This window comes from Podarcis raffonei, chromosome 12, assembly GCF_027172205.1.
Source record: "Podarcis raffonei isolate rPodRaf1 chromosome 12, rPodRaf1.pri, whole genome shotgun sequence".
In the NCBI taxonomy this organism is placed as follows: domain Eukaryota; kingdom Metazoa; phylum Chordata; class Lepidosauria; order Squamata; family Lacertidae; genus Podarcis; species Podarcis raffonei.
The window spans coordinates 38,306,542-38,594,899 of NC_070613.1; the positions used below are offsets into that span (position 1 = coordinate 38,306,542).

The 288,358-nt window shown below is 41.3% G+C and overlaps 6 protein-coding genes and 1 long non-coding RNA gene across 18 annotated transcripts in view; 3 read left to right on the plus strand and 4 right to left on the minus strand.

The window, feature by feature from the left end:
• GALNT15 (polypeptide N-acetylgalactosaminyltransferase 15) overlaps positions 1–1,239 on the plus strand; it is an 18,679-nt gene extending 17,440 nt beyond the window's left edge. The window contains exon 10 of the mRNA XM_053410079.1: positions 1–1,239. This exon is cut by the window's left edge and continues 376 nt beyond it. The gene's annotated coding sequence lies outside the window, so the exon portion shown is untranslated.
• A 2,589-nt stretch (positions 1,240–3,828) lies between these two features.
• DPH3 (diphthamide biosynthesis 3) lies at positions 3,829–7,058 on the minus strand. The gene is made up of 3 exons (XM_053409851.1): positions 6,724–7,058; positions 6,051–6,125; positions 3,829–4,255 (listed from the first exon to the last, which is right to left on the minus strand). The coding sequence occupies exons 1-3, from the start codon at positions 6,829–6,831 to the stop codon at positions 4,190–4,192; spliced, it is 249 nt and encodes an 82-aa protein (XP_053265826.1). The 5' UTR covers positions 6,832–7,058; the 3' UTR covers positions 3,829–4,189.
• Positions 7,059–7,086: 28 nt separating this feature from the next.
• Positions 7,087–30,971, plus strand: OXNAD1 (oxidoreductase NAD binding domain containing 1). Of its 2 annotated transcripts, none has more exons than XM_053409849.1 (8): positions 7,087–7,400; positions 12,953–13,098; positions 15,014–15,077; positions 17,351–17,457; positions 24,421–24,562; positions 27,896–28,138; positions 29,844–29,952; positions 30,522–30,971. In XM_053409849.1, the coding sequence occupies exons 1-8, from the start codon at positions 7,170–7,172 to the stop codon at positions 30,674–30,676; spliced, it is 1,197 nt and encodes a 398-aa protein (XP_053265824.1). In that variant the 5' UTR covers positions 7,087–7,169; the 3' UTR covers positions 30,677–30,971. The 2 variants fall into 2 exon arrangements, with proteins under 2 accessions (XP_053265824.1, XP_053265825.1); XM_053409850.1 differs by having other exon boundaries at positions 7,296–7,443.
• Positions 30,972–39,715: 8,744 nt separating this feature from the next.
• On the minus strand, positions 39,716–143,237 carry RFTN1 (raftlin, lipid raft linker 1). Of its 5 annotated transcripts, XM_053409678.1 has the most exons (11): positions 142,733–143,236; positions 142,578–142,643; positions 128,442–128,594; positions 108,087–108,273; positions 96,734–96,842; positions 79,829–80,159; positions 65,072–65,275; positions 57,506–57,621; positions 45,162–45,265; positions 43,451–43,532; positions 39,716–41,642 (listed from the first exon to the last, which is right to left on the minus strand). In XM_053409678.1, the coding sequence occupies exons 3-11, from the start codon at positions 128,584–128,586 to the stop codon at positions 41,181–41,183; spliced, it is 1,740 nt and encodes a 579-aa protein (XP_053265653.1). In that variant the 5' UTR covers positions 128,587–128,594; positions 142,578–142,643; positions 142,733–143,236; the 3' UTR covers positions 39,716–41,180. The 5 variants fall into 5 exon arrangements, with proteins under 5 accessions (XP_053265653.1, XP_053265652.1, XP_053265651.1 ...); XM_053409677.1 differs by lacking the exon at positions 142,578–142,643 and having other exon boundaries at positions 142,771–143,236; XM_053409676.1 differs by lacking the exon at positions 142,578–142,643.
• A 12,908-nt stretch (positions 143,238–156,145) lies between these two features.
• DAZL (deleted in azoospermia like) lies at positions 156,146–171,692 on the minus strand. Of its 3 annotated transcripts, none has more exons than XM_053359283.1 (11): positions 171,545–171,692; positions 168,165–168,299; positions 166,722–166,813; positions 165,867–165,918; positions 165,007–165,073; positions 164,062–164,192; positions 162,411–162,488; positions 161,598–161,648; positions 160,093–160,194; positions 158,771–158,869; positions 156,146–157,025 (listed from the first exon to the last, which is right to left on the minus strand). In XM_053359283.1, the coding sequence occupies exons 2-11, from the start codon at positions 168,201–168,203 to the stop codon at positions 156,972–156,974; spliced, it is 765 nt and encodes a 254-aa protein (XP_053215258.1). In that variant the 5' UTR covers positions 168,204–168,299; positions 171,545–171,692; the 3' UTR covers positions 156,146–156,971. The 3 variants fall into 3 exon arrangements, with proteins under 3 accessions (XP_053215258.1, XP_053215256.1, XP_053215257.1); XM_053359281.1 differs by lacking the exon at positions 171,545–171,692 and adding an exon at positions 171,160–171,299; XM_053359282.1 differs by lacking the exon at positions 171,545–171,692 and adding an exon at positions 170,750–170,872.
• Positions 171,693–174,263: 2,571 nt separating this feature from the next.
• Positions 174,264–288,358, plus strand: part of PLCL2 (phospholipase C like 2) — a 137,024-nt gene continuing 22,929 nt past the window's right edge. Inside the window, exons 1-6 of one of the 5 annotated variants that reach the window (XM_053359268.1) lie at positions 174,264–176,155; positions 184,784–185,051; positions 186,393–186,451; positions 233,178–233,249; positions 238,398–238,997; positions 285,763–288,249. In XM_053359268.1, coding sequence (XP_053215243.1) covers positions 238,683–238,997; positions 285,763–288,249 — 2,802 coding nt within the window. In that variant the 5' untranslated portion in view covers positions 174,264–176,155; positions 184,784–185,051; positions 186,393–186,451; positions 233,178–233,249; positions 238,398–238,682. Of the gene's footprint in view, positions 176,156–184,783; positions 185,052–186,392; positions 186,452–211,000; positions 211,069–233,177; positions 233,250–237,022; positions 237,198–237,271; positions 237,379–238,106; positions 238,275–238,397; positions 238,998–285,762; positions 288,250–288,358 lie in introns of those variants that run through there. The other 4 variants (XM_053359266.1, XM_053359263.1, XM_053359265.1 and 1 more) reach the window with 4 other exon arrangements.
• Positions 206,139–210,930, minus strand: LOC128398322 (uncharacterized). Its single transcript, XR_008327089.1, has 2 exons — positions 210,772–210,930; positions 206,139–206,468 (listed from the first exon to the last, which is right to left on the minus strand). It is a non-coding gene; the product is annotated as an uncharacterized LOC128398322 (long non-coding RNA).

The following is a 288,358-nucleotide window of genomic DNA, read 5'->3' on the forward strand; positions in this document are numbered from 1 at the left end:
CAGAATGCTTAACTGGGCAATATGGAAAGATATCATAAAAACCAGCTACACAGATGCAAGATACTGAGATATTTTTCTTTCAATGAATCTTATGGAACAAACTGCCAGAAGGCACGTGTTTAATTTAGTATGCTGTATAATTTATGAAAAGTAGGTTAAAACTATTATTCTTGAAACTGGAAAAAATCTTTTCTGAAGAGCATCAGTATGACTCAAGTGGAGGCCTCATGAGCTAAACAAACAATCCTGATCAATATATTGAAAAGTACTGCCAAGGGTTCTTTAAATGAACATCTAAAAACAATACCGTATATAAAAACAATTAAAACAATTCCAACACAGATGCATAACAGGACAAAGGCTTGTTGAAAGAGGAAGATCTTCAGCAGGTGCTGAAAGACTAAATAGAGACAGTGCTTATGTAATGTTTTACAGGAAGACATTCCAAAGGGTTGGGGGCCTCACACTCAAAGCCCAGCTTCTATAAGGAATGGAACAGACCACCTGAAAATTTGCCCCAAGCGAATTTTCTCATGTTAGTCTTTGTTTTCCACTGAGCCCAAGGAACACAGTGGGAGAAATCATGTCCAAATACTTAGATGTGGGAAGATTGTGGTCATAGCTTTGCCAGGTCAATGTCAAACACCAAAGCCAAATGTCTGGAAAAGTTTTTATGCTGATGTAAATCTAAATTAATTCTAATGTGTGATTTCAGATTTAAGCATATATTGTTGTGTGTGGCAAATATGTCCCCACTTACTCCATAATGGGAGTTCAAGGGAGCCTGCAGAATGCTTGTATTGTTCACATCATGGATTGCATATCGTCTTTGGTTAATTTATCAAAAGTAAAGCCCTATTTTTGCAGGTGATGACGACAAAGCTGTCTCGAGCCAGTGAAAGGGAGGGGCGAAACCAAAATGACAAAATACGCTTTGTTTGGTATGGAAAAGAACCAAGGACACAGCACGACTACTTTTCCTTTTTAAAGAAAAAAACAGTGAGCAAGGAAAACTCGACTCTCCTGAGTGGAAATTCTACATTTGGGTGGTCTTTCACGATCTGTGTGGGGCTGGCAAACAGAACTGCTGAACGAAGTTTGGCTTAACTTGGCAGGCTGACAAATCCTCCTCTGAGAAGAACTTTTAATTTTGGTAGCATACTGACAGAACTGAACTGGTTCAGATCACTGAATATATCAACGTATTTTATCGACTTCTAAAATGTTTTCGCAAAAATGTACCAACGTCTGAAGTCTGCGCTATTGCAATCTTTAGCTTTGGAACTTCTTAGATTAAGAACCCCGTAGAGATTCAGAGAGAATTTGCTCATCAGCTTGGGAAGTGAGAGCAATCAAAGTGAAAAATCCATCTTTTCTAGGCAGGCTTCTATGCTTTTGCAGAGCAGGCCCAAATTCATCTGGTCAGTCTAACTACGCATCTATGGTGGGGAAAGCCTGGTCCCGCAAATGACAGCTCACACATTATGGCATCCATAAGGAAACCAATGCAAACAAACCTCCATACGGCAGCATATATGTGCAGAGGTACTCTAGGGAGTTTCAGTTGTAGACAGTGCCACAGGCACTTTTCATTTAAACATAAGGTTGTGCTGCCTCTAAGCTGCTGCCTGAGGCTTTTCAAGCATCTTCTGTGTGGAAACCATAACGAAAAGACGAAGGACAAAACAGCGTTCTTCAAATAGCTCAAGAGCTGACACATGAAAGAGTGGAGTCTAGTTCTCTGCTGCTGCAGATGGCAAGACTAGGTCTAATGCAGGGATTGCTACACTTTGGGTCTCATGGGTATATCTGCAAACCAGATAAACAAAGGCCATTCTATACAACTTCCATCAGCTCCATCCAGCACAGTCATATTGGGGCTGGAGTTGCTGGAAGTTAACAGTCTAAAACATCAGAAGGCCATCAGTTGGAGGAGGTTATTTCTAAGGTCAAGCAGGCATCATACCTTTTATTTTTCTGAAGGGCATCAGTGTTGTGACAACTTCAGGGATGAAACCTTTGGTTGCTGCCATGAACCTTTCATCAGCAATGCCTGCTTTGTGCAATGCGTAAAACAGGCTGTGGAGCTAGTTGATACATGTTCATATGGTTTAAATGATTTGTCGGAATTAAACCAAAGGAAATGGAAAAAAACCAAAAAACAAAACAAAAGCCATTCTAGTCTAGCATGGGTTTCACAAAACAGAACAACTCCTATGTATTTCAATATTAAAGTGAATTTTTAAATAACCATAGTGTATTAGATGAGATTCCCAAGCTTGCCTCACTTTTACTGCCAACAAAGCAAGCAGAAAATCAAAGTCGGTACTCAGTAGTTCTGCCACTGTGATATTCAAGGGTCAAATGGTGCAAAAACTATTCTGATGGACAAGATCCTTAATTCTATAGCTGGAGCAGAAAGTATAATGTTTTGTAAAACCTCATTTTCTACACAAATCCATCACTTTAAAGCAGAAATATTAAAACAACTGAAGAATAGCAAGTTAAAGTTCATTTAAAATGCAAAATAAATATTTTTTACTTTTCAAACGTATTGGTACTTTAAAAATATTATCAGTCTACAAACTTTCAGTGCCACCTATTGGCCACCAAAAGCAACTGCTGTTAACAAATGGAATTAACAGCAAAGAAACATATTTGATTGATGACAAGTCAGAAAGGAGATCTCAAAGTCTTACAAATGCACAGTGTCATTCTGCGCGGTTGCAAGTTAAATAGATTGCTTGATTCTAAAGATTCTTGTAACTCCGCTACTGGATTATTAGTGGAAAACAGTAAAAATAAAATCAGTGTGTGCCTGTCCACAGCTCCAAGATTAGGAATTTAAATACAGTGGTGCCTCGCAAGACGAAATTAATCCGTTCCGCGAGCCTCTTCGTCTTGCGGTTTTTTCGTCTTGCGAAGCACGGCTATTAGCGGCTTAGCGGCTATTAACGGCTTAGCGGCTTAAAGAAAAAGGAAACAAACTTGCAAGACGTTTCGTCTTGTGAAGCAAGCCCATAGGGAAAATCGTCTAGCGAAGCGACGCAAAAACAGAAAAACCCTTTCGTCTTGCAAGGCATTCATCTTGCAGGGCACCACTGTATTAAATTGTAAGCCTGAAGGATTTACAGTTGTGTGGACAGGACATCTAATCATTTAAAACCTGATATTTAGGTGCACTTACAGGAATTCAGGAAAAACATATTGAAGTCATCAGGGTAGATATTTTCCAACTCAGAATCAATGTAATAAATACATGGAAAGTGTCACCAAAATCTCACATCCTGAAACTGCAAGCCCAACTGAAAAGTCCACTCACAAACCAAGTAAGTAAGGCAGTGATGATGATTACAGATACAAATATAAGAAGGTAGCAGTAACTGGATCTCTCTCTAGGGAGACTAGCTGATGTGGCATATATAAGAACTAATAGTTTACATAAGTTTAAACAGAATTAAGTCAAGCCAACTGAAAACAGGTACGGGGAGTCTGTGGCCCTCCCGATGTTGATGGATTACAATTCCCATCAGCCCTAGCAAGTGTGACCAATGGCCAAAAGTGATGAGAGTTGTAGTTCAGCAACACATAAAGAGCCACAGGTTTCCCATACCTGCTGTACAGAAAGATTGGGCTCCATATTTGGAAATACCAGGTCTGGTGTTACAGCAACCCACTAAGAAAAACAAAAACATCATTGTAAGCTACTCAGTTTGGCAAGACAAGAGAGTTTAGCATGATGCAGCTTTGCAGAAAACAAAAGATCATCAAGACAACTGGTATAAACTTGACTTTAACAAATTTAGCCTCTAATACAGAACCCCCCTCTTTAAAAAAACACAGCATAGTCTTCTTGCTCATATTATAGGATCTAGCAGCTCGTTCTGCACACTACATAGAAGAATCCATTGTCCGAGAAGTGCAACAAGCACTTTTAACACTTTCATGTATTGTGGACTGTCACCCTTTTCAATCTCACATGTGGAAGAATATTCCATGTATTTAAATATATTAAGAACTTATGCACACAAATACATGATTTTTTTTGACACATCAGTTCTTTTTCTCAAACTACTGATGAAGCTGATGAGAAAGAGCAATTTGCTATATGCAGAGTCTCTTCAGAACAGGCGTGCTTGCATCTTTCTGCCCAAATTTTCCAGGAACAGCAAAGTTCATCAAGCGATCATCAGCATTTAACCAGTTCTTTGTTTGCTGGTGGTGCAGAGACTTCTTCGCCACACATAAACTGTTCCTAAAATAGATATTAAAAAATAGGTGTCATACATTTTCTCAGTAGTCACTGCCACCCTCGTCTAAAATTCATGCTGAATTTGTGGTCTCCCAAAATGATTACAATTACATTTTGCAAGCAAATTATTTCGCCAAGTGCATGGATGTCTCAGAAGGTGAAAACTAAAGATAATGGGTGATAACAAGTGTCACACGAGTCTCATGCAATTAGACTTCCTCTTCTTCTACTTCCCACTGTAGCCCCCCTCCTGCAAAATCTGATCTCCCAACCCATTAAGAGCAGATTTTGGGTGTGCATGGGAAACTGTCGAGATGAGGAAAGAAAGGGAAAGCCCTGTAGGCTCAAGTGTTAAATCAGTTCTGATGGCTGGTGAACACAATCAGATGTCATCAGGTGTATGGGTCCTAGCGCTTCCATACATTCGTGATTTCAAAGGCAGAATTGACGTTTGGGGGGGATTTCTAGGTACTGCTTTTTCCTGGATCATGGCAAGTCAATTGGGGGCGGGGTGGAAATAACATTTTTTGGCGTTTTTGTGAAAAAAATAAGCCGAACCACTTTGGGTCTTCCTTTAAAAAGTTCAACAACTTTCAGGGTGTCCTGGTTTTTATTTTTTGAAATATGGCGACCCTTTTAGATCCAGACCAACTTAATTACACTTAGTTCCCACTGAAATCAACAGGACTTAAATGAGAACAGCAGTCTAGAACAGGGTGGATTTGATTTAAATCAAATTGATTTAAACCACGATTTAAATCACAATTTAAATCACTAGTCAGTAAGACTTGATTCAAATCATTTTTTTTACAGAAAGACATTCCTGCTGGTATAATCTTAATATTTACAACCAAATAAAGGTTTCATTTTTGGAATAATAAATTTTCAGAGTAGTTTTTACAGTTATATCAAAAATTACTGATTTGATTATACTATTAGAAATACATAGACAGATAATTATGAAATTATTGTGAGGTTTAATAAGGTAGCTGTTTATATTTGGACAACTTTTCTGCTGTACTTTATTGGAAGGAGAAAAATAATCATTTCCTTAATAACAATTTAAACAATTTATTTAACTAAAATGATAACATTACAGCATATGTATATCCATGTTTGTTAACTGATGTGGTTAAACATAAAAAAAACACCTTAGATTGAGCTTCAGCACACATGAAAAACGAAAAACAAATCCTTATTTCCTGATGAATAGCCTTTGGACTATAATGTAACTTAAACAGAAAACTATGTTTAAAAAGATTTTTCCTCCAAAAGCATTTTATTTTAAAAATCAAATTTAAATCAAAAAAATTGATTTAGATTTTTAAAAAATCCGATTTTTTTAATTCTTATTTTTAAATCATTGCTTTTTATCCACCCTGGTTTAGAACAAGCCAAATGGGAACAGAGAACACATCCTGACAGCATGAAACATGAAACCTGTGCATTTGTTGCCTCAAAGCTTTAACTGTTTCTATAGTATGGTTTACTATAATTCTCCAATACTTTACATGAAGAACAAGAAAAAATTCATAAAGAAGTGTATAGGGAAAGGCCATAGCTCACTGGTAGAGCATCTGCTTTGCATGCAGAAGGTCCCCGCTTCAATCCCTGGCATCTCTAGGAAGGGATGACAGAGACTCGCATCAGAAATTCAGGAGTGCCACAGCCAGTCACTGCTGACAATGAGCTAGATGGGCCATTGGTTTGGCTCAGGATAAGGCAGCTTCTTATGTACACATTTACGAGGACATATTTATGAGGACAAGCACCTCAGGTGCCCCAGCCGACTTCTCACCTTATCGTAGATGACTTTTACTATGAGTGAGCAGCTTGGACAGGTGGCTACATCTTCACCATTCTCCAGATCCTCCTGCAATGACACACAATAGTCTATCATCGCCTGGACAGGGCAAAGCAGTAATCAGTCATTCTTGAAGGAGACGAGCACTTCCTTGTTTGTGATAAAGAGTAGAGTATCAGCACAATTCAACCCTCTTGTCAAAGGCTAGTAAGATCCAAGAGGCAGAGTAGACAGCCATGTAGAAGAAAATGAAGGGTAGAAGCAGGAGTAATAATAATAATAATAATTTATTATTTTTACCCCGCCCATTTGGCTGGGCTTCCCCAGCCACTCTTGGCGGCTTCCAATAAAATATTAAAATACTGTACAGTAATGCATCAAACATTAAAAGCTTCCCTAAACAGGGCTGCCTTCAGATGTCTTCTAAAAGTCTGGTAGGAGGACATCTGGTGGGAGGGCGTTCCACAGGGCGGGTGCCACTACCGAGAGGACCCTCTGCCGGGGTCCCTGTACACTCTCTGTTCCCTGTACACTCAGAGGAAACAGCCCCGTCAATAATGCCAGATCCAAACCTTCTCCCTATGTATGAAGGTACTTCTGAATTCTCCCTATGTATGAAGGTACTTCTGAATTCAGAATACACGCGTGCGCACCCCACTCCGCTTACCCGCGTGATGAGGAACCGGTCCCCGCAGGGACACGGGTAGCTGTAGGTCTCCGTCTCCTCATCGAACTCGAAGTCCTCGATCTCCACTTCGTCGTGGAAAACAGACATGCCTCAGACCGGATTTACCGTCTCCCCGATGAGCAGCTTTCTACTAACGCCGACCGGGTGCCGCTGGAAACGGGAAAAAACTGCACGCCGCCATCTTTGTCCCGGGTTGACGCCACACAAGCTCGCTGCACCAATCGGCTGTCAGGAAGAAGAAAAAAGCGAACGAAGTCACTCTCGCGATGTCTTGGAAACCAATCGTGGATCGAGTGCACCCTAGAGCAACACATGGACGGAAGATAAGGAAAAAACCTATATCGGCTGCACGTGAGATCGAAGCACCCGGTTACTGTTTCCGCCTTCGAGAGCGGAGTGACGTCGCTCTGCCCCTCTGAGTCTCTATGGTGAAGCCCTTCTACGCTTTCATAAGAGCGGGAAAGCGAGTTCCGATACTGGGCCGGAAGTGCCTAAATCATAGCGGCGGACTTTGGCTTCCCGCCCCCTCTTCGCAAGATGCCGTTGTTGTGCCGGAGAGGAAGTGGCGGTGCGGGTGCCGGTTGCTCGTGACTGGGCCTGTTAGGCTGAGGCCTTCGCTAGGCCGGGCGACGCGTCCTGAGGAGTCTGCGGGGGGAGTAAGTCGCCTCCCTTCGCCCTTTTGGACCCCGCGAGAGGCGGGTGAGTCTGAAAAGGGACCCGCAGGAGTAATGAGGCGGTGGCAACCCGCGCCCTGTCACGCCGGAGCGAAGCCCCTTCAGGGCATAGCTGTCAACTTTTCACCTTTTTAAAGGGAAATTCCCTTATTCCGAATAGGATTCCTCGCAAGAAAAGGGAAAAGTTGACAGCTGTGCTTCAGGGACACTTTCACTGGGTTTTACTTAGGATGTGTTTATTTATTATATCGCATTTATATCCCACCATTTTTTTTACTCGAGGAGCTCGAGGTGGCGTACATGAGTCTCCCCGCCCCATAATCACCCCCCACAACAACCCCGTGAGGTAGGACAGAGCGAGCGAGTGAATTGTTGGCCCAGACACTGAGGTCCAGCTCCGAGGACCTTCTGGCAGTTTCTCTTACTGCAGGAAGTGAAGTGACAGGGGCCCAGGCAGAGGGCCTTCTCGGTAGTGGCGCCTGCCCTGTGGAACGCCCTCCCAGCAGATGTCAAGGAGATAAACAACTACAGAACTTTTAGAAGACATCCAAATGCAGCCCTGTATTGGGAAGTTTTTAATGTTTGTTGTTTTATTGTGTTTTCATAAGTTTGGGAAGCCGCCCAGAATGGCTGGGGAAACCCAGTCAGATGGGCGGGGGTATAAATAATAATAAATTTTCTGTTTGTCTGGAGGGACAATGGAAGACATCTGAAGGCAGCTCTGTATCGGGAAGCTTTTTTAAGTTTGTTGTCTCGCTGTGTTTTTATATTATGTTGGAAGCTGCCCAGAAGGTTTGCAGCAACCCAGTTGGATGGGTGGAATATAAGCAATGCTTTTCTCCCCTAGGAAAATACAGTCATACCTTGGTTTGTGAACATTCTAAAACATTTTGGCTCCTGAACGCCGCAAACCCGGAAGTGACTGTTCTGGTTTGTGAACTATTTTTGGAAGCCGAACGTCCAATAGGGCTTCAGTGGCTTCATATTGGCTGCAGGAGCCACACATTGGTTTCCAGACGTTTTGGAAGTCAAACAGACTGCTGGAATGGATTCTGTTCGACTTCCAAGATATGACTGTCGGTGCCAGTACTCACCATGAAGTTGTTACAGTAAGTGCCACACTTTTTAACAACAACAAAGAGAGGTGCCGGTACTGCGTAACCTTGAGTACCCCCCTGAAAAAAAGCACTGAGTACAGTATAAGTAATAAATTATTGTTATTAGAATTTGGATCCTGGTCTCTCCCAGGTCCCGGACAGGCATTAACCACTACACTGCCACAGGCTCTTTCAGACAAAGCTTTCCTTTCCCCCTTCTCCCCCACAATGACACAAGAAGAACCCTGCTGTGTCAATCTGTAGGTCAATCCATCTGTTTGTTTGTTTGTTTGTTTGTTTGTTTACATGGTTTTTTTACCCCTTTCCTCCCATCCCCAATTTATCCTCACAACAACCCTGTGAGGTTGGCTAGGCAGAAATATAGTTTATGAAGGGGATAGCTGAGTGGGGATTTGAACCTGGTTCTGAGTGCTCCATACTGGCTCTCCCATCTAGTCCATCATTCTTCTTGCCTCAGTAGCCAATCAGATCCTGAAGGCAATTGGTGCCCCGCTTCTGGCCACTCCTGCCGAAGCTGGTATTTATTGGCACTCTTTGTGGTTATTGCTGGGTTTTTCACATACCCCACTCCCTGTTCAAAAAGCACTTTGTGTTTGTAAAGTATGGCATTGTGAATAGCTTTTATTGTGTTTGCCTTCAGGAAAACTTTGAGGGATGAGTCAGTATTGGACGAAGAGCCTCTTTTATCTCCCTTAGTAAGAGTGATTTGTCCTCCAGGTGGGCTGTAAACGTAAAATTGGAACTGTAGGATGGTTAAGTTTAAGTAGTTCTTGCCTACATTTCAGCCTGATGGCAGATCATTTTCAGTGTCTTGTCAGTCATAGTTGTTAATGAGCCATTTCAGGTGTCAAAATTAGTCCAAACATAAGAGATACATGAGTGCTGTGGTATCATTTCAGATAAGATGCATCTGTTCAGTTCAAAGTTTGGTGTTAAGGCTGCACTCATTCTCTCTCTCTCTCTCTCTCTCTCTCTCACACACACACACACACACTCATGTGTGTGTATAAACTCAGGGATGTACTTCTGAGTAGACATACATAGGATTGGGCTGCAACATAGCTTTGTGGAAAGTTGTAGCCTGAAAACTAAACTAAGTGAGCACACCCAACATAGAATCAGAACATTATTATTTTTAAAAAATAGACACAGCTCACCTAGTCAGTTGTAGTTCTCAAATGAATCTGTACCAGAAAGGTTCTGACTGTCTCTGGAAAATGTTTAGGCTCTGATCATATCTTACCTTGACATCTGGCAGGTTTATTTTCCAATATATTTGTTTCCCATTATTTAAAATAGACCTCTCAAGTGACTTCATTTGGCAAACCCTCTCTTGCATCTTGTCACATTTTGATGCAAACAAGTAGGGCTTTGCAAAACTGAAAAATAGTACAAAATATGGCTGTCTGCAACCAGAACACAGTCATTGAGATGTGTTGCTTTAGCCTGCAATCCTGTAGAAATTTCTTTATGAGTAAGCGCCATTGAAATCAGTGGGGTCTATCCTGAGTAAAGATCCTTAGTGTTGAGCAATATGTACACTACGTTCCCACAAGTGAAACACATATTTTTCTATGTATGCGTCCATAGTACCGTATTTTTCGCTCTATAACACGCACCCGACCCTAACACGCACATAGTTTTTAGAGGAGGAAAACAAGAAAAAAAATATTCTAAATGAAACAGTGGATGTATGATTTTTGTGGTTCATGCTGTGGCCACAGACATGTGATCTGACGGTGAGTTTGGGGTAGCCCAATGCAAAAATCCTGAGGATCCATGTGGATCCGTGCTTTGTAACCACGTTTTAAGTGGGGAGGGAAGGAAAAGCACTCAAGCGACAAGGAACATGCATGGGGTGGGTGGAGAAGGATGCTGTTAATAATGCAGAAGAGGGGTATAAGAGGAGAAGGCTCTTATAAGAGGAGTGGGGAGGAGAGAGGGACAGAGAGCCGGCTTGTGAAAAACTTTGCTGCTATTTAGCGAGTGGGGAGGAGAGAGGGACAGAGCCTGCTTGCGAAAAATTTTGCTGCTATTTAGCGAGTGGGGAGGAGAGAGGGATAGAGAGCCTGCTTGCTTTAAAGGAGCCAACTGGACAGGAGCCGCTTACACTCGTGTAAGCGGCTCCTCTCCTCTCCCGCTTTTCTCCTTTAAAGCAAGCAGGCTCTCTGTCCCTCTCTCCTCTCCACTCAGTGGCTCTTCTCCCGCTTTGCTGTTTCAAAGCGAGCCACGGAGGAGGGAAGTAAGGGGAACCATGGATCCTCTGCTCATGACTGCAGCAGATCCCCCCGCCATCCGTAGGCATTCGCTCCATAACACGCACAGACATTTCCCCTTACTTTCTAGGAGGAAAAAAGTGAGTGTTATGGTGCAAAAAATACGGTACATTGTACATTGTCCATTTGCTTTCTCTGATGCCCAGGACAGATATAATGCTCACAATATGCTATCTGTGGTTAGGAGATTTTTAGCATGTATTGGAATCATGAGTATCTTATCCCTCCTTTTGCATGGGTTTGCCCCCACTCTTCCTTTTTCAGACTCCATAATGCATCACTGTTCAAGATAACCATGCTCAGACCACAGTTGGTATAGTTGTAATGTTGCACCAAGGAAAGGAAGATTTATGCATGAGATGAAAGGAGGGTGGTGAGGCAAGAAATATATGGATCCCAATCAGCTCCATTGTTGTAGTCATGATTTTGAGATTAACACCATTACATCAGTATTGAGCCTGACCACAGATGCTGGATTATTCTTTGACAGTGCAATTCTGTACATGTCTACATAGGAGTAAGTCAATGGAATTTAGAATTGCAGAATCCTAGAGTTGAAAGGGACCCTGATGATTATCTAGTTCAACCCCCTGCAATTCAGGAATATGCAGTTGTTCCTTGGGGATCGAACCTGTAACCTTGGTGTTATCAGCACCATACTCTGACCAACTGAGCAATCCTCTCAAGAAAATGTATATGGAACTGCAACCTGAATTACCTATTAGTTGAATCTAGTTTCACATATCGTAAAATCCAGGCAGAAGAATAGGATTCTGCTCAGCGTTTATCTTAGAAAATGAATACTGTTGTTTTATATGATCTACCTATCATTCTTGCAAATGTATAGCAAGATTGTAATGATTTTAGTTAACTTGCGGAGCCAGTATCTTTTGTCCCTGCTTATTTAATTTAGCATCCACATGTACCCAGAAATGGTGATAAATGTATATACATTCCCACCTGTGTTTGAATATATCTGTAACAAAGTGTTGTGAAAGCTGCCGGCATTCATGGGAGAGATAGAGAGAGGAAAATGTGAGGGAGAACTGAACAGGTTTGTTTGTTTTATTAGCTAAATGTGTTGACATTATAAGAGAGCTCTGGAGATTTGATGACTTTAAGGAGTCAAGGAGTCAACCACTAAGCTATTCCCAATGACATAATGAGACTAATACATGTGTATATCAAAGTTCACAGAAATGGAGCTAAATCATACAGAAGAGAAACCTCATCTTGGTTCTTGAAGTGGCTGATTGTTCTAAACTACCTCCTTAATGTCATGGAAAGAAACATTTGGGATTTTTGGGGGGTATTGCTTCTTAAAGTCAGAGAGGTTATCCACCAGCAGATGTCACTAGTAGACACAAAAAGTGTACAGCATGTTGCAGCTGTAAAAGCCTATACAAACTATTGCTGTGCACTTAACACACTTGAAAATAGACAACAAAAAGTGGAATATTAAATGCAGTAGTTGTGTCTGTGTTATAAAGCTGTGAGTTGAAACACTATAAGAAGCTGATGATCTGAGCCACAGTCAGCTCCAGGTCTTGTTTTTGCTGTCTGTATAGAGCTTCTCCATCTTTGGCTGCAGAGAATATAATCAATGGAGCTCTGGGCAGCTTCCAGCAAAATACAAAAAATAATAAAATCTCAAACATAAAAAACTTCCCTAAACAGGGCTGCCTTCCATTGCACACACACAAACACACTGGCTTGTAGTACATCAACACATTCCCTAAAGGGCATTTGTTAACTTGAAGAGACATATATAGTAATGAGAAGAATCTTGTCTTCTGGTTAGGTGTCTTTGACTGAAGCAGCTGTAGTCTGAGAGAGAGATGTGTTTATGATGTGAGCGCCTGGTTCATGGAAAGTTTCTGTGATGTCAGCAGTCCAGGAATGAGATCATTTCACTTACATCACCAAGCCAGCAACATACTTTTTGTGATAGGTAACTCCTCTTTTAAATATTTGGAAAAGATGTTATTTTTTTCTCCTTAGAATTGTACAGGTCTGCTGTTTGACACTATTGTCGATACTTGCTAATTGAACAAGTATTTTAGGAAACTGAAAAATCAAGCTTTTCAAAAAACTTAAAGAAAACTACAATCGTTAACTGTGCTGTTTTTTTAAATTGCAGGTGCTTATAAGACTAGAGAACGCTATGGTCTGTGCTGCTGTTTTTGCTATTCCTCTGTTGCTGAGAAGTACTGCTGGAGTTCTTCCCATTTGTTCTTCTATCTTACATCTGAAACATGCGGCGCTATGTTATTGCACAGTAAATGGGTAAGATATTTGTGTCCTCTAAATACTAAAATACATGTTGAGAGAAATGGAAATATCCCCATAATACATTTATTACATTTCTTTAAATTTATATGTCACTTTTAATTTCAAAAAGCCCTGAGGGGTTCGCAAATCACATTGTCATTTACATAGCAGAGCAAATTAAACCAAAAAAACATATTCACCCTTAAAACAGCAGCATATGGGAAACAATCCCATAGAGTCTTCTACAAGTCCATTTTTCCAGAACCTAATTGGTGACCACCTTGAGAAAGCTTGAAGGGATACATTTTTAACACTCAGCGAAACTGGAGTAAATATTATCACTGATGGACCTCCAGAGACTTGGTGTTTCACAGAGGATGCTGCAGCCAAGAAGGCCCTCAACTGAGTCGCCACCCCTTGGGCTCAGCTGGCAGTGGCACCCCAGAAGGGTTTTCCTCCAGAGATCTCAGTGGCTGGGCTGGCACATGACAGAAGATGAATATTTGGGTCATTTAGGGCTTTAAAAGCTCATGGCAACAAAACGGGCTTGAAAGTGAACAGGCAGGCAGTGCAGATTGTGGAGAATAGGTGTTACGGTGACTCTGAAATGGCATGCTGCTCAGTAATCGGTTGGCAGCCTTCGACACCAGTTGCCGTTTCCAAGCCATTTTCAATGTGTAAAGCACATTGCTGTAATCCCGGCTTGAGGTTATCAGGGCGTGGATCACCGTAACAAGGTCCAGGAATGGCCATAGCTGCTGAATCATCTGCAGCTCAAAAAAGTGTACAGTAGTACCTCGGGTTACATACGCTTCAGGTTACAGACTCTGCTAACCCAGAAATATTACCTCGGGTTAAGAACTTTGCTTCAGGATGAGAACAGAAATCGTGCTCTGGCGGTGCGGAGGCAGCTGGAGGCCCCATTAGCTAAAGTGGTGCTTCAGGTTAAGAACAGTTTCAGGTTAAGAACGGACCTCCGGAACGAATTAAGTACTTAACCTGAGGTACCACTGTATTTGGAACTTCAAAGATGGATCTCGGAGTATGCACTTGTGCTTCAGGCACCCCATAACAGTTTGTCCAACCACCTCCTAGATTCAGGAGCTGCCCACCAACAGTACCTCCTCCGTCTTGTCAGTTTATTGGCCCTCAGTCATCCCATTATTGTTTCCAGATACTCATTAAGTACCTGGAAACAAATCGCTGGATAAACTCTCCTATCATCTTCATACAGACGTTGAAGATTAGAAAATCTTATGGATGATAAGTCTATGAACCGTGATAACTGAATGGAAGCTCCATATTCAGAAGCTCTATACCAGGTGTCAGCAAACCTTTTCAGCAGGGGGCCGGTCCATTGTCCCTCAGAGCTTGTCAGGGGCCGGCATATTTTTTTTTGGGGGGGGGAGATGAATGAATTCCTACACCCCACAAATAACCCAGAGGTGCATTTTAAATAAAAGCACACATTCTGCTCATGTAAAAACACCAGGCAGGCCCCACAAATAATCCAGAGATGCATTTTAAATAAAAGGACACATTCTGCTCATGTAAAAACACGCTGATTCCCGGACCATCCATGGGCTGGATTTAGAAGGCGACTGGGCCGGATCCAGCCCCCAGGCCTTAGTTTGCCTACCCATGCTCTATACCTCTGAATATTAGACCCTAGGCACAAAATGCCCACTGCCTAGATATTTGTTGACTTCCAAAGGCATAATGATGGTTACTGTTGGAAACAGTGCTGGATTTGACAGACTTTGTCTCTTCTGGCAGCTCAGTTCTGTTCTTGGCCTTAAGAGTTTTGCTCCTAGTGACTAGCGGCAACTGAATCCTAACTTTAAACAGGTCTTCAATGAGCTTTTTTATTTAAGCTATACAGTACAATAAAATTGGGTAATGACGGTCTTAATTTGTCTTTCATTCAAAGCAACATGAAATCAAAAAGAAAGCCAGATCATCTGGAGAGAACAGCACATGACTTTCGACAGGAGGTTGGTATCATACAGCCTGAAATCTACCATGTGCCAAAGAACTTGGATAAGTTTGGTTGAGACCTGGCCCTTCTGTTTAGGGAAGTTTTTAATATTTAATGCTGTATTGTTTTTAACACTTGATTGGGAGCCGCCCAGAGTGGCTGGGGAAACCCAGTCAGATGGGTGGGGTATAAATAAATAAATAAATAAATAAATAAATAAATAAATAAATATAATTATTATTATTATTATTATTATTATTATTATTATTATTCTCCTCCTCCTCCTATCTGTGATTCTGTTTCGTTTATCATCTTTTTGTGATTACACGGCTTCAAGATGGCTTGTTTCTAACAAGCAGTAGTCAACATTAACACAGTTTGTCAGGTCAGACAAAACAACAAGCCGTGGTTAAGGAAAAACGGAAGCAAAATCTCCTAGACTCCTCATGACTGTGCTGGAGGAGTATGAAGGGAAATGAGGGACAGTCCTATTCTGCTTCTTAGCTCTAGCTCAAACCTGTTTCCCATAACAACTTTGCATGCAGGATCTAGTCATGGCTATAATATTTTTGTCCGCAGATTAGGTCACAGGTTAATGTGAACAGGGTAAGGCTAGTCATTTCCTACCCTGGGGCTTCACTGGGGCTAGCATGAAAGCCGTAAATGATTTAACTAGCGTGACTGTTCTTTCGTTGCTGTTGTTTGACATTGTCTATTAAAGTTATAAAGAAAAAAGTGTGTTAGCTTTTAACTGGCAAGTGTCCTGTTGTTTTACTGGACAGTAGACATGTTCAAATATTTTTTAGGGAGAAATTCATTTCCTGCCATGTGTTTCAAATTAAAATGTAGCTTGGTTACATTTCATTTGTTAGACGCCAATCCTGCTGGATGGGAAATGACAGAGTCATAGCTGGAATTTGATGAGATTATGGTGTTGGTGGTTTTGTTTTTTAAATCTCTGTACTTTTGGACCTGCACGAGTCATCTGAAGAACCTGGCTTTTCAGAATATTAAAGTATCTGTAGTGAACACAATAATTCCAAATAGTACTTTAGAGTGTGCAGGCTGTAAAAGTCAGGAAAACGCAGCAGATTTAAGGAATGATGTAGACTGAGGCCTTTGGAGAGCCCCGTGGTATAGTGGTTAGTGTTCGACTAAGACTTGGGTTTAAAGCCCCATGCAGCCATGGAGCTTGCTGGCTGACCTTGGATCAGTCACTGGCCCAGTTTGCACACAAATTTAAACCATAGTTAGAAATAAAGTATGGTTTAATGAACACAAGTGCTTTGCTGCACCCCTTCTCCTGACTGTGTCACATGGGGGAAGAAACAAGGTGGAGTCAAGCAAACCTAGGCTTGTCAGGGCTTGTGGTTGGTGCAAGATCCTGGGCTCAGACATTACAGTACAAGAAGCCAGACTCTGGTTTGGTTAAGTGGCACAGTCAGGAGCAGCAGTGGTGCAAAGCCCGATGGTTGGATGTTACATGAAAAATAGCTCAGCATTTCTCAGCCTAAGCTACTTCATTGTGCTGCTATGAAGTTAAAATGGGAGAGGGGGGAACTGCCCAGAACTTATTGGAGGAAGGCAGAGGGCCTTCTCAGTAGTGGTGCCCGCCCTGTGGAACGCCCTCCCATCAGATGTCAAGGAAGTAAACAACTATCTGACATTTGGAAGACATCTGAAGGCAGCCCTGTTTAGGGAAGTTTTTAATCTTCGATGTTTTATCATGTTTTTAATATTCTGTTGGGAGCCGCCCAGAGTGGCTGGGGAAACCCAGCCAGATGGGTGGGGTATAAATAATAAATTATGATTATTATTATAATAAATAAACTTAAAATAAATTCCCACTACTGTTCCCAATTAGACCATCAACAAACTCTGTTTCCTATCCATAGAAGAACACAGTGATGCAGAGATCTTAAATTCATAGGGCCCCGCCCCCCCCAAGTTTATGGGATTTAGGGAGAGAAAGGCATCAGAATGAAATTCCTAATCCTTGGGAATAAAAGAATTGCTAGGGTACAATCCTAAACGCTTCCTGGGAAATAAGCCCCACTGTACATAGTGAGACTTCCTTCTGCATTAGCATGATGAGGGTTGTTCTGTAGATGTTTGAGTCATTGTAGAACGGGGGGTAGGACTGAGCCTCCTAGTTGTCTCATTTCAATATTGGTGATGGATGACTGCAAGGAGGTTTCAGCACTTGTGATATTCTCACCATTGAAAATGTTGAGATGCTTTCTTGAAACAGTAGTGGTGGTATTGGTAACAGTGATTTTTGTCTTTTAGATCATTTCCAAAGCAAAAGTGTGTGGAATCACCAGCGAATCTGAAACAGTTAAACGGCTCCGTCTGGCAGTCACAGATAAAGAATTTACTTTTAAAGCAGGACAATGGTAAAGTTCCTTCTTATGGATTTATTAAACAAGAGGGAAAACTTTCGAGGGCAAGCCTAATTTTTCGAGACATTTTTGCAAATTTATCCAAGCAATCAGCTTCTGTGGTATTCACAGAGACATGGGCTTTTCCTCTTCTCAGCTTTCTATGAAACAGCTGGTAAAAGTGGTTTGGGAATTTGTCCAAATTTTATCTCCATGGAAAACATGGCCCTGCTCATCAAATAGAATAAACCTCAATTATAACTCTTTTTGCATCGCCCCAATTTGTCGCTTTGTGCTACATTTTTTCCTGAGAGAGCTGTATCTTAAGAATTCCAAAAGCGCACTCCACATATAAATCTCCTGGGCGACAGAGTGCTTTCTGTGCGTGTTGCAAATGATTTTAGTTCATATCACCACGTGTTGCAGGAGAAACCGCTTTTGAAGACTTTCAAAAGCAGGTTGCATTACAGCATGTGGGAAGCCACTGCTCAAAGAATGAGAAAGTCAGCAGCTTCACAGGGAATGCCCTGTGCATGCCTCATAGAATCATAGAGTTGGAAGGCACCCAAGGGTCATCTAGTCCAACCTCCCGCAATGCAAGAATCTTGGCTAAAGCGTCCATGACAGGTGGCCATCCAACCTCTGCTTAAAATCCTCCAAGGAATCCACCACCTCTAGTGGGAGTCTGTTCCACTGCTGAACAGCTCTTACTGTCAGAAAGTTTTTCCGAATGTTTATTCCAAATCATCTTTCTTGTAACTTGAATTCGTTGGTTCATGTCCTACCCTCAAGAGCAGGAGAAAACAAGCATGTTCTCTTTTCCATGTGCCAGCCCTTAAGCTAGTTGAAGGTTGCTATCATACCTCCTCTCAGTCTACTCTTTTCCAGGCTAAACATACCAAGCTCCTTCAAGCGCTCCTCATAAGGCTTAGTTTCCAGACCCTTGATCATCTTGGTTGCCCTCCTCTGCACATGTTCCAGCTTGTCAACATCCTTTTAAAATTGTGGTGCCCAGAGTTGGACACAGTATTCCAGGTGTGGTCTGACCAAGAGCTATTTGGATCCTGGGCACAGCTGGCTCTAAGTACAGTGGTACCTCGGGTTACATATGCTTCAGGTTACATACGCTTCAGGTTACAGACTCCGCTAACCCAGAAGTAGTACCTCGGGTTAAGAACTTTGCTTCAGGATGAGAACAGAAATTGTGCGGTGGCGGTGCAGCGGCAGCGGGAGGCCCCATTAGCTAAAGTGGTACCTCAGGTTAAGAACAGTTTCAGGTTAGGAACGGACCTCCAGAACGAATTAAGTACTTAACCCGAGGTACCACTGTATATGCTTCTGCACAGGGTTTTACACACTTTGCGCACTAGAGCATCACGCAAGAGAAGTGAAATTGAATCCAAATACATTGGTCCACATTTATAAGAACTTCCAAAACTTCATGTTGAAGTGGAAGCATACGAACCATCCTGGACTCTTACTGTAGTTTTGTGCAAGCTGTTTTGAAAAATCTTGTTAGAAAAGGACTAATGATTATTTTCCTTCTGCTCACATTTCCTCGGATCCAGTTCACAATTTTGGTCTCCTTATTGAACAGTGCACATTAGAATTCTTTTTTTTTGGGGTGTATTGTGCGATGCTTTCAGGATCTGTGAGTTTTTTCTCTGGACAATTCATTCATAGTCTGAATTGGATTCTGTGCTTGTCAGGTTGGGGAGTTCCTGCCCTCCCAGTCCCATTTTTATTTATTTTTGTTGCTCCATCTGGTGAACAGGTTTCATAGGAATCGAACTTTATCTGATAGGATGCTAATAGCATGAGCAACTAGTTCAGTGTTAATTTTGCAGCCTTTTACATTTAGAACAAGAAAACAAGATGTTGATTGCAATAATTCATGTTTGTGGAGCAATTTGCAGCAGCCTTTGCACATGTGCACAGATGCATACTAAATTTGTGCTTGCTGGTTCTTGGAAAAACATTTACCCTTCAAAAATGTTTTGGTAATTATCATACTGAAAACGGGATTCTGTAATTATAATTACTCTTTTCATTATCTTCCTTTTAAAGTATTCTAATTCTGTTTGGCATGCTAACTTTCTGCCAGTGCAGCCCATAAGTGTGATTGTGTTCTAATGAGAGATACTAAGAACTAGGCCACGAGAGAAAAGGTTAATCGGCCTGCTTTTGTAATGAAGTGGCAGGGTTTCTCTTCGTAATGCAAACATGCACAACTCCTTTGCATAATATAAAAGTCACATAGCCACTTCCAAGGAGCTAGTATTTTGTTCAAGATATGCCTACTTCGAAGATATGTCTAGCATCACAGATGCAGCTTGCCAGAATCTGCATAGCAATATCTCTTAGACTGTTGCATGCTTCAGTCTCTCTTGAATAGTAGTCAAGGGAGATATATAGTGAAAGATACTATTCTTTTTTTGCTTTAAACTTTCCAGCCTACTTATTATAATACTGTATTGCTATTTGACTTAACAACTGTTACCTTCTTAAGTAGCTTTGTAAATAAGCCCGCAAAGTTTATGGGCCCAGAAAAATGTTTATTAGTCTGCCTGCGGGGCTAACAGATGATGCTTGCTGCATTTCTATGCTTCTCTTCACTGGTTGCCCACTTGGTTTCCATACTGGGTGTAGAGGAGGCACAAAGCACTCCATCCCTCTTCTGCTAGCCCACTTGCTCACTTGCATGCAGTTCCTTCTCACCTATGGCGAGTAGGTGAATGATTAAACACAGGGCTGCCATAAAGATTGAAGAAGCAATATGAATGTTGGTGTTTCACAGAATCATAGAACTGCAGAGTTGGAAGGGACCACATGAGTCATTAGTCCAACCCCCTGCAATGCAGGAATATTTTGCCCAGTGTGGGGTTTTGTTCTTCAAGTCTTTCCTGAATTGATTTTATAATCCACAAAGAAAAACCGGAAGATGGGATATCTTGTAGTTTGGTGGGTAGGTGGGCGGCATCTTCCTAATAGCCTTGGCACCAAACTAAGACTGCAGCCTGATCGAAACTCAAGTTGCCGTTATACAAATCTATGGTGCAACCGCCTTTGGAATACTGTGTGCATTTTTCGTCACCTCTCCTCAAAAAGGATATTGTAGACTTGGAAAAGGTTCAGAAAAGATAAGCCCAAATGATCAAGAGGATGGAGCAAGGAAAGGTTGCAGTGCCTGGGCCTTTTGAGTTTAGAGAAAAGGTAAGTAAGTGTTGACATGATAAAATATTCATATGGTTAAGTGCAAGTAGATAAATAGGTACCACTCTGGCGGGAAGGTAAACGGCATTTCCATGCGCTGCTCTGGTTCGCCAGAAGCGGCTTAGTCATGCTGGCCACATGACCCAGAAGCTGTACGCCGGCTTCCTCGGCCAGTAAAGCAAGATGAGTGCCACAACCCCAGAGTCGGCCACGACTGGACCTAATGGTCAGGGGTCCCTTTACCTTTACCTTTAAAGGACCCCTGGACAGTTAAGTCCAGTCAAAGGCAACCTTGGAGTTGCAGTGCTCATCTTGCTTTCAGGCCAAGGGACCTGGCGTTTGTCTGCAGACAGCTTTCTGGGCCATGTGGCCAGCATGACTAAACTGCTTCTGGCACAACGGAACACCGTGAGGAAAACCAGAGCGCATGGAAACACTATTTACCTTCCCGCCACAGCAGTACCTATTTATCTACTTGTACCCGCATGCTTTCGAACTGCTAGGTTGGCAGAATCTGGGACAGAGCAACTGGAGCTCACCCCATCATGGGGATTCGAACCGCCAACCTTCTGATCGGCAAGCCCAAGAGATTTAGTGGTCACCTGCGTCCCCTCATATGATTATGTATGGGTGGCATGGAGAAATTGAATAGAGATGGGTTTTACTCTCATAACACCTGAACTCATGAACATCCAACGAAGCTGAATATTGGAAGATTCAGGACATGTAAAAGAAAGCCCTTCTTCACACGGTGCATAGTTAAGCACTGGAACTCGCTCCCACAGGAGGAAGTGATGGCCCACCAACTTGCAGAGCTTTAAAAGAAATTCTCGAAGGATCAGGGTATCAATGGCTTCGCTTAGCTCTCAGGGTCAGAGGCAATAATGCCTCTGAATACCAGTCGCCGGAAACCAAATGAGGGGAGAGCGCTCTTATGCTTGGATCTTGCTTGCAGGTTTCTTGCAGGCATCGGGGAGAAATTCCGTTCATACTGATTTTCTCACCATGCAATCATCTGCATGCGTAAGTCCCATGGTTGTCAGTGACGTTTACTCCCAGAAGCATGTACAGGATTGCAGCCTTAAGTATCCAAGCACATAAGGATCGGATCACACAAAGTAGCCGTAGTTCTTGCCAATTTGCCAGCTTTAAAATGTAGAGGTTCTCGGGTGCCCTGAAAGATTTTACAAAATCCCAGCGTTAACCTCTATGCTTGGGTAATACACAGCTTCATGTAAATAAAGGGAGGAGCCCAACTCCATTCAAGTTAAGGGGAACCTTGTGGTTGACTTTCATGAAAAATTGTGCAACTGTTTGCCCCGGACACAGAAGTTGACACAGAAATGAGTTTCTGCACATAGATTCTGTTTTAAAGGCTGTGCAACAGGCTGTGCATAGAGCAGGGAAAGCAGATACCAATCATGAAATGCACGTGGGGGAGGGAACATTTGAAAGGAAAGCGATTTTTAATGGTCCTTGGGAGGCGTTCCAGCATATATTATGAGGAACCACTTTCCTCCCCTCCTAATCAGGTTTCTGTTCATCTTGGGTTGATAGCCTGTTTTATATAGCACTTGTTAGGTTTAATTATGAATAAATGCATATAAATATCATTTATGTGCATGCAATTATATACAATATCTATAGCTTTCTGTGTGGAATATGTTGCAAGCTCTTGCTGGTATCTGTAATTAGTGAAGAGCTTCCGTGATACAGTCTAGCAGGTTAACTGTTAGGGAATTCGTTTAAGCTTGATACTGTTTCACAGTCAACCTATACTGCAGTATCTTAATAAGACTAAATGGGTCTTGCTTCCTCTGTTTATCACTGTCGTAGGCAAACACAGGGTTTGATGCACAGGGTAAGAGCCTCTTGAAGCAAGATTCTGGAGCATCTAGGTGGGCAGGTGCTTTTCAGCAACCTCAGTTTGGTCGTTGTCATATTTTAAATAGGCTCTCGTTCTCCCAAGGCTGCTTTAATGGTCCGATTTGGCTATTTAAAGTTAACTATGGATTAATGTGAGTGAGGAATGTTCACTGTGATGGTCCTTCTCTCCTGCTGCGCTGCTCATAAAACAAGCCAGAGTCTGGTTTGTTGTGCTGTCTAAACCCGGATTCATGGTTTGTTTGGGAGAAACAAGCCTGGCTTTGCATGGCAACGACAAGACAGACTCTGATTTGTTTTCTCTACGGTGCAGCAAGAGTATTTGAGTAGTGTGTCTACCACCAGGCTGGTAGTTGAAATTAAACCATGGTTTGTTTAAAACTATGGTTTAATGTAATGTGCTAACCATGCCATTGTAACACCACTGTGGTTCTGTACAATAGAACCAGTCTTAAATCTTTTATAGATCATTTTGGTGGCCTTGTTGCTTTACAATGCTGAGGTATATTCATAGGGGTTTAAACATGCAGTTATTTTCTTTTTAACTTAACATTTGGTACTTCAAAATGTGTATTGCTTCTTTAGTTATACCAGCAAACTGGTGCCCTTTACTGCATTTTCTTTCATCTCAGTGGGTTATTCATTTTTACTGGTACTAATTGCTACAAGGTCCCTCTCACACATAAGTACAACCTTCCACGAGTAGGGCCTCTGAGGGTTTAAAAAAATATTATTTTATATAATAGTTACCCAAAGTATGCACATATACACACTCTCATGGAGGAGATTTCTTAAAATGAGATTGTGGATTAGCTAGCGAAAATAAGCTCTCTAGCTCCTGCCTTTATGGAATTGGTAAAGTGTCAACGGGCAAATTTGCACAAGAGCAGCTTTGAGGCATTCCAGTGATAATTGGGAAGAGTATTTGTCCTCACAGAGGGGATGGGGGTTGTTGTTTTTGATGAAGTACTAGCTTTTGAACAAAACCCAAGCAAGTAGGGCACTAAATACAGTCACAGGTTTAAACACCCTGCCCAACTTGTACTAAATTAAACTGTTCAAACATATAGTGTTAACATTTAGCAGGTGAATTATTTTGCCACTAGAGGGTGCTATAATGCAGCTTGGAAAGTATCATTTATAAAGGGTCTTTTTTTGACCTCAAGGTAACTAGACTTCATAATCCGTGAACTCCTGTATGTAAAAAAAAATTAACATTCAAAGCTCCCCGCTCCTCCTAGATGCTGGTTTGGAAAAATAATTGAGTAGTGTTGATTTTGGCAACATGGTGAAAAATTCGCCTTTTGAACTTAACTCGGCCGGAATGGTTGATCATGATGTGGAAGCAAACTTCTGTAGCTGAATGAACGTAGTAGTGTCAACTTGACTTTACAGAGTAAAATGCATACCACACTTGGGTCTGTACACACCCGTCTCCTTGGGAGATCGCCAGAAGGCTAAAAGATGGGGTGTTAATACAATCTGTGCTACATCAATAAGTTCCTTTCAATTATCGGTATACAGAAGCAATCAGCCATTCTATCTGGCTGCACCTGAGGGGCAGGTAATACTGCAAGGTCCATTAGGTTGGCTCGGCTGGGACCAACTACCATTCGCCTCCTTCCTCCCCTGATGAAACCGTCAGCTCCAGCGGCCCTCCCTTGTAATCATTATTATTATGTGGCATTTTGTAAACTGGAACCAGAAAACAAATAATGTGTAGGATACATTCCAAACTTGTCCCAATAAATAAAACTACATTACAAAGTTGAAGAGATAGCAAACTGGAACTTTAGTTTTAAATGGAGGATAAAAAAGAAATTTGCTTTAGAAGACACTGAGTAGAGGACTTTTCTTTCTTGAATCTGTTTTTTCTCACAGGGTAGACTTCTTTATACCTGGAGTTGCTGTAGTTGGTGGATTCTCAATATGTTCAAGTCCTGGTCTGCTGCAGCAAGAGGGAGTTTTGGAACTAGCAGTGAAGCAAACCACACACCCTCCTGCTCATTGGGTTCACACTCAGGTATTTATAAGCTACTTAGTGCTGTTAGTTGTCCTCATTTTTTAGTGTTGTTTTAAAAATTATTCCACTGTTCCAACTGTTATAACTCCCCTTGAGATCTTCAGGTGAATGACACTGTAAAACAATCTTTTAATAGTCTGCCCAGACTAGTATTCAAGTCAAATTTCATTTCAGTTTTGTACCTCCTTGTCACGGGCTGCGGTGGGAGCTTTAAGTTCTCCTACAAAGGTTTCTCCTCCTTCAAAGGATAGGTGTAGTTTCTCTGCAAAAGCATTTCCTTTTCCTTGAATTGAAAGCTTTCCTTTTTAACGCAACCCAGTTTTCAAAACTAAATTTATGCAATTGCACACACAGTTCTCCTTCCTTTGTGCATCTGGCCCAGTATGCTGGGAGTGAGGAGCCTTGGGACTGGTTTGTGAAATAGCCACCTTCAGCTTTTGTTAAAGCAAATTGGCAGGTGACCAGGCACACAGACGTGACACAGATTTGCAAATAGTAAAAGTGCAATTCTGAAGGGAAAAAAATTGGGAGAGAGAGAGTTTGGATTTGATATCCCGCTTTATCACTACCCGAAGGAGTCTCAAAGCGGCTAACATTCTCCTTTCCCTTCCTCCCGCACAACAAACACTCTGTGAGGTGAGTGAGGCTGAGAGACTTCAGAGAAGTGTGACTGGCCCAAGGTCACCCAGCAGCTGCATGTGGAGAGGCGGAGACGCGAACCCGGTTCACCAGATTACGAGTCCACCGCTCTTAACCACTACACCACACTGGCTTGGGACATCTGCCAGGAGAAAGGGCAGCTATAGGCTTCTGACCTGTATATAAGCTTGTATCTGATTTATCTGCTGCAGCATGGAAATACCAGAAAGTAAAATGACTGGTGTCAAGACGTGTGGACTCCTGTCGAACACAAGTCTCTTTAACAGCAAATACAAAGGTCTGCTGCGGTGATCTGGAGCTACACTTAACTGTGGTTATGTTTGTTTAGTTATATCATACTTGAAACATCTCTGGGCCGCTAATCGGGGCAAGCAAGGCATCTTTCATAAAAGCACGCTTCAAGAGAATGCCATTTTTTTATTTGGGGCCTTACTTTTGTGCTGTTGGGAGTCAAGAGAAATATGCTTCTCTCTCGCTGACATTGTATTTGTTGACTAACATTTCAGTGTAAAATCAATGCCGTCTGATCACTTGAGCAAAAAGCATCCCCGAGTGGGCCCTAATCCATCCGGTACCATGTGACCATAAAAAGTGCTCCTACTGTTCTTAAATAGGTTAGTTTCATGCGCCATTGGAATTTCAATAAAATAACTCACTTTGAAAGATGTTCTGGAGAAGTATAGAGCCAGTGTTACTGGACCACACATGCTAATACAAATCCTTGTGGAGATTTCCTATTGATTTCCCTGTTGCTCATTAGGGACCTCTCAGAACCTAACTTCATAATTATCTGCCTCTGAGGCATCTCTTAGGAGTTTTCCTTCCTTCCTTCCTTTCCCTACTTTAATTTTTTAAATTAAATTCATAGTGGCACAGCACTGAAAGCAGTGAAAGGCATTAGCTAGTTCTGGGGGGAGCATGTCAAGACACTGGGATTAATGATGATCTAGAATTGCTGATTATTATTCAAGGTTTTTTATTATTAAAAAAAATCTATGTTGTATCAATTTTTAGCTTTTAAACTGGACATCTGTATCCCTAAAATGAACACTGTCATCTGAAGAGATTGCAAGCCTATGCCTTTTAACAAAAATGTGGAATGATTATAGAGCCAATGCAACTAATCTTAGATATTTCCATTGCATATGATTCTTTGGTACATTTTTCTTAAATTACCGGTATGTAGTGAATTGTGAGATCTAAACAATGTGGTTTTGAATCTCTTAGTAGCAGTAAGGCGTCTCTATCTGTCTATCTATCTATCTATCTATCTATCTATCTATCGTTTTATTATTTTTTTATTGTTAACTCTTTGGGATATTTTAATTTTTTTAAAGGGATGTATACTGTGCATTTGAAAATAGCTATAAAAAGAGTGGCTGGACTAGTTTAGAAATCATTGTAGACAAGGCCTAGTTTGCATGTCTAATGGGCTCATGTCTTAATCTGAGCAAATTTTATTGTGTATGCAGATAAATATATAACTATAAATTTCAGAGTAATTTTTTAATGCAAGATGTAGAAGGGCACAGTGCTGTTCAGTTTTATTCCCCTTTCTGTGTGCAAGTAGAACATGTTTAGCCTCACTGATTCTCTGGGAGTGTTTCCACTTCTGATGTTTTATTAGGTGGGGGACCTTGGCATCTGAACCCCTGTGTGCAGAGTTTCAGTCATGCAACAGGGCTTTTCTCCCTGCCCCCATATGCAGTTTCCAGAATCCCTGAAAACGCATGGGGACTTTGCAGAATGGTGTGGGTTGCAGAAGAGGTAGAAATTTATTTGCTGATGCAGGGGACAGTTCCCCAATTTCTGCTTCCACTTGTGCTATGCCTATTGAATCCCAACCAACTATTTCAGTGTTTGAGTCCAACATGACAATATTAAATTTTCTTTTGACTTCTCCCACTTTCAGTAGTTAGAAAATGTTAACTTTTTAAACAAGATGTTCAACAAATTTTTGGCCATATCTTTAAAAACAACTTTCATATAGTTCATCTGCCCCCCCCCCCAATGAGGTCATTCCACATAGTGCTTACTTAAAGACGTGACCCAAGTTGACCTGAGCTGTGTCAGTCCAGATTTTACTCTGCATAATTTGATTTTCCCTGGAAAGGGTGCATGCACTTTTTTATCCCAAATCCACTCCTGTGTGTCTGTGACTGGTAACCCTTTTTGGCTACCATGTCACCATAACAGCTGCAAAGATTGATTGATATGATTGTAAGCTAAACACTGAAATGAATGCAGGCTTGCTTGTTACGTTTTTTTGGAGAGCACGGACAGCATTTCCTTTTAAAAACCCATTACCACTGCAGAATAATTTCTTCCCACTCTCTAACATTCCTCTTGGGAGCATTCATCTAAAAATACAGCTGCTCAACTCCTGGGACTTTCGAATCCCTTCCTTGCGGTCCCATGTTCTCTGAACATCACACTCCTTTGTTTTAAGCCAGTATCGTGGAATCAGAGGAAGAATGTAACCATATATCGTTATCACTTGGAGCAATCTGCCAAATGACATTCTTAACTTTGGAGAATGTGTGTATTAGAATAATCTAACTTTTTCTTCAACCGGGAGGCATGTAGGAGTGGCTTTTCGGATACTGCCCTGTCTGATTTACTTTCAAGCCCTTAAATCTCTATCTCTCTCTCTCTCTCTCTCTCCTCCCTTAGTGTACACTTGGCTCAGAGGTGGCCTTGCGAGTGGGAGGCAACTTCTTCTTTGATCCTCAACCTGCTGATGCCCCTGCAAACCTCGTGCTCGTAGCCGGAGGAGTCGGAATTAACCCCTTATTTTCTATACTGCTCCATGTCGCAGACCTTCAAAGAACGCGAGAGAACAAAGGATCTGGCTACAAAATGGGAACGGCAAATCTGTTCTATTGTGCAAAAAACACTCACGAGCTGCTCTTTAGGGTAGGTTGCATTATATAATGGTGATGGTGATGAGCATTTGTACCCTGCTGTTCAGCCAAAAGGCTCCCAGAGCAGCTTGCAATCAATTAAAACAAGATAGCCCCTACCTGCAGGCTTACAAAGTAAAACAAACAAACAAAAAACAGCACACAAGGGAAAGGGACAGGGACAGGGAGGAAAGAGAGGGACATGCATAACACACAAAAATCCATCATTTGCTTTACCCCAGAGTTTGCTTGGGTTAGCTCTGAGACTGATTGGGTAGAGATGAGCAGAGAGAGGGGCATCCTTTGCTGAGGTAGCTGGTCTCGGTCTCTGCTGCCTACTCCTCCCTTGGCAGAAGCGGTCAGTCTGCCACTCCTCAGTCAACGCAGCTGTCAGGGAACTGCCATTGGCTCAGAGGCGAGAAGTAGAAGGGCAGTTGTGTTACAGGGAGCCTCCGAAAACCTTGCGAAGCAGTTCCTCTTCCGGGGAGGAGGAAAGCCCCACCTCCAGTGGGGAAGAGGCGCAAGGACCAGAGGATGCTGGTGGGAGCCTTAACACCGCTCCTGGGCAAGCCGGACAGGAGGGAAACATCGCCCATCCTGTGCAGTAGTCTAAGGCGCAAAGACGGAAGGAGAAGGTTGGGGGTAACAAACCTTATGTTGGGGGAGGTCCAAAAGACGACCACTCCTGGATTCTGCTGGCGATTGAGCCAGACATGAGCTTTGGGGCTCTTCACTGTAAATAGGTAAAGGTAAAGGTACCCCTGCCCGTACGGGCCAGTCTTGACAGACTCTAGGGTTGTGCGCTCATCTCACTCTAGAGGCCGGGAGCCAGCGCTGTCCGCAGATACTTCCGGGTCACGTGGCCAGCGTGACGAAGCTGCTCCGGCGAACCGGCACCAGAGCAGCACACGGAAACGCCATTTACCTTCCCGCTAGTAAGCGGTCCCTATTTATCTACTTGCACCCGGAGGTGCTTTCGAACTGCTAGGTTGGCAGGCGCTGGGACCGAGCAACGGGAGCGCACCCTGCTGCGGGGATTCGAACCGCCGACCATGCGATCGGCAGGTCCTAGGCGCTGAGGTTTTACCCACAGCGCCACCCGTGTCCCTCAGTGTAAATAGTTTGCACCAAAATAAAGCCTGTAAAAGACAGGTTGGAGTCCTGCCTGGTTACTCTCGAGTAACCGCAACAGCCATCTGACAGCAGCCATTGGAGTATGAAGGCCAGACAAGGGAGGCCACTCCAGGCACGAGCTGCTGCTGCTCCTCCTCCTCCTCTAGCTGCCCTTCAGACCTTTGCTCCAGAAACAGTGGCCTGTGGAAACGTTGAACAGAGTCTGGGAGGGGCATTTCTTCCCACTGGGCACGAGAAGTCGTGTTCTCCTGCCAAGGTTTCCATCTTCCTTTTTCATCCCTGCTGCCAGGTCACATGTACGTGTTTCCTCCCTCCGCATCTGCAACTGCGCTAAGGAGGAGAAACGTTCACGAGAGTGGGGCAGAAAAAGAGTGGCCATATCCCAAAACTTATTTGTATGTTTGGACGGCATTGTAGGAAGTATTCCCCAGCTCTCTTGGGCTGGGAGATGAGAAAGTTCCATTATCCTTTGCTTGAACAGAGTGCTGTGTTCTTACACTCGTCTTCAAATCTGTGGGGTTGGGACTAAGCATCTGCTTTGATTTATCGGGCTGTGGCTTGAGCAAATATCATTCGCATTCCAGAAACATATCCTTGGTTTGACGAACACATTTCCTGGAAGAATCACATGCAGTTTCCATGTTACCAAGCAGAGTTCACCAATCTGTGAAAATCTTCAGCCTTACATCAAGGGTATGTACTGTACGTTAAAAGTATTCACTGCATTGTGAGTTAGCATTAAGGGGACATAACTCAATTTGATTCTCTGGCTGCCTTTTCATGTACATAATTCTGGTCCGAGGCTTAATAAGGAGTCTCTGTAATCCCTCTTGTATTTCCTCAAAAGTAATTCCCACTGTTGTCAATGGGCTTTCTCCCAGGCAAGCTTACATGGGATTGCAACCTAAATGAGACTATCGAACCCAAAGTTGGACAGCTTCTCTGCTACATTCAGTGATCTTGTCTCTCCTAATTCTCATTTACCATTTTTTCCCTACAACTTTATATTTTTCTTGGTAGTAATTAACTTGATCTTGTTTCACCTTATGCGACAGCTCAAAAATTTTGGCCTCTTCCTGGGGTTTACTGTTAAGGAAAACAGACCTTTGTCTTAAACAATAAATCTACTAAGGATTGCAGTAAATTTGTTGTAAACTGCCCCACGTAGCTGAAACAGACCTAGTTGGTGAATAATGGTGGTTTCTTCTTTTGAGTTATTAAATAGCTTCATAATTTCCCTTATTTCTTGTGTTCTGTATTAGAAGGAAGAATATCTGCAGATGATCTAGAAAAACATATATCCACAGATACTTTGTGGTATATCTGTGGTCCGCCTGCAATGATTGAATCCATCTCCAAAGTGCTAGCAAACCTTGGTGTGACTCAAGATAAAATTTTCTTTGAAAAGTGGTGGTAGCCCACAGCAGTTCTTCAGCGAAAATTAAAAAGAGCGAAAATGAAGCGTGCGCGCACACACACACATATATATATATATACATATACTATAATATATACACACTGATGAATGCTGAGAGTTTGCAGAAAATGTTCTTTTCCCTTTGCCCCAATGAGATCTTTATCTATGAAATTATGTTAACTTATTATAAACCTGGCCAGCCTATCTTTACAAAATGTACTGTGTTTATTTTTTTATCATGACAAACTGGTGTGTGAGAGAGTGAACCTCTAAAAATAAATTATATATTTCCTTACACATTTTCTGAACTTTTAATTATAACTATAATGTTTGGGACAAGATGGGAAAGACGTGGGCTGAAGGCCAAGGGGAGACTCAGGCATATTGAGAGAGAACTGCACACAGGGGTAAGAGCTACCTCTGACAGAGGGCTTTGTATTCCCACCCCCTTCTTTTTTCTTTCCCTTTTTCTTTTCTTTTTTTAAACGTTTATTTACTTTTTTTAATTGTATCATATGCTGAAAAGTTTCAATAAGTTTTGCAGTTTGTTTCATCTCTTGACTGCTGAAGAGACAAGCCCGCTGTCTGCTTTAAAAATGGCTTGTCTTCTCAGCAGCAATGAAATAAGCAAAACTTTAGCTGCCCATTCTAGGTATTGCATGCTACTTCTTCAGTGACCTCTTAAAGCCATGGCTTTAACTCATGGGGGGTTTATTACAAGCAGCACAGGGGGTAGTGGTGAAAATACAGCTGCTGTGCACTTGTGTGTGCCAACAGTGTGCGAAGTACAACTCATGGAATCGAGTGTACTCAGATCCCGGATTCTGAGCTCATGAAATAGCTATTCTTGTGAAAAGTCTTCAGCAGTGTACCATCATAATGGAGAAGAGCATAAGAAAACCCATTACTTGGAAGGAAAATCCATTGATTTATGTGGGATTTGCTTCCAGCTGAGGTGTTCAGGACTAAGTAACCTGGGTAAACAGGTCTGTATGCTAAGCTCCCTAAGACTATCGTATCCTTATGACTCTATATAAACCAAGGGGAAAGCAGCTAATTTAAAGGCTGCTGTGTCACTTCATATGCATGGTAATTAGGAACTAATTATGTAAAATGCCTTGAGGCTACCAAAGGTGTTAAACTGATACCCTGATTTGGATTACAATGCTTAAGCATAAGCCTAATTACCTTGATGAGTTTTCTATTTCCTCCGTGTAGAATTCTGTATGTCAGCATACTACCTTTCCATGAAATGGAAGGGAACTTCTGCCTGTTGCCTGCTGTTCAGCTTTGGTGGAAAGGGGACTTTTTTAAACAGAGTTACAATCTCTGTTTGTTGGTTTTTGCTGCTTTGACAGCCTCCTGTAGCCCATCCGGCATTCAGTTGCCCCTTCACAGACACCGTGCCAGGAACTCTCCCCAGCCAACACATTATCAGCATGAGTTCGAAGTGGCCTACCTTACTCTTGCATTACACTAAAAGAGCAGCCCTGGTCATTTGACTAGTGAGTTAGGCTCACTAGTGCCCATTTGCGCTTCATATATTTAGATTGAATGCCTAGAGGCTTATTCTCTTATGGAACTCCCTGTCACAAGGTTTCGTAGCCACTAGCTTAAATGACTTCAAAAGGGTATTCAGAAAATTTACAGATGATCTATCTATGGTTATTAGTCATAATAACTTCCAGATTTGGAGAGTCATATGTCATTGTATACCATTATATACCCACCTCTGGACTTTACTGAGGCTTTTGCTTGGCCACTAGGGGAAACTGGATTTGATGGACCTTTGGTCTAATTTGTTGGGTGGTCTTATTTTTTATACATTCGGTTACAAAATGTTAGTGGTCTTTCTTGGTGTAGCTAGTTCTTGTTAAGTGCTGGAAACTGATTATTTATCCCATTTAGTTTGAAAATGTTAGAGATTCTGTGAGCGCAGACTACTAAACTTACATTTGTTTGTAATGTCAGATTTTAATATTTTTAAAAGTCCATCTGCTGTGTCCTGATTTTCTTCCTTATGTTACTCCTGTTAATCACTTGTGTTTCTTCAAGTCATTTGGAATGACTAATATACTTATTGTAGGTGAAATGAATGAGATGCCAACTGGTCAGAACAATTCACACAGTATGATTATCACAGATAGTCCCACATAAGCCTTCTATAAATGATGACTTCAGAAAGGGAGAAGTGGACTTTTGGCATGGATTGTGGCAGCTGCTAAAGTGTTAAATCGTTAAGAAATCTGACTACTGTATATCTTTATGGTATAAACATCTCTGGAATTTAGTTATTGCTGGGGAAAAATGACACCCAAGTTACGGGTCTCTAAGGAACAGGAAGAGCCTGATAATTTCCATTCATTATGGTGGGTTTTTATTTAATATAGCTTAGTTTCAGGTTTACAGATATCTCTCTCCCTGTGTCACCTAAATAAATATGGCTGTCATGATTTTAGGTGGTTATTATTTAATATGTTTAGGTTTTGTATACCCTGCCTTTAGTTGGCTATATTATTGAATTTTTGTTACTGTTTAGTTGTCAATATGGTTTCATAATAACTAATTTTAAAACAGGGTGGGTGCAAGCACAATTGAGACATCTTCTGGACATGTTTTGTGTAACATGTCCAGCACTGCAAACACAGCCAAGGAATTGTTCTGTAGCTATGGATGTCTGATCAGAACCTTCTTCCCCAAACAAAAAAGGAATCTACACATTAGCTGCATGCAAGCCTTGTCTGGACGCTTTGCTTAATATCACAGACGTGTTCCATTCTTTAATGTTGACCAGTCAGTCTGATCAACTTGCAGGAACTCATGGGAAGGAGACCGTACATTGTGCCAAATTCTTTTGAGTATTGTGGTTGTTTCAATTCTCTAGAGTTCACCAGTCAGAATGGAAACTTAATGGGGCTGATGGCAATTATTCCAGGCACTTCAAGTTGGGTTAGATTCTAGTAACAGACCCTTTGTACGCCAAACAGTGCTGATGACTAATTTATAGCATGCAATTTATGAACATTTTTTTAAAAATCAGACTTGAGGGTGTTGTTAAAAAAAAAAAAGTCTGCTCAAACTACCCAGCAAGAACCAGTTTAAAAACATTGGGCAAACTCATGACCTCCATGTTCCAGAAGTTCCTACCTCCTTTGGATCTAAAAAGCACATTGCAATATGAAAGATGGAATTCTGAAATAAATTTTCAGTTCCCTCCTCCCCGCCCCCCCTTTCTTACTTATACATTGCACCATTCCTTAGCTGCTGGCAGATTTAAATGGCAGTACTTGCTCTCCACTGCTAGGCTGTGGAAAGAGAATTTATTCTGATAGCATTAGCTCTCCTTGATTTCCAATGAGCCAGTGTGACATGTCAGTACCCCTATTTGAAAAGGGGAGAGAGGAGGAAATTGCTTGGCTCTGTGCAAGAGCATGCAGGGAGTGGAGCTCTTGTCAACTCGTATAAATATTGAGGATGCCTTTTTCTTTGAAATGCCAATTCCGATCTTTTTAAATTCTCTGAGCCGGAGGGAATTAATCTCCCTGAGAAAGGAGATTATCTATGACAGTAGCAGTGTCAAGCCTAAAGTGGAACTATAAACCAATGTTCTGTAGCCACCTCTTAATACAACTCTTTTACCTGTGATTTTAAACAGCTGAAAGAAAGGTGGAACATGATGGCTGACCCATTTGGGCTACAGTAGAACAATGGTGAAGCAGTGGGTTCCTACACAGCCCTGCTTCCTTCCAAAATGTCAACGAATACATATCCAAAAGACGCCACGCTTTTTACGGCCGATTCCTCCCCTCCTCCATTATGCCCCTACTTCTGTCAGTCCTTATATGGACTGACTACAGGAATAATGGCTTGTCTCTTTAATTGAGGATGTCACACACACCTAGGAGTCTCTAAAATGTGTCGGCGAGATGACCCTAGGAACAGGCGCAGGATTCAAGGACTATTAATTGCAGAAAGGGTGTCTTCTCTTGCGAATTTCAAGCCTGCTATAGTAAGTATAAACTTAAACAAGGATTTCAAATAAGGTGTTAACAACCCTATTTCATCTGGAATATTTTCTCCGAAAGAAAAACAAGATCCCCATATAATTACAGCACTGACTTGTGTTCTCTGGGCTCCTCACTAACTAGATATTTTCCATTGATGCTTTACTTATGAATCTCTAGGGATTTCTTATGCTTCTTAATGGTCTAATAAGGTAAGCATTTTTTAAACAACTGCAGGCTACTATATAATTCGTTTGATGTGAAACTTCCTTGATTGGAAAAGATGCAAGATTATTCATACAAACGAGTACCGTGACTGCTCATTTATCCTACAGGAGAATCTGATGCATGTAAAAGCATATCACTTGTGAGAGAGCAACAGTCCCCCTGACTTGACTTGAACTGGGGTTTACCAAACATGAACTTCATCTACGTAATAGCAAAATGCATCAATAGCTCAAAAGCAAGAGCAGTATTTTCCTCTTTGATGGCAAACAATGACTTGGGAATGGAGTGAATATGCCCTGCTAGTGTGAAGCAGCCTTCATTGAACCCCCAAAATGCATTTTAAGCTCCTGAAAACTAATGTGGCCTGTTTAGCATAAGAGCTGTTTTAAAGAGCAGCATCTGGTGGTGCTGTGTGCTTGCGCACACCCTCATTCTGCTTCTCCCTCAATTCTCTTTAAGACTTCACACTACTTTTGCAGCTGGGGAATTTGGGCGGACAGTGCATGCCTATCTGCTGATAGCAGGCTGAGTGGTGCTTGCAAAATCTTAATGTTTCTCCCAAGACATTCCTTATTTTTACCTTGGAATGCAGAAGCCACGTGCATTTTACAAGTAGGAGCAGATGGGAGATAAGGAATCCATTGCTCGCTGGTCGAGAACATGAGTTGCATCGCAGAGGTTAAAGACTCAGACCTCAGCTAGGATTAAGAAAATTGGAATCTCGCTCTCTGAGCTCTACTCCTTTTGGGTAGATAATAGCATGCCAGTTCTAACTTGATATAAGGCAACTTCCTATATCCCTGAGGGCATAAAGGAATGGAGCCTGTGCTCAGTAACATAGCATAAACGCCATCAGTAGTGGGACCTTTTCAGCTATCCCCATCCTCTTTCCACCTCCCTTCATGTGCTGCTTTTAGCGCTTCAATCCTGGTTAGTTTGAACCACCTGTTGTACCTGCATTGTGGTTTAATGTCGGCTTGCCAATCAAGAGCAAAGCATGGTTTAAGAGCTAGGCTGGTGAACCATAATTAAACAAATCCCTTTGGGGGATGCAATGGGGAATTGTAGTTCAAACAGCCCAGGATAGACGCATCAAAGCCAGGAAATGGACAGAGGAGCAATGGGGACTGCACTTGTTCCTGGCCTCATAAATAAGGAACTGAACTGGGCTTAAATAGTCCCACCTAGATTTCATTTAAGGTACTTAAGAACAGCTGCACACATAGCTTCCATTTTCTGTACAATGAGGACTCTTTGACAATTATATAGCAGCTGCTGACCTAAGGCAACATCCACCATGAATGGAGAGATACAGGTAGCTAAAGCAAAAGATAATATAATTACTAAGTTGAACCTTTTTCCATTTTCACTAGCAGTATCTTGGCAACTACAGCAACATGATGTGAAATTAAGGAAACGTACATGAGCACCTCACGGTGGATTCTCTACACCACTCGAGAGACACAATCAGTACAGGCACACCATCTTAGGCAGGTCTGCATGGAGCAGGTACCATTTGTATAAACTGTTTTCATCATATGGGGGGGCTGGGAGGGCAGCTACTCTAGTTTGCTTGGTTGTGGTGGGTCAAAGACCGAGAGATGTGATTGTGAATATCATGCTGGCAGCATATGCAGCAGTCGCAGAGGCATACTGATTCATACAAACGGCATCATCATGCTATTGGCTGGAGCATGAGCTCTCTTAACAGAGCCGCACGCTCCCACAGGCAATTGTGGGAATCTAACATATCAGTCTCAGTATAATTGTCTTCGTTCGTAGTTCCTACTTTAAAAGAAACAGCAGTCATATAAATATCACTGGCTCTGATGAAGGCACAGACTGCCTTCATAAAAATTAAGGATATGATATTGGCTCTGTGTTCTGTCTGCATCATTTCTTGTCTTGCCCTTTTCTGTGTGATGTATCAGTTTCATAAATTCAGGCACACATCTGCACCTGTGCAATAATTTCCATCTAGACAGTAGGTGTGTGTGTGTACACATACATACATACATACATATATACAATATTGTGACCCCACTGCTTCACAACGAAAGACTTTAAGCGTATCATTTTCAGTGTTATTTGCAATTATTTATTGTAGGATTTAAGAGTTTCAGATGGTCATCTTTAATAGTACTTTTGTTTTTAAACCAGGACAGCTGGTCGTCCTCTTCCAGTGAGTGTCAAATGCAACTTACTTGTCACTGTATTACTACAGATGTATTTCTCACTCTATTCCATCTATCATATTAAAATAGACATTTGGCCTATTACTGTTCTTCAAGAAAACAGACTTCTGACAGTCTGATTCAATCAGTTGTTATTGCAACTGCCATGGTTAATATTCAAGAATTAATTTATACCTTGCCAGTTAAAAAATGAGGTGTGGTTCAGGAAACACGTCCCAGTGCAGTGATCGTGGGACAGAAAATGTCAGTAGCTTTTGAAGCAGGATGGCTGCTTTGGTGTGTTTTGAGTAGACGGAATAATTTGGAGGGAACAGAATGCATCTTTTTAAAAGAAAGTGTTTCTATCTAGTTAAATTAATCAAGATTAAAAGGGAAATATAATTTTCAAAACGCCCATGAGAAGGCAGGCAATGGTTGGTGTTATCTACACACATTTGCACTGGTTATTTTATTGGGGATTGTATCCACAGTAGCATGTGTAGCTAATTTTGGTCAATAGAGCATTCCTGCCCTCTCCCCACTGTAGCTCCCTGTGCCCCTCAGGACTGGGAGGTCTTCTGGAATTGTGAGTGTAGGCTGCAGATTTTTAGGATGTAGTAAGAATAAGCTTGGGTGGGTGGCGCTGTGGGTTAAACCACAGAGCCTTGAGCTTGCCGATCAAAAGGTCAGTGGTTTGAATCCCCGTAACGGGGTGAGCTCCCGTTGCTCGGTCCCTCTCCTGCCAACCTAGCAGTTCGAAAGCGTGTCAAAGTGCAAGTAGATAAATAGGTACCACTCTGGTGGGAAGGTAACGGCGTTTCCGTGCGCTGCTCTGGTTTGCCAGAAGCGGCTTAGTCATGCTGGCCACATGACCCAGAAAAACTGTCTGCAGAGCAGACAAATGCTGGCTCCTCGTGAGATGAGCATTGCAACCCTAGAGTCATTCGCAACTGGACTTAACTGTCAGGGGTCCCTTTACCTTTAAGAAAAAGCTTGGCCATCATTCAGAATAGACAAACTGATATTTTGGATCTATCTGTTTGTAGAGAATGAGACTCTTACTCTCAAGATCATGGGTTTGAGCCCCATGTTGGGTGAAAGATTCCTGCATTGTAGGGAGTTGAACTAGAGGAGCCTCATGGTCCTTCCAACTCTACAATTCTATGATTCTTTATATGACTTTTCAGCAGTTGGAAGTAAAAGAATACATCTGTGTTTTTACCTGTTTCTTTTGTTCACAGCCTCCCTTCTGAGATCCTGATAACTTAGCAGACTGAGAGCCACATAGTAAGGTAGAGATATTCTGGAGAGTGTTTGTAGACAGAACCGTAGCTTGTGTTACTAAAATTCTAAAATGGACCTTTAATACAGAAAGTTAAACATCCTTCCTGTACTTTATTTTAAGCCATCTATAAACTTGATTAAATGTTCTATGGGTGCCTTAAATAATTAGCCAATAATAAATAGATTTTGAATTCTGGGTGTGTTCATAGGGAGATGGCCATTTTGCCAAAATGTTTGAACACAGCGCTGAACCTCTACCTTGGGGATTTCTCCATGGCAGATGAGGATGTAGAACAGCAGGAAAAAAGAGTGACTAGAAAGTAGTTGTAGGAAAGAGTAAATAATAAGAATGAGTGGGACCAAAGTCAGTAGATACAAATGACAATGGCATTGCTGAGGCTACAGTAATCCAGCTAATAGACCACAGGAGCTGATAGGGATATGCTCTCCATTTGGAGCTAGCAAGCGTTTGCAGCCCAAAGCATTGGTAAGTACTTGATGGTTAACACAGCTCTTAGGCTTATGTTCCTCTCCTAAACCAAAGACACAACAGTCACGTCTCTTGGGGTTGTGCTACAGGCACCCAGCGGCAACCACGAGAACCACGGCGAGCAAGCAAAAAATGCAAAATGAAAGAACTAGAAGAAGCAAAAGAAAGGTAAAGGGGATGGGGGTGGGATTTTGAACAGGGTAGATCTAGCTTGTTTAGATGAAGAACCAGCAAGAGGAAGTTAGCCTTGATGCTGCTATTGTGTTGGTCAAAGGAGGGGCTATGCACTTTAGGATGTATTCACAGGACTCAAGGGTACCTACCCTTCCACCAAAATCTGTAGACTAGCATTCTAGAAGGGTCTTGACAAAGGCTCTGTGCTTCTATACAGGGATCATGAAGAACAGTAAGCTACTGCAGGAATTAAAAGATTCACAGCTTTTAAGTGTATCTAATTTTGTAGTGTCACTGGTATATATATTTACAGATTATGGCACAGGCTTATAAAAGTTATTTGTATTTAAGCAGCAATTAAATGTAAGATTGGGGCACGGATATTTCATGGTTGCTTCAGGGTGAGATACCCCTATCTAGAATTCCAAGAGTAATTAAAGTTATTTACAGTCCTGTTTTTCTAATATTCGGCTAAGTTGCTGAAGCCAAAGTAAACATTCTTCAATTACTTGGGGGAGGGATTAAATTGCCTTGTGTGTGTGGAATGAAATGATTTAAACTATCCTTCCATTATCTTTTATGCAGCCATTTGAAGTGGTACAGCTTTGTTTTAAAGTGTTCTGCAAATTGCAGTTTCTTGCAGATGAAGCTGACAGTTTAAAAAATAGCTTAAGTATGCATGATGTGTACCTAGAGACCATGTTTTATTGAGTCAAAATACTTTACAAAGAAACTAATGGGAACTATCAAACATAAATCAGCTGGTAAAGAAAAGTAGCTGTATTGTTTATAGACTTGAGTTTGAATTTGTGAAAGGACAGAAGGCATTTTCAAAACACTTTACAGATTCTAAACATTGCCCAAATGTGAACCCAGGTGGGTTGCTAGGTAATGCAACTACAATGTATACATAAAAGGTGACTGAGAATTAATATATATTCGAGAGCATTTAAAAATTCCAATAACACAAGTTTTATTGTAAAGATTAATATGCCTGAAAAATATGAGAAAAATCAGTGATTTTACATCATGTACTATCAGTAGGGATGGGCTGAACAGCAAATCCCAACCTGTTTCAGTCTCACTGATGCTCAATAATAGGTTTTATGCAGATTTTTTTAAACAATACATGGGAAGTCTGCATTTAGACCATATGCACTTTACTACGTGAAATAGGCCATTCACTATGCAATATATTAATTTCTAAAACGTGTGTTTCTGTGTGCACCTTCTGCAGACTAAAACTGCATCACAAAATCTGGAGAAACAGAAAATCAGGCTGAGTTGCATTCCAATCTGCAAGTAAATTTGGGACTGTTTTATTAGGCCCGTCTGCTGTGAAAAGTGGACCAAATAAATGCCTTCCCCATCCCTAGTTGTCAGCTGAGAAAATGGTGTATTAGTTTGTGCATTTCAAGACCATAGTGGCTTCTATGTTTGCTAGCAGATTATTTTCTTGAGGAAAATTCTCAGTAAAGACTCACCTGCTTCCATTACAAGTAGGTGATAAATGCTCCGTTTTACTCCGTTTTATGAAATATACACAAGTTAACCAGGTTGTCTTTTACATGCATTTTGTTTTATGATCTGTTTTATGTGACAAGTTGATTAGCAACCTAAAAATCTGGAACATAATCTTGATTAAATGGTAATCGGATACACTGAGTATGAATGAGATTCTTAAGCATATAGAAAATCATTGCGTTCTCTTTCTCTCTCTGCCACTAGTGGTTTCCCAGACAAAAACACTTTATTGCTTTAGATTTTTTTTTTGCAAGAGATTAGTAGTTCCAAAGGCATACTAATAAATGTGTTTAAGACAAATGCAATTTATAGCCACTTCTTTAAAGCTTCTTATATCCTGAACTCCCATTTCACATAACTGAATAAAAATATGGTGCACACCAATTATACTTTGTTTAAAAATATGAACATATAAAGCACAGGACAGTTTCTGTTTGGTTGAAAAAGCAGCTCAACACAGTTTCCAATATCCATGGGTTTCCCTGGGTGGCAGAAAAAGCCTGAATAGGCTTGCATACATTGCCAAGTGGAAAATGCAATAGGACTAACATTTCCACTGTGTACCTGTAGAAAACCAGCAATGTGAAATCAAGTGAGTTTCTTACTTTGGCAAATAATTGCCTCTCTCAGTCGAACTGACACCCGGCATCGAAACTGGTTTCTGTTGCTTCTGCTCCACAGCTCCAATCAGTGTCAGTTGCAGTGCAATGGTCTTGAAATATTTGGCCCTCACAGTTTTCATGCATGCCTGTCTGCTCCAAACACAAGCCTCCTCCATCTTGTTCAGCATTATGACCTGCGTTCCACTTTTCTGCAAACCCTTCATTGTTGTAGAGAGGCCCGTCTCCATGCCCAAGAGTTTCAGTTCCTCCGTCTTCAACAGCAGCCAGCTGTTGATCTGAGATTACTGGGAACTGCAAGCCACTTTGGGTTGTGCAGAACTGTGTTTCTGAATTTCTTGCATTTTCCGTAACTTCTAACTCTTGCATTTCTCCTGTCTGGTGCCGCTCTTTGGCACTTAGTTTTGCCTTCAGAGATTTCTTGGCTTGCTTCTGGTGTCTGTCTTCTTTGGAGAACCTCCAATGAAACTGCAAACAGATATAGTGATAAAGGTTATGTTAAAAAAAGAGAGAGAGGCACCAGCAGAAATCTGTTTAAATTCAATGCTGAATGTTAATTTAATAAGTGTGATGAGACGAGACAGGTTGTGGATTTCTATTTTTAAACAGGAGCACTTTTTAGGAAAGTGAAATAGCTTGGCTTGTTAGCTCTCCTGTAGGTACATGCTAAGCTTCTCTTAGAAAACAGCAATCTTCTTAAACGGCACATTTTGATCTGCATTTTAAAAATGTGTTAACCTCCGCAATCTCTTCTATGAACTAGTGAAAGTTCACAGACAGCATATGTAGGATGTTTCCTTCATATATGGCAATGGGGAGCTGTTATGCACCCAGTTTTGTGCATCTTGCCCACAGTAAAGGAATGAACAGTTGCAGCACAAGGTATTGTCCTCCTGCACCCTCCCCTCCAAACTCAGATAGGTGCAAGGTATGAGGTTACATTTTTATTATTTTTTTGAAAGCAAGCCCAGGTAAGGCACACATACAGAGCCATGTTGATTAAGACAGCATTGCTTTTGGGAAAATATGCTCGTAAGAGGAAACCTTGCCACTTATGCAAACAAGTGTTTGAAAAGTTTGGTATGTACACTATTTTCAAAAACCAGCATGCAAGCCCTCTTTGAAACCATTTTAATCTGAAGTTCACTCAAGTAAGTACCCTGACGTAGTGTGCTCTTGTCTTAACGTATCTCATGAGCATGTCACATCTGGCAACTGGAGATGGTAGGTACACGGTTATTTCACTATTGCTATTATTATTTCACTCTTCTACCATAGCTGGCAAAAGGCATTAATTTATCCACATGGGTGGAGCAGCTCACCCATGTGTGTGTGAAGGGGGCGGGGTGGGGGGTTTCACATCTATAGGAAATGTGCTTTCATTTTGTTTTTTTAAAAAACCCAAACACAGAAAAAAAGAGATTGAAAAGTATGTCTGAAAGTATGCTAAGACTTCTGCTTATTGCTATGATAACTAACCTGGGCCAACATCATTCCAGCCTGCCCACCTCATTCCCAATCTCATAATCTCTCATTTCATCACACAGAAATGCTGACACGGACTTAAACCATTACACAGATTATGTATTTCCATTGCACTGTTATAATTTCATCAAGATTGCTTCCTTCTGTTTATCTCCAAAATACCTTCAAGCTACAGAAAGATACGCGGGTGTGCATGCAGCTGCCCAACTATATATAACCTCCCTATCTATATAAGTCACTTTCTAAAAAGATTGTTTTTTTAAGATATGGTTAAACCATGCACATTTAATAATTAGAAAATAACATTATTGAGGCCAGAATGAACAGAACAACACAACAGCACTATGTACAGCTGGATGCTAAGTCAACCTGGTGTGCTTTGGTTCTTTTCTGAAGGTTAAAAGTCACAAATGGAAAAGTTTGTTAGCTTGTAGTCCTACACTACACCTAAGTATATATTCTAAAGTGTGAGTGGACAGCAATTGAGCTACTCGAGAGTTATGTGGAAATTCAAGAGTTATGTGGAAAATCTAAAGCTGAATCCAGGTAGGGGTGGAGAATTTCATATACCACACAGAATCCAGCTCTCTTGCTGTAATGGGAGAAAGGAGGATGGGACCTCTCACTTATTTTTTCTTTAGTTTAACAACTCAAGACATAGTTCAAAAGTGTTCCGCAAATCTTTTAAACCACAGCAGTGTTAAACAAGCTGTTTCTACTGATGTGGAAAATCAATTAGACTATGACAGCTTTGCCAAAGCAAACACACAGAGCAATTCAAGGCCATATACCTTAGACTGTTTCTTCTTGGTTTTCTGGGGCAGGAGGGGTCTCTGAAGAAAGACGATCTGCTTAGTAGCCAAATTCCCATCCCTGTATTAAAAAAAATAAAATATAAAAACACAATCCTACAAATGACTTCCATTTATCCGGAGCGTCCTTTAAAATTCAAGGAACATCTCATAACCATCCATTAAAATCAGTGTTTAACAAGATCCCGAACACGGTGTCCTTTGCCAGAGTAAAACGCTAGGATTGGCACTTAAAACATTCAGCTCTCCAGAAGCCTCTTTTTCACTCATGTCTATTGCGTTGTGATACATTCCGACAGTGGTACAGTATACACTTTGTCTGCCAAAATGTTCTGGAGTTGATGTACAAGCCCTTAATAAATGAGTCATTCCAGAAAAGTCAGTCCACATGAGGGATGGCTTTGAACTGTAATGGATCCTAGCAAGGAAACTACAAGGCCTCTTATACTGCTGATAAACATATTACATAGCTGTGCAACAAAACTCAAAATAAAACTAAATACACAGATTGACCCTTAATTCAACTGAGCTTAAAGGCTCCATGAGCAGATCCAAGAGACCTTGTGGGCCAAGGAAGGAGGAGGAGAAACACAAGCCTGAAGAGCAAAGATGACAGCCAAGGAAAGGCTGTTTCATGTGCTATTTCTGCATGTTCACATTGGTGGATTTGACAAAAGAAAATCTGTTCCCACCGCAAGGTGATTTACTGCATGAAGGAGAGCTATGGGAGATAGTCTTTATTTATATATGGCCCAATGTGTATTTTTATTATTGTCGGACAAAGCAAATTCAATGGGCCTTGCCAAGACATGGGATAGCTTGCAGCTGGAATGCATGATTCATGAACAAACCAGGATCTGTGTGAATCTGTACCAAGAGGGAACAGCCTAAATGAATTCTAGATGGATAGCTGTGCTCTAGTGTCAAGCACTAATGAGAAAAGAAGTGCCCCATGACACCTTAAAGACTATTGAACATTCAGGGACTAGAGTCTACTTTGTCATGTGCATAAAGTACAGGTAACATCCCATTTGTGCAGGGATTGTATTTCTGGCCCCCACATGCGTCTGTGGAGCGCGCATAAGCCCATGCTGTATTTGGACCACTTCCAGATCTGCAGCAATGATTGTGTGTGTGGTTGGCATCAATCAGACACGTGTGAAATGGTTGCTACCTGTACATGACAGACCAACAGATGTCTCTGCATTTCATGGCCTTTAAGCTCCACTGTTCACACTCCCCCACTGCCACAATAGGCATGTATATGCCAACCAATAGACTTCCTCCAACTGATGAAGTGGGCTTTAAACTTGTTTGTTTAAACATTGGTATTTAAACTTATGCTGTAAAGTGGCAGGTGAACCAGGTCACTGAGATGAAACAGCATCTGAGAGGTGAAAGGGAATGCTCAGCCCCCACCACCAGCAGGAAAGGAAAGTTAAAACCATTGGTTAGCATCAATTATCTGAGACGGGACTTGCGTCTGAAGCCCAGATATTCTGCACAGCCTGCCAAACGCCTCCCGTTACTCGCCCTACTGGGCAAACAAAGAGGAGGAACTGAAGCATTTCATGCTCGTACCATGATTCTCACAGTTGTGGGCTGCTTTAATGCACACGGATAGGGACCCCATGCTATGAGCAAGGATGGCTTTTATGGCTAACTCCCATAGGCTTTTTCTGCACCGTACCTGTTTGTCTTTACAACTGGAGTGGGAAGCACACAAGTCAGCTGCCAGCCATATATGGCGAGAGAGTTCAGCAGGGGAACGTAATCTGCCTGCACTCGAGCCCCCTGGGGAAGAGAAATTAAGCCGTTAAGAGTTAAATGTGAAAAGCGATGCTATTTTATAAAGGTTGTTTATTTACGGGTGAGGATAATTTCTGCCAGTTCAGCAAAACAGGAGAAGAAATAAATACTGAAAAACAAAAGGAATGAAGGGTCATTTTTCAGTTCTTGCTGAAGGGTTAAATAATTTTGTTTAAACAGTAGAAACACATTTCTTTCCATGCTCCAAAACCTTCCGTGTGGCAGCTGATGAATCAGATCTACAGGACTAATTCATTTTGTTTTGTTGGAGATCCCCTGGATGAATGGCCTCCTGCAATATTAGCTGAAAGAGAACAATTACCTCCTTCCAGACAAAAGGGTATTCAAGCAGTACAAAAATCCAGCTATGCTAACCAGGGCTAATTCTGCTCTGAACTATACAAGGTGGAGCTGCTGAGCAATTCTGTTAAAATAAAGCGAGCAACTCTTAAGTTTACACCAGTTGAGCCCAGAGAATAGCTGCTCCATTGATTTCCAGAGCATCTCATGGTGTGTTAAATGACATTATGGTGGTAATGAGTACAGGTCATTTGCATCCAGCAGCATGAAAATATGGACGCAATCCATTTTATTCCTTTTGTCAGGCACACAGACACAAGAGCACAGCCTGTTTGTTATGTTTCATCAGCAAATGCACGGGTGAGATAAAAATGGTACCTTTCACTTTAGAGTCTGGCTCTGCCAATTGTCTCAGCTAATATACGAGATCAAATAATTCCCTGCAGTGAAGTACAAAATGGCAGCTATGACAGACCACTCCAGAGAGAGGACTAATCAACAAATTTTCATCTTCACTTTATAAAATATGCTCCAGTTCACTTACAGTATTATAGCTCTATATCGGTCTTTTTTATTTAAAAAAAAAAGCTGGAAAAGCATTTTAGTGCTAATTATCAATTAAAAAATTTAAAAAAACTGATGCCAAGCAATGTTATTTACACTGCTGTGGATGGAACATAGTGGGATGTAAACATAGAAAACACACAATATTCCCAACAGTGTGAAAAGTCAGCTGCAATTCTACTTGTACCTTGTAACAGAAGAGCAATAGCGCTAGGAGCTACCTATCTGGAAGCAGTCACAGTCCATGCAACAACCCCCTGAGGTAGGTCACCATTACTTCTATTTTACAGATAGGGAGCTAAATTTTGAACCAGTGGCTTGTCCTAGGCTACTTGTCGCTTCAGCTTTGCTACCATGGTTTTGGAATGAAGCCCACCATGCCAAAAAAGTACCCCTTCCCTTAATTTCACTTTTCTTGATCTCTCTCCTTAACCAAAATTCATTTAGTCTATCACTACCTGCTTTGTCCACTTGATCACAGAATCACAGGACTGTAGAGTTGAAAGGGATCCCGAGGCTCATCTAGTCCAACCCCCTGCAATTCAGGAATCTCAGCTAAAGCATCCATGACAGATGGCCACCCAACCTCTGCTTAAAAACCTCCAGTGAAGGAGAGTGAGTACGTTCCACTGTTGAACAACTTTGTCAGAAACTTCTGCAGCCTAGAATTGCATTAGCTTTTTTTTAGCAAGCCAAGTGTCCCCCCTCTTATACTGGTGCTGCTGGTTCTTCCTGCCTGAAACCTGGCATTTGTCTCTATTAGAATTCATTCCATTACTTTGGGCCCAGTTCTCCAACCTGTAAAGGTGATCTTGAATCCCAATTCCGTCTACTGTGGCATTAGCTACCCCACCCATCTGGTGTCATCTGCAAACTGGATGAGAATCCCCTCAATTCCTTCATCCAAGTTGTTTATAAAGACATTGATGCTCAAAAGGAGTAACTTAAGGAGTCCAATTTAAAGACCAGAAATACACAGAACCTCTCTAATCACTGGATACAGATCTGTTTGGCTTTTCATGAAGATGTAATACAAGACTCCTCAGAAGCAGCTGGCAGGACCACCATTTACAGGCAGGTCTATGAAGAAAAATGGGGTTGGTGAGGGACGATCAGTATCAGCATAAATATGACCCATTTCCTCTAGAGCATAGCAGGATGCTTCTGACAGCTATCACAATCACAACAGGATAACACTGCCTCCTATATCAAGACCCTGTAGTATCTTACTGCCAAACAGATTTCTTTCCTCTTGATAAGTTTTTCAAATAGCCCAAAGCCCAAGGGTCCTAGTTACAAGGGAGCACCACCCATTTCTGTCACGGCACGCAACAAGATGTCAAAGCCTGAGACTAAGCCATTCTGGCAAATTGGGGCATCCTCTTGGCATCTGCAGAAGCTGAATCATTTCAGTGCTGCACGTTTTTTCCTGCCAGAGACTTTTTTTTTTCAGTGACACAAGGCTGTAAAATCCAAACTGGTCTCACTTGTCAAACCAGCACTCTCTCCAAGCAGATGCCGTCTTAGACCTTCGTACAAATTCAGGAAGAAAAAAAAGCCAAGCGCTGAGCTGAGCTTCAAGTTCTTTGAACATCTATCAGCTCGAAAAATGAAGGCAAAGGTCAGTTTAAAAGAGCAGTGAGCAGATTTCTAGACAGCCAAGTGCTGCTTCTCTCCACATTTTACTACAAAGTGTTACTGCCACTTCAATTGTCAAGTTGCTCAGCCTGCCCTGTAAATTGGATCCTGTTACACGCAAGGAAGTATATTTTCATTTGGTTCAGATTAAGGACCTTCCACAACCCTTGGGAATCATCAGCCTCTCCTTAGCTTCGGTGCCAAATTGCTGAGGACCCCTTACTCCCAGAGCTACGTGCCATCTGGCGAGTCTGCCTCCCCTAATAGTAAGGGGCCTTTGGGGGCTTACTCCACAGCAAGGCCACTGAGGATGCCTAGCTGGGCCAGCAGCTGATGGTAGCCATATTATATCACTCACAATGCCTCAGAAGGCAGCTCAACTTATGGGGCACAGAGGAGAAAAAACACAGGTGTCTTCAAGAGCCCAAAAGGCAGCTGTCTGCAGTGCAACCTGCTGAAATGCTAGACCCCATCAGCTACCTAGAGGTGCTGTGGGGTGGTGCCAGGGCTGCATCAAATAGACTAACATACCACCCAGTAGCTGAACAAGGGAAAGTACATTACTTAGGAACATGAAAAGTTGCCCATATACCTATCTGTCCATCAAATTCATTGTTATCTACACTGACTGGCAGTGGTACCCCAGGATCTCAAGCAGAGGATCTTTCACATCACCTGCTGTCTGATCATTTTAAATGAAGCTCTCAGGGACTGAACCTGCGGTCATCTGAATGCAAAGCATGCTCTCTGCTGCAGAGCCATGCTCCCTTCCCAAGTCTGAACAGGTCAACCAGTTCTGTCCAGTGACAATGTAAATGTGAGAGGGGAAAGACTGCATTGCTTCCTACACAAAGGCAGTGCCATTAAGCTTTTATCCTTACAGAAAGTACCATATTGGCCTGAATATAAGCCTCACTTTCTCTCCAAATTCCAACCGTGGAAAGTTAAACTGCGGCTTAAATTCACAATCTTACAAGAATTGGCTTTTACGAAATCACTGCTAAAATGGATATACGGTAAAAGGGAACGGGTGTGAGTGCCTGCAGAATTTTAAGGGAGCGGCTTGTATTTGGGTATTGCATTTTTTTTTCTCCCCCCCCCTTGAATTTTAAAGGTGTGGCTTATAGTTGGGTGCTGCTTATATTTGGGTCAATACGGTAGCTCCAGGTAAGGAAAGTAGAGAAAGCTGTAAGTTGCAGTGTACATGTCATGAAGAAGCAGCACATGGGAGCATCTCACAAAACTAACTACATGCGGTTTTCTTGAGTCTTCTGCACAACCCTGCCACATGCCTAAGTGCCTTACGTCAAGGAAACGACCTGTAAAAGTTGCATGTATGTCTTTCACATTTATTTCAGGGGAAATAAAAAGGGAAGCTTGATCAAATGTTGCCAGCAATGATCCTCGGAGTAACTAGAATGACAAATGAAGAGGGCAGAAACAGCATGTAGAATACACTGCCTCTGGTAACTCAGCAAAATATGTGTGACTTGCAGCTACGATGATTCACTGCGCATTGTACTGAAATCTGAAAGGTGACAACGCGACAGTTTAGGTGGCAGCGTTCCCCCCCCCTTACATAAAATTCCAAACTCTACCATGCATGTAGGACCTAAAATAAAATGCTAGGGTGTATCCTTACGTCCTGGAAGGAGGATTTGCACTTATGATTCCTGCCAGCTTGCCATGCCTTCCTTCAAGATGTCGTAAGTTGTAGAAGCTTAAGTGAAAGATTCCACTCCCTTCCTCCTCTTACCCCCAAATTCTCTCTTTTTATTTTTATTTTATGTTGTGAACCACCCTGAGATTTATGAATGAAGGGCAGTATATTATTATTATTATTATTATTATTATTATTATTATTATTATTATTATTCCAATTGACAGTAAACATTATATGGCTTCTTAGTATGCCCAGTTTCCATTGTTTTCTTTTTAAGTATATTTGTTCTTCTGAAAACCTCAGAGCATGTCTTCTTGTTTTTGGGTGGCTCCATTTTGCCTCCATTTCTGTCTGTGCTCACCACCTGCGTTTGCTATTAGAGGAAGTGATTAAAGGGCACTAACAACCCAAGCATTTAAAATGACATTTCATACTTATCATTGGAGACGGCAGAAATGTTAAGTTGTAACCCAATCAACACGTAAGGTGAATCTATAGCAACAGCGTATGATTTATTTATTTTTTAAGCTCAATGTAACAAGAAATGGTCAAAACCTCGAGACAAAAGATTTTTTCTTTTTAAAAAAGCATAGTCGCAGGGAGTTGAGGGGGGGGAGATAGTGTGGGCTGATCTACAAATCAAACTGAGAGACGTTTCCTTCTGTGAGAGAGCAAGCGAGCAAAAATTTAATGAACTCATTCTCTCATTCCCCATTCTCCTGCAGTTGATAAGTAATCTCTGATCACACCTTGAGTGTCAAAAACCAGAGCATGTTGAGATGGCTGTTTTCCTGTCTTGCAGCAGATAAAAAGAATTCAATTTTACTTATGATTTTGTAGGTTTTTTTCTTCTTCTCTCACTCAGCAATAGTCTAGCTCATTAGGAAAAACTAGAAAGCTCTGCAATTTGAGAAATAAGAGGGGGGAAATATCTAGGCCAAGTCACTAGAAAGGAAAACAACCTGCATTAGCAATTTTATCTTTTTCCTCCTGCTGCAGATATAAAAATAAAACAAAATTGAGAAACAAACAAGATAACAAGATCCAGAAGCCATATAACACAGGGGGGAGCTCATTTGCAGCAATTAATTCCCCATGCCCAATCGGTGGGTTGAAGTTATCATTTTAGAGTTTGAAGCGCTGTAACTGGCCATCAATCCACCTCAACCACTTGTTTGTTGAAGAAAGATAGCAAATCTGCAGCATGATGCTCCCCAGACATTCTGGACTACGACTTCCATCATCCTTTACCATTAGCTAAACTGGCTGCAACTGATTAAATTGTAGTCCAAAACATTCTAGGGAACACCACCATGTCAGAGAAGGCTACGACAGCATATGATATAAGCAGCCCTGATAAGTGCCTGGTAACTTCCATCTATGAAACCACAAAGAAAGGCACAAACCACAAACGAATACAGGCAGTGGAGCCTACGGACTTCGCTAAACATCTCTCCCCCAAAAGCTGAAAAGAAAAGGGGTTCTGACTCAGTTTTCCCCCGTTCTTTATGATCTTAGGGAATGCTCAGCACACACGGATGCACTGGACGCTCAAGGCATTTCCTGAAATGAAAAGGTCAGTTCTTCAATGTATGGAGCTTCTTTTATCGATCTCAACTTTTCCACAACAAGAATCTGTAAGGCTGCAAGCACACTAACAAGGGAGTAAGTTCTGTTGAGCTTACTGGAACAGCCTTCTGAGTAGACATCTACAGGATTGTGCTACAAATCCAGCTTGGGGTGAGTGGAGCAGAAAACCAGTGAGATGGGTGGGTATACCAATGGAACAAGCACTCTGTCTCCAGCATCAAACAGATAATACCGTACTTTTAATATTGGCAGTGTGCCAGACGGAGTACTTGGAAAGGGAGGCAGAATCACAGATATGCTACTGTGACCTATCCTTTGCACCACACCACACTGCCCCCAAGCAAATGGGTCTACGTTGCTACAACACCTCATTCACTGACCTGGCATTCAGCAGCGTACTATTAAGACAAAATGAGGACCCTGAGTGGGAGAAGGACCATAGGGAGCCAGGGCTTAAGTCAGTTAATTTTAGCCTCTGGATTCAATTATCTTACTGGTGATGGTTCTGGTGGGGACGTGGACTACTTCACCTACTTCAAAATGTGGCATCTGATTCCTCATGCATTTTGGGTCCTGCTTGCTTATGTTACAGAGAGTGTAAACAAACCTTACACTAGAGAAAAGCTCACCAGTTCCGCCCCCTCCCCGGGACTTTCATTCCAACAGAACCAAACCTAAGGTGTATGCTCAGATTCTTGAAACCTCTCCCTACTTGGAGATTAGGGTGTGCAGAACATTAGACTGTAGAAAAATAGCATCTCTCAGTCATTTAGATTGCAGTTATTAAAGAATTTGGAGGTAAAAAGCTATACGCAAAACCATGCATTTCAGCTAGGCTACTTCCAAGGGCCCAAAATCCAGCCAATTCAGAAAAATCTTGCCATTATCTTTGCTTTGTACACTGTATCTTAAGTGTATTCTGCTGAAGGACAAAGCTGGCTTGGTGTTATTTGCTTTATGAATTAAGTAGAGGGCAAGTCCCAGTTTCCTAACACACACATTTGCTATTTCATCCCAACACTCTTCCTACATGGATTCACACACACACACAAACTTCTTATCAAGTAGTTACAGGAATATTAAACTGGAGTGTGCCTGAATTTGTGTCAGTGTAACCATGTTTGGTAATAATAAAATTCTGTACGTTTATGTAATTCAGACATACAAATTATAATGCACTTTTGTGTTCAGTTGGGACAGTGTTCACAACATTCTGTTTTACTTAGCATTTTAGTTTGAAAACCCAAGTTCCACTATCTCTGCACTTCCTGCAAGATTGTATAGTTGAAGGAAAGAGCCTCTAAAATGTATGATAAGCTCAGAGATAAACAATGGCGAAAACAGCTTGAAAAGGGAAGTTCTTTTTATTCAGATGTCTGTTTACTTTCATACCCCATACTTAGTACAAACACCATACAAAAATGGTGTAAGAAATGATCCCTATGTTCAAAGTGCAGCACTTTTAAACATTAAGGACCGAAACTGCTGCCAAGCTACGCTGTTACATCTAAGAACAGTTTCTGCAAAACCTGATCCTTGGCATTCTGAATATTTCTAAGCTAAACAGAAACACGCACACATCAAAAAAGCCTTTTAAAGGAAAAAAGCCCAAATACACATTGCTCAACAACCCCTTTCTCATCCATACAGAAAGAGAAGCCCAAAGGGCACCTACCAAAATCTTCTCCCACCTTCTTTCTAGGTCACCTTCAAACAGCATCCAGGACCTTTCAAAGGGCTGAATTTCAAGCTCATCACTTTTGGCCCCCTGTTGCTTTGGGCATGCGTAGTTTGTTCAGCAGCAGGCATCAAACTGTGTTGCTCAAGCCGAAACTCACCACACATTTAACAGATCGAGAATGAAGGCCAAATCAGAGCTGGCTCTTCATAGACACTTCCAGAAAGAACAGCAGATCATCGTATTTATGTCGCTCCTGCTCACCCACCTCGCAAACCCCAAACCCCTCATCAGTAAAGAGCTCTGCTTTATCAATGCTCTGCAGCAAAAACATGGCTACACAGTGGAATCATTTCCACTAGGCAATCTGCCATCTCAACAGATTGAAACTGTGTACTCCTACTTCGTGTCAAAATGCTGAAAATGCACAGCAGCAGCAACCACAAAAAAGGCACTCCAATGTCTCCAGAAGAGCTAGAGAGAGACAACTGTCACCACCACCTAAATTCTCTTAAGTCACAGGAAGTATTTTCAGAGAAAACCTTCACTCAAGAAATGAAGTTTCACCAACATCGTGCATCCAGGGAATTATTTTGCAGAACTTGCAAAAGAATCAGCTTGCAAAAGAATTATTTTCTTTTATTTGGTGCAAAAACATGACGACAGGCAAGATGTGGGGAAGCAAAGAAAGGTTGTGTAGGCTCTGGTTAACAAGGGACTTTCCTATGCAAAGAGAATTAAAATCAAAAAGATTTCAATGCTAGATCACATGAAGTCTAGTGGAATTAATGCAGCCCAACATTTATAGGGTAGAAGTAAAAGGGCAGCTTAAGGCATGTAATCATTAAGAGGCCCCTGCTCAAAAAGGCAAGAATGCCACAGTTTGTTCTAAATTTTAAGAGTTAAATAACTCAGCACTACTGCATCCTGTCTATTACTTGGCAAGGACTACATACTGTGACAGCTGGAAGCTTTACATTCTCTACTCAGTGACATTTTACACACATACCGAGCGCATCAGAGTGTTGAACATGTTCCCCTTGCTTACACTTGGGAGGCTCCTCTGTTGTTAGAAATTAAGCATGCCGTGCTTTTTGTCCATAAGGAGATGCCGATTTCTGCTCAAACTTGATATAATGCACACGAACACAGTTAAATGAAGTTGTGAATGAAAACACAGCTGAACTTCCACTGCTAAGTGCACTCTTACGGCAGGACACACACACACACACACAAAATTATTTGGGAGAATCCTAAGGGGCACTTAGGTGTTTCATGCCCAAGAGGAAGGGAAAGGAAACTTACGGAAAATAATTTCACATTTAGCAAAAGCTCCACTGTGCGGCCTATGCAGACTTAGGGTTTAGTCTGAAGGAACACAATGCACCCAGCTTGCTAATGCTAAGCAGGTCTGGGTCTAGTCAGTGCCTGGAAGGAAGATGACATAAGACCCTATGTATGTCAAACTGAAAAGGTAAAATAATGATTTATTCTTATGTCCTATAATTTTGTATGGGTGGGGCACTGAGTAGAATGATCTACCCTTGGAAGCTGATGGACCCAATTGGTTTTCTGATGCCTCCTGCAGGATATTTCTGCTAATAGGACTGGTAGTTCTGACAACACACTAGTCAGGTTCAGGAACCAGGAGACACCCTGCATGGTTAATGCAATCATTCCTAGATCCCCACCTTCTTCTGGAGAGAACCCATTCAGCTTTGTTTACTGAGGAGTTGAAGGAAATATCTAGAGCACTGAAAGAAAACTTATATCAAAAGTTACTAAACATGGCCCAGAACTAATTTCAGAAACCAATTTGTGATGGCACCCTAAACATTCTACTTCACCAGCACTATTGTGTCCAGTTTTGTTCAGGTGGACTGTTCTAAGTGGTGGACCTCTATATTTTAGTCCTCCTGAGGATAGTGACACTCACAGCAGTTTGCTGTGACCAATTTATGGTACACTTTGTAGATAAAGGTACTTGTGTCAGTTCTGACTCCACAGTTAGAGAAGACATTATGAACACAGCCACGACTCCTACTTTTTATGTTAAACTTGTGCAACTTAAAGACAGGTTTCTTAAAGAAGTGAGACTATCCACTTGTGTTCTTGATCCTTCGAGGGTGAGACTGGTATCCTTCTGAAAAGAAGCTAAGGGGGCTGTCTCAAAAGGTAAGGCAATCAGGCTACTTACAATGTAATTCAAACACAGGGCTAGGAAGAAGCATGGTCTAGTGATTCTGATCTTTTTCTAGTATGTAGCTCAGAAATGCTTCAGGATTCAGCATTACCACATGGCAGCTGGTACCCATTAGGTGGGGAGCGGGGAGGCAGAGTATCTAAATGTAGGCAGATACAGGAAGTTGCAATAGGCAGAACTAATGGGAAATGGGACACTAAAAGGCTGCAACCATGTACACACTCACATAATGGAAACTCTACTTGAACACAGTGGGACTCACTTCTGAGTAAGATGCATGGGACTATGTAACCCAATCTAATGCATGCTTACTTGGAAGTGAGTTCTGTTGAATGCGGTAGGATTTGATCCCAAGAAAATATATATTGGATTTCAGTCTTAGGATTTCCTAGCCACTTTTTTTTCTACTGCTGCTGCATCTTTAACAGCAGCCTGACATGCAGAAAGCAAACAGGTGAAACACTCAATAACATGACTATATAGAAAACAGCTTCCAGTCTGAGCTTCTGTATGAATACTTAAAACTATATGGACATGAAAGAAGGATTTATATCTAGATGTTAGGATAGAGAGGATAAAGAAAACAGGAAAACAGGAAGACAGAATGAGAGATAAAGGAGGTGCTGTGGGATTGGTGGAAGTCAATGTCTTGTTGTTGTTTTAGTGTTTATAATATTAACTTGTAAGATATGGATTTGTTTGTTTGTTTTGTTTTGTTTTTGTCTTTTTTAATTTTCGAATATTGATTTTTGTGTGTTGTGTATTGTTACCTTTTGATATCTTTCGTGTTGTTGTTGTTGTTGTGTGGAAAATACTAATAAAATTCATTTTTTAAAAAAACAAAAACTATATTTGCTCATAAACCCAGAATGCCTTGTATAACACTCTCAGCTGCACTGGCTACCAATTTGCTCCTGGGCAGAATTAAAAATGCTGATCTTACCTTTAAAACCTTATATAGTCTGGGACTAGAATACTTCTTTTCATGAACCTACTTGGGAGCTTCATTCCACAACTGAGCCCCTGTTGATTATACCCTTATCATCTGAAAAATGGCAAATGGCAACATTATAACCTTTTTAGCTGCAGTTACTAGAACAGCCTTTCTCAACTCCCTATGTGTAGTTAAGACTACAGCTCCCATCACCCCTGACCTCTGGTAGCTACGGATGATGGGAGTTGTAATCCAATAACATATAGGGACCCAAGGTTGAGAAAGGCTGTACTAGACTGTAGAATGACCTCTCCAAAGAGACCCATGTGTCTACTTTCTGATGCCTCTTTGTATGAACTGCTAAAACTTAGCTTTTAATTACTCTGCTGTCCAGCTTTGGCTGTTTCTTAGGTTGTGTACACGCTAAACTTCAAAGCACGTTCTTTGCCTCAATTCTGGGCACTGTAGTTTATTAAGGGTTCCTGGGAATTGTAACTATGTGAGGGATAAACCACAGTGCCCAGAATTCTTTGAGAGAAAGAATGTGTTTCAAATGTGCTTTAAAGGTGTCATGTGAATATTTCTATTTCAAAATTGCTTTTAAGTTTTCGTGAGTTATCTTGAAACACACAGAAAAGGTATAAATGTTTTTAATATACTGCTATTAATAATAATGATTTAAAAACAGACTGAAATAATTTGGTATAAATGTGTGTAAATTTGCTAGGATTGCTAGCTCTGGAGTTAAGCAGGGATAAGCAGATGTAATATAAAAGGTTTTTTTTCCTTTTTTAGGAGCTGCATGCTTGATGTTAACCATGCACTTAAACACTGAGTTGATTAAACACATAGCAAGAGCCAAATGACCTGCAAAGCACATTTGTGACATTCTTTGTAACTACATGCATTCTATTTCGATGATTCCAAAAGCCTTGCAATAAACAAAGGAGACTTGACTGGCACCACAAAGACCCTCATTTAAAAATGATTCAGAGCCCTGCTTTATGTATTACATTTTTCCTACCTTTGCAGGGTGGAACCAGTGTTTTTTTCTCTGTATGTACTGATGGTAGGGTAAGGTTATCAGATGTCCCCATTTTCCGGGGACAGTCCCCAGATTTACAAATCAGTGCCCATACAAAATCCATTGAAGTTGAAAAGTGTCCCTGGATTCATTGAAAAAAAATTGGTAACCTTATGGTAGGGGGGAAGGAAACGAAACAAAAAAACCTTTCCCTTCTTAGCTACTGCTTTGAGAAAGCTGCAGCAAGGGTGGGGACAGGATGAAAGCACCTTTCATACATTGTTCAGCATATATGTAGGAAAATGAAACATTTGAAGCTGCTCAAATATCCCAACACTAGTTAGTTTTATCACTGCAATGTGAAACCTCTTTTTAATAAGACATGAAAAAACTAACTGGGAACAAATTAATATAACAACTAGACCTTTCACTGTTTTCCCTAATGCTCCTTTGGGTAGTCCACTGGGATTGCTGAGAGAATAAATTTTAAAAGATTGTAAGAAATCTTGGATACTGAAAATTGCTAAATAAGTTATTGCTAATAGACGCAGCAAAAAAACACCTATTAGTTTCTCATTAGGTTGTGATTCAAGATATTAGGAAACAAACAAAAGCAAAACAACACACTTACTTCCAGAACAGTCCATTGTTCTACAACAATAGCATCATAGCCTTGTATACTCTTGTTGTCTTCCACGGAAATATCTTCAAAGATGAACACGCCATCTGTCATCCCCTGGAAGGAATCTGTGCAGAAACAAATCGTTTCTATAAGCTACACAGTTAGGGTATCCTATGAACAATTTTAAAGTGTGTGTGTGTGTGTTCATTATCACAATCCTAATTTCTTCCCAGCATGTTATTTGCAAAACACAGGGAGAGAAAGACCCCTGCATGGTCCAACTATATTAAAATGAATGAGACTAATAGTAGGTGTACAAATGAATCCTTTGTATGCGGTGCGGTGCTGCTAGCAACCATTATAAAACAGAATTGCACTTATTTTTATTGGCTATTTACACATAAAAAGATATGTGCACATGCAAGCTTGGTGGTGGACACTTCTGGAGCTTGAGGGATTTCTTCCCTTCTCCTTCACTAGTATCTGAGGCACTGACCTAGCCAAGAGGCATGGCCATGGCAAGAGATGGGATTGTAGGGATATCAAGCATGCCTTACAACTTCCCCAGCACTGGATTCTGTTCCTCTACATATGAATTGTGCTTTCTCTTTTCCCTGGAAACTGCAAGTCTGCGGTAACATCTGCACTGGGCATTTTCTTTGGAAGTCAACAATCATAGATGCAACTGAGTTGCAGCTTTCAATGCAGCCTTTGTTTTAGGAATGGTCAGAATATTTGATGCATCCCTTTTCTGTTTAGGGAACAAAGAGTTGCGGTCAGAATTTCTCCACTATCCCGAATCATTTGTCAGGTAATTGGTATATTGGGCACTGCTAGTTTGGATAAGGTTTTTAGGAGGACAGCTCTGTAGCAACAAATGTTTTCTCATACAGTGAACCTTTCGAGTCAAGATTTCCCGATTACTCTTGCCTTCCTTAAACATTTTTGATGATTGCACAAACCCTCATAACATTAAATGGTGATGGTGACCCTGAATTTGGGGTGTTTTGCCCCCACACTTAAAAAAATCTCTAGTATGCCATACATATACAATGCCATATAAAGACACGAGAAAAAACTCTCCACATACTAGGACATGAATGGTGGGAAAAAAGGATGGCTCTCCAAATCACTGCAGAAGTGTTTGAAAAACTGCAAGTGTCCATAGTTAACCTGACATTAATAAACAATTTAATGGATTTTACTGCAGAATACCTGCTCATGCATATTGGGAATGCCAAAGTAACTCAATTTATTATAAGAAACCCCATGCAATAGCCTGGTTTTGAGTAGAAGCATACCTGCTTTAGTAGCAGTCATCCAAAAAAATATTGAAGCTCTTACAAGGGCTTTTTGCAGTATCAGTCTCACATTAACTATCACATCTATTTAACCCCTCTCCTCTCCAGAAAGCCCCCTTTTTTGAGCAGTTAACTTGTTTTCACTTAGCACATAATTAATCCAGTGGATTCCAGCACATTACACCAACACAATTAATTTCAAAAACTAAATGATAAAGTGATGGCTCATTTGTACTAATAACCAGCTCGGCATAGCCTTCCATTCCATTAAAACTAAAAACTGCTTCTATTCTGCCCAAGCTTCGTTATAATTTTTCACCTTTTACCTTCACTAAGCTCATGGAAAAGGTTAATCCACCCTCTTTCATGGGAAAAGGTTCCATTATCACTGCATTTTTTATTAAGGTAAGATGCTCTCCCACTGTGCTCAAAAGGCTATTTTCACTTGGGTATATAAATATTTGATGATGTTCTGCTGGGCAAAATGTCATTTTAATGTTCCTGCACATGATTTACAAGATGACTATGGGAAAAGATTTCTTATTCTATTATGACAGCTATACTAGTGGGAAGCAATGTCTCCCTGTGTTGTTTGTTGTCTTTGAACTATTAAGCGTCATGCACAAAGCCTAACCTTTACGCTATTGTTATTGCTGTGAAAAAAATCACTGCCACAGGTACAACAAAGAAATGTGCCCTCCACCTTTGCCTCTGGCTGATGCTCACCAACATATATGGGCTGTTTCCCACTAACATTTCCTACACTGATAATGCACATGTCGGTGTCATCTGTTAGCAACGGGTTCCAGGAACCCAAACATGTGACAAAATAGGTGCATGACTGTTGTCATGCACAAGAGTTTATATATGCAGGACACACATTTATATATGCAGGACACACATGGAAGATAACCCCGTGCAAAGTTCCTCTTTATCTTAATTCCCCCCCCCCCAGCTACTTGCTCAAGTTTCTATACTCAATACTAGCCATTTCACTTCATGATGGTATTGCTTAACATTAAGTGGCAAAATGTCCAGTAGGATTCAGCTAATAATTAATTTGTGATTTTTATATTAAAAAATTATATTATTATTTATTAAAAATCACATTGTTCAGTCATAGTGTCATAGCTATACTATCCCTCCCCATTCCCTTCCTCCCCAGAAAGAAAAAAATGAAACAGAAAGGAGAAAGCATACACACTGTTTGAGGAACGATTTGGTAAAAGGTTGAAGGTGTTGTTATTCTGTGATAATATAATTCTGTTTAGGTTGCAAAACCAAAACTTAACTTTCTTCTATGAGGTGCTGACTCTTACACTGTCTTGCAATGCTTACAGTTCTATATTAGGTGAAACTACATTAACTTCAGTTTTCACAACCACAGGTAGAAAGGTGCCTTTAGGAAACAGCATGTTCCCTAAGAATGTATTCTACACATTAGCAGCACATCTCCCAAATTCCAAGTGTAAACTGATTGCCCTATTATGGTTGTTCACAAAGTAAACTCTTTGTGCTCATCTTGCAACCCCACTTTTGAAGGCATTTTAACTGCAGAATCTGACATTAGGAAACTCCCCCCGGAGCCCTGTTGTTATGTAAATTCACTTTTAATGTGTAAACAACAGAATAATACTTCTCCTATGTTGTATTTGGGATATTAAGCAATACGCTGATAAGGAGCCAGAAATAAAATGTTTGCCCTTAAGAAAAACAGGCCTAATTGGTCTGTATCAGGCCAAGTGACTCATAGTTTCAAAACTGCAGTTTATACATATAAAATAAATGACCATTTGTTTCTGAGAACGTTCAGTTGCAACTTACATGGGTTGCCAACAAGCTAGAAGAAAGCATTCCATCATGTGCCCTTTAGAATTTCCTTTGCTGCGGGATGAAAAAATTAAGCCTGGCTATTAATTTCCCCATTTAATTTTAACAAAGATAACTAATTTCACTGACTACTCCACAGGCAGGAGCGTGAGATGGAGAAGAGCCTTCTAGAAGCTGCCTGTGGCTTGACTTTGGGCTGGATCTGAAGACCCTAGTTTGCATGAGCGGAGAGTGAGGGTGTGTCACTGATCTCCTCACTTTTAATTACTTACATTCCAAGCAGCTGCTCTACAGTATCCCCCCACCAATCCTCTGGAGCCAGATTTCATAGGATGTAACACACTGTGGGTATAGGAGGGGGGAGGGGGGAGTGATGATCCCCATATACAAGCGCCTTCCACTCATGTGGTGGGATTTCTGGATCTAATTCCACATTTCAAGACTCTCATGTAAAAATATGTGATACCACAAGTTGCTGAATACTTATCAAAACCTACCAAGAAAGTTAAATCTTTGTATGTATTTATAGACTTGTTTTCTGTGTTCTATGTAGTTGCATGGACGCGGGTGGCGCTGTGGGTAAAACCTCAGTGCCTAGGACTTGCCGATCGTATGGTCGGCGGTTCGAATCCCCGCGGCGGGGTGAGCTCCCGTCTTTCGGTCCCAGCTCCTGCCCACCTAGCAGTTCGAAAGCACCCCTAAGTGCAAGTAGATAAATAGGTACCGCTTTCTAGCGGGAAGGTAAACGGCGTTTCCGTGTGCTGCGCTGGTACCGGCTCGCCAGAGCAGCTTTGTCACGCTGGCCACGTGACCCGGAAGTGTCTCCGGACAGCGCTGGCCCCCGGCCTCTTAAGTGAGATGGGCGCACAACCCTAGAGTCGGACACGACTGGCCCGTACGGGCAGGGGTACCTTTACCTTTACCTATGTAGTTGCATTATCTTTTGCCTCAAAATATCATGGAATTAATATCCATGTTACTGTCATCATCATCACCACCACCACCACCACCACTACCCAACAACGGTGCTTCAGATTGTAAGGGGCCCGTACCTGGAGATTGTAACGTGACACAGAAGAAACTGAAAGGGGTGGGAAATGGAGGCAGAGGTAAACAGGAAGGAATAGGCAGTTGTTTCGATTGCACATGCTTAATCTTAGGTGCAGGTTAAGCTACTAGAGGGCATGGGACAAAAGGGGCTGCTCTAAAGAGTACATGGAAAAGGTGGGCTTTGAGGAGAGATTTGAAGGACGTAGGAAAGGTGGCATTGCACAAGCATTCTAGAAGGCAGTTTCAACCATATGGAACAGCAAGGGAAGAAGGGCTTTCACATGAATACCACACAAGGCAGCAGAGGCTGCTACATTAGGGTGTATGGGGCACTTCCTGCCCTCAGTCAGCCCCCACCTACCTCCCTTCCTCCTTACAACCAGTCCAGGGTATAACCTTCCTCCTCCTTTGTTTCAGCATTGTCCTTGAGCAGGGAGGAGGATGGGGAGGAAACTAAAATTACTTGGCTTTGTCTATTAATGGCTGTGGTTGCATCAGTCATTGGCTCTGTCTCTGTCTACTGTTGGCCTCCTGTCTTATGCCCCACCAGTCTCAATGGACACCAGCCACCACTGCGCGCGCACACACACACACACACACACACACACCAATCAACCGAGAAGTGGGCCCTAGTCCTTGGAAGCGTATGTCAAAATAAACTTGTCTAAGGCTACCTCACTGGAACGTGGCAACACTAGTTCTATCTTCAGACTGGTAGCAGAGACATTAAAACAAGCAATGTGAACAATATTGGGTTCAGGGGTATGGCACATAATGCAGCAGCCCGACTGAAGCTAAGCAGGTCTGCATCTAATCAGTGCCTGGAGAGAAGTCTGCCTAGGATCTTCATGAACATTGCCTTGAGTTCCCTAGAGAAAAGACAGGAAGACAAATAAAGCTTTGTGTTTAAAAACACACACAGAGAGAAGCAAAAAATGTTAAATATCCATGCTCAGAGCTTTAGCTCCCAAGCCAAGTTCTAAAAATAACATTTTTGTTTCCTACAATAGCACCACCTAACATATGGCATCTAGCACAAATACATAGGCTTTGGCCTTTCATTTACATAAACTGCTGTTTGGAAATCTTAGAGATAGATCAAGACTGTGTATATTACTATTTCTGAGTAGTCAAAAGAATAAGCAGAGTTGAGGTATATAGCTCAGCTAAACAAAAACTGACAGATTTGATAAAGAGTCTCATCCTTATCACCATGCGTGTTACAAGTCAAGATTTCTGTGTTCAGATTGTAAAAAACAACAGCTGCCTATTTCCCTGTTAGAGCACAAGGGAATGGAGATAGCAGATGAAGAGAGCTAGCAACTGCAGAATTAGTTTGTGGTTTGTAGTCACCACTCATGATAGAAACATATCATGGTGGTGAAGAAGAAGAAGAAGAAGAGGAATTTGGATTTGATATCCCGTCTTTTACTCCCCTTAAGGAGTCTCAAAGCGACTAACAATCTCCTTTCCCTTCCTCCCCCACAACAAACACTCTGTGAGGTGAGTGAGGCTGAGAGACTTCAGAGAAGTGTGACTGGCCCAAGGGCAGCTGCATGTGGAGGAACGGGGAAGCGAACCCAGTTCACCAGATTACGAGACTACTGCTCTTAACCACTACACCAGGCTGGAGGAGGAGAGGACAGAATGACATTTGATTGTGCTGTATCAAAAAGACTATGTGTGCGTTTGATGTTTAGTTATTAAACATCAGTATAACCTGTACCTATGGAAGTGCATTGTTACTCACTCAGAAATAACATGCATACTTCATGTGGTTCTTTCAGATATTGGTATGCACAACAAAGCCAATGGGGAATAAAAAGCTGAAAAGATTTTTTTTTTAATTTCATACACATTGGTGTTTATGAGTTCTTTAGGCAAGTGACTATTGCAGAACAAATGCTGTCATGCAGCAAGTGCTTGAAAATGTTGGTGTTCCCATACTATCACTAATTGTATATAAGCCAGGAGGACTGGCCCAGGTGGCACACTCCAAGACAATACCTGTAGCATTAAACAGCCTCTTCCACTTCCTACTGCAGTCGCTGGGGGAAGCAACAGCCTGGACATAACAAAGAACCTCTGCTCTAAATTTCACCAGCCTCCACAGCAGTACTTTGAACTACTCACTGCAAAAGTTCATCTCAGTCCAATGATTTCTTGCAGCTGCCATATCTTCAGCTGTTCTACCAAGCTCCACAGCTCCTAATGACTTTTCTATTCATGTCTGTCAGAGCTCAGCCCTGACCAGGACCACAGAGGAACCTCATCTGAAGAGGAGGAGCAGGACTTCGTCCAGCCACACCAAGGAGCCCAATGTCATAGTTGAGCAGCCCAACTTACTCAGCCCCCAAGAAACCTTTGCTGCCCCCTGCCAAACCATAATTGCCTCAGCCACAGGCCATCCCTCTCCACACCCAATTCCCCGGTAGCAGAGGTGGGGTCAGGCCCAGCAATAAGTCCAGAGTTGATAGAGGAGTGCTTGTCTGGAAGTTAGGCCTTCATTATGGGGGTGGGTTTTACTTGGGAGGAGGGAGAAGACAGAGAAGGATCAGGTATGTACTGGAACCCAACAGATGAGCAGGAAGGGAAAGCAGCTTCCTCAGAAACTGTAAACATCGCAGGGTTACTGGGAAAACAGTTCCCTGCTGGGCTTCCATAGGCAACTCCAGCTCATCCTTGCTTCTGAACCAAGGCCAGGCCAAGACATTGGGGAGCGCAGAGGAGACTATCCTCCAAAAAAAGGGGGGAGCCAGGATAAATTGGGAGGAACAGCTGGGAAAGCTGCTGCCACTGCCCCTCTTCCCAAGAATGTTCCACTTGAGGCAGCCACTTCACTCTTCCTAATGGTTTAGAAGCCTCTCGACACTGAGCCTGTGTATGCATATAGTTTACACACATACTCCATGGGATCTGGTGTGAGGCTTTTATGCAGCCTACCTTGAATTTTAAAAGATCTATTGTCACAAAACAGCAAAGAAGTTTTGTAGGAATTAAAACTCAGCAGCTTGAAAATTTGCAAAGGTGCTACTGCTTCAAAGACTGTTCCTGATTGACACCAACAAATAATTTGCACTCAGTATGGCATGTAATTTCAAGGTGTAATTAGCAGAAAGAGGGAATGTTCCTTTTTGCTAAGAACCTATCTGAAAGAGTGGAAATTGAAGCAAGAGAATGAGGTGCTACTTAGGCACATCTGCCTCATTTCTTTGATTTCATACTAAAAAAGTGTTCCTACCACTTATATATAATGAATATTCTCACGTTTTCATGTTCAGATTCTGAGCAATTTTTGTGCATTCTAATAGTCACAAACAAAGAGAAAATAGCTGATCTTTTAAACGAATGAAGTATATAAACAGAGTAATAATCTTGCAGGGAAATTCCGTACCATTTATCATTCCAAGACTGAAGATGGCATTCACCAACGTGCTCCCTTTCCGAAAGTGATCTGTCATATGCTCCAGCCAATTGGCTTCCAAGCTGCAAATGCTCTGCCCATCACTGGTGATTTTCACAGGGATTGTTAAACTGTAGTACTGGCTGGATCTCTGCAAAGCCTTTGGCTTGTTGTAGACAGCAAAGATCTCGGTTTCTAAAAAAAACACAACCGTACAAAGTGCTGAAATAGCAATAACAATAAAAGCAATGAAAATAGTGCACCCTCTCTCTAGGGTACAGTCTGCCAGCATAAAGAAGTAACACATTAATAAGCACTATTAACTGAGCTTTTCCCATGTATAATTAAAACATTACTGGGTCATTAACAAAAACTGTTTTTCCACCGTGCTACAAAATGACCTATATTATTAAGCAACAAACTTATAATTTTAACCATAACGCATTCTTGCCAACTGAATTTGTACGACCAAATAAAGCAGGAAACAGATTTGCAAGGTATTAGCAGGACATAGGGCTGACAAAATCAGGAAAATACAGTTGAAGATGAAAACCATGACTGCGTACTTATACAAAATATATGCATGAATTAACAGTTATAAAGATGAACGAATGTGATGTAGCACTTGGATACACCTTAAGTCCTTCCTGCTGCTCCAGGCTAATGTAGCCATTGTTCTGGAAGAACAAGTGAAGTTCACACCTTTCACATTAATTCCCACTTTCAGAGGTTTCTTGCAGTTGAGGGCCACTTTGTTGTGAGAATACTAAAGCACTTCTCCGATTCTTAGACTACTTCATGACATCTAGGCACAGGCACACACACACAGTTAATGATATTTCAGGCATCACCAACAGAACGATAGTTTCGAAGTAACAGTTCTGCTTTATTCTTACTACGCATATCACATCTGGAGTACTGTGTGCAGCTCTTGACACCATACTTTAAGAAGCATACAGACAAACTGCAACAAGTTCAGAGGCCAGCAAATGAAGGTGGTCAGCACTAAATGAAACAAGTCCTATAAGGATAGGTTGAAAGAAATGGGAATGTTTATCCATAAGAAGAGAAGTCTGATAGGGGACATGATGAAATTTGCCAATCTTTGCAGCTTAGAAAGTTAAACTTTCCCCCCAGACATCCACGAACTTGAGTTTGATGTACCTTCCCCATGGCTGCAATTTGCATAACAAAAACTCTGGTAATTAATTTCAAATCTTGTTTGAATGAATTAATGAAACTTTATTTGCGTCAGCCATAGGCCATAGCAACAAAATAACTTTGCAATGTACACAGAACAGAAATAAAAAGTTGATTATATAAAACACAGTTTAGGGTCCTGAATCAGCAGTCAAATGGTGGATCTTATTCTGATTGCTCCAGCTAAAAACCTTGCAACCTTTGCTGTCACCTGCTCATCTTGATCTGCCAAGAGAAAGGACACTGTGGCAGTGGTTTGGCAACCTGGAATGGACAATAAAAGAGGGGTGATAATCTCATTCCAAAGAGTGCAAGCCAGAAGGGCGTGCACCACTGATTCGGTGCTGCCATCTCCACAGGGACTTAAGCGCTTTTCGTGGAATCTGTTGGAATCATCCCTCAAGTACAGCCGAGGGCAATACATTCAATCTTGCGAGAGTAAAAGCGCATCTATATTTTGGAATTGCAGATAGGGTGCCAGAGAATCAAAATGGGAAGGTGGATTTATGGCATGCCTTTCTCTGATGTCATTACAGATAAGGAGTGAGGTGTACATAGCAAACAAGCAAAGGGGAAATGGCTGCTGAGCTGCAACCACCATTGTGAGGCCTGAAGAGGTGGTGATGATGATGCCTCTCCAGCTGCTGTTATTGGCTGTGGACGCCCTGTGATGTCACATAAGCGCATGGCAACTCAGTGGATATACAAAGGCAGCCCAAGGGGAAAGCCCAAGGCAAAGCTTGAAACGGACACAGTGGACAACAGTTGTGTTATTCAGTACTTGGTGGTCTCCTTCTGCATGGAGGCAAAGTGGCAAATGGAAGGAGGCCATCATCCATCAATGAGATGCTGTGGAGCAACGAGAAGGTAAGTGTACCTGCTGAGCAGGGCCACAGCTTGAAAGGGGCAGATGTCCATGGTTGGAAGCTGGAGATGGACCTGGCAGAAGCTGTGATTAGCATGTGGAAGCCCGGGATGCCGCAGGGCTGAAGGAGGCTGAAGTTTGTGCATGTAAGCTGGTTGAAATTCACCTTCAGAAGGCCATTGACAAAAGCTGTGTGGATATTTGTGGGTTGATGCTGGGGTAAGTATGAATGGAGAGTGTGGACATAGGTCACCCACCAGACACGGTATGACTGGGAATTGCATGTTCAGATAGTGGTGTAGGCTGCCCTTCAGGCTCTGGGCGAATGAACCACTGGATATTCATGGGTGGAAGCCAGTGGAGGGGGCAGGCTGGCCAGTGGAGGTGGCTGGATGATAACTGTTGAATGAGGGCCATTCCCCTCACTGTATCTGTGTTTGCCTTTCATGGATGTCACAAGCTGACAAGGCTTTCCCTGAAAGCAGCAATGAAGGAGACAGCAGAGCTTAAGCAAGCCATCTTCTACTTCTAAATAAATTTATTTCTAAATACATCTAAGTAACATTCATGACATTCCCCTTTCCAGTACCAGGATGGGAGGCTGTGCAGCTGCATCCCTAAGCAGTTGCTACAAACTTCCTGTGATGTCACAAATGGACAGGGTGGCTGAGGGGAAAGGCAGTTACTAGTGGGTGGAAGAATGGAGAAACCTCAGTAGCAGGTTCAGGGGAAGTTGGGGTAGGTAGGCAGGGCCAGCTGGATACGCAGAAGTTGAGTATGGGCTGACTCCCTGTCTATTTGCGTTGCCAACATTTTGTTCTCTCAGGGCTCCTGTACCTGTCTCACCTAGATCGCTTGGCAAGAGCCCTTTAGTGGTTCCTGCATTTCTGCAGAGCTCCAAAAACCACGGGAAATAAAACGAAAAGCAACAACGAGAATACAGTTTAAGTTGTTAACAGATGCAAAAGAAAAAAGGAGGCTTCACCCTGCCAGATCTGAAATTGTATTATGAAGCATCCTGCCTCTGTTGGTTAAAGGAATGGATGTTATTAGAAAATACGGAATTGTTGGATTTGGAAGGTTATGATAATAGATTTGGGTGGCACGCACACTTATGGCATAATAAGACAAAAGCCCATAAAGGATTTGGAAGCCATATATTTCGAAGATCTTTAATAGAAATTTGGGATAGGTTTAAAAACCTATTGGAACATAAAACACTGCATTGGTTATCCCCACTAGAAGCAATGAGTGTGAAAAAGGTCAATATGAGTGGAAAATGGATAACTTATGGGAAATTAATACAAAAGGAAGGAAGCAAATGGAAAATAAAACCATATGAAGAAATTAAAGAATATGTGAATGATTGGCTACACTACCGCCAGGCCAATGAAATGTTTAAACAGGATTTTAAAGAAAGAGGATTTGATGAAAATAGATCAAAGTTTGAATTAGAGATATTAAGTAATGATTGTAAAATTTTGTCTAAAATGTATAAATTGCTGCTTGAATGGCATTTGAAGGATGAGGAGGTAAAGTCGGTTATGATTCATTGGGCTAAGGATTTTGGGTATAATATACAGCTGAGTGACTGGGTAAAATTATGGAAAGAAGGTTTAAAATTTACTGCATGCAATGTCTTAAAAGAAAATATGATGAAAATGATGTATAGATGGTATATTACACCTGTTAAGTTAGCTAAAATGTATAAAGTTAGGAATAAACTTTGGAAATGTAAAGAAAAAGAAGGAACATTTTATCACATGTGGTGGGAATGTAAAAAGGTGAAAAGCTTCTGGGAGATGATATATAATGAGATGAAAAAAATGTTGAAATATACATTTATAAAGAAACCAGAAGCATTTTTTACTGGGCATTGTAGGGAGTGATATAAACAGAAAGGAATGTAAGCTCTTTTATATGCAACAACGGCAGCAAGAATATTATTGGCCCAAAAATGGAAGCAAGAAGAATTACTGACGAAAGAAGAATGGAGGACGAAACTAATGGACTATGCAGAACTGGATAAACTAACAGGAAGGATTCGAAATTGGCGGGACCAGAAATTCACAGAAGACTGGAGTAAATGTACGGATTATTTGAAAAGTATTTGTGAAGATCAGGCGACGTTTGTAGGCTTGCAAGAAGTTTTGTGAGGAGTATTATTGGAATTATTGCAAAAATGGATAAGGGGGAGGATGATTAGTTAAGACATTTAAAGGTAATATAAATTTAAGAAATGCATAAGAAGTGGTTAAAACAGTGGATCATCAGACGTGCTGACGGAAGTCCAAAAAGATTGTATAAGTGATAAAGTTTTGTGGTACGTATTATAATTTAGATGTTAAAATTAATAATAATGATTATAAAAAAGAAAAGAAAAGCAGCAACCCTGCTGGGCGTCCCTGCGCCCACTCTCAAATCTTGTTGGGTTCTGATTGTAGGCACTGTTCACACTTAACTTGCTCTTTCCAGGCAAAGATTGTGCCCTTTAACACTCAGTGTCCAAGCGGGTTGTGTGTGTTTTTTGCCCCAAGCTGTTCCCATGAGAACCCACTATTTAAAGCAGAATCAGAGTAGATTGATGTTTGTTCCAATTGAGCTTTAAAGAGCAGGTTTTCACAGGGAAAGCTCGGGGGGGGGAAGGGTGCTCAGAAACATAGCTTTAAATTGCAGATTGTGTCTGGAAAGAGTGGAGTTAAGTTGATTGTGGATAAGCCCTTCATCTGGGAAAACAGACGTTTTCCCATCATAGTAGACTTTACAATTCTATAATGTTCACTGTGAGCAAGATACAACATTGTTCAGAGTTTCCTAGTAAGAATAGTTGGGTAAGACTAGATGGCAGAGTGATTTGCTACAATACTGAGCTCCCCTTCCCCTCGGCACAATTCTTTTAACTGTCCTTGTACTGTTAGAGTTCATTATCAGTTACCCAAAATCCATACTGCTGCAGTGATTATACTCTTGGGCATTCTTGCAAGCCTCCACAGGTTACTTCTTTTAGGCTGTTGAAAGCTGTGTTCCTTTATCTACAAGCAATTGTATTTCAGTGTAAGAGGTTGTTACAGGCTGCTGGGTCACATTTTTAAGTACCGTATTCCAGTTTTTGTATTTCTTCCCCAAACAACATTGCCCCTTTCACTGGCCTTGGCCTATTTGTTTAATCTGGGGGCTTTGGTCTCTTTGCTGGTTATAGGAGCATACGACTCCCTTGTTGCAACAAGCTACTGGTTTGTTTCCAGGCATAATTCAAACAGCTGTTTATAAAGCCCTATATGGCTTAGGATCAGGCTATATGGAAGACCATATTCCCTGCTTGGGGTCTAAGACCTGGGGAGCATACGACTATAGGAGCATACGACTCCCTTGTTGCAACAAGCTACTGGTCTGTTTCCAGGCATAATTCAAACAGCTGTTTATAAAGCCCTATATGGCTTAGGATCAGGCTATATGGAGACCATATTCCCTGCTTGGGCTCTAAGACCTGGGGGAAGTCCTTCTCTCAGTCCCACCAACCACACAGGCACACTTGGTGGGGATGGAAGAGGTGGCCTTATTGGTAGCTGCTCCCAGATTTTGAAACTCCCTCCCTACAGAAGTTAAGACTGGTTCCTTTCTTCTTGTCCTTCTGCTGGCAGGTGAAGACTCTATTATTCCAACAGGCTTTTGTGAACAGGCTTGTAAGCAGCTGGTGATGTGATGGTTTTATTGCAATCATCTGTATGTTTTAATAGATAACACGCACGCACACACACAGACAGACGTATGTATATATGTTTAATTGTTTTTAATGTCCCTCCCCCCAATGCTTTTAACTATTTCTATTTTATCTATAAGACGCCTTCAGTCGTGTCGGGGGGAAAGGGGGGGTGTAAATAAAGGTAACAAAAACAAGAACAACAACAACTTGCTCCCTTTGGCATTTGCCCTCCTAGGTGTGTGACATCATACTGGGTTCATAAGGAAAGGGTTAACTAAGTGTAAAATGACTAACCAATAGGAACCCAAGGGGAGGAGTTAGAGTTAGAGTTGTTGAGAAGTCAGTCTGGAGTTAGAGAAGGGACGGAGAGGATAAGTCTGTGGGTTGGGCTAGTCTGATGTGAGAGAGTGAGAGAATCTGTTAAGAGGAGTCAGTCAAACAGTTGAGATATTCAGTCAAACAGTTGAGATATTCAGTCAGAAGGTATTAGGAAGGTATAGGCTGGTAAAGAAACTAAAGTTAAGAAACTGACAAGAATATTATCTGAGAAACCATAAACTTGTTAATACTTATAAAATAAACTTGTTTGTTTGGTTCAATTTTGACAGCTGTCTGGACTCAGTGTGTACCCGAGAGTAATGGGTTGGTGGCAGCGGGGAGGTGGCCACAGTGGTGGCAAAGTAGTCCATTAAACGTCCAGGGGACCCTGTGTGATCACCACACTCCCATTTACTTCAGGCCGCATACTTTAGTAAAGTGATCCTTTTCCTCAAAAACTGATGAGTCCTATTGAGGATTGTGCTGCATTTTGGAGGGCCGCATTTGCCCATCCCTATTCTTCTATACTTCTGCTACATAAAGTGAAACCAGCTCTTTTCTTCACAGGTTTTTGTTTGCTTTTCTTCCCTGTTTCTGAGTCTCTCTTTCTTTCACCTTGTCACCAAGGTGTTCCTGAACAGCGAGCTTAGATTTCTTTTGTTAACTTCAAATGCTAACCTTACTTTACTGAACAAAGTGAAGCTATCTATTCCAGCTTGTAGCTGCCTCTTCCTTTCCCCCCTAGTTCTCGCTTCCTGCAGGAGAGAGAGTGCCGACTCCTCTTAAAAGTGACATACACTTTGCAAACATCTCTCTTTATAGAGCACTATAACATCAATAAACTGTTCAAGGAGGGAAAAGTAGTTCCCACAGGAGGCAGATAATGATTTTTTTTTCCAAATAGAAAAATATATGCTTTAATTAAGGCAGAAACAAAGTATTGCAAATACTAACAAGCTTTCCAGACAAGCTGTTCTTAGGCACTGAAAAAAACACATCCACGTTTAATGCACAAGAAAGGTTATTCTATTAAAAATCTCTTTTGTCTTTAATAACTATTGTACAAAATTGTTCTGCGGGAAAAAGACAGCACATGTATATTCCAATTGGCCTTGCAGTAACAGTAGTTATTTAGTCATGCCACATAACCCATGTTAACAGCATTTTTTTCCAATTTCTAAATAAAAAGCTCATGTTCTATATAACCTTTGATTTTAAAAAAATATTTCCCACTTATCCCTCCCTCCTTCCCACAAAAAGGTTTCAGCATGGATCATAAAACTTTGTTTAATGGCACACTTATTAATTCATCATCACAGCTTCTGGTAATGATATCGTGTCATGTAAAAACAAGTACAGCAGACCTGCAGGATCAAGCAGGATCTATTTAACCGAGCATCCTGTTTCCCATGGTGGCCAACTAGAAGCCTATGGAAAGACCACAAGTAGGACATGAGGGCAATCTAACACTCCCACTTGTGTTCTCCAACATGGTGCCTCTGATCCTGGATGATGAATAGTAACCATTAATAGCCTTGCCTTCCATGAATTTGTCCAACCTCCTTTTAAAGTCATCTAAGTAGGTGGCCATGACCACAGCTTGTGGTAGAAAATGACATAATGGGCAGATGGTTGCATTTGTTTCTCCAAAGGAGACATACACACATGTACGATTCAGGGGCCAATAAATGGACCGGCAAGTAGGCGTAATAAAGAAATGAAAAGTTGCAGTTTAATTTGTTGCCTTAAACACTATTCTGAAAAGTTTGATATTCGAACGGAACAGCGAGTAAAGGATTAGAAAAACAGAAAGACATTCAGTCAGGAATTAGCAGAATCAACAAAATGTGAATGTTAATCTGAACCTAGGAGCGTTGAGATGTGCAACAAGACTTGATCTATTATTGTCATCATTATAGTGGCCCTTTAAATGTGCTCACTACATTGCTATTCTTAGCTTGTTACAACAAACCTATGAAATGGACTATATATGATGAGGTTCTGGTATCGGTGCTGGTATTGCTTAAGCTGTTTATTTATCTGCTCCTGTTGATGTTTTTTGGTTTTATTCCTATTTTACTGCACCTTAACCAGGGATCTCTTTAACAATGAAGCATGGATTAAAATATTTTAAAATAATAAAAAGAAATAACATGAGATAAATAACACGTATCAGGTCAAAGGCCAATCTAATCCAGCATCCTATTCTCACAAAGGCCAACTAAATGATCATAGGAAACCTGCAAGAACTCTGTCAGTGGAGGCAGAATGTAGCCTTACCCTCCATGAATTTGTCTAACCCTCTTTGAAAGCTATCAAAGTTAGTGACTATCACTACCTCTTGTGGAAGTGAATTTCATAGTTTGAAGTATGCGCTTTGTGAAAAGGTATTTTCAGACAAACACATGAAGCAGTATGATACAGAACCAGACTGTTGGTCTCTCTAAGCTTAAGGCTGACTGCTCTGTTAGGAAGTCTCTTATTGTTTGGAATACAGGACTTGCTATCTGGGTTCTCTTTAAATGGATATTCCAGTGGCTGAATCTCATGCCTTCTGTGTGCAAAGCATACGGCTCTGCCAATAAGATACAGGCATCTCCCTCCTCTGTTTAATTTGATTTAAGAAGCAGGACAGAAGGATAATGGCTAGGACACTTCCTATAACTAAGAAAAGATTGATCTCCAGCTCACTAGTTCACAAATCTATAACCCACAACAGTTAAAATAAATTGCATACCATAATCTGGGGTGTGTGCATTGCCATCTGTTCCCAAAAAACCCCAAAACCTCTTTAAAATGCCTCTATTTTATTTTACAAAAATCAAACAATCAGTTAATAAGGGAATTTGGCACAAAATTTTGTAATGATGGAAATTTAGGTTAAAAATAACATTCAAAGGGGTAAAACAAGAATAAAGCACTTTCTTGCCAGATTCCTAAACTGCTTTTTGGGTTCAGGTACATTTTAAGAATTTGGATCAGACGGTTTAAAGAAAATTCTGAGGAAAAATGCAGGGTGACACACATTGTGTTTTTCAGCTACAGGATAAAACTACATGTTAGAAATCTTCAAATTCATGGTATTTCTCACTTTAAAATGTGTGAATGCAAATTAGTAATAGTGGAATATGATTGTTTTACACGAATAAAAGATGGATGTAGAGATGCTGATTAGGCAAAACCATCCAACTGCTGAGCCAAGATTTATATAGATCAAGAGGGTTGTTTTATCATTTTGTAGTTGTAGGAAACAGGATAAGGATTTTTCCCAGCCAAGGACTTTACAACTCAACATACACATATTAAAAAGGAACCCAATATTATTTCAACATAAGCAATTATGTTTAAATACTGTTGTAAATGGAAACATATTTATATTCTCACTAAAAAGTTAAGAATACACTTGTGGATAAGATATAACATTCTGCAAGTCATATGTAAGGTCAACAAAACACATGGCTAAGTAAAGACCTTTCAGAGTTACAAAGCAGTACAAGACAAAGGGGGGAAAGTGAAAAACAAATAGTGTCATTTGAAGAAGAAAAGTCAGAACTCTGGAGCAGAAGATATAACAAAGTCCTCATTAACAAAGTCTGGTTTGGCAAAAAAATGGACTTCTGAATAGGAAAGGGGCGTGTGGAGAAAAGGTTGCCTTGTAAAAGATAAGGCAGATAATACCCTGTGCTCACATGGGAGGAAGAAAGATCACTGCCAAAACTGGAATAAGTTTTCCAGGTTAGGAAAAGGAAGTGCTGAAGAAAACTGTGGTCGCAAAGGGATAATAAAGAAATCAGATGCAGTGTGGGAAAATATTTTGGTACAGGAAGATACCTCCTTTTCTCATCCACACACAAATAACAGAGCACACACCCCAAATTTGCAAACCGTTAGCAGGTAAAAAAGTGGATCCACAAGTAAAAGAGATAACATCCCAACAGGTCATCGGAACAGTCAGAAAATATATTGTTTCCCTGGTTTCTTTCAAGAGGCATTCCTGCAATTTGTTGCATTTTATCATATGCGACTTTGGTCCTGTCTCCTCTCCATGCTCTTAATTCTATCACTGTGACATCCTACCTTATTTCTGTGACGGCAAACTGTTTTAAACTGTTTTTAATAATGTGTTGTAATCTTGCTTGGGACCTTGGGATGAAGGACAGATTATAACCATCATCATCTTTGACACAAAAATCAGAAGCAGGCCGCAGAATCATGTGGACCCCCAGCTCCTACAAGCACCAATTCCTCCCATTCTTACCCTGCCAGCCTTAATCCTGTTTAAGAGTTGCAATTTGCATCAATCTTAACCATGGGGTAGAGTCAAATGAGTTTAATCCCAATTCAGAAAGCTGTGCAAACAACACAACATAAAACACTTTACCGGTGATGTTAACATGGAATCAAACAAAAGCTCTTGAAAAATGGATTTAAACCAACTACAAAAAAACAAAAAACAAAAACCCACAACCCAGACTGAAAGAGAAAACTGATAGTAACTGAAATATACTCTTAATAATCTGGCTGTTATTGCACCCTTTAGCTTTGTTAGTCTCTACTTTCTTCTTTGTTTAAAGTTCACAGATTAGTTCGTGGTTCTCTTCTTAAGACTTCACTTAGCCATGCCATCCCCCAAAACAACAGACACAAAGCCATGGTTCTTCTGGTTACATTTATTTTGGTTGCATTTTAAAGAACTGATTTTTTTAAAGGCAATTTCTGCTAGAAATCCTGCACTGGCAATATATGGCCCAGGGCTGATCTTTGTTATCCTGTTCTCAAAGAAACAGAGGAGGGGTCATAGAGATCAAATATACAGCAACATGTTTACTACATATACATAGCATGTTTATCTTGTACACACTTAAATGCATACCAGCCTTTTATGACCACAATAATGTGAACAAGCCATTGATATAGATTTATTGAGTTGCTTATGTGTAGAATTTTTGCATGGCATCCCAATCTCCGAGCAGTGTGAGATTCCAGGCGCTAACCAGGGTTTGTGTTTCCTTTTGGGAATGAGGCACAGCGGAGACAGCGGTGTCTTTATTATAAATTGTTTAATTACAACCTGAGCCTACTATGCACATACAAGCTGAGCCAGCCTACGACTTAGAAGTTCACAGCAGTGAAACCCTCATCTCCCACTGCCACAGCCTTGGATTTAAGAAATCAACCATGGCTTTCTCTCTTCCCTTCCTGCCTGTAGCTATTTTCTCTAGGTCACAAGGCAGCAAACTCTGCTCTAAAACACAGGCTTTGTCTTTCCAACTCTCTAAGAGCTAGAGGAGGGGCCCCACCATTTGTCATCTGGCACAGAGCCCCCTTTCCTTTGTTCTCTTAATGACCCATCCAGGCAAATGCCCTTGCAAAGTGAGATACATAGCAATAAATGACAGCTCAGAAATGCCAGTAAATTGCAAATGTAGCTGTAATTGCAGTTTAAAGCAAGGTCCCCCAAAATAACATGCTGGGAAGAATGAAAAATCTGTAAAGGGTATTCTGTGACAATTTACGAATTAAGGTGCTGCTGTGTGTCTATCACCCAAACCTGCTTAAAAGCAGAATCATGAGAGGCAGTTACTATAAACTAGAACAGAAGATAGAAAGCAACCTGAAAATCCTGCCAGATGGGCCTAATTAACAATTTCAGAATAACTTAATAAATCTTAGCTGTGTGGAAGAAATTATACTGCAAAAATGTGTGTGAGTATCCTCCCTCTAGTTTGAAAGAGAGATCATGTGGGATTGAATCCTCTAAGGGAAACATGGCAAAAAATGGTTTAGATATGTCTTTTAAAATAGTTGGCAGGCTCTATGGTGTTTTTCTTTTTATATAACACTATATACAATTTTATACTAAATTAACATCTTGCAAGAGATACTAATGTAGAAATCTAATAATCTATGTGCTTGTTTTGAATTAATGTAGCACATTGGGCTTTTGTTCAAAAATGAATGGAAAGGAATTGGTTTTTGGGGGTTGTTGTTTTTTGCTGCTCTAGCATTAGAAGTAGTAATTTTGCTCTCAAGTTACAAGTTATTAAGCAATCTTGAGAAACCAAGTCCAAAAAGGGGGGCTGTAGAAAGTACTGACTATACCATGTGATTAAAAGAATAATAGTAGCTGGCATCATCACAATTATCACAAGCCTTCCAAATTTGAACTCTTGTACTACTCTAAATTAGTAGAAAAGTGAAAAGTGACCTACACTGCCTCTGATATAGTCCCAAATGCTTTGAACTTTGTATCCTCTCTCTGGGAATTTCAAAATTCCCTGGGAATTTCCATTTTCTATCAGCAAGTAGTAAATGGAATGAAAGTGCAATCTGGAGGTTAGAGAACATCAGCTCTGCAGGGAGGAAACAAATCCAGAAGGCAGTGGACCAATTTTAACTCCTTTTGGTTAAAAGCAGGGATATAAAAAGTGGAGTCTGTTGAGCATCAACTTTTATGACTGGCAAGTTGTAACCTGTTCGTAAGTGATCTAGAATTGGGGTTTAACTTGCACAAAAGTGGAGAACAGACATTGTTCCAACAAAAGAGGTGGGGCACCATAAACTGCTGGAATACACGGAACTAGTAGGTATGACTAAGAATAGAATAGAAAGAATAGAATAGAATAGAATAGAATAAGAAACAGATTTTTAAAAACTTAATGAGGATTGGATGTTATATATAGAATATATGAAAAAATATTACCAAAAGACAATCAATGTAGCAGGATCAGCATAATTCAGCAGCGTAGGTTATGAGATAAAGAAAAGGAGAGAGGAAAATTTAGAAGAACAATAAGATGCAGATAGGTTGGGAATAGAGAGGAAACCAGGGAAGGAGTGGAAGGGAAGTATATGAAAAGAAGTTTTCTTTTTTCCCTTTCCTTACTCTTTTTTATTTTCATTTTTAAAAAATGCAACAGTTGTTGTACTATTGCTGATATACCAATGAAGAACTGTAATAGAAAAGCAAATAAAAACAAACTGAAAATGCAATAATAATAATAATAGAATTAGGGTTAAACAGTGTTTACTGATGACACCAAATTGTTCAGGATGCTAGAAGTAAAGACAAATTGTGAGGCGCTTCAAAAGGATCTCACTGAACTGGGTGAATGGGCATCAAAATGGCAAATGTGGTTTAATATAAAGTGATGTACAGGGGGGAAGGGACTACTCACTGGTAAAACAGACCCCTTGCCCCCACTCCTGAGGACCAATTCAGCTGACAGATGGGCATGATTATCCACCTATCAGTCACTTGATGCAGCTGTGGCCTTGCTCACATGTCAAAATTGGCCCACAAGGTGGGGATGGGATGATAAAGATCTGGCCCACCAGGTCAAAAAGATTCCCCAACTGTGGCACGTCCAAACTATGAAATTTGTTTCCACAAAATGTGGTGATGACCACCAACTTGAAGAGGTTTAAATGGGGATTAGCTAGTAAGGCTATCAATGGTGTTAGGAGCATAAGGAGCTGACATACCAAATCAGACCACTGGATACATCTAGCACAGTATTGTCTACAGTGACTGGAAGCAGCTCTCCAAGATTTCAGACAGTAAACGTTCCCAGCCCTATATGGAGATGCCAGGGATTGAACCAAGGGATTTCTATATACAAAGCAGATGCTCTACCATTGAGTTACAGCCTTAGCCATGATTGAAAGAAGAAGAAGAAGAGTTTGGATTTGATATCCCGCTTTATCACTACCCGAAGGAGTCTCAAAGCGGCTAACATTCTCCTTTCCCTTCCTCCCCCACAACAAACACTCTGTGAGGTGAGTGAGGCTGAAGTGTGACTAGCCCAAGGTCACCCAGTAGCTGCATGTGGAGGAGCAGAGACGCGAACCCGGTTCCCCAGATTATGAGTCTACCACTCTTAACCACTACACCACACTGGCTCTCAAGCTTCTGAAAGCCTCAAGCTTCTGAATACCGGTTGAGTTCCATTACATTCATATCCTGCTTGTGAATTTCTCATAGACATCTCCTTGGCTACTGCAGGTAACAGAATGCTAGACTAGATAGGCTCTTTGCACCTTATTTATCTTTCCTTTTATTCCAAGCTACCGTATTTTTTGCTCCAGACCACAAGACGCACCTAGTTTTTGGAGGAGGAAAATAAGAAAAAAAATATTCTGAATCTCAGAAGCCAGAACAGCAAGAGGGATCGCTGCGCAGTGAAAGCAGCAATCCCTCTTGCTATTCTGGCTTCTGGGATAGCTGCGCAGCCTGCATTCGCCCCATAAGACGCACACACATTTCCCCTTACTTTTTAGGAGGGAAAAAGTGAGTCTTATAAAGCAAAAAATACGGTAATTCTTCCTCTAATACTCAGTGAAAGCCTGCTTAGTCCAGGAAATGAAAGCCTTGGATTCTTAGAACTGCTAGGGTAAATGCTAATACAGCCAAAGGTCCATGACAAACCAGAATCTTTACATCCCAAGTACCCTGTTTATAACATGGCCATTACGACACCTACCTGTAGCACTGCTGCAAGAACAAAGAAGATTATAAAGTGTTCTGCATTATCAATGAAAATATATGGCAAAACGCATGAGTTTATTCATTAGTACAGCAAGCGGCAGAGAATCTGGTCCCAATACAGCATCGTGATAACCTGCCCACAGTGGACTTGGGGGACAAAACTTGAATTCTCACCTTGAAGTTGCCCTCCATTTTCTCCAGCAGAGCTCAAACTGAGATGTTCAATGACCTGCCCTTCACCTCTCAAGTCTTCATTGGGGTCCACACACTGGTCAAGGTTTTCCTCCCTTGCTGCTGGGACTTTGCATCCATTAGTGCAACCTGCTTTCTCATGATCTGATGAAACACAATCCTCAGCAAAATCTGATGGGTTTTTATCACCTTTTAGTTCCCTGGAGCTGTTGCTGGTGGATATTACAGCACTGCTGCTCTTGGAGTTCATTTCGGAAGCATATTGAGGTATTATTCCAACAAACCTCAAGCCCCGACTTGCTGCATCTTGAATCTATAAAATCCAAGAGAGATTACATTTTAATTTACAAGTTGTCCTTCAGGAATAGAAGTGTTTCAAATATACTACATGTCAAGTGAAGCTGTGTTATTTTATGGTATAGATTCCCTATCCCCCTCCATACTGCATGAAAAACCTCACTGGATTTGTATACTGCATTCCAAGGAAGTCTGACATGAACTCCTTTAAGTATTTTTTTAAAATAAAATGTGAAAACACAATGGTATGTATTGTTTATATATTCTTTGCATACTGTCAATGAAAATGGAATATTTCTGATTTGTTACATTTGTTCTTCTATTTAATAATGTTCATGTAGAGCAAAGAAATGGCATAGATGCAATGTGCCACTTCTCTTACAAATTTCAGGCTATCCCTATTTTTTCCCCTTGCATCTGCCTTTTTAAAAATATTTCTATCACCATTCAGATTCAAATTTAAACTACCATGATAGAACTGAACAACAACTGCAATATATGTATATAAATTTTTAATCCTCCACCCCAGAACAACTTAACAAATATTTAGCTCCTTAAAAGTATTAGCATACATTTGGAAACAACTTTATTGTTTCAGAAGGTTCTTCTAAATAACTAGAAGCTGAGATACAGGGAAGAGCTGGTGAAGAATATAAAAGCAGAAGGCACTAAGAGAAAAGCTTATTAAGAAATAATAATTTTAGGTTCCTAAAATGGGGACCACATAGTGCTGACTTCAGAATTTAGAACTGCAGATAATTCATGATTCTAGGAAAATAATAAAACCCTGGAAATATAAAATGCATGAAAGAGGAAGGAACCTGGTATTCCTGAAGGTAATAATACTGAAAGCAGAACTACAAACCATAACCATGCAGAAAAAGAACATAAAGAATCACAGAAAACAGATGTGATTGTACGTGGTTATTTTCATGACCTGGGGTGAGCTTACTGGAAGTGGAAGATCAAGGGTTACTAAAGTACAAAACAGAGATACAGAAGAAGTTCTTCAGAAACAATAGCCGTTTTACAAGATGTCAGAAATGGAAGAAATAAAGTGAACAATTTTTAAAAACCTGAGACATAATAGCTTGGATCCAAAGAAGCATGGGCAAAATTCTGCTCATACTACTAAATCAAGCATTTATGCCCCTTTCCTACAAGAGGCTTGAGCAACCTCCAGAACCACTTGTGATAAAGCAACAAGGGAGCAGCTGGAGATGGTAAAACTGGCAGAAAAACTGAGAAACTCCCACCACTGAAGAATGCTGGAATGCTCAAGTTGCTCTTTGGTTACAAGCCTGTGGTAGCTTTCCTTGCTTTTTGGCACCTAAACCTGCCTAGCTGTGAAAACTAAGGATTAGAGGAGTTAATGAACAATGAAGGAGGAAAAACAAGTTACTACAGAAATGAACCACCAAAAGACTGTGTGTAGTTTGTTACTATGATAGAGGTGTGTGTGCATGTGATTATGTCCCCTGTCATCCAGAGCTGACCTGCTGGCCCCAACCATCATGTACTTCACAGAGGGTTCAGCAACAGAGCAGAGAATAATAGGACCCAAGGCTTGATTTTTTTGATACTATAATGAAAAGATACAACTGACAGGCTGCTTCTTTCAAACACAGGTAAATTCACTGCTGTGAGAAGAGGCGACACAGTGGGAAAGCTACATTCACTCATAATTAGGAGTTCAAATAAAACCCCATTACAAAAATAAATGGTATTAGAATGAGATGGGTCTTGTCTCTCCCAACCATCCACTTTAAGCACGCAGTGTCAATGTATTCTGTTATTAGAGACCAAAATAAAGACAATGCAAGCTTTTTCAAATGCAAATAAGGTGGAATCAATTCTCCGCATGAGCTGCATGCTGACAGAGATGGCAGTGTAGAGAAGCAGTCATTTTATTCCATCCCAAGGGAAAAAAAACACACCATAGGAAACTCATTCTATCTTTCCCCCAAAATGTTATGAATCATCCAATTTCCTGATGGTCATGCTACTGTGCTAAATACATACAAGACACCTGGATGATGGAAGAGACAACTTCCTCTCTTACACCATTGTTACAGTTTATTTGCTGAGCTGTGTGAAGGCAGGAATTGAAGCTTGCTTCCCCCGGAAAGCCAGAAGGTCACAGTTGCAGGATTTTGGAACCAGAGTTTCAATTTGCTGATACAATGCCAAGGTGATGTGAACATCACAGTGGAAGCTCTTTGTCAAAATTAATAGCCTAGCAGAGGTAGAGTTTCAGCTTTCTGACGGAGAAACAGTTTGATGGGCCCCTGTACCACAGAAATGGACATAATCTGTTTTATGAGTATCATAGCTAGGTCATAGATACTGGTTTTCCAGATGAACGAGGGACTGGGAACCAGGAGAACTGAACAACTCCAGGCATTATTGGGTGAGACAGATTTTGTGGATCAGTTTCTATTTTTTTATTTTCATTAAAAAATAGCAACTTAGACCATGGAAATAAGAGAGTAATTCGGGTGTGAGGTCATGACAAGAAGCAGTTTTTTTTTACATTTAGCCCAGAGTATACACAGCTTGCCTACCTTTGCATGCACTTGCCTCCATTCACTCAAATATCAGTGGATGATGAAGCACTTTACTGCTAAATATATCCTACTTCTGCTTGAAATAGGGGTAACCTTTGTTACCCCAGCATTAATAAGGTGGTGATCCAGGTAGCAAATCTTGATGTGTAGCAATTTTAGACAGTCTGTCGATTGAAAAACCACTACCTGCTCTAGTATGCTACTCTTGGACCACAGAAGCAGAAAGCGGTTTGGGTAAAAGTTCGTGACTGGTAGCAATTTCTGAAATTAATAGCAGCCCCCTCCTGCCCCTGGCATTATACAAATAATTTGCAATGCACTCATTATTTGTCTGCAATTAAATCTTGTTCATATTTTGAGTGCTAATCAAAACTGCATTTGCATAGGAGCATGCCAGTCCTCCTATGAAACAGAATTTGAGGTGGTGTAGCCTAAGAATTAAGAGCATGAACTAGCAGCTTCCTATTCAGATTTGAACTTGGACATGGGCTCACCTTAGGCAAAGCACCATGTTTAAGGATCAGCCACCATTCCCATCTAGAACATGGGGATAGGACTACTTGTTCATCTTAGGATTGTTTTGAAAAACTTTAAGATGATACTACTACTACTGTACTACTACATTATTACTACTACTCCATGGTTGTGAGATGGTTGGCATCTGTCTCAGGAGACAATGGGAGTAGTGTGCCTTTGGGGGTGTTGGAAGGTTGCAGCACCTGCTGTGGCTACAGAGACAAATATGGGAGAGACATGTTTTGTTGCAGCTGGGGCAGAGGAAGGCGTCCAGTTCTGCTACTGCAGATACACCATGACATTTTCTCTCTCTGTGGTCCTCCCAGTGGTCATTCTTCCTCTGGTCATTGCTGTGGATGCACGACCTGACTGCCTGTATTCAGGCACTGTGGTTGTCTGCAAGGGATTCCCTTGTGGGGTAGATGTTTCCAACCTTCATGTCATGTTTGCAGGCAATCTTTGTTATGCAGAGTTGGTCTTCCAACGAGGCTGGTGCCTGAAGCCAGCTCCTCATAGAGCACCTCCTTGGAGATCCTGCCATCTTCCATTCTGTGGACATGACCATGCCAGTGTAGACATCACGGAGACAGGAGTGTGTGAACATGCGGGGAATGTGGGCTTGGGAGAGCACATCTTTGACACTTTGGTCCGCCACATGATGCCCCAAATCTTTCTGATGCAGCACATGTGGAGGCATTGAGCTGTCACTCCTGGCACTTGTAAGTTGCCCACAACTCACTTCCATAACTGCTAGAACTTCATCTTGGTATTGTACATTAGTACCACATTCTCCCATTCCCTTTTGTAGCTGCCTTGCCAATACATTTGTCCAGCTCAGCATCAATGGAGAGGCTGCTGGTTGTGGTGGAGACCAGGTAGACAAAATATTCTACCCCCTCAAGTGTGTGGTCACCAATGCTGAAGCATGAAGTGCTGGTGATGTCCTCACCTAGGATGTTTGCCTTCTTCAGGCTAATGGTAAGGCTAACTCCCTGCAGGTTTGGGCAAAATGGTTGATGAGCATCTGTAGAGCTTCCATTACTACTACTATTACTGCTGTTTACTAAGTAGCTATGGTAGCAACAAGGAAGATAACTGCACCACAGGTATGCAATGACTGAATAGCCTTAGAGACCACTCGTCAAACTACTCCAAGCAACATATATGCTGAGTGCACTGAAATAAAGCAGTATCCATAGGCTCTGGATGATGTTCCCTATCCTCAGGGAACCCTTTCCCCATCTATTTGCCTGCTGAGGAATCCATGCATGGCACAGAGGGTTCTGAGACCTATTGCCTTAAGCAAACAGTGTGCACCCAGAACGCTCTCAATACTTTCCTGCAAATGTAATATCAGATAGTCAGGCATGTTGGCAGCTAGCATGAGACTGCAATGTAAATTAGAACTGAGCCTCTTGGTAAATTTCAAGTGACTTGAATCAGGACAAATCCTTTTGTTTTTGTTTTTTTAAATCACACTACATGTGTTAATTGACTTATCAAAGCCAGGATGTTTTTGTTATCACAAACTATTTTATGAATGGTCAGTTTTAAGAAGATAATGATTACCGTCACTATTTTCAACATTCCATTTCCTCAGACCTCCTTGTTTACACACACACACACACACACACACACACACACACATGTGTGTATACAGTGGTACTTTGGTTCTCAAACTTAATCCGTTCTGGAAGTCCATTCCAAAACCAAGGCGCGCTTTCCCATAGAAAGTAATGCAAAATGGATTAATCCGTTCCAGCCTTTTAAAAACAGCAATTTAACATGAATTTTGCTATCTAACAAGACCATTGATCCATAAAATGAAAGCAATAATCAATTTTTTTCTTACCTGCACTGATGATAATCCATTTTCACAGTCACACAATCAATCAATCAGTAGCTGGACTGGGTTCCACACAGTCACAAAAACAAATTAAGTGAAAATGCCTCAAAAAACACAAAATAGATAGCAAAAACAAAAGCACCAAACTTAATCTGTTCCGGAAGTCCGTTTGACTTCCGAAGTGTTCGGAAACCAAGGCGCAGCTTCTGATTGGTGCAGGCGCCCAGAAACAATAGCCGACAGCCACATCGGACGTTCAAAAACCGGAACACTTACTTCCGGGTTTTCGGCGTTTGGGAAAAGACGTTTGAGAGCCAAGGCATTTGAGAACCAAGGTGTTTGAGAACCAAGGTACCACTGTATAAACACCTGGAACGCAGGGATAACACATAACACATCTGACTAAATTGACTGAAATCCATGCAAGTTCATGCCAAAATAAATCTGTTAGCTTTAATGGTGCTTCAAGACACTTTTTGTTTTTTCCAACACGTGCAATGTTCTAGATAAGGCAGTTAAAAGGTTTGAAATTCCAGCTCAACCCTGAAGACAATTGTATGGCTTCAGATAGCTGGCTCTCAAGCTATGTACACAATAGCATTTACTCTGGCTCCAGCGTGCTTCCACCGCTGGTGTTTGAAGTTGGGTACACATGATTTTGGCACAATCCATCTATCCTGCAGCTTCCTGAGAAATAATGCTGCTTGCTGCATTTCCCCTCAAACCAGCTTTCACCCAATTCATAAACATAAGCCACATTCATTTTGCAGTTAAGCCAAGGTGTGCTCATTTGAGGCAGCCACTGCACATGCACAGATGACAGCTTCATGAACGGGGGTTGGGGGTTGCAGGCACAGGGAAACCAAACAAGTAATGCACACTGAGTAAAGATGTCCCCACCCCGGTGTGTACAGAAATGTGCATATACGGCATGAAATGCAGCAGAGAGAAATGACCTCGCTGCCTTTTAACCTTTGAATATTTACATGGCCTCAGTCTAGCCTACCTCCAACTGTCTATGGCAGTAACATGGGAATGCCCCATATTTGTTTCCCTGAGCCCCTTCAAGCAGAGGCAGGGACACATTTCTGGAGCAGCTTTTCCACCACTATCAATGTCATCAAGGAAGCCTTTAAAGTTTCCTAGGAACACAGTTTTTTATGACCACTGCAATAATATATGAAATATATTAGCACAGGTAAGAGGCTACGTTTATCCTCAGTAAGTTTCAATGCACTGGGTAAGAATCTTATTTTTAACAAGGAGAAAGCACTTATGACAGTAGATTGGTATTCAGTCCACTTTCAAAGGCAACTAGTCCATACCACATGGTTCAGATTAAGCTGTATATTTTAAAGAAGCTTAGTACAAATAAATTAACTAGCAGTTAAGCCACAGGGATATCAAATAACCTCACAATTCATATTATGTGTGTGCTTAGTGAAATTAATTTCTACACTGCGTGGAGCTACGCCCCATATTATACAGTATGAACTATGTAGTAATAAAGTACATTTTATTGACATGAACAAAAAGTTCACTGCACTCTGCCATGAAAGAACAGCTTTTACTTCTGAGCTAGCATTAAACTTTGGAATTCATTTACATTTATTTTTGAACCAGAATAAATATATGATCCTCTCTGAACAGAAACAGATCTTCTAGATTAACAGCAGATTTTACAGGCAGTGCATCATACTTGGCCAAATTTATATTTAAAAACTGAACCACTGATACACAAATGCAGAGAAGGTGGGTCTATTGCCAATGAGACACACGGAGGCTCCGGCTTCAGAGGCACTATTGCTCTCTACAAGGTGCTGCAAAGTCAAAAGTGCGGATTAATTTTACTGATTTTCTGTATCTGCTGAAGGCTTTGAATTACAACATTTTTAAATCTAAAAAAAATACTTTTTAAAAACCTTTCACACTGACCCTATTTCTCAAGCAGCCAATACATTTAAGAAAGCTGCATGAAATCTGTTTAACTATAATATTTGCCAGAGTATGTGCTACGTTCAAGGCTTTGTCTCAAAGATCTTCATGCAGCAGTGGGCTGTAAGTAAATGATCTGTTTGCACATTCCTATTTCTGTGGTCAGCTCTGATAGCGACATAAGTTGGTTTGGGTAGAAAAGAAAGCCCTCATTCAACCTCTCTCTTCCTGCTTCTCAAGCAAGTGATTGGTGCTGAATGAGCCAAAATTTGTTCGGGGGGTATGCTTGTTGACCCCCAGAATAGTCTACCACAAATGAACAAATGAAAGGATCTTCCCAAGCAGTATGGAGCCTAATGCAGTGGGGCTGAATGAGGTGTCTGCAATCACTTAGCTTTTATAAGCTAGGTATACTGTACAGTGTATATCCTTATAGTCTGTCAAATTTTTTTTGCATACCAGATTTTGGAAGAATTTATCCCACACATATACTTGGCTCTTGGGAGAAGCTAGAATATAAAATAATACCATTCAACTTTGGCAGGATAACAGGAAAGGTTTTCCAGATTGGAAAAACACTACAAAATTGTGTGCCTTTATGTGCCAATCACCACACCAGATATGGGCAATCTGGATCGCTGGTTGACAGGACCTGAAAGGAATTTTTCTCCCAACCTGATTGGCCCTTGTTTGTTTGTTTGTTTTGCCTTTTTCTTAGTGAAACATATGACTTTCCTCTGTTAGGCAGAATAATGTATATTCAAGGGCAGAAATGGCATTGGGCAGGATCAACATAGCGAAGGGACCTTAGTGCAGGGGCCTTAGTGCAGGATTGGCCATGGCATTCACCCAAGCTTGGGTTGGGGCCCTCTGCCTGGCTGGAATCCTAACTCTGGTCACCCAGTAAGACCTTGCCAGCTTGGTTGCACCTCAACAGGATTCAACACTGGCCAACTCCCATGGAACCGGCTTGGCGTGGTCCAACCCCAGGTAATCCCTTTCCACCAGCATGGGGCGAGTGGGATGATGAACAGATCCTGTCCCTACTGCTATATCAACACATATCCTGCCTGCTACAGTCAATAAAAGATTTGGCTTGATTTCATACCAACACCTGGTGTCCTGTTTGGTGATTTGCTGCTGTTCAGGGTCACAGAATGTGCCTACCTGGGCAATTTAGAATGACATGAAATACCTTTAGCTTTTAACTTTCTTGTTTCTACTGCTTCGGATATATTTACAATAAAAAACAAATCTAAACAAATTTTTGCTGCTATAAACTTTAATAACTTGAACATATGTAATAAAAAAATGTCTTGAATTAAAAAGCAATTGAGTACATTAAATGTACAAGTTCCCCAATGCTAATAAATAAATATATAAATAGATTCCTAGCTGCCGGATAACTTCTGTAGCTCAAGAAAAGCTAACAGCTGAAACATTTGGAGTTGACCAGTCCAGTCCTCTCTGTTCATAGTTTTCAAGTGGGTTTATAGCATCCATGAGCACAATAGCAACCACTTTGTGACAGTTTTGCAGCAGCAGAAAGTCACCAAGACTGGGGCTATGCAATGGGCACTAAGTAATATTTTGTGTTCCAGAAACAGTCTATGTAAAACTCTTGACATAAGTCCAGAATTGGCATTTGAAGGAATTGCTCAACTTTGCGCTAATATGATGATTCAGTTTTTCAGCTCAACAACAGACACAGCAAATGGGTAGTGTTACCCTTTCAATCTCATTGCCTTATTTGTACATCATGAAAAGTACTGACTCACCTCACAGCAAGGGGGGAGGCACCTAAAGTTAGACTATTGGAGACAACTATATGTATAAAATATTAATGACGGCAGCCTACCTCACAGAGTTGCAGCAAAATTGAGAGGATAATATTGATTGTCTTTGGGTCAAGACTGTTGACAATAGTCAAACTACAGTTAGGCAGGTGCTTAAGAAAGGTAGGTGCTAACCTTCAAAAATGGTTAAACAGCAAAATAGAAGTCAACGCATCAATTCAGATAGGCGGGGGAAAAGGAAACTTTATGTGAATACAGCTTCTGGACTGTTGGTGAAACAAAAGGTTTGTGCACAATACCACCTTAGATAATAGTGAACTGTGGGGGTTGCATATACAGGATGTATATGCATTTCAGATAATGCATTTAGGATAATTTCCCAAACCAGTGGTGGGAGTGCATTGGGTACAGAGTAAATGGGGTGAGGGGGTATACGCAACCAAGTGTACACTATACCTTTAATGCACATTCAAACAGCATTCTTTCCCTCAAAGAATTCTGGGCACTGTAGTTTACCTTGCACAAAGTTACAATTCCCAATAACCCTTAATGAACCACAGTGCCCAGTCTCCATGCCTCATCTGCCCATCAAACTTGATGAACCTTTGGCTAGGTGGAGAGGCAGCTTACTGCTCTTAATACCATACTAACAACTTTGAATTAAGGTTCTGCCTATCACTCCAATATGTTTGCCATGTATCCTTTGAATGCCTCCAATATAGTTACAAGCCATGTCCAAGACCTCATAGAAGGAATGGGCATAGTGGCGCAGCAGCAAGATGATGGGTTTGTTTTGTTTTAAAATAGTAATTAGAAATAGAAGCAGATGCATCAATATTGTAACTGCATTTAAATATTAAAATGCAGAAGTGATTTTAAAAATACTGGTTATAGAATAAGTGAATAGGTTTTAGACTTTTTTTAAAAAAGAATTCTTCTTAAACCAACTCTTTATTTTGACTTAAATCTTTACAGCTGCATCAATTCCTGGAGCAGGCTGGCTTGGCTTATAAAAGGTAGAGAAACCTCACGCAATATCAGAACACAGCAGTATAGAGTGCAATAATAGAAACTGAAATCTGTGCCTAGATGTTATTAATTGTTCACAGACAGTTCTTTTTCTTATCAATTTTAGTCTGTATGTTACAATTATCACATCATATATCTTGTACGTGCTCAATATCAAGTATTCCACCAAGCACCACATAAATGCAGCATAACAATGTAATAAAATGAAGACACATGGCTGACTTAGAAAGATGGGTGTTCCAAACTTCTCTTAACTGTTTTGACGCCAGCAACTGGAATTTCTTGGCTTCCATCCAGAGCAAATGTTCACTCGAAAACTACTAGTATGCACTAATTCAACACAGCTTGCAGTATTTTAGATTGACTTGGTTATTTTCGCAAACTAATCATTAGAGCAAAGTGGTTACTTCACTAATACCTTAAAGACAGGGTTGGGAGATGATTCATGCTCCAAGAAAGAATGCAGGAGCAACAGTTTCTGTGGAAATGAAACATCAGTATTTAAAGCAGGGAAGGTCAACTTTTCTATGTTTGAATGGACACTATGTTATCAGGGGGGAAAATACATCCCAAACTATAGAGCTAGTCAGGTTCTATAAAGTTCATTTACCTGGTACAGGTATGGTACATGCATTTAGATTATACATAGCCACAGTCTATGGGGTGCGGTGCTCATCTCGCTTCAGGCTGAGGGAGCCGGTGTTTGTCTGCAAACAGCTTTCCAGGTCATGTGGCCAGCCACTTCTGGTGCACAGAACACCACGACGAGTGCCAGAGTGCACAGAAACACCGTTTACTTTCACGCCACAGCAGTACCTATTTGTCTACTCACGTTGGTATGCTTTCGAACTGCTAGGTTGGGCAGGAGCTAGGACAAAGAAACGGGAGCTCACCCCATCATGCAGACTCGAACTGCTGACCTTCCAATCAGCAAACCCAAGAGACTCAGTGGTTTATTATACAGCGCCACACATGAAATTTAAATACGGTAGTAAACTAATTAACATTTGGTGGGGGTAGATGAAATTGTTCTTAGAGCCAGATTCAGCCTGTGAGTTGCTAACTGACCATCCCAATTTAATGTAGCAAAGCTATTTCTGGATAAGGGATTTTTAAAAGGTGTGTCCAGCATCAAATTACTTTCTTCTGTCCTGATGTATAGGAGATCCTTCTTTTGCTTTAGAAAAAGATAAAATCCAGTCACAAAGTTTAGTATTGCTGCTTAATATGTATCACCCAATAACCAAAGGAATGGACAACACTTTTAAAAAACAAAAACCCAAAATACACCTAATTTCTATGTTTGTGAGATTGTCATACATCTTGACTGGAAATATATGTAGAACAGAGATAACCCTCTTCAAACAATTTCCTGTTAAAAGTTACACAAATATGCTCTGACAGGTGGCATGCCAACAAAAATCTTCAGGCAAAAGGTACTGAGAAAAATATATATAACACCATGTCAAATATTGCTGTGAAATTGTGGCTTACTTACTTACACATTCAAGCACCATCATTCTTCATTAGTATTTCTCTGAGGCCATTTGTCAGAAACCTCCCATTGACTTTTGCGTTGTTTAGAAGATTCATTTGTGAAGAGACACTTTTAAATTTGAAAGCAACTTTTTGGTTGTCCTTGACATTTTTCATAAATTGATACAATTCCTTGGTTAAGAATTTGATGTGAACATATGTGAAAGAGTAGGTTTTGGAAACTGCTCCCTTCTATAGCATTCAGAGAAGACTCTGAATTACAAAGAATGAAGCACAGTTTATTTTTAACTATAGGCTGTGATCTTTCAAAAATGACTAACTATTTTCACTTGTGTTCATCTTAAGAACATTTTTTTGATTATCGGGTTACAACTTCCATGTAGCTGGGTCTACTACTACATCAGCATACAGTTATTACAATAAGCTGTACACTTTACTTTGCATCTGTTTTTAAGGATATTAGCAGCCAATATTATAATTTTAAATTACAACTCACGATCAAAGCAGATTTCTACTACATTTATGCTACACATGTTAATTGCAGGTAGGAGTTTATACCATATGAAAGCTGGGGACTATTGCCATAGATAGAAGTAAGGATGCAATCCACAAAGGGTCTGCGCTGCAACAGCTCAATGATCTATGCAAAAGGCACAACTACAAGTATGGATACTGCATGGTCCAACAGCTGTGCAAAAATAGTTGATATTACTAATAGTAGTTGAGGTAGCAAAAACGGTTCCAGCTAACAGGGCATTCTGGATTTCCTGCAGAGAATGTTAAATGGTTGTAGTAGTTGTGTGGTTTACAGCAGATCTGGCTAAGAGATGTTGCTGGACTCCAAATCCCACCAGCGGTAGTCAACATGGCCAATGACCAGGGATTATAATCCAACAACACCTGAATGGCCACATGTTAGTCCATGGACCGAGTGCCAAATCCTAGATACCAAGAATACATGCTAAGGGGAGTACAGGTAAAGGACCCCTGCACGGTTAAATGGGTGGGGAGATTTCCAATGCAGGTCTGCAGATTTTGTTCTAAGGCTGGTTATATACCAATTCTATGTATATGAGCGGAATACAGTGTTTCATCACTGGCAGAATTAACACAGAGATTCACAGCTCTAACACGTTCACTTCGTGAACATAATGTAGCTATAAAGGAAGCTACATAAATCCTGTTTCCAAGAGACAGCAGCTGCTCAAGTTTTAAACTAAACACTACCACCATCAAGTTTAGTACATTTCTTACTGAAAATAAATCTCATACCTAAATATTTCTTACAGTCGGGAAGTTCAAGTTCATAATCTTTATTTTTCAGCCTTTCCCCCATATATTAAAGTTCGAGTATCCATAAGATAAGTTCAAACTGAAGAACTACCCAAAGCACTAAACCTTCACTACATTAGGTCTGAGTTCTGCAAGAGTATTACAGAAGATAAATAACACATGCTGCTCATTTGACAGTGACTCCTTAAAGTCATAAAATGGAGGTGATATTGTAAACATATCCATTTAATATTGAACTCTAAAAGCCCTCTTTTGTAGGTAATGGACTAAATCTGGTCTCATTGTCCAGAAATATATTTCCCCAGCACCATGCACATAGGAAGTTTCATTTGCAATCTCTGTGTTGTCCTTGTAGAACTTGGGAGAGAGGAGGATGGGGACAAAACTCGAATTAGTTGGCTCAACCTATGATTGAGCCATCTATAGTCAGTCTCCCTGTCTTCTGCCCTACCAGTCTCAATGGGCTCCAGCCACCACTGCCATACACCTGGATGAATAAGGCCTGTCAGTGTTCAGAGCACAGTCGCATTCAATAACCAACAAATGACTGCTTTGTGCCTCATCCCTCCATTCAATTCCCATATTAACAAATTAAGGTTTTACAAGGTGGGTAGCCTTGCCCCGACTGCCCACTTCAGGAGTGCTAATGCTTTTACCATCCACAGTAGTAACTGCATGTTATGCAGAACAGGTGGGCAGCCTTTTTCCTGCCAAGAGCCACATTTTCTTGGATGTTCTGAATACACAACATCAGTCTTTGCTTTTCAGCACTGAAGTTCTCCATGCAAAATCTGGATTAAAAGGAAATGTGTCCCTAATATGTGTGCCAATGAACAAATCATTGGGACACATATTAATGCAACATAATCAGATGTTTGCTTCAAATTTTCTTTCTGGTCTTCAGGGGGGAAAGCCCTGGAATGCTGGGGCCATGTACTATACACATCTACCACATCTATTTTTACATTGGCCAGGAAGATGAACCTTTTAAAAAAAGTCCGTGGGACAAAGGATTACAAAAGCAAATCAAGTCCCCCGAGGGCACAATGGAATACTTTTGCTACAATCACAGAGTGAGTTTCTGAATACCAAAGTTATACTGCAGAGTAAAAATGAATGTAAGTTTTTTTTAAGAAGTGTAACCAAGAACATATGTTGCTCTTCACACCATGATACCTAATATACAATGTGCACTATTTTCCACAATCCTTTGTTTTACATATGCTTTCAAAACATTATTGCCAAAGACAGCTCTCAGCAGGAGCACTCCTGACCAGTCTTATTGCTTTATTCTAGATTATATCTATGTCAAGATCCTTAAACAAAGAGATGGTTTCTGTTTGCTTTCTGAGTGTGCAGAAAATAAAGCCCCAAGTTCAATGCTTTGAGAGAAGCCCTTCTTATGAAGTGCAAAGAAATAAATGTAAAAATGCTCTTTTGTAAAGACTTTGAGGAAAGGACAAGTGTTTTCCTGAAAGACAGGAATGGTTTCAAAGCGTTTCAGATCACTTAGATAGCAAATCCTTTGGGCAATAAGTAACATTACAGCAGGGTCATTTCAGACTTTTCTGTTTGAAGGCCAGAAGCAGTTTTTGTTCCAATTTTTCTCCATTAAAAATAATAGTAATTTGCTTTAAGACAAGTTAAAAACCCAAGATGTATTAGGATCTTTTTGTGAGAAATGACGACTAATGTCTCAGATTATTGAACAAAAATGAAGAATGCATTCATAACAGGAAACATTTAAAGCAAATGAACAGCACAACAGTTTTATCACTCTGGCCATGTGTTAAATCTAGTTTATTTCTGGACTGCAAGCAACGAATTATATATTTAAACAATTAGTCAGAAATTATGGAATGCAATGGAAATTTACTTTTTTATATATTAAAAAAACCACTGTATGTTTAATGAAAAATGTTGGGATACAGTCATTTCCCAGTTCTGTGTTTTGATGAAATATTATTCACTGTAGATAAAAATTGTTTTTATATAGCAGCAGACGCCCCTTTCCCATCTGTTAGAATGCATGCATGTTCCCAGATGCATTTTTGCTCTTCCAAGAACAATAAGGGTTACAGGGCCCACAGACTCATAATATATTTTAAGTTTTCAGCTAATTTATCTTGTACACTTAACTAGTGATCAAAACCAGACATAATTTCTCCATGTAAACCATGAGGGTATTTTATGCATTTGAAGTTACACTGAACTTGGTGGGTGTGTATGGGTGTGTAAAATGTAACTTCTCCACAAGTAAAATATTTCACATTGGTCTCAGAAAACCTTTGATCTTCAACTTCTAAATATGACATTTGTTTAGGAGTAGCTAAGGACTTTCTATCCTCCTGTTCTCATTTTATGTAGGTTGCTACCACACACACACACACACACACACACACCATGTTACACACAACTCACAGTAATATTTAAAGGTCAATTTCCCTCAAACTCATCAGCACAAGATCATGATTCCCCCAGCGACTGTAAAAAGGCCACAGATTAATTCAAGGGAAAATGAGAACTCTGTGAAAGCTGTACACAAACGAAGAGGAAGTATGCAGCTGAAACGAGAATTAGGGGAGAGCCACAGAGTGCAGTAGTATTAGCAGGGGTAATCAATTTGTGCCCTTCCAGATGTTGCTGAGCTACAACTCTCATCAGCCTCAGTCAGAATGGCCAATAGGGAGAATCAGAGTTGTAGTTCAACACAAGGGCAGAGGAAAGGGATGCGGAGGGTACGGTGTGCCCCGGGTGTCACCACTGAGGGGGGTGACAAAATGCAGGACGGCACTCACCGCAGGGCCTGCAGCATGCCCAAGCCACATGTCTCTGCTGGGAGAGAAGTGGTGGCTTGGGTGCATGCAGGCTCCGCGCTGTGCAAACGGTCCACCTGCTGGCTCCCCCCCCCCGCTGTAGGGTGGCTGAGTGGGAGGAGGCAGACAGACTCCGGAGGCCCCGCAGTGTGCCCTTCCCCTACGGGTGGCTCGCCCTGCCCCTATGGGTGGGTCACCCCACCCCTGGGCACGCCGCCCTAGGCGCCTGAGCGGCTTCCGCCACCGCTGGTTCAACAACATCAAGAGGGCCACAAGAACTATCTGTGGAGTAGAGAATAGTTGCATATATAAAAGTTAATCTGGGTACTGAAGAAGCGCCACCATGTTATTCATAGGGGACATTTTTTCTAGTACAACACCACAGATGGCTATTTTCAGTGTATTTTTAAAAAACTTGTCAGTTTCTATAGTCATTAATTTGCTACACATAATTGACACATGCAAAATTCTAATTTTCATTAGAATAACACCTGTTCTAAAATGATACAGCAAATCTCAGATATGGAGCTAGCAATGACCCCCCTGATAATTAATGCATTTTTTTCCTGACGTTGAACTTTACCACAATATTTGATAGAGGCTTTCCAAAGGTAACATACCATATGGGGCGGGTGGAGGGTAATACAGAGAGAACACATAGGAAGTATGTTACCTTTCTGCACTGCTTGCAAGCTGATAAAGGCACCTGGCTGAATCTTGATTTTGGGGGAGAAGAGAGAGAATAGGATGCTAGCCTAAGCGGTGACAATGGTGCAGGTGGGAGTGAGGAAAGACACAACAGATTAGGCACGAGTGGTGAGGCATTGATGGCTTACAATGAGTGCTCAGTATCACCTACTTCACTATCCACCGTGAATCCTGGATTAGTTCCGGGAACCCCTGGAATCTTGCACTGCTGTAGAGATTAGGATTCCATGTAACAATATATATAGCCCATTTTGATTCAGCTAGTGTGTCTCACCTGATCTTCCGCCCTTTTTGCATTCTGTGGGCCCAAAAAGCTTGGGGCTTAATTGCATTAGGTGTGAGCAATGTAAAACAGGGCTTAATATTGCAACTAAGAGGAAAATAGTAAATCTCAGTATCACTTACACCAGTTCTAATTTTTAGAACTTGATTTCAACAAAACAGATGAATATACCAGAAAGACAGAACAATGTGTTCCATAGATTGGGGGGTTGGAGGTTAGTAAACATTAGTACCTTAGTATCAGTAGTTCCAAATGCAACTATTTGTACAGTTATTTGCGAATATTTTGCTTCTACTGTACTTACTTTCTTTATAAGATCTGGCATCTTTGATTTATCTAGAAAGTGGTCTGAGGAGAAGCAACTTTCTATCTCTAAGGTATTTCCTTCACTGACAGCATCATTTTTCAGGGATCTGAAAAGAAAAAGAAAAGAAGGCGTTTTTCATAAGCAGGTGACAAGTCACCAAAAACTAACATGTTCTATGCATATCTCAGACTTATTGTAGTTCCTAGACAAGCAGTGACACAGAACACTCAATTGTGTAACAAGAACTCTGAGATCAATGCATTTCCTGTAATAAAAAGAAATTATTAAAGTATTATTAATGAGAGTCTTTTGAAACAGAGGGCTAAACTACAACTTGTTATTTAAACATTGTAACATACATTAGGTATCTTAGAACATGAACTGCATGATTAAATGTAAAAACAGAAAATAATTCAAATTCTCTCTTTTTTATTTGTTTAAAGAGAAAACTTAACAAAATACTACCCTGTTGTCATGTACTGCCTACTGCCTTAAAGCCATGGTCCTATATTTTTGTCACACGATGAAATATCACCCTTCTTAATTTACCAGCCAAGTTCTTTCAAACAGGAAGAAGAGTACAAAATTGCTGCTATGGTTTTAAGGGAATTGCAAAGCTCTGTGCTACTTGAGCCAAAATGGTAGCTTCATATTAGCTAAACAGCAGGGGAAACAACATACAATCTTTTGAGTATTCCGAACTGATCAGTACCAGCTGTCAGACACTCCAAATGCTTGCTCGCTACAGATGAAGGTGGTCCCTAGGTACTTGCAAAGCTTCTAACACATTCAGAACTATGAGACTGGGACAGTGAAGAGTGAAAATGACTGTTAAGGCAGTCCAAGACTGCACTGTTTCCTGTGGGACATTATAGAGAGTTTCCCTCCCCCCAAAAAGAGGTCACATTTTCATTTTACCCTACATGCCCCTGTCTCTTTCCTATAACGTTAGGACTGTAAACAACATGGGACCACTCATGCCCACCGTTAAAGGGGAAGCGTAGGCTCCTTTTCAAATTTCTTGAGATGCATTCATTTCCTTTTCCAGAGGTGGAGGAAAAAATGTTTGTAGATTATCATTCCTTCTACTGCCATGTCCATTAGCTATGCAGCAAAATGGTGCCAACTACATTTGAAACAGTGGTGGTTTCCCAATATTTGGGGGTTTCCTCAGGCATGCCAAATATTTGCGTGGTTTTTTGTTTTGTTTTTTTAGGAAAGGAAAAGAAAGCTCAAAACAGCCTGACAATAACCGAGGTTATCAGAAGGCAACGGAGGTTGAGAGTTTGTTAGAAAAGAGGAAGTTTCCTTAATTTTTAAAAATAGCAAATTCACAGTTGGAAGGAACATCAAAGGTCACCTGATTCGGTCCCTTGCCAATGAAGGTAATCCCCTGCAGAAGCATCCCTGAAAGAAACCCAGAGTCTGCTTAAAAACCCATAAAAAAGAAAAGCCCACCACTTTCCAAGACAGCTCGGTAAATTTGGTTGAAATCTCCTTTCTTGAAATGTGAAGGTACAGTGGTACCTCAGGTTAAGTACTTAATTCATTCTGGAGGTCTGTTCTTAACCTGAAACTATTCTTAACCTGAAGCACCACTTTAGCTAATGGGGCCTCCTGCTGCCGTGCCGCCAGAGCACAATTTCTGTTCTCATCCTGAAGCAAAGTTCTTAACCCGAGGTAATATTTCTGGGTTAGCAGAGTCTGTAACCTGAAGCGTATGTAACCTGAAGCGTCTGTAACCTGAGGTACCACTGTACTATTTACTATTTAGTAAAACACCATACAGTGTGTTTGAACCCTGAGTGCACAGTCAGTAAAAAAGACTTCAGAGTATGCTGCCACAAACAGGGCACTAGCCCACCAAAACACAGGCTGATATTCTTTGTTTTCTGTTTACCCTTAATTCACGTTTTAATTTATATACATGGCAACAAAGTAGGAGGAAATGGTTTAAAGAGGAACTTGACTTCCTGTTGTATTAGTGAAGACACTAAACTCTCTAGAACCAGTGCTTGGTCTGTACAACTTTCATTCATTGAATAAAACAGATCGTGCAGTATGCCAATGTGATGTAACTTTCAAAACCATTAACAACTTCAAAAAGTGATGTCCATGTAAATAACCATATATATTCTGATACCATTACCGTTTTGGCTTCATGAAAAGCTTTTTATTTGGGGAAAATCTGCTAAGACTACAATCTGAGTAATTCTGTAAAGCAGTTTCAGGCTTCATAACTGTTTGCACTGCGACTTGAAGAATGGCTTCCGATACTGAGAAACACAGGGTGGACAGGAAGCGCAAGTGTCTCCGTAGTGCCAGAAATAGAACTCCTATACCTTCCTCCAGGATAAAAGGTAAATGTTGTATTTCAGATGATACAAAGAAGTGCAGGGAACAGGAAGGGCACAGTATTTGTACTTCCTGTCTCCACCACGTTCTCTAATGAACAAAGCTGCTTGAAAGGAGCTATGTGTAAATGCTAGTATGTACTCTTCTATTAGTGACTTTAATTCTACTACCTTACTGCTGATGTAAGAGAAGTGTGTTTAAAATGAATCATATTTCATACACAAGGGAAGAGCCAGAGCACAGTGGTAGAGCATATGTTTTGCATGCAAAAGGTCCTAGGTTCAATCCCTGGCATCTTCAGGTAGAGCGGAAATCCTGTCAGAAACTCTGGAGAGCTGCTGTCAGTCAGTGTAGTCAATACTGAAGTAGATGGACCATTGTTACAATTCAATATAAAACAGCTTCCCTTGCTGTATGCTTAAAATGATTAGCTTAGTAGCAGCCTGACAAAAAATACACAAACGTATTTTAAAATTAGTTGTAAGAATCAGTATACAGGTGGCAACCATTTAGGCGCATCCAATTGTCACGCAATTGCTGATGTGTGGGCCCTTCTGGACCCAGAAAAGGGCAAGGGGGGGCATAAGGGGTGTGTGGCATAAGGGGACGGGGGTGCTTGTGCATGCTCCACTGAAGCATGTGGGGGCTGGGAACAACCCCCCGTGCAAAATGGTCGCCGCCTCTGTGTGTATGTGCATGTGTGTATATACATGTTGCATCCAGTGTGAGTCCTAGTGAATTAAGTCCTACTCTGTGTAGGACTTAGCTTGATACAGCCCATGTATGTGTGAAACATCTGTCTTTGGTCACTCACATCTTGGCCACATCCAAACGAGGCGCCTGTAAGACTCTTTACACAGATCTATCATTGAATACATATCAGTAGCTTCCATTGGTATTCCCATTTTATCCTTCTAAAAACTCCATAAGGAAGTTTAGAATAAGTCAGGAGTATGGAATCTGGTCTTCTAGATGCTGTTGAACTACAGTTCCCATCACCGCCAGCCAGCATGGCCAATGGAAAGGGAGTTGTAATCCAGCAAGGTCATTTATAAAGCTTGAAAAAGAATTTAAACTCAAGTCTTCCCTATCCAAATTCAACACTATATACAGTGGTACCTTGGGTTACATACACTTCAGGTTACATACACTTCAGGTTACAGACTCCGCTAATCCAGAAATATTACCTCGGGTTAAGAACTTTGCTTCAGGATGGGAACAGAAATTGTGCAGCAGCGGCGCAGCAGCAGTAGCAGGAGGCCCCATTAGCTAAAGTGGTGCTTCAGGTTAAGAACAGTTTCAAGTTAAGAACAGACCTCCAGAACGAAGTAAGTGCTTAACCCGAGGTACCACTGTACATCAGAGTTGAGGAACCTCTGGCACTCCCAGATGTTATTGAACTACAACTCATGAAAGATGGCCATCATTGTCAGTGAGCTGAAAACACTCAGCATAAACATTGCCACTTTACAAGAGATCAGAATCACTTTGAATGGCAGCCACCAAAAGAAGAACTACACCTTTTTCTGGTAAGGAGGCCAGTCAAAACCATGTATTCACAGCATAGGTTTTGCAGTGCGGCTGGGAGAGCACAGAAAGAAGAAACGTCATGGTGCACCTGCATCGCTCCATCCAGACACCTTCATCTGCCCCAGCTGCAACAAAACATGTTTCTCCTGTTTCGGTATCTACAACCACAGCAGGCATTGTAATTCTCCAATGCATTGACTTCATGCTTAAATGCACACTCCCCCACTGTCTCCCGAGACAGACAATTGCCAACCCCCAACAACTCCTGTCATCCCTGGCCACTGGCTATGCTTATAGGTGCTGATGGAGTTGTAGTTCAGCAACATCTGGAGGGCTGGATGTTCCTTACACCCGATCTATATCCTCATACTGCCCTATGCACTCTTCTTGGACACTACACAATGAGCTATAGTGTCTTATGATTCTGGTGGCCTGTGGTGAACCATATGAGACCAAATAGGTTTATGTCAGGCAAACCAGAATTAGACTGAAAAGGACAAACATAGCAATTAACATTGAATTTCAAGAAGTTCCAACTAGAAAAACATAAAAGTTTTGCTAAAGGGAAATTTAGTGATATACAGTGGTACCTCGGGTTAAGTACTTAATTCGTTCCAGAGGTCCGTACTTAACCCAAAACTGTTCTTAACCTGAAGCACCACTTTAGCTAATGGGGCCTCCTGCTGCCGCCACGCCGATGGAGCACGATTTCTGTTCTCATCCTGAAGCAAAGTTCTTAACCTGAAGCACTATTTCTGGGTCAGCAGAGTCTGTAACCTGAAGCGTATGTAATCTGAAGCGTATGTAACCCGAGGTACCACTGTAATGCAAAAGAAGGTAAGTCCTTCAATGACCTTTATTTAAATTGTTCTGGCACAAGGTAAATATGATATACCAGTAATTCACAGAACAAGGTATGTTGAACAGTTATGCAAAACACATGAGGGCAATTATGTGATAATCAGAAAACAAGATGACCGACCAAGTTGGTCATAATGCCTTTCTGAAGCTCCTGAGGACCTTTTTGTGAGCCTGCTTCATTCTCTCTCTCTCTCTCTCCCTCTCCCTCTCCCTCTCTCTCTCTCTCTCTCTCTCTCTCTCTCTCTGTGTGTGTGTGTGTGTGTACATATAGCCCTCATTTTCTTATTCTGGCCACTTTACTAGAACTGAAAGAAGCTTGTAGAGAAACATGCTTTGTAATAAGCTGTCACCCGCTAGCAATTCCTCTTCTGTAAGGGGTTTTCCTGAAAGTGTAAATCAGTGTGAATCAGTTCTGTCATGTGAGAATCACTGTGAACAAGCAGTCCCGAGATTAAACCTCACATCTGCTGCCTCTTCATAGCCATCTCAAAAATCCCCATCATCATTCTGAAATCACCCTTTATAATGCATCTCATAATTAGAGATAATTCCTTACAATGCAACCCAGCCTCTGATCATGGCCTTTCCTGCACATTACATGCATGGTTATGTGCTATTTCTAGATGCCTGGGAAGCAACAGAGGCATAAGGTGATAATGAGCCAGTTCTGGTGCCACCCTTTGCAGCTTCTTCTCTGCAAGAGAGTGTGAGAGAGTAGATAATCACATCTTTCCACCTAAAAGCATCTTTGGACTGTCCTTAGTTCATGCACTTGCATTTGATTTCTCCTACTTCCGTAACTCTAATGGTCAAAGGACAAATGATGATGAATGTGTCATTAGAAACTATACTGGGTTATAAAATTTAACAATAGGCAGCGGGGGCTGGGGGGGGATGATTTTCATCAGGTCTGCAGCATGTGGAGGAGTTTCACTCTTCCCACCATCAAAGCCACATTGAAAATCACCCACTCCCAAGCTGCTATTAGTCTTAAAGTTCCCAGTGGCACCTATAATTAATAATAGTAGGTGTGGGGTGCAATTTTATTTTTTTCAGAACTGAAGGTGAGGAAGGAACAGTGAAATTTCTCCTCCTGGCTTGTGGCAGTCCAGGGGGGGGAAATCGGTGGGGGTGGGCACACCAATTATTACCTTTTTAAAAAGTTGATGGGGTTTCTAATGACACATTTAGTTGCAAACAGTCGTTTTCTATCTTTCTTCCTCTGTTTTTTTGTAGAGGAAATACTGCAGCATACAGTGATATCCTGCAGAATCTCAGCAACGTCTCCCTGCCCCCACCACAAAGCAGTAAACACAATTAAGAACATTATTTAACAGTTACAAAATTCAAAGACAAGAATTTTTGCTAATTAATAATTGGAATATTATTCAAATCATTCAACGATCAGAATGTTTTTCACAAATGTAATTCTGTGGGTTCATTAACTTTTCAGCAATGTAGCTTGAGTTTGAGGAATGACTGGCAGGTGCAAGAGGGGAAAGTGCTTGAGGTGGAAGGTTGTAAAATTTTGTGGAACCTCTGGAGGGAATTGCTCATGGTACCCTGTCTGAAAAACACTCCTCTAAAATACTGACATCATGATACTACATCTGAAACACAGATTGAAACTCTAGAATATTTAAGTGCTGTAGGGTACGAAAGGGAAGCATAAAATATGCCAGGAGGAAATGTCATTTGCTAAGCATGTTATTTGAGGTGCCTTTTTGCTCAATTAAATAAGTGCAGAAATAAAACCACACAGTTTTTGTTATGATTATTTTCTTCTAAAAACACACACAAAAATCCCCTTTAGTCTCTAGAGTAAGAGAGTTTGCATATACCGGTACTCATATTCTGGGATGCCCACAATCACCGCAACGTAACAGAAACTAAATGTGTTCAGCTGTAAAGACTGCTTTAAAACTTCTGAGGAATATATTTTAGCTCACAATTGAACACTGAAACATTAAAAGTGAATAGCAGTTCGTTCAGCTAGAAGGCAAGCAATCCCATGGTCAGTATTATCTAAGAGAAGCGTCATTAACCTGTGTATCAAACAGCGACCCAAAAGCCATTTCAAGTATGTGAAACCCCACCTAAAATCTTTGGGACTTCATCAATGTACTTGCACCTTTCTCTTTTAGTGGACGATATCCCAGAATTGAGCACTATGTTTTATATGACACTTCCCAGTGTATGCAAAGAAACATAACATGTATAGGTACTCTGTATGTGGTGACCTGTAGTGAGAAAGTATGTACCTGCAGTATAAGAAGGAGGAAAACAATAGTTGGGCTTCTGGAGCACATGGTGCCCTTGCACTAAGTGAGGATGAGCTTGGAAGAAACTCATGTTGATCTCTCCCAGGTGGGGTGGGTCTGGGCTCACCTGGGCTGGAGTGCCCAGGCAGGAGGGGATGGACTGGCCAGTACTGAAACACATTTTGCACATGTACTAATTATTGCACTGCACTGTCTAGAGAAGGGGGCAGGTTCATATGCTTAACACCATTTGATCATAAGAAAAGAAAAGAGCAATATTATCCACCACAACATATATGTCCTGAAAAATAAGCTGACATGAGCGCATGCTACCTACCACACTCAGTAATGGCCCAATTAATAATTCCATCTGATCTCTCACTCTGTATCTTTCTCTCTCCTCACATTTGATTGCGGGGGTGGGGGGTGGGGAAAGACTGAAGATTTCTCCTTAGATTCCTCAATATTATTACAATTCACAATGACTGATGAATCGTAAAGTTGTCCCTAACTTAGTACAGTGTGTCATCTGACTGCACCACCTCAGATTTCAGGCAACAGCTCATTTATTTAAAACTGTCCCCGTGTGAAAAACATGTATGTATGTCAAGAGAAAAAGTGTGTTAGCTTTCCATATGAGGCATTCTTTTCATGTGAGGACACTTTCAAAATAATGTGAAATGCAAGGTGTGCAATCACCAGAGATGACTGTATCAAGTCAGTAGCAACACAGTAGAATTGGCATTCATTTCAGTGACACTTTTCCAAGATGCAAAAATAGAGTTTCGAAGTCTTCAACTGTCAGCTTACAAATAAGCTGCAACAAAAATCAAAATACCAATGCCAGCACGTATTAATTCAAGGATTACATTATTATATGCTATACATTGCATATAGTGAATAAAACCATATCAAACAATCCTGATCCCACACTGCATAAAATTGGGGGGGGGAGGCAGAGATGCATGTAGTACTTGTACAAGAGAATAAGGAGAAATCAAACAATTCTGGGTGTGTGGAGAGGACTTAACAGAAACTGTGCTGTGCTCCGCAAATAAAGACTAAAAGCTTTTTATCACATCATGCAATTTGTCAGAATTTGTAATCAGGACTGCTGAAAATAGCAGGAAGTCCTAGCTAAATTCTTAGGGCATGCAAGTTCTGCTAATGAATTTGCACTTACAACTGAGCCTCCAGTAATCTTAAGGTTTTTGCATATGCCAGATGAAAATTAGCACTAGCTGCAGCCTCTTCAACAAAATGTCAAAATTAGACATTTTATTTCCACCTAGCTGTTTGGCTACAAGCAATCCGATTTGTGATAAAATGCTCTGCTTAAAGACTAAAAAAAGACTCTTTTGTTTATCAAGCTTCTTATTAACACAGGCAGTTTACCCACCATAGCTACATGTTTTATATTGCACATAACCAAAAAGGGAACAGCTGTCAAACTATGTAGCCTATACTTTATTGCCCACCTTAGTTTATTCTATTCCCCTCTCTTTTATGATGGTAGCCTCTTTACATTTTTGGCATAAAAATTCATATTGGAACCAGGTTGCTACAACTACCTCTTCTTTGTTTCTTAATGGAAAACTGCAGCATCTGAGATTTTGATTAGACCACCACTGTCTCATGTGCTTACTCCCACATTGATAACTTCTACCTATGTGGGTTACTGTGGAAACAGGGTTAGCCAGGCAAGCTATGCACCTCAGTAGCCTGAGCATACCCTGCACCTTTACTCCCTCTTTCTTCTTTGGCGATCACTCGTGGCCGAGTAAGATTGTCTTCCATGAGTATGGTGTTAGCGATGTGTCCGTAAGTGACTGTGGAGGCCAATTCTGGATCCACATGTCCTTCCACAGTGGGGACATAGGTTTCCGGGTGGAAGTTGATCACGGTGAGGATTTGCCAAATGCACTGGTGGAGGTAGAGGGGTGAGGGGTAGCACGATCTGGGTAGGGTGCCATTGCGGCTGTTCCCCCCACCCACGCTGGGCGCCACACCCCCAGGACGTACGCCATGCCTCTGTGGGCTGCACACCACACCCCCGGGATGCGCGCCAGCCCCGGCCCTGCCTGCTCTTCACCCTGATGCCAGAGCATGAAGCTCCGCCACTGGCCACACGTGCCTTCCTCTTAGCTCGATTCTCCCTTTCGTCCTGAGTTTGTGCTTCTTCAAAGTCCATGCCTTTGGTAGAGGCTATTTTCCCACTGGAGGACTTGCAGGCCAGTGTTTCCCAATTATCCGTGCTTATTCTGCATTTTTTATTTTTACTAGCTATGTTGGAACAACCCACATGGGCTTAAATATCCAGTTACTGGTGTAGAAACAATAGTGGGAGAAGCAGCAGCTACACTGGTGAAAGAACACTGAAAATGGAACACCTTCAGATCCAACGCTCATTTTGTCTCCCCATTCTTACCGCTAATTTCACAAAAGGAGTCACTACCAGCAACTGTAAATTTCTTCCCGGTGACTGCATTAGAAGCAGGGTGAGAGGCTATGCATTATCTGCCCATTACAGACTAGAGGTTGGTTTTCTCTCATTGTTCTATGGAGGAGAAAAGCCCCATTTCTGAGCTTCCTTCTGGATCGTGGATGGATCTAGACTGATTCTATGTGCTTGACCTTGTTTCGTTCTAGGGCTGTTGTTGTGTTTGGACTGTAAATCTGCCTGCACCGATGAGAGACCTGAATCTACTGGAAAGCATGACATTATGCACATATATAGAAAACCTAGGTTTCTTATAGAAAAAAACATTCTTCCTTTCTTTACACATTAAATTATTTAGTGTTAAACAAAGCGACCTTTCCTTGCTCCACCTGGAAACAGCACAGGTAGAGGAAAGGCAGAAGCTTCACTCCCTGATGTGGGTGTTGTTGTGGGGTATTCCTGTTCTATGGGATGAAATGGAGGTAGGGTCTGACCTGCTCTTCTTAGGCCCCCACACCCTCCCAATCAGTTGTGCTTCCATTCACTGCCCGGTGTTGGAATCTGGGCATCTCTTCCCCCCACCCCTCCGGGTCTCCTAGTCCTCTCCTTGCTTTCCTGCCTTGCAGATCTTCCTATGCCCCCTCCTTCCTGCAGTCCTGGGACTCCCCTTCACCCAAATGCACGAAGACTGGGTGTGGGAGCTCACCAGATCCAAGAAGAGGTCACCATGCAGAGCTTGGGAGTGACAGGAGTCACTTCACTCCAGCCAGGCAGGAAAAGGCTTTTTGATTTCAGTGGTGATACAAGGCCATGGAAAAGACTTTGGGGGTGGAGAGGGGGAGAAAATAGTATTTCCTTTGTAAAATGATTTCTCCTTCCCACATTAATTTCCTCTCCTCTCTAGGAACTGAGTCAGCTTATTTTTAACCCTTGGAAGGCTAAGCTGCAGAGGAGAAAGCTTACACTACACCCATATGGATGCTGGTTTGGCCTAGGGGGCAGCTGGTGTGTGGTCTGCAGCAAGGAGGGGTCACTGACATTTGCCTCCCTGTAATGAAAATAGAAGGGCTGCATTTCAATCAATGTGAAATGCAAGACTGACTTCTCCTCTGCATCCTCCGCCTATGGCCAAGTGACTTAAGGGACAAGCAACCACAAATATCATCTAATGACACTGGCCATTTTGGCTTTTTTTACAAATCACATTTACATGGTAAACAATTCTTCTGCTGATCAACTTCAAAACTGAGATATCTCATGTCCTCAAGGTCTGAAGTTTAACCAACTCACGAGGGCTTTTTTAAAAGTTCTGTCTGACTCCTAATCTCCTTTGAACATAGGTTGCATTAAAATGAGCTGCTTATCTGCACTGAAATGAAATGAAATCAAAACAAAACAAATCTCTTGCTGTGATGTGTCTATATTTAGCAAGAAAATTATTTTATAGGTGTAGTGGGGGTTGAATTCTAATATAATTACAAATTTTCAACTTCTTTTTAAATAGCACTGCCTATATAATACCACCAGCTATACAGACAATGGAAAAGTGATTATCGAAACCAAATGGTTTTTCTAGATGCATGTTAACAAAATAAAATTATTACACTAAAAGAGGAAAAGAACAGGCCAGCCTCTCAAACTTCTGCCCAGGGTTGGTTGTTTCTTGGTGACAGTGTACTGTATTCCAAAATATGAAACACATTTCAGCTTGTTATCCTCAGACACTGCTGCCAAGCTGCAGATGGATCATAAAACACGCAAAACATGCTAAGCCTATGAAAATACCCAAGGCTTGCACAGCAAATATTAACATGACACTGCTATTATTTCCTGATCTAGGTCAAATCTCAGCAGGAAATCTCATTGTCTATTTTTATTCCCTGCTCACTATCTTGAGCTTTACCTTTCTGTTTTCTTGATCAGTACAGCCCTGAAGATTTGTTCCTGGGGAGTCCTCTCATTCTCATTAGCTGGCTGCACAAAGGGATGGACAGCAGCCAAGATGAAACCCTGCTGGTACAATTCTTGCAGCTGAGCAGGAAGATCACGCAAGGAAGAGAGCCTGATTGCTGATGATCCCAGTAGCTCAGCTGGAACCAAAAAGAGAGAGACTGATAAATAAACCTGAATTATATTATGTAAGCGTTATGTTGAGTTTTTAAATATCTACATTCTCTTTAGTAACAAAAAGGCACTTCTGCAAAGTAGCTAAATACATACCTGTTGGGTGCATTTGTTTGTTTATGGTATATATTAATGGCAACTCTAACAGCAATAAGAATAAGTCCGCTATTAGTAGCAGTAATGCTAAGCACAAAAGAAAAAAAGAAAATACTGTTCCCCTAATTTATGGCTCTAGATGTTATTCTGCAAACAATTCTAAAAATCCACATCAGATCTTTCAAAAGTTTCATTTTTTGCATTTTATTAAAAAGGGCCATTTCATACACATCCTGTTACAGGAGGTCATACATCCAACCTTTAATATTAGGCATCACCTGGGATCCCCAATGCTGCAGAATTACAGTATTCTTTTAGGTGTGACCACACTGCTACAAAACCATCTCCCCTGTTCTTCCACCCTGCTTAACCAGTATGTGACCAATTACTTGATTCACATCTCCAATATCCAAGGCCTTCTCCACAAATAAATTTACTATAGTTTAAACCTCCCTCCCAAAAGGTGCACTGGCTAAGGACTGTGGCCAAAGTAGATGAATTTCACATCTCCAACAGCTATCAGCCAGGATACCTAAATGCTTAAATTACATTTCATTTGGTGCATTTCTAACCTGCCCTTCGTCATAGCTGACCTTTAAAGCTATAATCTTTGCATCTCCAGATTTCTTAAACAAAGTTGTTTTAATCACCCTACCAACTTAAGTAAATGTTACTCATAAACTAAGAAGACACCTAAAGCAGCAAAAGCTACAGCTGCAAAGTTTTAGTAAAACAAAGGTTTTAAATACTAAATTCCCCTCATATTCCTTAACAATGTTTGTATTTCAGATTACAATGCAATTATTATTTGGGCAAATGCAGTGTACAATGGGCAAAGCCAAATTCTGGATTTCTGTGTAAACAACAAAACAGTCCCCGAGAGTCCAGAGGCCAGAAGAGCTTCCAATCTAAAGGTGATTCATCAAATACTGCAGTCTGCATTCACACACTCACACACACACACACACACACACACACACAATCCGTCACCATGTTGATTCCATTTCTCAGTGTTTGCCTCTTTAATTTCCTTCCTACTCATACTGCTGCAGATCGTGATCTTGAGGGAGTTTCAGTGTACCTAGCTACTATTCAACATCAACAAGAATAAGAGCTTACGAAAGGTATGAAGGTTCTTGAAGCAAGCGCTTCTTCTATGTAAAACCCTGAGGAATACAGTCTGTATGAAAGACAGTAGGCTCTTTAAAAAGTATTTTTTTCTCTCCTGCATTTCCCATAAGAATGTATGGCTCTCTCTTTCTGAATAATAAAAGAAGAAGTTATAATAAAAACTAATACATATTCAGAACTAATAATAAGAGGCATAATTTAAATAATAATAGGATAGGTAGCTGCTGCCCTATACTCCTGCCACAGTTTCTCTTAACCTGCAAAAACCATATTCCAGGAATATACAATGGAGCTTCTGATTGAGGAGCACAGGACACAACATCATTATTTCTTTAAATAGAGAGGGGAAAACTGAAGAAATGCATATACTGAAGAATAATACAACTCACAGTTCTGTCACAGCATACAAATGAAGTAAAATTCATAACAAAATCCACTAAGTTATGGAATGCATGTGCTGTAAGATATAAGTAACCAAGTAACCAAGATATAAGTAACCAAGTAACCAAGTAACCAAGACTGACCCCGTGCCAAGCATACAAAACAAATTTGGAGGTGGGTGTTGAAAACTTTAATTGCTTTTTTATTTTATTTTATTTTATTTTATTTTTATTCTTTAAAAAAACAACCTTTCTTCCTTTTTTAGCACTCTGCTCAGGATTTTATTCAATTGTGTCTTTGTCTTAGTGGAAAGTATTCTGTTCATGCAAGGTGTGGCACCCAATTTTCACAGGCCTGTTCTTCCTATTTAACAACCCCCCCAAAAAAAAACCCAACCCTGCTTCTGACAGTTAGGGGGTGGCGGCTCTGAAACATCGAACTGTAGATAGGCACAATCAGCAGAAGATAGGTTTTCTCTCTGATGATACAGTAGTACACCCAACTGTTGGCACCATTGATTACCCAAAGTCAATAGAAGCGTTAGCCATAACTGCTAGGCCTAAACGCTGCATTAAGGATACATGGGCTGTATCACAGAATCACAGGTATCGTCCCATCTCAGCTGCCCCATGTCTAGTCTTCTAGGAGTAAAATAATTAAACCCTGTTTCTGAACTTGGGCAGTCTATGCACAGACAACCGAAAGGACGGGTGAGTCAAGCAAGGCAGAAGAGTCTCTTGTCAGTTCCAGTCATTTCATGCCCTTTTCATAACCCTGGGCTGGTGAAGGAGGGTCTGACCAGGTATTTGTCAAGAACTGCTACATGAGTAGGTTAGACTGGACTCTGAGGAAGCACATGGCGAACATACACTTTGCTTCAGTCCAGGACACTTCAACCATCTGTTTTAGGTTGTGGCTTGGATTCAAACTCTTCTCAGGTAAATGGCCACTTACCCAGTCCTGGGGAGGACGGTTGTTGTGGCCCGTTGCGGAAGGCCCCAGGCCCAGGGAGGCATCACTGGACTGGGTGGAATCCTTTTAGCCTAATCTCAGGTGGGGGTAAAGTGGTGCATCACACCCACCTCAAAAACAGGTGTGAACACAGGGTACCACAGTAAAGGGGTATAGTTGGAAGGCTCTATTCAAAAGCCAAGGCAATTTTGCACATCCAGGTCCCAAACTCTATACACAGCACCACAATGGTTCACACTCTGAGAAACTTGTCTTTTCATGATGAAGATGTAGAAATATAACCTTGGAGTCAGAGGGAGAACAGGTAACTGGAAGTTTCTAAATAATATCGTTTCCTATGTACCTAGCTAAGCTGCATTACTAAAAATGGTCAGAGTTTGAGAACATCTGCAGGAAACACAACCAGCTGTTCAGTGTTCACACAAATATGCCACAGCCTTCCTCTGTCATATCCCTAAAATTTAATATGTATCGCTCAAGACATAAAAGAGGCAATGCTCCTCTCCTGATTGCCCTCAAACACTAGTAAATATTCTGTATTGATAAATAACAGAGCAAGGGTATAAAACCATGTATGTGAAACTTTCCCCTTGTAAACTGAATACCTCCTAAGAACTAGTTCTAACTAGTCCCTAAACCAAAAATGAATTATATGCAGGCAGGATTCCAAATTCACTGCCCAAGGTCACACATCACACTAAGTCAAACCATGGCTTAGCACAAATGTGTGGGCTCCAGAAAAGAAGACTGTGCCCACTGAACTCCTCCCCAGTCATTGTGCTATGCCGAGTTAAGCCATGGTTTAGCTTAGCATGTCATCTGAACCTGGACTTGTGGTTTAACTCTTCTAGGCAAACCATAAACCACAGGACAAACCTTGGTTACAGGTCATGGTTTGTCTGGAGAGAACTAAACCACAAGCCCAGATTCAGACAACATACTATAGCACAGAACATCAGGAAAGCAGCCAGAGAGGAACAATGCAGCAATTATCTTCTCTCTCTAGTTGCCTGTCCATTTACTTGTCCAAACTAAGTCATGGTTTGACTCAGGGTTACTTGCGAACTGGAAAAATATCTGCAATGAGTAACTAAATGAACTTTATCATACTCATTACTCTATGCCTTCCTGGGATACAGATAAATGTATTAGAAATAGCATCACAGCAAAATAAGCAATATTCTAAAAGGCTATCATGCTGAAGAGCATATCAACCTCCTCAGACTAAGCCCCAGTCCTAAGCATCATGATCCAAAATGAACAGTCCTTATGCTTACAGTTACCACCACCTACCCCTCCATATACAGCCTGATTCACACATAACCTTAAACTATTGATTTTTTTAAACTATGGTTTCGTGTTATGTGTGAACCCAGCCCAGCAGCTTAATTATAGTTTGCTTCCTGTCAATAAATCACAATATGAAGTTATGGCTAGTTGCTGGCTTACAACCTTGGTGTAGCTATGTCTTGGTGTTACATGTGAACCAAGTATGCCTCCTTAGCCACAAGTTTCTTTGACCAGATCAGATGCTTACCAAACTACAGACATGAGCCAAGTGGGAAATATATGGAGAAATAAGCCATGGTTTGTATGACTATCTGTGGGTTAACTCATGGTTTGCTAAATAAACAATGACTTGGTATTTTGTACAAACCAGGCCATAAAGAACTCACCCTCTTTTTTTCAGGCATACATTGTTGACATCTATTGACTGCAAGATCAGCACTACTTTTCAAAACTTGCTTTGTCAGTTGAGGATCAAACCATGACAAGTAATCAGATCAGTTTCTAGGCTGGAATAATAAGGCAGGGATAGCATTGTTCCTAAATAATAAATAGCATTGCTATTTAGTATGCTCAATAAAACTTGCAATCTACTTTTAATCTTATCTAGCGTGGCACAGCCTGTCTCCCAGTTTCACTCACAGATACATTTACTGTGAGTTATTGTGTCCAGGGAGCACTGAAAAATAAAGCCATTAACAATTCCTGAAACAACCACTACTACATTGATTGACGTACTAAATTAATGAGTCTGGATCTACCTAAAATCTATGTCTGCTGCGCTGCATGAATGAAGCTATCCTAAACAGGAATACTATGAAATAAACCTAAATGGTAGTCTTTTTTAAAAAAACCAACAACAACAAACAAGAGATAGGGAGTGAGAACAGAAAGGTTTAAGAACCTATAGGCACACAAAACCTCAGAGACATTGACTGAGACTAGGATCCAGGGAAGAAAAAAAGACAAGTAAATATTTCATGCTTTTTTTCTTGATATACTATGTTAAGTGACATTCCCAGTTTCTCTTTTAACTTTGAAGGAGCATAATAAATAACACCATTAAACAAATCAGTATTAAATATTCAAGACAAATCTGGAATTTCCACAAAGATGAATTCCTCGTGCTTACTTTTATTATAATATCTAAAACTTTAGAGAGAAAAGCATGAACTGCAAATTAGGCAGTACATATATTTTTGCCTCTTCATTTTGTGAATGTATTAGAAGAGTCATCACTAGTAATGTTCAGGAACATTATTACCCAAACGTGTAATAATTAGGTAAGACAGTTAAAGACATTAGAAAAAATGTGTATCTCAGCAGTATAAGATTTGGCTTACACAAGTGTATAATTTCAACATAAATTATTTTCCTCCTTGCCTTTGTTCTCATTTCTTACTAGTTGAGTAGTTGTATTGGGGACAGAGAGATTTCCCTAAAGTATATTTAAATAATATGAGCACACACTGGCTAGGAAGATGGTTTATGGCTTTTCTCATGGGACAAAACAGTGATCAACCAAAGCCCCTAAACTGCACTATGCCCAGTTTACAGGCCTGCTTTTTCAGTTTATTATATGTTTCAGCAAATACCATGGAATATCAGCTAATGCAGCAACTATGACAAATACTTTTAGCAGTCACCAGCAGATGCTTAACAAAAACAATCCAGAAAGGAAGCTGAGCCAGAATCTGAAATAAAGGCAAAGTTCTGATAGACGAGGAGAGGACTGAGCTCAAAGAACAAGAAAGAAGATCAATATCTCCCCACACAAATATATTCCATCTCCTACCAATAATGTAGAGGGCATTATTTTACAACTACATACAGTGGTACCTCGGGTTACATATGCTTCAGGTTACATACACTTCAGGTTACAGACTCTGCTAACCCAGAAATAGCACCTTGGGTTAAGAACTTTGCTTCAGGATGAGAACAGAAATCGTGTTCCGGCGGCACCAGGAGGCCCCATTAGCTAAAGTGGTGCTTCAGGTTAAGAACGGACCTCCGGAATGAATTAAGTACTTAACCTGAGGTACCATGTATTATAAGCAGAAATAAACACATCCAAGTTGGCATAGAATTTCCTTAATACAGTGGCAGCACTCACATATGTTAATCCATGGCTTGTTTTAAACACTGTTAGTTCAGCAAACCGTGAGCCATGTGAGATATCATCTCAAAGATGAGTAAACAAGCCATGGCTTGTTCCTCCAAAGCTGTTTGTTTTCCAGCTTGAATGGGGCAAGGTAACCAAACAATTCACAGTTAAGAACAACCCAGTTGGACTCTGACCCACTGCAAGACACAGTTAAAACAAACCATGGTTTATATGACAGCAAGTCATGATCAGCTTCCTGGGCTGGATTAACTCAAACAATAGTTATCCCAAACCAGGGATGTCCAACAGGTCCAAAAAAAAGCTTTGAGTCTTCCTCCCCACAAAAAGCTCAACAACTATGGTCAATACAATGGATAGATCATTGCCAGTTTTTTTTTAAATTGGAGGAGATCGCAGTCTCTTGGAAGTTGAACATCCCTGTTCTAAACAAAGTTTAGTGTTACATGTGAACTATTGGCAAGCAAAGCAAGGCCTATGAGCAGCTACTTGGCCCATAAGGCTTCTGCCCCTGGCCTATGCAAATACAATAAAAAGTACCACCAAAATCAAATTCCTTCCAATTACCAGACTGTACATACCTACACTTAGAAGGATGCAGGTATAAGGGAAGCAACAATGGCAAATGGAACAGCACCAAAAGAAAAAAAGTAATCCCAGAAGGCCAGCAGTAAAAAAGAAAAGGGAGACAGGCCAAATACTAAAATGCAATCTGTACAGCTTGGAAATAGGAAAATATCTGACCCTTTCGAACCCTTTTATCGACTTCAGTAATGCCCAACTACAATAAAATTTAACTAGTCAATTATATAATTATATATACACATTTGGAATACGTGGATGAAAAAGAGAAGACCTGTCCATATTTCATTCAAATATTCACCTCTGCAGATAGAACTGGATATAAATTCTCAAGAAAAAGCTGTGAACTGAACATTCCTTGTCAGCAGTTCATGCAAAGTGATACAAGGAAAAGTTACTAGAGACAGCAACTGTACATTTCTAAAGATCAGATGTAGCTTTTCTTGAGAAAAGGAATAGCTTTAAAAGGGGAAGAAATGCTCTCATTAGCTTCTGATTTCAGCCACAGCTCTTGATCAATGTGCAGAAGTTTGACAGGTGTTCTAAGCGACAAACTTCTCACCAGCTTCTCATAAACATTCATTGCACAAAGAGCTTCATATCAACCGAAGGGGGAGCTTTCACATGTTGCAAGATACATAAAAAATTAAAGATTTCAGTGCTGTGAGGAGTCCTACAGATGCCACATATTTCCAAATGAAATGATAAAGGGAGTTAATCTGAAAGAGAATAAACTATGAGGCTTACAAATTAAGTTGATAGAGTTTGGGGAAGTTAATGGATGAGATAGATGCTAATAAAATATAAAAAGGCATCAGCCTGCCGCTGTTACGCTTTGCTGGCTGAGCTCTGCATCAGTGCTCTCACTTAAAAATTGTTCCATGACACAAGAACTGACAAAGGGTGCTAAATCGTATGAATTAATTTGCCACCAACCATTGTACTGTTTATTAAAATGCAAAACAAATTAACATCTACTTGCATCCTAGATCTCAAAACTAAAGAGAGAAAAGAGAATGGCACAATAAGTGGTCTCTTGTTAAGCCGCTGTTGTGTAAAGTTTGGAACTGTGTCAGAGTAATTTTATTATTTTTATTTTTTGGATTTTGTATTGTGTTATTTATTTTGGAAAGCTCGGCTCAGAAGCAGCATCTGTCTTTCTCTGTAGTCTTGCCTCTTTTTTAGCCAGCTGGGTTGACTGCCTTGATGAAGCTTTTCAAATGATCAAATGACTAAAATTAAAACATATTCTGCTAGATTATTTTCATTGTTCTTCACCACATGTTCACTGAATAAAATACTTCGTAATTGTCTGACTTTTTGTTATCAAGCTGCACTCCTTGCACTTCCTGTCAGTTTTGTTGTAGCAAATTTGGTGAGCACAGAGGAAAGGAGTGAGTGGGCGAGTAGATAAGAAAGTATTTGGTACCACACAGTCTTCAGAAGCAACTGCCCATGTACTTGAAAGAACTGTTCCTTTACAAGTTAGCCTATTACAGTACTCAGAAATTACAATATTTTAGAATTATTTTTTTTTAAAGTTTATTTGCCTTTCATTAGTAGCACTCCATAAAATAAATAAGACAGTCACATACAGCACAAAACACCATCAGAGCCAGATGACAACATATCCCATTAGAAAAGACAAAAGGATAATTACTTTATTTATGAATAGACAGTAATGGTTAGAGAACCAAAATTAGTTGTCACATTAAAAAAAAATGAAGGCATTTACTACTCAGTAGAAAGATCAGTTCATCAATATGTAATAAAGATTTATAGATGCTGCCTGAAAACTGAAAAGATTATCTATTCTTTCCTATCATTTTATATTCTTCAAGCTACAGGTCTAATTATAGACCCTTGGCCACCTGTTGCATGCAACTGTAGTTTTATTTTTTGTTACAGGGAAAATTTACACTGGCACATGCAGACTGAGCAGTCTGTCAAATTCTGTGTTTCCTCTCTGCATAACACCAAAGTGTGCTTCCTCTTTGCCTAACACCAAAGGGGAAAGTTGTGCATTTTGAAAGAAATGTCACGGTATCTGTTAAGAAACTCCCATCTTTTATAGACAAGCCTTTTCCCCCTTACGACAAATCCTCCCCTGAGATGTGCATCCTTGCACACATACCTGGACATGATCTTAATAAAACAAATATTTTATTTTAACCCTCACCTTAAAAAAAGAAAAAAGTATCGACCTGCTATTTGGGTTGTGTAGATCTCTTTAAAGTCCGGCCCATTAATCCATGATTTCCATTTTCAACATTAAAAATTGATATATCGCAAATATGCACAAATATTTCAAACAGCTGGCTGCCCCCACAGCAACCCTAGTGACTTAGGAGGGTTCAGCATGGTTGCTTTACCAGCTATGAAATTCCTTTCTGCTACTCTCCCGTTTCTCATTCCAATAGCTACTGATCGTGTGACAGATGCAACAGTGATGTTTATTTTAGCTACTAGGCCACTTCCTCTGTATTATCAAGAACTTAAAAGTACTACGAAGACCAAATTTAGGGCCTTATCATAAAGAAGCCTCACAGCTCCAGCATGCTGCCAACTATAATTTTAAAGAAATGTGGTATCATAAATTATGCTTTGCCCGTTATAAAATCACAATATGCCTCTTATTGTAATAGTTTATCATAGCACAATATCAGGCTCATAAAAAAGCAAATACCCCTACAGTAATTACTCTAAAGGATATGCTGACCCTTTTTTAGTTGTGCCTGTATTTCACTCAGTCTACTCTAGGCAATAATGCAGGAAAAGAGGAGTTCATACTGTTTAGTCTAATCAAATTGCAATGTTGAAGTCCTTTACTTTATACAACTAGCATTACTTGCTCAAAATAGCACTTGAGAAAACAAATGTAAGGGATTAAGGGAGCTATAGGTTGAGAGAAACAAGACATTAAAAAAGCTACAACTAGGGCCTGCACCCCTGCTCACTTCATTTTCAAAAGCTACCCCCTCCCCCTTAAACCTCACCAAATTTCTGCTCACTGGGCTGGGCTGCCTAACCGCAACCATGTGAACTGCAGTGTGATGACATCCTTAGGAAAATATGTATTCAGAGAGAAATGAGACACGATTTCAGCATAATGCACTAAGTACAGAAAGCAAGAATGAAGGTCTATGCAGGTCTGTGCAGAAATAAGCCTTACTGAAGCTAACAGGGCTTATTCCTGGTAAAGTGTGCAAAGGATTCCAGGCTAAATCATCTAAGACACCACACGTTGCAAGAGAAACTGTTGCCGAGTGGGAAGACAGCTTGATATTAGTAAACTTTTTTCAGAAAAACTACATGTTCAGCTGTATACAAACCAACCCACCATCCTTATAAACAATTCATAAAATTCTGTGTTCAAACTGGCCTCTAGAACAAATATATCTGTGAAAAGGGAGGTCTGTTTCCAAGGGGATGATCTCTGGATGAATGAAGTCCTTCTCCATGAGTAGGCCTAATGATATAATTGCGGCTACTTGTAAATCATCGTCTCGACAACTGCATTCTCCAATATAGTTTGTCACTTTATGCTTCTCGCTTCACAATTCCTGTTGATTTCCCTTACCTCCCTTACCATTTTTGAAAGCCTACTCAACTACACACACGAAACATTCAAAATTGTAAATACTTTTACTTGAGATTGTACCAGAAATGTGGAAAATGGAAAACGAGGATCAAACTCCCCCTAAGATTGGCCAGGGGTGCTGACACACCACCCGCCCTGATGATCAGTCAACAACAAAAAAGGAGGCAGATGCTATAAAGGCTAATCGACAAAGAGAGAGGTGCAGCCTATTTTCCAGGGCCTAGCAGCCAACTGCACCATCTTGCTTGCTGTGCACTGGCAACAGAATTTTGCTGTGGAGAGAGGAGCCAAGCCAAACTGAGAAAAAGGTGAGAAGACAGAGCTGAGACTAATAATGAACACAGGACAGTGAGGTTTTAGTTTCTCTTCCCTGACAATATATATATATATAATTGTGTCTTCTCAGTACAGGTGCCCTGTTTTCCCTAGGCCCTTGAATAAACAGGAGACTTGCCAGCAGCAACCAAAGCAGTATTCAGGTCCATTATAAGCTCAGAGGCCAAGCAAGCAGAGGCCACAACAAAGGTCAGGTGAGAGGCAAAGTCAGAGCAGTCTGTGGCCAGGTTTGACAGAGGCAGGAGATCCGATAGCGGGCACGGCACAGAACTAGCACATACAGTGGACGCTCGGGTTGCGAACGTGATCCGTGCAGGAAGCATGTCCGCAACCTGCAGTGTCCGCAACCAGCAGCGCTGTGCCTGCGCCCGCGCGGGTTGTGATTTGGCGCTTCTGCGCATGCGCCGAAACCCGGAGGTAACCCATTCTGGTACTTCTGGGTTCGGTGAGGTGCGCAACCCGAAATCACGCAACCCGAAGCGTCTGTAACCCGAGGTAAGACTGTAGATGTTGTTCCAACAACTCTCCCAGCCTAGGCAGGGTTTTTTTATTTGCAGCTGGACACAAAATATAACAACAACAACAACAACAACAACAACAACAACAACAACAATTTATTTCTCCCCGCCCATCTGGCTGGGTTTCCCCAGCCCTCTGGGCGGCTTCCAACAGAGATTAAAAATACATTAAAACATCAGTCATTAAAAACTTCCCAAATATGCATTTGTAAAGCTGATAATGTGCAGTTGGAAAAAAGTGGGGCAAGACACATTACATGTAAGTGTTTAAAAATCACTTTAATGACTGGCAATGTTGGTGACAGTATGTACACAAATGACATAAGGGTAGAATGTGCTCAGTTTCCATACTTAAACCCAGTGCTTTTTTTCTTTAAAAAAGGGGTACTCTCATTTTCCTACCGATATTGAAATACTGCCCCTCAGTGAAGCCAAACTTAGATTCACAAAATGTTTAGGAGTATGCACCCCACAGAAAAAAGCACTGCTTAAACCACCCAAACCATATTAAAACACCTTCTTTTTGGCCTCCTCTACTTCATCTTTGTCTTTGGGCAAGTAAATCTTTGTCACATCCTCTTAAAGTATTCCTGTTTTTGTGCCTTAGGCCTGTCTCGCACCCTGTGTTCCTCCTCCTACAACCAATGCAAAACATCTGGTCTGCCAAGATGATATGGGCAGGGGTAGATAAGAATGTCACTGATAGTAAACTACACAGATTAGTTCAGGAAAAAACGACTTTAATAACTGCAGATCAATGTTGTAAACCAGACAAGACATCTGGTGATGTAAGGCAAAGTAAAATGAGAAATTAATTTCATGATGTTCAAACTAAAGTGAATTGGACAGGGTAAGTATAAGTAAATAGGGGACAACCCCAAAGACTGACAATAGAAATAGAAACAAAAGGTGAAGAAAAAGAGGAGCAATGTACAGTTGTACCTTGGAAGTCAAATGGAATCCATTCCGGAAGTCTGTTTGACTTCCAAAACATTCGGAAACCAAAGCGCGTCCTCTGATTGGCTGCAGGAACCTCCTGCAGCCAGTCAGAAGCTGCAGAAGCCGCACCAGATGTTCGGTGTTCGAAAACCAGAACACTCACTTCGGGTTTCAATCGTTTGGGAGCCAATTTGTTTGGGAGCCAAGGCGTTCGGGATCCAAGGTATGACTGTACAGGAAAATGCCTGCTTAACCAGCTACCATCCAATTTTTTCTGACTCTCCTTTCTCACCGAAGCTCCTTACCCTATATCCCAAGTCTTTACTCAGGGTCTTCTTGCCCTCTGGAAAGGTTTTTCAGAGTGGACAGAGAGCTGCTGGGGAAGAGATAGGCTGGAGAGCTTCTCTTGCATACGTATACTTACTTGACAACCCCATGCCTATTTGCTGAATATTATTTCTTAAAACCATGCAGCCTATAAGAATTAGCAAATGAGCCAAGTACAGAACACCTGACTGAAGAAAAGCTGTATTGCTCAGCCAATCAAAAGCAATTACATTTTTTTCCTGGCAAATCTGTAACTGACAGTCACTAAAGGTTTTTTTTCCTTCCATGAAAATAATTTCCTCAGCACTTGGTGGTTTACATTAAATCTTAGTCAAAAAGACAAGATTCCCCATCTTCTCTCAGTAGGGAAGCTGTCACCACTTGGTGTAAAAGATTTTAACCATCTGTCTATCATGCAACAGTTGCGTGGGTGTTCCTAAATTCCAAGTATTACAACATGGTCCATTAAAATGAACATATTGGCCATTATGTCTGTATCTTAATTTGAAAATTCACCTAATGTAGTTGTAAAAAACAAAGCAAATGTCCAAATTATTTATACGCCTCTACAGCAATACAGAAATGTGTGTGCTCTTCTGGACAAATTACTGGGGCTGAGCAACCAGTATCCAGGTAATTGTTCAACTGTAACTAACCTGAGTTAAACTGCTGTGCCTCATGAAATACAGGTCATGCATGCACTAGGATCTGCCAAACACATGGTGCTTCAACACTGGAAGTAGAGATCACTTCCCATACAACAATGGATTAATGATCAGTACTCCCTGTCCACATCCAAGCTGGCAATGCATCAGTGTGAACAAAGAACAATACAATAGCATTTGGTCAGCTTTTCTTCAGACTTATACATCATAGCTGGCAGTTCAGTATATTTGTATTAATAAATTATATACTCAAAAATGTTTCCTTTCATGAATTGGACTTGATTCATTTTATTTTTATTGGCATGTTACTTCAATTGTAGTCATCAAAAATTGTATTAATAAAAAATAGTTTAGAAATAAAAAACTGCTATGCCTTACTCTCAATCTCCTTACCCTCAGCTATCAGTAAAATGGGAACCACAATGTACTTGATGTGACTTGCCACTACACCATTTCTGCTGTGCACAGGAATGTGACACCTCAGGTTTCTTGCGAAACATATTCTCTTTTTACTGGTGCATATGCATGTGTAAATAGGATTTATACACTCGTGTACATACCAACCACAAAAGTTTATTCCACAATGTATTTGATAGCTGTCAGAAGCACCACAAAACCATTATGGTTAAGTGGAAAGAATAGTCTTAGCTCAAAGCCAAGTGCTTCTTCTATCACACATAAAACAATGCTCTGGCAAGAAACCAAGGGCAGATTTATTAACTGATCAGAAATCAGAGATAGCTAACGTGGCACCCTCCAGATGTTCTTGGATTCCAAAATCCACTAACTCTAGCCAGCATGGCCAATAGTCAGAGATGGCTGGAGTTGCACCCAGAGGCGGAGCTAGGTGCTCTGGCACCCAGAGCAGTGCACATGCTGTGCACCCGGGGGCAGAGCTAGCTGCCCGCAGGGGCAGGGCGAGTGTCCCAGGGGGGTGGGGCGGCGATGTCACCCCTCCTCAGGGATGACACCCAGGGCAGACCACACCCACCACACACCCCTTCCTCCAACAGTGGTTGCACCAGCGGTGGAGTATACACTCCTGCCACCTAGGTCATGCATGCAGGTCACGCCTTAGCAGCATCCTCGCACAGCACTGCCCAGCTGAGAAGAGGGACAGAAATTGCCGTGACTCTCCTCCTTCACTCTGCCTCCCGGATCAGAGCTGCGGGTGGGCACAAGGGAGCTAGCTGCTCCTTTGTGCATGCAGCCCAGCGCAGGAGAGGCGTGGCAGCTCTCTTGCACACCAGAGCCAGGCTCCAATGAGGGAGCCTGTTGGGTGGGGGCTGGTTGTGCATCCTCTCAAAAATGCACCCGGGGCCACGACCCCCCCCCACTATACCCCTGCGTTGCACTCCAACGTTAATAACAAAAATGAAGAAAACACATAAAGCAGCATGCAGAAGCAGCTTTCACTGTGTTGGGGGCAAGGACATAGTGAGAGACAAACTGGGAAGAACAGATCTTTCCACTCCCTAAATTACAAAAAGAAACCAGTACTGGAGAAGGTTTCAGAGGCAACTACATGCTTTTTCACCAGCTGCTGTATGGATGTTTCTTGCTAAAGTATTGTTGTGCTCCAAATGAGCTGCTGGAGGGAAATGGTACTAGAGTGTTGCCTTCATAGAAATTATTTTGGTTTTTGCTCTGTATAGGCTGTCATACCTGGTACAGTCCCTGCCCAATGCAAGAGACAGCAAACTATAGGATCACATCATAAACTCCTGGGGGAATTATCTTACAAAACTTGCCCTGCGACTAGGATGCATAATAGCCACATCCACAGTTCTTTGGTAGGAGCGGCAGAGTTGACCTCCATCACCCTGTATTGCACCATTCTTCCTCCTGTGGGTATATCCAGCTGAGAACGACCTACACTCTAAAGGAATGGCATTTGGTAAAACTGTGGATTATTTTCACCCAAGCTCAGTAAGTTCGCTCTGTCACTCCGCCCCTATTATCCACTGCAGGCACAATGGATTCAGGAAGGGTTGAGACAAACAGGCTAGATGAAACACTGAATGCAAGGAACTAAATCTTAGAAATGCTTATTTTCTTTATGTTCACATCTGCTTTCAGAGTAGAACAAGGAAATTAGGTAACTTCCAACACTGGAAAAATAAAGAATCTAATCAATTATCATCTGCCAAATCAGCATTTTAGGAGATATGGAACCCCACTACTACCTAATTCCTAGTGGTAGAAAGTAAGAGAAATAAATCAGGCAATAAGTAGGTAAACCCAAAGCTGAAGCAGAACACGAACCATCTTCTTAATGTAGTGCATCAAAATTATTTGCAGGAAAACGGTAATCCCTGAGCAATACAAATTGTGTGTTTTAGCACATGGTAAGGCATGCTGGATATGTTTAAAAGCACACATGTAAAACGGAGAGAAAGAATAAGTCACTAGCTGGTGGAGGCTAGTAGGACACTATTATTGTAAGAATCCCAAGATTCATCACTTTGAAGGAACCCTATTTGCATGTTGAGTGGAGCTGCAACACAACTTAAATGATAACTGCTGCACTAAGTTAAGGAACAAATTGGTACTTCAGGCACATCTTACTCCCACCTCAGTCACCAGCAGTAGCCTGGGTGCTGGATCACCCTGAGCACAAGTACTACTAGGTGCACAGGATGCAAAAAAAGGAGACTGGATTTGGAAATCCTTTGTGAAGATTTGAAGATGCTTGATTACTGTATGATCTTGTTACAGATCTTGTTATAAGAGCTAAACTTCTTTGGCAATCACTGGTAGCTGAATAAGATTGTCTTCCACGAACATGGTCTTAACAGTGAGTCCGTAAATGACTGTGGAGGCCAATTCTGGATCCACACACCCTTTCACAGTGGGGACATAGGTTTCCAGGCAGGAGCTAAACTATAGCTGTGCTGAATCCTTGAAACCGTTAAACTTTGCAGCAGAGCCCCCCTACTGCATGGGTAGGCAAACTAAGGCCCGGGGGCCAAATCTGGCCCAATCGCCTTCTAAATCCGGCCTGCGGACAGTCCGGGAATCAGCGTGTTTTTACATGAGTGCAATGCGTTCTTTTATTTAAAATGCATCTCTGGGTTATTTGTGGGGCATAGGAATTGGTTCATCCCCCCCCCAAAAAAATAGTCTGGCACCCCACAAGGTCTGAGGGACAGCGGACCGGCCCCCTGCTGAAAAAGTTTGCTGACCCCTGCCATACTGCAATTCCTATTAGCTCCAAGGTTGCTGTAATTCCTATTGGCTACTACTGCGATGAAAGTTTTGTGAGCTACAACACCAGCAGCTTGGATCTTAATCGTCTATTTAAAATGTGTGTCAACCTTGCATATTTGGGTAAGGGTTAAAGGGGGGGGATGTAGGTGGCAAAACCAATACAGTAAAGAAGCCTGCCATGTGTCCATGGGCAAGGAGTTACAGACTGTAGACGGTGCCGCACTGGAAGATCAATTCCTTACAAGTGGCATTGACACTGTGTAAAAGTGCTAGTTCTGCAGAACTAGTTCCCACCAGCCCCAGTCAACACAGCCAATGGTGAAAGATGATGAGAATGTACTTCCACAACATCTGGAGGGCACCAGGTTGGATAAAGCTGATGAACATATAAGGATACATACTAGGAAGCGAAGGCCAGATTTATTTATTTTTTAAGTCTTTTGCTTCACCGTTAGAAAGTTTACACTGTACATACGGCAAATACACAAGGCATGTAAACTATGAACCAGCCCAGAAATTTGGAAACCAGTGTGCTGAAGACATTAGTTTCAGCCGTTGTCAAACAGCTATATTTAGTATGCAAACAAAAAGCATTCACTTTTATAATCAATGTGGTCATTAACTGTTTAAACTCAACTTCAGCTTCGCCCACCCCAGCAATAATTCCCAAGCCACTCCATGGAGCAAGTCTACTGTGAAGCAATCATCTTAACGGCTGGACTCTACAAGCTCTAAGATGCTACATACATTCAAGGCTAAATAAACAGCTGCCAGGTTAGTTTCCCTGAAATGCTAGCCACAGGAGAAGCCAAGAACTTGAATTTTTGAAACGAGGATAATTGGCAAGACTCCTGAATAGTTCTCCTGGAGAGTTCAGATTGTGTGTGGAAGTTTGTTTGAGAATCTCTGAAGACTGTCAGGTGTGAAGCAACTCCACCCCCCCCCAAAAAAGCGAGCAAGAATTTTTTTCCTCAAGCAAGCAAAGAATGTTAATGCCACCTCTGAAGCACTGAGGGCCATTTCTACAAATCCAATAATATCTACAGGAAAAGCTGAAGACCAGCTGGGAAGCTTTTAGCAGCTTGGGTGTAACCTACTGTTGCCTCAGTCCCACAAAAACAGTTGGCTGTAAACATTTCTACCAACTGAAGCCAAGACTTTTAATAAAATATTCCTCTTCCTCTTGTGTATATAGCATCAGTGGGAGCAATTATGTAAACTCTTTTTCACAGCCCATTTTGGATTCAGTTCCTTCATATTCTTCTGATTTTGACCGTCTTTTCTTCTTTGGGGGGGGCTGTCAATATATGTTGATATGTTAAAATTTACTTGAATTAGTCAAAAGAAACTTTTCCTTACAGCACAATCCTAACCATGTCTACTCAGAAGTGAGCTCTACTGAATTCCATGACGCCCAGGTAATTGGTGTTAGGACTGAAGCCTTAGTTGGTTTTATATGGAGTTAAACTTTTTAAAAAATTAACCCAAAGTGAGTTTTGCACATTTGTAGTCTAAAGATGACAGAAAGCACTTTAGACTAGGAGTCAAGCCCCCGTTTTATTCCTGTTTTGAATCCAACCTACTCTGTTGCTTTCTCTGCAACTCACAGCATCTGGATTACATTACAACCCTTTCTACACACACCACCCTGCCATTCTACTTAAAGGTAAAGGTACCCCTGCCTGTACGGGCCAGTCGTGTCCGACTCTAGGGTTGTGCGCCCATCTCACTTAAGAGGCCGAGGGCCAGCTCTGTCCGGAGACACTTCCGGGTCACGTGGCCAGCGTGACAAAGCTGCTCTGGCGAGCCGGTACCAGCGCAGCACACGGAAACGCCTTTTACCTTCCCGCTAGAAAGCGGTACCTATTTATCTACTTGCACTTAGGGGTGCTTTCGAACTGCTAGGTGGGCAGGAGCTGGGACCGAAAGACGGGAGCTCACCCCGCTGCGGGGATTCGAACCGCCGACCATGCGATCGGCAAGCCCTAGGCGCTGAGGTTTTACCCACAGCACCACCCGCATCCCGCCATTCTACTTACAGATATATAAAAACTATCTATAGATTATTATATTTCAGCTTTGGACAACGGAATAAACCCAATATAATTCAACAGATTTAAGCAGAAATTGGTTGAATTTTAAGTAGCATTAAGCACTACCTTGAAACTGGATAAAACAGGGAATTTTTTTTTATCTCCAAAGTACTTATCTGCCATACATCACTGATATATCCTTATTTCTTTTGCTGTATAATTTAACCATACCCACTGACTTTATAACAGATACCCCCAAAACAATTCCCCTCTTATCCAAGCAAAAAAACAAACAAAAAACAAATGAAAGTTTAATGCTAGAATTACCGTAAGTAAAGTGCATTTGTTGTTAAGTTTGTTTTCAATAGAATTACAACTAGAAAAGTCATAAATCTAAACTGTGTTAATGCAAACCAAGATTTTTTCCACTTGACTATATGCTCAACCAGTGAATGTGACCACCTCATTTGTTAACAAGTTATTTTTAACACTGCACATGTTTTGAAAAAGAAGTGAGGAAGAGGAAATAGCGCTGAATGGGCCAGGAGCAGTGTAGCATGCACAGACTTGCATTAGATTTAATTTTAAGAACAGTACTAGTCAAATTTTAGTTAGAAATACCTGCAGATGATTATATAGCAAAGTCAAAGTTTGATTTACAGGAAAGGTGAATGTATTGATATGTTATCTCTTGATAATCTCATACTATAGTTAGTCAAATGTTATTTAAAAAGCAACATAGCAAGTCAGCCTATGGAAGCAAAGGGGAACAATAGGACATTCTCATTTGTTTAATGTGGGTGCCACAACCTATGAATGATGGTTAAGGCTATTTATGGTAAAAGCAACAGGTACCAACACAGAGAACCAGACTGACTCCATGCTTATTCTTGGCTCCTAATGCTGGTCTTCACAAAATGCCTCAGAAAATGTATACAGTTCATCCTGGTCCTATGACATTCATTGAATGACAGGAGTGTGTCACCAGATGGAAACAAGCCCATGGGATAGATTCAGCTGCCCACTTATGATCTAGGTCAAACTGTAGAAGAACTGAGTGAATGACAAGCTAAGGGGCAATCTAGATATGATGTGTACCTTTAACAACCTCATCTCATCTCTCTCTCACTCACTCACTCACTCACACCCACTCTCTCTCACACACAGAAATGTCTAGCTAACTCCTATAAATTCTGATGAGATGTAGAGAAGGATGCAGTGACACCACACATGGACAACCTCTCTAAAGAGGCTTGGCTGGTGTTTTCTGAATGATCTTCTCAGCACCAAGTGAATATCTTTTTACTCACACAGGCTCTTTAACTATGTTTTAAGTCCATAGTATAAGGCATTTTAATGCTGCCGTTACGCAAGCAAGGTTTTTGATGTCTTTCATTGTTTGTTTTTAACTATAATTTATGTATTGTGTTTCAAGAGAATGCTCATTGATTTACATAATGCACCGAGTATGCAGAGATGAATTTGGGGTCAAAAATAGCATGTTGGCTTGCACATCCCTTTCCCATTTCTTCAATGAAAAGTTGATTAGTAGCGGTATATTGTGTACTGGAGTCCAAACAAATGTTCACACTTTAAGGAACTGCAAGCACCTATATGTTATCCTACTTAGCTAGTCAAAAAATGATAGCTAGCTCCCTGTTAAGCATACACTAGAAACCTCCAACTTCTGTCCCTGGGGCACATATGATGGCTGATATTTTACATTATTTTATACAAAACAGGAATAAATATCAAACCTATTTTACAGTTGGAAAAGCATCATAAGGCAGAGCATGATACTATGTGAAATAAATGGACAAAATAATATGCTAATATTTTCTCTGCTTATTTATCCATATTCCTTATCAACATGAACCACGATAACTATCCTAGATAGGATGTTTTTAAAATCTAAAAATAAAGAATAGGCTTACCATCACTTAAAGTTGTAAATTCCAGGAAGTGATATTCATAGAAAATATCTATTTTGGTTTCTACTTGAGGCCTCTTCAAAGTTGAATAGATGTTACCAGGCCGCTTTTCATCATGTTTTTCCAACTTGTTCAGTCCGCAACCCATTGCAAAAACTGGTGACAAAAAGGAATGGGAAAAACACTAGTTAGTTCAAAGTATATCGACAGCTAGGAATGTGAATTTATTTAAAGATAATTATGAAAAAACTTGGACAGAAGTGAAAAAAGACTTGGAGATTTGGTCAAATCTTAAGCTTTCCTTGTTAGGTCGAATTGCAGTTATAAAGATGAATGTATTGCCAAGAATGTTGTTTTTGTTTCAAGCATTGCAAATAATGGATAAAATGGACTGTTTCAAGAAGTGGCAAAAAGACATATCTAAATTTGTCTGGCAGGGCAAAAAGCCCAGAATTAAATTTAAGATATTAACGGACTCAAAGGAAAGAGGGGGGTTTGCCCTGCCAGATTTTAAACTGTACTATGAAGCGGCAGCTTTCTGCTGGCTGAAAGAATGGCTGCTTCTTGAAAACACAGACATTTTGGATTTGGAAGGTTTTAATAATATTTTTGGGTGGCATGCATACTTGTGGTATGACAAGGTTAAAGCACACAAAAGTTTTAAAAACCATATTGTCAGAAAAGCATTATTAAATGTTTGGGTCAGATATAAAGATTTGCTGGAAAATAAAACTCCAAGGTGGCTGTCGCCAATGGAAGCTAAGGCAGTTAAAAAGTTAAACATGGAGTCTAAGTGGCCAAGATACTGGGAAATTTTGGAAAAGGAAGGGGACAAACTGAGATTGCAGAGTTTTGAGAAATTAAAAGGGAAGGTGAGAGATTGGTTGCACTATCATCAAATAAATGAAGCGTTTAAAGTGGACAGTAAAATTGGCTTTCAGGTGGAAAAATCAAAATTGGAGACAGAACTGTTAGAACCCAGTACTAAGAATTTGTCAAAAATGTATAATTTGCTGCTGAAATGGAATACAGAAGATGAAACGGTTAAATCAGCTATGATTAAATGGGCTCAGGACATTGGTCATAATATTTTGTTTGCTGATTGGGAAAAGTTGTGGACCACCGGGATGAAATTTACGGCATGTAATGCCTTAAGAGAAAATATTATGAAAATGATCTATAGGTGGTACATAACCCCAGTCAAGCTTGCAAAGATTTACCATTTGCCTGACAATAAATGTTGGAAATGTAAAGAAAAGGAAGGTACATTTTTTCACCTTTGGTGGACGTGCCCGAAGATTAAGGCATTCTGGGAAATGATCTATAATGAACTTAAAAAGGTATTTAAATATACTTTCACCAAGAAACCAGAGGCCTTTCTCTTGGGTATTGTCGGCCAAGGGGTGTCAAAGACAGATATAACTTTTTTTATGTATGCTACAACAGCAGCTAGAATACTTATTGCGAAGTACTGGAAGACGAAAGATCTACCCACACTGGAAGAATGGCAGATGAAGGTGATAGACTACATGGGTTTGGCAGAAATGACGAGCAGAATCCGAAACCAGGGAAGAGAAACAGCGCAAGAAGAATGGAAAAAATTCAAGGACTATTTAAAGAAATATCACAAAGTTAATGAAAGTTAGAATGATGATGGACTGAAAGTAAATGGTTACTATTAGTAATGGTTAAGACAAGGAGAATAAGGAAGGTTAGCTTAAACTTAAATTAAAATAAGGGAAGATTTGCTGAGTAATTGATAAGAATTTGGAATACAGAAAAGGGAGGCATGAGGAAGTCGGGGAAGGAAGGTATAAGAAATTAGGATATGAAATGGTACATGTTTTTTGTTTTGTTTTTGTTTTTGTTTTCGTATGTTTATGTATGTTTATGTATGTTATGTTTATATGGAAAAATTTTTGAATAAAAATATTATAAAAAAAAAAAAACAAAGTATATCACCCGCCATGAATAGTCTGCTTGGAATCACTGTATTTTCTGTAAGCCTTGAAACAGCATGATTAAATGGTTCAGACATTTAGGAGCTATGTGTAATCTAATACATCAAACACACTTCCCATTTAGAATGAATTGTAATTATTTGTTATAGTTACAGCTCTCAATTTTTGTTATGTCCTACAGAACAGTGTAAAACATATCCTCAATTTGTTTTACATGTTGTAAAACAAACACAACATAATAATACTTTGAAAAATGCTGTAAGCCTAGAACGCAAAGTACCTATTTCACATATACAGCAGACTTGTCAAGATGTGACACAGATGTGATATAGTAACTCGCAGCCCACCATTTGCACAGGCTCTTAAACGCGCTCTCCATGATTTACTGTAAACAATAATTTACTGTTACATCAATATGATTAATGTTAACTAGGATTGTCATTGTAACCATGGTTTCAAGTGGGTTTACAAACCATGACAATGAGGGCAATCCTAGACTGCTTTAAACGTATTCACACCCATGCCAACCAATTAAACAGTTAAGGAAACCATGGAAGGTAGGGCAAATGTGCACATGGGGAGAAGATACGAGTCCACAGCTTTGCAAACCACTGTTCACCCCATTATGTCTGCACTATGCCTACTAATGAGATTTTGGTCACAGCAAACAAGAAATCAGAGTATTCTTAGTCATCTTCAGTTCAGAACAAGTCCAAGAACAAGCAAACACTGGAAACCAACATATGCTAAGTATTAGGAATATATGTAGTTTTCAGCAGGGGTGCCAACTTGAATAAAATGGGGGGGGGAGCAGATAAGCCCCACCCTGTGTAATTGATCACATGATGAGGTGCACACAAACCATTTGAATTGCAATGTCCATCAACTTGGGAAGCAGCCCCCTCCCCTCAAACATTTTATTGGGGGGAGCGATGACCCCTCGGCCCCTAGGAGTTGGCTCCTATGGTTTTCAACATTAATAGTCTAAGTATGCATTTTTATACCATTCAAAACTTAAAATCTAATGAGGTTTAGTTTCCAGAAAAGGAAACGGTTTGCTACAGATTGATCTATGAAGGAGAAGAACTGCTAGAAACTGTACCAGAACATTTTTAGGGATATTGTTGTTGTGCAAGTACCCCATCAATTTTATCAAAATACCCTCAGCAGGATGTTACAGAACCACAGTTGCACAGATTTGAGAGCCTGTCCCCTGAACAAGCAAAAGCTCTGCCAGAAACTAAACACTTGTGAAAGGAGAGGAGCCAAAATTACACCAGATCTTTTAAAACAATTTTCTGGAAAGACCCACACAAGTGGCTGTTGGTAGGAAAAGGAGCATGCACTTACTAAAATAATTGAGCATATTAAAAAAAAGATCATTCTCTTATAAGTCACTTACACAAATCTTGGAAGACCAATAAGCTTGCACAGACCCAAGGAGTGAAAGGCACTACCAGTTCTGGCCAAAGTCTGGATCTGCCCAAATCAGGCTGACCTGGGTGGATCCAAGCTTGTATGGCTCAGGTTGAGACAGCCACAGATTGCCCTGGGTTAGATCAGCTCACCCAAAGCAATCCAGGGCTCTCAAAATGCTATGGGTGATCAGGCAATTGGTGGGGCAAGTTGGTAAGGAGAACCAAGCAGCATCTGCAAGGTTTAAAGAGCAGCACAGGGCTGTTTGCAAAAGGGCTTTGAAACAGCTCTGCACTGTGCTTTGGCTGTGTATGCTTGTGCCCTTTGCTCACACAGCCAAACTTAACTCTTTGCTCACCAGCTGCTGAGTGAAAGGTTCAGTCCCGCTTTATGCAATAGTGGTGGCATAGGAGTAAAGGAGATGTGCATCTCCTTCCCACAGCAACTGTATCTTTAATTAGGATTTTTAAACCCTGATTAAACATGCAGTTGGGTGGGAGAGGCAAGCATCGCCTTCTCTCCCCCCCCCCCCCATGTTTAATAGGGTTTCAAACCCTAATTTGAGAATAGGGCTTGCCCCTGAATGGATTTGCACTTCAAATCCAGGACAATCCAAAGTGGTGGATTGGGCCCCAGACTGGATCAGGGTAAGGGGCTTGCACATCCCTAACAACTACACAAAGTAAACTCATTGAATGTATGTTACTAACTTAAGTTCATTAATTTCAGTGGGCCTACTCTGAGTGGGACCCAAAGCATTTTTAAACTGCAAATATTATAGCACAAGCTCTCTTATATGGTATATACTGACGCAGGGGAAAACTCATATTTTATTTAGATTAACAAATTACTCCTCCATGAATGCAAGGATCTTGAGACTCTTAAATCATTCATATGTTCGACCATATGGATAAAATAAGACGGAAAATCTATCACTGATTGTATAACCGTTAACAGAATTAATATAAAGATACACATGGAGCACCAAGTTTGAATGAATAAGCAACATAAAGGGCTACAATTGAATTTTTTTTAATGCCTCTTAAGTGATGAAGGAGGGTCACAACAAGAGCAGAACACTGTCTTCCCTCCCTCTGAGATTTAAAAATGAGAACACTCATCTCAGCAATCAGCCAACTCTGAAATCCTTCATTTATCATTTCCAAGACAACTGGAAACTAGTTTGAATTATTTCATTCTAAAAAACTTTTAAAGAAATAATTTAAATATTTACATAGTTATATTGATATTAGTCCACTAAGCATTAAACCAAAATATAATACATAAATACATACAGCTGCAGAGATGACAGGATGGGAAACTTTTGATCCATGAACTTCCTTGGGACCTTAGCCATTAAGTTTGCAATGATAGTGTAAAGGGAAATTTCCCAGAATCGTTGTGTAGTTTATATATCATATTGGAGCTACTACAGAAAAATCTGGGAAAGCTGCAAAAGGATTAAAGAAAGTTTCCACAATTCAGAGGAAAATCTTCCAGACCGAGGGAGGAGGGGCACAGAACCTCAGGCAGTGGGTGGGAATGTTGCTCCCAAGCCTCTCTATCTGGCCCTTGAGACTCTCTCCATGCCACACCCTTCCTCTTAGGAAGAACTTGTTTCTGGTACTGCTTCATACCCTCCTTAGTCAGTTCCAGACAACTTATGTATTGAACATTCATCCTGATATACCATCATTATTATTATTATTATTATTATTATTATTATTATTATTATTTGTTGTTGTACCCTGCCCATTTGACTGGGTTGCCCCAGCTACTCTGGGTGGCTTCCAGCATATATAAAAACATAGTAAAACATTAAACCTTTAAAAGCTTCCCTGTACAGGGCTGCCTTCAGATGTCTCCTAAAAGATATATAATTACTCATCTCCTTGGCATCTGATGGGAGGGCATTCCCCAGGGTGGGCGCCACTACCAAAAAGGCCTTCTGCCTGGTTCCTTGTAGCTTTACACATAATACTATGCTAGCTCACACTGCTGTGTAAAAAACCACCAATGAGGAGTTTAGACAACATTACATCGAACAAACGTTACTCCACACTTCCCAGTGCATTATCCTTTTACATTCCTTATAGCAAAAAGTTGAGTTATGAAGGGAAGCAGGTTTGTTGCACAGGAACTCCAAATCAACTTTAGTTGTACAACCTGAATTTGCTGGTATGTGACTGAATCCTGCTTGTATTTTTTTTTAAAATATAGTAGTTTGGAAATACCCCTTGAGCATTTTTGCCTGCTGGAACTCTGAGAATACTTCTCACTTGCTTGCTAGAAGTCAGAGAAGAGAGTGTGCAGAAACTAGCCTATTGTAAAAAAGATAAAAATTGCATTTGTCACCCCCACTTCCATCCTTGACCCTGCTCACCACTGGCATGCAGCCCCCGGCAGATGGCCCAGATGGCAATGTGGCCTTTCAGCTGAAAAGGATTCCCTGGCCCTGCTAGCCCTTGTTGTCATTAGATGAACAGTAACATCACCTGTCCTTGCCAAACCTACACAGCCACGTGCTCCTGATTGCTCTGCCCAAGAATAAAAAGACCTTTATTTTTGGTGTTTTGTTATTCAAATGTAATTCAAATAAGGGTGCCAGGGACCACCCCACTGCCCCTGGTATTTTCCTCCTCCATGGATGCAGGATCCATGAAGATAACTATGGCTGACTATAACTATAACTATAACTATAACCATGGATAACTATGGCTATGGTAAAAGGTAAAGGTAAAGGGACCCTGACCATTAAGTCCAGTTGTGACCGACTCTGGAGTTGTGGCGCTCATCTCGCTTTATTGGCCGAGGGAGCCAGCGTACAGCTTCTGGGTCAAGTGGCCAGCATGACTAAGCCGCTTCTGGTGAACCAGAGCAATGCACGAAAACGCCATTTACCTTCCCGCCGGAGCGGTGCCTATTTATCTACTTGCACTTTGACGTGCTTTCGAACTGCTAGGTTGGCAGAATGGCTATGGAGTTAACACCAAATACATTACTTGTTTGTAAATGACTGACCACAGCTGCTAGATGGCTTTGAAAATTTATGTTCCAGGCTTTTAGGACTCATCTACCCATGTACTATCTGAAACCAAAGGGGTGTATTGGTTGCCAGATGTGAATTTTTTTCAGCTCTCCTACCCCCACTACTTCCCAAGATTACTTGAATTGATCAATTTACATGATACTACAGATGCTGCGCTAATGTCTAAATTGTACTATAAAAATATATACACAATGATAAATACAAATGTATATATGTGTAATTCAAATTACACATATATGTGGCACCCTTATTTGAATTACATTTGAAACTTGACATGAGCCAACAGTGTGACGCGGCAGCTAAAAAAGCCAATGCAATTCTGGGCTGCATCAATAGGAGTATAGCATCTAGATCAAGGGAAGTAATAGTGCCACTGTATTCTGCTCTGGTCAGACCTCACCTGGAGTACTGTGTCCAGTTCTGGGCACCACAGTTCAAGAAGGACACTGACAAACTGGAACGTGTCCAGAGGAGGGCAACCAAAATGGTCAAAGGCCTGGAAACGATGCCTTATGAGGAACGGCTAAGGGAGCTGGGCATGTTTAGCCTGGAGAAGAGGAGGTGAAGGGGTGATATGATAGCCATGTTCAAATATATAAAAGGATGTCACATAGAGGAGGGAGAAAGGTTGTTTTCTGCTGCTCCAGAGAAGCGGACACAGAGCAATGGATCCAAACTACAAGAAAGAAGATTCCACCTAAACATTAGGAAGAACTTCCTGACAGTAAGAGCTGTTCGACAGTGGAATTTGCTGCCAAGGAGTGTGGTGGAGTCTCCTTCTTTGGAGGTCTTTAAGCAGAGGCTTGACAACCATATGGCAGGAGTGCTCTGATGGTGTTTCCTGCTTGGCAGGGGGTTGGACTCGATGGCCCTTGTGGTCTATTCCAACTCTATGATTCTATGATTCTATATAAACATACGGTAAATATAAATATATCTTGACTGTTAGTCCTGGGGGACCTGCTCCCTGCCTTGCAGGGCTTTTTCCCCCTGGTCTGGGAGGGCAGGTCCCTGACTGACACCAGCTACAAAAAGCAGAGGCTATTGAAGAGGGTTGAGACTATCTTGCCTGTCTCTAAGTGCAGACCCAGGTCATCAAGCCTGAGCTTCCACAGCCGCTGCCTGCCATGAACCAGCATTGGCAGGACTAGCAGCAATAGCAGCAGAAATGTTATATTTGTATGATAATATTTTATATTTGACATCCTTTAGTAATGTTTTCTTTTGAAATGCTGAAGATAATTGTTTTGTTAACTTTTCTGTGTTAAATGTGGATTCTGTGGTTGACTTCCTTTGTAATGTTTTATTTTGAAATCTTTAAGATAATATTTTAGTTTCCTTTTTATTATGCTGCTTTGAATGTGTACTTTATACTGTACTTTAAAAACAACAACACCTGAGATACAGCACATTTTTGTTGCAAGTCAGAGAACAAGTGAATGGTCCAGCCAACCACCACCACATCTCTACTGTGTACCCAAGCCCCAACAAGCAAAGAGCAACATAGCTCTCCTACTACTGTGTGTCGTATTATAATTTGATGTTCTGATCAATTTAAGCAGAACTTAAGAGATTGAGCAATAATGACCAAACTAGATGAATATTCACATGACTTCCTCACATGTCAATGTTCAGATCATCAAATTTGGGACTGAAAGGTTACTTTCGTGTAACTGCCCCATGGTTCCAAGGCACTTCTCCTTTTTCTATGCAACAGAGCCGAGTCACACACATTTATCTCCATCAATTTGCTTGCACATTTAACTACTCATGCTGGTCTACTTGCATAAGTAGTATTATATCAGACCACCTTTAATGAGGTACAATGGCCTTTTCATGGCAGTAAGCCAGTGGTTTAGTCTTTGCTTGTTTGGAGCAAAACAAACCACAAGCAATGGTTTGCATGTAACACTAAGTCATTGCTCTGGTTTGCTTCCTCCCAATGCAACAAAGGGATGACAGCAGGTGCAATTTGAGTTAGTATGCACCAACGCGGTGTGCCAAAACAGTTGCTTATTCCTAGTATGCCATAGTGTGTTTCACTCTGTCTTATAAGTTACATGTTGACCAAGCCAATATGAAAATCACTGGTTATAAAAGAAAATTCATGATCCCTTTAGTTTCATCATCTGACATTACACCAATCATCTAAGCACATAACTTGCACAAGGAGTTAGATTCAGAAGAGAGAAGGCTGAAGAACAAGTATGAACTTTCAGATGAAGCACCACTGGCAATGATGAATATGACAAAATGCATGCAAGTTTTCCCCTACTAATTTGCCTTGTCTGCCTCTATTTCCAAGCTTTCTTGCAGATTAGATTTACAGTGGTACCTCGGGTTACAAACACCTCGGGTTACAAACATTCGGGTTACAGACTCCGCTAACCCAGAAATAGTACCTCGGGTTAATAACTTTCCGCCAGAATGAGAACAGAAATTGCGCGCTGGCGGCGTGGCGGCAGCAGTGGGAGGCCCCATTAGCTGAAGTGGTACCTCAGGTTAAGAACGGACCTCCAGAACAAAGTAAGCTCGTAACCAGAGGTACCACTGTAATTCTTTACACTGTATTATATTACAACAAACCAGGTGACTCATAGTTCTACATAGAAATTCATTCTCTGCTCTGCTAATAATGTTTTGGATACCATCCTGCGGGTGGAAGGAAGGAAGAATGTAGAGTTCACAGCACAAATGCTAAACTTGTGGAGAGCTTTACAGCAGATCATATGTGACTTTCTATTCTCCCTGTTAAATAGATACATGAGCAGAGCAAATAGAACAAATCTACATTAACCCTCATCTATTCACAGGTATACAGGAAATATCAAGTCTGCAAAATAAATGAAGAAAAATTAACATATAAAAAGGCCTAACAACAGGATACCTAGATAGAGAGCCATCATGGTTTTCAGAGGTCCACAATCTTGTCTGGCTTTACTGTACAAGATAAAAATTGTAGCCTCCAGCTCCAGGCCCCACCGCCCTGTGCCCTGCTATTCTAAAGGGAAAGGTTGGGTGGGACTGTGTGCTGTTCAGCATTGCTCCCCAAAAGCCCACAGGGTGCCTTCAGGGTGTCTTCAAGTTGGAATGGAAGCTGGCTGCTCATCAGGCTTGCTAACAGGTGGTACTACACCAGCCATTGTGAGCGGATTTGTTGGAGCCTGATGATTTTGAACTTCAAGTTTGCCAAAGGCCACATTTTGTTAGGATTAAGTAGCACAAGGTATGCCACAAGCCTCAACGGAAAGAGACATAGAACAGTAGCACTGAAACTCTGCACTCCTCCACACACAAAAACACAAAGAACAATTGCAAGATGTTATGTCAATGTGTTTAATGGTTAACCCAACAACCCTCCCATGATAGTTCCAGGAACTGCATTACATAGACACTTGCAGCAGCGATGTTGCAGTATAGTTATGGTGCATCAATTATTCATCCAACAGATTAACTTGCATTTCTAAAGTGATATAGAAAATAGGAGTGACAGAGCAAAAAAAAAAGGTAATAAAGCTTTCACACTTGAAACCACTATACAGAATTTTCCTTAACATTTGCCATTCATTAGTTATGACTAAATATGGCCCTCCAAATGTTGCTGAACCACGCCTCCCATCATCCCTGACCATTGCCATGCTGGTGGGTGATGATGAGAGTTGCAGTCCAACTATAGCTAGACTTTAGCCATCCCTGGCTTATGCACATATGCACATATATTCAAAGTTACATTGTTTCCCCACCTATGTCATGATAGGCAGAGAACACCACAGCTCAAGTAGTTCAAAACAACATCCCCTGCCCCCGGTATTTTAAAGCTGAATTTGTCAGATGCCTCAAAGTAGCAACAGAAATTAAAATAACATTTGGAGATGCTAGCAAATGTAGTCACATCTGTGACCAATAGGATTGTGTAGCAGTAATACATCTTAGAGCTTATATCCCAATGTAAAAAGCTGACGCTAATAGATTGGAAACTACTGTGTAGAAAAAGGCAAATATAACAAGGCTGCCCCAGATCCTGCACATTTTACAAGGATTAGAAGTGTCAACCCTACTTCAACTACAACGTTTTAATGGTCTTTGCAGAAACTGAAACAGAGAATTTCTCTCTACTACATAATAAATATTGATTGGTAAACATTCTAATTGGGCCTGCAATCCTCTGCACAGTAATACTCTTATTGTACTGTTTTGATGCCAACAGAATTGAAACAGCCTAAAACATAAGCAGTATTGCAGCCTGTATTAATATAATATACAAAACAGTGATTAGTCAAAGGAAGGCAAGTGGAGTAACTTTTTGTTTAAATTAAATAAAATAGCCATTAGATTTTACAACCAAAGACTTTAACTTGCAGTATAATTAAATCTTAGCTGAAGCAAATTCTTGAGCGGTTCTTTTTTTTTAATCTATCACCCAGTTCACTCAGCTGGCTTGATTGTTCAACACTGCCTTGCAGAAAGATCTAGTTCAATTTGTTGCCCCAGATGGGATTAGAAAGTGCTGCAGAGTTACCATGCTGACTCCTATGAAGGAATCAATGTTGCCTTACATCACTTAACGGCAACCCTCTGGCCAATCTAAAAGCATCACACATGAGCTCAAAGGGGAGTCCTATTCAGATTCCATTTTTCAAAAGACTGTGATGTACGGAGAGCCTCAAGAGTCAGGACACCTCCTGGTTCAGAAAGGGATGCAATGAACTGCTATGGTGGGAGGAAATAATACTATAATTTTCATTTTCCAGACAAACATTCACATGCAGCCAAAAGCATTATTATTCACATATTTGCTATGTCACCAGAAGATCTAATATTACTGTTGCCCCATTAATGCCTAACAGCATTCTATCTGGGAAACAAAAAATGTGCAGATGCGATGCAAACATTATTTCAAGACAGACAGAACATCATTTGAGTGGAGAAGTCTATTATGACCCCTTATATTTAATGATTCTATTGAAAAGCGTTTATGGCACAAAGAGTAAGTGAAGCTTGCAGTAAGATGTTGCAGTGTTTGCTGTCCTCCTAACAGGAATGCTCATGTTCAGAGTTTCAGCCAACAAACTATATCCCCTCAGGTTTTTTTCTTTCTAGCTGACTGCCAACTTTCTGTGGCTACGGGTCCTCATAGGGCCATTGTTGCTGATGCTGTTTTAGAGTTTGTTGTACTTCTGCAAATTTGGGGTGGTTCCCCTCTTCTGCTTCTCAGTGCCCCCATCTTGACTCAACTTTTGCTGGAATTTCATCATTTCACAGGGAATGATATCCCAACCTATGGAAAAGCATTTCCTTTGCTCATAGAATTATCTGCAATAAGCTCTCCTCATCTTCACTCACTTCAATAACAATTCCTTGCTACCAGAACCAAAGTGCTATTAAACTCTTTTATGGAATTCAATGCTAGGTCCACTGGGATAGCAAGAGTGGAGTCAGGCAAGATGGTAGAAAAGGGAGAACATCTCCCTTGGGGTCCCTTCTAACTCTACAATTCTATTATTCTAATAAATTTCACACCTGCACCCATTCAAATTAAAGATGGTCGTGGCCAAAGAAGCCATCTGAAGCAGTTGGAATTTTTTTCAGCTCTTCCTTAATTCAAATCATTGTTCATAATGCAGTACACTTATAAAACCTATCTATTGGAATCAGTAGCTCACGCCAAAGACAAGCCGTCACTATTTATCCTATATGACAATTACAAAAAGTTGTTGGTTATAGAGAAGCTTCTCCTATCAGGCAAAATGAGTACATTTACACTATTGTGTCAAGCGTGTTCTGAAAACACTAAAAAAAGTCCCCCCACAAAAAAGCCAGTTAAGCATGAAACTGAGAGACAACAAAGTGCTGTCATGTCTCAGGGCCTTACCTGGTCTATCATGACCTAAATTAGCAGTCTATGTGGTACAACCACAACATCCTTTAACTATGGGGTGGTTTCGTTTCTGACACTGAAAAGATGGTGTTGGATCCAGATGTAATCATGCTTAAAGTAGACCCTTTGAAATCTGTAAAACTTAACGTTAGTGATAAGTTAGTTATCAATGGGTCTACTTAACGATTTAAGTCTTGATCCAATCCAGCTTTTGCTGTGCACACCTCTAAAGAAATATAGAGCTGGCTTTTAAGTCTCTCTCTCTCACACACAAACACGCACAAAACTTTACCTAAATGTATCTCAAATAAAGCAATGCCAGACTCAAACATCAACAAATGATGTGCTGTTACTGCCTAGTCGGGACTATGTCAGGCTAAAAACAAGGAAACAAAATGGACCAGTTTTAACTTTTTGGAGGTTTTAGATTTTTTTGAAAAGTAAATCTGTGAATGCTCATTTGCTTGATGGAGGCTAAGCAAAAGCCAACAGCAGCCTCTTGAAGGGGGATGGAGAACCTGTGGCTTTCTAGATGCTGTTGGACCAGCTCCCATCATCTCCCAGCCATCATAGCCAACAGTGAGGGATGATGCAAGTTGTAACTCAGTTACACCTGGAGAGCTACAGGTGCTCCATGTCTATTCTAGACAGGCTGAAAGATCCCCACTGGTTTCATGAAACTTGAGCTAACAGCCTCAGGCTTTGGCCCTGAAAGTTCATATTTATTTATCCTTGTTGTGGAAGTTTGTGAATAGAGTCATTTCCAGACCTTTCAACTGACGTCCAGCACTTTTGATGAGACCCTCACCAGAAAAGGCATCAAAGCAGAACATGTACTTCACTGTCTCGTTATGATTCATGAGAGACTTTCACAGGGATGATACCAAATGACAGTGAAAGACAATGTTTCCACCCAACATTTCTGCCTGTCCTTTCAGCTTATACCACCCACTGGGGAAATATAACATCTTTAGCGCAAGCTGCCTGTGGCAAAAGATTAAGGTTAGTGTATGTGCGTGCACATATGCATGTGTGAGGGAGGGAGGAGGAAATTAAGCCCACATTGTTGCTGTACACCAGTAAATGTGGTACATTTTACACTTATTGATGACATTCCCTCTCTCTCCATTTGTTTTTCGCAAGCTTTCTAATCTTCACCTAGCAATGTATTCCCGCATCGGGTGTGGGCACACCTCCGAATTTACAACATCCAGCAGCTTAAATACAGAATACAAACACCCGTACTTCAATACTCCCTTCTTATAGTTGCAGACTCCTATAAATTAAGGTACCTAGTACCGATAGAAGAGGACCATTTCCCAGAAACTTCCAAAAGGGACAGAAATGCAAGAACACAGCCCAAGCACAAGCACCCTCCTCCCACTTTTTATCTTTACCTACCCCAGATCTTTCAATAGAGACAGGAAAGAAGCAGAGACCGTTATCAGTCCTCCTAAAGCAAATGGGTTTCGTCCTGCCTGATTGAGAGAGGCTTCTTTCCAAAGACAGCAAACATGCAAAGCAGGCAGGCAGGCAACCGGACCACCTCGTTTCTCTCAGGCGCGCATCTGGTTCGACTCCGGATTCAAAAAAAAACCAGAGGGGTGGAATCCTTGGCTCCACTCCGAAACCTTCGGCCCGTTGCCAGAAGCGTTCAGTCAGTGGAAGGCGGAGTTTTCTGCGCCAACGTTACCACTATTATTACTACAGTTATTATTATTATTATTCTCCAGAACAGGCAGGTCGCCCACGGCGCTGTTCCAAAAGCGCTCACACCTGTCCAGCTGGGTGGGAGCTGAGGATAATAATCATAATATCACTTACCCGCTACCTACCTATCAGACACGCACACTTTCCTCTCCCGCCTAACGGTCTGAAGTTTGGCGAGGCGCTGTAAACGCCTGCCAAGAGAAGGAATCCGGATCAACCAAGGCGACGAGGCGCCCAAACCGCCTGCCTCGCCTGCCCCCTTCCCCTCACGACAGCCTACCTGAGAGGCTGCTCCGGAGGGTCTTCCCCCCCCCTCACCTGGGGCTCGCTCCCCTTCTCCCTCCTGGAGGCCGAAGCGAATCGACTCCTTTCACACGCCGCGCCTCGCTTCGTTTTTCTCTCTCCCTCACAGCCCGAGGCGGGAGCCCGCCGAGCAGCCGCTCCCCGCGCGCTTCATCACCACAGCCGCGAAGAAAGTTTGCTCCTCTCTGGACGGGGCGGGCGCTCGGAGGGGCTGGCTTGGCGGCGCTTCAGCAGCAGCCGCTGGAGGAGGTGCCGCCGAAGCGGGACTGGGAGGCGCCTCGTGTCGGGCGGCGGGCGCAGCCCCTCTCGCTCGGCCCCGGGGGGATCCGAGGCACTTCCTCTTCTTCCCCGCCACCCCACCCCGCGAGAGGAAAATGGAGCGGAGGCGAAGCCGGGGGACGACGACGCCTTCCTCGCACGCCGGCAAGAAGTCAGGCTCCCAGAGCAGGGCTCCCCGCCCGGCCATTTCTCCCCGCCCAAAACCTGAGATTCCTCCCAGAGTTGCTGCGGACGAGAAGCGCGCGGCCAATCCTAATCCTGCTCGCGGGGGGGTGAGCTCGCCTCCAAGGAAACACGCGCAGCTCTTTGCGCTTATCCTTTATATTCGTGGCCCTTTTGCTGCTGCACATGGGTGGCCGATTTCATGCTGCCCCTCAGTTTGGTGGAAGATAAAATACGAGCTGGCGACATGTTACTGAAGCATGGGGGGGGAGTTGAGCCACCCCAATCAATAAAAATACATAGCAAACTGAGGTTGTGCCCCCCCCATAAAAGGCCTGTCCCCCCCCCCAACAAAAATCCTGGCTATGCCCATGTACACCTTGTATTTTATATTTCACGTGGCCCACTTAGGTAGGCCTGTGTTGCCTGACACGCCCTTCAGAGCCCCTTTAGAGTGAATGTTGCTCATGTCATGACCCCTGAAGAGCCCACCTGGGTCAAGGTGGGCAGGGACTGCTTGGGTGTGGCACCTTTGCCCTGTAAGCTGTTCAGTGGGCCCTCCCCAAATCGACAACTGCCTAGGCCCCTGAAGAGCCTGCCCTAAGCACTCAGACACTCTTGAGTCTGCTGCTTCAAACCATGACAGATGAAACATGGAGAGTCGGGGTGGTGCAGTGGTTAGAGCGCTGGATTCAGGCGTGGGGAGACACAGGTTCAGTCATGCGCTGAGTGACCTTGGGACCGTCGCTATCTTTCAGCCTAACCCGCCTCACTGGGTTGTTGTGAGGATAAAATGGGCGAGACGGAGAGCCATGCACACCACCTTGAGCTCCGTGGGCAAAGGTGGGATATCAATGTAATAAATAAATAAATCCAACACACCCCTCCACACCCTGTCTCCTAACCACCAGCCCCCTTCTCTCCCTGCTTCTTTTCTCTTGTTAAGATCGTAAGAAGAGCCCCATGGCCCATCTAGTTCAGTTTCCTGTCCTCACAATGGCCAGCTGGATGCCTGTGGGAAACCCACAAGCAGGATCTGAGCATAAGAGCATTCCCTGATCCTGCGATTTCCAGCAACTGGAATTCTGGTTCCTTTGGAATTGCAGCTCCTTCAGCCCCCTGGTCTAGGGTCAGGAAACCTGTGGCTAGTGCCAGATTTAGAGTAGTGTAGGCAATTCTTCCATATACGGCACCAAGCTGAGGGATGGTATTATTATTATTATTATTATTATTATTATTACAGTCATACCTTGGGTTACAGATGCTTCAGGTTGCGCGTTTTCGGGTTACGGACGCGCCAAAACCTGGAAGTACCCAAATGGGTTACTTCTGGGTTTCAGTGCTCGCACATGCGCAGAAGCGCTAAATTGCACTTTGCGCATGCGCAGAAGCGCCAAATCGCAACCCGCGACTGCGCAGACACGGCGCTGCAGTTTGTGAACGCTGCAGGTTGTGAACATGCCTCCCGCACGGATCACATTTGCAACCCGAGCGTCCACTATATTGTTGTTGTTGTTGTAAAAGCACATATTTATACAGGTAACTACTCAAATGTGGTACTCTCAACCTGTGGTACTCTCAAGTATTGTTGGACTCCAACTCCCATCTGCTGCAGCCAGCATGGCCAATGGCCAGTGAAGATAGGCAGCATTTGGGCTACAGCTTAGCCATATCTGATGTATAGAACTTCAGGCTAAAAATGCTGTTCAGGAGCATGGACAGGGAGCCTACTACTGCTTCCTGCAGTTACAATGAATTTCAGCTCGCTTATTACTACCACTTGTCTTTTGCTTCAGGTATAAGGAGGTAGGTGAAGGTGCAGAGTTAAGGCACAAAATCACATTGTCTCTGCAGGGAAGAGTATTAGTGAGCCTACTCTTTAGCATGGAGGTAGCCAGGATTTTTGTTAGAGGGGGCAGGCTTTTGTTGGTGGGGGACAGAGCCTCAGATTTGTATTGATTTTTAGTGATTTGGGAGGGGCAGCTGCCCCCCTGCCTCCCCTTGGCTACGCCCATGCTCTTTAGGCTTGTCATCTTACTAGCCTAGAAGTTAACAACTGAATTCAGGCTTCTTTCCATCAACTAAGTCCTAGTCCCTTACAAACTGCTTAGATACTCAAGTTTGTAGGAAACATGTTGCTTTCTGTTCTGCCTGTATGGAGGAAAGTGGGTCCTACCATTTGGAAGTGGGGGTTTGTCTCATATGGCACATGCTATGCTACCAAAACCACTTTATATTTATCACCTGAAGAGCACTATTTGCATTTTTCTGCTTCAGGTACCAACATGTCCTGGACCATGGCTGATATACAAAACAGAAAATTACAAATTCTGATTCAAAACAGGTTTACTCAGAAGCAAGTTCCACTCAGACCCACTGCACTTGTAAGTAAAATGTGTTTGGAACTAGCCTAAATGCAAGGCTGTAACTAGGATAGGATAGACTGTACGATACTCTCACTTTACATAATAATTACCATCTAATTAGCCTTTCTAACCTTGCTGTCATGTGCTATAAAAGACTAACTATATAGGGCACAGGCTCTTCTAAAGGTTTTTACTCGCTGCCACCTCACAATAGAAAGGAAGCTGCATTGAAGGCTTATTGAGGGATAACAGGTCTCATTTGCAAATAACAGATAATCTAAATTATGCTGCCATCTAGCACAAAATAGAAGGAAAAATAAAAAAAGCTGCCTAAAGGGAACACATTTAGAAAGAAGAGCATAAAACAGGCTCATGTCCTTCATTATGAAAACACTGCCAGGACCATCTGACTTTTTATTCTTATCATCCCTTTTCTTCTTTCTCCCCTTGAATTTTCCTTTTGTGTTTGCACTGTTTTCCTCTATCACACTCTTCCTTTACCTCATCATTTTTCCCCACTCATTGACTTGTCTAGCTTTCTGCCTATGCGAGAAAGCAGCATGCACTCCCAACAGGGGGGCCATATAATTGCACAGGTTTTTGATAGTGGCGTTAAAGCATCTGGGGAAGAGCGAAAGTGCAGCCTTTTCAGTATATTATTACAAGAAGTCGGGTCAGCAGCACTTCCAGCTCCAATCTCATGGGCACTACACCAGTGGCTTCTAATATCACCCTGTGGATGGTTTTTAACATCAAAGGTGAAATTTGAGGAATATCTAGAGCATCAAAGCTATTAAAAGTTAAAACTTAAGAAATGTTTCCTAAAAATAAAGTGAATATCTCATACCAAAATGAAGCTATTTATTGTGCACTTTATTTAATTCCTGGTATGAAGCATAATTTAGTCAAGCTTTATGTGATTCAAAAGACAATACAGAATATTCTGTCTAGTCCACGGATAATAATGTTATCAGCAGCTACATAAAGAAATCATGTGTCATAATAGTTACAGACGGAACTGGGTCCGAAATCTGCAGCACTTTTAGCCCTCACACACTGTCTTATTTGTAGGATAGATTCCAGCACATACTGGGGAACTTAGGTTTGCACAATTAAAATGGATTAAAGCGCTCCATCACCCTAGCAGAACAAATTGACTTTTTAAAAGAAGCAGATTTTTTGTTTTTTTTTTTTTATAATATTTTTTATTACGTTTCTTTCCAAATTTTATACATTACAAACAAATAAGGAGTTTACAAGAAACCATTTTTTTTTTTTTTTTTAACAAAAATCCCAACTTGGACTTCCCCACCCCTTCCGATTCTGCGTTCTTTATATTAACAATGTCCGCAATTTGTTACCTTATGTCATACCTTATTGTAACTTTTACATGTTATGTATCTATATTCAATGTATTATGTCACAATTTTTATACCTTTAAAATAAACGTAACATGTTCAATTTCATATTATCTCCTTTTCTCTTTTATCACTTAGTTTACTATTTACTTAATCATAATTGCTAAAGCGTATCATTTCCAAATCATGCACCGTCTTAAGATTCATACAGTTTGTAATACTTTTGCAAGTAGTCTTTAAACTTTTTCCAGTCCACCTCAATTGTTTCTACATCCAAATCTCGGATTCTGCCGGTCAGTTCAGCTATCTCCATGTAGTCCATCAGCTGCATCTGCCATTCCTCCAGCGTGGGTAAATCTTGTGTCTTCCAGTTCTTTGCGATGAGTATTCTTGCTGCTGTACTGGCATACATAAACAAAGTTCTGTCCTTCTTTAACACTTTCTGGTCTACCATGCCCAACAGGAAGGCCTCTGGTTTCTTGGGAAAGGTATACCTAAATACCTTTTTCAACTCATTGTAAATCATTTCCCAGAAAGCCTTAACCTTTGGGCATGTCCACCAGAGGTGAAAGAAAGTCCCCTCTGCTTCCTTACACTTCCAACATTTATTGTCAGACAGGTGATGTATCTTAGCTAACTTGACTGGGGTCATGTACCACCGGTATATCATTTTCATAATGTTTTCCTTCAAGGCCGTACTGGCCGTGAATTTCATTCCGGTGTTCCATAACCTTTCCCAGTCTTCAAACATAATGTTGTGTCCAACATCCTGTGCCCATTTAATCATAGCAGATTTAACTGTCTCATCCTGTAAATTCCACATAAGCAGCAAGTTATACATTCTAGATAACAGCTTTGTCTTTGGTTCTAACAATTCTGTCTCTAGTTTCGACTTCTCCACCTGGAAACCAACTTTTTTGTCCATTTTGAAAACCTCTTGAATTTGAGCATAATGTAGCCAATCTCGCACCTTATTTTTTAGTTTATCCTGGCTCTGCAACTTCCAATTGTCTCCAATTTTTTCAGTCAATTCCCAATATTTCGGCCAATAGGCCTCCATATTGGGTCTTTTTCGGGCCTTGGCCTCCACTGGTGATAGCCACCTCGGAGTTTTACTCTCTAGTAAGTCTTTATATTTCATCCAGACTGCAAAAATTGCTTTTCTGACAATGTGGCTTTTAAACAATTTATGTGCTTTAACCTTGTCGTACCATAGGTATGCGTGCCATCCAAAAGCATTATTAAAACCTTCCAGATCTAGGACATCGGTGTTTTCCAACAAAAACCAATCTTTCAGCCAGCAGAAGGCTGCAGCTTCATAATACAACCTCAAGTCCGGCAGGGCAAACCCCCCTAAAAAGAAGCAGATTTTTTGAGGCTTGGCGAGTGATGGAGAACTGCACTGGAAGTGTGGAATGTAAGAATCAGGGCCGGACCACCCATGAGGCAAGGTGAGGCTAGTGCCTCAGGTGGCAGGATCCACAGGGGCAGCAGATCTGGTCTCCCAATGCAGCCAATCCCAACAGCAACCAAGATTGTGGAGGGTGGGGGAATTTGATGCATCAGTTATGTGTAAAGGTAAAGGGACCCTGACCATTAGCCAACTTTAGGGTTGCGGCAGTCATCTCGCTTTATTGGCCAAGGGAGCCAGCGTACAGCTTCTGGGTCATGTGGCCAGCATGACTAAGCCGCTTCTGGCGAACCAGAGCAGCACACGGAAACGTCATTTACTTTCCCGCTGGAGCAGTATCTATTTATCTACTTGCACTTTGACGTGCTTTCAAACTGCTAGGTTGGCAGGAGCAGGGACCGAGCAACGGGAGCTCACCCTGTCGCGGGGATTCGAACCGCCAACCTTCTGATTGGCAAGTCCTAGGTTCTGTGGTTTAACCCACAGCACCACCCGCGTCCCTTCAGTTATGTGTACACATGTACTAATTTTTAATGTAGCGCCATCAGAGTGCACAGCGCATTGCCAAGTTCAAGAGGGCAGGTCCCTACTCCAGAGAGCTTACAGTTCAAAAACACACTGCACAGGGGAAGCAACAGCAGAAGAGGGGAATGGAGGCAAGAGTAAAGAGAAAGAATGTTCATTTATAGGTTTTGTTAAAGGCTCAGTTTTAATGGAGAACTTGGATTTTGAAGGCGAATTTCAAGGAAGGATTTGGGCAGTGGTTCTCTGCTTCTTGTAGCTCTCTGAATTTTAGCCTACATTAATAGTCCAGAAGAGCAACTCCTGTTTTTTTAATTCAAAATCAATAAAGCGGAATAGAATCCTTGCATCATCCATAAGCATACACTGAAATGTATAAACATTTATCCTTTTTACCTGAGTTCAAAAGAATAGCTTAACAGAGCTAAGGAACAGATAACCTGCTCTCTTTTTATTTTTTTATTTTTACTATTACGAGTATTAGGATTTTGTTATTGCAGACTTGGCCTAGAGAGTAAGCTTAAAATTTTCTTTCCATAAAACACTAATGCTCATGTTGTTCCTTTCAAAAGGGGTCATAGTTTGCTCCTCTAACTTTACTGTTACTAAGTATCAGATCTCTATTTCTAATTTTTTTATATATATAAGGCTTGTAAATACTCGCTTTCCTAGTGGCCTGTGCTCAATAAGAATCACTTCCAGTCAATATATACATCTGTTAATTCAAAGACAGCTCATCCTGCCCCTTCTTCAAATTATTGGTATGTACAAAAAAAGGTAAGTGAACATAAAACGGCATGTATCTTTTTTTTCCAAATTCAGTATTTCCTAACATGCACACACACATAAATGAAGCTCACATTCTACGTATACACAGTTACTTGTTCCTGATAACCGTGTGATGGGAAAATGGATCTTCTACAGACCAGCATCCTATTCCATGTGGTGCTAAACTTCTTCTTGCATCTCTCTAATTAATACCAGGTAAACCCCATCAATAGGAACAGTAGTCAAAGCTTTCCTAGTTGTCAGTGTGTTTTGGGCCACATGTGTACCTTATGTAGCTTTCTAGCTAATGTCAATTTGCCTTCGCCATTTTTATATTCCGGGCAGTGAGTCAGGAAACTGCAAAGACCTTTGCATGTTACTTGGCCCTTGGAAGAGCCATGGAGCACATTATTTGCAAATGAAAAAAAGTACATTCAATTATCAGCATAATCACTGGGATTATGCTGGGAAATATGTTTTTCTAAAAGCGTTCAAAGCTGCCAGCTAGGGAAGACAATACTAAACTGTTTATTAGTTGTTGTTGTTGTTGCTGCTATTTTGTCACTTTTTAACCAAGGTAACTCAAAGCTACTTACAATATATAAACACACGCATACATTAAAACTGGCATAAAATACAACCAAAATCTAAAAGACAATTTTTAAAGAGCTGAATTAAAACATCCCACCCACTCAAGAACGTAATTAAAAGTCAAATGCCTGGCAAAAAAAGGAAATGAGCTAGAAATTAGATGGACTCATGGTATAAGTCGGTTCAGGGCATCTTCCTATGTTCATGTGTCTCGCATTGGGACATTTCCCTTGAGGAGAAGTGTTTGAGTTATGGCTCTGAGCAGGCACAGATCTTAGGCGTGTCTACATTAGAGACCACAAATAATAAAGTATAACTGACTTAACGGTTTTAATACCCTGGCAGTGAGTCAGTACATCCCAAGAATCTTAGTTTGTTATAACCTCTTTGTATTTGAAATCCTCAAAACCCAAGATACACTGCAGTGACTAGTGCAATGAAAATGTCAGCTCCATGTGAAGCAGATGTGAAAAAAGGCAAATTTCATGATAGGGATAATTAGGAAAGGGACTGAAAAATAAAACTGCCAATATCACAACTCTGTTAATTTCTATCTGTGGTATACAGTGGTACCTTGGGTTACATACGCTTCAGGTTACAGACTCTGCTAACCCAGAAATAGTACCTCAGGTTAAGAACTTTGCTTCAGGGTAAGAACAGAAATCGTGCTCCTGCGGTGCAGCAGCAGCAGGAGGCCCCATTAGCTAAAATGGTGCTTCAGGTTAAGAACACTTTCAGGTTATGAACGGACCTCCGGAACGAATTAAGTACTTAACCAGAGGCACCACTGTACAAGAATACTGTGTAGTTTTGGTTGCCACACCTTAAAATGGTTATTGGAAAAGATTTCGACATTTTGGGTTTTTCAGTTTAGAACAAGGGCAAGTCAAGAGAGCCGCCATGGCAGAGGGGTATGATGTGGAAAAAGTTGACAAGGATAAGTTCTTCTCCCTTTTGCATAAAACTAAAACACAAGGTCATTCAATGGAGCTGAATGTTGGAAGATTCAGGACAGGGGAAAAAGGAAGTACAGTGATACCTTGGGTTACATACGCTTCAGGTTACATACGCTTCAGGTTACAGACTCCGCTAACCCAGAAATATTACCTCAGGTTAAGAACTTTGCTTCAGGATGAGAACAGAAATCGTGCTGCAGCGGCGCGTCGGCAGCAGGAGGCCCCATTAGCTAAAGTGGTGCTTCAGGTTAAGAACAGTTTGAGGTTAAGTACGGAGCTCCAAAACGAATTAAGTACTTAACCTGAGGTACCGCTGTACTTCTTCACACATTGCAAGACATAGTGAAACCATGGTACTTGCTATAATAATATGCATGCCCTCCAACCTTAAAATAGGGATGCCCTATTAATAATAATACCCTGCCAACTGACTGGGTTGCCCCAGCCACTCTGGGCAGCTGCCAACATATATATAAAAAACAAAACATTAAACTTCCCATACTGGACTGTCTTCAGATGTTTTCTAAAGGTTGTATAGTTGCTTATCTCCTTGGCTTTGGGGTCACATAGTATGTAGCAATAGTCACCAACTTGAATGGCTTTAGAAGGGGATTAGATTCAGGTTAGCAACGGTTACTTGCCACTACCTGGCCAAACACTACCTGGAGGATCAGAGGCAGCATGCCTCTCAATGCTGATTTGTTGTTAGGGAACAGCAATGGGAGAGGCCTATTGCCTTTGACCCTTACTTGTGCTCTTCCCAGAGGCATTGGGTGGGCCACTTTAGGCAACAGGATGCTGAACTAGATGGGCCTTTGGTTAGATCCTGCAGAGCTCTTCTTAGATTCTTACATGCATAGAGAGCATGAAGAGCAACTGGGAAAATGTAAGTTTCTTTATTTTGAAAATCTGCAAACTGGACCTTCATCTAAAACATGGATTACAAAGCAGTGCCCGTTTAAAAAAACCCCTCAATACAATATTAAAACAATTTTTTAAAATAAAATCATAATAAAATCCAAGAACAAAAGCCCAACCAGCTAAGGTAACACAGTAAATTTAAATAACACTCAGTGTTAATATACAAGACGTAATTACGCATTGTGTGCTCAACCCTCTGGAACAGATTTTAGAGGTGCGTGAGGAGAGGACTGCAGGGGGAGGAGGAGAAGAAGCAGCCCGAATTAGTAAGGGGATGCACTGGATTTCACACAGAGGGAGTTCTGACAATTCAGACTTTTCAGAGATGTTTTGTGTGTGAAAGTTTTCTTGTGCTTTGTGCAGAATGCTGGTTTAATTTTTTTTATTTTCCAAGTACTGGATAGCATATTTATATAAAATTTTAAAAGTGTTTCCCCATGTCTCTTTATGACTATGTACAAATTTATTAATTGCAACGGTCTAAATAAATTTCAGTGTGTGCTACTGCTCCACAACTTTTCTCTGCTACACAGCTATTAAAAGTACACAATCCTGGATCTCCTTTGCATCATGTATTCATCCAACAGCCAGACTATTTACTTGCATTTCTCAGACAGAGCTCACATAAGACAGGTAGCTCTTTCTTACCACAAGTTATTTTCCATGTGGTTATGTACTGCATTTGTGTTTGCCTCAGCAATCAGGATATGGTTTCTGTATTAGTTATCTTTCATTTTCACCTTGTTCTCCCCCATATTTAAGCCCATGTGTGTATAGTCTACCACCTTCCCAGAACTTACCTTGACAGGGTAAGCTGAGGCATAAAGAAGCTCATGTCAAAATAAACCAATGGGTCTCTAATGCACTGCAAGCAACACTCTTTGTTGCTAGGCTAAGTCATGACAGCGCTTCTGAAATTTGTAGTACGGTAATACTTAAGCCTAACACCCCATCTGCTGGCCAGTGATTATGTTGCAGTGGAAGTACAGTATTATAGCCCATGTTCCAAGTCAAGGAAATATGCATCTGTTCTGTCACTTCTTATATTACAATGTGCTATCATGCCAACCAGCAAGATTCCATTATGTTTGTGAGGACCTGGGCTAGTGTTTCCATGCGCTGCTCTGGTTCGCCAGAAGCGGCTTAGTCATGATGGCCACATGACCTGGAAGCTGCGAACAAACGCCGGCTCCCTCGGCCTATAGAGCAAAATGAGCGCGCAACCCCAGAGTTGTCCGCGACTGGACCTAACAGTCGGGGTACTTTTACCTTTACCTTTTAGGCTAGATATATCTAAACCTATAAATCTACCAGAAAAGCAGTTACATTTTATCATTGTTTGGCGAAACCCCCCCTGCAAATAAGCACATATATATTAAAATATTTGCATTCTGCCTTTTCACATGCATATGCACGCGCACGCACGCACACACACACACACACACACACACACACAAAGTACTCCAGCACAGATAGGTAAAGGTAAAGGGACCCCTGACCATTAGGTCCAGTCGTGACCGACTCTGGGGTTGTGGTGCTCATCTCGCTTTATTGGCCAAGGGAGCCGGCGTACAGCTTCTGGGTCATGTGGCCAGCATGACTAAGCCGCTTCTGGTGAACCAGAGCAGTGCACGGAAACGCCGTTTACCTTCCTATTTATCTACTTGTACTTTGACGTGCTTTCGAACTGTTAGGTTGGCAGGAGCAGGGACCGAGGAACAGGAGCTCACCCCGTCTAAGGGATTCAAACCACCGACCTTCTGATTGGCAAGTCCTAGGTTCTGTGGTTTAACCCACAGTGCCACCCGCATCCCTCTTCAGCACAGCTAGCAATGGTTAAAAGCAATGTACAGGCAAAAATACTAGATTACACAAATCAAGGCTGGCAAACCTTGGGTCCAGGGGCCAAAATGTGGCCCTCCATAACTTTATCAGAACTCTCCCCAAGTCACATCTCTCACTGGCCTCGCTTAGCAAGTGTTTGTGCCAGCTATAATGTGCCTTTGAACCCTAATAACCCATCCTGTTTATCACGATGGAAGGCAGAGAAGGGCATGTGCAGAACCCTGCAGTGGAATTTTTTTGCATTTGTTGCTCCACCCACTTTTGCCTCTGGCCCCACCCACCACTGGCAATGTGGCTCCCGAAAGGTTGCCCAGAATGAAATCTAGCTCCTGGCCTGAAATTTCACAAACACACACACACACACTGCCAACTTATAGAACACATTACAAGCAATGAAAGCGGCAGCAATCAATGGAGTCATGAAATGACGTAACCGCATTGTTACAGTGTCTGTTCTGGACACCCAAAAAGCTCTTTAAAACAGGATCACCTTGGCTGGTTCCTAAAAAAGAGGTGGCCCAAAGTGAACCTCCCTGGGAAGCTCCTTGGTTATTTGTTGCTGCTGCACAGAAGGCTGTGCTGCCCTCGTAAAACACGAGTGACTTCATATGAGAAACAGCAGGCAGTAACATATCCTAGACCTAAAGTGTAATACAGTAATCTGGATGTCATTAAGACGCAAATTACATCAACTAGGTTTTGCTTCTCGAGGAAGTGATGCAACTGGCAAAAAACTGGTTTAAAAAAAAGCACTTCTGGCCATTATTTTTGCTTGTGAACTTTCAGATGCAGCCCTGGATCTGAAAGCACCCCAAGATGCAATCCTGAGTCTCGAGTCGGAGTGCAATTCTGTCTGGCACTGGATGTAAACCTCCCCTCAGATCAGATGTATTCCTAATCAACAGCATTTCTTTTGTTGGATCTATGTGCCCTGCAATCCAGCAATCCTTGTGGCCACACTTTTAACTGCTATCTGAAGTAGTAGCCACATTACAAGTTATTTAGTAGAAGTAATCCATCCTATAATGGGACTGCTTAGCAACTGCATTCTGCACAGGAAGCATTTATCACCTTAAGCTGTTACACACTATATTAGACAGATTTATGGATGCTGTTCAAGTTTGGGACATAGCAAGTTTTTTTTAAAAAAAAACATTCTAAACTTTTGGGGAGCAGCCTTTAAAAATGCTATAATGGTGCATGCATAATAGCTTCACTGAAATCAAAGCAGTATATCAAAGTTTAAATTTTATCAAGGTTGATCACATTCCGTAACTACAAGAGTTGCTGTGGGAACCAAATCTATGGCAGGATACTCTTGCTCTTCTGAAATATTTCCAGTTCATGGTTACAGGATTCTTCGAATATATATTCTCTTGCAAGTGTAAGTTATCTGAACCTAAAGTCCTGTATAAAAGGTCAAGCTTTAAGTACACAAGTTAAGTTGTTTCTGGCACACAAGGGTTTATGTATAGCTGCTTCTGATCTATCAGCTCAAGACTGTGATGGGACAGCTGGCAAGTGAAATAATGTGTATTGTTAGATGAGTTGACCTCGGAAAGTACAGACTATAGTTGCTTATTTGTCTGTATATTATTCTTGCCCTAACTACAAGGTTGGAGCCCATGTAGATCCTTTTATCTTGACGGACTTGGGACTGCTGCAGCCCAGCCCCCTAATATATTTAGATGTTACATGTGGGTCTATGCATGGAGGCAAGTTCAGAGGTCTGCTTTTTGAGATTATAAATTCTTTCCCACCCAAGTGGAACAAATTATGCCTATTGTTGCCCTCTGTGTCTTGTTTGACTGACATCAAATGTACAAGCAGAGAACAGGACCAAAACATGTGGGGCAAAGTGGGGATAACACTATCACCTAATGATTTCCTAATTGCTTTCTGGAGCAATGACTTCAGTTACGAGGCATGGGTGTTAGCCAAGGGAGGGCTGGGAGGGCAGCTGCCCCCCCATCAATTAAAAAAAATAGCTGAGGTTCTGGCCCCCTAACAAAAGGCCTGCCCCCTCAACAAAAATCCTGGCAACACCCATGGTTAGAGGAGAAATGTATGAATTCTAAAGAATTTTTAATCATTCTCATGTTTCACCCACACAGTAACTGTGTTAAGACAAAGTAAAAGTACTACTAACATGCTGTGGTTATCCCTTGGTTTTCAAGATTCACTGAAATTGATAGCCAATCACAAAACAAATCCACTTCAAAGAGTTTATTTTGTGGAATTCTTCTCATATAAAACTAAAGTCTACATAATTAAACAGTTTTACAAATTCTTTGATTTAAAGTTGGTGACCAGTTTTAAAAAGCCCAAGATCACACTGTATAGTACTCATTCTTTCCACAATTTTAGGATATGGCTATTAGCCAAGATGGCTCAGTATAAAAAAAAAGTGCAACTCACCAAGTATAATTAATACCGTTAAGTTACATTCTTGAGTACACTTTTAATTATCAGTTCTCAAACTGATAAAACTAAGCAGCACACACAGTGAATGAAGTCCCCACTGATTGAATTTTTAAGGCAACACTGTACTTATGTACTTCTGGCACTAATTGAGTTGCAACTGGATGTCTTCACCTGATTCAAGTACAGTTCTAAAAATACCTCTGGCAAAAAAAACTTCGTTTTTTTAAGTGTGAGCTGGAAGTAAATAAAAAGTACTGAAGGTACAAGTTAAAACGTTAGAAGCAACTGCCAACATGCAGAAACATACATATTTTAAAGCTTAGGAATAAACACAACTTAACTCTTTTTTTAAACTGAACTCAAGAAGTTTTCTGGTTAGAAATTTAGAACAGTGAAACATCTAGACAAGGTAAAACAAAACTTCTAGAAATAGATAACACACAACATTCTAACATGTCTAGAAATAGATAACATATAATTCAAACAAACTCCAACTTGAAACAACTTTTGCCAATAAGGCTACATAATTGTCAAGTGCGTTTTTATATATGTGTGTATGTAATCTCTCTCTTTTAAACGCAATCGATGAAGCACTTCAGGTGAGTGTCATTAATCAAACAGATTTGAGTACAGCTCTGCTTCTTCTAAAATGATGTGCCCTTTTCTCCTACAAAGGTGGCAAGGGGGAGGGAGAAAGAAAAGAGAGAAATTAGAGCACAATTATACTTTTCATAAAGTTCTTTCCTCCCACATCCCTGCCAGTGAAAAAAAGAGGGGGAAGAATTTTTATTAATTAATTTGATTAATTTGATTTGAACTGATTTTATAATGAATTGATTTTAGAATGCTGTATTATTTTACTGTTGTTAGCAGCTCTGAGCCCAGCTTTGGCTGGGGAGGGTGGGATATAAATAATAATAATAATAATAATAATAATAATAATAATAATAATAATCTGGTGGCATTTATGTTGATTTCCCCTAAATAGCTTTCGTCCATATCAAAAAGGAAGCTTTTTATATTTATTTAAAGGAAACTATCTTTTTGCTTGCTTGCTTGCTAAATGGAGAAACTGGTGGGAAGAGGGCTGGGGGTGGGGCTTCTGTGGAGGGAAAGATTTAGCTGGCTGCCTTATGCTGAAATGGGAGGTTGGGTACTATGTGAGAATGATGCATAGGCCGTTTTTCAGTAAGCAGTGCAAGCAAATGAGTGTCTACACACAAGCAAGCCCTACTTAATTCAATGAGGCTTACTCCCAGAAAGTAGAAGAAAGTTTAACTGAACTCAGGGGGCTTATGCATGCACAGAATCCATTTTAAGGCCCTCCACCACTGCCCCTCAGCTGCTGCAGGGAAGCATGGCACACCTTTCTCCTGCCACCACCGCGGGGAGTACAGTCAGGACCCTCTGCTGCTAGGGGAAGTGTGGCACACCCTCTGCCACTGCGAAGAGACACTCTGCCACCGTGGTGAGGCATGGCAAGGCTCTCTGCTGCTGTAGGGAAGTGTGGTGCACGCTCCACAATCGCAGGCAGGTACGGTGGAACGCTCTGCCACTGTGGGGAGCCCCAGCAAGGCCTTCTGCCACCGCAGATATATATTGTGATATATACAGATATTTACTTGGTGATATATTGTGATGTTGAGAACCATTTATCGCCCAGCCCTACCATCGCCTTACTAAATTTAGTAAGAACGTTTCAATGCCAAATTAAAATGTGGCGATAAGGCTTATGAAGGAAGGTGCTTATTTGTAATTGTCACTGTCAAGTCTGTAGCTAGAACACGCGATTATCCTGATTTCTTTAGGTCCCGAACAGGAGCAGCAGTAAGCTTTAAAGGTTGGCTCCAACTTACTTTTACCCAGAATAGCTCTATCAAAATTAATTACCATGACCAATTTAGATACATTAATTTAAATGGGTCTACTCTGAATGCAGGGACGCGGGTGGCGCTGTGGGTAAAACCTCAGCGCCTAGGACTTGCCGATCGCATGGTCGGCGGTTCGAATCCCCGCAGCGGGGTGCGCTCCTGTCATTCGGTCCCAGCGCCTGCCAACCTAGCAGTTCGAAAGCACCCCCGGGTGCAAATAGATAAATAGGGACCGCTTACAAGCGGGAAGGTAAACGGCGTTCTGTGTGCTGCGCTGGCTCGCCAGATGCAGCTTGTCACACTGGCCACGTGACCCGGAAGTGTCTGAGGACAGCGCTGGCCCCCCGGCCTATAGAGTAAGATGAGCGCACAACCCTAGAGTCTGGCAAGACTGGCCCGTACGGGCAGGGGTACCTTTACCTTTTACTCTGAATGCAAGTTAGTTGACCCAACACTTCAACAAATTAATAAAATTCAACTGATTAAGAGTTGCTGCCCTAATGATTTGATCTCCTCTAGTAGTCTGCAATCATATTCATACCTTAAGATAGTCCTCCTGAGTTACAATATTGTTCCTCAATCTGTTGTCTGGGTTACACAGACATGACACTACCGTCTGTATGCTTCGGTCCACAGATTTCTAAAGTAATTACATTTTATTAGTTTATTTTCAATACAGTATGTACACTATTGGTAAAAACAAATAAAGTTGTCTGTACCAAGACCTTTGCTGCAAAGGTTGGTATTTCCAAAATCAGATCTTTGTTTTCGTAACCTTTCTAGTAGCCACTTTGGAAGACACCACAGCACTAACACAAAATGAAAGTTTTATTAAAACCATTCCTTCTCTTTAAAAAAATACCCTTCATCTACAGTGAGGATTTCCTAGCATTAAATAAATTACATCCCAAATAGCAGTCTTGAAAATAGTCTTGTTAGATTAGGTAGATCCTACCAACAATAACGTTATCAAAATCAACTTTTGTTTGATTGCTGCATTCTAGAACTAGCAACTAGGGAAAAGCAGAGAAGAGAACAAGAAATAACTTACAACCCCAATGTATCATTTGCTTAGGGGTACAGGGGGTTTGGACAGAATGAACACAGTTTTTACTATGATTAAAAGTTACATAACTATAATGATTGATCTGGAATTCTATGGACAAAGTTCCAATACAACTCCAAATTCAGAGGTAACAAAATTGTAGCATACTGCTGACCTGTGAATATTTACACAAACTAAGTACATACACCATCCAGGGGACAGATATGAAGGACACATTCCCCACCTCTATGGGACTCATCCTCCACTTAAAAGGTTGTTCAGACATGCAAACACAGAACTTCAAAATGGCAAATATATATATATAGAGAGAGAAAAACCATGCTGGGGTCAAAGATTTCAGCAGTAAGCCATGATTCATAAGCAAGTGTACGTCTCTGGAATAGAACATTCTACTCGGCAGAATACTACTGTAGCCTCCTGCCCATTTGAGGCATTTAATCATCCTGTGTAATAAGAAACAAGTAGATTCTGGTCTGGCCAAGGACCTCCAACAGCAGAAATACAAATCCCATGCTAACGAATTTAGGCCACATTGCTTTAATTATCATTGCCATGCTACTTTCGCCAGCAATGGGCTCACGCATAGGAGAATGCTAAAATGTAAAGGCATAGGACAAGAGGCTGAATGAAGCAAGACAGTAGCCTTTTCTCATTTAACTAGAGTATTTCTATTCACCCTTGGTCACAAAATACTTCAGGAACAGAGAGAAGCAATACACACACCCCCCTTTTTCATACTCTGCATTTCCTTATCTCTCATGTTCCCCTTTGGGGACGTTGAAAGAAATCATGGGTACCTTTTGTGGACTGTTTCCACAGGACTGTGCAGTCTCGGCCATAGAACACTCTGCCTGTTCTGCGCCTACCTCCAAATCACCACCATAATTCATGGTATAAGCCTATGTAAAATACAAAGTATGAGTTAATATAAATTGACACTGTCTATTGCAGAAGAAATGGAAGTATTATATGCAAACTATTACAGTGGTGCCCCGCAAGACGAAAAACTCGCTAGATGAAAGAGTTTTCCGTTTTTTGAGGTGCTTCGCAAGACGAATTTCCTATGGTCTTGCTTCGCAAGACAAAACGTCTTGCGAGTTCTTGCGAGTTTGTTTCCTTTTTCTTAAAGCCGCTAAGCCGCTAATAGCCGCTAAGCCGCTAATAGCCGTGCTTCGCAAGACGAAAAAACCGCAAGACGAAGAGACTCGTGGAACGGATTAATTTCGTCTTGCGAGGCACCACTGTATATGAAATCGTGACCTTTTGCTTCCACACCAGTTAAAAGCTCAAAGGGTTGGATGGGCCACCCAGTAATTAAATAGGAATGTGGCAGCTATCAGAAAGGTCTGTCCTTATTCTTCAAATAGCTATAACCTTAGGCTGGCATAGGAGCAACTATAGAACCAGTAGTCACCATGCCAGTGAAGATAAACAACAAACCACAGGTTTTCATAGCATAGTATTTATTCATTTTTATTTTTAAACTCTTTTAACATGGATTGAGCTGTATCTTTGTTTACACTGAAGCGTATGACATGGAAAAATTACATAAAATTTAAACAAAACAATAAAAACTCAGATAAATGGTTCTGAATATATTAACAAAGTTATGTTGAAGTATATATACAAAAATTATTACGGATATGAAATAATGTATAGTAATGGGTATCTGCATAGATTGGTGACCATAAGTAAAAAGGATTTTCATAGAACGATAATAGCAGAGTTGGAAGGGATCACAAGGGTCACCTAGTCCAACATGTGCAATGCAGGAATTTCATAACCAACTCCTTCAACCATTCCTCATAAGGCTTGGTTTCCATACACTTGATTATCTTGGTCATTCCTTCTGCACGTTCCATCCATCTTGTCACTATCCTTCCTATTGTGGTGCCCAGAACTGGACACAGTACTCCAGGTGTGGTCTCACCAAGGCATAATAGAGCAGGAGTATTACGCATATACAGGAATTTATAGGAAGAGGGGAAGGAGGGAGTGGGGGAGGAAAAAATTCAAATATGCACTTCATGCACGCCTGATAGATTTTTGTGGCTTTCATGAAATGTCTAGTGCAAAGGATGGGATCTAAAATTTAACTCTTAATCTTAACATGTGCCAGATGCACAACTTCAGCACTACTCCAAAAAACAGACTGGGAACCTTTTTCAGCACTCACTTCCACTGTAGAAAAATCCTTCCATTTTTAATAAGACACTATTGTGGCAGTACTTCAGTATCTGAATTATTTTTTGTCAATTTAGCTTAATCAATCAAGCTTAAATACATGGTGTGACCCTCTTACCGGAGGCACAATATAGTTTCTGGGTTCTCCAGGTGGCCATTGTGGTGGAACCTTAAAAAATAAATAAAATGTTTCAATATGCAGCAGCCTTTAGCAGTAGACAGTTCAGCAAGTTTATTTATTTCAAAAAAAAAATTTTACCTCAAAGAGGTTTTTTTTTAATGTCAGTCCTAAGATATACAATAATGCTATGTGTGAGCAGAAATCTGAATGCATTTTCACCAAGTTTATGAAGATCTGTTGAATCAGGATTTGCACAAGCTGGATACAGTACTATAAACAGAATACATGATCTCTTCAAAGGGGCGAGAGGAGGAAAGAGAAGAAGCAAGCCATCTCAGTAACAGAAGTGGACAAGGATAGGGCACCAAGAGTTGTATCCAACTAAGTAATCCCATTGGCGCAAGGACTTTTGCCTTTGTAGCAGGACATGCCTCACTGTAGCCAACATTTTATTCTTTTTTAATGTGGATGCTGCCCTTTTATTGTAAGTATTGTCAGGATTATTTACAATAGACTGAAAAAAGGTCCTATGCTTAAAGCAGCTCAGTGACCACAAAGGTAAATTCAATCAAATATCCATTCAGATATACCACCAGCACAGCACTCAAGACTACTCCCATTTTGGTAACTGTTCTTATAGCAAATCTTATTAACAAATCTAAATCATTTTATAGCCATTTATTCAATCAATCTGAACAATCTGCCAGACATATTTAAACTAAGTATTCATCTAAAAATAAAGAGATCAGGTTTAATCAAGCTTGGCTTTCACATTTCAATAGTAGAATTGAAATGTATTTCAACACAAACCTGATAGTTGTAAGCAGGCTGAAACCCTACAGGTACCTGTTGCTGAATTAATAAAGCTGGTGACCCATAAGGATATGCCTGAAAGTTAAAAAAAAACCTACTGTTAGGCAAAAGCATATTCTTACAAGGCAACTATCATGGGCAAAGTGCCAGGTTAGCTAGTAAATGTATGGTGTGGTGTATACCCAATAGCAGACGATGACTTGTTAACCATGGGACAGCCCCATGCATCCTCTTCACCTTCATGCATAAAGACAGGAGACAGTATACCTCTTAATACCAGTTGTTGGGAATCATGAGTAACTTGAGTGCTATTGTCTTTGACCAGATCCAGCAGAGCTCTTCTTAAGTTATTTAAAACTTCCTATTTCTTGCTGCATCCAAACTTGGCAAATATTTTCCTCAAATCACAAGTTCTTTTTTAAAAAAACAACAAGAAGAAGAAGCCAGGAAGCTTTATATCTCCTCCCCTCACATGTAAAGGCAAGGAGAATGGGAGCCTGAGGTTACTGCTGGTTCGTTTACGTTTAAACCAAATATATGTCTCCACAGGTCTAAGATAAGTTTAGTTAAACCAGATTTGAAGTGGAAAGGACCTGCAAACATAACTGTATCTGAAGTTCTAATAGCAAGACACCACACAAAAAGACTGCTGTCTTGAGCGAACTGACTAGTTAAGAGGAACATATGAGTTATGACAAATTCAAAACTGCATTTAGTTTAGTAGAAAGCTTTGTTTCAAAAGGTAAAAAGGCTGTTGTACAGCTATTTACTGTACAAAGAGTCCCACCCCATATGAAATAATTCATGAGAATCCCACCTTCCCTGACAGACAACTTAGAAGATTTACATGCTTCTGGAAAGATGTAAATATGGAAGATTAGATTAGATTTAGATTAACAGTTCATGTCATATGGGAGGCACAAACTACATGAATATTCTGTGTCAGGAGAATGAAGCCTTTATCCCACGTGCACTTTATGTTTGCCAGTTCTCATGTAATTTTTCAGAAGTATTTTAATCAGGGCTTTTTAAAGCCGGAACTAACTGGAACTGAGTTCCGGCACCTCTGTAGCGTTGCTGTTCCCCGTCACAGTGCTCGGTGCTGTGCTATAGAAGCAGTGGCGTAGCGTGGGGGGTGCAGGGGGGGCCGGCCGCACCGGGCACAACATCTGGGGGTTAGGGGGCGCAAATCCACAGGTTAGGGGGTGCAAATTACTTGCCTTGCCCCGGGTGCTGACAACCCACGCTACGCCACTGTATAGAAGCACCATGGCACTTGGAGCTGCGTGATGTAGGCAGCGGCAGTTTATGTTATTTTGCCATGGTGACCACGTGAAAACAACTTTAGTTGGTTGCTCCCCCCACCCCTAACAAAAGGTCCCGGCACCTCTTTTTTCTAGAAAAGAAGCCCTGATTTAAATATAGCTAAATGTAACCCATTCCAAGCCTTTGCAATAGACAAGGAAGCAAGGAGTAATGGTTACAACATACAACCCTTATTCTTGTAGTACTGCTTAAGTCACATTTGTCCGCCCTCTACACAGAAAACATTGAATCATAAAATTCAATTTTTTTTAGTAACCCGAAATATAAAATAGCTGTGGAGTGCTGTTCATTTGTATTAAGGCCCTACTTTAGAAAATGTTACCTGAACATATTGTGTGACAGGACTCATCACAGCTGGAGGCTGCAAATACGCTTCCTGGTTGCTCCAAACGCTGTGGAACTGAGGTGTGGGCGAATTAATAAGCACTGGTCTCGGTGGCACATGATAGGCACCTTGGAAGACAAGGGAAGCATTGAGAACTTTCATATACAGTAAGCCCACAACTTACGTTGGTGTTACATTCTGGGCATAGCGCCTAAAGCCAAAATCACATATTGTCAAAACACATTGGGTGCAATTGCCAAAGTTTTTTTTTCTTGGGTGCCCACACCCTTTTCAATTGTGTGTGTGTTTTTAATTGCCAAGCGTGTAAAGCTGAATGCGCACAAGTTAAATGTGCCTAAGTTGCAAGTGTGTTGTATTTTAAAAGTGAACTGGGTGAGGCACTAGGATAGCATATAGCTGTCTCTCCACTGGACTTATTAAGAGAAAGGAACTGCCAGCTGAGAAGAGCTTTGCCGTGTTGGCAGTCCCTGCTTTGCCCAAAGAGGAAGCTATCACTGAAGGTTCTCCTGCTGGTGGAAAGCTCTGAAACAGTGTTTTAGGACAGGTCACCAGTGGAGATCTTCTGGATTCAAAACTCCATGGATGCTTGGGCCTTTTAGCTATGTCAACCCGAAGAGTCTAGCAATAAGGCAGAAAACACCCATGAACACCACATTCTGCCATGGCTAGCACAAGCAGGCAGAGCTTGGGACATCTCTGCAGGTCTTCCCTGCTGTTCCCTGGGAAGAATTACAAATGCTCTGTAAAAATATTTGGTTTTATCAGCAAAACAACACACTATGGTACAAATCCGTATAAGTTATTTATGTTTAAATTCCATAATTATTGCTGTGATTTATACTTATAAATTACAGTAACAACATTAAGTTTGGTACTACAAAGTTTCACCTGATACAGTTGAACACGTTTAATGATACTCACATAGGTTTGGGTGTTTTCTTATTGCAGGTCCTAGTTTGAGTTTCTTCCCATGGAAGTTGATTTGTGACTGAAAAAAGAGTTATGTCAGTGTTTGATCCGTACATTTTCTTAATTGGGTTAAACACTGCAGACTATGGAACATACAAACACCACAAGCACCTGCAACCGCTTTCATGGTATGTCATTCTAATTAGTACTTTCTCTATTATAATTTATTTTTTTCTAGAAGTGTTAACTGACAAATTGGAAGCAGCAAATATATTCTGTAAAATAAGCAAAAAGGCGGAACAGTACAAAAAAAAAGACAAAGATTTTTACCACACTGGTAGTGTACTGTTACACTAAACACAGATTTCAAAAGAAGAGTTTCTTTTTAAACTTATTCGGGCAAAGAACTTTGATGTACCTTGATCTGGTGAAGCAGCTACAGAAGCTTACTCATTTCTTCAATGAATAAAGTCAGTTATTCAGGAGTGATGTACACTTATCAATAAATCATTATTTTTCAATAGCAGTTTAAAACCTGCAAGCATTGTCTGATAATGCAACCATTTCTACAGAGGCTAAGAACCTTTGTGTAAACAAATTATAATCAGAAGTATAGCAGACTGAACACAATGCAAGAAGATACAGAGTTATCTGCTAGATGAACATTTGGAATGAGAAGAAGCAGTATTTGGGTAGAAAGGAGACTCTTGAAAACAGACAATTTGCATCCCACCTGAAACCAAGATCAGCCACTCTAATCCAATGTTCTCTTTACAAGTTGAGCCCCTTACTGATCCCATGCCAAACCAGAACTGAACCCTTGGATATTGAAGATAATTCTCACATATAAGACATCCCAAATGACAACTTACTTCTACTATTTTCTGTACATCAACATTGTCCAAAAATGACACAAATCCATATCTGCAAAGGTAAGTCAAAATTAGCTACAGTAGTGTAACCTTTCAGCATTAGTACCACCACTTAAACTGAACCTCATAGACTAGAAGAAAAACATAAAGGCAAGTACAGTCCCAAGCCAAACTGAGATGAAGAATGGATGATGGCAGTTATGTTCCTGAAAGTTGGGGGTGGAGACACTACTAATTTCTCAAACTTGATTGTCACTTCGTTGTAATTCTCAAAGTCAAGGGCAAGTGGATTTATTGATAGCCACATTGCTTCTTAATAAATTTCATTTATTTTGAAGATTTATATCCCACCCTTTGGCTACAAGATCCCACAAAGTGGCTTACAATATTGATTAAACACATATGTATTATTTTATTTGTTGCATTTGCATCCCACTCTTCATCAAATTGTCAGAGGGAAAAAATAAAATACTTTAACAGATATAAAATACACAGCAGCATCAAGTGTAAAACAAGAACGGTATTCTACAGGAGGCGACTACTTTAAACTCATACCTAATCTCTTCTGAAGGCCTGCAAACATATTTAGCAGGACAAAATCAAAACACTATTACAATAAAATACGAAGACATGAGTTAAAAATCAGAGAGACGCTAAACCATTTACAGTGTTCTTGGCTGCAATTTACCAATTCACAGCTCACATAGATCTGCGATGTACTGATATCTCTAACAGCAACTGATACTTCCTGTGCTTATCTTACCCCATCCACATTTACCCTAGCAGCTAATAGGCTAATTTGGTATGACTGACACCTTATTAATGGTCACATTGTTATCAAGGCAATCTACTCACCCCTTGGACACACCAGTTCTGTCAGTGATTATTTTCACTTCTTTAACAGTGCCATATCGTGCAAAGAAGCTCCGAATTTCTGTCTCATCCATCTAGAAGTACATTGCAGCATATGAACAAAGGCATAGTGAAAATCATTGCAGTATCAAGAATCTAGCAAGTATGGCTTCAAAATTGTTTTTAAAGTGTTTGCAGCAAAATAATTAACTCTCAGCAGTTTATGATCCTGCAGCAACAATAAATTATTGTTTCATAACGAAGTGCTAGAAACTGAATGGAGCCAATATGCCTATTCTATGTGCTAGCAATATGCTGACTGACAGTGTTCGAAACTCCCATTGTTCTAGGCGCATTTTGCAACAGGAAATTTCATTAGCGCGAGCAGTTTATGAGCTCTGGGAACAGTACTGCGCCTAAGATTTCAGATTAAAACTGGGAGGAAAGGAGGACTTTTTTCTGCCTCCCCACTTCCAGCTACTCTCTGAAGACTGGAGAAGACCCTTTTAAGAATATTAGGGGGTGGGCAGGGGAAGGACTAGACCATGTGAAAAATGAACATAACATTTTAGCTGCAGTTCATTCATTTTCAGCTTTGTATTCTTCTTATTAAAAAAAGCATGCCTAGACATTCCAGTGTTGTGCCCATAACTTAGGTTTTTCCATTTTGCTCCTAGATTTCATCTCAGTTTCTAACACTGCTGACTGAGGCTATCTTAAAACTTAAACAAAATTTAAAATAGCTAGTTTTAGTCAGCAGCATAAGAACAGAAGGTAATGGGGGAAAGGCATGTATGAGTGAGAGAACTGGAATTATCCTTAGTATGATCACTGAGGGAGGCTGAGAAGTACTGAGTCTCAATGTAAGAAGGCAGCACACTGCCTAAAAGTTCTCATTGGGTTTCTGAGGCTTACTGCATATATTTTCTTCAATGCATCCTGAGCACAAGATATTTCTCCAAGAGAAAATAAGGTTGTAAAAATCATTTCTAAAGGCTGTGCAGTTTTTTGAATACCAAATTAGAGGTATTTTGACTAAAGTAGTAATGCTACTAGCTCTCCAGCTGCATTTGAAGATCTTGTGATTACAATGTGCCAAACATTTGCTCCTACTCTGGACAGCCACTGATTTTTTTTTTTACTGTGGCAAGATGAAAATTCTTAAGTCTGAGTAATGTATTTAAAAGCAGCACTAGTGATAATACCTCCACATAAAGCAACCAAATAGGGAACCTTAAGTAATATCTGGGCTAGAGTAGTTTTTCAGTGCAATCCTATGCATGTCTAATCAGAATTAAGTTCCCTTAAGTTCAAAAAGACTTAAGTTCCCATAAAAGCTTATTGTGCCTTTATTGTGCATATACTCATCTGCCCCAAGTCCTCAAGACAGATCAATGCACCAATTTTAACAAATCTTAATAAGCCCAAAATAAAAAGAATACATACCCGAATGTCAATTCCACCCACAAAAATGGTATTTGGCATGATTTTCCCTTCAGGCAGAACATAGCCTTGGCTTGTTGCAGGCAACTGAGCATTTTCTTCTCGGGTAATGTTTTGGGAGTCTTGATTTGCAGCAGACTATGAACAAATTTATATACCATTTTATAAGAATTTTCACACTTGTTTATTAGACATTTTCTGCTCTATATGGATAAAACTAACATGCAGAACAGAATACCAAGTGCATTTTTCTAGCTAACATCAGGGTTCTTTTTACCTTCCCTTGACGCTTTTCCGCAACATGACTGTTTAAGAATGTTGCATTGGAAAATTTTAAGTACTGTACCGCAAAGAGAAAAACATTGGTCCTATTGTAGATTCATTACAGTCTCCAAGCAACACATGCCTATACAACACACGTACAGCGGCACCTCTGGTTGCGAACGGGATCCTTTCTGGAGGCCTGTTCGCAACATGAATAGAATGCAACCTGCAGCGGCGCATCTGTGCACACACGGGTTGCGATTCGCCGCTTCTGCACATGTCATTTTGTGCATCTGCGCATGTGTGAGTGGAGAAACCCTGAAGTATCCTTTCTGCTACTTCCGGGTCGCTGCAAGACAGAACCTAAAAAAATGTATCATGAAGTAAACGTAACAGGAGGTATGACTGTATAATAAAAATACTGGAAACTCTTAAAATCTTAAGGCCTCGTTTTAAGAATTACAGTGGTGCCCCGCAAGACGAATGCCTCGCAAGACGGAAAACTCGCAAGAAGAAAGAGTTTTCCGTTTTTCGAGGTGCTTCGCCAGACGAATTTCCCTATGGGCTTGCTTCGCAAGAAGAAAGCCGATAGGGAAATCTCCGGGGACCTCTTTTAAATGCTGGCGGTGAGGAGCAAAGCCTTTTGCCCCCCTCCGGCCTTCAGAAGAGGTCCAGGAAGGCTGGCGGGGGCCGAAGGGCTTTGCTCCCCACCGCCAGCATTTTAAAAGCGGTCCGGGATAGCAGGGAAGCGCGCTGCGCTTTCCCGCTATCCCGGACCGCTTTTAGAATGCTGGCCGTCGGGAGCAAAGACTTTCGCCCACCGCCGGCCTTCAGAAGAGGTCCTGGACATCTTCTGAAGGCCGGTGGGGGGCAAAAGTCTTTGCTCCCCCCTGCCTGCCTTCCCGGGATAGCGGAGAAGCGCAGCGCATTTCTCCGCTATCCCGGACGGCTTTTGAAGGCAGGCGGGGGGGAGCAAAGACTTTCGCCCACCACCTGCCTTCAGAGGACCTCCGCTGTCCCGGGGGCTTTTAAAATGCTGGCGGTCGGCAGCAAAGCCCTCCTGTCCCCGGAGCTTGCGGGGCGGGAGGTGGGGAGAAGGGCTTTTCTTCCCACCGCCAGCCTTCAGAACAGCCTTCTGAAGGCTGGCGGTGGGAAGAAAAGCCCTTGTCCCCCCCCCCCAGCCTTCAGAAGAGGTCGGGGGACAGACTGTCCCCGGACCTGGTCTGAAGGCGGTTTCCATAATCAATGCGTTCCTGATTGATTTTCAATGCATTCCTATGGGAAACCGTGCTTCGCAAGACAAAAAACTCGCAAGAAGAAAAAACTCATGGAACGAATTAATTTCGTCTTGCGAGGTACCACTGTAAACAGAATATTTGAGCGAGTAGTTCTGTGGGGTCTTTACAAGATCAAAGGTACCTGTCCCTACCTAGTTGCAGAGATGCAGTGTGGGTTGCTGGTGCAAGTGTTGCACCCCCTTGGTGGATTGGGCAGCTGGGGTGGAGGCCCATACCGGGCAGCCACATTGATATGGGCAGCTGCCCTGCTCCTTCCTCCCCACCTTGTCCCACCCCACCCTACCCCACCCCGGAGGCCCCTCATGTCCAATGAATGGCGCTGCTGCCTGGACACTGAGAAGCAGCTGGAGACCCCCGAGGGAGAACAAGCAGGAGGCATTTTCATTGGGCAAGAGATGGCTCGGGCTGCAAAGCAATCGCCAGGATGCTTAGGAGCCTTGCGGGCTGCTTGGGATCCCAAACCCTTGAAATAAAAGTGCGCGCTCCCTACACCCTCCCCGCCCCCCCCCCCGATCTCGCAGGGCAGCTTGCACCAAGGCTGCACAGATTGAAGAAGCCCCTTCTCGCAGTTTCCTCCACGCCGCCACCTCCTAGCTGACAAGAGTTAAGTAACTACTAGACATGTTTCATCCAAGAAAGAAACGAACCACAGTGAACAGGTGCCCCGCACCCCGATATTACTGCCAACCGATGTTCATTATTAGACACTTCACGTTAGCCACGATCCCAAATTAAGACCGTTCTTCTTCAGTCGCAAAGCGGCAGGGCCTGGTGCGCGTGCGCAGCACGAACGCAGCGGCGGTGCCCGCCATTCCTGTGCGTTTGGAGCCGCTCGCTTCGCCCTCCACACACACAAATTCAGCGTGCTCAAATTCAGCGTTAGCTGATCCGTTGGAGAGGACTATTCTCTTCCAGTTCCAGACACCCAACAAAAGGGGGGAACCCGTTTTGCGCGAGGGGCAGCGCCTTCAAATAAAGTTTTTTTAAAAATCGCCGCGCGACAAAATGGTGCCCTTTTCCCCTCACCGCCTTCCCTCCTCGCGCTCTACGGAGGCCTTTCCGACGGCTTTTCACGAAGCCTTTCGAGGCCCGCTTCTCTTCCCGTCCCCCACGGCAGCCCTCGACCCCTCAACAGGTGCGGAGGAGGACGAGCCGCCTTCGCCCCAAGCCACTATTTCGAGGCCGGGTCGAGCCGGCCTCTCCTCCCCTCACAAAAAGCGTACCTTGCCGCGCGCGCCGCTAGATTCCGAAAGGGGCGACGAACGGACCCCGTTCCCCCATCCCTACATGGATGGGGGCAGCTCCATCCCCCCCCCGGCTCCATCCCCCGACATAGCCCTCGGGGTTCTCTGAAAAGCCATTCTTTTTACCGACGAAGTAAGAAAACGTGGCTGCCCCTGAAGAACTTGGAACACCACCTTTTTTACTTAACTTACCATCTTCTAGGGCAAACCTTTGAACTCGTTGAAATGGAAAACAAAGGCTTTCTTTCTCTCCCCCCCTTTAAATAATAAATAAATAAAAACACCCCACCACCACAACCAAATCCACAATTTTTCCCCTCCCCTCCCTTTAAAACATGTCAGCAGCTGCTCCAGAAAGCGCCCCTAGAGAGAGACCCCGCCCACGGCGCTTCGCCACACCCAAAAGGGGCCAAGGCGGGACTTGGTCCTAATAATTTGCTCACCCCCCCTCAATTTTTAACGCTTACTCGGTTTATTTTTTAACCCGAGAGAGGCTGCCATATAGCGTTGTCACGTAGGAAGTGCGTTTCAAAGATATATATATATAAAGACACGCCACCTCTATTTTACTTCCTACCTTCCCCCCGCGCTGAGGTAAAACTTTAAAAGGGATGGGGTTTTTTTATTCGTTGGGGAGTGGGCGCGTGTCGCCGACCCCCATTTTTCTTCACCGTTCAGGACCGTCCTGAGTAAAAAATAAATAAATTTAAGAGACCTTCAATCGACGTTCACGTCAGCGGTTTAAAAGCGCCATTGTGAAAAGCGCTTTTTAAAACCGACACTGACCCTCGTGAGGTTACAGGAAAGGGGATGGTTGCGCATCTGTTGAATCTAGATCTGAATGAAAACGTTTTTTCGTGTAAAAAATAATAATGAAATGCTTAGATGACCTACCTTTTCTTATACATAGCAACTGCCCTTATGCATAGTCACTGTGTAGTTTGGTGCTGTCTTTTTTTTTTTTTGGCAGTCTTAACACCTTAGTGGCCTTAAATTAGGTATGTGGTAGAAGATAAGATAATAGCTTTGGGCCTGCAGTCCTCCCAGGTTTGAAAAGTCGCATTGAATTCAGTGGGGCCTACTTCTAAGTAGACATGCATAGGATTGTGCTGTTAGTTACTAGCAAAGGGGCCATTGGCTGGACTTGTGGGTTCTGTGAGAAACGTGTGGTGCAATATTGGGGCCTGGATTTGTTTTGTTCTCCCTTGCCTCAGAATCCACCAGTTGGGCACACTCAAAAGTGCGGTGAAAGGCAGGAGGAAGGTGTTCAAAATGGCTGTCGTCTTATTAAAAAATAATAATAGTGTGGTCATACAGCAACCATTCATAATGCCTGTTAACTATGTAATTTTGTGCTCTGTGATTTTGCACTAGGTTTAGATTGATAAAAGGGTTGTTGAGATCCTAAGTGCAAAACAGTGGGATGGAACCGCACCTCCTTTTTTGAAGTATTTCTTTTTAAATAACACCTTAACTGTGTCCTTAATAAAAATTTGGCTAGAAAAATAACTTATTTTGGTCAGCTGTAGGTTCTCTGCAGGGAAAGGATTTTTGTCGCAGGTGGGTGGGTGCATGGAGCAGTAGGAGCTGTCTCGGGAGAGGAATATTTCCCCCCGGAATAGATTGCATTCATTGTAGTAAGTGAAGTTTCCTCTATTTTAAGCATCCCTGAAACAAACTGTGTTGTAGATATGATAATAAAAATGTGTGTTCTAAGAATCATTATTTATTGATCTAAGAGTGGTACACATTGTGTTACAAATGATCAGCTCAGGATTGCAATAGATGAAAGTGGACAGAACAAAAAGATTTCAGGACTGAATATTAGACATAATGTATATAATATGCCAAAAGAAATTAAGAGAAAATCTCTCAAATTATCTTAATGAATGTGTCCTAGCCAGTATCAAAGAGCTGGCTACCTACCTACATCATGTGAACCCTGCAGCTAACACATGGCTGTACTGATTCCTTTATAAACACTGATGGATATGCTCATATCAATATGCTACCAATTAAGCAAGCTGGATCACAGAAGTCATGATATGAGACCTAGCACCAATCAATGGCAGCAGCACAGCCTTGTATCCAGTCCTGCACAAGAAAACTGACAAAGTCACAATGCATTCCACCAAATTGGATGACTTTAAAGAGGGTTAGAAATCTCTATGTGGGACAAGAAGCTACAGTTAGAACTGGATATGGAACAACTGATTGGTTCAAAATTGGGAAAGGAGTACGACAAGGCTGTATATTGTCTCCCTGCTTATTTAACTTATATGCAGAATTCATCATGCGAAAGGCTAGGCTGGATGAATCCGAAGCCGGAATTAAGCTAGCCGGAAGAAATATCAATAACCTCAGATATGCAGATGACACAACCTTGATGGCAGAAAGTGAGGAGGAATTAAAGAACCTTTTATTGAGGGTGAAAGAGGAGAGCGCAAAATATGGTCTGAAGCTCAACATCAAAAAAACGAAGATCATGGCCACTGGTCCCATCACCTCCTGGCAAATAGAAGGGGAAGAAATGGAGGCAGTAAGAGATTTTACTTTCTTGGGCTCCATGATCACTGCAGATGGTGACAGCAGTCACGAAATTAAAAGACGCCTGCTCCTTGGGAGAAAGGCGATGGCAAACCTAGACAACATCTTAAAAAGCAGAGACATCACCTTGCCAACAAAGGTCCGTATAGTAAAAGCTATGGTTTTCCCAGTAGTGATGTATGGAAGTGAGAGCTGGACCATAAAGAAGGCTGATCGCCGAAGAATTGATGCTTTTGAATTATGGTGCTGGAGGAGACTCTTGAGAGTCCCATGGACTGCAAGAAGATCAAACCTCTCCATTCTTAAGGAAATCAACCCTGAGTGCTCACTGGAAGGACAGATCCTGAAGCTGAGGCTCCAATACTTTGGCCACCTCATGAGAAGAGAAGACTCCCTGGAAAAGACCCTGATGTTGGGAAAGATGGAGGGCACAAGAAGAAGGGGACGACAGAGGATGAGATGGTTGGATGGTGTTCTTGAAGCTACCAGCATGAGTTTGATCAAACTGCGGGAGGCAGTGGAGGACAGAAGTGCCTGGCGTGCTCTGGTCCATGGGGTCACGAAGAGTCGGACACGACTAAACGACTAAACAACAACAAAAGAAACATGCATGGAGAATAATCTTTATCTTTATCTATAGATATTAACTATGATGGCTATCTTCTTCCTCTGCTGTTGGAGGCAGTATGCCTATGAATATTAGTTGCTGGGAATTGCAAGTTGGGAGAGTGATTTTGCACTCAGATCTTGCTTGCAGGCTTCCTACCGGCATCTGGTTTGCCACTGGTGAGAACATGATGCTGGACTAAATATGCCCTTGGCCTGAGCTACCAGGGCTGTTCCTATGTTCTTACTAAGCAAATATGATTTTATTTTTGTTTTTTGAAATGGCATTTACACACAGACACATATCTTTGAACATTATTGATTATGCATAGAAAAATATCAGTGAAGCTGTAAAGTGTAGAAACCTATCCCTGCAGATCAAGCTAAACACAGCAGTCAACCTAGAGAGATGTATGTTAAATGAAGGAAAGACAGCTGGTAAGTGGTGAACCAAGCTATTCCAATAGGCAAAATTGATTTCTTCTGTGCAAGAGACAACCCCTGGTGCCAGTTCTGAGCAGGGACTGCCACGCTGGGGACTGAGTTAAGAATTTACAGCACAATCCTATGCACGTTAATTCAGAATAAAGTCCCACTGTGTTCAATGGGGCATAGTTCCCATAGGAACAAAGCATGAAATGGCAACCTATAAGAATTACACTGCCTTTCAATTTATTTCCAAACACAGTGATCTTTATCGTTCCTATTTTAATTTGTGGAATTTTGAAAGGACTGTTTCATCTAGAAGTGAAGCAAGTCATATTACAAGTCATGTTGCACCTCCAATGATTTTATTGCACAGGTAAGAAGTTTCTTGCTCTTCACAGTCAGAAAATACTTTTCTCTATTATTATTTTTAAGAAAGGAATGGCACCGTATGGCCTGTAGAAAAGATTGCTTGCTTTTAGGATAAATGATAATATGGGGAGGTATGACTTTTCTGTGATGGTCTTCCTAAATGGAGTTATGAAAATTAAGAAAGTTGTTCCTAAGTAACTTGGTAGAAAGAACAGCAGGTGCCTCAATGTTCTAAGAAAACATCTGGATTCAAGAGGAATAATTACCATTCTAGGGCTAACATATGTCTGTATTTTCCCAGACATTACTGGGATTTCAAAGGCAGAATTGATGTCTGGGGAGAATTTCTGAAAGGCGGCGCATTGTCCTGGATCTTAGGTAGTCAATTGAAAAAATGTGGGGTGGGTTTTTTTGCGTTTTTGTCTTTAAAAGTCTCAGCAACTTTTTGGGTGTCCTGGTTTTTACTTTTTGAAATATGGCAACCCTAAGTTAGGCTGTCAAGGAGCAGTGACATATCCTTCTTTGTGATATCATTAACATGGTTTAAAAGTCTGCTAGTCAGAGAGGTGTCAAGTGAGAACAGACGAAGATGAAGAGAGTCAGTCTAGGTTTGGCTGCTGTTTTGGGGAGAAGGGGGAGGATTATGCTTCCATGGACAGCTCACCCTTCTCCACCCCTTTCTGGAAGAGGTGCTTTGGTTCTTATGGAATTGTTAAAATAACTGTTGATAATAGTATTAATTAATCTCCAAATAAGAAACAGAATATATTTTATATTTAAAAAGCAAGTCATGGTCAAGTGAGAATGGTCCATGATAAATAATTAAGAATCTGAAGAGGTAAATAAATAAAAGCTATACTTGTTTTAAGGAATGGTTTGTTTTCATAAAGAAATTAAAACATTGGCTTATAATACCACTGTTTGGGGTTAATGGTTTATCTAAAGTTTGAGGAACTATCATTCAAAGTCACGAAAGTACTTTTAAGTTTTGTTCATCACCTAATGGTCAATAAATTTTGAATTAAGGAATGTGTAAGCACATTTTCTCAGAGAAATTTCAGTCAAGCTCCATGGATGTTCGACTTTTATTTACCACTATCCCAACCAACAACAAAACCTAATTACTTGTGGCTATTAAAACATGAAGTCATTATCCTCACCAGTTTTTTACTAAGAAGAAAACGGCTCCTGCCTTCCACTGTTTTGACCAATGAGAGCAAAGGCACTGGAATAACAGGTAAGCACCAGGCATTTAATTTAAAGCTTTATTTGATAAATGTACTTTTATTTTATTAAGATTTAGTACAATTAAATAACTGCAAACAGATTAGGTTATCTAGGGTATCAAAGTCTTCTACACTGATTTACCTACCGTATGTCCCATGTATCCTTAAGCCTTCTCAACATAACATTTTTTGCTAAGAAGTGGGATAGATTTTTCCCACTTTGACACTGCATACTGTTAGGTTAATTGAGAGTCCTAATCCATGACAATGATTGTGAATTTGGAATCAGGGTAATGGTGTTGTTATTACATATTAATAATTACTGTGAAGTGTATGTATGTTGGCTGATTACTGAACAATAACATCTAGGTTACTTTTTTATTATTTAACAGGATTTGTATAGTGCTTAATCATCTAAGGCTATTATGATCAGAGGCAGTGTTTGTTTTCAATCCATCATATTTTAATTCTGCCCATGAGTTCAGCAGCATGCATGATGTGACCTCAAGTCAGTAAACTTTATTACTGAGCCAAGATTTGAATATTTTAAGATATAAGACGGCATAAAGCAAGGTGTTAGTGATGTGTTAAGGGAATAGAATATTATTTTTCACCAAGCTGGGGATCCCATCCTGTGTTGAAAATACTCCTTATTGACAACTTGGTGCTATTATTTCAGCCCCAATTAGGTGTGCCTAGTTTTGTATCATACACCGTTGTGTGTCATGTGTCATGTCATGTGTGTCATGTGTGTCAGCATGAGCATAAGTGATTAAGCATGCCCCATTCCGCCCTGCCTCCATTCTGCCCCCTCCCATCCCTGTTCTGCCCTTTTAGTGACGTGTTTAGTGACACCTTCGGTCACCTCTGGGTTCACCGCTGTGCCAATGCACACAATCATGTGTCATTCAGACATGTGTTAATTGGTCATTGCCTGTATATCTAAGGCAGGAGTGAGTACCAAAAGTGACCATCCAAGTTTCTCTGTTTGGTCCTTGAAATTTTCCCAAGGCCACACACCTTTACTAACTGTGCCGTATACCCTCACTGAGTGTGTCTGGCTGGCTCGAATGTGTCCTAAACTGTGATAATGCCTTTTGCTTGCCTGGATGGAGGTTGGAGAGTTGTGGGTGGGGATATGTAAAAAATCTGACTTTTGTATGGCTGGAATGAAGTGTGTTGTACAAAGGTAAAAGTCACATCCGTTGCTTGGTCACTTTTGCTAGAAGGCTGCCCATATGAGACTGCAGCTCTTTGGTCTGAAAATGATACCTCGCCAAAGGGCTAGCCAATTCTAAAGCTGCCGACGGCAGAAATGAATTGACTGCGTAGGATCAGACTATAGTTTTCTTCGCCAACAAGGTAGGGAGATATAAAAGAGATCATATGTAATGTTGGTATAGATGAGGGAATTTCAGCAAGTATAACTTGACAGAAAATGCCTATGGGTACTTTGATACTATGCATTACATACATAGTTTTTACATCTTCTGTCTTGAAAAACTCCGTTATATTTTATATCATAAAATATTATCTTTAAGAAACCTGTGCTATATATTCTGTCCCACTGAACAACTTGGAGTCAAATAATTTTAAAGTTGGAAGGCACCCCAAAAGTCATCTAGCCCAACCTCCTGCAATATAGGAATCTTGCCCACTGCCATCCCTGGGTGGGTTTGAACCACCAACCTTCTGGTTAACAGCCAGGTGCACAGACCACAGGTTAAATGTTACAGCCTACATGAGAATACATTGAATAAATTATGTAATATACATTATTTTGCTCATATCGAATGCTCATATAAGTAACACAGCTTCTAAACACAGCTAGGAAGGCAATAGAATTACCTTTTCTTTTTAAAAATTAAGCCTGTTCTTTAATTTTTAGTGATTAGGCAATGGTGGGCATTCCATTTCATCCTATGCTTTGCTTCCTTCTTAGCATTTCAAACCCTTCCAAACAAGAAACAAGAGTTAGCGCAACAAGAAAATGTAAACATTACATAGAAACTATTTGTGATCATTCAGAACAGCAGTAATTAATGATAATGCAATCATTCTGGCATGGGCAAATAAAATAAACATTTGTGTGGCAGAAAATCATTGTCTCTATTTGTACTCAGATGAATACAGCCAAACTTCATTATTAGTTTGGAATTCAACTATTTCCCTTTGAAATTCTTCTGTTGGAAAGACTTCCACTGTTCTATCTTTGGATCAGTATTGTCTATGTTGGCTGCTTCTCTCATGCTGTTCTTTGTTCAACCTACAGATTTGTAAATGGATTTTAACAAAAATACCATAAACTACAGGGTTCTGTTCTCCAAAGTAAACTGAGTCTGCAAAGGCTGCTTATTATGCCACTACTCTGGGATGTGGAGCAGCACAATAACATTAAATAACTGCCTGTGGAATGTGTAACTTCCAGAGGACTCCTATCAATCTTTTTCTTTTTTGGCACTTTGTGCAACAGGAATGTTCTAATGTCTACTATAGCTACAATGCTATTTATGCATAATTACTTTAGAGGAAGTCCCATTGAACTCAGCAGATGATGCTGCATGTCTGGTTTAAAGAGAATGACAGGGGGACAAAGAAATGCCTAGGTTCATGGACTTAACACAAATCCAGAAAAATGTCATTGAATATCAGTTCCACATTAAAAACCATTTTTGAAACTCCCATCTAGTTCAAAAGCTGCACAAGGTCTGGTGATTTAAAAAAGCAGGGGAAGTATGAAAGGTACTAAGTCTCATTAAATGAAATTCACAGGTTTTGGAGCCTGACAATTGTTTGGTATTTCCATAACTCATAAAACAGACGAAAGACCTGCAAGGTATGACAAAAGAGGACAAAATGAGCAGCAGGTATAAAAATGAGCAGCATAGGAAGTTAATAAGATGTTGAAAAAAGGAAGGAACTTGGTTATGTGTAATATTTTTTTATTTATTTTTAAAGGAGGAATTTTAACAGTGGCCATTTCAGGAGATGATTGTTTTGGATTAATAGGCAGAATAATTGTTGCAGTATACATGGCTAAGTAATAATATCATTATAATATGGTAATATCTTTTCAAATTTTCTGATCCAAATACATGGGTTTACTGTATATTTATGATAACCTTTTAAGACTTTTATCCTTTAAAATCTAATGACATGAACATACAAGCTTTAACAACATTTTAAATATATAAGCTTTTGTTTGTGTTCTTACATTCCAGCCCAATAAAATTCTGCACTCTTAGCTTTCTCTGATTGCAGTGTTCTAAGCACACAGATAGACTCTGGAACCAGCACACTTCTGCCACATGGAGCTGTTATGGAGAGAAACATTCAGTTCCAATATCTTAGATTTCTGTTGGAGCCACGTGTCCACACCTCTCTAGGCATACTGCATGAATTTATTTATTAAGAGTACTTTTAGTCCACCTTTTATCATATGAGGCCAGGGTGGGGTACAATATAGTTGAAACAACAAAAATGTTTCTATACAGTTAAAAGACCAGGTAAAAACATAACAAAACTTTAACTCCTATACAGTTAAAAAAACAACAACAACCCTACTCATTGACTCCTTAATTGCAGCAGCATACTGACACTAGTACTGTATCTAACAGTCACGCAGGCAAGGTAGGCCTCTACTTAGTGTCAAAATGATCAGTGCCAGTCACACTTCCATGCAGAGGCCATCCCATGATTTATTGCATGAAACACTTGTAACATCTGAGAACGGGGGGGGGGGGGGGGGTTGGGCGTGGCGTCTAAGAACCTTTGCATCTCCATAATTTTCTTCCTCTGTTGACAAGAGTCAAAGGCTGTGAGAGACAGCAGCAGCCCAATGAGGGAAGCAGGTGCTTGGGCCTCCATTTCTTGGTTGGGATTATTTCCCAGGAGCATATTTGAGGACTGGGACAAGTATCTTCGTATTATTTATTTATTTTAAAAAATTACTGCCCTTCAGGCCCATGCAGAGATTGACTGAGGCCTGGAGCAGGAGTCTTACTATAATAAAGTTATAACAGACACCCGAAGAATTTGCTTCGTTAGTAAGTTTATAACCTCAATGGAGGAGACTATGAGGATTGGTTTTGGCAAGAATGTCGGATTGCATTGTTATACATGGAATATGCTCTTCAAAACTTATTTGTATGGAAAATAGCTACAGCATGGTTTTTTTTGGGGGGGGGGCAGAATCAAGTTGTATTGAATTACAAGTTGACCAATAAACTGTTTTAATTTATGAAAAACTAAGGTATATCTCATTTCACCACAAGATGGTGTGTGATAGCAGCATTGCTAGGATATGGATAAAAATATGTTGCTTATCCAGCTGGTCTATGAAAGCTTGTGCGCTAAAAAGCGATATATTAACTGTTCTATAATGCTCTCTATCTCATTGGCCTGCCTAAGTGAAGAGTCAAATCTCAGTTTCCCTATCATGTCAAAAGGATATACTGTTAAAGGCTGCAATCTACATTTGAAAAGGAACAGTTTTCTCTTGATAGCATTCTCCTCTTTACACTGTGCATGTAACTTCTTATTTGTGAATTCGTCTCTAAATGAGACAAGAATCAGTTTGGATAATAAACAATAGACGACAAGCTGTGTGCAAACATCAAGAGTGCAAACAAGCAACCTTCTAGACCTAGAATAACTGATAAGATTGTGACTAGAGTTGATCTTAATCCCCTGTGATCTTTTAGCCCAACAGCCGATGTGCCTGAGAATTAAAATGCATTACCTTGTTCATTACAAAAGGATAGTTAGTTGAATTGCCTTCTTACAACCACCTGTAATGCCCGTTACTTCTTTTATGTAGTTTTGAAATGCAAAACCTACCCAAAGGAACTACTTTTTCAAACCAGATTTTATTTGTATGTGACTGACAATAAATTTGCTATTCCAGTTTGATGAAGAGTGCCATAGCAAAGTTTATGCAAAAATAGTACTTAGTAAATATATAGTGTTATCCATTAGTGCTCAAAGCCTTTCATTTTACAAAGATTATAATGCAAACCCATCCAGTTTTGGATATGTCATTGTTAGTGTTCTAATACTATTATGTAAAAAGTGAATTTTGGGTGTTACAAGGAGGAGTATTAAAGGCTTACCACAAGCCAGGATGAAGCCAAGCTGAAGTCAGGCAGTATTCTGTATGTGTCTAAATTACATAAATTAATACAAATTTATTTGTTTAATTGTGAAATATTTTTTACTAGTTTTTTTAATGTACACCTATCTGTCCATCTCCTTGCCAGATGTACATCCTGCAGGTGTGAGCTTTGAGAATTGGGCAATGTATACTTTTACTGTAACTTTAAATCAAACTAGACCTTTGGCTATTTTTGTTGCTAAAAACAAAACAAAAATAAGATGCTTCTTTTAGTCTTGCTTTAAAGCTTAATAACAGACTTCCATTATGTAAATTCTCATAATGTGAATTCTAATCTCCTACTTACATTGATGAAAAATGATGCAATTAGGACTTAATTAAGAACTTGTGCTTATTTTTTATATTGTTTTTAATAGTGTGTTAGAATGTTTTTTTAAAGAGCAAAAAAGTAAAACAATTAACAACAGCTTAAGAAAACCAACCTTAAGGGAGAAAAGACATCTATAGTTGATTTAAGCAAAGTCAATAAGCTAAACCTCAAGCCAAAGACAGGTAAAATAATTCAGTGCAAAGCGTTAAGTACAACTAAGAATCCGGTGGCACCTTAAACAATAACAAAAGTTTTATGGCATAAGCTTTTCTTGACCATACTGCAGTTCATCCAATTCATGGTTATCTTGGGTTGTAGGTGTAAGCCACCTTTCATTGTACAGTAATTGAGAGTACAGTGAGTGAAAGAATGACATTATCCTTATTGCCATGAGAGAAATGAATACCTGCCATATAATATAGTTCTGCTGCGGTGAGGCTAGAGGGCCTGCACCCTTTGCAAGGCCTTTACCATCTGGCCTAGGGGGCAGGGCCCGGAGTCACTGGAACGAACCTTGGGGCATTGCTTTTGGGAGGGTTCTGCTATTGTTTCCCTTCTCCAACTGTCTAATGTATTTTAAAAGGTGGTCAAGTAGCTTTTAATCTATGGGGTTTAAAATTTGGGTTGTTTTGTTTTGTTGGTTTTGGGGTGGTTTAAAAATTTTAATGGGGTTGTGTGTTAGTTTAATTTGTGTGCCATTGTAAATTATGCTTCTTTTATTATTTTCTAGTAGGTTTATGGGTTTGTTTTGTTGTTTTTATAAGAAAACTTGTTTTTAAGGGGAAAGGTTTTGGGCTGCCCCCAGAGTGGGCCCTAACCAATAGGATGGCTGGGGCAGGTTCTACAGAGGGTGGGATATATTGGGACACCCAATCTCAGTTATTATGGACAGGAGGAGGAGTTCTGCTACAATCAGACCACGTCATTACCGAGGAGACAGGTTTAGTTGTTGTTTGAAGACTATCCCTTCCTCCGGGTCTGGTCTTACCAGAAGGATACTGGAATAAAAAAGGGTGACCCACATGATCTTAAGGTGCTGTTGCGCAATGCCAGGTCAATGATCCACAAGACCACTGCCATCCATGACTTGATCGTGGATGGAGGAATTGACCTGGCACGTGTAATAGAAATTTGGTTGGACATGGCAGATGGGCTTGTTCTTGACACTGCTTGTCCACCAGATTTCTCTTACACACAGCAACTCAGGTCATGTGGGCGGAGGGGGTTGTTGCAGTGATTTTAGGAAGTCATTAGCTTGCACCAGGTGTCCTATTGGGAAGACCCAGTTTTCTGAGTGCATGTTCTGGAAGTTGGGCAATAGGGGCAGTACAGGATTCCTAAAGGAGTACCAACATCCCCACTCCACGAAGGATTCCTTGTCTGAGCTGCTTCAGGTTGTGGCGGATGTTCTCCTGGAGACACCTAGTTTGGTTGTCCTAGGGATTTTAACATCCATGCCAACACAACCTTACAAGAGGCTGCTCGGGACTTTGTGGAAAGACCTCCATGGGGCTGTCCCTGAATCATTTTTTTAAAAAAAAATTTTATTCAAAGTTATAACAAAACATATTTTCCAAAAACATATCCTTATTCCCTCCTCATTTTTCCTCCCCCCTCCCCCCACAAAACCCATCCCCCCACCCCACCCCCCGACTTCCCTCAGTTTCAGTCTTTGGTTTCTCCAATAATGCTATTTTCTGCATGTTACAGAGTTGTATAGATCCTCCAACTGTTTAGCTAATTATTATCAGTAAAAAATAATAATTGTGGATGTTTATTCAAAACCTGCCAAGGAGTCCAGTTCGCTTTGTTGCGTCTTCAAATACTTTGTGAAAGGTTCCCATTCATCCTTAAAGTCACAGTTATCCTTGTCCCGTAGCTTATGAGTCAATTTTGCCAGTTCTGTCCCTGAATCATTTTGGCCCAACCCATATCCGGGGACGTGCCTTAGACCTGGTGTTCACCTCTGTGGACGTGGGTGATCTGACACTAATTAAATATGAAGCAAAAGAAGTGCCATGGTCGGATCACTTCCTGGTGCAATTAGACTTCTCCATGACCATTCCCCTCTGCAGCGAGGTGGGACTGATTAATTGTTGTTTAGTCGAGTCCGACTCTTTGTGACCCCGTGGACCAGAGCACGCCAGGCACTCCTGTCTTCCACTGCAGTCTGCAGTTTGGGGATAGGGACTGATTAATAGACTATCACACAGTTTCTGTGTTGCTGTTGTTGACTTTTCTCCAAGCAGCCTCTAATATTTTGTTCCTTTTATGGACAGGGCTCTTCCTTTGGCATTTGAACTGAAAATTGTTGTCCTTCTAACTGCATAAATGGCAATCTTGGATCCTCCTTTTCTCCTATGCCCTGCTAAGTTTCCAATAGTAATTTGTACAGCAGATGGCAGTAATTCTTTTCTCTCTCTCTCTCCAATGTAAAGTGTTTAAGGGCAAAAGATGAATAAACAATAAACTGCATGCCAAACCTTTGTGAAAAAATGAGAGTGAAAAAAGGGAATTAATTGTTGCTGATGAACACATTGAAGTCCACACTCATTGAATTGGCTATGTGATTCAGAGATAGCCAACAAATCTTTTATAATCTTTAAACTATGCATTATCAATACATGCATGATTTGATCTCTGCCCAAATTAATAGTGTGTTCAAGAACTTTTGTTTTCAGTGACCTGGTTGATCTTGAAGCTAGAACTCCACCATTAATAATAATAAAAACTGTCTCTCTTGTAGGGTAATTAAAGGCAGATGCATTTAATTATAGTGGATGGTGCAATAATGAATACAGAATACTTATTTCCTAGTCAACTTGAATTTAAATATACACATTTTTAACTACTATGTGGTTTTACTCAAAGAATGGTTATAAGGCACTGGTGTATGTGTGGGGAGTTCCCAGTTGCCTTTTTCTTGAAACATATGAGAAGTTATTCATTCTTCTTGCATTATTATTCTAGCATGGCAATGGTGCCCCATCTTTCCATTGGAAGATAATTTTTCAATTTCATTTTAAACTAAATGAAATTTAGTTTAGTTGTCCTCTTTATGTCTGGATGAATTTTTTTTGCCACCAAACATAACTGCTTAAAATTTACTAAATGCCTTGTGTCCATTGTCACTGGTTTATTTCCATTTAATTTCAGCAGCAGTGAAACAAATGTAGCAACAGATCTTCAAAGCATTCTATAACACCTGGTGGCCCAGAATGCATTTCTGGAGCAATGCAAGGAGGACACCCACATACTGTAGTTCCTCCTACACTGCTAAACCTAAGAAGGGGCCTCGACTTTCATTGGAAGAGCAGGGGTGCTTCCAGATTACCTTTTGGAACATTCCATTCTGATTTGTTGCAGTAGCTCAGACAACATTGGCTGTTTACTGAGCGTTAATATTGATTCATTTGCTGTGAAGGTAGGCTATGTTGCATAACTGCAAGCATTAACCTAAAATTTCCAGTGTATTTTCTTCTCACTTGCCTTACTGCAAAAAGTCTGATCTTTTTGGGAAGCAGGTTTGTTGCACAAGATCTCCCAGTAAGCTTTAATTACACAACCTGAACTTGCTGGTGTGTGCCCTGGTTGAAGCCTCCAGAGGGGTGCCATTGAGGCTCCCAGCCTCTGTGTGTATACAAATGTGAAGGGTATGTGTGCCAGGCTGGCTTTTTGACCCAGGTGAAACAAAGCCTGGTTTTGCCCCTGCAGCCTGGAAGCCCTCTAAGCTTTTATTTTGACAGAGGAAACTTCCAAAATAATAGTTTTCATCAGCAGGCTTCACCCCTATCCATATCACTCTTCACTGGATAACAGGCTGCAGTCCTAGGCACACTTAGCTTGAAGGAATCTCCATCAAAACATAGTGCAGGTTACTTCTGAATTAACATGCCTGGGCTTTGGACATACCTGGAAGTGCCACAAACATCCTCTTTCCATGCTTATGAGTAGTGTATGGAGTACTGCTTTTATATCTGTCCTCTAGAGAGATGTCCAAACTCTACTACATCTAACTCATGCATGTCCCACAGAAGAGATGTGAAAGTCGCTGTTCCCAATGTTGGGAAAGCACATGGTTTCCACGCAAACTGTTTCCAGGTTCAATCCCTGGTGCCTGCAGGTAGGGCATGGGAAAGACTCCTGCCTGAAACTCTGGGAATGTCACTGCTAGTCAGTATCAACAATTCTGAGCTAGAGGGTTCAACAATCTGACTTGGTATAAGGCAGCTTCCTATGTTACTATGTTTCTTGTAAGTGTTAAAAGAGGCGGCACTTGTAGATGACCAATTAAGCCACCTGGATTACTCAGTAGAACCTGCCCCACTTAGTCTGATAGCTGACCTTTTTGTGTAATCTTTGAATTAAGGCATTTGTCAGGAGACGAGCAAAATAATACCAACCAGTAATGTACATCTCTCTCTCTCTCTGGATTAACTATAAGTGTCTGTCTCATGTGAAATATTAAATAGAGTATTCAGTAGTAACCATCTAGGAAACATTTCTTTATTTAATTCATAGAGTCATGATATATATATATTACAGTAAACTGATGCAGCAGTGTTCAGGGGGGAGGGAGGGAGAAAAAAGAAAACAATTTCTATGTTGTTTTTCAAAATATGCCATGTATGTTAAATACTGACATCTCCAAGAAAAATACTTCAAAACACACTTACAATAATTCCTTGAGGTTTAATAATCATTTGATTTTGAAGTGTAGCTATGTATCAGCATTAACAATAAACATACACTTGTGCTTTTTTAGATCAAAGAGAGCTTGTAAGACATGAGAATTGGAGGCAATTGCTGTCATCCTAACTTCAGGTATGTCTATGCTCACTTTTAAGTTAGAAGTTGTTAGAAGACAGTAGAAGCACAGGAAAATGTACACACAAGTCCCGTATCTGAACCAAGACCCAGACATAACCAGTTTTTCAAGAAGATAGTATTCTAACTTTAGAAAGAATTGGTAGGATCCTAGACTCTGTGTTGTTGGCATCTGTCTTGGGAGGTAATAGATTGCATCTCTGGGGGTGAAGTGAAATCACTGGAGAATCACAGCGCCTGCTGTGGCTGCAGAGACCAGTAACTCATAACTTCTGCCTCCAGCATTGTTTTTGCTGCATTACTAGCACCGAACTGACCTCTCCAGGGCACAAGCCTGGGTAGTGTGTATGGAGCTTCTGGGCTGCCCAAACGCCAAGATCCCCCTCTCAGCCTCATAGATGTCCAAATGAAAACAGAGCAATACATTTGGCACCAGCTTGGCTGCAGGAGTTGCTGGAAGGAGGTATACAAAATGCCATCCAAACACGTTAGGGGCTCTGTTCCCGATTTGTTTAGGGTTTACTCCTTAGCCTTTTCTTCACCTTGTTGTTTACTTCCTGCATATGAGTACAGCTGTAAGGCAGCTGAAGTTTAGGATCAGAGTTTTCCTTCTTCTAAATAGGCTACCTTGATGAGCCCCACCTGTCCCTCATTTCCCTCTGCAGCATATGCAGTAACCACAGGGATGGACTTTGGCTTCTGCTAACTGCTTTCTTGACTATTGGATTAACCTATTGGTCTCGTCTGCTCAATCTGCTGGAGCCTGTCTTAGCATGCAGAGGAAGTCCATAGCTCACCAAGGGCTTGAGACCCATTGGCTACCCTCACTTGGTTTAATCGGCTAGTCAAAGCCATTTCCTGGAGTGTGGCCACTGTCACATGCTGACAGCTTCTAGGAACCACAGTCATAGCTGAGTGCAGAGTAGGGACCAAAAGTGGACGAACTACCCCAGAAGAAGCACATTGTGTCCCCCACCAGATGTGTGACCCACCAGAGATACCACTTCTCCCCAACACCCGTACACCTTAGATCAGGCATTGGCAAACTTGGCCCTCCAGATGTTTTGGGACACAACTCCCATCATCCCTGACCACTGGTCCTGTTAGCTAGGGATGACGGGAGTTGTAGCCCCAAAACATCTGGAGGGCTGAGTTTGCCTATGCCCACCTTAGATTATATACCACTTAATTCTATAATGTGTGATACAGGAGTAACTTTGATACTATAATGTTAAAGTTTCTGGGAACGGAGTATGCCCAGTTTTTGAGTACTATTTTTTGAATAATTCAAACATACACTAATAAACAACTTAAATTTTTCATAGTGCATTTATGAGCTCATACTTGCATTGTCAGCTTGAAAAAATGCCTTTTATATTTTAACCCACACACATTATTTTACGGGGTTGTAAAATAGCGTGTGTGGGCTAAAATATAAAAGGCATTTTTATATAAAAGATGCAACCCTATGCCAACTTATTATATGAAACACATGTCCTTTCCATGTGGGCTGCTTGTTCTGTGTCTTCTTATAGCATTAAACTGATGGTATGTTCAGAAGGCAACCAAACTGTTAGAATTGTTGGGAGCATTTGTGTTTCCTAGTGCACGTATACAACCTTGACAACTATTGTCTGAAGCAGAGAAAGGTGTGCACAGGAAAGATGTAATTTGGCATGGTTGACAGATGTATTGTTTGATATCCATTACCAAACTGTATGTAAAGTGCTCAGTAATTAAGACCTTTGTCACTGAAAACTGAGTAGAAATATTTATTGTCATTACTTTTTAAGAACAGCTTTACATAAACAACGACCACTGCTTAAAATACAGGAGGTCCTCAGGATCATTCCATTAGCTAGGATGAACGCAGCTTATAACACTGCATTGGGCATCCTAAAATGCAGTTTTGACAGAGAACTTGCAACCAGGTAGCAGGCATCTTCCCATGACTAGCAGAAATAGCTGAAGTAGGCTAATGCACTTAATTTGCCTGATTTACACAGGTTACAGAATCCAGCTTTTTGTGATGCAGAATTTAGGTTACCTTCATTCAGTATGTGTGTATGTGCACAAGTATCCAGATTTTACAAGTGTCCTGTTAACCTAAAACCCTATGCATCTTTAGGCTGAAATTTAGGCTTTCATCATCTTTTCCCCTCTGCAAGTGTGTGGAACCTACTAGGGTGGCCCACTCTTGAAGGCTGATGAATCCAGTTTACTTCAAGGCAGCTCTGGGTGATTTTCTAGCTGATATGGATGACACTCTGTTAAAGTTCTGGCTGATTTGTGGGAAATGTAAATGAGCCAAGTCGTTGACAATTGCCAAGGAGTGCCCTCCTCTGTTTTGTAGAGCCTGCTTGGTTTCTTGATATACATCAGAGTTTAGGACAGTGAAAATTCCAGATGAATACAGTTGAACACTATTGAATGCTCATTATCAAGCCTACTCAGTGGCGGCGAAGTCAGCAAAGAAGGAATACTTTGCTTCCTCTGTTGCATCCTCACAGTGCCATCCAGCTGTGCCATCTAATCAACATATAGATTAAAAAGTCTAATGCGGCCAATACCAAAACATTTATCTAGTTCTTCACTACCATTGTGCTATCTTCTTATATTCAGTGTAATTTTCTCCCAGTAGCATATAAAAATATTAAACGGTGAAGAGCAGATTTAGGATAGAACCCTGCATAGCGCCAATTCATATATTCTCACTGGTCTATTCGCACACAAGTCTATTAATGCATTAGAAGCCTTTCTGGTTTTCAAAACATACAACCAAACACAAATCTAAGAAAGTACCACTGGCAGGTATACCCTACCTACTGGTTGAAATAAGATTTATTCTGGGCTGAACACATGTATTTGGTGAGAATTGTTATTTAAAATGTTATTCCAAAATTTACTCAGAATAAATTATGGAGATTTACTTTGAATTAATCCATCTACATACAATGGGACCTACGCCTTAGGTGTTGTGCGTAGGACGGCAACCTTATAGATCAATCCTAACCATGTCTGCTCATAAGTCTTACTGAATTTAATAGCGCTTACTCTCAGGTAAGTAGGAGTAAGACGGCAGCCTTAGCTCTGATTGTTGAAGCATCCTCTGAGCATGCAAGCAGAGCAATAGACAGGTTTGTGCACGTGCAGGTTTATAAATTTGCTGACTCTGGTGTCAAGCAGTAACTTATACAGTGGTACCTCGGGTTAAAACTTAATTCGTTCTGAGGTCCGTTCTTAACCTGAAACTGTTCTTAACCTGAGGTACCACTTTAGCTAATGGGGCCTGCCACTGCCGCTGTGCCACCACCGCACAATTTCTGTTCTCATCCTGATGTAAAGTTCTTAACCTAAGGTACTATTTCTGAGTTAGCGGAGTCTGTAACCTGAAGCGTCTGTAACCGAGGTACCACTGTATGTGCAAGTCTGCCATCATGTATTAGTCACCATTGTCAAGTCAAATAATATTTTTATGTAGTTCATGGTTCACACATTGGCTGAAAGATAGCAAGTGATAAATATGTATGTATGAATGAGCCTTGTGTCATATTGAGCCACAGAACATATTCCCCATTGCATCTACCAAACACTAATACCAGGTTAAAATTGAATCTATCATTTTTTCTCATAATAGCCCCACCATCTGTTTGCTTGCAAACTAGTTCTCTTAGTATTTATCTTTGTATTGTTTTGCTACATACAGCACCACACTTTGCTGAGTGATTACAAATATGATGATTAAGGATGATATTGAACAGAAATAAGAAAATATGTGTTTGATTGATATGAATATCTATTAATATCACACAATTATATCTATAATAAACATACAGGATTGCAAGTTATCCAAATGTATAGCTGTATTTAACTTTGTATTGTTTTTATACAACAATACATTTTTTAAAATGCTAGGGGCTGCCAGTATATGAATCTATTTCTTTGCAAGGACAGAGCACTGGAGACTCATGACATTTTTATTTTGCTACAGTGGATTTATTTTTATTTACAAACAGACATTGAGCCTAGGGGAGCAGGCAAGCACCCAGACAGCTTGCAGTGGTCTGTAAAGCAGTATCAGTTTCCTCAAAAAGCAAACACCCCACCCCCGCCTCACCTTTGTGCTCTTCTTCCCCAATCTCTGACTCATTCATTCAGATAGCTGTAAAACTCAGATTTCTCTCATTGGCTGCATCTCTACTCCTCACCCCATCGTATGACATGAGTCTTACTGATTTAGTAGCCCTCATTCATCATCAATGGACGGTAAATAAATGTTTTCTTGCCATCAAATTCCCATTGCATCTTACGCTGGCTCTTTTTTCCTTTTTGATGATTAACTTTTGTTTCCACCATACCAGTCAGTATCAAAAGGTTTATTTTAGAAGCAAATTTCAATTTTCCACAGCTGGTGACTTATTGTTTGTTTTATAAAGGGCATGTACTCTTATTACTTTTCCTTGGGGCCATATATTCCTTTTGTATGACCGTAAGTTAAGTTTTTTGTTTTATGAAAAAGGCAGTTCAACCAGTTTCCCATTGATGAGGTGAATTTCCCGTTGCATTTGAACTTTAGTTTTGAAAAGCAATTGAATGAGACAAATGTCATTAGGGTTGGAGTTCATCCCCAAACCAGACATTAAACTGGACATCATTGGAAGCGTATGAAAAAAATATTATGTGGACTCTTACAAAAACATCCTGCAGTTTCATCATTATAAACACTGCCAGACAATACACCTGACCTACTTGTAATTATCCTTCTGCACAACAATTTCTAATTTTTCAAAAATTGTCTATAAATCTGTGGCAATCTAGTTCTGGTGCATAGTATAAACAGGTACCAGGTAAAGTAAGGCTTATAGGAATGAATTCTATATTTTATCTCTGCACTGTGTAAAGAAGTACTTTATTTTATCTGTCCCGAATTTCACAACATTCAGCTTCATTGAATGTCCCCAAGTTCTAATCTTATGTAAGAGGGATAATAATATTTCTCTAGCCACATTCTCCACAGCATGCATAATTTCATACACCTCTATAATGTCTCCTTTTACATGCCATTTATCTAAACTAAAAAGCCGAAATGTTGTAACCTTTCCTCATACAGGAGTTGCTCCATCCACTTAATCATTTTGGTGGCCCTTTCCTGAACCCCTCAATATAGTTTTTGAAATGAAGTGACCAGAACTGTATACATGATTTCAAAAACAGTTGCACCACCATTGTGATGTTGGCAATTTTATTTTCATCCTCTTTCCTATTGATCTGTAGTATGGCATTTGCCTTTTTCACAACTGCTGAGTGCTAGGTCAACATCTTCATCAAGCTATCCACTACAACCTCAAGATCTCATTTCTGATCAGTCCCCACCAGTTCAGACCTCATTAGTATATATGTGTAATTAAGCAGGGTTTTTGCTCTAATTAGCATCACTTTGCACTTGCTTACATTGAATTGCATTTGCCATTTTACTGCTCAATTCTTCAGAGATCCTTTGGGAGCTCTTCACAATCCATTTTGGTTTTAACCATCATGAACAATTGGTATCATCAGCAAACTCTGTTACCTCACTGCTTACTCCTAACTCTAGTTAATTTATGAACATGTTAAAAAGCACAGGTCCCGATAACAATCTTTGGGGACTGTCTCCATTTTCTACATCCCTCCATTGGGAGAATGGTCTATTATTCCTTCTGTGTTCTCGCTGTTTCTTAACCAGTTACAGATCTAAAAGAGGTGATATGTCTTGAGGCTATCTTCCTCCCTTAGCTAGGAACAGTGCTTTTTTTCTTTAATAATGTTTAGGGGTACTCTCATTTTCCTACACATATTGAAATACTGCCTCTCAATGAGGCCAAACTTAGATTCACAAAATGTTTAGCGGTATGCGTACCCCTGCACCCCCCGAAAAAAGCACTGGTTATAAGCAAGAATTTTAACTCCCAGGTCTTTAACAGTATTGCCACCAAGGCTTTTTTCTTCTCGTACTTTATATTAGGCTGCTAAAATGAAGAAGAAGAGTTTGGATTTGATATCCCGCTTTATCACTACCCTGAGGAGTCTCAAAGCAGCTAACAGTCTCCTTTCCCTTCTTCCCCCACAACAAACACTCTGTGAGGTGAGTGAGGCTGAGAGACTTCAGAGAAGTGTGACTGGCCCAAGGTCACCCAGCAGCTGCATGTGGAGGAGCAGAGACGCAAACCCGGTTCACCAGATTACGAGTCTACCGCTCTTAACCACTACACCACACTTTCCCTTGCAGGGATGCACTTTCCCAGGCATGGATTTCAGTGTAGAAAGAAACCTGTACTGATATTGAAAACAAATTCTTCAGCTCTGCTTTTGCTCAAGATTTTAATTTTAATCATGTGTTCTTCCCCCCCCATGGGCAGTCATTTCCTTCCCCCTCAGCTCATGGAGTTTATAGAGTTTTAGGGTGTTGTTTTCTTTATAAAGGTGATCTCACTAATCCAACATCTGCCCTACATAATTCAAGCTACCATATGGAGTTCACCTTGCTGAGAGGCACTCTTTCTTTCTACCTGGTTAACTAACCCCAGGTGCATCCATTTTTCTAGCTGAAAGCTCTGCAAGATCTGTTTTCTAATGCTGGGCTCCAGCTCAGCACAGTTTTCTTTCCAATTCCTGTTTTGGACTGTTCAAATTAACCAGAGGCCTCTTTCAGTTCCTTACTAGCTGCCCTGACCTTGGGCCCTGTAACAGAGCCAGAGCCAGCAAGCAGCAGACAGGCTTTTTTACTCCATCAAAAGAAATTCTCCTTGAAAAACTGCACAAGGAGTCGCCCCCTTTTTTGAGCAGGTGCCCCTCTCAGGGGCTAGCAAGGGAAGAAATGAAGCAGTTGCTGCTTCTACTAGCATGATCTAAAACTCATTTAACCCCCAGCCTTGCTGCCTTCTCTTATATCAGTGCATTCCCCCACATGGAGTTTCAGATTACTGGGTTCCTCAAAATAGATTCATAAGCGGAAATAGTAACTAAAGAGCTAAACCCCCTCGTTGAAATGGTTTCTATTTTAAGCAGAATGTTAAGAGACTCCTTCCCCATAAAACATGCCAGTCTTCAGCTACTGTGATGAAAACAAAAAACCATTTCCTGGAATTTAACTCTTCAGCTCCCCCACGACTGTTACCAGTCTTTAACATGTATTACTGATCCATTGCCATTAGCACACTGAGGGCTGCAAGATAAGGGGCTCAACTCACTGGACCAACTCAGCTTGCTGTTCTGTCCTATGCAACTGGCTCTGATGACAGAATAATCGGTCTCGAGAGGATCACTTCAGTGTCAGAATGATACAGTGGATGGTGTTGGGTATCTTTCAGGGCTCTTAACATTTTATCCTTTCTGCAGCTGGATGCATGAAGGAAAAAGGTCATGGGATGGGGAAAATGAGTAATTGCCAGGCTGTTTCTACAGTAAGTTCAAGGTTGTTGTTTTAATCTGCTTTCATACCATCCGTGTTTACAAGTTCGCCTGTTGTGTAGAGCAGGGATGTGTGGGAGAAAATAGATCAAGATCTACTGGTGTAGCCATGAGTGATGTACAGTAAACAGCAAGTGCTTTTGGCTCCTCCTTACTTGATGGTAGCGACAACAAAATTTTCCTATCCAAATTAGGAAGCTGAAATGGAGAAAATTCAAGAGAAGTGGACTTTAATGTGAAAATACTCTGTGTTAAATTCATTTATGGTACCAACAACAAATTCCTAGGCTCAGAGACACTGTATTCTTTAATTCTAACTGCATGTCTTTTGTCCATGGCTCTAGTAGATCTTGGCGTTATAGGAAAAAAAACACAAATTTGATCTGAAAAACTTGAAGTCTTCCCTCTCCTGAAGTAATGCACAAATGATGTCACCCACCAGATTTGACAACTGAGTTTTCTTGATTCCTAAAAGTAAAAGAGCCTCTTGGGGTTGCCGGTTGGAAGGTCAGTGGTTCAAATCCGTGTGATGGGGTGAGCTCCCGTTGCTCTCTCCCTGTTTCTACCAGCCTAGCAGTTTGAAAGTATGTCAGTGCAAGTAGATAAATAGGTACCGCTGTGGTGGAAAGGTAAATGACGTTTCTGTGTGCTCTGGTTTCCGTCATGGTGTTCCGTTGCGCCAGAAGTGGTTTAGTCATGCTGGCCACAACACCCAGAAAACTGTCTGTGGACAAACGCCGGCTCTCTTGGCCTAAAAGCAAGATGAGCATCGCACCCCATAGTCACCTTTGACTGGACTTAACTGTCCAGGGGTCCTTTTATCTTTACTTTTACATTTCTTGATTCAAAAAAAAAAGTAACAGACCTGTGTAGTTGACATTATATAACATGCATGTAAGAAGTATAAAGTTTTAATACTTTAAACATTCAGATTAGGACAGATTTTATGTCACTTTGAGCAACAGGTTGCCGCTACCTCTGTGTGAATGTGCTTTCTTACTATAGTACAGTGCCTTTTAGGCATGAAGTGTGCTCAGACTAGAGTGCATTGTGAGTGTGAGTGTGTTGTTATGTTTATAGTATATTTGTAGCTCTGGAGTTGTTTTGTGATCTTTTATGACTTACGACATCATTTATGAGCTCATTACTTTGATCTCCAGCTAATTTAGAAGGTTTGCCACTGATCTTTATGACCTTTATTTGTGCAGTGATTCTAATTCCATTTGCCATAAAAGGTATGGACATAATCCAAAGGAGGCTTCTGAGGTGGCCTCCAGGTCACATAAGCAAGAGTTTTAGATAGCACCATTGCAGATATGAGTAGAGCAGGACTGTGTCCATTACCTGAGCAGAACTGAGCAGTAGAGCATGTCTGTATTGGTTAACTCAGCCTTTGGATGAGGATGTTGAGAAAACAAAATTTAGCATCAGAGGAAGGAGTCTCTGCTCAAGAGGCTACCCCATGCAATTAAGTGCTTGATTTGCCCAGGAAGTGTGTCTGAAGTAGCAATTTAAGTGGACCATGCTGCTGGGCATCTGTAAGCTACACTCAGCACAGCACTCCTACATGAGGTAAAGGTATAGAAGAAGACATTGCAGGGTTGTTGTATACTACTCTCTCAGCCCAGCCTACAGTGGCGGGGATAAACACAGTAGATAACCCTGCAGGGTTGTTGTAAACCCAACTTCTCTCAACTTCAGTCCAACCTGCAATAAATAGGGTCCAATACCTCTGGACAACATGACAGGGTTCATGCAAGCCTTCATGGACTATACTGCAGGACCGTCATAAACTACTTCTAAGCAGCTTCCAAGTCTATCCAAGCAACAGCCCCTTCCAACCTGCTATTTGAGGACAGTTAGCTGCGTTGTCTGGAATTTGGATTGGCAAGATTGTTTTTGTTTTAAATGATACTAAATAAAATCTGAGTTAGAAAAAGTTGGAAACCTCAGGGGGAGGGGCAGTTGGGCACAAGGGTGTCCACCTCCAGCTGCATTAAAATATTGGGTTTCTCCATTGATAGGTGTGGGTGGCTCTCATTTCTGTCCCTTGCGACATAGTTTCTCAGTATAAACCAGGAAGTGACATCCAGGCAATGGTTCCCCCTAGTGTGTGTGTGTGTGTGTCCGTCCTCCTGTTCCACCTTCTAAATTCTATCGTTCCCTCATATTCAGTTGTCAGTTTTCTCTCTCTCAGTGCTTCATACACACCATATATTTAAAGCACATTACTTACCCCAGAGAATCCTAGGAAATGTAGCTTACCCCTCACTTAACAAACGGCAGTTCCAAGGATTCTTTGGGGGGAGTCATTTGACTCAAGTTGATATGGGAGTTGGGGGGTAGTTATTTACCCCCAGTATATATATTGTGTTCTTGGGGGTTAATGGAAGTTTGCTGATTCCTCACTCTTCTCCATGGGTCATTTTGGCTACAGAGGCCTAGGGCTATCTTCATGGAGGTGAATAAGCCTTGGACCCTGTTCTGTGGGGCACACTGTTGCTGGTACTGGTGGCCATGGCTGGCAGCCCTGTTGCCTCCCTCCCATTTGACAAGGCTCTCTCAAACCATCCCTTTCTAGAGGGAGCCTGGGAGGGAGGATGTGGAAATAGAGGACCTCACCAGCAAGGTTGCTGCCAAAGCAATGAATAGTAGGTGGGAAGGAACTGCCACTGCCACTACCATTGGAAGGACAGTGCAGATAGGAGGATGTGGGAGCAATGGAAGAGGGTACATAGTGTTATTTGCCCCAGCTCTACACCCCCTGGAGACAGGGCTGTATAAGCATGAACATGGCAAGACTCTAACAGGTACTAAACAATTTGATTCACACAGGAAGCTGCCTTATACCTAATCGGACCATTGGTCCGTCTAGCACAGTATTGCCTACACTGACTGGCAGTCGCTCTTCAGGATTTCAGCCCCACCTAGAATGCCAGGGATTGAAGCTGATATCTTCTGAATGCCAGGTTTGGAGCTGAGATTTTTTTCATGCAAAGCCAGTGCACAACCACTGAGCTATGATCCTTCCCCAATAGCCTCTGCACTTTTAACCTCTGTAGGTTTTACTTGGGGTGGTTGAGAGATTGTAGTTCTACTGTCCAATGATAAAGGATCCCGCTTGGAACACTAGATCAGTTTCATGAACAATTCCCATGCCCAGTTTGCATATTTCAGCAGAAAGCAAGCAAAATAAAGAGCTAGGCAGAAGCAAATTCCCAAGATGAGGCTTATTTTTCAAAACCATAACTTGAGATAGGAATCTGCATTCCAGTTAATCTTACATCTCAAAATGTGGGTACTTGGTATGTTAGGTTTGTGTATGTCACTTCTCTGCTTTAAATAATAATTTAAGAGGGGTGCTGCAGAATAGTGAAACAAAGCTGTTTTTATCTAATCTTAAAGAATGCAGAAACATAGACTCCCCCTTCACATTGCACACTGCCCTCTGAAATTAGGATTTGTCTTTCTGTGGGATGTATCAAGTTAACACAATTGGCAGCAACAGTGAGTGATGCACCTGATGTCTATCACTGGCATGGTAATCAACATTTCCATTATGCTGAAACATGAGTTATTTACTGGATAGCTGTTACTATGTCCCCCATCTTCCAACAGTTCCTTGTCATGACCCCGCAGTCCTGATCAAGCCTAGAATTATGGTTTCTATGTGACCTGTATTTTGTCTAAAGAGGGATGTTCATGTTACCAGTGCGGTGAATTTGCTCCCCCTTTCACAGCTGACCCCCCCAACAGCTGTTCACATCAGCAGGGCATCAGTTCATTTCTGTTGTATACACACCAGGGGTCATAGACGGGGATGTATTTACCCTATGCAAAGGTGTTCACACCTTGGCTAGACATGAATTAGGAAAGGCTTAAGGACTCTAATCAGTGGGAGGCTGGGTTGAGAAACAATACATCAGACAGTAGTATAACACAGTACCGGTGGCATGTATTTTGGATAACGTGAACACAGATTATAAATGCATCACTGGGAACAGTGTGTGTGTTCAGTATACAGGTTGATTGATTAAATAATAAAGAATGTAGATTATTGTAATGTTGGCCACACAGATGCTGGAAACAATGTAGGCCTCCATTCAAAAGTTAGTTCAGTTCTTGGTCAGTCAACCCCCTCTATCCTTTCCTAGAGTCTGACATACTTCTGACTCAAAACATCAAGATTTGATAATCTGTGAGAAGAAAAATTAGGAAAAGCCATATTCAGTGACTTCCAGTCCAGTGGCTTCATTTCTAACACAGTCAAGAGACCAAGCAATGCCTTGACACAGCCTTGGTAAAAGAAAAAGCAAGGCACTTGTTCTCAACACTGTACACAACAGTGACCAATGTGGGTACAAAAACCACATTTCATTTGGTGAATTTATCTCCCCGTAGGCTCTCTCACTCCCAGTTAATTCTTGCATTCTCACCTTTCCCTGCTATTACACTGAAATAATGTAAAGTGGCATTCATCAGTAAGCTAAGCTTCCCAGCCAAATGGAATGGGTGTGATTTGGCCAGAATCCTGCATGTGCTTGGCTTTATTTGCTCCTAATGTTTGTTTTTTCATTTTGATCGTACTGATTTTCTATAAATGAGTTTGCAGGGTCCAAAGGGCATAGAATGGAAGAAACAAATCATAAAATAAAGATTAAAGACCCAGCAGCACCATGGGGCATAGGCAGCTGTTGATTGCGAAACATTACGTCCTTATCACTGCTCTTCCCCCCATTGGTGGCAACACAGCTGCTTCTTGCCCCTCCATTGGTGGTGCTGTAACATCCTCCTCTCTATCCAGAACATCATTTAAGATGTAAAGGGTTGCTTTATATACAGCTTCATGTTGGTTGATATTAGGTTGGCCGCACTGCCATGGTCTCCAGAAGACTGCACACACACACACAGCTCCCCCATTAAAAGAAACTAGAGTTGACAAAGCCTCCCCTCATCTGAAAACTGTTGCCTGTCTAGCTCCAGTTCATAGGTGGGGAGAGTCAGGGCTCCTGCTCTGAGGATGTTCCCTAGGGGGACCAGATGCAAACAAGGATGAGATTTCAGTACAGTGGTACCTCGGGTTAAGTACTTAATTCGTTCTGGAGGTCTGTTCTTAACCTGAAACTGTTCTTAACCTGAAACACCACTTTAGCTAATGGGGCCTCCCGCTGCTGCTGTGCCGCCGGAGCACGATTTCTGTTCTCATCGTGAAGCAAAGTTCTTAACCCGAGGTACTATTTCTGGGTTAGCGGAGTCTGTAACCTGAAGCATATGTAACCTGAAGCGTATGTAACCCGAGGTACCGCTGTATCCCTAATAGACAGATGGTGCTGTCTGCACTGGTTAAAAGTCCCTCTTCTGTGCAACTATCAACTCCTAGCCTAGCTGCAATGTTGGGAGCCAGATTGGGAAGTAAAGGACAGAGTGGCAAGGTAAGGTAGGGGAAGGTTCAGCTGCTTTCAGCCATGGGCACCTTTTACTCAGAAATTTAGATTTCCCATAGCTCTCATCTGCTATGTGAATGGTGCAGAAATGCTAGCTTCTTCAGATGAACATCTCCAGCAAGGGGCCTTTTACATCTGTAGTAGATTTTTTAGAACTCTGGAAAATTGGGTGTTAAGCAGGTAGGCATGCTTTGGGGAAAGCAGCCTTGTGGGTCAAATGAAGAAGCCTGACATGTCAAATCTGGCCAACGGACCAGAGGTTCACCACCTGTAATAGTGAAAGAGCAAATAAGACATTCCTGAAAACTTCCTAATTGCAGTAGAAAGGCTGGAGAAATTCTCTGCTTATGGCAGGTTCTAACTGGCTCGATGAATGAATTTCTACCCTGCCATGTATTCAGATATTCCCAAGAGAGGCAGACCACTCTACCCCATCTTCTTACTATTTTCCATATCAAACCTTTTAGTGCTCCTACTGGTGACTCATATAGTCAGTGGCTTTTATTAGAATGTACCTGAGAGCTTAATCCAGCAGATAGATAGCTGTAGGAGCTGTTTTTCTTGTAGTGATTCACCTAATTGATTTCAATTAGACTAATATGAGTAAAATAACTGGGGAAGTATTTACACACTTAAGGCTCCAAGATGCTGTGCTATAGGCTGGCACTTTACTCTCCTCACCTTGCCTCATGGGCGGGTGGACCTGCAAATGTGGTTGCATATGTAGAAAACAAGAATTCCTGCCTGTGCTGAAATGTTCTGCTTAGGGGTTTACTCACATGAAGAAGTTAATATAACATTTCATTGCCCAATAGATATACAAACAACTTACATTGGAGCTCCTCTTGCGACTGGCTCTTTCGCTAGAGATAACCTCTAAATTAATGAAGTGTCTCTAAATGCCAGCAATCACTGCATCTCCCTTTTCCTCCCAACTAGAAGCAACAACAAACACTCAAAAACATTAGCCTAACTGTCATTTATGATAAATGTTCCAAAGATTAGATGTTCCCAGCATATCACCCTAATGTGAGTCTTTACCATACAGTTCCTTTCTCTGTGGCAGTCTTTTCAGAAAGGTTCTTGGAGGACAGCTCCCCTTTTCCGGGTGGCTGCATTGTGGGAGGAGTTCCGGGACCTCCCAGTGACCGGGGGTGGGCAGAGGGATGCTGCCCATGTCAATAGGACACCTAGCCGCATCACGCCCCCTGCTGACCATCGGGTTAGCTGGGGGACGTGGCCACTTGCCATTTAAACTGAGGAGTGGCTGGGAGAGTGACCTCCATTTGTCCCCTTTGTTGGATCTGGGCCGGTTCTCCTGCGGGCTTTGGCCTGGGCCTCGCCATGCAATCATTATGGAGCATTCACCTTCCTCCCTGATGTTCAGAGCCTTTGTTCTTCCAGGGATCATCTCTATAACCCCATCCCTATCCCTTCCATTTACTGCAGGAATGTGTCTCTCAATTACAGCACTCACTACACTGTTCTTGGTGCTTTGCCTAGGACAGCAGAGGACAGATCTTGATCTCCTAGGTTGCTGGATGATTTGCAGTAAGAGATTCTGACCCCTAATTATTTAACAATAGGAACGACCAAAACTTGCTAAATTAGGCAAATTATCTTTTTCTGTTATAGCTCAGATGAAACAGATGTATATCTGTATATTCAGATCATATAGCCACTACACTACCCTGCCACAGTTACGTAGTTGGTGGAGGGAGTTATAAATAGCAAGTTCACAGGGAAAGGGAACAAGCTTTTGAGTTCTCCAGAATGCTTCATTAGGCTAGATGATAAACCAAGTAAATAGGGAGAGAAGGGGGGTGGGGGAGTTAGCTGGTGGCAAAGCCATGAGTCTGTATCTTGTTTTTCTTCTTCTTCTTTGGCGATCACTTGTAGCTGAGTAAGACTGTCTTCCATAAACACGGTTTTAACCATGAGTCCGTAAGTGACTGTGGAGGCCAATTCTGAACCTGCATGTCCTTCCACAGGGGGGACATTGGTTCCCGGGCAGGAGTTGATCACGGTGTGAATTTGCCAAGCATGCCTTCCTCTACATACTTCTAGCTACCATCCCAAACAATCCATTGTATATAGCCAGGCCCTACGTTACAGCCGCATCTGTTCCAACTCTACAGACAGAGACTCTCACCTAAGAGATCTACAGCAAACCTTTTAAGAACCAAAATATCCACCTGAAGAAGTTAAACAACAGATCAACAGAGCCAGACGAATACCCAGTCAACAGAGCCAGACTGCTGCAAGACAGACCCAAAAAAGAAAATAACAGAACACCACTAGTAATCATATACAGCTCCCAAGTTAAAACAGTTCAACGCATCATCAGAGATCTACAACCTCTCCTAGACAATGACAGTTCTCTTTCTCAAGCTCTGGGAGGAAGACCTTTCATTGCCTACAGACAGCCACCCAATCTTAAACAACTCCTCACCCACAATAATACAACAACCAGACTTAACATGGACACTGGTACCAGAGCCTGCAATAAACCCAGATGCCAACTTTGCTGCCACATACACCCGGACAACACCATTACTGGCCCGAACAATATCAAACATACCATCTCAGGACTATTTAATTGCTCATCTTCTAACATTCTGTATGCCATCAAATGCCAACAGTGCCCTTCAGCCCTCTATATTGGACAAACAAGCCAAACCCTACGCCAAAGGATAAATGGACAGAAATCTGATATCGGGAATCACAAGACAGAGAAACCAGTAGGAGAACACTTCAATCTCCCAGGACATTCTATACAAGATCTCAAAGTAGCTATCTTCTTACAAAAGAATTTCAGAAATAGACTGGAAAGAGAAGTTGCTGAATTGCAACTTATTACCAAACTTAAAACCATGGAGAGACCTGGTATGAATAGAGACATTGGATTCTTACCTCATTATACATGATACAGCTATTTTTAGCCATCTCACCCCTTGCTTTTTCCTGTAAGACCAATTGCAGTCGTTAACAGTCGTCAACAGGTTTACCACACCTATCAGCCAATCACCCATTCCCACCACCCTTCTCAATAAAACCCCTCCCCACCCTCTAACTTACCTTGCCATGGTTTTCCCAGTAGTGATGTATGGAAGTGAGAGCTGGACCATAAAGAAGGCTGATCGCCGAAGAATTGATGCTTTTGAATTATGGTGCTGGAGGAGACTCTTGAGAGTTCCATGGACTGCAAGAAGATCAAACACATCCATTCTTAAGGAAATCAGCCCTGAGTGTTCACTGGAAGGACAGATCATGAAGCTGAGGCTCCAATACTTTGGCCACCTCATGAGAAGAGAAGACTCCCTGGAAAAGACCCTGATGTTGGGAAAGATGGAGGGCACAAGGAGAAGGGGACGACAGAGGACGAGATGGTTGGACAGTGTTCTCGAAGCCACAAACATGAGTCTGACCAAACTGCGGGAGGCAGTGGAAGACAGGAGTGCCTGGCGTGCTCTGGTCCATGGGGTCACGAAGAGTCGGACATGACTAAACGACTAAACAACAACAACAACACCCTCTAACTTCTGTTTCAGTGTATCTGAAGAAGTGTGCATTCACACGGAAGCTCATACCAATAAACAAACTTAGTTGGTCTCTAAGGTACTACTGGAAGGAATTTTTTTTTCCAAATGCATTTGTTGAGGATGGTATTCAATTAAATTTTAATCAGAGTAGACACATTGAAATTTAGTCATGCTCATGAATTTCAATGGGTCTGCTCTGAGTAAAACTTACATTGATTATCACCCAATGTCTTTTATCATAGTCATTGACAGCCAAACACTATTTCAAAGATAACAATACAATATCCAGAGCACAGGTAACATGGGGAAGGTAAACAGGGCATAGGCTATTGCCAGGGGAATATCTGTACAGATGTGGCTTTCTTTAAATACACACACACACACACACACACACACAAACACACACACACTCCCTCTCAAGAGAAATGTGTGTTCCAGCACTGAAAAGATGCTTAGGTCATCACTTAGCTCAATAAATTTTCCTGTTGCTTATCTCTACCAACTGCTTGAACATTTCTTACAAATTTTATCTCATCTATATAGGAAAGAGAATAAAAAGTGATAAATGTGGTAGATGGTTGCCGGATTTCTAAAGATCAGCTATAGTTCTGGCAGCAAGGATGTATTGAAGACTTGTCTTCTGAGGCCTCAGGTGGTGTGATAAAGGATTTGACAACCTGCTGTGTGGCATGATCTCCATCATTTTTTGCTTAAGTGCAAGAAATTGAAAAGCAACACTCTCAAGACTGACTCAGCTCCTGTTTTCTAAAAACAAAAATCCTTACACTGTAGGGTTGCCAACTTCCAGCCAGACACAACCTTCTATGTTCTCCTCGTAGCACCTGCTTGCCATGTGACCTCTACCCTCATAAAATGGAATTAACTGCACCACACAGGGTAGCCTAACGCAAGAGGGAAGCTCTGTTTTTAGTACCATATGCAGCTGCATAGAGTTTGAGGAAGTGGAGAAGTTAAAATAAACAAGCAGTTCAAGATTGTGTGAATAGGACAAAGGAGGGATTAATGACATGCCTGCCAGTGATGTCATAGGCACTATCCAATAGGGTCCTGCAACATTTGCATAACCACTGTCCCCAGCAAGTAACAGGAAGCACAGTAGCTGTGTTTTATGGGGCAAACAACAGTTAAACATATTTCACTTACGATACTAGAGGCCCAAGTGGCACCCGCAGCATAGAGCAGATTCCACCAGATGGTGCTGGTGTGCCAAATGCGACCCCTCCTGGACAGAAGCAGCCTGGTCATAAGTATCTGGTAACCTTCAGATCAGATTGCTGCAACTCTGCTATAGGCAGGACTACCTTTGAAGAGTGCTTGGAAGCTGTTGTTACTCCAAAATGGTGTAACTGCTGGGCTACAAATTGGGACCAGGCAATGGAAACTATCTCCCTGGTTTTAAAACAGCTGCACTGGCTGCCATTTCATTTCTGAACTCAAAGCAATGGGCTTGATGATGAAAGCCCTATAGAGATTGGGAGCTGGGTAACAAAAGGACCACATTGCCCCACATAAGCTTGTCCATGTGTCAGGTTATCTGCTGGCCTGTATTGCACCTTTACATACCGTATGTGGGTTGTAACACACATGTCCAACTCACAGGTGGACTCTGCATTCATTTCTACTGTGCAGGTTAAAAGCTTTCTGTGTTGGGACATCATTGGCTTCTATGTCCCGAGTGCACTAAAAATATACATCCTTGGTTCTGAAGCATTTAAAAAAAAACAGGAAACAGTCATTTGCAGAGGGTAACTGTCTTAATTTGTTGCAGCAAAAACTGTTATTCTGTCATCTTAAAGACACATTTATTGTAACATGAGTTTTCAAGGTCTGCAGTCCACTTCATCTGATGCACTATGTGTTTGTTTACATTTTTATGCTGCCTTTCCTCCAAGCAGCTCAAGGCTGGCACACACAGTTCTCGCCTTCCCCATTTTTATCCTCACAACAACCATGTGAAGTTCAGCCAACAGAGCATGACTGGCCCAAGGTAACCTAGTGAGTTCATGGCTGAGTGGGGATCTGAACCTGGGTCTCCCCAGTCCTAGTCCAGTACACTAGCCACTATACTATACTACACTGCCACAGTTATATAGTCAGTGGAGGGGATTATAAATAGCGAGTTCACAAGGAAAGGGAACAAGCATAAATGCAACAAAACAGTGCGCAAGCTTTTGAGTTTTCCAGAACGCTTCATCAGGCTAGATGATAAACCAAGCAAATGGGGAGAGAAGGAGGGTGGGGGAATTAGCTGGTGGCAAAGCCATGAGTCTGTATCTTGTAATAGTCTTAAGAAGGGGGAATGTAGCAGACATTCAAATGATGTGTTATAGGTGCTTTGCGGGTCTTTGGCCACACCAAAGCCTTTTGGGAAGGTGGAATACACAACTTTTCCCATCTCTGGAAATGGAAGAAGCTGCTGTTACCCAAATCTCTCTCCAACCTTAGGTGAAACACACAGATTCCTTGGTAGGTAGAAAACAAGAATAAAGACAAACTGTGTGTTTTTTTATATTAACAAAGGTGCAAGTTAAATTAGGTGGTTTGGTAGGTAAATTTCCATAATTATGTGATTAACAGTGGTCATTCACAAAACAGCTATTGTTGCTAATGCAGATATACTGGGATTAGTAAGCCAATTAACACTGGTGGTGTAACAAAAACCCTTTTACCCTATTCAGTTCACAGATAGCAGCAATGAACCTCTTAATGAATTGTAATTGAGCACTTTCCCAGTGCAGTCTCCCTTTGAAGTCCCTTTGTACAGACACTTTAAAGTCAGTAGCAGAATAAGCTGGGAAGTTGAAAACCTTATTAGTTTCTGAATATATTGCCATTTCTGCTGTCAGATCTGTGCCCACTCTTTTAGGTAGAGACTAACCTGTTTTCCCTATGCAGAATGCAAAAGCAATAAATATAGCCTTCAAACGTTAGATGTCCACCACCCAAATATTTGCTTAGGAATAACAGCATTTCACAACAGGAGTTTTTTTCATGACCTTATTGACTCAACTCTGCCATTAATGATTGTGTGAAGCCCAGCTGGAAGTTCACAATAATATTTGATTGATGCCATCAAAAAATGGACCTGCAATCACATGCGCAGGAGTGGTCTACCAGACTGCTTCCTCATAATAATCTAAGCAGCTCTTCATTTGATTGCAATTCACTTCTGTGTCTCAGTTTTGCTTGGTTAGCAGTGATCAGAAAAAATGTCACACTTCAAGCATACACGGTCTCCTTTTGTGTATATATTTAGCTAGAACCTCAGAGCCCTGTGATTTTTTTAAAAAAGTACAAGTCTAGAGTAAATACCCTGCATAGTTAGGAAATCCTCCCTAACTGTGGGGAGACTTAGACCACGGTCCATCTATTTCTACATTGCATTTCTCAAAGTCTATTTGAAAACCCCACGAATGGAATACGATGCTGATAGCCCATCCTCTGCTGCTGGTCCCTGGTATCTTGAGGTAAGAAGTATGCTTCCTTTGAATATTATGGTTCCATCTTTGGCTATTATGAGTAAGAGCCATCAACAACCAACTTCCTGCCCTTGAATTTGTCCTATAAAAGGAAAAAAGCAGCATAGGTTAGGGCACAATTTCATTTCCGACTCTGTTCTGCTTCCTAACTCTTAAATGGAAATAAGGGACAGAGTGGTTGCAAAAGAGTGAAAATGTATCTTCTAGCATCCAATGAAGTTGAATGTTGGAGGATTCCAGACAAATGAAAGGAAGTGCTTCTTGACACAGCACATAGCTAAACTATGGAATTTGCTTCCACACGATGTAGTGAGGATTAGATAAATTCATGGAGGATAAGGCTATTATTAGTGGCTAAGCGAACAAAAGAACTTCAGTGGGAGGTTGCATTGTGAAACTGCTCAATTACAGTTCATCAACTGCTTCACTCAAAAACTGAACTAGGAGAAAGGATTTTTATCACATTACATCTGTTAATTGATTTACCAATGTGACCACTGTTAATTAAGTAATTGTCGCTGTCTGCATTTTCTGCATTACAGTTCCCACTGTTTACAATCCCGCCTCCATCTGTAACCCAGGATAACACTTCATGCATATGATGGAGTGGACTGTAATCCAGGAAAGCTGATGCCATAATATATTACTTACTCATTAAGATGCAATAAACCTCTTTCTTGTTTTGTTAGGTAAATTGCTACTCTAGTCATTTTTAAAAGAACAGATTAGGAAAAAGTATCCTGACAGCCAGATCTCTTTTGAGTGTTTTGAAGGAGACAGCCATCAGAGTTTGAAGAAGGTGAAACATACTTATCTACAAGAAGAGGGAAGGGGTGCGGGTGTGGGTGTAAGTGAGAGAAAAGTATAGGGGAAAGAGATAAGTTTATCCTTTTCAGAAGAGGTGTATAGATGGAGCCAACTTACAGCTGGGAATTTGATATGGAATAGCAGATGTGATGCCTTCTTTTCTTATCTTAGTGAATACTCTGTATATTTGTAAATAAAGGAAATATTACTACCATGTACGAAGTCTCCAGTGGTTTCACTTCCAAAGGAAACCATACTTGGGTAGTACTTCCCCTGGAACTTTTAATTGATTGAGGAAGTGGGCAATACACAAAAGAAGCCTCAGGTATCCTCAGGCCATGGAATGAAAAGATCCCAGCTTATCACTGGCATTTCCAGTAGGGGTGGAGGGAGCATAGCTTGGTGGTAGAATGTCTGCTTTGTACACAAAGATCCCAGAATATCCCTGGCATTTCCAGTTAAAAACTGATGGGGAAGACAACTGAGACTCTGGAGCTACTGCCAGCCAGAGCAGGCTGTACTAGGATAGAGGGACAAATAGTCAGATCTAGGATGGTATCTTGTGTCCCTTCTATTGAAATACACGAAATCTATGCCTGCCGTTTCTATGCAAAGATCTAGCATATGCAAGAGAAGCCAGGGACCGTTGACCACAGCAATTTTCTGTTCTCCAAACAGTGGTTACTAGCAACAATGGTTATGCTCTACCTTTACTGGTTGTACGCTTCTGAATACAAGTAGCTGGGAATTGCAGGTGAGAAGAGCACTGTTGTGCCAAGGTCCTGCTTGCAGGTTTCCCATGGTTGGCCCATCTGGTTGGCCACTATGAGAACTGGATTCTGTGCTGGACTGGGTGGATCACTGACCCAGCAGAGCTTTTCTTAAATTCTCCAAATTCTTGGGAGATTATAGGACGATTGATCAGGACTGTGATAGCTATATGGAATTTGGTTGCATGAATGTCATGTTTTTGGTGAGGTACAGTTACGTTAATACACAATTTCCACACATAATACATTTTTGTGCTATCAGTGAAAAGGTACACAAGCTATGCCTTCACCAGGTTGTGAACCTCTACAAAAGATGATTTAAAAAAAAAATATTTTATTAATTTAACAGTAGAAAAATAGGACAATAAGAACACACACAAAAATATAAAACACAACAATACAAACTTTCACAATACATAAAATACAAACATTTAACAAGAGAAAAAAAGAACAATCAACACACAAAAAATAGAATAAGAAAAACACAAATCACTCTTTTCTAATTATTCATCTTCAATTAACTTATTTTCCTGACTTCCTCACGCCTCCCTTTTTAATATCCCTTTTTAACAATTAGTTCAGCAAATTCGTATCCTACTACTTTATCCTTATATATTTTACCTCCCAAATTTCAAATTTTTATCTCTTATTACTAGAACCCCTTCATTTTATTTCAATGTCATCAGCATTCATACATTTTACAATACTTCTGTAAATAAATTTTAAATTTCCTCCAATCTTCTTCCACCAACTCTTCTCCCTGGTCTCGAATTCTGCCAGTCATCTCAGCCATTACAAAAGATGATTTTTAAAGAATTTTCTCATTAGAAGATGCTTGCATCCTTGTTCTACAGCTCCAGTGTAGTAACACATTATTAGCAGAGGGACATAGGGGGAACGCTGCCTGCTGGTACATGATTCTCTATGACTTGACTTGACCCTTTTGTGTATTACTGCCAACTGCATGGTGTTGCAAGCAATATCACGTTTGGGTAAGGATCTACAGTACCAGCCAGAATGTTAAGGTTGACACATTATTGGCTAAAAATACGCAAGGAATCCATGTGTTCCGGGCTGTAAAACTGCACTATGTTTGAGAATTGGAGAGTGGGAACTTAAGAGGTTTGAGATTTCATTGCACTTCCCCCCACCATTAGTTTCCTCCTGCTGCCAGATGGAACTCTCTATTGTTATTATTAAGCCAAAGACCCAGGTTGGCCTGTGAAACACCATTAACAAAGCAAAGTATCCAGTTCATGAATGTAGCTTAGTGATGTAAGATGTGCTTTCCAAGTCTCATCACAGCTTGGAAAGACACTTGCTTGAAAGACAATACTGCGTTGGAAAGATCATGGTCTGATTCAGTGTGGCCATTTCATAAGTTCATATGAATAGAGAAATCAGATGCTGGATTAGCTGTCTCCTGTTTATTTTAAATGTAATAATTTGTATTAATGGGAAAAGCCATTTGGCTTTAACAGTGGACTGTCAGATATATAGTCTACAAATATTTAGAGAGATTACATAGGGTCAGAGCTGCAAGCAGATCTTTCTGAATATAACCTAGCCCCTAGTGGAGGAGCCTGATAAAATAAAAAAGCCCTCAATCTGTTAAGTCATTGTTAGGTCAAAGGAGGGCACTGTAGCCATCCACTTTAACAGATTGGTTGTCTGGGATGGGGGTGGAAGAGGGAGAAATTTCATCACAGAGATGAAGTGATTTCTCAATTGCTGAGGAAAGGAGCAGAGGAACTTGTGTGTGTGTGTGTGTGTGTGTGTGTGTGTGATGTCACAGAATTCTTTATCACCACGCTGTGAAATATAATCCTGACGTTTTGCAAGCCAATAAAAGACAAGATTACATTACAATTTTAACGTTCACACTACAAATTATATATCCACTGCAGATACCAGTGTACAATACGAAATGTAGATTTACATTTCCTGTTGTAGAATTAGGGTTAAGCCATTTGAGGGTGCTGAATACAGGGAGGGGCAGTTGGTTAGGGTCCCAAAGATTTGCATGTGCAGGCTCACACTCAAGTACACACATCCTTCCACCCCCACCCCCACAGAGACATGCACACAGCCACACAAATTTGCAGGCCCATGTGCAGTGGGCTGGGGGCCACTGGGATGCAGAAGTAGCAAAAGTGACATGACACCAGCTTGGGATCGAAATGGCCACAATATTATTGATTACAGATGCAATGAGGTGCTCCTTCATAGCTGCAGGGACAAACGGTAGCTCATCCACCTCCCCAAGCTCGGCGCTGGCGGGAAATATAGGGACATTCTGGGATCAAATCAGAAGCCAGGATGACTTTCATAATTCCAGGACGGTCCCTGGAAAACAGGGACACTTGGAGGCAATGGGAAGGAACCTTTGTAAAACATAGTAAATGCTCAGGCTAGTGCTTTGCACCTCTGCTGTTAAAACAAATGGGATGCTTAGTTTAATCCTGTGCTTGGCTATTTGGAAGTAAATCTCACTGTGTTTAACTTGGGCCTATTTCCAAACAAGCATGCATAGGGTTGCAGTCTTACAAATGCTCAAGCTTGGGTGGACTGGATGTTGCCTATTAGTATTTAAAAGGTCACCTTCCCAAATACAGAAGGTGGAGCAGAGAGTGTGCCCAGGTCCAATAGAAACCAGGGTATCTGCAACTTTAATAGCTGTGTAGAAGAAGAAATTTCAGCAGGTAAGAGTTTGTCATGCAGTTAAAATAAGCAAAGAAATGTCCATGGAACATTCAATGCAACAATGAAGGTTATATAACAGTAGGCTGGTAATTTTAGGTGTGCCACCGTCTAAAAGTTCTGTGGCTTGGTTGGTGTGTATTTGGAAGCTTAAACTTTCTGAAACTTACTCATTAGGAGGTGAAACTTTGCCAGGATATTCCCCTGTTTTCCATCTAAGAAATCAAATAAAAAATTATCACACAGTGTTCGTTATTGCTGGACATGCATGCACAGCCATATCATTTGGTTGCCTAGCAACCTGGGGGTGGGGAGAGGACTGGCAAGAGGAAGAAAGAGAAAGAGAAAGCTTAGCAGAAAACACTCTGAGCAGCAGAAGAAAGGCAGTCTGACATTTCATTTAAGGTAGGTTTGGATTGGTTCTGGCACAGCACAGTGTGGTCCAGGTTATTGATGATGGTTCATAAAGGGGAACCTCACCTGTCTTGCAAAATGGCTAAGGTTTTGTAGCAAAGCTTGCTATGTCAAATCCTGTGAGTTTCAAATCTTTCTTATTTAGAAATGGGGAGGAAAAGGTGAGGGCTTGTTTTTGTGGAACAACACAATACTTGTGCTGTGGTCTTCGGTCAAGACAGTCTGTAAACATGAGAACTGAGTTGCTTTTGAAATATAATAGCTTCTGTGTAGAGGAGTGAGGGCATATTTTTCATCACCACTATTGTTGAGTTGCAGAAATACTTTGTGATCAGAACATGATCTGCTCAGGGGGTAATAGAATGCCCTTTCTGAAAGCAAGAAATAAAATAGTATTACTCTTAGCAGCAGGAAGACTAATTTTTAATACTGTGTTTTGATTGTTGCAAGCCACTCTGGTACCTTGTGGGTAAAAGGTTGGCAATAAATGGTAATAATTATTTTTAAATCATTTTTGTCTTACTTGATGTGTATGTTACATAGTATACCATTATTAAAGCAGCAGGAATAAGAAGAATTATTTTGATAAAATTGGAGGAGTGGTTAGAGTTCATGTTTTTCATGCAAAAGGTTCCGAGCTATGATCAATGGTCTGACATGCTAAAAGCCAACTTTGTGTTTCTGAGTATAAGATACAAACATGTGATTAATTAATTTTCTATTATTTGCTACTCCTCCGTACTTCCTGGCAGAAGTAGGCAGTTACTGTATTTTCCTCCACCCTCAAAACGCAATAGGTTTTTCTGTCTGCCTCTGAAAAAAGCAAGAAGTTTGGGAATATTAAAAAAACACACAACTGTTGACACATTTTATGACAATAATTTGACTAAGGAAGAACATGCAACTCAAATGTATTGGAGAAAGAAGTTTTAGTTGTTGAGTGGCCAATGTCACTTGAACCAGGCTTTCTGATATTTGATAACTAGTCATTCATTTAGTCCACAGGGACTTTACAGATATTTAGACACTGTTCTAAAATTTTGATTAGCGACTAGGCAGATCCTATTGCACTTTTTGTTCTACAAACAAAGGGAAATGTCAATCTTTCAAGATCCAACAACTAAATTCTATCTATGTCTTCTTCTTGTTGCTATTCTCTCTAAGCACATCCACCTTGATTTTCTTCCATTGGATTACCAATTTGATTTCAGACAATCGGAACAGGAAGTTCCATGTGACAGCCCTTTAGATATTTGAAGATGGCTATCATAGCTCCTCTCAGTCTCCTGTTACCCAGGCTAAACATACCCAATTCCTTCAACTATTCCTCATAAGGCTTGGTTTCCAGACCCTTTATCATTGCCTTCCTCTGCACACCTCGAAACCTCCTAATGACAAGAAAGACTGCTGCCAAAATGATAACCACTTTGGCGGCAAACACCCTTGCTGTGTTGCACGAGGTAGCATTCTGGATGGAGATTTGGCCCCATCACGGTCCTCCGAGTTATCTGTTGTCAGACTTTTCCCTCTGCCAACAGGCAAGCTTTCTGAGGACTGAATTTTTCTAAACAAGAGAACCCCATCATTTTATCATCAACTTTAGCTCTTTGCAAGGTAAGTGCTTGAAGTTGTGTAACTGGTAGCACTTAGTGCCCCTCATCCAACATCTAAGGTACTTTTTCTTCTTCTCCTTAGATCTTTTAAGTTTAGATTACTTGAAAAGACACCACTCTCCACCACCCCCGCCCCCATTTCTGTTGTGGTTAATAATGAGAATAATTAAAAATGCCATTTAATTTACAGTAATTCTTAAGTGGCATTCCATTTGCATAACAACTAGAACACACTGGATAAACAGTTGCTAGGTAACTGGAAATTCTTCTTCACTCTTCTCCACTATTCCAAAGGAAGCTCCCACGCCCAGAACCTTTCACATCATACAAGGTAAATACTTTGTCAGGAGGATATGTGAGGAAATGCTGAGGATTGGGCGTAAGACCACAACCCCTGGCTTCACGTTCCATGAACCAGGGAATGTAGCACATTTTGCTCCAATATGCCATCATCAGAACGCTAAGAAATAATCTTAGCTACAGAGCATAGCTTGCTGAGAACCCACAGTGAATGTAGTTTATTTGCTCTCACTGGTAGTGGAGTGGAGCAGAACAGACCGAAAAAGAGCAATTAACAATAGTGTACCCTGATGCGCAGATAAGGCCAATATGATTGATGCTGGACTTTGCTGCTTCAGGAGACTGGTCTAACTAGTCTCCTTCCTATTGTGTGAGTGCCAGATTTCCCATTAGGCAGGAGATCTGGGTTTAGATCCTTGAATGCCTTTTCTAAAGCTTCAAAGCAGCTATTGAGTAGGGCTGTGAATTTATTGAGGATAGCAACAGGGAAAGGGCGTATTTAACCGTTTCCCCTTGTGACATGTTCATGACTGAAGTCCTCTTCCTCCACCCAAGCTGAAGGCATTAATACAGAGGTCGGCAACCTTATCAGAGGATGGGCTGATCGACGCTTCGTCCTCAGAGGATGGGCCAGAACGTGTGCGCACGCAAGCTCTTCCAGGTCAGAGGAGCGCCCGTGCACGTGCGCACGCTATTTCCGGCGCTCCTGCGACCTGGAAGAGTGCTAGAAATAGCGTGTGCGCATTCTCATGGGCGCTTCTCCGTCCCCCACGCAAGAGCACATGCTTTTTCTGGTGCACATCCGGGTCAGAGGAGTACCCGTGCGCATGCGCACAGGTACTATCAACCCGGATGTCAGTCCCCGTGCCATGTTGGTAAGAGCGGGCGGCAGGGGGCGCCATGAGCCTGTTAGACAAGCCTCGTGGGCCGCTACAGGCCCATGGGCCTTAGGTTGCCGACCCCTGTATTAATATAACTGAGGGTAGGGAAACAGGACACTTACAGAAACCTGAACCACTTTTTGTCACCATTTGCATTAGGCGTAAATTTGTTCCCATTGGGATTTCTTGTAACAGGACTAAGTGTTAACCCAGTAACACTTAATAAAAACTGTTATTTTAAGGATGTGGAGTCAGTGAGAAATTGAAGTATTTTAAGGGTAACCAATCTAGTTGCCGCCAGATGTTGTGGACTAGAACTCCCATCCCTAACCATTCGCCATGCTGGCTGAGGATGATAGGAGTTGTCGTCCACAACATCTGGAGGGCCCCATGTTAGCTACTCCTGGTGTAATGCTTCGTTGTATAGAAGGGAAAAAATAGAGAAACTAATCTGATATCTAGGCAGCCAAGTACACGATGGTGACTAGTGCAGAGCAGGAACTAAGAGATGAACTATGTGCCAGATATTGATTGATTTATTTAGGACATTTCTACCCTGCCTTTCCCCTAAAAATAGTGCTCAAGGTGGCTGATAGAAATGAAAATCAACAGTGCAAATACCATCTAAAAAAAGCTGCCCGAAATCAATAAATTAGTAACAGCAGGAGTAAAACCACACAGTGTGAAAAGCACAGGTGAACAAGATGTTAATGACGAAGTTAGGCAAAACTAGGAGAGGGGATTCTAAACACAGCAAATTCCAAACACTCTCTGGAAGGCACCCTACTAATATCTAAGGATCAGGAGGGCACAGAGAGGCCTCATTCTGAAGGACTTAATTTATGTTAAGTTTGTTAGGGAGTAGTGCCTTCAGGGATCATGGTCCCAATCCAGTTAGATCTTTAAAGGTTAAAATCAGCACTTTGGAGTATGCTTGGAAGCAAAACTGGCAGCCGGTGTTGAATTTCTTAAAGAAGTGGTGGCCGAAGATCACCCATATGCCTTTGTGGGTGATTACTCAGCAGAACAAAGTAAACAAATATAGAGAGAAGTGAGATTCTGCTGAATCCTGAGGAAACAGACTGAGGATATCTCTTTAGAAGGAGCAATCCTGTGTCAGGTTCTGAGGAATATTAGCAGGCTTGGTCAGTAGTGCCTTCTGTTAAAGGAGGGGTGGGGAACCTTGTTGAGCCTCAAGGCTGCATTCCTTCATGGGCAGACGTCCAAAGACTGCAAGCTAGTGGTAGGTGGAGCAACAGATGTGACTCATACCTTTCTACAGTGAGCTACATTCCAGCCGCACAAAGCTGGAGATTTCTACACCTAGATCTCCATCCTCTGACCAGGTAAGCAAGAAACACCAGTGCAGTTTCAAGGACAAATTCCAGCCGGGCAAAAGCACTCAAGCAATATGTGGAGCAGGGCTAGTGATGGATGTGGTCTGGGGTGAGTTCCTATAGACAGAGAGGCAAAGCCTGAGGTCCCCCACCTAAGGGCCCGCCCCTCCAGCTTTTGACCCACGCAGCTCTGAGGGAAGAGGCAACCTGTGACCAAAATGTGGCTCCTTGGTCTTCAGCAGTGTTAAACTTTTGGTTAATGTGTGTACACACCAGAAGTTGATTGTGGACAAGTGCCACAGAGGCCTTTAATTTCACAACTTTCCATTGTGTGTTCACTGCATTCTGGTGCCCATGTGTTGGATAATCCTATGGATGTGGTTTACAACAGTATGCAACAGCCTTTCCCTTCCTCCATTTTGTTTTGTTAAAAACTTTCTATTGAAAAGTGTATTGGTTTATACAGATAACATTTCCCAACCCCTACTTCCACTTTACCTCTTTTTCTCCCTTTAAACCAGTTTTCTCCAATCGGGGCCATCTACATGTTTTGGATTACAACTCCCATCATCCCTGACTGTCATCCATGCTAGATGGGGATAATGGGAACTGGAGTCCACAATCTGGAGAGCTCCAGCTTGGGGGAAGGCTGCTCTAAAGGATTAATTGCTATAAAGTCAATTATCCAAAGCTAACAATATTATTGGCAGCTAGCTTTCACCATAGGTAGAGCACGTTGAGGAAAACACCACCATCTGCACATTGTGTGCCACACTTATGGGCATGGTGACTGCAGCAGGCAGTGTAGTAGATTGGGTGAGGACTGCGGAGACCTTTGGAAACAATATTGGTACCTGTGTGAGCTCTTAAAAGTGGCAGTCTCTGGGTTGGGGCATAGTAATCCTACTTATAACAAAACACAACTAGAGCTCTTTATTGTGCACATGCAGTAAGCCTGCAACTTAAGCACATTTAGCATTCAGCTTTATGCATTTGGCAAAATAATAAATATATAATATAATAAATAATATTATTATTATATATTATGTATGCACAATGGCGAACTCTACATAATCAGAGTTACAAATCACCAGGGCAGGGAGCGGGATAGAGCCTTCACAAGTACAAGAGATTCTCTGCTTTAACCTAAGGACAGCTGTAAAGACGGAGACCATGATATGCTGAGAAGAGGACGGGGGCTTGTCAGCATGGCTAAATAGGGCTACAGCCTTATGTAATTCCAATTCAGTCATACATAGCCATCTTGGCTGTGAGTCCTGGAAGACCTGCCCCTTGTCTTGCTGGTCTTTTTGACATCTGGCTTGGGAGGTCAAGGCTGACTGACTCCCGCTACAAAAGTTGAAGTTGTTGAACAGATTATTGGGCTGGGGTATTGTTTGGGCAGAGCTTTCCAAACTTTTTATGTTGGTGACACACCTTTTAGACATGCAGCATTTCATGACACAGTAATTCAGTTTTGCCCACAAACCAGAGATTAAACTAACCCCTTTCGGGCTCCGGGAGGAGCGTGGGAAGCGTTTGTGCAACACACCTACACACTGCAGCCAACAGAGTAACGTGTCGCAACACACAGTTTGGAAAGCACTGGTTTAGGGGGTTGTGTTGCTGTTATTGATATTAAATTTTTGTGATTATTTTTTAGATATTATTTATGTGGAAGTTCTTCAGTTTGGTTGTGTACTTTTTCATGTGTTTTATTATTTGACTACTTTTGCTATGTTTGTAATTATGTATTCATTTTCATGTTGTAAGCCACCATGAGCATGGTTTTAACTATAGAAAGGTGGCGTAGAAATAAAAAGATGACGATAAAACAGGAAAGCGGGTAGAAAAGTTAAGCCTAAATTTCCAGTTGTGAAAATGGTTTCTGATTGTATTAGTTTTGAAAGTTGTTACTGTGCCGCTTCTCTCACATCTGGTTAAACATTCTTGATATTTACTGACTTTTCTGCTCCGCAAGGGCTCCATCTGATGTCTATGTTTTAAACAAAAGAATTCTCCTCTCTTTCAATATTGACTCAACAAACATAGCTACGCTTAGGGTCTCCTCAAGTATTTGGGTTCTTGCATGGTCAGCACGTAATGGATTGATCTCAAGGATCAGAGATTGGGACGAGCAGTTAGTACTACTTGGCCAGGTGTAATCAAACAGAGGGACGCGGGTGGCGCTGTGGGTAAAAGCCTCAGCGCCTAGGGCTTGCCGATCGAAAGGTTGGCGGTTCGAATCCCCGTGGCGGGGTGCGCTCCCGCTGCTCGGTCCCAGCGCCTGCCAACCTAGCAGTTCGAAAGCACCCCCGGGTGCAAGTAGATAAATAGGGACCGCTTACTGGCGGGAAGGTAAACGGCGTTTCCGTGTGCTGCGCTGGCTTGCCAGATGCAGCTTTGTCACGCTGGCCACGTGACCTGGAAGTGTCTCTGGACAGCGCTGGCCCCCGGCCTCTTGAGTGAGATGGGCGCACAACCCCAGAGTCTGTCAAGACTGGCCCGTACGGGCAGGGGTACCTTTACCTTTACCTTTAATCAAACAGAACATCTGAATAGCAGGGAATATAACATTGGCACTGAGCCAAAGGGAAAGAACAGGAAAACAGAATTGAAGTGCCAGTAACAGCCCTAATGAGAATTTCTGAAAAGAACTGGATGGAAATTGATAGAAGAGCCATCATATCCTACTGTGCTAAAGAAAGAGCTGATGTTTCTTTTTGCTAAATTACAGAATTACATTACTGACAGACTCCGCTAGTGCAAACAGTCTCTACTAGTACTGCATAGGTAGGGAAATAATCATGGAAACATCCTAGAATAATGCACGTTCATATTTACATTGTGAACATCTGTATCATGCTAGATGCATGATTTTAAACAGATTCATGCCCCTAGTTGACCTGAGCCAATATTATTGCTCTTATTGTGGGACTTTCAGATTAAGTTCTTTGTTCGCCCAGTGGTTCCTATTTATAGTTTGAGCCTTAGCCTATTTAGGTTTGTTAGGTTGGTTTTGCAATTCCTTCACTTTCGTTTACACAAAGTTCACACTCTCTTGAAGCATTTGATGGAAAGATTAGAAACATCTGAGCACAGGCAACTTCTATCTGTGGCAAATCAACAGCGTTAAATACTACCAAGTGATTTGATCACATTTTCTGTAACACCGAGAGCTGTAACACAACATTTGACTTCTTACAAGCAATTTAGGAAGAAATATTTCTCAGCGAAAAACTGAAAAACATCATCACACATGGAAAAAAGCTCACCCATACAATGCGCTTCAGTACCTCCGCCGTCAGGTAACATGCAAGTTTATACTGGATTTTCTTTCCTTATCAGATTATCCACAAATCAGGAGAATCCTAATTTACCAGTGGGAAAGTGAGGACTGCCACTTGGATCAGGAGAATGTCACGTGGACACTGCAAAAACAAATAATTAGTGTTAGAAGCAGTTTCAAACCCACATTAAGCTCCACTGTAGATGAACCCTATGAATCTTGGAACAGGCGCATACAGCACTGGCTGTAAACTATAATGAGGTGAAACTATATTGAAATATAGCTATTGGAAACCACAGGCTAGTTATACTGGGAGGCAGGAATAATTTGAACACTGATGATCTAGCCTGTGCTCCTGGTGTTTCCTGGCTGTCTCTCCGTTATTTTTGGCAGCATCATTCATGACTAATCTTCCTACTGGTGCTCCTGAATCTTTTTCTAATGTGCAGAAGGAATGAGATGTTGCAAGAGAATGAAAGAGACATCTTAAAAAAATAATGCAATATCTATTTTAGTATTGTTATGGACTGCAGCTCAACTGTATCTTCTAAAATCTTCCTCACATTGTTCACGGAAGGCTTCCCAACATCTATGCTAGAGAGGATCTTGTGTGAGCTCCAGCAGAGGAGAAATTGCTGCACATGCACCCTGGATGATTGACTGCATCTGAGCATTGATGCTCCCTTTCAAATAGCATATTAATAAACCAATGGTACAGTCATCTCTATTCAGAGAGTTTACCAAAGTAGCAATATAAGTACCTGTATAGTTCATTAGAGAGTATTTCCACAACCAATAACAATCATGGGTGCTATTTTCATATAACCACAGAAGAGTGCTTCTGCATGTTTACTACTTTACATAATTTCCAACATGGAAATGAATGGCTTTGAATGTGCTCAGATGAGCAGCATGTGCACAAAGGGTGAGGGGGATGGGGGAGGGCAAAAGCAGAAGCCTGTTCACAACCCTACATCTTGCATTTAAGAGTTGAGGGCGATCAATAAGATAATAGTGCTGAAAACGCAGATGTTTGTCATCCAAGTGCCTCTTGGCTGTATTGATGACCCTGCTTAAAATTGTGAGCAATGATACATTGCTGTTCTGCTGATTTTCATATATTTCCAGTGCACATTTCAGATAACACATTACAGATGCCTCAAATTAGCATTGGCCTGTGCAAAGAGCAAGTTGTTACATAAGCGGAAAAATGTCCTTTCTGATATAAATTTACTGTCATTTTTACCTCGATGGGGATAAAAAATACATTTTGTTTTTTTCTTTGTCTTGACTCTTTTAATCTTGGCAGCCTAGAATGCCAATTCCTTGACTCCAGATAGCTGCTTCCAGAGTTTCCTCCAGAGAAAATATTAGCTGCATGAGATGCCTAGTGAACCACATCTGTATTCTGGGCAGTGGAATCAAATGAATAAAAAACAGAATAAAAGCTGCTGCTATTGTATACATATGTGTTGCAAGAGCATCATGCTTAGCTCAGTGGTGCCTGCAAAAGGTTCCTGCTTTGGTTCCTGGCACCGTGACTGAAACCCTAGAGAACAGCCCTCAGTCAGTATAGACAATATGACTAGATTAATCAACAGCCTGATTTGATGATAAGCAGCTTCCTGCAATCATCACTCCCCTTTCCCTCTCCCAAACATATTCCAGAGGAACAAGAAGGGGTGTTGCTGGCAGACAGTCTGCTAGACTCACATATCCCTGGAGATTGTGGGTGAAGCTGTGGGAAGGGAAGGGGGATAGAAAGAGAAATAAGGCCAGAGGAACAAGCTGCTGGGCAAGAGCTCTTGCAGAGTGAAAAATGTCATCATGGCTGCTGGAATAGGAAAAGTTTCAATGGTGGTGATGGCAAGGTTCAGGAAGGAGATGTTCAGTGTAGTCTTATCCATCTGTACTCAGAAGTAGTTTATTCCTGAGTTCAATGGGATATATGTCGGATTGCAGCCTTAGTCGCATCAACTGTCATCTTGTGGCTCTTAAACGTGGGGACTTGAGATGTCATATAGTCCCTTTTGTCATTTTTGATTGTACAAAATGTAGCTGTGCTTGCACTGCAAAAGGACACAAGCCCCGCCAAACACAGTTGTTATTAGCACTGAGGCTTGTAGGATGAACAGCAGACAATGTCTTCCTATTACTTAGTATATTTCCCCCTCAAGTGGAGTAGCTGTGCTTCCCTTTGTAATATGTTCAGATTTTGCTAGGCTGGTGACTAAGGAGCACATATCACCTTGAAATCCTTTAATAATATTCCTTGGCTGAGGTAAGAGCAGAAAGACTGCATCAAAGCAAAAGGAGGAAAGCAGAGTAGCACAGTGGCTTCTTTGAACATAGCATATTTTAAAATATTGCGGTACATTTTTAGTCTGCATGATGCCTGACTCCTGGATCCAGCAAGGGCTAAAATCTAATGGGGGATTCAGTTCTTGAACTAGCCAGGCTTCTCGGTGAGTTAATGGGCCTAAGCATGGCTTTGTGCCAGAGGGCAATGGGCAGGTCCTGCTTCCCTCACCTGACTGTTAGTTAGAAGGAAAATGGCTAAAATTATGTGAGCTGGGCTAGAAGCAGGCAAAAAGCCAGAGAGTGAGAGCCATGCTTGACTTCTGCTTGAATCCAAGGCTGTGAGGATGGGAGAAGCAAGACCTTCTGGAGTATTAATGTTGTATGTCCTCACCCCGCCATCATAGTCTCAGGTTGTATATATTTGCAAGTAAACAGGTGGACGCAGGTGGCGCAGTGGGTTAAACCACAGAGCCTAGGGCTTGCTGATTAGAAGGTCGGTGGTTCGAAACCCCGCGACGGGGTGAGCTCCCGTTGCTCGGTCCCTGCTCCTGCCAACCTAGCAGTTCAAAAGCACGCCAGTGCAAGTAGATAAATAGGTACCGCTCCAGTTGGAAGGTAAACAGTGTTTCTGTGCGCTGCTCTGGTTCGCCAGAAGCGGCTTAGTCATGCTGGCCACATCTGTATGCCGGCTCCCTCAGCCAATAAAGCGAGATGAGCGCAGCAACCCCAGAGTCGGTCACAACTGGACCAAATGGTCAGGGGTCCCTTTACCTTAAACCATATAGCATAAAGACCACAATCTCTACTGTCCCTCATTCCAAGGAAACCGAATCCTAGGAAAATACCTGGAATTTCACACTGCTCAAAGATTGAGCAATTTGGATTAACCATTCTGCGCAAGGTACACTCCAGGAGAGAAACAAATTCAAAACAAAATAGATGACTACATACAACATAGTTGTGTGCAGATCTTCATTACCATGCGTAGGAACACTGTCTTATGCTGAGTGAGTCCCTTCGTCCATCTAGCTCAGTATTGTCCACACTGACTGGTAGCAGCTCCCCAGGATTTTAGATGGGGGACATTCCAAGCCCTACTTGGAGATGACAGAGATTCAACCAGGAACCTTCTGCACGCAAAGCAATATTCTACCATTGAGCTAGAGCCCTTCCATTGTAGTTTGAGAACTCCTGGTACAGCAAAATAATAATAATAATAATGACTGATAGCAAAAGAATACCTGCACCCAGTGCTTTTTGGGGGGGCAGGGGTACACCCCCCCTAAACATTTTGTGAATCTAAGTTTGGCCTCATTGAGGGGCAGTATTTCAATATGTGTGGGAAAATGAGAGTACCCCTAAAAATTTTTTTAGAAAAAAAACCACTGCTTGCACCTGTAATTAGGGTTTCAGTGGTGACAAACAAAGGGTTTATTTGGAGTTTGGTTATTTACCATTACAAGATATTCCTCTGTTTCCTTTTTGAGTATTCCCAAGGATACAAATGCCCTTGATGAGGAACAAAAAATTCTTATCGACATTGAAAAGTTCTGCTGCCTTGGTAAGCAGCATGCTTTCAGTCCCCTTCAGTTGTGTACTTGCTCCTTAGACAACAGATAAATGTGTGACTACTGTACACTGTTTACAGCAGGCTTAGGAATATTTACAAAATATAAACAGAAAGACAAGGCCTGAGCTTCTGATCCCAAGGACACTGGGCTTCACAGGAGGACACACCATCTGGCTAAAATAAGTCCACATAATTCATGTATTTAGTGTTCTCCTTCCTTGGCTTCTCTGTTTTAGCTGATACATTTGAGTTCCATTAGGAGTATGCACTGCTCTGTATATTGGGAAACAATTTTGTTGCACAGGAAACCTTTAGTCCTTGTGTCTGAATCTCTTCTGTTAATAGTAGGTCTTTTTCATTTCCTCTCTGTTCCTCTCTACATCTCATTGACTCATTATAGACATAATGTTTCTCAATCTAGAATCTGAATACTCCTCCTTCCCCCTCTGGCTTGTGTGCTGCTTCTAACCTCACTTGCTGAAATTCCTATTTTCCCTTTCAGTGCTAACTGTGGTGAGCATTACAGATGCAATGAGTTGAAAACTCAGGGTACTTAGCTTTAAACTGGAGCACTATCTGTGGTTAGCATTCAGGTTGAGGCAACAGCTGCTAACCATTAGTGCTGAAAAGGAGTGAGACGCTGATATCAAGTGGCAGGGAGTGTGTGAACCTCAAGAGGAAATGGGAAGAGTTTGGGGAATCATACCTGCACCAAGCCACTGATATAAAGTAGGCGTATTCCAACAGACTAGTGTACCCTTTCTCCTTTTTCTTCCTTCTGCTGTTCTCAGATTCCTCTCCAGTGGACTTTATTTATTTCCATTCCCCATTCATGAATTTTATGCTCCCTATGCATAAAACAGCCCCTTCCTCTATTTGTCAGGCTGTCTTTTTATCCTCCACATATGTTCAAAACACACTTATTTGAGGAGGCATCCACATGAGCTGTTTTGGCCAGATTCAGTCACAGTTGTTATTCAAACAAATGAACAAAAAAATGGCTGGTTGTAGATGGAGGAGCTGATTAAGGTTTTCATTGTTGGCTTTTGTTTCAGGATCTGCTGTTAAGATAGGGTTGCCATATTTCAAAAAGTGAAAATCCCGCCAAAGTCTACTCTTCCAACCTGGGTTGCCATTAGAAGAGTGACTAGTGGGGTGCCACAGGGTTCTGTCTTGGGCCCGGTCTTATTCAACATCTTTATCAACGACTTGGATGATGGACTCAAGGGCATCCTGATCAAATTTGCAGATGACACCAAACTGGGAGGGGTGGCTAACACCCCAGAGGACAGGATCACACTTCAAAACGACCTTGACAGATTAGAGAACTGAGCCAAAACAAACAAGATGAATTTTAACAGGGAGAAATGTAAAGTATTGCACTTGGGCAAAAAAAATGAGAGGCACAAATACAAGATGGGTGACACCTGGCTTGAGAGCAGTACATGTGAAAAGGATCTAGGAGTCTTGGTTGACCACAAACTTGACATGAGCCAACAGTGTGATGCGGCAGCTAAAAAAGCCAATGCAATTCTGGGCTGCATCAATAGGAGTATAGCATCTAGATCAAGGGAAGTGATAGTGCCACTGTATTCTGCTCTGGTCAGACCTCACCTGGAGTACTGTGTCCAGTTCTGGGCACCACAGTTCAACAAGGACACTGACAAACTGGAACGTGTCCAGAGGAGGGCAACCAAAAAGGTCAAAGGCCTGGAAACGATGCCTTATGAGGAACGGCTAAGGGAGCTGGGCATGTTTAGCCTGGAGAAGAGGAGGTTAAGGGGTGATATGATAGCCATGTTCAAATATATAAAAGGATGTCACATAGAGGAGGGAGAAAGGTTGTTTTCTGCTGCTCCAGAGAAGCGGACACGGAGCAATGGTTCCAAACTACAAGAAAGAAGATTCCACCTAAACATTAGGAAGAACTTCCTGACAGTAAGAGCTGTTCGACAGTGGAATTTGCTGCCAAGGAGTGTGGTGGAGTCTCCTTCTTTGGAGGTCTTTAAGCAGAGGCTTGACAACCATATGTCAGGAGTGCTCTGATGGTGTTTCCTGCTTGGCAGGGGGTTGGACTCGATGGCCCTTGTGGTCTCTTCCAACTCTATGATTCTATTATTCTATTCTATGATTCTATGTCCAGATTTTCCCGGACATTGCAGCGCTTTCTTCCCGGACACTGTTTCTGATGGCTGAATCCTGGCTGTGTCTGGGAAATTCCAGACATATGACAACCCTAGTTAAGATCTTCTGCAATCCTCCTTGTAGTGTGCCAGATTTCTTGAGGAACACTGAATTTGCAGGCTTCCATTTGAAAAATAGCAGATTCGTATACTTTTGAACTGATCATCTTAGAGCAAGTGGTAGTAAAGGGATCCTTCTCCACAACATCATTCCCAAATGCCAGTCTCTATAAAAATAAATATGTGAATAGGTCAAGGAATGTACATTGGAAAGAATACTAAAGCTGTCTCCTGCCTCTGGCAAACCCAGTGTAGAGATGAGGGAAAATGTTCCCTCAACAACATTACAAATTATGGCCTATTTATTTTGCCTTATGGAACTCAATGGGACGCGGGTGGCACTGTGGGTTAAACCACTGTGCCGCTTGGACTTGCTGATCGAAAGGTCGGTGGTTCGAATCTCCATGACGGAGTGAGCTCCTGATGTTTGGTCCCAGCTCCTGCCAGCCTAGCAGTTTGAAGTAGATAAATAGGTACTGCTCCAGCGGGAAGGTAAACGGCATTTCCGTGCACTGCTCTGGTTTCGCCAGAAGCAGCTTAGTCATGCTGGCCATATGACCCAGAAAAACTGTCTGTGGAAGCAAACAAACGCTGGCTCCCTCGGCCTGTAAAGCGAGATGAGCGCCACAACCCCAGAGTCGTTCGCAACTGGACTTAATTGCCAGGGGTCTCTTTACCTTTACCTTTATAGACCTCAATGCAGGCTATTTAAAACAACGCCGATTCACAAGGCAGCATTGCACAAGGCTGAAGGTCTCTCTGGTTCTAGCCCAAGTGTTCCTCACACTCCCATTTTCAGGATAGGCCATAGTGGCAGAGCATCTAATATCTATGACCAGCACCTGGTGTGGAGACTGGAGCCGAGCCAGGAAGAGTTGGAACGAACCACAGTGAGGGAGAGGGCTCCTGCACTCAGTTCCTGCTTGTGGGTTTCCCACAGACATCTGGTTGGCCACCATGAGAAAGGATGCTGAACTTGATGGGCCATTGGGTTGATCCACCAGGCTATCCTTATGTCCTTACATTCTCTTGGAGAAGATTGCATTAATTTCCATGAATTTTCCCCAAACAGACATTGGGCCAACTAGCCCATAGCTTTATGCCCCCTCCCAATTACTTTTAATGCTAATACTGTAGCATCAAGATTTGTCCTTAAGAGGAAATCATAATGTATGTTTATGGTTGGGCAAAGGCAGATATCTCAAAGTGTTTTATGCTTGGTTTAATCAGTCCTGTCTCATTTTCTTTTCAGGAGGTATGTATCATATAATACTTCAGAAGCCATTTGACTAAAATAGAATGATGTAACTTGTATGCCACTTATCAGACTGATACTAATTCCTTTGTGATCCTTATCATTTACTCCCATTGGAGTATAGCGTGTCATCAGCTTTCAGACTGGCAAGATAATTGCTAACATCAGAATGGAGAAACTGTACAACTGAAATGAATATGTGTCAGATTTCCATCTTCCTTTAGGAGGCTGGGCAAGAAGAAACATGGAGATATGTGCTATAGATGTATCCATGAATGAGGAATTCTCAAAACAATTTTCTTTTTTAAGAACCACTGTGATGATTGTTAACTTTTGACTGGAGCATATCAAGTTAGGACTCTTCCTTTGAACAATTTACAAATAGGTTCAGTGTTTTCAGACATGTAAATTATAATGGTGATAATTTGTTTCATAAGGTTGCAACTGCAGAAATAATGAAATTGGGTTCCTTAGCTGAAGAACATGAAATAGTCACACAATATTAGGATCCAGAGATCTAAACTCAGACATAGGCAAACTCGGCCTTCCAGATGTTTTGTAACTACGACTCCCATCATCCCTGACCACTGGTCCTGTTAGCTATGGATGATGGGAGTTGTGACTTAGATTTTAGTGACAACCATGCAAATAATGGTTTAAAGATGGAAGACCCGTATGCAAAACAATGACTAGCCTATCAATGGTACTTTAATTCCTGGAAAGGTTCCAGTATTGGAATATGTGTGTGAGTCATGATGACTTCAGGTATCTTCCTGCAAATTACCCAGCTCAACACCTTATTGTCTATTTACAAATTCAGGGATAGGAAGCTCCATTTCCTGCCACCTTGTCCCGCCCTCCAGTGTAGCTTTAGAACAAAACTTTCCAAACTGTGTGTTGCGACACAACCCATTAGTTTGTCAGCTACATTGTGTAGGTGTGTCACGTGAATACTCCCCATGCTGCTGCTGGGGCTGGAAAGGAGTTAGTTTAATTTCCGGTTTGGTAGTAAAATTGAATTACTGTGTCGTGAAATGATGCATGTCTAAAAAGTGTGTCACCAACTGGAAAAGTTTGGAAAGGTCTGCTTTAGAAGATGAAGCTTTTCCACCAGCATCTCTAGGCAGAGAAACCTGGTTTTTTTTGGGGGGGAGGAGATGGCAGTCTCATGCTACACCCTTCAGCTGCAGTCAGCTACATACTGTTCAGAACCACACCATCGTGTGCCACATTACCTTGGGGTTTCCTGCAGCCATACCACAGTATGTGGGTTGCGTTGTGGTCTAAACAACTGAGCCTCTTGGGTCTGCCAATTGGAAGGTCGGTGGTTTGAATCTGCACGATGGGGTGAGTTCCCGTTGCTCTGTCCCAGCTCCTGCCATACTAGCAGTTTGAAAGCACAACAGTGCAAGTAGATAAATAGGTACTGCTCCAGCAGGAAGGTAAATGGCGTTTCCATGTGCTCTGGTTTCTGTCATGGTGGTCCGTTGCACCAGAAGCGGTTTAGTCATGCTGGCCACATGACCCGGAAAACTGTCTGTGGACATACGCCTGCTCCCTTGGCGTGAAGCGAGATGAGCGCCGCACCCCATAGTCGCCTTTGACTGGACTTAACTGTCCAGGGGTCATTTACCTTTACCTTTTCTCACAGTACTCTAGTCTGTCCACAACACAGTCTGGCTACTGTGCATCATGTATTGCCACAGAATAAATGAAATGCAAAACCCAGCTGAAAAATGTAGGCTTAAAGCACAGAACTGGGTAGGAGCAAATATATATATATATATATTGATTGCTATTAAAACATGCATGAAAATAAAATTCGACTTCAACCTTATAAAAATTTTGGACGTAGATAAATGTAAGGACAAAATTTCTAAAATACGATTATTAAAACAACAATATAGAATGTCTTAATGGCAAGCTAATGAGACATATGTAAGTTCCTATGGATATGATTGGTGTACTTCCTAAAAATAATTTTTCATTAGACTAAGTTTTTTTAGTTTAGTGAGAACTTTATATTAACTATGCACCAATTAGGCATTGCATCCATTGCATGTCAGCTCACCTTATTTATATTGATCAGCTGAATGACTAACTTCTGGTGATAACATCGTGTGCAATTCTGTACTTGCTTTTCAGCAGAAATGTTACCATTTTTTATTTTTTATTTTGTCGTGTGAGCTTGATTTTAAGCCATCAGTTTATATTAAGTTCTATATTATTGTATTTTACAAATTCCTTTTTTTAATAAATAATTTTTATTAAGTTTTCCATTTTAACAATCCAATCAGATCACATTTAGTATTGCAAATTATACAAATACATATCAAATAATCCAAATATTCTGCTGAATTATAATTTTTTTGTTGGGACTTCCCATGCTTCAAGTACGGGTGGGGCTCTGATCATCTCATATCTCTACTGCCGTATTTTAGAAATTCCATCCATGTTTTATGTGTGCCCACACTTGTAAGGTGAAAGCTGAATTTTATTTTGCACACATTTTAGTAGCAATTCACATATATGTATTTGCTCCTAGCCAGTTTTGTGCCTTAAGTTTACTGTGTGTTGCCAGCTAGTCTTGCCTTGTGCTGTTCTCCCCACCCCCACCCCTGATTTTGAGCAAAATAAATTTCCAAGAGTGAGCAGAATGAGTTCTATACCTGGGTAGTCCCTTCAAAACACAAGATTTTAAATCAGGACTGACTAACTGGCTGCCCTTCAGATGTTCATGGACAGCAGCTCATATCACCCTGATCATGGGCCCTGCTGGATGGGGCTGATGGGAGTTGGAGCCCTATAATGCCCCAAGGGCCACTGCTCTTCCATCCCTGTTTCAAAAGTAGACAAACCCCTGTTTTTGCCTTCAGGTTAGCACTGTATGTATGAAGTTTTAAAGCAAATCCAATTATTGCAGGGATCTATCTCATGACTTTATGAATGCTTGCCTTTTCGATACTGCACTGTGTAACCTAGGCAATTGCTCAGAATTAATCTTCAGAGGGTCTGAAGATAGAATCTGGTATATAGCTTCAAAGTCTGATACATAACTTATAATTTATTAACATTTATGTGAAGAAAATTACTTTTTCTCTCTCTCAGTTTCTCGCTCTCAGCTGTAAGTGTGTGTGTGTGTGTCCCTTGCGCCCTTGCTGGTCTTAGAGATTTCAAACAGGGAATGAGACAAAAATCTGTATCTGTTAATAAGTCAATCTAGAACAGATTTGTTATCCTCATCTTTTCAGGAAAACATATGTGTTTCAGTTTAAGTGCATGTGACTCAGAGTTGATTCTCTGAGGTGTGGTTTTTTTTCTTTCTTCTGCTCAAAAAAATAAGCAGGAAGTTAATTTATAACCATCATCATCACAGGTACAAATATGCAGAATCCTAACATTTGATGATGATTATGATAAGGCTGTGCTTGAACAATTGTTCCCCCTCTTATCAAAAACAGTACACAGACTGTATAGCAAATGCATCCTGTTTATGATATTGTGGCCAGGGGTGGAGGAACGGGGGTGCGGGCCACCCCGGGTGTCACCACTGAGGGGGGTGACAAAATGCCGGGCGGCACTCACCGCGGGGCCTGCAGCACACTCGAGCCACATGTCTCTCCTGGGAAAGATGCAATGGCTTCGGTGTGCAGGCTCCATGCTGCCCAAACGGTCCGCCTGCTGCCTCCCCTGCAGCGGTAGGGCGGCTGAGTGGGAGGAGGCAGGCAGACTCTGGAGGCCCACAGTGCATCCCACCCCTATGGGAGGCTCACCCCACCCCTGGGTGCACTGCCCCAGGCGCCTGAGTGGCTTTCTCCGCCGCTGCTTGTGCCACTAGACAACCATTGTGGCACCTGAGTTCTGACGCTAGACACAAGACAAGGACTTCAAGATTTGGTTTGGACATCAATTCAGTGCTTTGAAAAACAACCCATCTCAGTCAGGAACACTTTGTAGGGCGGCTGATTTGCCTTAGGGTCTGCCCAAGTTTGCTTTGCTTCCCTTTTGACAAAAGTGGATGAAATCTGCAGGTATGCTACCCTTCTGGAATGAATAAAGTCTGCCAAATTACAGGCAAATAGGTTGTGTGTGTGTGCGCACGCGCGCACGCGCACAGGGCATCTTCTAAACTTCAAATTTCTTTCTGTTCCTAAAGGGGAATTTTTAGAACTTATTTTGGGGTGGAATTGGATGACATTTACAGGCCAGATTGAATTCTGTCAAATTTCAGAATGATAGCTGCAATGGTTTACCCACAAGGGCAACCTTCACAGTTTTAGGGTGTTTTCCTAGTGCTTGTGGGCAATTAGTCTAAAAATTGGAGACTTGAGATATGTGCCCCGGGGCAATAAGCCTGCCAAACTGTAGAGAAATACTTCCAAAGGCTATCATTACCTTTAAAGTTGGTTGAAGAAAAGAATTAAAGGGATTTGCTTTCTGGGTAAACCCATTCCCTCTGATTATAACTTGTCAGCTCTTACTTTGCCCTTTCCCTGTACAGTGGTACCTCGGGTTAAGTACTTAATTCGTTCCGGAGGTCCGTTCTTAACCTGAAACTGTTCTTAACCTGAAGCACCACTTTAGCTAATGGGCCTCCTGCTGCCGCCGCGCCGCCGGAGCACGATTTCTGTTCTTATCCTGAAGCAAAGTTCTTAACCTGAAGCACTATTTCTGGGTTAGCGGAGTCTGTAACCTGAAGCGTATGTAAACTGAAGTGTATGTAACCCGAGGTACCACTGTACTGATGTTTAATGTCCTTTCCCCCATCACCCCACTCTGGTGTTTTCCCTATATGATAAGATTAGAGACTCCTAGTTCACTTTTAGCAGACACTTTGCAGCAGTTTTTTTGATGTTTGGATTGCTGAGGCACCACAAGGTGCTCCAGGAGTCCTTGCGTTGAACTCATACAGGTTCTGCTTTGTCTCTGAGAAGTCCAGAGTCCCTCTGAGGCAGTGCCCTATGGCTTGAGAGTCTAGATTTGTGCAATCCCAGACAAAACAGGTTTAATAAACCAGCTCAATTGCAAATTGTAGTTTGGGAAGATTGCTTGTTTCATCGATCTATAGTCAAGATTAACCATAGTTTAGGGAATGGAAGTAAAGCTAAGTTGCAGTTCATTGAAAAGGAAGTCAGTGCTTCTGATCTCCTCAGTATAACTGTGCCAGACGTGGTAGAGAAGGGGAGAAGCAGCATGAATACAAGGCTCAGGCATTAACACTAAATCTCATCACAATTACAACATGTCCTTGCTTCCCAAACTTATTTCATTGATGCTTGTTGGCATCACAGATTCATTAAGCATATATTCAGAGAGATTTATAGCTAGACATCTTTTGCCATGAACAACTGCTGCATAGGATAATCTTTTTATGGCCAGCATGCTTTAGGAGCATTCTGCCAAAGTTTAATGTTAATGCTGCAGCTCTTACAATATCCGTTATCATGCTATACTGTACTGATGCAGAAGTCAAATTTTGTTATCAGTCTGATCAGCAGTGGCAAGGAGATGGTTCTGTACTTGCATTTTAAGTGGCAAAATGGCTGAAATCATTACTCATGTTCACTGCGCTGCTGGAGAGGCTACATGACAAAGAATTCTAATAACTTGGGGTTCCTGCAGCTTTTAAATTCAGAATTTTAATTTGAGGCTAATGAGGGAGAGACTGTTTGTCCAGAAGATCTAAAGATGTTACTGTAAATCCATACTTAATTTCAGCCTGCCATTTAATTTAATTTGTGAAGCAACACAAAAAATAAATCCAGCCCAATCTGTGGATTTAACACTAGCAATTTAGGCATAGTTTTATCTATTTCTTGACGATTGCATTGATCCCCAATAGTTAGCATTTCAAATGGTCTGGAATTTTTATATGAATTGTTCTTATAGTATCTGGTAAAAAGTGTGCACGTTAATATATTTGTAAGATTAATATATAGGACTACCGAATCTGTTCAGAAGACAGTTTGAATAATAATATTTATGTGTGTGGAAAGCTAAAAACAACCAAATATTTTCCCTAGAACAGGCATAGGCAAACTCGGCCCTCCAGATGTTTTGGGACTACAACTCCCATCATCCCTGACCACTGGTCCTGTTAGCTAGGGATGATGGGAGTTGTAGTCCCAAAACATCTGGAGGGCTGACTTTGCCTGTGCCTGCCCTAGAACATTGGATGTGTGGGATAACTAGCCTCATACAACCAGTATGCTTAAGTCTAATTAATGCATGAAGGGAATGTGTGAAAGGGTTAATGCCATTGAGTGAACTGCCCTGCCAGGCTTAGCTCACCTTGGGTTAGGTAATCAAGCCTATTGTTCCCCCAGTCTACTTACCGCATTTTTCGCCCTATAGGACACACTTTTCCCCCTCCAAAAATGAAGGGGAAATGTGTGTGCATCCTATGCGGCGAATGCAGGCTTTCGCTGAAGCCTGGAGAGCGAGAGGCATCGATGCGCACCGACCCCTCTTGCTCTCCAGGCTTCAGGAAGCTATCCGCAAGCCGGGCGTGCAAGGCTTGCGGGCAGCAGCCTGCAGCCCGAAGCACGGGCGAGCTGCAGAGCCCACCCCGTGCTTCGGGCAGATGTCGGCAAGCCTTGCGCGCCCAACGGGAGGTCCCGCCGGGCGTGCAAGGCTTGGGGCGGCAGCCTGCAGCCTGAAGCACGGGGCGAGCTGCGGAGCCCGCCCCGTGCTTCGGGCAGATGTCAGCAAGCCTTGCGCACCGGGCTCGCAAGGCTTGCAGGCAGCAGCCTGTTCTGGGGGCTGGGGTCGGGGGAAGCTCGGGCTTCCCCTGCGCCAGCCCCGCACCTGGGGGGGAATAATTTTTTTTCTTTATTCCCCCCCCCCAAAAAAACCCTAGGTGCGTCCTATGGGGCGGTACATCCTATGGGGCGAAAAATACGGTAATAAGCTTAGCATGTAAAGAGGTCTGAGCTGATTTTTCCAAGTTCAGACCACATGGTTCTATCAAGCCTTTCTTGAAATCTCATACCAATAATTTAGGAACTTTCATCACTGTAACTAAGCCTGCGTTTTCTGAATGCTGTATGGAAAAGCACATGAATCCAATCTTTGGAGAGTTTGCAAGTACACCATTTTAAACTAACAAAACGTGTAGTCTTTTGCTATGCTGGTTGAAGAGGAGAGTATTTTGGAACTCAGGTTTGAGCAGCTTATCTTTCCACACTTTACTGTATATTGTGATTTTAAATCTCTGCTGGGGTTTCTCCACAGAGAGTACTTGCCCCAAACTTGGAGTCTGGCATCCAGGAATTCTCTTTTTACATCTGTTTTTTTCCTTGCCACCAACAGGATGTAGAAACAGCACAAACAGTACAAGCAATGAGACACAACCATTGATTTTGGGCCAGCAGCATTTATTAGGTAATTGACTGGTTATTTTGTTATTGATTAGTTCTTAATTTTGTTATTTTTTTTAAAAAAAATTGTTAAATGAAAATGACTTATTCTCTGCTGTTAGCAAGTGCGTTTTTCTAACTACATTTTCTACATGACAAATTCTTGCAGACTTACATTTAGAAATGCATTTAATAGTATATTCTGGGTGTAATTTGAAATTATTAAACAAGCTAAACTAAGAGTTGTGGTGGAGAAAAAGTCACACCAGATAAAATTACCTTCTCCATGCAACTCCTAAAAATACAAGGACTCTTTCAGGGTCTTGCCTTGAAAACCTAAAGGGTCCATGAGGCATTTAAGAGGGGAGATAAATTTTACAAACCTATTTTGAACCAATAAGCAAAATCCACCAGGAAGCCAGGAAGGCAAGGCTAGGATGGACCAGAATAACAGTAGCAAGGCTCTCTCTATGGGACAAGAGAAACCAGTATCAGAATTAAGGTGGCAACATCAGGTTTTACTTTGCCTGTTTCCTTTCCTCCCTCTGTTTTGCTGCTGTGGTAGACTAGCAAAGGGAGTCCTAACCCAAGCCAAGGACTTAACTCCATTTCTGGACACAGCTCACAGACACGCCATCAGTAGTAGCCATGCTGTTGAATCTTATGCATGTTCCATCAGACGTCAAGCCAACTGAATTCATTGTAGACATGCTTAAATTGAGGTGCATAGACTTGTAACCTTGGAATGTTAGTGTACACTGTAATGTATGGTGGAATGTGCCTAGTGACTATTTTAATACATTGGTATCCACCAACAAAGGATTTTTAATTGTACAGTGCTTTTCTAAATGGGGAAATGGGAAACAGAAACTTACTGAATCAGAGAACTGACATGGCTGAGCATCAATGCCATTAAGACAATGTTTGTCTCCTCTTCCATTTGTCTTCTAAGATTTCGTCTCCCTAGTTTTCACTCCTGATTCTTGCTGTCTTTCAGCAGTGGGTGCACAGCATGTTCTTTCTGTTCTTTAGTTGTCTTGCCGATGTCCTCTATTCTACTCATCTAAAATGACTGTTACTAAGTTTTCAGCTATCTTTCTTTCCAAACAAAATATATTTTCTATCCTACTCCTAGTCAACTTGTCTTCTGCCTTTTAAATGGTTGGTATTCCATCTCTTAGCTTCTTTTCACTGTACTGGGATGTCTGCATTGGTCTAAGTTATGGGACTGGATATGGTGAAAACTGCACATTTGATAGCTACAGTATATGCGCATAGCAAAACTCAGCTTCATGCTGCTCTACGAGTGACAACCAACAAGCCCCATTTGAAGGTCATGTGGAGGCTGTGCAGTTTGAATGAAGATTTGTTCAGAGGGGAGGGGGAGGGCAAGGTACCTGCTTTTTCCAATAACACCCCTTGTGTTGCCAGTTGTAATCTCTGTGTTGGTTTTTTTCCAATTGCTCAAAAAGTTAATGCATCACAGAGCAGACTTACAAAAACACACAGCTATACAAAATTCCTTTTTTGAGAAGTGGTTTCCTTTCATTTCTCACATCAGTGAAGGTCTCTTGGGAGTTTTATCCTCCATCATCTCAATTTGAAAAGACACTTGTCTTATAAAGCAAATTATAACATAATTACTGTAAGTAAGTCTTTGGGGCTATTATTTCATTCCTACAGTATTTGTTATAGACTTATTTATTCATGTTTGTTTTTGTTATTTATTTTGTCATGTTGCAATGCATGTACTTGTACGTCAGTGATTTTTTTTTTAAATGTCCTTTGAAAAGCCTTGCTTCTTCTTTCTGTTCTGCATTTTCTCTCCTATAGGCAATGACACAGCCCATCACTTATACTGACCCCCTGTGGATTTCTGTGTCACTTTCAAACTAGTCTCCGTCTGTTCCAGACCTCTTTTCTTCACCCCGCTTTTATCCTTTCTTGCTGCTGCCTTGTTGTACATTCAGAAATGGTTATATGCTTGTTTACTCAGAAGGAAATTTATGAGTAATCCTATCCTATTACTCAGAAGGACATTCCACTGTATTCAGTGGGGTTTACACACTAGTAAGTGTATTTAGGATGCAGTCCTGCTTTTCCTTCTTGAACTGTGCTAAAGCTTGTCTATCAAGTTATTCCATTCCTTTTTTAAACACTCTCACAATATCTGTTTTCTTTTTCAAAGTGTTTTCAGGGCCATGACAGATTATTCAGTTCTGCCATGTGCTGTTAATATTGCAGTTGCTTTATCAAACCGTCTAATCTCTCTTTCAACTTTATCTTCCATGATGTCACTTAATGTATTTACTCAAATTCATTTAGCACAGACTCATTTAATGCAGATTTGTTCATTGCTCCTTAACCAACTTTGAGATGCTTAGGGTAGATTATCAAGGTCAGTGGTTCCCAATTGATGGTCCATGGACCCCAGGGGGTTTGCATAGCCCACTCGGGGTCTGTGGCACCATTCACATAACTAAAACTACCATAGGGATACCAAAGTTTTCAAAAGTAGGGCGTCTGTGGCTTGGCTTTTGAAAAACAGGGGGTCCTCAGTCGTTAGCTAATTGGGAACCAATGATCTAGGTAGCAAAAGAGAGTGAGTGAAGCAGAGGTGTTTCCTTCCCCAAACCCTTTTGGTGTGTGTTTGTATTAAAGTTAGTGAGTAAACAGCAAGAGGGGTAGTAGCTATAGCACATCAATTAAAACAAAAGTGAAAGAGTGAACTCTTGTGTGACCGTTATGCTGCCTGTTTTCACAGGATCCCTTTTGTGTTTTTGTACAGCATGCAGAAGGCTGGAAAATAATTTATTATTAATATAATTATATAATTTACCTGAAATGCCAGTATGCTTGTATAAGGGAAGGCTTTGTGGTCATTAAGTGGCTGGTAGACTTCACATCAAGAATGTGCTCTGGGCTGTCATGATGTGGTTGGTGTATGTAAAGCATGTGTAAAAAACACATATATCCTTGTTTTTTTATCAGCACACTTATTCTGTTGTTTTTGTTTTGTCTGCTCTCTGCCTCTTTTTGGAAGCGTCATCTATATGTCCTTGAGCATACGGCATGTACACACATCCATTTCAATTTGATTTACACTTTGGAAGCCATTAATGGACAGGAAAAGGATTGATTGTCCAGGAATGTGACTAACCCAATCCAGATGGTCCGATGGGTTAACCACTGAAAGTCCTGAGGGCATTTTTACAAGTGAAGCCAAGAATGCATTTTAGTCTGGAATGTATCACTTCTTCTGCGCATTATTAACGCAGGAGAGAGCCAGTTTTAAATGGAACGCATGTTCTAGCCAAACGAGGCTTTAGATTCAATCACAGAAGCGGAAAATGAAAACAAAACAATTAAACCCATTTGTGAAAGTGCCATGTCACACGCAGTTGTTCGCATCAAGGTAAAAAGTGTGGTTTTAAAAAACAAAATAAAATGAGAGACCAAGGAAAATAGCCCTGGAAGAGGTCAGGAGAGGAAGGTGTGTTGAAAAGCAAAAAAATGAGAGGAATATGAAGGAAGAGCACTTTAGGCTGAGTTCCTTCGCCATTAAAACAACCCCAAGCAACTGGTTATTTGGGGGGGGGGATAAAAAGGAAGGGGGTGTCTGTGAAGGCAAAGCGCCAGGTCACCCCGAGTGGGCAACATTTGCCTGACAGATTGGCTTCTCCCTCCCTCGGCTCCACTGTAGTGTGTTGGGCTTGCCGGAGGGGGTGCTGGGCGGCTGCCCAATCTGAGCGGTGTTCGTCCGTCTGATTGACAACTGGGTCGGGCCCAGCCGGCACCGGTGGAAGATACGCACAGGCAATTAGACGGAGGCGGGGGCTGTTTTCGCGGGGCTTTTCCCTGCCCTCCCACAGGCGGGGGCGCTCCGGCGTCACGCTCGCAGCTGCCCCTTTACCTCAGGCAGCCCAGGAGGGAAGCCGCGGCAGCCGCCGCCCGCCACCCTTTCTCCCAACGGGTGAGGCAAGAGACGGGGTGGGGGAAAGCACAGCCCAGGCACATGAATCAGTCTCTCGGCGCGTATCCGGCTTCAGGCAGAGGCGGCGACCATAGCGGGGAAGCGGGAAGGGAGGGGACGCCTGCTCTGACTGCGGCCATGCCGAGAGCAGCGGCGGCGACTCTGTCACCTTGCCGTGGAGGTGTGCGCATTCTTTGGACGGGGAGGGAGAGCTGCTGGAAAGGTTGCGGGAGGGAAAGGAAGGCGGGAAAAGTGACAGCTGGCCGAAACAGCGCCTGAGCGCGGGGAAGGGCAGTTTGGGGGACCCTGCGCGCGCAAGAGAGAGAGTTGCTGCCCTGGAGCCCAGAAACCGGGGAGGGGCGCGCGCGCTCTTGCTTGCCTGCCCGGTGGCGGGGAGGGGCAGGTTAAGAGTAGCGCGTAAAAATGCCCCTGGGTGCTGGAGGAAGAGGGACGTGTATATGTGTGTGTGCACAAGGCGGCTCTCTGCGTGTGCTGACTTTCTCGCGCGCGCGCGTGTGTGTGGTCGTGTCGGCACAGGTGAACGCTTCCGAGGCGCCACTGCAGTGCCCTCAGCTGCGTGTGCAGCCGGTAGGAGAGGACACAAAGAGGCGGGACGGCTCTCCGGCGAGGAAGGGAAGGAGGCGCTCCTTGGCCCCCCGCGCACGCGGGAATTATAACGGCGAGCGGGAGGAGGACGATGCAAGCAAGCATCGATATTGTGAGGAAGTGACTGGCCGCGCGACTTCCTTTCAGAGCTTGCTCGCTCTCCTCCCCGCCTTCCAGTTAATGCACAAATAATCACCGCTGCTTTGAAGTCGCTGTTGGTTTAGTAGCGGCGGCGGCAGCTGCCGCCTTTTTTTTGCAAGGGTGCTGCGCCTCGCGCGCGCGCCCGTGCCTCTAGCTCCTTATGGGGGGGGAGCTCTCTCGTCTCCTCCCCTCCCTCCTCCCTCGGGGAGAGCGCCTTTGTTGTTGTGTTTCGGGGAGGACTCCTATCCTTCACCTCTCCGTGCACGCCGCGTTGCGTGTGTGTGTGTATGTGTGTAAGGCGGTGCATCGCCGCCCCACCGGATGCATGCAGTACGTCGTATTTTTTACAAAGTATGTTATTGTTTCGTGCGCCTCATTTGAGAGCTGATTGTCACGTTTCATCCCGCCCCCCTCTTTCCCCCCTCCCTCCTTCTCTCTCGTTTCCTCTCCCAGGTGCTGAAAAACCACGGCTGGCGCTGGCGGAACCGGGATCTGTGCGATCGCTCCGGCGCTTTACAACCTTTGCAGTTTGACCGACGGTCGGAGACGGGAGAGTTTTGCAACCCGCCTCTTTAGAGCCTTTGCATATATCGGGGAGGAGAAAGAAAGAAAGAAAAAGCGGAAGGAGGAGAAGCCCAATCATCATCATCGCCGAGCTGCTGCAGCAGCAGGAGGAGGAGGAGGGAGGAGAAGAGAAGGGTCGTCGATATTGTTGCTCCTCTAGAACTGGCGAGGCTGATGGCGGAGTTTGGCAGCAGAGGGGGTGGCACCAGCAGTGGGGGCATAGCCTCCTCCCCAAGCCCTGCACACGGGAAGGTTGCCTTCAAAGCAGGAGATGGGGAAGGTGGTGGTGGTGGAGGAGGTGGTGGTGGGGTTGCAAGAACCCACTTGGACAGTGCCGGCAACGGGGTCTCCAATGGGGACTGCGCTCTGATGGGCACCAGAGAAGAGACAGAGTCTACTCAGTCTGACAGCCCTGCCACAGAGAGAGGATGTCCCACCCTGCAGCCAGATGGCAAACCTGGTCACCCCAAGAAAACGAGCATCATCAAGGTAAGAGGATGTGCTACCTGGGGTTCTCTGCTATTTGGGGGTGGGAAAGGGGATGATGGAAATGGACATGCACAAATGCCAGGCTCCAGGTGAGCCAACTCAGTCGTGTATGTAGCAGTAAATGTGTCTGCTGACTTGTGCAGGTGAACACACAGCTTTAAAGCAGGGAGAGGACACAACCTGGCCATTGAATTTTGATTATATGAGTGTGGAGCTTTGGTGTCTGTGTCTGTATAAAGAGGTAAAGTTGGGGGCATTGGGGGGGGGGGGAGGCGCGAGAACTTGTGCTTCTGAAATGAAAGAAGGAAGGAAGGTACTGCTGCCTAGTTAAGTACGGAATCAGCTTGCCATGCAGAGATTTCAGACTACGCAGGTTTTTGCTGATTCTGTGGGATGCTGGGTGCACCTGTGCAGAGCAATTTTGTACCCTGTTGACAGACGCACAGCAAGTGATGTGAAAACCAAGGATAAATGACGTGGGTGAGGGGGAAGAAAGATGAACGCCCTCCTAAAGGTGACAGCGCATCCATCAAGAGATTGTTTATGGCAGCTTATGCCTATAGTCTTAGCCTTTCTTAATTACTTTCTAGATATTATTGTCACATATCAAACAGGTACGGGGAGATAAGACAATGCTGGTAGGTAAATCATAGATTCACAAAATGAAGGATTCCTGGCTATAAGTCTTGTTAGTTTTAAAGAAACAGTTGGGGTTTTTATATAAAAAAAAGTGACTAATTTATGTTTGATCGCTACAGGGCATAGGATTCATAATAGCTGAATGGCATATAACCCATACTGTTAATTTTAAACACAGATGAACTGCATTAAAAGTTACATAAAATAATAGACTTGCAATATGTATGAATACAGCAAGTCCATAGCCAATGATATCTCCTTGTTGAGAATAGGTATTTTCAGTAGCATGTTGTAAAGTGAAATGTTTCTATAATGAATACTCCATTAGCAGCAGATCTCAAGTTGTGCAGCAAGCTGCAGGATCTTGTTTTCAGAATCAAGGGGAGAACAAGGACAGTCAGTGGTAGAGTGCATTTGACAGTCTTGCACCCACCCATCCTGTCAGAGAGAGGTGGTGCAGGTTTGTTAACCACTTGCAGCAGTGTGCCTGTGTGACAAACATCTGCAGCACAGTGGCAAACTTCTGTTGCTTCTTGTTTAGGTATAAATTCAATACCGTATTCATTTAGCCTGCCAAAATATCTTTTGAACCAAGCACAGAGTTAATTTATAACTCTGCAATTGTGTTCCCTGGTAGTCCAAACAACAATATAATTGCTGTATTACTGGAGTTTGTTAAATAGTGGTGTGTGTTTTTTTCAGTTTCTGTAGCAAGCTTGTGCTTCAAAAGGGTAGGAATAAAAGAAACATTTTTTCAAACCGTAGCTTGCTTTAAAGCTAGGATTGGGATTCAGAATTTGTTAACTTGAAAGTGGACTTTGCCTTCCACACATCTATGACTTATGTGGTACATCCAACTAACTATGGGTTAAAACTCTTGATTTGTTTCCTAATGTTTTTCTTTTTATGATAAAGTGGTATATAAGTATTTTTAGAAATAAAGTTACAGTAGTTGTTTTCCTCACTATCTCTTTCGTATTATTACTTCCATTAGTGGTTCAGCATGGTGTGAACTCCAAATATTACTTATTAACATGCCTTGGCTGATAATTATTTTGTATTGGAGTGTCATCCATATTTACAGCCACGTCTGATGTGTGTGTACTTGGAAGCAAGTGCTACCAAGTTCAGTGGGAACAGGAATTTTAAATGAACTAAGGTTTGGAATTTATTCAGAATTTGTTTATTGTTCAAGGTCACCTTCATACATATGCAAAAAAATTAAAAGCCCTAGATACGCAATTTTAAACATGCTATTGATTATGGATATCCATATTGAAGTTTATGCAAATCCTTGCCCTATAGACATGCAGCATTAGCAAATAATACGAGTTTCTTGCGTCAGCTGTTACTTTCCATTTAGTTGAACACAACTATATTATCTCTTTTACAGTTGACATTCTTTTTGAAGTATGTGGCTGCCAATACAAGAGTTTGGCAAAACACTTGTGTAAGTTAGTGGCACTAAAATAATTGCTTCCTATAGTATAATTTTAACATCATAAACACGGATTCCTATTTATTGAAACTAATCTTTGTTTAATGGTGCTTCTACCTGCCAAGTACATCTGGAGCTCCTGAGTTATATACTAAAAACTGATGTTGAAATGTCAGCGCAAATATGATAATAAATGCCTGCTTATGCAAATAATATACTGTTGTTTAAGCAGTGCCCACCATACTGGTATTCTGAGCCTCTTTCCCCAGTGTAGTTTATTACATTTCTATGAACAGTGGCTAGGCTTGTTGAGAGCTGGAGTAAACAATTTTAATCTTACGAAAAGTATGGGCCTGCAAAAAACTACAGTGCTCTGCTTTGGTAGCAGGCTTTAGGATTTGGCTGTAGTGCTCCAGTTCCAGCAGAAGTTGCCGTTTTATCCATTGTGGAACCTGACCCTTGGTTTGTTGCTAGGCTTGGCTGCGTATGTAAAATCATAAGAACTGTCATCACTTTTTAGGGACCCTGTGCTGTGCTCGGGATTTGTAGTAAGAGGATTTCTGCATTCAAAGGGCTGGCTTGTGTGCTACTTCTCTGTGGTAGACCGCTTCTGTGTTGCAATTTTACATGCCCCATCTGTAACCCTTAGAGTTGTTTTACCACGTGGGCACTCCTGATTGCAACAGGAGTTTTCAGTGCAGCACTTTATGAAACTAAATGGCAAATGGAACCCCATTTGGTCCTTCTTAGAATAGTGCTTTATCTGTGGTGGTGTGCATCTGGATGAAGCTAACACAACCATTTAGGAGTGGGATGTTGCACGACGAGCTTCAACTCTGTTGTTCTGTATATTGAAGTTTTATGCGTATATTACTGACAGTAACGATATTATACAATATAGTTTGTTTATTTAATTGGGAGTCCCTGCTTTTGCTGTATACAAGTACTCTGCTTACATTTACATTATCACTTGCTGTTAGCAAACTGGAAAGTCTTTTGCTTTCTTAATCTGTTACCGGCTAGCCCTCCCTTCCTCCCACTTCCAGATGATTTTGGCATGTAGGACAGCTTGCCTGCATAGCCTGCTGGATTGGGCAAGCACCACTTCTGCACAGAGATCCTGTGCATAGCAAACAATATTTCTAGCTCTCCACGCATTTTGGAAAAGCAGCAGCAAGAATATTTTCTCTGTTCATGGTTAGGGTATGTTCTCAATTTCTGCTGGAGATAAATGCCACAAAAGGCAATGCATTAGTAACATTTATAATGCAGTAACCTATTAAAGCTTCACTTTCTCATTGTAACACAATTCCTGCATGTTTTCATTTGGAGTAGTTTTTAAAACAAGCAGTTAGGAAGGAGATGTCTTTGCCTTAAAAAATATAACAAAAATATTTGTTATACCCTTCCCCTTCCTCCAAGTTGCATGAGGTAGCAGATGTGGTTCTTCTCTCTTTTTCCCCATACAGCAACAATCGTGTAAGAAAGGTTAGGCTGAAAGGTAGTGACTCTTTCAAGGTAACTCAATGAGCTTCATTGGGTGAGTTGGGATTCAGAGCAGAGTCTCCCCCAACTTTAGTCTGAAACTCTTAGCAACTATACTGCATTGGCATTCTTGTTTTTACTCCAACCACAGAGTTAGAAATCATAGTTGAATTGACATTTTGATTGACTAAAAGCACATCCGAATGTACATACCATTTACATGTGAGAATCATAGAAGTGTAGAGTTGGAAGGGATCACGAGGGTCATCTAGTCCAACCCCCTGCACTGCAGGAATCTAGTTAGATCATACATGACAGATGGCCATCCAACCGCTGCTTAAAAACCTCCAATGATGGCTTGTCCATCACCACCTCTCAAGGGAGTCTGCTCCACTGTTGGACAGTTAAAATAGAATTTGGTTATCCCAAAGGAACAATACTAAGGACACTGAAAGTAGAAACTTATGAAATGGAATAATGACATCTTTTTCACAGATTATTTCATCATATCTCCTATGTATGTATGTATGTATGTATGTATGTATGTATATGACTATAAAGCAGGAATAGGTTACCTGCCAGATGATGTTGGACTATCAGATTCCTACATCTTTGACCATTGGGCATGTTCATTAGGCCTGTTGAAAGCTGGAGTAAGCAACACCTGTAGGGGCACAGGTACCTCATCCCTGCTGTAAGGTAACATGTTAGGATTGCTTTCCCCCTTTTGTTATATGTACAGTACTAGGACAGATAGACAAATTAGAAGTACCGTTTTCTTTCTTTTCTTTCTTTATCCTAAAAAAACCCATGATAGTAGCTTCTATGGCCCAAGGCGTAATGAACAGAGCACTCCAGAACTTGGGCTCCTTTTCCATATTGCTCTGGGAATGGAGGTGGGGAGAAAGGAAAATGCCCAGAAGAAAATGACCAACAGTTTTTATTGCTAACAGTTGTTCTGCCCACACTCAGCACTAAATGCTTATAATCACTAGAACAACTTCATCAGCTGTTTGATATATAAAGAAAGTGCAAATAATTTATTGCAACGTGTCAAACAGGCTTTGTTGTGGCACTATGTTACAACAAAACCAGGAGTTGAATGACTCAACATAGTCTTCATTTGTTTTAAGAGGAATTGTTTAGTCTGTGCAAAAATATATAATGCTATCACAAAGGACAGGAATTCATCAAGTTGGTTGTCAGCCTCTGTTTAGACTGGACCTAGTCCTCCAATAGGTCTTGCTGTTGTTACTTGGAGTCCTTTTTTGTTTATACAACAGCCACCTAAACCTCAGGAAACAGAAAAAATGTTTCCAAAAGTGCATACTTTTAAAAGTAGTAGTAAAAAAAAAAAAAAGAACACACCAAAAAACCAAACCCAGATATAGAGCAAATATAGAGCATTTTATGTTAGCATTCGTCTCAGGTTCAGAAACAAGTTAAATACTGTAACACTGTCCTAAATGTATATATGACATAAAATATTTCATTGCTGAAATACAACTTCAGACCAGTAAACGATATTTACCGATACTTGTGATGCATTTTATAGGTGTTTAGCAAGAATGTAAGGCAAAGGATTAGATCTGGTTAAAAAATTCAGTTGACATTTTAAGGTTGCAATCCTCTACATGTTTAATCTTGGAGTAAGTCCCATGGAAGTCTGTGGATCTAACTTTTGCATCCAAGATTTCCTAAAGCTTTTTTCAGATGATAACAAATAAAATGACCAGGTAGGTTTATTAGTGTGTTGGTACTAATTCGGATATAATGGAAACTAATGTACAAGGAGGTGAGTCCTATTGTCTTATGAAAGGGATATTTCAATAGGTCTTACAATGCTTTTCTTAAAATGGCTGGCCAGCCAGGTTTTGCTAGTGATAAAAATGATTTGATTTCCTAAGCTCAATAATTTTGAAGGAATTCTTTAGGAACTTGCTTCTGCTTAATCATGTCACACTGGTAGAGAACTACACACTGTTTTCTATCTTGAATTTCTTAAAATTATATTTAATTCTTAGGGTGATTTATATTCTTTGTTCATCTCCTTTTTTCTCTTGACTGTTGCAGGTGATTCTGTGATGCTGTGCCCTTTTGACTTAAACATGCAATGTGTTGGTGTGTTTTGTTTGGTCTTGTGGTTTTGTGGGACAGGGTTGGAATGTGTTCTTATTTGTGTATGTGTGAAGATACCATCCCACTGCCAGGTGACAGGCCAGAAAGGCATTCATAGCTATGTTGTGGTACTAGGAAATAGTAGGTGTTACTTCCTTACAGCGTCCAAAAGCTTGTTTGAACTGTTTAGTAGTAATATTCTATATTATGCCTCTGAAAAAAGATCATCTTGATTAGGAAACTTAGCTTTCAGCTACGGTTGGATAAATTCATTTGCATATGACCAAAATTGGTAGAAAAATGTTTCACAAGGCTGTCCTTGGTATTAATAGCAAAATAAAATGCTTTTACACTTTAGGGTTGTATTTTGCAGCTTGAATCACAAAAATAGAAATCACATTCATACAAAGATATGACCGTTTCAAAGGCTGGATTGGCATTCTTCACTGTCTGTAATATTAGACGGGAGCCCAGCTGAATCTCCTTCCACTAACACACCAGCCCAACCCTCCCAAAAAGAGAGGTTTGTTAAAGATAGTGCTGAAATTAGAACCCAGGTCTTCCCAATCCAATTCTACTTGGCTGTTGACAAGATCACACAGCCTTTCAACTCTGCTGTAGAATGTTGGCTTGAGAAACAAAACCTAGAGTTTCTGCTCTTCATAGTTGCAGAAGTCATGTTCAAAATATGAAGAATCCTGTGAGCATATCCAACATTTCTCAAAAACAGTTGCGTGCTTCTAGACAGGTGCCGCTCATGCAAGTTTTCCATAGCATCCACATGACATCATTGGCATCAAAATGCCACCCTGTATTCTGCACCTCCTCTTAAAATGAATTTTCTGCACAAAATCCTCTAAATTAAAAAACGAACAGTTGCTAACAACCCATGTGCAGTATTAAGCCTCTGTCTGGAAGCAGCTTCATTCTAGATATTCCTGATGCTTAAGTCCATCAAAATTCTTCTTTCTCCCCTCAAATACTCCGCCAAGTTTTTAAAGCTAGGTTTGAAGTGTAGCTACAAAAGCTGTGCAGTAGCAATCACCAAAGAGTAGTCTGTGGAAAACTCTGGATGGCATCGTTAACAAGGCATGTATTGCCGGACTTTATTCTGGCCTGAGTTTTCCCAACCTTTTTTTTCACTAAAACAGCCAGAGGAAGTTTCTTTTCAATGCTGCCACTGTTGCTTTTCCACATGGAAATCCTAGGGAAGAAGGCTTCTCTCCTTCATAGTACTGTACTCAAATTGCTCCTCCCTCAAAACATATGACATTGGTGTTTCAGGGTAATGCCCGCTTGTGCATGCAATACCAAGATTGTAGTCGTCACCTGAGGTCAGCACAAAATGGAAGCAATCATTGTGTAATAGGAACAGCTACATGCACATTCAGAGCATGTGACTTTACTACCTTAGTGTCTATTGGCTTTTGTCATGCATGCTAAATCTGCATTTAGTTTGTAGAGGAATACAGAAGCTTGTATCCATGTTTCTGTGTGAGTAGTGGGTGGGTTTAACTGTATTCTGTGTTTGTTTGGTTTTTTTACATTTAGATCTTATATATCTTCCAAGGAGCTCAAGGCAGCATATATGATTCTTTGCACTTCATTTTGTCTTCACAGCAGCCCTGTGAAGCATTTCAGGTATAGGGTGCGAGATAATGACTAGACCAAGCTCACCCAGGAAAACATGTACATATTTGCATTGTTTACATACCCAAACCTGCAAATGATGCTTGTTAAAGACTTGGAAACTATTTTTCTTTCCCCTAAATACATTGTTGTTGTTGTTGTTTTGGGGGGGAACCCAACCAGTGCCCTTTTTTCAGCTTTAAATAAATAAATTAAAAAAGCTATAGGGCCTAGCCTTCACTAACCTAGTGGCCTCCAGAAGATTCGAACTACTCATAGGCTGTAATGTAGAGAAAACCCTGAAACAGGAGAGTATCTCATCATATAAGGATTGTGAATAGATGAACTGGCCGAATATTCTTGTCCTTACTTTTTTGTTTTCATTTCCCTTTATGGAACAAAGAGGAAGAGAGAACCTATAATCCTTTCTTTCTTCCTGCTATTTCATTTCCCTGGATTCTTTAAAAATGTACATTTTTAGTTTGTGGCTTGGCTTTCCTTCCTCTGAATATGCTGGATTCTCTTCTTCTACCTGTTGCTGTTATTTGTGGTGTAATATGGTAGGTACTGTATGCTTTGGTTGTGGGAGGTCTCATGTAGCCAGAGTTTGAACCAGGCATCGGTTTACAATGCCAGTTCCAATTCACCCTGAGAACACTGAAGTGACGACTGGAGGAACAGGAATAAAGTGGATGCTCGGGTTGCAAACGTGATCCGTGTGGGATGCACATTCGCAACCCGCAGTGATTGCAATCCGCAGCGGCGTGTCTGTGCACGCGTGGGTTGTGATGCTGCGCTTCTGCACATGCGCAACTGCCAAAACCTGGAAGTAACCCGTTCCGGTACTTCCAGGTTTTGGTGGTCCGCAACCCGAAAAAACGCAACCTGAAGCATCTGTAACCCGAGGTATGACTGTACTTCTCTGAATGTTCAGGATTTTCTTGCTGAATTGATTTTGGGGGTTGAATAATGGGAGCTTATGTCCGTTACCACAAAAGTGAAAGACAGATGGGCTTGTTCAGACATTGTTCCCACTCTCCGGATGGTCATCTGTTAGATACTAAGAGTGGGCCTTTAGGCTTGCATTCTTCCACCTTGACTGATTAGGAATAAATGAGTAGGTTATTACTAATAATCTGGCAAATTGTCATATAGATTCCTATACAAAAAATATCCCAGCACTCTCTTTTACTTTAATTTGAAATAAATTACATAACAATTGAGGTGCTAGTCCTACATATTTTTATATAGACATGAATGAAATGTGACTATGCGTCCCTAAGCCTTTTTAGGATTAGGGATTTATGATATTAAAAATCTCTGTATTTAATGTTGTGGCAGATTATGGCTACATTGTGTCTAGATTCAATTTAACCAAATAATTCCTTGAATGAAATCAAATCTATACCTTGCAGCTTCTAACATAAAGACCAGTCGATCTTTTTTATCCACTATTTCGAAAATATTCACTTGGAAGTAAATCCTACAGATCATTTGAAAGTAAGCTCAGTTTTGATACACTTGATATCTCAGTCTAAGACAGCAGTTATTTTAACCAGTGTGTACTCCATATTTTAATGCATCACTGGAAAATATTATCTCTACATCTGGCTGTGCAAGCCGTACACATAAATGGAATGTGCATTTTCTTCTAAGGCACTAAATCCAAGAGTAAGAGGAGCTGTGATTTTTGACACTGCTTCTCAGGCCAGCATGACTCTTTGCAGGGTTATCCCAATGGAATATATTGACTGCTCTTTATGAAGTTCTTCCAAATGTCCCTCTCCTGATAGAAGGTACTTTGACCCAACAGAGGCTTCTCAGTGGAACCAGGGAGGGATGTAATTTTCACCTTTCCCCCCTGCAGCCCCCAATCTGCTTTCAAGGGTTGGTGGGCCTTTTGCAACAGAATGGGAAGTCATGGAGGGGATAGAATGGGAAGTCATGGAACAGATCAAAATCCTCTCCCTGTTCCTTTGGAAGACTCTAGTGGATCAAGGGGCACTTGTCAGTAGAGGACAACCATGGAGTACAAGCCTATAAGTTTAGTAAATAACCCAGTTCCAGCACAACTAAGCAGAAAGCTGTTCATTGTTGATCTATTTATTATTTATTTATTGAATTTATATACCTCCCTATACCTGGAGGTCTCAGGGTGGTTCACAGAATAAAATCAAAATATAAAACCACAGAATACACTATCAAAATAAAAACGACAACCCAGTAACCCTCCCCCACCCCCCAAAAAACCCACCCACATTTTAAAAGGGCATAGGATGTTAATGAAATCAACCAAAGGCTTGGTTAAAAAGGAACATTTTTGCCTGGCACCTAAAGGCATATAATGAAGGTGCCATGCAAACTTCCCTGGGGGGAGAGCATTCCATAGACAGGGAGCCACTGCAGAGAAGCCCGCGAGATCTCTTGAGGAGGAGGCACACAAAGAAAATGACCTCAGAAGATGATCTAGCAGGAACAATAGTTTTCTTATCCAGAGAAGGCAAGGGTTGCTTGGTCCTGATCGTTGACTGAGGCAGAAGACCATAATACTTTGTTCTATAAGACAACAGAGGGTAAGTAAAGGAGCTATACTTGTGGTAGTCCTTAGTAAGTCGCTTTTGAAGCAATATGGTAGACTTCATTGGGAAACCAACTGAAGCTCTGGGCTTCCTAGCAATAGAGGCTGAACTTAATTGCAGGAGATCAGGTTCCACGAATGGCAGGGCATTATAGAACTTAATATGGAACGTGAGTTCTGGATGAGGTGCTTATAGGCTTCCCAGAGGCATTTGTGAGAACAGCATGCTGGACTAGATAGGCCTTCAGTCTGATCCTGCAGGGCTCATGTTCTTATGAGGTGGTTGTCATAACTTCTCAAGAAAGAGCATGGTATTACTGTGTGACAGCTATTTATAGAAAGCTTTTTTTTGTTAAATGTAGATAAGAAACTATTGGTGAGGGAGGGACATTTAATTTCAGTTACAGTATTTCATTTGTTATCCTGTCCTTTTTCTACAGAACTCAAAAGTTATCTCATTGTATCCTTGCAACAACTCAGTGAGGTGAGAGTTGCTGACATGCACTCAGTCAGGAATTTGAGCCCATGTGTGCCTTGTCTAAGGGACACGGGTGGCGCTGTGGGTTAAAGCCTCAGCGCCTAGGACTTGCCGATCGAAAGGTCGGCGGTTCGAATCCCCGCGGCAGGGTGCGCTCCCGTTGCTCGGTCCCAGCGCCTGCCAACCTAGCAGTTCGAAAGCACCCTAGGGTGCAAGTAGATAAATAGGGACCGCTTACTGGCGGGAAGGTAAACGGCATTCCGTGTGCTGCACTGGCTCGCCAGATGCAGCTTGTCACGCTGGCCACGTGACCCAGAAGTGTCTACGGACAGCGCTGGCTCCCGGCCTATAGAGTGAGATGAGCGCACGACCCTAGAGTCTGGCAAGACTGGCCCGAACAGGCAGGGGTACCTTTACCTTTTTATGCCTTGTCTAAGGCTAATACTTTATCCACTACATCACACTGTCTATAGAATTTACAACTTTAAGTGCACTATTTCAAATAGTTAAAAGTTATGTAAATGCTTGTTGGTTAACATGATTCACAAAAATAATAGCATGATATCATGAGCCACAGAAGTAGCTACAGTCAAATGTTTCTGTGATCCTTCAGAGGTGATTCCTAAAGTTATTTTTAAATAATGATGTAGTTAACCACATTTCTTAGTAACAGCCAACTAGGGTTGTCTTCTGCAGTGGCCATTCTAAGTATTTGCTTTTCTGTAAGCTACATAGCTAGCTAGCTAATCCACTTGACTCTCTACAAAAATAGACTGCCTCTACATATTTTTTTTAAAAGTCTTTGAAAAAAATAAAACCATGTTACCCTATTTGGACAAATATTCAAATGTACCTTTATTCTAAATCATTTTTAAAACCTCTTGACTGTAAAAATAACCATGTTAGAATGAGAAGCTTGCCGAAGAACAAAATGTGTTAGTATATTCCTCAACTAGTTACTTTGGTTTTGAGCCTTCTTCATGAATCCATACTTACAACATTTTAGTTGGTTGTAAATGCATGTCAATGCAGATTGATAAAGTGGTACCTCTGGTTACGTACTTAATTCGTTCCAGAGGTCCGTTCTTAACCTGAAACTGTTCTTAACCTGAAGCACCACTTTAGCTAATGGGGCCTCCTGCTGCTGCTGCGTCGCCGGAGCACGATTTCTGTTCTCATCCTGAAGCAAAGTTCTTAACCCGAGGTACTATTTCTGGGTTAGCGGAGTCTGTAACCTGAAGCGTATGTAACCTGAAGCGTATGTAACCTGAGGTACCACTGTACTAGAGATGGGCCTTTGCTCTTACATGATAGTGAGGCTATGTGCACCAATGAACTTCTTTTGTAGATATGGAAATAGTTTTCCAATCAATTGTCAGTTTTGCCTGCCTGACTAACCTGCTTAATGCTTACACATTGTGTTGTGCCAGCTGTGTTGTGCAGAAAAGAAAAAAAGTGCATTCTAAAATACCACAATTAATCTATGAAATTCTTTCAGTTTGTACCATAGCTATGGGGATTTAACGTCTAATTCCCCGTTACTGCATCAATTATTTGCTGCTATATTTTTTGAAAGTTCTTAACTTAGAGAAGCTTTGTAATTGCTTATAACATGTTACTGCTAATATAGTACTGAGGAGAGAAAAATGTTTGGTTAGGAGGCTATCCAAGTTAAATAAGAAAACTATGCACAGGTATGTGACGAAAAGGAGGCTGTGCCATAATCAGGTGAGGCTGGGTCAGTGTCTGGCAGTTGTAATGGGCTGGATGAGGACCGATAAACTCAAGTTGGATCTCAACAAGATGGTGGTGCTGTGAGCGGTTTAAATAGATGATCTGTCATATTTGACAGTGGAATGGACTCCCTTGGGAGGTGGTGCACTCTCCTTCCGTGGAGGTTTTTAAGCAGAGGTGGGATGGTCACCTGTCATGTATGCTTTAGTTAAGATACCTGTATTGCAGATGACCCTTGAGGTCTCTTCCAACTTTTACACTTCTGTGATTCTAGATAACCTTTTAACTATACTGTTGTAATGCACTCTTTGAAGGGTGTCCTTGGAAGGTGACCCAGAAGTTGCAGCTATGGGTTGCAAGATTGAACAGCCAATTGGAATAAACATAACATTTATTCTGAAAGAACTATGGTGGCTACCTGTTCGCTTCTGAGCCACATTCAAGGTGCTGGTGATTATATAAAGCCCTTCACTGTTTGTGACCTAATTTTTTGAAAAAGTGCTTCTGGAGCGAGACAAACCATAACACTAAACCAAACCATGGCTTGCCTCTGGGCAGCATGGCAGCAGGAAGAGTGGGAGAGGAGCAGAGCAGCCCCACTTTTTTGCTGTAAGTATCTGCATGCTTCCGCACACTTGGCCAATTTGTTTTACTACTGCCTGCAAACCGGCTCACTGAAATTACCCCATTTTTATGATGTGCTCTAGGTGAGCTGTTGAGTGATGGGTAGGGAATAACCATTCAGTCAAAAGGAGATGAACTATATGTAGAATAACTGCTCTAGACTGAGCACTGCAGAAATGGATGCTGGGCACTTGCTGTTCACTGGAACTAGGGAAAGAGGTATGAATTGGGAAGGAGCTCCTCTTGAGCTCCTTTTGGATAGAGTTAACTAAGAGGGAAATATCCCATTGCATAGTCAGACACAGCTCAGTGTTTACAAGTTTAGTTTACTACGGTACTGTGGAAGAAAGAGTTTTTGGGCAAAGGTGTGGGAGATGATTCCTATATCACAGGTCTTTTGTCATTTTTACTCTTGTTATTGTGGACCCCTAGAAACCCTGCGTACCTACCTGCCTACCTGAAGGAAGTGGAGTTACGGGTTAAAAATCAGTTCTCAATGTGTCTAGTATGTTGGCTGACCAATGGCAATCTGTGGGATAATAGAATTGTAGAATAATGGCGTTGGAAGGGACTATGAGAGTCATCTAGTCCAACCCCCAGCACCGCAGACATCTACTGGGAACCTTTAGGGTGGAAAGAATTAAAACGTTAAAATTTATGTTTATAAATACATTAGGCCAGTTGAGTTAAATGGGTGGATTTATACTATTCATTTTTATATGTTCATTTGCTTGAGTGATGGTGGGACTACACATATGGGTATAAATGCAAATGAATTGGTTGCAGTTATTTCTGGTACTTCATCTGCATACAGGCACCAGCCCGAAGCAGCTGATTTTTCTCCCCTAGAAATATCTCTTAACTCCGGACGAGCTCTGTTGCAACATTTTGTGGTTGTTCCTTCCCCATCAGGAAATGGTGGCATAAAAAGAGATTGTGTTGCCACCTTTCCTGAATGACATGTAGGCGTTGGCCTGTAATAGGACAAGTTTTATTTCAAGGATGAATATTCAAGGCAGCTGAGAAAGATCCACTAGGATTTTTCATTCCATAGACCAAATGATATTTAAAATTCAGAAAATTGTAAACAATTTCCATGTTGGTTTTCCTAATTTGAGGTTCATATTCATGTACATCATGGTGCCTTATAATGAGTGTGTCACAACCCTGCTCACTTAAGGTGGTGAATCATCTCCTTTTAAAGTTTCTTAGGAATTTTTGCTAAGATCTTCTGGGATTCACCATTCATGGCCGCTGATGATGTATCCTGGGTGCAGATATGACCTGCAGTCTCTCTGGATGCAGGGTTTCTATTTTAGTAAGAACTCTCAGAAACTGTAAAAGGAGGGCTAGAAGCTGTATGGCACACCCAGATTGCTAGTAATATTACTTGAACATTTAGGACCATAGGGTTATCACTGAATGTACAAAACTACCATTATATTTTGATTTTATTTAAAAACATTTATAACCTGCCCTTCATCAGTAATGATACCAGATAGGATATAGAATACAAAGTGCAGCAGAACCAATGAAAACAACAAAACCATGCTCATAGCAGAAAAGCAGCTAGATATAGCAGAACAGGCAAAAAGGATTGTGGATCATTTATATATGGGGTTGGGGAGGTATTCTTATTACTGTATACTATATTAAGAGATAAAGGCATGAAAATGACAGACAATCTTGGAAAGAAACCAAAAGAGAAAATAATTTTTATTCTATTCTGGCTTTTCATTTATGGTAGTTTGTTGAGCTGGTGCTGAAGACTTTGACAATTATTAAGCTAATGACTGGCATCAACATGCTCAGGACTGAATCAGAATCATGAGGGAACACATTGTTCATTGATTGGTAATTTCTGAGTTCCCCTGCTGCACCTGTAAGCCCTGCTCCTGCCCTCCCACAAGGATGCTTTTGGAGGTGAAATGTTGCTTTGGGCATCTTGGCATGGTGACTTTGGGTCACTTGCAGATTAGGAACCAGCCAGTGGTGATATGAGATCTGAAGGTAATCCTACTGGATGAATAGGCAAATGAGAATGAGGAGATTAACTGTCTTGTCAGGGTAGAAAAGTTCCTTAATGCTTACCACTAAGCTATGCACTTAACTATCTGCAAGCAAGTATTTTGTGACCAAAGAGATGGTAGAATCCCTAGAAGCAAACATTCTGCTCTTAGCTTAGGGAAGTCTTGGCTCATTTTTTGAAAGCTCTGTCTTCTAAGCATAACCCAAAAGGGTTTCTCCATCACTGTGCCACTCTGCAATGTGGCAAGGCTCTATGGGGGATGTAGGATAATGCAGGATATAGGCTGTGCTCTGGGAAACACAGTTTCTTTTATATTAATAGCAGGTGCAAGATGTTGCTTGACATAAAGGGTCCCAGACTTCTCTACTCTCTTAATGTGAGGGAGCGGTGTGGGGGGTGGGGTGGGGGAGGCTCAGGTGTTTTGGGTCTTGTACAGTGGAGTTGGAGGATGGCAGTACTGCATGTGTGTGTGTGTTTTTTTTGGTACAAAAATATTAACTTTCTCTGTTGGTGAAAGAATCAGAATTTGTCCCTTCAAGGAGCCTATAGATGTTAAAAAGTAATATCTAATTGCATGTTTAATTCTTTCCCCTCGTTTGTAATTCAAACAGGTTTGAGTTTCAGTCATTTTACAAAATTAGATGTGGGTTTTGTTTAAATGTAAATAGTTGTAATATTGACCTTGCTGATCAGCGGTGTAACGAAAAGCTCAAAGCTGCACAACAGAAATTCTTCCACCCTAAAATAATGCTTTTTTTCAGAGGCCTTATAAAACTTGTCCAGAGTCATGTGGTGATAATAAGCATTGGAAGCAAGTCTGGTTTTCTGTATAACTGGCAAGGTTATTAAAATACAGTTTAAGTGAAATTTATTGCAGTTGGATCAAAATGCTTTTTCAAAATGTGGGGAGCAGACCACGCTTGGGAGACACAGCATACCCAGAAGAGGCGTGTGTGCAAAGATATTTACTAGACTAGTTGCTCTTTTTTTTTACTTCTGACCTTGATTTTTATTTTTCTACTTAAACTTTTGACTCTCTGACTGCTTTAGGCCTTAGCCCAGTTCAGCAACTTGTAGCCCATTTTGACTGAATTATCGACTTGTTTGCTGCCATCCCCTTTGTCATTGCTAATTGCCTGCCAGCCTTAGAGCGTCCATGTATCTTGATTGCGTGGACTGTATAGCTTTTCTCCTGCATCTTAATTTGTGTTAGACTATTCCCTGCATTTGGACGCTTGTGTACACAGTGTTCCTTGTAGGGTTTTCCAGATCATAAAACCTAGCCTGTATCTTGCAAAGATGGTAAGCCTCTTCTGTAGCTCATTCTGTGTGACTATTGTCATGGCAGTGCTTATTCGGATGTAAAGGATGGAGAGGGGCAACTAACCCATTTATCAGGGTAAGCAATAGTATGGGTTGACCACCTCACTCTGCAAGGAATATCAAGGGAATTTGTCTTATTCACCTGGCATACTGTTCCAAAAGAAAAACAATCATAAAATTGTAGAACCCATAGAGTTGGAAGGGATCATGAGGGCCATCTAGTCCAACCCCCTGCAATGCAGGAATCTTTTGTCCAACATGGGGTTTGAACCTATCACCCTGAGATTAAGAGCCTCATGCTCTACCAACTGAAGTTCCCCTCTTCTTCTCAAGAGGTGTTCACTGGTAATCAAACTACCATATCGATCCATCCACTATCATATCCACCAGCCATGTGATTAAGTAGGTGGATTCCAACTGGCAAAGACTGGGGTGATTGGTACCAATTGCTAGGAACACTTCACAATTTCAAAAATAAATAAAGACTCTAGGACTGCATTGCCAAATATAGTTCTAAATGGAAATTTTATTCGTATATATCTGCAGACTAAATTTTATGTAAATGTATGACACACCAACATGTCAGTTTCCAGTTTGGTGGAAATTGAATCCGGCAGCACCCACTGTTATCAGCCCCCAGCCATTTTAGCTGTCTGCTGTTTGGCAGCTCTGGGGTAAGAGATGGTCTCTTTACATAGATTGATTTCATCCAGCTGTAAGCAGAAGGCTGTGGCACTATATTTTAGAACAGGAATACAGCCTTCCTTGGTGTATTAGCATGGGTTGTTGTTGTTGCTGTTACGGAAAATATGCATTTCACGTGACTCGGGTTTGGGAGAGAAAGAATAGGTAACATATATTCATGTATTTATTAGGGAATTTTGTTAATGTAGGCAGGATACTTTAGGGATAACACTTTGTTAAGCTAGTGTGCAGTAGTATGTTGCCAGTGGGCACAGCTGAAAAGCAACTGTTTTATGCTGCTGGCTTTTTGCAGTTTGCTGTTCTAGAGATTTGGAATCTTTCTTACTGGAAATACATCTGGGTTTTTCTTAATGCTGGTGCTCTGCCTAGCTTATAGCTATTCCCAGATATGTATGCATAGAAATGTATACTGATGCTCAGTGGTGCTCAGAATATCTGTTGACTGTAATGGGAAATGGCTGTGTAGACATGTAAAAATTTGTCTCTATCCTCTTTGCACTTTAAGCTTTTGACAAACATCACATGTGCCAGAAATGAGTTCCCAGAAGGGGAGGCAGCATGCTCTGTTTTCTCTCCCAAATCCCAGTGGGAAAACAAAAGGGGTTGCTGCTTTTCACCTGCTCTATAACATGAAGGGAAGACTCGCTGTGTCACTTTTTTCTGTTTTCCATTTCAAAACTAGCATTAGGTATTCTCTTAATAAGCAGAGTACAAGATAATGAAAAATTGAGAGTGGGGGGCAGAAGCTTAGGGTAGAGCAATATATCTTAACTGTAAGGGGGGGGCAAGAATTAAAGGTTAGAGGGTGGGTGCGGAGTCATTTTTTAAAAAAACAAGCCTGGAAGAGGAGCAGAGAGGGATTGCAAACTAGGTACTGTAACTAGTTGGCAACTATTTTTTAACAAGGATCAAAAAGAGCAACTTTGGCTACTTTTGTTGATTCAGTCCCATGAGAGCTGAGACAGGCGAATTGCTCTCTGAATCTCAATATAGCCATGTGAACAGCCACAGGCCCTTGAAAGAGTTCCCTTGTGAAAATTTTGAACTTGTTGTTGCATTATCTTTTTTTATGGACAGGAGAGGGTGAAGGCAAATTTCCTAGGTCAGCACTGAAAAATAGCCAAGTTACATAATATCTGGAAGCCATGAGTTGGGAAGCATTGTTGAGCTCCGTATCAGACATCTCTGAGAAACGAAATAGTCCCTCAAAGGTGCTAGTTGCCAGTTCCTAGTATATGTGTTCCAGCCATTAGGGGACAGATAAATAATTGGATTTAAATTAGATTAGCGTGGTGGAGAGACTCTGAGTCAGCTTTGTGGTGACCCGACAACCAATCAGAAGGGCCTGGTGAGTCAAAAAATTAGAACTTTTCAGTTAAATTGTCAGATGGAATCAGTTATGGCTTGGGAAAAAACCTAGATAGGGACCTGGGAAGTGGGTGACATGTTCTGATAGGGCTTGGGGTAAGCTAAGCATGACAACCCAGGCTAATTCCCTGAGGGTGAAGTAAATATTTTTGAAGAGGCTGAGGGAGAGTTGTTGTTTTAGTAATGTTAATAGCCATTCTAGGTGGAAATAAAGGCAGCAACCATTTTGTGTGTGTTTGATTGGTGTGTGACTGCTGACATCCATGCCATTTTCAGCCCTGAAAGGGGGCAGATTGGGGTGGGCTGACACATGCTTCACTGATGCATGTGATGACCTGGAACACCATCCCCATGCAAACAGGGTGTCGCCTATAGTCTATCCTGAGACAAGGTCTGAGAGTTTAAGTTCTTGCCTATCTCTGATATGAGCATGTGCCTGTAACTAAGTATTGTGCCTCACATGAGTAACCATCAGGCTTGAACCCTCATTGAGCGTAATTAAATAAAAAGTCTAGAAGAATGTTCTAGAAGTGCCTCCTCTTTAAACTGAACCTCTGTGTGTGAGGCAGAAAAGTGTATACAGCACAGCCTTCACATGCCACATTAACTCGAATCTAATGCTCACCTTTTTTGGCCAAATTGCGTTGCGAAAATTAAGGTGCACATTAGATTCGATGGCGCATTAGACTTGAGTAAATACGGTAATACAATACCTTGCTACCACAAACAGTTAACTCTGCACCTCTCTTGCGTTATTAGCAGGGAGAGTTGAATCTTTTAAACCACCAATAAACACGATGATCGTGCTACCCAGCTCCTGTCATTAGAGGGGGAGTCTGTTACTGTTAGATTTAATATTTTTACCCTGCTTTCCTATTAAACTGGCTTACAGTACAAAAGTGGCTCACGGTAAGTGGCTTACAGTACAAAAAACCAAAGAAGCCTACAACGAAAAGAATATTGTTTGAAGACATATACAAAGCAGTTTTAATGCTGAAGCTGTGTAGCCTGAATAGGAGAACACCTGGGAACCATATATAAGTTACTCTGAGATCTTTGTAGGAAGAGTAAATTTTAGTTTAAGGAAACTAACGTTAAGAGCACAGAAGAAGCATTTGGAGAAAAATATGGTACACATATAGCAACCCCACTAATAGCAAGTCCTGGTGCTAAATATTGATAGGAATGGGGCTACTGAGAAGCAAAAGTTGCTACTGGCATGCTTGGGGAAACCCCAGAGTTTGCAGAAGTTTATGTAAAAGTAACAAAATTGTAAACATAACACCCCCAAAAAACAGTCAAATGAAGACTAAGTATACTCGGTAGCTACAAAATATTGAGTTCAAATTGGAAAATAAAACTTTAAAACAGAAATGGGAGTCTGGAATGTAGTGGCCTGCTTGAGCGCCTTACAGTTTATATAATATAATAGAGGAGGCCATAGATGACTGGGATTTTGAGCCAGGGGCACTCATTTTTAGTAGGCAAGGATAAATTTGCAACATGGTATGGCCCCAGGGCACAGTCTGAGGTCAGCACTTGGTTGAAGGAGCTCTGGGTCTGGTCAGTGCTTGGATGGGTGGCCTCCTGGGAACCATGGTGGAAGAAATGCAGGATATAAAAGTAACTAAACAGGTCCTACTTACAAAGGTAGAACAGTGACTGCCCATGGAAAGGATTGTACATAAGGGACAAGAGGATTGTACTAGATTTGAAAGTGGAATAGAGGCTAATTGGAAGATGAGGAGATATTTAATGAGAAGTGCTCTGTCAAGTAGTGCTGGTGCAACTATATGGTCATAAATCAGTTGGGTGTTAAGTATAACTTTTTCTCAATATTGGCTTCTGCATCGAACAGCCTGCTGAAACATGCCCTGTGGAATTTGCAGATTTCACCCCTGGTGAGATGCATGAGCTCCAGGGGTCGTCAGGTCAAAAGTATTGATGCATAAAAGGAGTAAAAGTGTACCTGTAGCTAACTTGTGCTTTTGTTTTCTACGCTTCTGTGTAACTTTTGAACCAGGTGCCAGCTATTACGACCATTTTGTCTTACCTGGTGAGACATTTTGCTCCCAACAGTGAACGGGAATGGACCGAGATGAAACTCTTGATGGCGCATAAGCTTTTGTGCAGAGTTCCACACACATTTAAAAGGTGGGAACACAGGAAACTTATACAGAGTCAGGCCTATTGATCCATCTAGCTCAGCATCTCTAAACCAGGGTCAACCTTTTTCTACCTACCATCCACTTGATGGTAAAATTTCCTTACTGCCCACCAGTGCTCAATGGAAGGAGGATTCAGCTTGTGCCATAGAACCCCCTACTGCCCACCTAGAATCCTGAAACACCCACTAGTGGGTGGTAGGGACCAGGTTGACAACCCCTGGTCTAAACTGACTAGCAGTGGACCTCCAGGATTTCATATGGGAGTGTCTCCCAGGCCTACCAGGAGATGCTGGATATTGAACTCTGGGACCTTCTGCATTCAAAGCATGTTCTCTGTCATTCAACTACATTCTCTCCCTGCATTCTTAAGCTACACTGCTTGGTTTTTATTTTTAATCTTGTTTTTAATCTAGTTTTCAGGAAACGCTACTGAATATTTTTGTGCAGACTTAGAGCTTATATAAATTACAGAGTAGCATGCACACACACACATCTCACATGTGTGCTGGATCTATTGCATGTTGTGCTAGAGCACCAAGGACCTACTCTGTGAGAGAAGCCTTGGTGGTGCATATGAGATGCATTTTGGGGTCAGTGTGTGGGTTAAGAATTTTTTGAATGTAATGTTTGGCTCCATCAAATCTTGAATGTGTAAAACTGAATGCATGCCAGCATCTTGTTTAAGTTGGACCTATGATCTGCGCTACAGAAAACAGCTCAAGTGCTGGGCTGCTTACGTAGTCACCCATATTACTGAACTGTTTGCATTTCCAATCAGCTTTCAAAATAGTATTTTTAAGGTTAAACTTGTTGGCTTTTCCCAACTGGTGTGAGTTTGGTAACTACTATCTCCATCTTAAGGGTTGAAACCAAGCAGCTTGCAGTCCTATGGTTTGCATCACCTTCTGTACTGAACCCATTCACATTACTCTGTAAATATATTGGGTTGATCCGTGCTCTACTGTCCTCTTCATCCAGCCATTCCATTCCCTACTTGGGAGACTTGGATGAGATAAAACAGTCTGTCCCCCCATTGTATCTAATTTCTAACCCACTTAATATTAATATTCCTATATAAAAGCAGACTTTAAACAGAGTGCACTAGCTTCCCTCTGTGGTGCTTGCTTTCTGTCATTTCACATAATTTATTTTCTACTTGACATACTTCAGCCATCTCCTTGCAAATGAACGTTTTTGGCTTTTTTTCACCAGAGGCGAAACTTGGCTTTATTTCACTCAGGTCAAAGACCCAGTTTGGCACCCCCCCCACACACACACTTGCACACCCCCACAGGTGGGGAACCTCAATGGCTCCCCTCTGGAGGCTTCATCTGGGGCAAAAAACCTGGCTAGCCCCCCCCCCCCAGCTACAACTCTGCTTTCACCCATCACCTAAATGATTGCTGAGTACAGAATCTGTGGCTTCTGAAAAGTTCATATTAATAAACAAAACAAAAGGGGGGTGATTTTGTTGGCCACTCCTGTGATTCTCCCAAATGCTTGACTGCGTCAGGAGCAGACCATAAACCTTGGCTTGCCATATGACCTGAAAGGCCACAACTTTTGCACCCAGACTTTAACCATAAATCCACATAATCCAGACCACAGTTACGACACAAGCAAACAGGGTCAGACAAGGTGCACTGCACCATAAAACAGATAGCTCTGTAGCACTTGCAACACAATCGTTTGTTTACTCAGCCCACTGTGTTCTCTGGGTAACGGTGGCTTAGTATTGTAGCATTTAGCATCTAAGCTTAAGTCTAGGGATCACTCATCACTCTGACTAAATGGGAGTGGGTGGGTGGGGGATTTTGCTTCAGTGCCAAATGCAGTTTTGTGTAGAATTACTGGTCTTGCATATAGTTCCTACAGAATAGCAGGAGAGCCGCCAGAAGGTTTAGAACTGTCAATCTGGGAAAGCAGCCATGGGCAATTGTTACTGATGGAGAGAAAAAACACATTCTTGAGATGGACAGCTGATCTCACAGCTGCCCAAGAGAACCCTTGAATGGTTTTTACTGAAACACACTGAAGGATAAAGGCCAAAAAGAAGTGATTGAAACTACCAACAGGCGGTGGCATCATCAAGATGCATTGCAATGAATTTTATGTCCTGAAACATGCCCAGTTTTCCTTCATGCTACAATATTGTGCAAGGCAAAATGTGAAATTATGTTTCATTCAAGTCAGAAATCTCATACAGAGAAGAAGGAACAAAATGTGAACTTTTGTTGTCACACAAGATTAGTAGCTGAAAGCAAATTGGGAAACAAAGAGAGTCATCTACTCTCCTGTGGGATTAAAACTGTGGTAGGTTTGTGCTTTTCTCGTATTTATATTCTTCAAGTAGAATCCCAAAATGACCAAAATCCGAGTCATGGGTGCAATGGAAAATGAGGGGAGTGGTGAGGAATAAACAGTGGTTGATGGGAAAACTGTATTTGTGTTCCGTCTCATCAGTCCCAGTCACACTGGCCATTACTCCACTAGTTTCCTAGTTTGAGTCGGTGCTTATCAAAGCAAAAGTTATGCATGATACAATCCTGAATCAGGCTGTCAGTCTGGTATGCATTACTGGAACCTGACTGAATGAGGCAGGGTTGCCTGTTTTGATCCAGATGTTGCCAGTTGAGTACACAAAAACAATAACATCCTTTCAGATGGTAGGGAAGTACAGCTGTTATAATCTAGAAATATAATAAACCTTTGGTTAAGCATCCAATGGAACTAGTGTACTATCCACCACTCTTCCTGAGCTGACAGAGGCATTCTTTGATTTTGTATTGAAGTCACCTAGAGGGTCCGAGGTTCCTTTCTAAGGTCACCTTGACAGAAAGGTATAGCTCAGGAATATATGATATAGGTTTATCTATTGGGCCCAGTAACATATGTGGGATTTGTTCTTGGCTTGTGCTGGGAATTGCTATGGGCAGCTCATGACCTAGTTATTGCTCAGGCTACCCCTGTAAAATTGGGAGACCAATCTGAATGGTCTGTCCCTGGATCAAGATGGATTCTGTTACGGTCAAGAAATCTCAGGGGATTTATCCCCTGGCAGCCTTAGCTCTTAGATCTTTGGAATGCAGAAATGATTGGACACCATTGCAGTTTGGGTACAATCTCCCGTAGTCTGGAAGTCCAATGACTCCTTAGTTCAATGAGCTATTGTGAGAAAAGCTGGAACATAGACAGCAGAAGGTGCAAATTGAGTTGCAGCTGAAGACAACATATAGCTTACTTGAAGGTCTGCTTTGTTGTGGCGATGGTTGCAACAAATGGTGGCTTTATGGTGTTGCTGCACTAAAACATGATTTCATTCAGTTATCTGTGGCTCATTAAAAGAGACCCCATCACCAGCTATACTGCTTCCATTTTGTGTAACTTAATTGTATGTTGTCACACAGCCTTTCCCAGCCTTGGAGCCCCAGATATTGTAAGACTACAACTCCTGTTATCCCTGACAATTGGCCATACTGGCTGGAGAATGATGGGAATTGTAGCCCAGCAACATCTGGGGCCTGAGGCTGGGAAAGACTCCTGCTGCTGCTTCTCTTTGGCGATCACTCGTAGCTGAGTAAGATTGTCTTCCATGAACACGGTCTTAACAGTGAGTCCATAAGTGACTGTGGAGGCCAATTCTGGATGCACACATCCTTCGACAGCGGGGACATAGGTTTGCAGGTGGGAGTAGATCACAGTGAGGATTTGCCAAACGTGCCTTCCTCTTAGCACATTTCTCCCTTTCGTCCTAAGTTTGAGCATCGAACTACTCTTGCCACCACTACTTGCCCCAGTCAAGTAGTGGCAAGCAATCCCTGGAGGAAGGAGCTGGAGCTCTCTCCCTCTGGGCCCCAGTGCAAGTCACTGGTGGGTCCAGAGGAAGAGAGCCCAGCTTTTGCGGCAATAGCTGCAGTATCTGTATAAGGGAGTTCAAAGAGCTGCTTTGAATGTTGCTTGTAAGCAGGTTTTGGAGAAAAATCATTTGCATTTAACCTCCTTTGGGCACCACTGTCAACAAAGCACCCATGAGCTCATGTCACAATATGCATAGTTCTCTTAGAAGGAAGCTACCTTATAGTGGGCCATGGAGTTCAGTATTTTCTCTATGCTGACTAGCGGTGGCTCTCCAGGGTTCAGACGGGAGTTATTCTAGGACCTGAATTTATACAGATGCTCTTTCACTGAGCAGTGACCCTTCCCAAGTACATCTGTTGTTTCTTCCCCCAGCAACAATTCTGCTCTTTGATCTTCATCTGAATAGCAGCCTGGTATCTTTTTCTAAAAAACACAGTTTATAAAGGTTATAAAATGAATCATAACTCTTTCAAAAACTTTTATTCTTGTTTACACATTCACGTTAAGTACATTTTCACTTAGGAAAATATTCAGTTGATTTCAATGCAATTTGTTTGGATGTAGTTGGAAAGCTGCTGGTCTGTGTATTTTTGTGTGTGTGTGAGCATTAAGTGCAAGAGCATATTACTGAAAGGAAAGCAGAGGATTAGTGTTTGTCCCTTACAGAAAGGATACTACTTAAATTAAGACTGGGATATAAGCAAATACAATTTGGGCAAAATCCTGAATCACATTAGGAGTGTCATTTACAGATTTTTTCTTTTATTATTTACAGATTTACTTATTTTTGGAAGAATCCAAAAGTTTGATACAGCTTTTTTCTGTCTTTGCATAATATACAGTGGTACCTCAGGTTACAGACGCTTCAGGTTACAGACGCTTCAGGTTACAGACTCAGCTAACCCAGAAATAGTACCTCGGGTTAAGAACTTTGCTTCAGGATGAGAACAGAAATCGCACAGCGGCGGCAGCGGGAGGCCCCATTAGCTAAAGTGGTGCTTCAGGTTAAGAACAGTTTCAGGTTAAGAACAAACCTCCAGAACGAATTAAGTTCTTAACCCGAGGTACCACTGTATAGCTTTACAAACAATAATGGCAGCTTGCACTTTCAGAGGATAATCTTGCAGCATTTTAATCTTTTGCGGTGCAATGTTTATCTTCCTAGAAATTTACGTTGTTCAATGTTTGTAGAATCTCTTTAAAAACATAAGTCTTCAGTGTGTACTCAGCGTAACATTTTGGTGAAACATGGAGGACGTGTTTAACTAATGCTTGGAAGGTAACACAGAATGTAAAACAACTGTTGAGGTTCATAAACACTCTGCCTGAATGTAAATAAGCACTATATACGTTGTAAATCTCATTCCTATAAAACTAGCTTTTAAACCATAGCAGATGTTACAGGAGCACCGTTGTGGTCAAGAAGTGCTAAACGGATATTATGAATAAATAAGTAAAAAGCCCATGACCACAAAGCTTAAGGTTCTTGACAAAATACCTTTCAATAGAGAAAAACATTTCATATTTTGTCAGCGTTGAGCAGTACTTACTTGGAAGTGGTGTGGGTCAGGGAGGGAATCTGTTCACTAGAAGGCCAGGGGGCACTTGCTGGCGAATGGATTTCTAGATGCCTCATCAGAAAAGCTGATGTGATAGGAATGTACAGCAAGGCGAGAGAAAACAGATTTGATAATACGGTGAAACAGCTTTCCATTAGAGAACAGTCTATTGGAAAGCAGTGTCATTCTTTCTCTTGACATATTGTTGAAGCCAGAATGGGTGCAGCGTGAAATAAAGACTTAATGGATAAGAATGCTGGTCTTTATTAAATCTGTTTATATTTGTTGACTAACAACATTTGTACACTGCCACACAATGTCAAGTTCTATGGCCTGCCTATAATAAATATGTATTTTTTTAAAAAGTGCATTGATTACATAGCCTTCTAATGGTGCATGCTGTTAGTTTTAATCTGTGCACTGGGCAGTGGTAAGGAACAACGGGGCTGTAACTGCAGCCTCAGCTGGTAGATGTGTGGGAGCAACAAGAGGGCATGTATGGAAGTCAGCAAGGGGGCACCAGTTAGGAGGCACATCAAAATCTCTAAGCCTACTTCATGGAACGGTTTGGCATTTCTGGCTCTGAAATCCAAACCAGCCCAATTCAGGATGTTTGGGCAGTGGGGTTGGGGGTGGTTGGGTGGGTCTTCCTTAATGCCACATTTCTACTTTCCAGCATCATGATAAGGTATGCAGTCTATGTGCCAGTTTTTCCTATTTTGTAGAGCAGTGTGAGCCTCCCAAGAGGTTTTGCAGTCCAAACATATGGCCCACAAGCTGAAGGGTTTTGAAAAGACATGAGAGGAGGACCAGGAAGAAACAGCTGAGAGTAGAGTCAACAAGAGGCAGAGGAAGAAGCCAGAACAGCGAGGACAGAGTTGAACCAGGATGAAGTGGAGCTTCAGCCATGCTGGGTATCCAGGGGAGCTGGGAACAGGAACTGACAAATGAGGAACACTGCAAGGTTAGAGACAAGTCATGAGCGAAGAGCAGCTGAGGACAGTTTGAGCACCTCTCTGGGCAGAATACTGCTTAGGCAAAGACTTGCAGTGGACCTGGAAGGATTTATCTGCAGTAGGATCACTAATTAACTTAGCAATTCCAGTTTTCTTGTCTTTCATTGTGGCTAAGAAGTGGGGTAAAAGAGGTGAGGACTTAAATATTAAGGATGAAGCCCATTCTCTTAGAATTCAGAAGCTGACACTTAATTTGATTACACCGTTATATCTCCACTGGGCCAAAGTTTCAGTTGAAGAAGCTCTTATCAGCCTTTTTCTTCTGTGTATGATCAAAGCTGTAATTTTAATTATCTTGATAACTTTGCTTTATTTATGTATTTTTTTTCTTACTTGGGTCTTGGCAGCTCCATGCAATGCACTTTTATAATCAATAATAATATCATCGTGTGATAGTTAGGTTTACTGTTTTAACTTATTGCAAATAAAATGCTTATTAAAAAGATAATTAAAACAGTTTTAAGGGTGGATATTGATCTGCCACTTTATAGCAAGAAAACTAAAGAGTTTGGTTAGATTTATGCATCTTAGGTTTAATGATATTCGATACCTCTTGACTTTTCATGAGACAGGGTAATCTCATCTCATATGCAGTCATTTTTCATTTTGGAAATGGTTTTTTTCCAGTGATAGCCAAATGCTAGGCTATCTTAATACTAGAAAAAAACCCTTATTTAATGTTTTAATCTTTTTTAAAAAAGAAAATTTGCATGGTTTTTAGAAATGTAGTTTATTGCAGTTGGTTGTGCAAATAATACGAAAAATGTAAGTACTTGAGTAGTTAAAACCAAGAAAAGAATGCAATGCTATATTAGAACAGTATTCAGTTCTTCATTTGATATGAGGAATAATTATGTAATAGGGTTTAGGTTATTTCCCAGTGAAGCACATATTGAACAATCCTCCTGACTTTATTTCGCAAAATTTGTTTGACTGTTATATGATGTTGATGTCAAGTGGCTGTTACCCTGCACTTTCCATTGTATTTTCCCACCACTTTCCTTACTGCAAAATATCAATTTTTAAAACTCTCTTTGTTGTGTAGGAACATTATTTAGCCTTTGATTAATATCAGTGTATGGCCTTTCTTTCTGGTGGTTTATGAAGCGGCACTCTTAACACACAAAGGACATATGCCAGCGTTTTACTGAATGTATGAGAGATCTGTGCAGAAGTGCCCAGAAAGAGAAGAGAATTGGGTCTTATTTCTGAGCAATGTACAATTACAGTGGTACCTTGGTTTAAGAACAGCTTAGTTTATGAACAACTTGGATTAAGAACGCTGCAAACCCGGAAGTAGGTGTTTTGGTTTGTGAACTTTGCCTTGGAATAAGAGCATGTTTTGCTTTCTGTTGAGTGTGTTCCATTTGTAGATTGAGTCCCCCGCTGCTATGGGAAAGCACACCTTGGTTTAAGAATGCTTTGGTTTAAGAACGGACTTCCAGAACGGATTAAGTTCGTAAACAAATGTACCACTGAATTGTGGCATGAATCTATGCTAGAAATTGTGGCAGCAGGGACTACTTCTGAACCAAGACAGACACTGAGGTGCTAGGTCTTAGTAAAACTGCAGTATTTAACTGCCCATCCTTTTTTTGTGAAGGATTGAGAGAATCAGAACAGATGGGAAAGAGGACATCTTTCCTCCCAGCTGAGTAACTCAGACCCACAACCCTTGGGATTAAGGGCCTCAAGCTTTCCAGACTGAGCTATGGTCAATCTATGTACAGTAGTAAGTACACTCTGGATATTTTGGAGTCAGGAAGAATAATTATTACATACAGTTTATGAGTGTATTAGTTGTTTTAAATCTTTTTTTTTGAGAGTGGGTTTATAGTTAGATTGTGGTTCCCAAATCATTCTACTTCAAAATAAGATCCAGATTAATGTATGAGAGCATTTTATTCATTAAATTCATATCAGAACTATTTATTACGGTATTTACTTTTTAGACCATGTAGATTTGGAACATTGTTTACTCTGGCTTCCACAAAACCTAATATTTGAATATTAGCCTATGGGGCAACGCACAGGTGAACTGGAGAGAAGCACAAATAGCCCTTCTCTGAATTGCTTGAGAGTACAGTATCTTTTTCAGTAGTCCAAAATTTAGTGGCTGTGATACAGGGCTCCTCGATACAGTGGTTCCTCTGGTTAAGAGCCTAATTCATTCCGGAGGTCCATTCTTAACCTGAAACCGTTCTTAACCTGAGATACCACTTTAGCTAATGGGGCCTCCCGCCGCTGCCGCACGATTTCTGTTCTCATCCTGAGGTAAAGTTCTTAACCCGAGGTACTACTTCCAGGTTAGCGGAGTCTGTAACCCGAGGTGTTTGTAACCCGAGGTACCACTGTAACTACAAAGCATACATGCATCTGCATGAGACTTGATCTTCAGTGTTGGGGAAAGTTCTGTTGTACATACAAAGGACTGTGCAATGCTGCTTATAATATTTTAATATTAATATATGTGTATGTATCAGTAGTGTATGTGCAGCTGTAGAGCAGCCTCTTGACAGTGTCTTCAGTTTGATATGTAGTTCTCTTTTGGAGGAAAAGTGGAGTCTTGGTTTCAAATGAAATATAGGTTGCTTTTTCCCTTTTTATAAATGGCTTGCATTATTTATTTATTACTATATTTATATGCCACCTTTCCTGCAGGGAACTTTCTTATCAAATTCCAGTTTGAATTAATCATTAAGCTGGAATTGATGATAAACTCTCTCACTGAAGGAATTTGATATTGTTCACCTGCAGGAACTTGCAGAGAGTATTGGTTAAAATGAATGCTTTACTAGTGATCATTGTATTATTTTGTATGCAGTTTTAAACTTGCATTATTACATTGCATATACTATTTTTGGATATAACTTAGGCCTCCTTATTTGTTGGTTTTAACTAGAACGGAACATAGTTCACGTAGCCATTATCCTAAGCCAGCTCTCCCCCAGCTCAGTCAGAGGTTGGGGGGGGACTTCCCTTATGCAAGGATTTTTTTTTTTAAAAAAAGTCCAAGTAACACTGAAAAATATCACCACAGTACTATATAACATATACCCCACATGCTTCATGGAAAGCTTTCTAATAAATTACGACACATTTTCATTTTGTATAGTGCATTATGGTTGTTGTAAATGTGAAGCTTAATTTATTTTTAACATTCGAAACAAAGCCTTGCTTGCTGTTACATCAAATTTATGTCTGCTCTCCAAAAGCAACACTCTGTATAAATACAACTGTTAATTCATTGCTAATGCTTTCCTGCTAATTGTTTGGATAAAGAGAATTTTAATCCACCTGCCAAGAGCATCCTATTTCTTATAGCAGGCAATTGTACGTTGTAAATTTGGTGAAAAAATTAAAACCATGTGTGTTTGTATGTGTTTACTTTGATTTCTGAAATTGCACTAAGCTATTGTAACATACATTTACTCAGTGCTATTTTTCTAGAAAAAGCCGTGCCGGAACTCACCATAAACCTCTCCCTTGTTCTCTTATAATGGCAATGGCACCCACCTGAGTGGTGCCAGAACTGAGTTCTGGTGAGTTCTGGCTGGGAAAGGCGCTGCATTGTTTTTAATACTTGATTGGGAGCCGCCCAGAGTGGCTGGGGAAACTCAGCCAGATGGGCGGGGTATAAATAATAAATAATTTATTATTATTATTATTATTATTATTATTATTATTATTATTATTTATTTACTATATGTACTATATAGAGATGAGGTATAACTACTTTGGTTGTTGTTGGGTATTTTGATCCTCATGCAGCAATTAGACCATTACGAATTTTGAGTTACTTGTTAATGTACATGTGAATACTATGAGGCTCTCAGTTCTGCAAACTAAAGAGAATTTTCTGGTCATTAGCAAAACTTAACAACCTCTTATAACAAATGTTTTGTAATATAAGATACAAGAGAGATTTGTGGTTATAAAAATATATATGCAATGTATTTGAACTGAACCTGCGGATTCCGTGTGAGAGTATTCTTCCGGCCCACTTGGTATGAAAGTTGGGTTGCTCTGCTCCAGGGCCTGTTGACTTTTTCTCCCCTGGCTTCTAGCATAAGATAATATGTTCCTTTTGGCTGCCTGGAAATAATAAAGTAGAGGGCAGGCTGGCAGTGAGAAAGGAGCATATGGAATAGTGGGGAATCTGCTTTGCTCCCACCTTTTAAAAACCAGCTCGTTTCCATTTTTTAATTTCAGTTTTGTGCCAAGTGTGTTTCTGCCACCCTAGAATCTCACATGCTTGGCTCTCCTCATAGCCCACATTTTGTTCTTCAGTTCTATAGGACTTAACACCATTATTATGACAAAGTATAAACAGAAAAATTGTCCGCAATAGAACAAAAGGATTGGAGCACAAAGTCATCTGTACAAGTAGTGTCTGATATTTTGTGCCATCATTTAAAATGTACCAGATGGTTGGCAAAGGACTATCCCAGAAGCACAAAGTAAATTACCTGGGGATAATTTAACATCTGCAGCACTGTTCTCATCAATTATATACAGTAAATGGCTTGTATACCACTTCCTAGCATTAAGTACATTTGTGTATAGCAGCCTTTATAGATTCATGGATTTACAAATCTATCAGTATGATAATCTGGTCTGTAGCTCTTTGGCATTTATTCCCCTGTAATTCCAGTGTAAACTAAACTCTCTATTTTTATAAGGCATGTTGTTTATCATATCACATGATTAATTCTTGTGATTATTTTCTAATGGGTATTTGGAGTTGAAGAAAAGTGAATACACACACACACACACCACACACCACACCATCTTCCATCTACTGGTTTCTATTACACCTATAAAGGTAGTGGGTTTAAGGAGCTCCCTACAGGCAGAAACCTATTCTGTACAGATGTGGATATTGTTGCTCAGAACCAAATCTGAACAAGCCAATTGATTCTACTTCAGCACAATGGTTACCAGCACCCACCCATCTCTGCAATTTCTGGCAGCAGGAATCCCTACTCACATTTGGGATCACTTTTTAATCTTTGTCTTAGATAAACTTAAGCAGACAGATCTTCTTAACTCTTCCTCTGATAAAGCAGATGTTCCAGTCCTCTAATTGTTCTGGGAGCTTTTTAAACAAACCTTTTACAGACGCATCTAATGTGTATTAGATGAAGTCTGATCAGAGACTGCATTAACTGCTTAATGCATGAGTTAGTAAAGATCTGGTAGGGCTGCCTGAAAAAGAAACCCCATAGATATAATCTATATATTCACAGAAACATACAGCACCGCAAAGGCATGGTTTGCAGATAAAACATGGCCTCTACACGGAACATCACATTTTTACTAGTGCGAAGTTTCTTGCACAGTTAAAATTGGTTTTTGTCAACCAACATAGAATGGTGCATCCAAGATTCATGGGACAAGTTGTGCTTGCACACCAGATCAGACACGAGAAGGGCCTCTCCTTAGGGGATGAGCAGGGTAGTATAGCAGGAGGTGGTACCTCTTAAGTGTAAGTTGTTTGGGGTTTAAAATATTGTGAGTCAAATTCAAATAATGCAAAACAGTAATAATGTAACAACAGGTAAATCTCAAAACAAATAAACTAAAGAGAATAGAGAAGGAGAGAACGAACGAACATGGGTAAATGCACAGTTTAAAAATAACTTGAAAGTAAGGTTGAGGGAAGAGGAAGGGAGGGAGATTAAGAGGAGGATAATGTAGCAGTTTGAGCTCGTCACTGAATAGAGTCTTCCAGAAGCTTAGCTGCGAAGATGGGGACAGTCTCCCTATGGAGACATAGGAAAATGGGGAATCAAGTTGTGGCAAGCTGGATGGTGCAAAGGAGTTTCTCAGACAATGCTCTTGTGCCTATACTGGCCCTCAAGGGTAAAGTCTGAGAACATCTTCCGTCCTTCCGCAATAGACATGTGGGCTGCTACAAGGAGAAGTGTCCATAGATCCTTATGGATGAATTTAGGGCCAGTAAAGAGCAAGTGCAGGGCACTTCAGAAGATGTTGGAAGATTCTGGTCAGATAAAAGGAAGGTCTTCTTCACACAGCACATAGTTAAACTATGGAGGCAGTAATGGTTCTGAATACCAGTTGCTGGAAGCCACAGGAGGGTTATCTTACATCTTTTAAACAAATTCCTCTGCCCCCAAACCCGCCTCTGAATTAGTCGTAAGATTCATCTTTTTAATAAATATATATACAAAAGACCCACTGCATGTCTCTGTAATAAGTGTTTCAATGAAATTTATTTGGAATTCTCTGAAATACACCATATTTCAATGCAGCATATTTCAAACTTACAGTGCACAAAAGAATTTTTTTTTAAAAAAAATCTGCTAAGTATGTGATTGCTTAGTGGCTGCTAGCAGTGTCCAGAGTGGGCCCTGATGTTGCTTCTGGCCACTCAAACAACCAGATCTGCACAGTGTTGAATTAGCAACTCTCAAGCTTTCACCACCACATCACAACATCCTCCAATGAGGGTGCTAGTTGTTATTCTCCTTTCTTCTCCGGGGAACTTACCATGAACTGTTGCTAGATTTGGTTATGAAACTAGTATATTTTATTTCAGCCTTGCACCAAAGTTACATAGACTAAGATCTAAAGAGCCTGTTAGACAAATGCAAGGGGTTTGCACCAGCCCATTTGATTCCCCCCCTTTTTTTACTTATTCTACCCCCTTTAAACAGCTGGTTCCAATTCCATTTATAAAATGCTTATCGAAGGTTCCTCCCCCCCCCCACTCGGTCCCAAAACATTTGTTATGGAACTAAATTCCACAGGCTAGAATCCCAAGATTTACATTTGACATGCTCTCAAATTTAGGTACATCCAGTGCCCCCCCCCAACCTTCTTGTTGAATTTCATTTCCAATTTCCAAAATTTCAATTTTGGAAGTGGTGTGCTATAAGGCATTGCTGGGATGGGGAAGGACTAGCATTAGAGATAACACAGTTCTTTGGATCCCAGCTGCAGAGCTTTGAATTCTGGCCATAGGGAAAGTGGCTTGTCTTCTTCAGTTGTGCTTTCATGAATTTTTAAAAAGGTCTTTTGCTTATGCGGTTTTACTGTTGCTAGTGCACACTAATCTTTGTACCCAACTTTGAACCAAGCGTACAAAGTCTGGAAAGCTCCAGCCAGTTTGTGCAGCTAAATGTTAAGGGAAAATATTTGATCAGGGCTTAGCTTCATGCCTCCTGTTATTTGTGGATATATATTTTTTTAGGGCGAGAGCTGCATTTATTTTATGTGCTACTTTTCAAATAAACCGGTTCCCAGAGGGACAGAAATCCACCAGTTGTGCCGCAATTAAAATCTAAACTTAAAGCTGCAACAGGGAAGAAAAATTTGAAGTAACATTATGACACATGTTAGCAGGAAATTGCAAGATACGGAGGGAAAGTGTACAAATTGATGTTTTAATGTAATGTCTTTCAACTCGATCTAGCAAAGGGAAAGAGAAAAAGATGTCACATTTACAGGGTTTTTCTGCTTTAAAGCCGGTTGTCATAAAATGCAAAAGAAAACCCGGTGTTTAATTTTCCAAGACACTTTGATCAATTGTATTAATTTGTCTCAAAGAAGAATTAATAATTCTACCAGCAGTATAATGAAAATGTTTCAGCATTAATGCAGAATGAAGTACAGTGAATGGAGGTATTGAGCCAGTTTCACCCATTATCTGTTTATTATTAAGCCTTCCAAGACTAATAACATTAGTGAAAGATATCTTTCTTTAACATTTATTTCAAAGTGGTGCAGTAGCAGCTTATTGGTTGTCATATCCATGATTTTTAAAGCAGCAACTATAGTTTTTAATGCTACTTTTTTCCTTTTAGGAAAACATAGCTTGACTCTTCTGTTTTCTTGCTTGCATAATGATTGTCCTATTCAAATAGCAACATGGACTGTGATACCTCATTTACATCTCACTCAAGTATTTCCCTTTTACTTCTAAATTGTTCTAATTTAAGACAAAATAAAATTTTCAAGAGAATAATATATCCAAGGGCTTCCTATAATAGTCGGCTCCTATTCTTAGCTGCTAATCAGATGCCTTTGATTAAGCTGGTGAACGTAACATCTACACATATAGCAATTACTGGCCTCCAGAGACCATTTTTTCCATATAAACAGCTGTGCATAGTTCCATGAATTGGTACAATTGCAAATGTAGATGGGAGAGCCAAATGAGATGGGTGAATTGTAGAGAATGATCTATCCTCTCTTAGAAACCCTAGCAGAGTTAACTTGTTTGTTTTCTAAATGAGAAAAGCCTGTTATTGTTCTAGCTTTTCCCATCTTAGAAGATGCAAGTAACAAGGGGCCTTGAAAGAAGGTCATAGCTCAGTGGCTTCCAATCCCTGGCACCACCAGATGGGACTAAAACCTGTTTGGCTGTTGCCAATCAGTGCAGATTAATAGTGGTCTAGGTAGACCAATGTCTCACCCACCTAGATCATAGGTTTGTTTTTAAAGTACAATTCTATACAGTGTTCTTTTGTACATACCTTGCTTGCTTTTAATCTGCTGTCTTATCTCCCTGTGCTATTAGTAATGCATGCAGCATTGCTTAATTTTTTAAGACATCATTGAGCCCTGGGGTCGAAGAATAGCACACTAATTGTCTGAGGAAGATATGTTAATTAAATCTGTACTGTACTGTACTGTACTGTACGTACGCCTAAGCTGGTATGGTGGCACAGAATGTTCAGTTGCTCAGAGAACTAAATAGTGTGGTATCCAGCTTCTGTAAGAGAAGGGAAATGTGTCAGTTTGGCTGGGTACAGAGTAGAGAATGAACTAAGATGGGGAGCGGAAGAAAGGATAGGTGGTTTCAGGAAAGGGATTTAGGGCACAAGGAATTGAAGCTAGAGAGATAAATATGAATAAATTTTGCATTGAGGGTCTGTGTATTGTGGTGGGGACAGAAATGAAGTTCACAGACCCTGGTCAGGGGAATTCTGCCTATTCTCCTGTCTTTGCAGCACTGAGGATACAAAGAGGACTCAAGTACAGTGATGGTCAGGACACTAAACTCCACAGACTGATTTCAGGGAGCACCCAGTTCTTTGGCTGCAGATTCTATTAACCCTAGAAGGATATTGAAACGTCACTGGAAAGCTGATAGTTGATATTAGCCAAGCTGGCCATTATGTGATTTGTTGCCATTCATAATGTTATTTTTGTGGTATGAAACTCTCTGAAGCTGAAGGGAGAGCTTTTCTCTGACATGGTTATCTTCTCAAACAGGATTATCCCTTTACAATGTTTGAGTTATTAAAGCAGAGTAAAACAAACTGCTTTTAATGGAATATATCCAACACTTTCTACTTAAAAAACCCCCAAACTGAATCATTTGACCTTTCTCCTCTTCCCCGCCCGTATTCCTAGAGTTTTTTCCAATGTGATGTTAATTTGGATTGTAAAGTTTTCCCATGACTTCAGGCTGCATTGGAATAAGAGGAAATAAGTTTTAGCTTACTACAGTTACAGAAAACATTGGGCAAGAGGGGAAAATATTTTCTCAGATTTAATAATAAGGCCCCACTCTTTCCCCATAGGGACACGGGTGGAACTGTGGGTTAAACCACAGAGCCTAGGACTTGCCAATCAGAAGGTTGCCAGTTCGAATCCCCGTGATGGGGTGAGCTCCCATTGCTCGGTCCCTGCTCCTGCCAACCTAGCAGTTCGAAAGCACGTCAAAGTGCAAGTAGATAAATAGGTACCGCTCTGGCGGGAAGGTAAACGGCGTTTCCGTGCGCTGCTCTGGTTCGCCAGAAACGGCTTAGTCATGCTGGCCACATGACCTGGAAGCTGTATGCTGGCTCCCTCGTCCAATAAAGCGAGATGAGCGCCGCAACCCCAGAGTCAGCCGCGACTGGACCTAATAAGTCAGGGGTCCCTTTACCTTTACCTTTCCCCATAGAAATCGCTTACATGCAGCTGATACGAGGTGCTGCTGTTCCGAATGGCCCCTGGGTGCTGTGGTTAAACTTTTGGACAATGGCCAAGGAAGACCCAGTTTCAGATACCTCTCTGCCATTAGATTCTCTGTGGGTGATACTGGGCGAGTCACACACTTTCAGCCTCACTGTATTGCATAGGGTTGCTGTGCGTAGAAAAATTAGGGGAAGGGAGAGGGAACCGTTTTTACTGCTTTGAGTTATTTGCAGTAAACATGGCATTGAAATGTAATAAATAAATACCACAATATACTCATACACAAAATTATATAACACCAGCTATTCTGGAGGCACCACAGAAAAACATTGACTCTGGTGTAATGGTAGATTACAAGTTCAGCCCTGTATGCAGTTACCCTACCAAAAAAGTGAAGACTGCTTTGTTGCATAGTTTGTTGCCAAAGGGGACGGAAGGGTCAGGTGTTGTAATGAATAACTGAGCCCCCCCACTCAGCTCTCCACAGAGGGGCGCAAAAATGTTTATGAAACTTATCCCAGTGGTTCATCTCTGCACCAAATAGACCCTCTCATTCCTATTTGAAATTATTTTTGCCCTGCTCATGTAAAGTACACCTGTACACATGTAGCATTGATAGCACTTGCATAATCGATTGCATTGCTGTTTAAATGTACGGTAATATGAGTCATTCAGCATTGGGGCATGCCTCAGTCTTTCAACAATCACCATTTTGGGCCATGCTGTGTCGTACTTTATTATTCTAGTGGAATATTTTGCTTAGGCGAATGATTTTGCCGAATCATAACATTACCTTCAAAAGCTGAGAATTGCAGAGAAGAGAGAGAATATGTTGAGACTATCGGCAAAATTTTCCAGAGGCTTAAAGCCGATCTAGAAATAAAACAATATTCTTCATTTGCTTGTTAAACTCATGAAATTAAGGAAACTTTTATAACAAAATAATTCATGCAGCTGAAAGTCTGTGCATCTCATTTTAAAATTAGATTAAAAGATAAATACAGTATGCAAGCCCTCTTATTACACAAACCCATAGCTGCCATAAATACAGTTTGAGTGGTAGGGTGTGCGAGAGGATGGCACAGAATAAATGAAAGCTTTTCTGTACAAAAATATTTGTCCCCTGAAGCACAGCCCTAATGTTGAAAGGGAGGGTCACCTGAAGCTGTTTATGGTTTTGCCTTGATGTACTGGGGTCGTAGAAGTGCTTTTATTATGCTTCTCAGGCAATGTGGATGTATTAATGAGGATATATAAAAGCAAAATAATTTATAACCTTGTTATCATCACAGTATCATTCATCATTTTTAATTGATCGTATTCACCTTGATTTTTCAAGGCAACATGGTGCTTATGACCAGTAAACATCTTGCGCACTTCTGGGCTTCAGCGCCAGGTGTGAACACGAAGTATAGAACCGTGTAGCCAACATGCAAAACTGTAGCTCCAAAATCTTGAGCTCCAAAATAGGTATTGCATCACGCTATGTTTTTATTTTTTCTCCTTGCCCCTGTTTGAAAACAGATGCCTGGATCAAGCATGCGTTTGAACTATGTTATGTTTTCAATGTGAACTCTCAATCTTGAATCCATATATCACACTGTTTTTTATTTTGCATCTTTCCCAGGCCTCCTTAAAACTGAATAGTTATGACCAAGCAATTATTCAGCCTTGAAACACAGAATTGTGCCTTTATCATGTGTGTTCATTTATTTTACATTTTTATCCTGCTGTTCCTGTGAAAAACACAGGGTAATGTGTACTTCTGTTTCCCTATCTCCCCCTCCCCCCCATTTTATCATCACAACATTCCCACAGGGGAGGGAGAATGGGCTACTGGTCCAAGGTCACCCAGTAACTGAGTAGGAATTTGAACCTAGGTGGAATTTGATGTGGTTTGTTTAAGGGGTGCTGAGTATCGTAGCTCTGTGAGGGGATTTTCGGGATTCTTTGGAGGAAGTCATGTGCTTTAAATGCCCTTGCCCAAGTCTGATACGATCACACCTTCTGCACGAAAGTTATGTCCAATATCTCAAGTTCATTGGATCTATCTCATTTAAAGAAACTTCCAGGTGAGCAGAATGCAAATGCGGAAGTTTAAATCAAAGGCTTCCAATTATATATATATATGAACTTTACTTTTTATAAATGAACATAAGGAGACGCTGTATGGCCAGCTATCTAGAAAGAAAATTAGTAAACATTCCGCACACGTACCAGTAAGGCAACTGCTTAAAAATATTGTCATTTTCTTTTATAGGATTAAATGGCTTCACACCAGTATGTCTGGAATTAGAGGAGTCCATTCTGTTTATCTAAAGCTGACAGCATAATGTAGGATCTGTTTATCTTCATAAACAACTTTCTTCAACAGTTAATTTTTCAACCATGAGTCGGGACCCCTCCTTTCATCTCATGTTTAGTGTATGAGCCTTGTGTGAGTTTTACTGAAAATGAATGGATCTGTGCAGAAGCAATACTGGTTGGATCATGCCCTTAGTTGTCAGTGAAGTCATCAACACCCACACCATCCTTTCTTTGGGCTGTGCAGCTGTATAACATAACATAGCGGTTTAGGAAACATAGAAAACTGTCTTATACCAGGTCAGTTTATTTGCACACATATTAATTTAAGGAAGTTATACCCTGCTTTTAACTATCTGCCTTGAAGCCCAGTTTTGTCTACTGACTTCCAGGAACTTTCCATGATCTCTGGTAAGGATGTTTCCCAAATTCTGCCCCCCACCCCCAAGAGTATGAAATTCAAGTTGGATCTGCCCTCCTCCAAAGGTGCAAAGAAACTTTTTAGTACCGTGTTCTGAGACTTGACCTAAAATGTGGGTAATTTTGAGTTTAAACAGGGCATATTAAAGCGTGAGTCACAATTAGCCTATTGAAGTTAACTGCAACAATAATCTCAGTTGTTCAGCCCTGGCTGCAATAACAGTCTAATCTCAAAAATTCAAAAGCTGTGTTCAATTAATCACTGTTCAGTTTTCTGGCTGAAAAAATGACAGCCCATTTGGAGAGCAGTTCACAGTGCAACTCTATTCAAGATCACTCTGAAATAAGTTCCACTGAATTCTATAAGTCTCACACCCAAGGAAGTGTGCATTAGATTGCATTCTTTATATCTGAACTAGATACCTCCCCCTTTCTATTAAAAGAAACAATTCTGGAAATGGGAGGTCTGCATTAATAGTGCACCTTTTGTTGAAATATAAAGTGCCATATTTTCCCTTCAAAAATAAAATGAAAATAAAAAAAATGTAAACCCAACAGATTTTCCAGATTTGTGTTGGAAGATTTGAAACCCTTTAAGTGGTAACAACTTATCAACAACTTTTGACTATAAAGAGGGTCATTTTTAGCATAGTCTCTCCATCCCTTTAGGCAAGGAAAATGTTTGTATGTCAATGCAGAACTGTCTGTGTAATTTAATTATTTATAGACATCTGGACTAGCTGGCTTGCTGTTAACATATCACAGGCACACATTGTACTTCCCACTTGAGACTTTAAAAACGAATAGAAGGACACCAGGTCATAATTTCTTTTCATGTTCTGTTTAGTGACCATAAGAAATTAATGTATTTCCTTTTGCAGCATTTAGGGTTTTATCTTCCATTTCTTCCCTTGCAATGCATTTGTGTCTGAGGCTAAGCCAAGCAGTCTGATCTTGAGGAGCAATTTTAGCTATAAACAATGGTTTGTGCTGCTGTGTAAGCATCATTTAGTGGGGCAGAGCTGCAGCTTAACTGAAGTAACTGTAAAACATAAACAAGGTGGAATTTGATTCGAAGGCTAACCTTGAGATTTATTGAACTTTGAAAGGGATTCTATTACGTGGTGGTCATTTGCCCCACAAAACCGCCACAGAAGGATTGCCTTGATACGGAACTGAGGTTCAGAAGGGGAATACGGTGAAACAAATGTGTAATTATCCACATAACAAGGTGAACTGAGCCAAATCCTTTACCAGAGTAACCTCATAAGCAGCAAGAAACTGAATAGGCTTCGTACTGAAGGAGGCAGAGCTGAATGTCATAAACATGGACAAGGACCCTATGAGGATTTAGTCTTCAGTATACCATACAGGAAATGAGGAGTTGGCAGTTGCAGTAGACGTTTGTGCTAATCACATGAGTTCAGCTGTTCAGAAGGGTAAAAGTACCATAAAAATCCACTTGGTTAGTTGTGCCAGCTATTTGCATAAGCTTGACCAGCTGTTTGAATCCCATCTATTGCCTGTGACATATCCTGTAAATTTAATAAACTTTTGTCATTATTACAAGGCACCTCTGAGCTTTGAGGGTGTAGTAGAACACCTTAGCTAATAATTCTGCAGTATTTCTGGTATGTTGTCATTTGAATTACCTCTGAATTTTCCATCTCTGCAGGGCCATTTGTTCCAGTGATAAATAAAGTGTAGGCAATTGTTGCTGCCAAACAGGATTTTATAGTATTCTTTACTAAAAAGAATATTCTTATTTTGAAGAGTTCACTTTTAAAAAAACAATACTTAATAATCTGTTCCCAAACTTAAGAAAGGGTGACAGCTTCAGTCCAAAGAATAAATAAATAAAACCTGATAGATGTGTTTTGCTTTTTTTGCCAAGAGGCCAATTTATGGAGCCCAAGCTCAGAGTGGCACTTTATTCACACTCCTATAGATTTATTTGTACAAATAAGAGTGCGGGCTTAAACCATATACACAAAATGTCATTGTAAACTACTACCTGATGAATCTCAAAGTAGTTTTTGTTCCTTTCTCAAAGCTTTATTGCATGCAGAGTGACTGGCTCAAACATCTGGTCTGATTGGTATAATTTTAAGGTTTGTTTCAGATTGTACAACAGAAGTGTGAGAAGCAAATTGCCCACCATATTTAGCCTTAATTATTAACATATGAAATCAGTTCTGTTTGGGTGTTTTGCACATTTTTCTGGGCATGCCATTTTTCTGGGCTTTAGTGGAAAGCATATGGGCTTAGTTGCTTGAGTGCAACATTGGAAGCCATGTCATTATTTTGGCATTGCTGGGATGTTATGCTGACCAAGTATAGACAACAAACAAAACTATTTTGTGCTCCCTGTGCTTTGTGAATTTGCTGTCTGTGTTAATTATAGCCCACTGGACTCTTTATTGTGGTTCCACATTAAGTAGCTGCCAGTGCCAGAACTTTCATTTTCTCGGCACGGCCATTTTGTTTCATGCAGTGTCAGTACGTTGTAGCTGTCTCAGTTTGGTACTAATCGAGATTGTTGCCAACAATCAGAATAGTGAAGAAGAAGAAGAAGAAGAAGAAGAGTTTGGATTTGATATCCCGCTTTATCACTACCCTAAGGAGTCTCAAAGCGGCTAACAATCTCCTTTTCCCTTCCTCCCCCACAACAAACACTCTGTGAGGTGAGTGAGGCTGAGAGACTTCAGAGAAGTGTGACTAGCCCAAGGTCACCCAGCAGTTGCATGTGGAGGAGCAGGGAATCAAACCCGGTTCACCAGATTATGAGTCCACTGCTCTTAACCACTACACCACGCTGGCGTAGCAAACATTCTGTGGATCCCAGTGAATTAAAGGATGAAAGCGAGTGGCTTGGTTTAGTGAAAAAGTGGCTTTTCCCTGTTTGTGAAATTGTAGAGGAGCCTCTGGATTGTGGACTCCTTTCACCATGGGCAGGAATAAATGACCAAATCAGGGAGATTAACCAGGAAGTTGAATAGACAGAGAACACCGAGTGAAGATTTGCTCATGATCTTGCCATGGTGTCCATACACAGATTAGGGAGTAATCGGTGTAGCTGTTAAAATAAACTATGATAGCTGCTATTTTTTTTCTGTCTAAGCATTAGACTAAACCTGCTGAAATTACATCCTGCTATAGTGCAGTGATGCAGTATTTATTTATTTTTAAATGTTGCTGGATATTCGTGTATGTGGTTATACAAAGGGTCCTTCTAAGTACCCATAAAGGCACACCTTTTAAAAAGGGCTATACAGTGGTACCTTGGGTTAAGAACTTAATTCGTTCCAGAGGTCCGTTCTTAACCTGAAAATCTTCTTAACCCGAGGTGCCACTTTAGCTAATGGGGCCTCCCGCCGCCACCACGCGATTTCTGTTCTCATCCTGAAATTAAAGTTCTTAACCCGAGGTACTATTTCTGGGTTAGCGGAGTCTGTAACCTGAGGTTCCACTGTATTCACAGTAGCACCAATCCAGAACCAAAAGCAATCATTGTCTCTGTGTAAGGGGAGAGGTACTACACTTGGGAATAGCTATACTGTTTTCCCCCCTGCTTGAAATGAGTAAATCAGTCAGAGGACATCACTGGAGTGGGTGACTGTAGAGCTTTCAAAGTTAAATAACATTTTGCAAAGCAGCAAAATACCTATGAAGTAACATGGTATTACTGTAAGGGAGATGAGGTAGCTCTGTTAGTGTTGGACAGTTTACAAGAGAACTGTCTGGGTTTTCTTGTGTTTGAATGATATAGGAGTTTGTGTACATGTTAAGAATTATTATTTTTTAAGTGTGAGGAGAAGAAGCATTAAAATACTGTACTATGGTAAGGGGAACAGATGAGCCTCGTCACTAGTGATGTCAGACTATATAACTTGCAAGGGCTGTGAGTGATTTTGTGAATAGTTATTACATGCATTAATAATGATCAATCGATTGATCAAGTTAAATCTCTTCATTTGATGAGGTAATTAATTCTCCTGAGCGAGAATTATGTTTGAGATACAGTCTCATTTGTAGAGCAGAGTGGTGAGTCATTGGCTTCTACCTAGCTTTGTTTCTTCCTGATTTGCAGTGATAGAAATCCACCAGGCTAAATGATTAATGTACACTAGTGATATATTCTACAAATGATATATTACTGCATTGCAGGGGGTTGGACCAGATGACCCTTTAGGTCCTTCCAGCTCTACAATTCTATGATTCTAAGCACAGCTGAAATATTCTCTAGAATCCAGACACCAGGAAGTACTACCATATATTAGAAAATATTTTACTGAGTTATGAATTTTGCAGACAACAGGCCTTCATCAGCAACTTTAGATTTGTTATAGTGTTCTCAGATTTATGGAAGAACTACAACTTGGTTCTCTTGTTTTTTATTGAAAAGTCATTTGAAGCTGTACTGTTGTGACTCATATTGTATCCTTTGCCTGGTTGTTTCTCTCATATCCCTGTACAGATGTCAAAAGAATATACTTTCAAAAATACTTAGGATTGTAGCCACAGAGATGTTTTAGTAAAACAAGTCATTAAACTGATGCCGTTGTGTTTCATAAACGGGACTGATTTATTTGTATTTTTAAAAATGTTTTACAGTTTTAATGTAATTATTAAAATTTCTTTGACAGAGCTTTGCACTGGAAAGCAGCATATAAAGAAAAAATAAAAATAAAATTTTGAATGAATTATCTGATGCCTGTTTGAAAATTTGGTTGTAAATTTAAGATAGTGTGTAAATTTGGAGTGAAGAGGTGTGCTCTTCCCCCCCCCCCAAATTCTTGATTTCTTGTATGTAGAAACATCAGTTGCAAGATGTACCATAAACATGAATGCCATCATTGGCTTCATTAATTTCAGTTATGGAAGTAGATGACTATATATGCATATATTTATTTGCACATAGAAATGGCAAAAACTCAGAGGTGCAATCACATGTCTCCATGTGAATATCAGAGCTGGGTGGACACTCTGGAAAATACATGGGGCTCTATAGATCGAGGCATTAGCCTTTCAATTTCTGTATGCTATTAGTTTTTCCTAGCAAGTTTTGTGGTTAGCCACCTTCCATTTCCTTGCAACCTTACAGTATGTCTACTGAACACTAGTTCCCCACATCTATTGCCATCGTTAAGTGTTCCCTTCTCATGTAACAGTTGCCATGTGGAGAGATATTAAAGTGAATTTTGTGTAGCAGCTATAAATGTGTAAACAGGCCCTTGTATGTTTGATGTTATGACCATCAGTGTGACAGGTTTTTGTTTTAGAATGAGCATTTTATCAGATCTTTGCTCTGCTTTATTATTTTGATAATTTCAGAAATTTAACCTGGTGATTCACATCCATTGTGCTCAAATAGCATTACAGTAAACCCACAACTTATGCACATTCAATGAACTTGGCCAAAATTTTTGAAAAAAATTAAAGCGGGGGCAGACATCCAGGAAAAAAAGACTTTGGCAATCCCACCTGCCATTGTACCCAATGTGTTTTGACCATATACAGTTTTGGCTTTAGGCATGATCCCTGGAACATAACCCCCTCTCCAGAGTTTTACTGTTGAGCTCTGCTTCCTATCAGCTTTGTGTCCTTGATTTTGCTGCAGAAATACTTGTGTAGATATCAATACTGTTGCTTTAATTTTGAATAACGTTGTGAAGTTACTAAGACCCATCAGATCTGATGTGTATGGGTGTACAGACATGTATGGGGGGTGGGATACGGTTCTGGTTCTTTTCCCAATCTTTCTTGCCACTTCCAAATCCTTCTTTCTCTCCACCCACACTCCCACTGCTCCCATCATACATGGATAGGTGTTGCCATGGGCAATATAAGTATATATCCCCTCATTCCTTCAAAAAGGTATGCAGCCTTGAGGACTAGGTATCTTTTCATCCTTCCCACCACCAAAGAAAAACAGCATGAGGAGGAATGCATAAACATCCCTTCTTTCCCTAGTCTTCCTCTCAGTCTCCAAGATTGCTGCAACTGCTGTGTGTTAAAAAGAAAAGTGGGGAAAGAATTATGAAGAGGATTTCATGGAGAATAAAATGACATTTGAAGTTATAGGCCTTTCCTGATTCTCCCCCCCCCCAATAAATAGGCCAACCTTAGTCCATTTCTAATAGGCAAGGTGACATGTAGATACTGATTGTTGATAGCCATTTGATCCCAAACACTAAATATGCAAAGACTAGGACAAGCCAGACTTGCTTGGCCCATTATCTTAAGAAACCGTTCCAAAAGCAGCTTATGCTCACCCCCCACCCCACTTTTGTCAGTTTCACTGTGCGGCCAAGAGTTTTGTTATGCATCTTCAGTTGAAGTTGGCAGAAGCTAATGCTCCTAGATTCTGCACTGGGTCTTTTGCCAGCAGGACTTTTGGATTCTGACTTAAAACTACTGCTTTTTCAGCCCTGTTCAGCAGCCCTGCAATGTGTAACTTAGCCTCCTACTTATACCTGCTATAATGTAAACAAAGCTAGAATTCTACCTTTTCTAGGCAGTTTTTCAAGCTGTACCCATTTCCATGTTCATGCCCAGGAGCAGGATCTCAATTTAAAGCACCCCTTTACTCCTTAGCAGACAATAGTGGCTAGGGGAGTGTTTGAGGCCATGGCCACAGTAACTGCAGGTTCCTTTCTCCTTGGTTCGTTGCTAGGAAGACATTGCAAGGCTTCATATCACTCTGCTGTTTGCTCCTTAATTCGGCATCTCATGTCCTTTGCCCTCTCCCCCTGTCATGGGGCCCATTCGTCTGTCTCACATTGCAGAGGAATCAGTACCCAACCCACACATGGAGTATATGCTTCTCTTCTTTCCAGGACTTGTAATAAAATTCTGGGCATTTGTATTAATATGTTAACAATTGTGGCCTAGAATATCAACAGATATTAAAATATAGCTATGCCCACAAACACATTACATGTTTATAGAGAACTTACAGTATTCCTTGGATGTGTACTGTTGAGGCATAGTTTGGTTGGTTTGATGGTCTTCAGCAAGTCTCCTGACTGTGAGTGTAAAAAAGAGAGAGGCAATAATATATACTATCTTGTAGGGCTGTTGCAAAAATGCAGAAAAAGTGGCCACGAAACACCATTGACACCTAAGGATGCAATCCCTTGTACACTTACTTGGTAATAAGTCGTACTGAGCTCAGTTGGACACAACAGCATAAGGGTAAATTGCATATCTGTTACCTTTTAGTGTAGCTTTTAATTCATTCTGCATAGATGGAGAATGGTGGACATACATGTTAGTCCTCAACAGATCTTTTAAGAGTATTTGCTTTTGTAACATGTGGCAAGTACCTTACCAACTTTCCCTTCCTCTACTTTTCAGGATGGTACGAAGCAAAAAAGAGAACGGAAAAAGACGGTGTCATTTAGCAGCATGCCAACTGAAAAGAAGATCAGCAGTGCAAGCGACTGTATTAACGCCATGGTGGAAGGCTCAGAACTCAGAAAGGTTCGCTCCAACTCTAGAATTTACCACCGGTACTTCCTTTTAGATGCAGACATGCAGTCTCTACGTTGGGAGCCTTCAAAGAAGGATTCTGAGAAAGCAAAGATTGACGTTAAATCAATCAAAGAAGTGAGAACAGGGAAAAATACAGACATTTTTCGTAGCAATGGAATTTCGGAACAGATTTCGGAAGACTGCGCATTTTCTATTATTTATGGAGATAATTATGAGTCTCTAGATCTCGTTGCAAATTCTGCAGATGTTGCAAATATTTGGGTCACTGGACTGAGATACCTGATATCGTATGGAAAACACACACTAGATATGCTAGAAAGTAGCCAAGATAAAATGCGGACTTCATGGGTTTCACAAATGTTTAAAGAAACAGATATTGATAATTTGGGGCGCATATCCATGTGCAGAGCTGTACAGTTTATAAAAAATTTAAATCCTGGTTTAAAAAGTAGTAAAATTGAATTGAAGTTCAAAGAGCTACACAGAACAAAAGACAAACCTGGTACAGAAATCACAAAGGAAGAGTTTATTGAAGTCTTTCATGAGCTTTGCACTCGCCCTGAGATCTATTTTTTGTTAGTTCAATTTTCTAGCAATAAAGAATTCCTGGACACAAAGGACCTTATGATGTTTTTAGAAGCAGAACAGGGTATTGCACATGTCACCGAAGAGATAAGCCTGGATATTATTCACAAATATGAGCCATCTAAAGAGGGCCAGGAAAAGGGCTGGCTTTCCATAGACGGTTTTACAAATTATCTTACTTCTCCAGAATGCCATATATTTGACCCAGAGCACAAAAAAGTGTGCCAGGGCATGAACCACCCTCTATCTCATTATTTTATAAACTCATCTCATAACACGTACTTGATAGAGGATCAGTTCCGAGGCCCATCTGATATCACAGGATACATTCGTGCTTTGAAAATGGGGTGTCGGTGTGTCGAGTTGGATGTGTGGGATGGTCCTGACAATGAACCAGTAATTTACACAGGGCACACCATGACCTCGCAGATAGTCTTCCGCAGTGTAATCGACATAATAAACAAATATGCATTCGTTGCTTCGGAATACCCTCTTATTTTGTGCTTAGAAAACCACTGTTGTCTCAAGCAGCAGAAGGTGATGGTTCAGCATATAAAGAAAATATTGGGAGACAAGGTCCACACGCAGTCTCCAAACACAGAGGAATCTTATCTGCCTTCTCCTGAATCTCTTAGAGGGAAAATACTAATTAAAGCCAAGAAGCTGTCTCCTAATTGTTCTGGGCTAGAGGGAGATGTTACAGATGAAGACGAAGGCGTAGAAATGTCCCAGAGAATGGGAAAAGAGGGTGTGGAACAACAGAATATTATCACAGTAAAACGGTTTCAGCTCTGCAAAGAGCTTTCAGAACTGGTAAGCATGTGTAAGTCGGTTCAATTTAAAGATTTTCAGGTTTCATTTCAGCTTCAAAAATACTGGGAAGTTTGCTCCTTCAATGAAGTGCTTGCTACCAAATATGCCAATGAAAACCCTGGAGACTTTGTGAATTACAACAAACGTTTTCTCGCCAGGGTTTTCCCTAGCCCTATGAGGATTGATTCTAGTAATATGAACCCACAGGATTTTTGGAAGTGTGGCTGTCAGATAGTAGCAATGAACTTTCAGACACCTGGATTAATGATGGACCTCAACATTGGTTGGTTTCGACAAAACGGTAACTGTGGCTATGTTCTTCGACCTGCTATCATGCGGGAAGAAGTCTCTTACTTCAGTGCAAATACGAAGGACTCTGTGCCTGGAGTTTCACCTCAGCTCCTTCATGTTAAGATTATTAGCGGACAGAACTTTCCTAAACCAAAAGGGTCAGGTGCCAAAGGTGATGTTGTAGACCCTTATGTCTATGTAGAAATCCATGGGATCCCTGCAGACTGTGCAGAGCAAAGGACAAAAACGGTACACCAGAATGGGGACAACCCAATTTTTGATGAGAGTTTTGAATTTCAGATTAATCTACCTGAACTCGCCATGGTGCGCTTTGTAGTGCTGGACGATGATTATATCGGGGATGAATTTATTGGGCAGTACACAATTCCCTTTGAGTGTTTACAGACAGGTTATCGCCATGTCCCCCTTCAGTCTTTAACAGGAGAAGCTCTGGCACATGCTTTCCTATTTGTCCACGTTGCTATAACTAATAGAAGGGGTGGTGGAAAGCCGCATAAACGGGGCCTGTCTGTCAGGAAGAGCAAGAAATCCAGAGAATATGCCTGTATGAGGACTTTATGGATTAAAACCATTGACGAAGTATTCAAGAATGCTCTCCAGCCCATACGGGATGCCACAGATTTGAGGGAGAACATGCAGGTATCGTATTTATTCACTACCATTTATATGAGATTAGTATTTTACATACAGATATACTGTTTCCGTAATAAATAATGTGACATAGTTAAGCGTAGTAAATGTGCTCAGA

Bases quoted from the DNA above. Each gene is read 5' to 3' on its own strand.
- DPH3 (XM_053409851.1), bottom strand. From the start codon at position 6,831: ATGTCTGTTTTCCACGACGAAGTGGAGATCGAGGACTTCGAGTTCGAT. The intron at 6,126-6,723 runs GTAAGCGGAGTG...GTGTCATTGCAG, and splicing joins ACCGGTTCCTCATCACGCGG to GAGGATCTGGAGAATGGTGA. The intron at 4,256-6,050 runs GTGAGAAGTCGG...TATCTATTTTAG, and splicing joins TAAAAGTCATCTACGATAAG to GAACAGTTTATGTGTGGCGA.
- RFTN1 (XM_053409677.1), bottom strand. From the start codon at position 128,586: ATGGGTTGCGGACTGAACAAGTTGGAAAAACATGATGAAAAGCGGCCT. The intron at 108,274-128,441 runs GTAAGCCTATTC...TTTTGGTTCCAG, and splicing joins ATTTACAACTTTAAGTGATG to CTGAGCTACTGGGATCATCA. The intron at 43,533-45,161 runs GTACGGTGCAGA...TTTTTAATACAG, and splicing joins CCAGTTGTAAAGACAAACAG to GGATGGGAATTTGGCTACTA.
- OXNAD1 (XM_053409849.1), top strand. From the start codon at position 7,170: ATGGTGAAGCCCTTCTACGCTTTCATAAGAGCGGGAAAGCGAGTTCCG. The intron at 7,401-12,952 runs GTAAGTCGCCTC...TTTAAATTGCAG, and splicing joins CTGAGGAGTCTGCGGGGGGA to GTGCTTATAAGACTAGAGAA. The intron at 13,099-15,013 runs GTAAGATATTTG...TTTCATTCAAAG, and splicing joins TGTTATTGCACAGTAAATGG to CAACATGAAATCAAAAAGAA.
- DAZL (XM_053359281.1), bottom strand. The intron at 164,193-165,006 runs GTGAGTATCATT...TTGTCTTCCAAG, and splicing joins AAGAAAACACCCAAACCTAT to GTGCCTATCATGTGCCACCG. The intron at 162,489-164,061 runs GTAACATTTTCT...TTTAACTTTCAG, and splicing joins CTGTCACACAATATGTTCAG to GCATATCCTTATGGGTCACC.